The sequence below is a fragment of the Syngnathus acus genome, chromosome 9, assembly GCF_901709675.1.
Source record: "Syngnathus acus chromosome 9, fSynAcu1.2, whole genome shotgun sequence".
Classification (NCBI taxonomy): Eukaryota; Metazoa; Chordata; class Actinopteri; order Syngnathiformes; family Syngnathidae; genus Syngnathus; species Syngnathus acus.
In genome coordinates, this window is record NC_051094.1 from 4,665,053 (window position 1) to 4,882,066 (window position 217,014).

Sequence of the window (217,014 nt, forward strand, 5' to 3'; positions counted from 1 at the left end):
TTTTAAACTTTAGCCCCCCGCCGGGACAGTTTCACCTAGCAGTCGCACCACCCTCCAGACTGTATATCTTAATTGCCATTTTAACAATTTACCACTTACTCCACTTGAAAAGCGCAGCACCAGTGTCACACAGGAATTTCCATCCATTTGGTTCAGGAATCGAACATAGTAGTGACGCATCTTACTTTGGGTGCAATCACTGCTGGCGTCATCGGATGACGCGCCAAATTAGCATCGGATTAGCAAAAAGGTGTGTGGTTGTTTTACCATCCAAGAGGGTGACACCTAGTTTGGACGTACTCGCGAACGATTTTGGTGTGGTATCGGCGGGCTGGATGCGCGCTGTGTTCGGTAGCTATGGTCATGCGGGACCTAAGCTAACCAGCGCAGAGCTACATAACCACTGATCACATGAAGTGAGTTTGACCGGGTGGGGTTGCTCATTCACGGGGATGGCCGACAGGGATTTGCCCACGGCGGCGCTTCCACCGCGCTCACCCGCCTCCGGGTTCCGCGGTTCCTCGGATGAGAACGGACGCCGCCACTGCGACGACAGCCCGGACGAGACACTGTTGCCCACCTCGGTGATTTATTTCAAGGAAGCTTTGAGCTCCGCCAACGTGAGGATCGGCAAGGGTGGTGGGTCCTCGCTGTCCCCCAAGTATGACTTCCACATCGAGAGGGTCGAATCGAAGCAGAAAAGTGAGTACTATGGTAATGCAGGTAGCCATTTTATAGTAAAACACTTTTTTTGCAAGTTGGATTAACTGATGAAATTGTTCATTGCTGTCACGAGACTGTCTGACATATGCTAACTAGCTATCTGGTAGCCAACCAAATAAGCTAACGTCTGATTGAATATATATTAAATATACCAAACTACTTACTTTTTTGCACGTCATTATAAAGATAAGATAATGAAATGAAGACTATGTCACAGCTAATCCAGCTACATGCTAACGTCAACAACTTTGTTGAATCACGTGACCCAATCACATGTCAGACTTCCTGTTGGTCAGTTTTCGTGTTTTTAAACCTTTTGCCTAATTAAAGTGAATAAATCTACATTTTATTGTGGTTTTAAATCTTCTATATTAGTTTTGATAACTAACAATAACAACGCAACATATTTGTTTAAATAAGAGAATTAGCATAGAGCAGTATGTATTCATAATCATAACTACTGTAATAATGGTAATGATAACGATATGGCGCCATAGTAAGGCTACTAAATAATCACAATATAGTTATTTTTTTGCATGGAGGAGTCTGATAATTGTTGCAGCCCTAATAGGGACGCTGCTACTACTTTTCTACTAGACAGGGCTTTGGCTCCATCTTGTGCCGTGTTACAAAAAGAGAGAACAGGTCAGCTTTTCAGATGATTTATTAAAAAGTGAGCAAATGGCTGAACTTCCAATAGTGAACACTATTTTAGTCTGGTGAAAATTGGTATGCCGGCGCGTTCGGTTTATCTTATCGTTTTTGGCCTCATTGCTGCTGATTGGTTGTTTATTAGATGTCCCAAAAAGGGGAACTCATGCTGTTCACGAACATCATTAGCATTTAGTTGGCCTCTCTGGGGACCACCATCCTCCCTTCCCCCCTTTCTCTCGCTCTCTCAATCTCTCTCTTGCACCATCTGCTCACGTGACGCAGCTCTGACTGCTACCCGGCCCTCCTCCGCCACAGCGGTCGGCCATCTTGGTCAACACCCAGTGTGCATCCAGCCACCACCAGCCCCCAATCAGACTCCAGAGGAGGGTGGTGGGTGATTGTGTTTTTTTCCCCCTTTAAATCCATCGCCTGCACAAAAGAGAAGAAAAGGGAGGGAAGGGGTGGAGGAGTGAGGAAGCGCAGCGTCTCCGTCAGTCACAAGGAGGAGGAGAGAGAGACCTGCTCTAGACATCCTTTTTGTCCCCTCATTGGGAATTTCGGGGCAACAAGCACAACCGCTTGTTAGGTGTTGTTTTTTTTGCCGAGTCATCATCACCGCCACCATGTCGGATTTGACGCCACAGAGCGAGACGCCGACGCCCACCACTGACAAGATCACGCAGGCCGCCCGGGAGACCATCTATCTGTGTAACTTCCGCGTGTCGGTGGACGGCGAGTGGCTGTGCCTGCGCGAGCTCAATGACATCTCGCTCACGCCGGACCCCGAGCCGGCCCATGAAGGTAGGATTGGGATGGCGTGTCCATGGATGTGACGCCGCAGGATATGTACGTTGATGTTTTTGGGCGACGTTAAAAAAATGGCCATGACGCCGCAGTCGAAAATGAGCGGCTCGTTGCCGACTCGCTCTTTCCTCGTCTCTGGCCACGCCTTCCCCCAAACGCCTTCATTAATCCGTAATAAATCTCTGTCATCAATGGAAGCTGTTTCAAGCGTTATCGTGGCTCAAACATAATAAAACGAAAAGAGTAAAAGGACTTTTTGATTTTTTTGCAGTAGCGGCTTTTGTCAGTGGCTTCACGTTGTGTGTCGTGTAGATCCCAAGGACCCCATCACCATCGAGAGGCTCAACCTGATGAACATGGCCAAGCTCAGCATCAAAGGTCTGATCGAGTCGGCGCTCAACCTGGGACGCACACTGGACTCGGACTACGCGCCTCTGCAGCAGTTTTTCGTGGTCATGGAGCACTGCCTTAAGCACGGCTTGAAAAGTAACCTCAGCGACGTAACCTGGAGCTCCTCAATGAGTGGTTCTATCTCCAGCGATCTGATTTAGACTCATTCATTCTTGCTGATGTTGTCGTCTTTGCTCCCTCAGCCAAGAAGACCTTCCTGGGCCAGAACAAATCATTCTGGGGTGCCTTGGAGCTGGTGGAGAAGCTGACGCCCGAGGCCGGGGAGATCACCGCCAGTGTCAAAGACCTGCCTGGACTCAAGTCAGTTAAAATTCAGCCAAGCTGTCTCAAAAGTTGCTTTTGCTGATCTGAAATGCCGAGAAATTCATTGACTTGTTTTACGACTGTGACAGGACGCCGCTAGGAAGAGGCCGCGCTTGGTTAAGACTTGCCCTGATGCAGAAGAAGCTGTCCGACTACATGAAAACCATCATCAACAGGAAGGACCTGCTGAGGTTCAGGACCAGCTTGGCATTTTTTCGTTTTATCCTCAAACTTGTTGTCAACCCAAAAGCATTTTCTTTACCCGTGCAGTGAATTCTACGAGCCCAACGCTCTGATGATGGAGGAGGAGGGAGCCGTCATCGCCGGATTGCTCGTCGGGCTCAACGTCATCGACGCCAACCTGTGCATGAAAGGAGAAGACCTGGACTCGCAGGTTGGTCCACTTTCAGCAACCTTCACAGTGGCCGAGTCTCCTGGAATGAACCCAGAGCATTAGCCTGGCATGAAGCAGCTTGTTTTCCTTTTTTCATCTAGCTATCTATACGTAACCATCTAGCTAGCTAGCTATCTTGCTACATTGCTATATTTGCCTTTTACTATTTGGGTGGGGGTCAAGTCTTCTTCACTTTATATTTTTTGGAACACTGTATAAGTCTTGTGTTAAAAAGATCATTTTGTTTTTATCTTAAAAATATTTAGATTAAACAAACAAAAAAAAAAATCTTGATTTAGATGGATGTTCCTCTTGACAGCAAATCTTTTTTCCCCATTGTCCTTTATTACCTAAACCTTTTTCCCCCCTGTAATAATATCACCACAATTGTACAATTGCTTTTTCTTTCCGGTGTGGCTCTTAATACAACCCGGTTCAATCAAGCACAGGATGGATTCGGTTCTCAGCGATTCTTCCATTTTCTCCGCAGGTTGGAGTCATCGATTTCTCAATGTACCTAAAAGACGGCGGCCACAGCAGCAAGAGTGCAGAAGGGTGAGTGTGGCTGCTTTCTGACGTATTCAACCTCAAGGATCCCCCTGGGGAAAAAAAATGTTGACGTTGATTTGTATCAGTGACGGTCAGATCACCGCCATACTCGATCAGAAGAATTACGTGGAGGAGCTCAACAGACACTTGAGGTTTGTCACACCAGCGAGATCCTCATTTAAAAAAAAAAAAAGGAAAGGGAGAGAATAAATAATAAAGCTCATGTTGTGTCTTGTCTTGTGTGTGTGTGTAGTGCTTCCGTAAATAACCTCCAGGCCAAAGTGGACGCGTTGGAGAAGTCCAACACCAAGCTCACAGAAGAGGTACCCCTAACTGTACTTGACAATTTGCCGTTGACCACTGTCATTTTGTCCTCGAATGTCCCGGTCATGGCATTTTCCTCTGCTCAGCTGGCAGTGGCCAACAACAGGATCATCACACTACAAGAGGATGTTGAGCGGGTGAAAGAGGAGAGCTCCTATCACCTGGAGTCCAACAGAAAGGTGAGCCGTCGCCTTCGGTTACTTCTGTGTCTCGTTTGTTTGTAGTTGAAAGTCTTTTGTGCCTTCTCCTGGCATTTTCAGGCACTGAGAAGCGACTCTGCAACAGCCGACGGCCCGGCGCTGGGCGAAACGCGCAAGCAACTCAAAGAGGAGACGCTCCTTCGACTGGTGAGTTTTCGAATTAGCACAAATATTGTTCTAGAAAGGTTGACTTGCATCTCTGATTGAAAGACGGGAATTATGGGATTCGATAATCGGCTGATAAACGTCAGCTAAATGAACGCGCACGTATATTTCAAATTTGAGCATTTTATTGCAGGACGTGGAGAAGGAGCTGGAGGTGCAGATCGGCATGAAGCAGGAGATGGAACTGTCCATGAAGATGCTGGAGAAGGACGTATGCGAGAAGCAGGACGCGCTGGTGGAGCTGCGGCAGCAGCTGGACGACCTGCGCGTCATCAACCAGCAGCTCAGCCACAAGTCGCAAGTACGCCGCTGTTTAGCTTTCCTGCTTAGCAGTCCGCATCATCTTTAGATATCATCGCAGGAAACAAGTCTGCGTCATTTAAAAATCACAATTAGATCCAAATTGTTCCGCCTTAACCCAACTGGCCTCCTCAGAGCGCCGACGCCAGCTCCAAGCAGAAGAGTGACGCCGTGGCCCGTCTGGAGGAGAAAATTAGCCAGATGTCAGGCACCATCAAACAGCTGGAGAGCAGGTAAGCGTTTCCCAACTGCACCGAATCATGGCCGCCGCCGCCTCCAAACCTATTGGTTCAAAATTCTCCTGTTGTTTCCCTTCACCACCCCTTCTCATTTTCTCGCCTCACTTTTTTGGTAATTTCCTTCATTTTGAACGGTGCGGTTAGCGAGAAACATTTGGTGCAGCAGGCCAGGAACCTCAACTCGACCGCTGAGAAGCTCCTGCAGCTGCAGCAGTAGCCCCGCCAAAATGCCAAATAACCAAACTAGGGAGCTCCCCTTTTTGTTTTTTTTCTTTCCACCGGCTTCGAGTAAAGCGGACTCAATGCATCTTTAAGGAAATCCTTGTGTTCTCCCACGTGCTTCTTGTCACACCTGCTCATGAGCGGGTGGTCCAAAGAAGTGGTCACGTGGGAGAAAGACAATTCATTTCTGGATTTTAGAGCTGTACTGTATGTCGACATTTGTCCTTGTAACCATTAGGCTAATAAAACAATCGTACAAATACCAACCGACTTCCCGGCACATGCGCCTTCTTGTGAGTTGGCTTATTGTCTCAAGGCTGAAGAGCTGATGACATATTTTATTTTATTTTTTTAATCAACCAAGTATGATAAAGGATTGAAATTCTTCAAGTACAAAAAATGAATGAAAATAAACATATACAGTGGATACCAAATGTCTACACGCCCCTGCTGAAATGAAATAAAATCATACAGCAAAAAAGGAAAAACAAAAAATCCAACAAGAAAAATTCTTTAAAAAGCTGTAAAAATTGGGAAATCAAAATCTACAAAATAAAAGTACTGTGCAGAAAAATAAACAATAATAATAAATAATGAATAAATATAACTTAAAAAGATATATACCTTTAAACTGAAGGATTCAGCTTTGTTTATTTTCTCAGTCCCACCTTCTTCATTCCCTTTCACTTCATTTGTCGGCTCTTCGGCATTCACGCGCAATTTCTGCACCAAATTCCCTTCATTCACTGCCTCCCTTTTCAGTTGCTTTTATGTTAAAGTTGTTTTACATCCCTCCATCATCATTTACCCCCCCACAAAAAAAAAAAAAATCAGATGCAAACAGGCTGAGCGGGAAAAGGAGGCGGTGCTAGAGGCCAACCGCCTCTTCAAGCGCGAGTTTGGGGACAAGATCGAGAGCCTGGAGGTGGAGCTGGAGCAGCTCCGGAAACACAGGTACCCCCCTAAAACAACACGGTCTGTCCTAAAAACTAAGAAACTGCTAAATTGCTGAACTGAGGACTTTTCTGCTTTCCACCAGGTCCAACCTGGAGGCGGAGCAAAGGAGGGAGCAAGACCACCACCTGGGCAGCACGCAGCGCGAGAATGTCCCTCAAGTACACTCGCGCTCATATAAGCAGCATACTGTGTGCCGTCTCGCATTTGTTTGTCTCCTGACGAGGCTTTGGTGTTGCAGCCTCAATCGGGATCTCCGGCAGTGAGGAAGGACCTCAGAGTGACAGCAGAGGACAAAAGCAGCCCAAACTCCAGCTTGTGTGTACTCCCACCAACACGGCAGTCGTTTTAAAGTGTTTCAATCTATATCTTTATACATTTGTATCTTCTCAAGGTCCTTCTGCCCGTCTTATGATGATGATGACAATGAGGAGGTAAGTTTGCTTTTTTTGTTATATATGCACATTTATTGCAAATGTATGTATGGATGTTATATATATGTTCATGTCCAGGATGAGCCCTTTGTGGACAACAGTGAAGCTTCTGTGTGCAGCATGTGCGAGCTGAAAGACTCACTCCTCAAGACAAAGGTACCAACGTGATAATCTGTACTGGGGGTCATAACACATACAGCTTCCTCTTTTTTTTAAAAAATTAAAGTGTCTTGCTGAAAATTAATTTGCAAATTGTTTTGTTTATATGCGGAAAAAAGGAACCACATCCCCAAAAATATTTCTATTTGCCTGTTATGGCCACAAGATGGCAGCAAAGTAGAAAGGATATTGGCAAAAAGACAACTCCAAAATAGTTCCTTGGAGATGCATTTTTGGGCTAGGTCTGGGGTTGCATATAAAATAAAAAAAAAGCAGAATCTTCTCCGCCAACGCCCTTTTGTGTTTTTTCAGAAACAGTGCAAGAACTGCGGCGGCGTGTTCTGCGAACGCTGCGTGGCCAACGAGCTACCGCTCCCGTCGTCCATCTTGCCCGAGGTTGTGTGCTCCGCCTGCTACGCGCATTTACTGCAGCAGTACGCTTCCACGTCGCCAGCGTAAATAAAGAACCGCCAACGTGAACGCTGTGCTACAACTGGAACTGCAACATGCACTTTTTAACACTCCTAAGATTTCCTCATAATGGACACCTGCAGTCAACCCCCGTGAAATGTTTCAGATCTACCATCTACTTCAAGTAGACTTAAAAAAAATATATATTAAAACACATATCTTAAATCTGCCAAGTAGCGGAGAAACACAAGATGGTGCCATTAGGTGTCATGAGGACATTTTGCCCGGTTGCCGATATAATGACAAGACTGAAAACTTTAAGGACTTAAAAATCAGCTATGCTTCATTTACATTTAAAAGAAGCGAGTGACACGTATGTGATGAAACCAGGAATGGTTTATTGTTTGATGCCATACTTGAATAAAGAACATCTGTGTGTCAGCAGAAAGACAAAAACATTGGAAACGTTAGCATCAAGAGGAAAATGGCAAATCTAAAAAAAGGTAATGAAGCAAAATCCGTTTACCTGGTTTAGAAGCGCTTCTTTTTTCACCTTTCGTTATCAGGCACAGAATTGAGGAACAGCTCAATGTATCTTCCACCTAAAAACCAAAATGTTGAGCTGCAAAAATCAAAGGAAAGACATATCTGCCGCTTTCAAGTGCGTGAATCTTCACCTATGTACATTCTGTCTTTGGACATTGCTGCCACGGCGTCACAGTGGCTGGCGAAGTAAACTTCGGCCTCGCCGCTCGGCCTGCCGTTAGGTCCCAGGTCCAGGCGGATCCTGGACACCGCCAGCGGGGCGAAGAACTGTAGCACAACCCGATCGACTTTTTACAATTGTCAGACACAAGTAAGCCATGTGGTCCGTACATAAGGTTTACCTTTACAAGATCCTCTCCAGAGGCCTGGAAGGGAAGTCCTCTCAAGTGGACGTGATGTGACACGTTGGACAGTTTAGCAGGGACTGGTGCAGCGGCTAAGAAAAACATTTTAGGATAGATGGATAAACATTTATATTAAATAAGACCATAATTCTGTTTTTTTTAAATTAAAAATAAGGATAAAGTGATGAACTGTCTTGTTTTACAAAAGAACTAGATTTTTTTTTTTTTACCGGGGTTGTCGGGTGCGAGTGCAGGTCTGACCCTGCTCCTGGATGTTTCGTTTGCATTTTCTGAAGAATGCCGCCATTTTGAATGAATCTCTTGACTGCAACTGGGAAACACTTCAATGTATCTGTCAGAGGAAGAGGGGGGGAAAAAATTAACGGGAAAATAAGTTATGTTTGAGAGATATATAGATATATATATATAGAGAGAGAGAGAAAGATGTTTAAGTGAAGTTTTTTTTTTTACCTTCTACAGGCAAAGTTTTGAGTTGAGCGCCTTTTATTGCAATACCACATGTTGCCACAACGAGCTGAGCAGACACGTACGCATTACCTAACATCACGAGGGTTCGCTTCGAATGTCTGACCTGTTCCCTATGAGCTCTCTGTCTCTTTGCAGTGCTTCATCAGCCGCTTGCTGCGAGGAAAACCACACAAAAGCCTCCCCCGTCCTTTTCCCTCTGCTATTCATTACCATGGTGATGCCTTTCTCCAAAATGTCCAAACCTGAAACACACAAACGCATTTTTACATACTTACCTACTAGCAACAGCTACACTGGATTAGCTGCACCGTACCAGTAAAGAAGTGCACAATGTCGTCCTCGGTGCAGGTGAAGGGGAGACCTCGGAGCCGAACCACCCGGGTGTCGGTGGGAAACAACAACGCTTTCTTCAGGATGTCCTCGGCATCGTTGTTTGTTACCTCATACACTAGGAAGGGTGAGTGCACCATTTTATTAGGTACACTTGCACTATGATTAGTTGAGAATTTTAATCAGGATATCTGCAGCTTTAAGGAGGCCACAACATTGAAAATGTTAAGTGTAGTGAGTGGAAGGTCGAGAGCTCAAACCTTCCACATAGCGAGGTCCGAGGTACTGCCGGTGCTTCTCCAGCGCTTTGCTCACATCCTCCTCATGCTCCAGCTCCACAAAGGCACGTCCCGATGGCCTACCCTGGTGGTCCACAGTCAGGTGCACGCCCGACGTCCCGTCGCGGACACGACACTCTGGAGACACAATTGTGACAACGATTTTTTCACACTTCAACCATTTCTGCATATTACATTGGATAGCTGGTTTTCCTTCAATCTGAGTCTGACACTAAAGAGAAAAAGTTAGTATGAGGCACTGGTGAGAGCAGCTTATGGTAACAACAAACCCACCTCTGCCTTGATCTGGGCCTGGAAAACCCCTGATTCCGATCTGTATTTTTTTTTTTTTGCGCTTACCTGAAAAGAAGTGGACAATATCCTGGGTAGTGCATGACCACGGAAGGCCTATCACTTGCACGATGTACAGCTCTTTCCTCTTCGCGGGTGCCGTGTCGGTCTCGTAGGCTGGAAGGGGAGGATATTCTTCCTCACACGGTGCCTGGAAGTCAAGGAGGATGTAGAAAATAGTGAACAGTGGGACAGGCACTCAAACTCTGTACACATGTTCAATTGTCATGATTCAACTCCTGTTTTTAAGTAAAAGTGGAAAAAGTTTGTGGGCCCATGAATGTACATTCACGTGATTCCCTTGGAGCCACCCCAAATGATTAAATACGCCCCTGTAAGAGGTAATGCTACCTTGCTGCACAGGCGACGTTGGGTGGTCCTCACGACGGCAATGCACTGGAGAGGACACAAACCCCGAAAGGAGGCCGCTGTCCGGGTCGTGGAAGTCCAAGTGGGCCGTGGAATACGAGCACACCTGGTCGTCTGGTGGCTCAGCGCCACACAACGCTGGAGAAACGTCAACACTGATCTGGTGCTAGCACTCATGCTCGCCTCGATTCAGATGGAGTTAGAAACCAAGTCAAGTACTATATGTTACTTAAAAGTATATGCAGATCGCATTTATGAAACGAAGAACTGGAATTATGACGCTTGATTTGCTCACGTGGGTCAAGCTTGTCAAGGACGGTGGCTCGAAGTTGCAGGGTTCGCCGGTGTAAAATAATAGATATCCGGTCACGTATTCAGAATAAGACACATTTCTGAATTATTAAAAAGGCTTAACTTGTATACTTAGCTGTTATTGATTTGTTCGTCTTCTAATCAAATTATTATTATGAAATAATCCACTGTATTTAACATCCTTTATTTGACGGGTCATTAATAAACATAATAGTTTTATTGTGAATGTGTATCATTACGAAACATTTCCGCTCAACTTCCGCTATATATACTACATCCGGTGAGAAACAAGAACATCTCACGAGCACACCGCCAACTAGAGGTCCGGATGCTTTGACAAAAAGCCAAATTCGTTATTGAAATGCGCATTAACTATTATTAACATTAAATTATTAATTGATGGATGGCTGCACAAGTCCTCAATAATTCGTAGACTTTGATGGTTAAAACTCAGTTAGGTGGGTTGACAATAACAACACAAAGGCCAACTTCTCTATTCATCTGTCTGCCCACCCATTCATTTTCTCTTCTGCTTTTTATATTTTTGTTCTTGCACTTGTGCCATCCCGCGTCCTAATAAGGTAGCACAAATATAAGAGCTAAAGTAAACTACTAAAACCATAACATCCACATATAAAAAATGAACTTTATTTTTATTTTTTAAGGAAAAGGTACTGTGATTGGGTGATTGGGGGATTTCCGTTGTCCCTGAACGCACCGCGCGGAGCGGTGGGAGAGGTCGCTTGTTGACTTGGGTCCAGTGCCGCTTTCCAGCTAGCTCGTCCACGCTTAGCACTGCAGCGCAACAAGTGGATAAGTTTTCCCGATTTAGCTCAATGGAACACCGCGACTCGACTCACACAGTCGTAGCTGCAATATAATGGGTGAACCGGGGGGCTCTTTCTTCCATTTAGGGCACGGGAACTTGTGTTAGTTTTAAAGTTATGTTGACGAGATAAGACCAAAGGGATAAAGTTGCTCATCGGGGGGGGAGTGGACGTGTACGGGTGGGGGGGAGAAAATGGGGAACTGGCCGTGTTTGGAGTCCCAAAAGCGGCCAGTTTAGAAGCAACGCGGAAGGGGAATGGAGTAAGAGGGGGCTGTTTGTCTGACTTATCCATTTCAAGTCAAATTTGTAAAGACAAGCGTGAGCTGTCAAAGTCGTCCGGACTGCTGGTGGCCTACGGGGGAGCTAGCACTGAGCTAGCTGGCTAGCTGCACCGCTGGCTGCTCATCTCGCGAAGTAAGTGTTTGACCTCCCGTCACAAATCATTTGCAGCTCGACTATTTCAACACCATATTACCCATATAAGCTGCTAAACTTGTCACCCCGGATAAAAAGGTTATTTCGCTGTGACGTCACGTATCATCCAACCTTTGCGGTGGGAGGAGACGTGTGCGTGCGTGTTTGCCTACTTGCAAAGGTTACCTGTTTAAGCTTATTTGACCCCCCCCCCCCTCTTTCATTTGTTACCAGTTACACACTTGAACATGTTTTTGAAAACAGTGTTATGAAACTAGGTAACAGGGTGAATAAGTGTTTTGTACTCCTGCCTCACAGTTCTCGGGTTCGGGGTTCGAATCCCGCTACCTCCCACATCCCAAATATCCATGCAGTGGACCCCCGCCATACGCGGGGACAGAAACCGGGCCGTCCCGCAATGTTCGTGTAATAGACGCCCAGTGAAACCAACAAGCGTCAATCATGTAAAACTGAAAGTTAAATTGCCTATAGGAAGTAAATAAAGGTGTCAAATGAATCACACTTCGAAGAAAGTTTATGCTTTTACTTCGAAAGCCCTAACATACATGCATACGCATGATACATAGAGCGGCCCCAAAAACTAACGTGTATTTTAAATAATTGTAACATAGGTGTTGATAGGATTTGTATTCATTCTCAAAATTTAACCAAATTTACAAACATCATATTCTTGTTTTATCACCACTTGTTCGGATCCAACAATCAAAGCAAATTGCATCAACGATCCTGCCTTGAATAAATTTAAATTTTTTTCCCCCTCAAAGATTAGCGTGGCTGCACCCTAATGAGGAGAAATAATCGCGAAAATACATGGATGGATATTTTGAAGGTATTATTAAGCACTTTGTCAAAGTATGATTGCGTGCACTTGTTTGAGAGGGCTGCAACGTTGCAATCTAAGTGGTGTTTGGGTTTTTTGGGGTTATTTTTGCTGAAGTCGACAAAATTGATTTCCTGTGAGTAAAAGATTGCGTTAATCGCTTAAAGCGGGGCTCTCCCTTCAAACTGCCGATAGTAACATTCTGTGAATGTTCACATTTTCATAAACTCTGACAGCATGAATTTATCTTGCAGTGGGGGAAAAAAAGTCACTGCCAAAAGTGACTGAGCTGAGTTAAAAAGAAGGCTTTTATTAGAAGTGTAGGACTCAAGCATTAGTAATGGAAATATATCAAATTCAGTCACTTAAATAAGCCTTGGTGTTTTTTATTTATTTGTTCCAATTCAGCACTCAGTGTTTTGCGTAGACAAACAAAACAATCTCAAGAAGACATTCCTGCAAAGACTCAGGGAAGTCTGCCGCTTTCAATTTCATTTCAATTTTGATTACCTTTTTGTTTTTTTGCAGGTGGCACGTTGCCGATGGTCTCTCAGCAAGCCATGGACGCGACGGCGGACACGTGCCCCACAGTGCAGCACCGGAACGGAAGCGCCCATCGGCAGTGTCCGGACAGGAACCCGGCCGGCGGCACCGAGCCCGCTGACCCCGCTGTTCTGAGGCTTCGCTTCTATCACAGCATCCGGGGAGAGTCCGACTGCAAATTCCTGAGCTACCCGGCCGGCGATTACGTGGCCGAGGAGCTGTGCATCGATGCTGCCAAAGCATGCAGTGAGTATTTTTTTTCTACATTTCCTTGACTGTACTTTTTTAATGATTTATTTAAGGACTGTACTTTTTTTTTTTTAATTTATTTAAGGAGCAGAGCAAATCTTTTACAAATTTCCCAAGTCTTCTTTTTTCCTTTTTACTTGGGATCAACAATTAAATTCAAGTTGTAAAATGCAAAAATAGCAAACGGCAAACTCAGTGGAAAAACTGCTTCACAATTAGACCACATTAAATAAAAAATTTTGAAGATCACTGGCCTTCATCTTCCACTTTAGTGCCGCGTTTGATCAATCACTTTTGTACCCACGGGATCACTAAAATGAAAGATTAAAAGATGGCGTTCGGTATTTAGTGCAGCTCGATCTCACCAGCATGTTGCCGTAATCGAATCTTGAGCGTCTGATGATAGAACAAACACGGTTGACATTCAAGGGCAAATTTATTGGCCTTGCGCTGACTTGTGTTGGCACCAAAAACAGCTTTTATTACGTGTAGCCCTCCGATGCAATGCTGTGTACTTTGCTCACAAAAGTGACTAGAAAAAGTCCCCACTGAGCCGTTCAGTCCTCAAATCAACTGCCCGCAGTGATCAAATCCAAGAAGATGAATTGCTGACTTTTAATTCTTTGCTGACCACTCAGTGCTTGGTTTAAGCCAAACTGGATTTTTATGTCCCGTCTACTAACAGCAGGTATTTTTAATTTGTATTTTTTGCTATTATTTTACGTGTTTTTATGTAACGTGCTTTTATTTACATTTTACATGTGCTTTTGGGAGCTTAAGATCAGGGGATGCTTTGAGAATAATTGTCAATTTGTGAAGCCCTTTGAGACTGCTTGTGATTTAGGGCTATACAAATAAACTTGACTTGACTTCGTTTGTGTGTCCGCAGGCGTAGCGCCTGTCTACTTCAGCCTCTTTGGCCTCTTCAGGGAGCGAGACCGCTTGTGGTTTTGCCCCAGCCATATTTTCCATCTGGACGAGTCCGCCTCGGAAGATGTGTTTTTTCGAATAAGGTAGCGTTGGGTGATCATTTTGCAGGCTGACGTTGCAAACGCGTCAAGTCACATCGCGTGTCGGTGGCAGGTACTACTACCCTGGCTGGTACAGCGGTGGGGCGTCCCGGGCTTATCGATACGGCGTTGCAAAGGGATCAGAAAGTCCCATTTTGGATGATTGTGTGATGTCATACCTCTTTTATCAGGTGAGTGTGTTGCTTCTACAGTATGTGTGCTTTTGCCAATGTTAATTGTTGTGGGCTTAGTAGGCTCATGGAGTGTCCGTTTTTCAGTGCATGGGACTCATGTTAAACGTGTGACAATTTGGAGCAGTTCACAAATCTACAAAAAAAACCACAACTGGCTTTATTCAGCGCAGAAGGTTTTGCAATGGCCCAGCCAGAACCCAAAAGTAAAAATGATTGAAAATCTTTGGCTAGCTCAAACACAGGAGATGCCCCTGCAATCTGCAGACCTACTGACCCTGAAACATAGATACTTGGAAGAAAATCCATCCAATTATTTGTTTAGTCTCCATTGTCGTCCAAGGTTGTTTTTTTTTGGTTTTTTTAAATAGGAAACGTCCGGAGGACATCACCATTCGCTTTGGGTGGAAAATATTTCTCATTTCTATTTCTGGCAATACTGACAAAGTCTGTCCATCCCCGCCAATCCCTCTAGTGGAGAAACGATTTCATCAGTGGCTTGGTCAAGCTTTCCAGCTCTCACGAGACCCAGGAGGAGTGCTTGGGTATGGCCGTGCTGGACATGACGCGGACCGCCAACGAGAAAGAGGTGTCGCCGCTGGACGTCTACCGCACTACGAGGTAGCCGCTTCGTCCACGTTCTCACGTCTCGTGTTGAAATCAACAATGTCGCGACCTTCGTTCAGTAAGCCGTATTCACATTATCAAGCGAGTTTGTTGCTTTCATTTTCAAGTTTTAGATTGTTTTTATTTGATTAATTTAGCCAGCTAGATAAGCTTTTTATTATCATTATTTGCAATTTTTATTCCACAAACTATTTTACATTTTGTTTTATTATTATTATTTTTATAACTTTAAACAGTGTGGGTTTCATGTTTGTTATCAGCAGATCAGTTCATCACCCGATGTGATAATTGCATCTTAAAATAGCTCCTGGCTCTAAGGTCGGCGCTTGCTGGTACCATGGCAACCGTGGACTGGCTCCTTTTTAGGTCATTTGCAGAGGAAGTCAAAATGACATTAAAGTCAGAATTCTGAGAATAAAGTCAGAATTCTGAGAATAAAGTCAGAATAAAGTCAGAATTCTGAGAATAAAGTCAGAATCCTGACGAGGCAATAAAACAAGTTCCAAATGTGCTCATTTTTCTGAAAAATGTTTTTTTTCGATAACAAAATCCATGCTTGTTTCATGGTTTTTCTGTATGCAGTCGCAAGTGCTGGTATTGCTACTCGCCCAACTCAAAATGATATCATAACAAATCGAGCAGTTATTTGATGATCATGTAAACGCTCTGTGGGCCCGAACGAAGAACGGAGATGTATTTTGTGTAGCCATGGTAGTTTCCATCCATCTTTGTCTGTGCACGCAGCTACAAGTCGTTCCTGCCCAAAGACATGCGCGCCCAGATCGAGGACTTCAGTTTCCTGACGCGCAAGCGCATCCGCTTCCGCTTCAAGCGCTTTGTCCAGCAGTTCAGCCAGTTCCACACCACCGCGCGGGACCTCAAGCTGAAGTACCTCATCAGCATGGAGTCGCTGGAGAAGGCCTTCTACACTGAGACCTTCCAGGTCCGCGAGGCATCCGGCGGCCAGCTCGTCTTGCTGGTGGCCGCTGACACCGGCATCCAGTGGTGCCGGGAGAAGCTGAAAGATCCCGACCAGGTTGGTGCCACATCTCTGCGCTATTTAAAGGTAGATTCACTTGATGGATGTTTTACATTATTTGTCCAGCACCATTCTGGTGGTATCTTCTTTACCTCTCAACTTGCATGTGTGTTGTTGTTTTTTTTTTTTGGTTCTCCTCACCCCAGGAGCTGCAGACGCTGTGCGACTTTCCGGAAGTTGTTGATATTAGCGTCAAGCAGGCCAACAAGGAAACTGCCTCTGAGAGCCGCCTGGTCACCATCAACAAGCAGGATGGCAAGAACCTGGTAACATGCCACTGATTTTGATATCTTCTAACAGGGACACGTCATTTAGAATTGACACTAAAAGGAACTTCGCTCTGTGTTTTTTTGTAAACTTGCTAATACGATGCTAATTACTTACCGAACAGAGAAAAAAAAATACGCACAAAGTCGATTTTGTTGATTTGAAGCGTTCTAGTTTCTCTGCTTTCCAGGAGTTGGAGTTCCCCAGTCTGTCCGAAGCGCTCTCCTTTGTGTCCCTGATCGATGGCCACTATCGGCTCACCGCGGACGCACATCACTACCTTTGCAAAGAAGTGGCGCCCCCTAGGCTGGTGGAGGCCATCGCCTGCCACTGCCATGGCCCGGTCTCGTAAGTGATCGGAAAGGAGGGTTTGCGTTTGAGGCTACCGATTTCTTTTTGTGATCCCCGACAAAGGGACTGTGTCTCTCCTCGTAGGATGGAGTTTGCCATCAACCGACTTCAGAGATCGGCCAACAAGCACACCTTGTACATTTTAAGGTGCAGCCCGAAGGACTTCAACAAGTACTTTCTGACGTTCCCTGTTGAGGTATGCAAAGAACAAAAGCAAAGTGTCTCAATTTCCGAAATGGCTAACTCGTTTTCTGTCCAGAACGCTTTAATCATACATTCCGGACCCAGAATAGCAGCTGTTGGCAAAGGCAGTCGTTCTCTCACTCGTGCCACAGAGAACCTAACAAAAAAGCAGATCTTATCGCCAAAATGTTCCCCGCGTGATTCTGTGGATTTTTTCCGGGTTGTTGGCTTCCTTCAATACTTTTGATCGGCTTCCTTCCTTCCAATTGAACATTTTCACTAATCCATTGTAGATTGGTCACATGAATAGATATTTGTTTGTTTATTTTGCTCTTTTATAACTGTCTCTTCATCGTCTGGCATTTAGCGTGAATGATTGTTTGGTTGGCGAGCAGTCCGAGGAGTACGTGTCCTCTCGCTCAGTCTGCTATGATGGACTCGACAAAAACCTAAATAATGTGAACATAAGCAATAGGTGAAAATTTGTGATATAGACCCTTTATTTAAAAATAACAAACAAAACTTTTTTTTTTTCTTTCTCTATAATCTTTCCCTTCCCTGACTTTTAAAACACGTTCCTTTTGTTTGTGCCCCCTCCCAGGTGTATGACTCAGTGGAATACAAACACTGCCAGATAACCCGATCGTCCGTTGGCGAGTTCAACCTCACCGGAACCAAAAGGATCTTCAGCAGCCTGAAAGATCTTCTGAACTGCTACCAAAAGGAAGCGGTGCGCTCCGATAGCTTCATTTTCCAGTTCAGCAAGTGCTGCGCTCCTAAACCTAAAGGTAAGTCGTGCCATGCCCTGTGCTGGACCCACTTGCCTTATTTCTTTAACACGTCCTTTCGGTTCTGAACTTTAATTATTGCACGAGACCGACTACCTTTCTCATTTTGTTGGTATTTTTTAGTGCCTTCGCAACACATAGCTAAAGTGAAGCACATTGAATTAGTTGCCTTGTGTATGAAATGTTCTGTATAAATAAAGTTTACCCTGCTTTGCCTAAAGTAATCTCTTCAACTATCAAAACAGTGTTTTCTTTCGAAAGGCAGAATTTCTCATCCACACGACATACTAGCTCCTCTTTTTGTCACCGCTCGTCCTTTCAACGCTGTAGCGATATAAATGCGACACACTACAAACAAGAGATTAGGGAGGAAAAGGAGTTACTGTCTCCAATTCATTTTCGATACGGGAGAAGGGAATATTTTTGGTGGCCAAAATACTTTTTTTTTTTATTTCATTAGAAAAGTCCTGTCTGCTGGTGTGCCGGAGAAACAAAGCGTCCGACGTGCCTCCTTCACCGTCACTGCATCAACCCCATGTCAGTCAGATGGTCTTTCACACTATCAAGAAGGAAGATTTGGAGTTTGTATGTTTGTTTGTTTTTATATTTCTATATTTTCACTTAGTTATTTATATGCGTATGACGCTTGTTTTTTATGTTTGACATTCCTCAGCTGGAGAGCCTTGGCCGAGGGACGTTTACCAAGATATTCAAAGGCGTGCGCAAGGAGCTCGGAGACTACGGACTTGTGCACCAAACTGAAGTAGTCATGAAAGTCTTGGACCAGGCCCACAGGAACTACTCAGAGGTAGGAGTTGGCGATACGTCAAAAAAAAAAAAAAAATATTTTTTTTATCCATTAATAAAAAGAAGCACCAAAGCACATAATTCAAATTTTTATATATTAAATCAATTAGACTTGACAGTGACATTATTCAAAACGTGACTATAAATTGATGTACCCCTTAAAAAAATATATTTTGCCTATTGGTTCCTCATGCAGCCCTACAAAAAGGGCTTTTAAAAACAGCAGAAGCTGTTGTGAAAGCGCTATGCAAATGAAGATGGATTATCTCCATAACATTTTACACACATTGTCATTCAACACTGACACCTAGTGGTGGATGGGGTAGTGCATATTTGTGGTTTTTTTTGTCTTTTCTACCGCTCGCTCTTTAAATACATCAATATTAAACGCTATATCAAATTGGACCTTTCCGCTCAATCGTGGTCACAATTTGGCCAATTGAAAACAAAGGAAACTACTTTTTCTATTCCTTGTTATTGACTGAATAATATTCTCAGTTTCCGCAAGCCCCCTCATTTATTCTCATGTCAAAAGGAAGTGCGCATTAGTTCCACTTCTGTCCTTTTTTCTTATCGTCATGGTCATCTCCAGCGTTTTGACACCCCCTTCTTTTTTTTTTTTTTTTCCTTCTTTTTTTCCTGGCAGTCTTTCTTTGAAGCAGCCAGCATGATGAGCCAGCTCTCCCACAAGCATTTGGTTCTCAATTACGGTGTATGTGTGTGCGGCGAGGAGAGTAAGTCAACACCACACACACACACACATGCTCACTTGTAAGCTACAATAAATGATTTCTTATCTGAACTAAAGCACTGTATTTCTTATTTAAGAGTAGAGCACGCTTTTGTGCGTGTGTGTGTGTAGTGTAAAGGTGCCATTTGTTCAATTTTACTGAGTGGCTGATATTGTCTCTCTACAGACATCATGGTACAGGAGTATGTCAAGTTTGGCTCCCTTGACACCTACTTGAAGAAGAAGAAGAACTCGCTGAACATTCTGTGGAAGCTGGAAGTGGCCAAACAGCTGGCCTGGGCCATGAATTTCCTGGTATGTAAACTTTAAGGCTGAGTCCAAAGTGTAAAAAGTCATGGCTGCAAAAATGTAATTAAGATGCATGACCAAAGACCATGACTAATGACACAAAGGCAAAAAAAACACAACCAAAACAAAAAGCATGACCAAAAAACACGTTTCAAAACATCATTCAATTGCACTGGTGAGTCTAATGAAGTGTCAATGTCTGTAGATGTAGCTCAAGTACACAATAAAATCTCGCTGATGCATATTATCAAATGGCTCATCACATTTTTCTGCCCAATGCGCAGGAAGAGAAGCGCCTGGTCCACGGAAACGTGTGCGCCAAAAACGTCCTGCTGATACGAGAGGAAGACCGCCGGGCCGGCAACCCGCCCTTCATCAAGCTGAGTGACCCTGGTATCAGCATCACTGTCCTACCTAAAGACAGTGAGTCTGCAGCTGCCGTTTCTTACACAACGCAGTGCTGTTTTTTTTTTTTTTAAATACAGACATGACCAACATGTGGGGCGGTTTCTTGGGGGCTGTAAAGGATTCATGGCATTTCAATTCATTTTACTCGGCCAAATGTATTTATCTGACCAGACCGGACCAGGTATTTATTTGCGTGTGCTTTTGTTTGCGTACAGTTTTGATCGAGAGGATCCCGTGGGTGCCCCCCGAGTGCATTGACGACCCCGCCAACCTGAGCCTGGCGGCTGACAAGTGGAGCTACGGCGTCACTCTTTGGGAACTTTGCAGTGGTGGAGAGAGGCCACTAGCGGCGCTGGATGACTCCAAGGTGAAGCTTGAAGGAATTGCATGGACCAAAGTGGGTGACCAAATGACGTTACCAACACTCATCAGTATCACCCCAAGTCCAAAAACCGCAACCCACATACATGTCCCAAGCATTTGACCCAAGCACGTGACTAAAGAATCCTGACAAAGAACCATGACACTTCCCAAAAATTATGACCAAAATTGTGCCTTTAAGCATCCTTTTCCCCAACGCTCCAGAAATGCCTGTTCTACGAGGACCACCACCAGCTTCCCGCGCCCAAATGGACCGAGCTGGCCAATCTGATTAGCAACTGCACGGACTACGAGCCGCCGTACCGGCCGACGTTTCGCGCCATCATCCGGGACCTGAACAGCCTTTTTACACCAGGTTGGTTGACCCGCTCAAGATGTTCTCATTACTGTCAGGAATGACACACGTCCTTCATTTGTCCTCGCGTCCTACAGACTACGAGTTGATCATGGACAGCGATATCCTTCCCAACCGGACGACGGCTTCCGGCTGGACGACGGGAGGCGTCGAAAACCAGGAGCCGGCCCAGTTTGAAGAGAGACACCTCATATTCTTACAACAGCTAGGAAAGGTACCAGAGCTCAGCCGTGTCGAATGAAAATGCAGAGTTGTGTCATTGCCAAAAAGCTTGGCTTTTTTTTTTTTTTTACTCTGTCAAAAATTGACAAAAGATTTTGACGAAGAACATGACTATAACAACTCGTCCCAAAAAGAAAAATACTATTTCGTAGGACTACAACAAATGTCCCAAAACACATGACCGCTTGTCTGCTGTTCTTTATCTTGACACGACGGTTTATCGATGTATCTCAGGGCAACTTCGGCAGCGTGGAGATGTGCCGCTACGACCCGCTGCAGGACAACACGGGCGAAGTGGTGGCCGTGAAGAAGCTGCAGCACAGCACAGCGGAGCACATCCGCGACTTTGAGCGCGAGATCGACATCCTCAAGTCTCTGCAGCACGAGAACATCGTCAAGTATAAGGGCGTCTGCTACAGCGCGGGTACGCTTTCAAGCGAAACTCACTAACTTAGGACCACAAAAAGTACAAGAAAACTCGCATCCAAAAATGCACAACCGACCAAAAACATCCTGACCAAGACTCACGACCACAAAATGATGACCAAAAATCGGGATCAAAAGCCATGTCCAAAAATCTACGTGCAAAACTTGGTCACCAAGGTCACAATTTAGAAAAAAAGCACAACCACAATATGGTGACTAAATCTCGCAATCAAAATTCACAAACAAAACTAATCACCGAAAACCAAACAGCTGAACCCCGCACCACGACCCAAACTTATGACTTAGTGTCACATCTAAAAATCCCAAGTTCACTTGTCGATTTTCTTCCTGGTCAGGCCGACACAATCTGCGCCTCATCATGGAATACCTTCCCTTCGGAAGCCTGCGAGACTACCTCATGAAGAACAAGGAGAGGATCGACCACAAGAAACTAATGCACTACACTTCCCAGATCTGCAAGGTTCCTACACTTAGCTGCCACTTTTTCACTCTTTGGTCGGGAGCTTCTTTCCAATGTCGTGTTCGTGCAGGGAATGGAATACCTGTCCGGCAAGCGCTACATCCATCGCGACTTGGCCACCCGGAACATCCTGGTGGAAAGTGAGCAGCGGGTGAAAATCGGCGACTTCGGGCTGACTAAAGTTCTCCCTCACGATAAGGAGTACTACATGGTCAAAGAGCCAGGAGAGAGCCCCATCTTTTGGTAGGGTATCCCCACTTCCTCAACGGACTCCCTTTCAACAAACACGTCCTGACGCCCGCTCTCCTCTTCAGGTACGCCCCCGAGTCGCTGACGGAGAGCAGGTTCTCCGTGGCGTCGGACGTGTGGAGCTTCGGAGTGGTGCTTTACGAGCTCTTCACCCACAGCGAGAAGAGCTGCAGCCCGCCGGCCGTAAGCCACCTCACGCTGCAAATAAAGAAAATGGAGGACAAAGGAGAAATGCTAAATTATGAATCATTTGTAAATAATGTCATGTAAATAATTGTCCCTCATATACTTTAAATAACATATTTATGTAATTGCAACATTTGTTTAACTTGTAACTGGACACTCTTAGAACAAGTGGAACGTGGATGTGATCCGAAAAAAACATTACGTGCACTTATACAATCTAATGAGCCAAAGGATTAGTGATTTATCAGTTAGCATAGCATTCACTTGTCCACCGTTTTGAACCTTTTTTTTTTTATACTCCTGGTCAGATCTTCATGTCCATGATGGGCAACGACAAGCAGGGCCAGCTAATCGTCTACCACCTGATGGAGCTGCTCAAGTCGGGCAGCAGGTTACCGCAGCCCGTCCACTGTCCCGACGAGGTCTGTTTTTCATTTGTGACATCTTGAAAACTTGATCCTGGTGGCGCAGCTTCTAAAACGCAAATTCTGCTTTAAAGGCTTCCACTGGCTGCATTTGCTTTCTGTCCTGACAAAAGTTGGCTGGAGAATAAAATGAAGTCAGCTCATGTATTTTTTTTCAGGATGTGAGCAACCTGTGCAATGTGCAAATAGGTTCATTTGAGGGGATCAAAAAGAACTAAATATTTGATAAAAACAGTGTGGTAAAAGCGACAACAAAAGAAATCTTACAAGTTATTAACGAATGTCGTGTCATTGCAGATTTATGAGATCATGGAGGAGTGCTGGGACAACGACTCGGGGCTGCGCCCTTCTTTCAATGAGCTTACTCTGCGCATCGACCTGCTCAGGGACACAGACTGAACGCCCACCCCACCCAGCCCAGCCCAGCCCATTACCACCCAAAGTGCCGCGACTTCTCTTTTCAACTTGACACCTACCGTATAGTGTGTGTGGGGAAAAACACGTCCAACCCACGTTTTGCTTTTGTTGAAAGATTTTCGAATGTATTATAGACACGTGGGTAGACTTTTTGTGTCACGTCTCAACATGGAGATGCTTATGTGTGCGTGCTTGTTAGCCACCCGAAATCGCTAGCAGGGCTAGTCGTCACCATCATGCCCTCCCCCCCCCACCCCCGGAAAAAAGACTATTTTCTATGTGTATATACACCAACAGTATATATTTGTGTACATATGTCCAGATTGTTTTTTTTTTCTAATTCTAATATACTGGAGCTGGAAGTTAAAGCCCCGTATTGTTTCAAAAAGTCCTTTGAGTGAAGAAGTGACTTCATCGTGCCTCGAGTGTGAAAATTCAATGAGTAAATATATTAAGGGTTATCATTAAAACATGACCTTCAGACAAAAGCTAGTTCATCCCAAAGAGAAAGTTTTGAGAAGTAAACTCACCATTGTTTATGTAGTCCAGTGAAATGCAACGTGCAAGTGCACCATGAGCCAGGAATGGATCACCACCATGAGGGTCCACCAGCTGCCCAGGCAGCCTTTCTTCAATGTCCCGGTGCAGGACAGCACCTGCCGATATGCCGCGCAAGGTAAAGCGGGCCGATTAAAACCAAAATCAGATTGATATTTCTGTGCGCATATTTATGTCATACCTTAGAGAGGACTTATTTTACGGATCTTCATACCGCCTTTGGTTACTTTGATATCTAATTTATTTAATTGAGCATGTTGTATAAGGAAGACTTTTCTGGATTTCAATAATGAGGGTGTGAGTTAAACTATTTTTAAATGAAAACAGATTGTAAAAAAAAAATTAGGGTCATGACATTAGAAATATATATATTTTTGTAGTTACCAAATATATTATTGGCTCAGTAGCACGGTGACGTCGGAGGTTAAGACGCTCCTCTCGGTCACGTGACATGTCACCTTAGTCGAGCCCGCCAAACAAGCAAGAAACAGATGTTTGGAAAGCTTCTTCGGAAAGGGAAAAAAGCCCAATGAGGAGACGGAAGAAGAAGAGGCTACGACTTCTAAGAAAAGGAAAGCTGCATTTAAAAGAACATTTCTGGAGTCCTTCTTAAAATATGTCTTTTTCGCCACAGGCGACTCTGACGCGCGACAGGCTAGCTAACGAGGCAATGAAGCCTCCAAAACTGCTTCGGCACATGGAGACCAAGCATCCTGCATTAAAAGACAAACTTGAACCACTTGGGGTGTCATTGTCTCCGATTACGCCTTGATGGAACCGGCTGGTTTCTGAGAAACAAGCTCAGTGCTCCCACTAATTCAACGTAATGGTGAGTTTTATTTTTATATCGTTTATACTTGTTTTTATACCAGTCGTACCATTTTATTTAATCGTATTTATATATTTATTATAAATGTATTATTTATTTATATTTATTAATTTATTAAGGAGTTACTACATTTTTGTTGTTGCATTATACGTTGATTGATTGTTTTCGTGTTACTTTGGATGATGTGGCGTGGAGAAATCACGGACGTTTGAAACGTGTTGCTGCCGTCGCCATTTATATTTCTCACATTAACCACTAGAGGTCTCCCCAGACCACCGAGATGTTTGAATGAGCATAGTCGACCACTTCTGGCACTAGACATTTTGTCATTTATGTTGTTACCTATTCCCTCTATAGGCCCTTTCTCATTATTTCAAAACCAAGTTGTTCGTATATTCTGACAGATTAGCAGCCCACATAAATGAAAATAGTAGACCACTTCTGGCACTAGACATTTGTCATTTATGTTGTTAACGTCTTTCTATTCCCTCTATAGGCCCTTTCTCATTATTTCAAAGTCAAGTTGTTCGTATGTTCTGGCCCACATAAATGAAAATGATAAACGCACCTTAACAAGCCACGATAACATTTCAACAAGAAAGGACTAGATTGGGAACGGAATGAAGCAATTGTGCTCATCTCGAACAATTAATGGACCAACTGATTCGTAAATACACATTCGATATGTTAGCGCCACTGCGTAAATTTGTTAAACGTCATTTTTATCACTCGTCACTAAAATAAATATTTACACCTTACCTGTTTATGTTGTTACGCATTGCTGTTTACTTCAAAAAGTGTAAATTCAACTAAAAGTGGACCGGTAAACAAACAGAACCAACTGAGCATGCAGATAGTTGTTGCTTGGGCATTTCATAAATCTCAGCTCCTCTCTTGGCTTTTCAGTGCAGCATAGTTGTTCATCACAGAGGATAAAGAATATGAGCCTGTTGTTGTGTTGTCTGGCAATGTGTTGCTGCACAGTTTGTGTTCAGATATATCAGTTGCTTAATGCAAAACTGTCCAAACGTGGTCGGTCCCCAAGGGCAGGACAGCAGCCCTCAAGGACCGATGTTAATTGTTAGCCTGGCTGTTTCCTATTGTATATTAGCATTGAACTCTAATATGATTGCTCTAAATGTACATCTAATTCTAAAATCAATGGCTTGTTTGATATGGTTGCTTTAAATGTACGTGTCATTCTAAAATCAATGGCTTTTATCTTGAAAAACAAATAAGTAGCGTCACCGATATCTATAGGCACGGCTGTAAACTAAAATAAGTCAACAAAAAATATCTTAAACACGGGTTTTGTTTAATTATTTGGTTTTCTTAGCAAAACAAACATGGATTGGTTAGAAAGTAAACCATCCAGCACATGGCTGAGTCCAGTTAAATTGGGATATCTCAAAGGCAGGGAAACTACTTTGTCATTCGGAGTAATACATATGGAAGGGGGAAAAAAACCATCCACAACAGAAAAACTTTTTAAATCAACATTGTGATGTGAAAACACAATACCATTAACAAGGCTACAAGAATATGTTATATTTGAGGGGTGGGGGGTGTCAAGGCAGCAACAAGACAGGCACGAGGAATATTTGTTTCTTGTTTGAAAAATATTGGAAGGTTCTGTTATGGTGCAATTATAATTTTTTGTAAAAAAGCAAAATTTGCACCTTTGGTCCATTGAAAGAGTTGGGCATGTAAGCTCAGTCCCAACGTCTGACTAAATTTCTGGAAAAAGAATGACGCAATAAATGCGAATTATTATGATAGAATGTGGACTTTTTGAGGATTGAACGGCAGGGTGGATCAAACGTTCAAGCATAGACGTCGGGACTGAACTAAACTGAAAGAAAAGCCCTATGAGGAGGCCCTGTTCTCTTCGTATGGAGACTCGTAAACCTCCATGGGGGGGCAGGTGCACACCAAGTGCTGGTCGCCGTAGATGTCGTCGATCCGCGAAATGGCCGGCCAAAATTTGGTCTCGGGCCGAATGAAAGGCTGTGCGGGAACAAAAGAAAGTTGGAACATTAGTTCACTTCTGTTTCAGCTATTCCAGATTATATGAGCACATGGTACTTGCAAAACAAAAAAAGAAGAGCTAATCATTTCTACTCAGTTACCGTATTTGCCCCAATTTTCTTTTTTCTTTTTTCTCCTAAACAAAATGTATGTATTTATTACTTTAATTCATTCATTTATTCCAAAAGAATTAAGCGAGCACGTATAGGCCACTATAGCTTTTAACTCTGCATTTTGCAGTTTTACCAAGGGGAAGGCGGCAAACTCTCTGGAGTAAGGTCTGTCCCAGTTGGAGGATGAGATGCAGGCCAGTGAATGAGGCGCCATCTGGAGGGCAAAATAGAGCTCAGGTGGCGGACGGGTTTCTGGATGTATTCTTTTTTTTTAATGTCGTTTAACTCCGGTGACAACAATTACCTTGAGCGGGTTGATGCGAGAGTCCATCCTGCCCTCCTCAATGTCAGCGATCTCTTGCCGGATGCCCAGCAGGGCGTCACAAAAGCGGTCCATTTCAGCCTTGTCCTCTGACTCGGTTGGCTCGATCATCAGCGTACCCGCCACGGGCCACGACATGGTGGGCGCGTGAAACCCTTTCAGTTGAAAAGTTATGTTTTTAATTATACAAATATTTGAACACAGGTGCAAATTTAAATATTCAATATGGAAGTACTCTGTCATATATTCTAGATCTTCTGCAAGGAGCTGAGTACGGTGCAGTTTTCCCCCCTCCATCGTGAGTGGTACATTCCTGACCACCCCGCAAAGAAGTGAAATCCATGAAATTATTTAAATACTCCCCAGTCCTTTTTTTCATATAACTATTCGGGAACGTGTTCTTTTTTTTCATCCTCGTGCACTTGGGGATGTAAAACATGAGGTGTGACCTTACCGTAATCTTGGAGCCTCTTGGCCACGTCCACGGCCTCCACGTTGGCCGATTTCTTGAAGGGCCTCACGTCCAAAATAAACTCATGGGCCACAAAGCCTGCTCATACACGCACACACAAAAATCATTGTGGGGGGGAGTCAGCCAGGGATTTTCCCTGGAGCGGGGTCTTCTGTTGCTAGGCAGATAAACTGATGTACCTTTGGCTCCTCTGTAGAGAATCTTGTAGTGGCCCTCCAGCCTTTTGGCCATGTAATTGGCGTTGAGGATGGCCATTTCTGTGGCATGAGCCAGACCTTTGGCGCCCATCATCTTTCATTTAAAAAACAAACTTTAGTTATAAGTCATTGGGCTAATATATAAATAACCCTTTCTCTTTTTTGATGCCGACCTTGATGTAAGCCCAGGAGATGGGCAGGATGGCGCTGGACCCCCACGGTGCGGCGCTGATGGTGCCCAGGGAGCTGCTGCTGTTGACCGAGTGCATGGAGACCACCGGATGGCTTGGCAGGAATGGCGCCAGGTGAGCTTTCCTGCTCGGGGTGGAACCGCAGATTGTTAATGCTAATGCTTAGGTGGGAACCTTTGAGCATTTATCCCATAGCCTTGATATGATTAGGGGGGGGGGGGGGGCAGACTAGCACACGGATCTTGAACCAGATAGCAAGGAGTCAAAGAAATGGTCAGACGGCTTTTCATAAATGAGTCCTAGTACCGACGGGACTCACACTCCGATGGGCCCCATGCCGGGTCCTCCGCCTCCGTGCGGGATGCAGAAGGTCTTGTGCAGGTTGAGGTGCGACACGTCGGAGCCGTAATCTCCGGGACGACACAGGCCCACCTGTAACATGCTAGTGCTACTTTCACTCATGCAATATGTAGAATATGCAGAGTTTTGAGCCTCCCCCTGATGATTATTTTTTTTTTTTTTTAAAGTGCTAACAGCGTACACACGTACCTGAGCGTTCATGTTGGCGCCATCCAGGTATACCTGGGCGCCAGCTCGGTGGATGAGCTCACACACATCTTGGATTTGCTCCTCAAACACGCCAAACGTGGACGGGTACGTGATCATCATTGCTGCCAGGTTGGCCTTGTGCTTGTCCACCTTGAAGACCAATCATAAAATATTGGTGGAACTGTTGCTAAAAACTAACATTTAAATTGAAAACAAAATTGCTAGTCCTAAAAAATTTGGGGGGGGAATTTTTACAAATAATGTCCCTCTTACAAAAAAAAAAATAATAATGTAAAAGTATACATTTACAAATCTGATTTTCAAATCTAGTGCGTGGTACCAAAGCATTGAGGTGGGCCAGGTCAATGTTGCCGTCTTTGTCCACCTCCACCACCTGCACCTTCATTCCCGCCATCTGAGCGCTAGCTGGGTTTGTGCCGTGTGCTGACTTGGGGATCAAACACACCTAAGACGCACACACAAAAGACAACTTGTCACAAATCAAGACCGCATTTCAAGAAACAACAGGGTTCGTTCGTCAACTCCAAGCCCTCATTAACAAGTTCGTTACTTGAAATCAAAACAACAGGCAAACTACCTAGTGTAAGGTTGACGTGTTTATTTAAACCCTCACCATGGAGGTAATCATCTTTTTCATTTACATTTAACTACAATTTTAGCAGAGGTGCCTGAGGAAGCATCCTGAGGAAATGTTTTGGCCCAAAACATATTTTTGGGTTAAAATATCCCATTCTTTTTAGAGGCCAACGATACAGAGAATGCATTGTGTGAAATGTATTATTACATTTAAAATAATGTAGTTTTTATTAGTTAGAATTGCACCTTTTTTTTTTTTTGTGACCTGCTGGTCACTAATTGATCTGCTGCCTTATTAGGGCGACACTCATGACATTGCACAATAGATCCGGGGCGCTTAGACCTGCAGGTTGGGCAACGTCCACAAATAACACACGGGTGGCCTCTGCAAAATGAAAGTGCCAAATATGGAATCTTGTCAATTTGGACTTTGACTTTTTCAAGTCCAGCCTGCCTATCTAAGACGTGCATGTATAGGGGAAAAAAAGGGAGGGGGGGCAGGTGCTAAAAGTCCAGTAGGGCGTTCTTTAATCTTAGGGGGACGTCTTATCTGGATCTGTGACTTGTTCACAAGAGGTGACCAATCGGCAAACGTGTTAATCTGTGATGTCACAGTGACCCATTGTGTGGACGAGAAGTGTGAATGATAACGCTCCTCGCTCACGCAAAAAAATTACATTGAGGTCCTTATGTACAATATGCCGAAATGAAGAATTACTTTGTTATGAGAATGAGGTTATCATAATTGTAAAGAGCATAAAGTCGTACCATGGAAAAGGTTGTAGTGGTGGTTATGGTCACAAAGTTGTAAATTGAAAGTTCACAAGGTCATGGGAAATAAAACTGTAATGTTATGAGAATACAGTTGCAGTAGGTAAGAGACTAAAGTAGCTAAAGTAAAATAAAGTTAATATTTTAAAGAGAATAAAGTCAGAATTCTATTTTTTTTTTTTAATGGCAAAAATTACAACGCGTGATGAGATATAAGACTTTAGTGCAATTACAACATGATAAAGTATTTGTTTTTTTGTTTTTAGCATGACTTACACTTCTTGAGTTCTCCCCCTTGGAATTGAGGTAGGCTTTAATAGCCGCCAGCCCGGCATATTCTCCCTGAGCACCACTGAAACACAAAACAAACACAACGTGCTCATATACAAACTAACAAACGAGCCAACACAACGCTAAATACACAATTCACGTTCAAATGACATCACGTTTGCTGAGGCTACCAGAGCGAGGAGTTTGCATACTGGCCTGCAAAATTCACATACAAAACAACGTTGGGTGACACTTGTAACCTCCTAGCCAATTCATAAAATATTTGAATAGCATTGCAACATATCCTGTCCTCAGCTCACCTGTTTGGCTGGAAGGAGATTTTGTCATAGCCTGTCACCTCACAGAGGTCCTTCTCCAGCTGCCTGAAGAGCTTCTGGTAGCCCTCGGCCTGCTCCAGAGGCACGAACGGGTGAATGTTGGCAAACTCCCTCCACGTGATTGGCTAAAGCAAACAAAGATTACGTTTTAATTGGATAAAATAAGTAAATATGATCTTTTAGATACATAAAATAGACTTTCTATTTGGTTGGAGAGAGTGACTCACCATGAGCTCCGAGGAGCTGTTCAGCTTCATGGTGCAAGATCCCTAAAAAGTCCCCATTGTTGTTATTATTATTATTAATACTTGTATTGTCGTAGTATTTTTGAAGTTGTGCTGTGGTGAGTTCTCACCAGTGGAATCATGCTGTGTACCAGTGAAATGTCTTTGTTCTCCAAGCGCTTCATGTAGCGCACAATGTTTGTCTCGGAGTGGTAACTAAGGATGACCCAAAGCAGGATAGTTAGCAACATGCTAATACCAACATTCGTAGAAAAGGCTGACGGGGCAACACGGGTTACTCGGAGATATTAGAAGCCAGGACTGAATTATTTATGGCCCCAGTAAAGATAAAAGTTGCGAATGAGCACCCGGAAATAAGAAACTCACTTCCTGAGCTGCTAACGCTTGTGGCTAACACAGGTTAAAAAACAAAACTAATCTTGTTGGAGCGCATATGACTTCAGGTTTGCATGAAATGTTAGTTCATGACATGCCTAAAAAGTTATTAGATGACAAAAGGGACCATTGGGGGGCAAACACCATTAGCTTCATAACAAATCTTATTGTGCAAGCTATCGAGTAATAGCATAATGCTAGTTAATGTCACAAGTGACTCTGCACCTGTTGAAGACCTGGTGTGCTAGGTACTTGCTGGTCCTCTTGAAAGGACTTCCCATGATGCCCTTCATTCGCTCGCCCATCTTCTCAGCGATAAGCTCCTAAGAAGTAAATGAAGTGCCCGGCCCAGGAATTAGCACCACGCAACAAAACGGGATGGGTTAAGAAAAAAAAAAAAAACATACAGCGGAGGATTCGCAGCCAAAAACCCAGAGCAAATCATCCAGGTCCCTTTCAGTCACTGTCTCATCCAGCGATACGCCCAACTGTGACAAATAAAGAAACATCAACGGCATATTTGAAGAATCATCAGTTTGCTATGTTTTAAGCATGTTCAACTGATGTGCATGTTCAAATTAAGGACTGATAAATCTTGGGGGGGAAAAGAGGAAGAAAATGGATGACAACACGAAACTCTGAATAACCAGAGTACAGGAAGTCCTCACCACGCCATCAGAATAGACCCTGAGATTCATGTTCCTCTGCGCAGCTCTCTCCAAGATGTCCTTGGCTGCCACACCGCAGGTAATCTTCAGGGTGTCGAAGAACATCTCACTGTGCAGTCGGTGTCCTGCTCGCTTCAGACCTGGATCGGACCATGACTTACTCGTCTGGTTTTTGCTCAGATGCTGCGAGTACCTTACCTTCCGCGAGGATAAGAGTGGCATTGTGCGTTCTCTCAGCGATGTGTTTGAGTCCTTGTGGGCCATGGTAGAGTGCAAACATGGCAGCCATGTTGGCTAACAGAGCCTGATTGTCGGGAAAGAAGCCCAAATCAGGACAGGGTGAGACATTCCTGTCAGGGATTTGGTCTCTGAGGTCCTACCTGAGCTGTGCAGATGTTACTGGTGGCTTTGTCTCTGCGGATGTGCTGCTCCCTGGTCTGCAGCGCAAGCCGATAAACTTCCTTTCCCGCAGCATCCCTAAAACATCAACACCGTTTCTACTTGCTGATCTTTGGCAAAATTCACTACAGGTGAGTCTCGGTGCCCGACCTGGTAACGCCAACCATCCTGCCGGGCATCATTCGGACCAGGTTCTCTTTGACAGAGAAGAAGGCGGCGTGAGGACCCCCGTAACACAGAGGAACCCCGAACCTCTGTGAGCTTCCCAGTGCAATGTCTACACCGAACTCGCCGGGGGGACGCAGAACGCACAGCGCCAGCAGATCTGTCGCACAGCAAGCCAGGGCCTAGAAAAGAAAACAACAACATTTCTGTGGGAAACCACCATCATTCAAATCAAGACACACAAACAGGAGTGAGTATGAACAATTTGTCAACCATGCTGCCACTTCAAACGTTCTCTTGACATTTTCAGAAGGAATGCTCTTACCCCTCCCTTGTGTGCCCGGTCCACGAGAGCCGTGAAGTCCTCCACCCTTCCGTCGGTGTCAGGGTACTGGAACAAAACACCGCTGATGTCTTTCTGGCTGAAATCCATCTCGTGAGGCAGCTTCAGCACGGTCTTCACACCTATGTAGCTGGAACGTCAGAGACAAGCGCGGTGTCAATGTCGGACGCTTGACAGTCATTTGAGTGTGACCCTACTTGGCTCTAGTCTGCACCACCGCAATGGTCTGAGGGTGACAGCGAGGGTCGATGTAGAAGATTCTTCTTTTGTTCTGTCTGGGAGGAGAGCGAAAGGAAACTCCGGGCATTTACACAGATTCTGGATATCTTCCTGTCTTTACAGTGTGGTACTGCTATAAAATGTCTTCACACCTGTGGCAGAGCTGCATGGCCTCGGCAGCGGCCGTGCCCTCGTCCAGTAATGACGCGTTAGCCATGGGCAGGCCTGTGATGTCGCAGATCATGGTCTGGTAGTTGAGGAGAGATTCCAGGCGGCCTTGGGACACCTCGGGCTGGTAGGGTGTGTACTGGGTCACCCTGATGATGAGAAATAGAGAAGTAAGAGGGCACCAGTTGGGATGAAGAAGGATCAGGATCTAAATGAAGGCTGGGATCCAGGGATTGTTCATTGCAGGCCAGTGGAGAATCTCCATTGACCCACACTGAAGTAAAATTACTGGACGTCTCCCTGTCGCCAGGAGACATTAAATTCAAGCAACCTTGTGGTCAGTCAGTGGATCATCAGAGGTTACTTGAGTTCTCCAACTCACCAGCCAGCGTTCTCCAGGAGGTTCCGCTGGATGGGCGGTGGTACGGAACAATTGTAGTAGCCCATGCCAATGTAGGAACGCCACACCTTGTTCCTGCTTGCAATCTTGTGTAGCGTCTCCAACACTTCATTTTCACCTGGAACATTCCCAGCAGAGCATCAAAGGAATGTTAAGAGAACGTTAAGCTACGATACCAATTTCTAAGTTTAGCAACCCACAAAGAACTTACAAATGATGATAGATAGAAATTCATTTCTCTTTGCGTTCGATCAACATGACTTCAGTTGAAGTGCCGGTCAGAAAGCTAGCAGGGGCAGCGCAAGAATCCCTGCTGTCCGCTGATTGGCCAGCAGAGAATGATAGGTACAGCTTGCTATCATGGTCTGACATCAACCTATTTACCGCAGCGACCCAAGATGAACTCCTTAAGTTGGAACTTCTAAAACTGTCTTCCCTTTCACTAATTTGATCCGCTTTGTTTATCACGAGTCCCTACGTGGCCGTCACGCCGCACCACTCCTCTGGTTAATGCCAAATTATTCCAATGAGCAGCACTCTGAGCTGCGGAACAAACAGGATTATAATTTTTTTTTTTTAAAAGCCAGACACAAATATGAACGTAGGCGACAGAGAGAGAAAACCAGGACATATTTTGTTTGCAAAAATCCAGAGAAGAGCTTGATCCATACAGCATGGTTCTAGCCCCCCCTCCCCATTTAACAAGAGCTGTGCCAAAACAACCACTGAGATTCCTCTGGTTGCCTAGCAACGCCGAGGAATGGGACAATGGCGCCCCGTCTGAACTACTACTGGGGAAAAAGAAGACACCCCAAAAAAAAAAAAGTGGATACGTGCAGTTGATTCAGCGTCAAGTTATGTTACAAATAGAAAATGTGTCTCTTTGACTGTGATGGACCATGCATTTGGTACCCGAAGCTTGGATGGAATTTCCCTGACTTAATCTGCCTCCTGGATGCTTTACGTATTTCAAAAAGAAACTTGCATTGAATTACATCATAGCAGATTTTTTACATACATTAATGTGTGCGCATCACGTTTTGCCACAGTTTGATCAACCAATCAGAGGATGGAAAATTGCTGATGTCACCAAGAGCCATGTGAGGCAGAACTTCAAATTTGATTGGATAACACAATTTTTATTGCGTTTAAGATTGCACTATTGATTTTCAAGGCAAATTTGATTGACATGGCAACACAAAGGCCGGAAGATGAAAAGGATCTTACATTCTGTACAGGCACGAGAAGTAGTGCACCCAAGTGAAGTGAAGAGAACAGATTGTCTGGAATCAATAGCATGAAGTAGAATTTAATGAAACTGATGTTCAATTTTAGGTTCTCAATGTCAGTTGGCAGCCGGACTGAGAGAGCTTGCAAAGCCTCAGAAAAGCTGAACCAGCAGAAAACGTCAACACCGAGCCTCCCGGGTCCAGACCAATAGAACGCCGTCTCTCGCCAGGTGACTCCGACAAACTGGGTTAATCATTCTCGCCTTTGTATTTATGGTCCGTGCGACAAAGAAAATAGCTACTTGTGTCAGCACTCGTGTGAGCTCATCAGTAAATCATCAAGCTTGAATGGTGGTGAGTTATTAAGTTATTAAGTACACAGTTGCGCAAACAAAAAGATCATCACGGCACACCACCAACTCTCAATACGCATATCGTTTTAATAAATAAAGGCCAAGCCAAAACGAACAAACTTGGTAGATCCGTCAACTCAATGTGAAAGGCAAATTACAAACGACACAGAACATGACAAAGGGCATGTAAAGTTCTCATTTGACAGTGGTTGTAGCCGTTCTTCATATTTTGACAGTATTGCAAATGCCAACGTGTTATGTGATACATTATTTTGTTTTATCTTTCGTAAAGCGCTTTGTTGCAGCGGCAACTTTTGTGAAAGTGCGATATAAACAAAGATGTGTTGGTAATATATTGAAAATTACAATTGAAGTCAGTTCGTAAAATAAAGACATCAGAACCTATTAGATTATAATTTTTAATATTCATTGCTTTTTTGTCTTTTTTTTTAACCAAGACACAGAGACAAAAAGCGGTTAAACTAATTGCAACAATGCAAAAAAACAATATTATTGTGATTATTAGCATCTTGAAAACGCTCCCCATTAGAAGGTCCCTTGTCATTTAACTGATTTCATGTGGGTTTAATGTTTTTATAAGTAATTTGTCAGTGTGTAGCGTGCCGAATATGTTGGGGGCGAGGGGGGTGGGGGTGAGTAGAATGGGGCAGATTACATCCATCCATGTCACCTTATTAGGAGCCCCCTCGGCTGTGATGTAATGTGACCGCTGGAACCAGATTGAACTGGACTTGGGACCCGGGCGAAACTTTGCACTCGCCTCCCCATGATCCTCATCATTATTATTATTATGACCAGAATACACTCCAAATATGTTCGAGGGGAAGCGTGTGGCGGAAAATGCGCGATAAAGATGTCAACTTACACACTGGATCGTCCATCTTCATGCTCTGTCTCATCCGGATGGATGACGGCACCGTGTTCTCAATCAGCTGCTCGATGGACTAGAAACAAAAACGATGCATATTAAATGGGCACAACGTAGAAGTGTGATCATAGTTTGCCTTTGTTTTTACCTCCAGTCCGAGCGCGTCCAGCATGTCCCGCTTCTCCCGCTCACCTGGTCCAATGTGACGCTCGGCAAAGTCATCGTGCCGGGGCAGGATCCGCTCGATGCGCCGGGAGCACCCGGCCACCGAGGTACGGACTCCTCGTGTTGCCAGGGACGCCCCCGGCCCCGGGCTCCGGTGGCCGGTGGCTCTCCACAACGCGCGGCTGCCAGCGTCCGCGCGCCCGAAGCCGGTCGCGCAAGTCCGGTTGGCCGCCCGGACCACCCCACCCGCTGTGGCAGACAAGATGCCCCACGACTTGGCGCAGCGTTGCATCTTTTGTTTTGGAACAAAAAGTTGGAGAAGCCGGCTGAGTGTGACGCGATCTCCGCAGGAGAGCTGTTGCTGCCGCGGCTACCGCTGGTTCTGCTGGACTACTTCAGAGTTTATGCGAGTGCACGCAGTTGAACAAGAGCGAGCCAATCACAGCGTCGAGTGGGCACGTGACGTCACGACGAGCCCAAGTTAAACAGCTGCCCATGCAGCTTCTTCACGTGATTTACCAAAATTCACCTCTGTTGTCAAAGATCTGGGAAAGTTTCACTTAGTTACGTGAAATTTGGTAGGCAGGTGTATTACGAGTAGGTTTATAAAAAATGTCTCGCTAACTAACCCATGTTTGATTTTAAGTGATCCTTCCAAAATTGTCACCGTTGCCCTTTTTGGAATTTTTTTTGTTTGAAAATTCAACACCCAAAGTTAGTTTTACTTAACAGCACGAAATGTGACAATCATGAATATAACCGCAAAAGGTCTGACAGCCATGTCCAAAAAGAGCCAGGAAGTCAGCCATTTTGGTTTCTTGCATTCCCTTGAAAAAACTGTAGCAATGAAAAAACTCACGACTCTTGGATTTTGGATTTATGACATCATAAAGAAATCCAGCACCCTGAGAACTGCTTTGACATCCCACTCTTCATGTCATTGGAGCGCTTGAAAATGAAATCTGACTTGTCCTCCCAGACTTTCTTCTGTCATCTCCAGATTGAATCATCCTTGTGTGATAACTTCAATTGACTTTGCCTGGCATGATTTTTTTTTTTAAGTAGGGAACAGAATCAAATGTATTTCTAGAATGTATCGCCTGTTGATAGATGGCAGTCCAGCTCGATTGTGTTTCAGGAGTGGTACTTTGGGTCCGTTCCTTTCAGCACTGTACCCACTGTGGCCCTTCTGGGACAAGACAACCTTAAACCATCGTAACCTGAATTGTGTTATTTTTTTCTACATTTAAACTGTATTCATGAGTGTTTGAACAAGGCACAATTCAAATTCCTTGATTCTACAAATTTGCCCAGGGAGCTGCCCTCAGTTTTTTATTTTTATTTTTTTTCAAATCTTAGGAACATGAAATTTGGTAGGCATTTCTATCATGAGTCTATCATGCCTAAAAACACAGGTAGTCAGCTGTTTTGGTTTGATTGAAGTGGTCAATCTGGATAATTCCAGTGGTCCTTCAAAATAAAAACATATTAAACCAAAGTAATATGTAAATCACATAATTTATAATCACAATTTTTGTGTGCTTTTGGTGTAGTTTTCTACTGCACTGCACAGATAAAAAGCAAAATATTACATGATCATTTCCAATCCTTACAACGAGATTGTTTCTCGCCTTTCTTTCCACAGGTTACCAGCAATGATTCCTAAAAGTAGCAAGAGTCCAAGATTCCTGTTGGATGCGAACTTCTTCCAGCAGTCCTCCGGCTTGTCAATGTCCAGAGTGGAAATCTAAAAAAAGAAAAGCTCAGTTTTCAAGTTTCGAGTTGTCATTTGGTTGATTTTTCTTTGTTGTGCAAACAGTTCTGTGAGAATGCGGATGGATGCTCACCTGGCGCGCTAGATGAACGGTGACTGCAGCGAGGATGGCGTAATATGGGCCGGTCTGCTCAGCGTGGATCCCCGCCGTCACCAAGCCCGCCATCATGGCCGCCGTGAAGCCGCTCAGCCAAGGTTTGGTCTGCTCGCCGAAACGAAGCGCTGTCGACTTGACGCCCACTTTGATATCATCTTCCTTATCCTAGACCACGTGGGTACAAATCACGTAACTACGACAGTAATCATAGGTACTCTGGAAGAATAAAATCTCAATCTTCAGATAATAAAGTTCAGAGAACAGACCTGCATTTTACCCAATCAAGGGATTCTACGACAAAATTGTTGCATCCTTTCTTTCCAGGCGCCTCACCTGATGTGCGTAAATGGTGTCGTAGATGAGCGTCCACATGACTCCGGAGAAGTAGAGGGGCAGACACACGGACCAATCGCAGACTCCTCTGACGGCGGCCCATCCCAGCAGCGCCCCCCAGTTGAAGGTCAGACCTCAACATCAGCAACAGTTAGACTTAAAGAACCAAAATAGATAGAAGCGGGAAAAAACGTGACTTACCGAGCACCAGCTGGGGCCAGTAAGTGATCCTCTTCATTAGCGGATATGTGAGCACAAGGGACAAAGAGGCGGCGCCCAGAGCAATACTGACAATACAAAAAGAGTTCAAATCATAGACAGCGCCAGAAGATTCAACACTTGGCATGTACCTGTAATAGTTGAGGCAGAGGAGCACGCCTAGAGCAAGCGAAAGCTGTCCTCCCAGGAACACCAAAGCCTGCAGGCGGGAAATGTCGCCGCACGCGATGGGCCGCGTGGCCGTCCGAGCCACCTGCGCAATGGCCAAACGAATCAGAATGCCGCGGCATCGTGACGCCCGTGACGGGACACTACCTTCTTGTCAAAATCTTTGTCCCACATGTCGTTGACAGTGCAGCCGGCACCACGCATCAGCAGGGCGCCCGTACCGAACAGGGCCAGCATCCCCAAGTCAGGGAGACAGCCCGGCTCAGCAGCCAGGGCGATGCTCCAAGTGCACGGAAGGTACAGCAGCCACGTGCCTACCGTGAAGAAACACAAACGTCTCGGGCTCAGACAGTCAGCTCAGACGCCCCCCCTATGTATTTTCTTTTCTTTTACTACATTTGTATTGATTGTTGTTGACACACCGATTGGTTTGTCCAGCCTCATCAAGCGTAGATACGGCTGGACAGGAGCTGGGGACGCGTTCACAATCGTCGCTGCAGACACACTGAACGCTCTCCTTCCGTGAGCAATCAATGATGAGACGCTTTTATGAATGCTGGGCCGTAACGTTCTGGGCTGCGGCTCTTCTCTTTTGGGGAGCGTGCAAAGGCCGGAGCAGCGGGTGGGACGCCACTGGGACACCCTGAGCGCAATCAGCGTGCCCCAGCGTGTGAGTTTGGGTGGGAGCATGGTGGCTCGGGTGGGAGGCGGGGGGGTGTCATTCACTGTGGGGCTTCATCAGCAGGCCTAGGATGAACACACACACACACACAATGACTTTGCAAGAGCAACCAATCTCTTTGTTAAAGCAGGTGCTCAGTGCTGTTTAAAAGAAACTGTGCGTGGATGAAACATGTTACAAGTATTCCTTACACTTAAGTTTTGAAAACGACTGATATTAGTTATTCTCAAATCTGAAATCTGTGTGTAATATGTCTGTACAGTACACGTATTAATGTCTCCTGTGACCGTGGTGTTTATTTATTGACATTCTCGCATCATGACATTGATTTACAAATCATAAATATACTTGTTTGAAGGGGAAAAGAGGCGGAAGCATGAGCTTATTTTGCCTCACGCCTGGTTCGTGTGAAACAGTGGGGGTCGGTTCGATCGAGGGGTCATGCATACCCATCAATAACCTTTCACCTTTGTATCACTGGTGTTCGGTGGTCATCCTCGAAATTGTTCCGGATGGAAACAATTATTGAACGAGTCTTATTTTGGTCAAAAATAAATATTTTTTAAACTGCAAAGCTTAAACAAACATATATATTAAGGCTTAGGGTAAGCGGGAAAATAATATTTTAAGATCATTATCATAACCTTTTGCGGTCAATTTCTTTTTATCAGGTAGGTCCCGAAAAGGATCCTGACATAAAGAACGCTTTATCTCCGACGTAAATCTGTGAACAAGTCGAACTTGATCACAAAATATATTTAAAAAAATATTACAGGGTGATAGTTATACAATACCCTGATATTTGTGTTGTTTGGTCTCTTCCTATCGGAACGGCCCGTCATCGAAATGAGTCCGGGAGAAAACAAAGTACACAGCCCAAATTACCGTTGTGAAAGAAGCAGCAATCTGCTTGATAGATTTAAAGAAAGGTCATTTCCGTCTAGTTACCGTCAGTATAAAACCCACCGTGGCGCTTTAGTATTAAAAATAGCATGACAATGTGCGGGTAAATCGTTTTATTGCGAAGGAGCTGCGACTTTGACCGGAAGCTGATTTGCGGCATGCGCTAGTCCATCCTCGCTCGCGCGAAAAATGGCGGAAATGTGTGCAGCTTTACCGACGTCCAATCGAGGTGTTGTGGGGTAAACCTCGAACCCTGGATTATTTCTCGGTGAGAATGTGTAATTTACACACAGCGAACGAAGGTCTTTAGCGTCGATCGTTTCAGCCTTAGTCTTCCATTTAGTCACAGCTCGTCTCGGTTGGAAGTTGTACTTGCCCACTTTATAGTCACTTTTGCTATTGTTGTACGTCAACGTAGTGGCCCTTCACTAACAATGAAACGCATATCAAAGCATTTTACTAGCGATCAGTTGCGGTGACTATGACGGGCTTCGATCGTTCCATCCTAACCTATTCTTTTGCCTCGCACTTGCATTGTTGTGATGCGTTCATTCGGCTTCCACTTGTGGTTACTGTGGCATCACTTAACGAGTTGTAATGAAGCCATGACAAGACAATTCAATGTTTGTCAATTAAGAGTAGGACATGACCCAAAAAAAATAGAGATGTATAAAAATGTATATTGTTCTGGACTCTGGTCAAGAATTGCAACTAGCAACGGATGTGTATTGATGTGCTAATATGCAATTAGCTGGAGATCACAGTTGTTTTGGATTTTGGTCCCACACAATAGATTTACACAATAAAAATAAAAACGCCAACTACAAATAGTCCTCAGACCAAACATAAATGGACACATTGTCAGCTTCCTTCTCTTGACAGTTATTCACAAGGACTACTTCTAATAGTAACAATATACAAAGTAAAATATGTTCTGTAATTAACAGTCACTCGTGGGTAATTAAGATAATTGATGATGACCAGATCTCATTCTGCGTTGTTTCTGTGCATTTGAATAATCATCCAGGTGGTGCCACTGAGATGACCTCCGACAACGGTATGCAAAAAGGAGACACTGATGACGACACCATGCACAACCAAGATGCCCACCAAGAACAGCCCCACAAGCCGTCGTTCCAGTGCAGCCGTTGTCCACTCGAGTTCACGTCCGAGGTCTTCCTACTGGAACATCTCGGTCACGTCCACGGCGATGGTCCAGATTTTAATAACCATGCCAAGAAAGACTTTCCCAAAAACACCCCGGAAAGCTCACATGACATTCTTAAAACCGATCCCCGTGATAACCACCTCGAAGATGACGATGAGAATTTGACAGCTGATATAACCAAAAAGCCAGAGACTGAAATAATGGCCGTGTCAGCCAACCATCATGGTGAAGAAACAAAAGATGATGAAGAGGAACATTCGATTTCTACCTCAAGAGTGACTCTTAACTTGTCCAGAGATTTGAAGACCTATAAGAAACCAGTACAAACCTCCACTGCCAGCAAGTATTTCACTGTCGCCGATAACCAACCAGACAGTGAACCAGAAGACCAATCAAAGGACCAGTCAGATAACGAGTCAAACGACCTTGCTCCTGCCATCATCGACATATCTCACAAACATACTTACTTGCAGGAAGACAGCCTCTATCTTGGCCTGATGCGCCCTATTATCCAAACACCCCCGCCGAAGGGCAAGAAAACATCCAACGCGGACAAGACGACTCCGGAAGCGACAGACAAGAAGGAGTTGTCCTTTGAAGTAAGTGAAGATGACGAAGACAAGAATGTCAGTCCGCCCACCTACAGCTGTAAGCACTGTAACCACAAAGACGGCAGCCTCAAACACTTGTCTTTCCATTACCACCAAAGCCACCCGTACGTGCGCTCCGACTCCGACTACATCCGAGACGAGAACGATCGGAGTGCCACCTTCCGCTGTCTGGTATGCCCCGTCGAGTTCCCGAAGGAAAATGACCTGAGGAGCCACTATGGCGACAAGCATGCGGGCTCCCTAGATATTTTCAACCTGGGAATAGAGGGCATCGACTTAGCGTATAAATGTTTCACCTGTACGTTTAGCACTAACGCTTTGGAGACGCTTAAAGAACACTACAAAGACAGGCACCCCGCAGCCAGCGCGCCAAATCCGTTGATGTTCCTCAAGTACGTGTCGGCTCCGTGCCGAGAAGACCCGTCACCCGTCAAGACCCCCGCTTTAGAAAACCCAGAGCCCAACATAGCTTTGTACCAATGCAACAGATGCCCGTTTCGTCACAGGTCGGTCATCGTCGTACAAGTCCACTACCAGAAAAATCATCCGGAAGAAAGCGTCACCATCGACAAGATAAAACGACAGGCCGCCGTCGCGCAGAGTAAAAGGCCGCAATGTCTGAACTCTGAAGCGCAAACGGAAACCAAGGAGCAAGTCCACGTCCTTGAAGCTCAGCCGGAGTTGTCCGTGTCTGAAAAAGTTGGCGAAAGCTCCGAAGCTCAAATGAAATGCGCCGAAAAGGTCACAGGAGACAAGATGACGTCGTCTATACACGGAGAAGTCAAAGGAACGTCCGAAGCGCTGACAAAAAACAAGGACAAAGTCCTCGAAACTTCTTCACCTGAGAAAGTCAGAAAACGTTCCAATGTTGTCATGAAAAGTAAGAAAGTTAAACTCTTCAAAGCTAAGTCTGAATCTGTCCTACCCGAGAAAGTCGATTCTCCGGCGGAGCGAAACAACGGCGTTGACCCGGAACAAACGCATCATCAAGCCGAGGATCTCGTCCAGAACGGTCTGGCCGGAACAACCTCGCGCGATTCCAATGGGTCTAAATTGGAAGAACTGACACCAAAGTGCAAATCGTCAACGTCAAACCTTTACGCACGTCCTGAGAATTTATTTTTCTGCTATAAGTGCAACTACGGGAATCCCAGCATCAAAGGAGTCATGGTCCACCAGTTCCGAACACACGATAAACTCCGGGCCACCAGCGAAGCCATCGTGACTTACACCACCAAGCTTCTCAATAGTTTGGAAAAATCGGTAGCGCAAGCCGAGAATCAGTCCTTTTCCCCCTTGCTGCCTCTTCCCATCTTGAACAAGGGTGACGAGCACACCTTTTTCTGCCACTTCTGCCACTACCGACGGAGTACCGTCTCCAAGGTGGTCCAGCACTATGCCAAGAGACACAATGGCTGCGTAGCCACGCCCAAACAGATCCAATCGTACACGTTTCGGACTCTCGAGCTGTTACAGAGGACGGACGCCGGCGAGGGGCGGCAACCCAAAAAGTTCAAACAACCGGCTCCCCAGAAACAGAGCCTCCAGTGCAAGAGCTGCCTTTACAAGACGCACAACCCGAACCTTTTCCGACTGCACGTACGCAAGTGCCAGCGAGGGAATCACTCCAGTTCGGGCGTTTTAAAAGTCTACCTCAAGCAAGCCAACGTACAAGCCGGCTACCAGTGCGATTTGTGTACGTTCTCCCACAAGAAATCCAGTGTGCTGTACAAACACTACCGCCAGGAACATCCGGAGAGCAGGTCCAGCCTGGATTTCATCACCACCCGCTTAAAGGAAGGTCACGCGAGCTCTCATTTGAAGAAGAACAGTCGGATCAAACGAGAGCCAGACGAAAGCCACGCCGGCGGGCAGAGCGAGACCAAGACGTACTCGTGCCGAGCGTGTTCTTTCAAAGGGAGCTCGGTGATTACGATTCGGGAGCACTACCGTGCTGTGCACCCTTGGTGCCTGAAGGAAGACGGCGTGGTGCCCGGCGTGGACGGCCAAAAGAAGTCCAGCGGCAAGAACAAGGACGACGGGCAAGAATCGTCCGGCAAATCAGCGCCAAAGTCTCCGCTCCCGAAAGACGGCGATTGCAAAGAGCCGGAACATAGCGTGGAAGAAGAAACCCACATGCACGTCTTCAAGTGTCTGTACTGCACCTACGTCAACACCAAGCATCAGGGGGTCCTCACCCACTGCCAAATGAGGCACCCGGCCCTTCAGTCCCGAGCCGACAGCCTCTACGTGGACGAGGCGCACTTTGACGACTGGAACCAGAAGCACGAGGGCCAGGAAGGAGACGCGTCACACTTCCGAGGCTACATGTGTCAACTCTGCCCGCAGACCCACGAGACGGAAAAGAAGCTGAGGAGACACCACGAGCGGGACCACGGCGAGACCTCGCCGCCCGCCGTCGCCGCCGCCTCGGATGAACAGAAAATGCCCAAAAGCGCCACGTATAAAATCAAGATGACACTTTTCAGGTGTCAGCAGTGCTCGTACAGCTGCAGCAACAAGATGGCGTTTGGGCGACACATGCGCTTGAAGCACAAAAGTCCCGCCTTTCAGGTGTGTCGCTACACTTGCGTCCTGTGCTCCAATTCCTACTTCAAGAAGAAGCGTCTCGGCAGCCATTACCAGAATAAGCACGGCCAGGAGGCCTACCTGAAACACTTTTTGCCGCTCATCGAGCAGACCCCCGACGACGCCCCCCCCCGACCCGAGGTCCAGGCCGCGAGCAAGAGCAAACGGCTCGTCTACAAGTGTCCGCTTTGCCCCTACGTCAACTCGCGCCCGCACGGCATGGCCACGCACTGTCAGATGATGCATCCCGACCTCCCCGTCCGGGTCAACGAGTTCGAGCGGGGCGAAGTGCTCATCAGTAGCAACTACCAGGCGGGCACCAACAACAAGCGAGGCTACCTGTGCAGCTTGTGCGAGGCCATTTGCATGTCGCTCAAGAAACTCGCCATCCACTGCTCCAAGAAGCACTCCGGAAGCGCCAAACAGGAAACGTCCCAAGACGGGAATTCTCAGGCATCGGCGGTCGAGGCCGATCCCAAAACGCTTAAAAGGGTCGGCAACGCTTTGTACAGGTGCTCACTGTGTTCTTATTCGTCGGTGATCCGCAAACGCCTGGCGGCGCATTACACCAACCGACACGGAAAGAAAGCCTTCCACAAACACTTTGTCCCGCTCTACCTACGCAAGGTCAATAAAGTCCCGTCTTCCCCGGAAGCGCCCGAGAACGCCCCGGAAGGTGAGGAACTGCTCTACAAATGCCAGTTGTGCGAGTACAGAACCTGGGCGCGCCGCTACCTGACGTATCACTACAACAAGACCCACCAATTAGACGTGGGAACGAGAGATAGGCTGCTGATGGCGTACAATAAACGCAAAAGGCCCATCCGTCACGATTCTCCCCCAGACTGGGAGCTAAGTCCGCAAGATGGCGAGCAGACGGCCGCCTCCACTCAATGCAAAAAGTGCTCCGACTTGTCCTTTGACTCGCCCCAGCTCCTGCTCGCCCACTACTGCGCCAACCACGGCGTGGAACGCCGAAGAGATTTTACCGTCATCCACCCGGCGGGCCGCAACACGGGCGTTTATCGCTGTAATCGCTGTCGCAAGACCCTGAACGGGGTCAAGAAGCTGAGTCGCCATCTGGATCGGCACCGGGAGAAGAGCGCCACGAAGGTCATGGCTAAAAAGACGACGGGGACGCCGCTCGAGAAGGTCAAATCGGTAAGTCGGCGCTTCCTTTATCTGAAATTTGAGGCAATTTTGCTCGAGACAACAACGTATCCTTGATTCTTTTTTTCTGCTGTTTTTCTATCATCAGAATGCTTTGGACGCAACAGCGGAGGGTCTTCCGGGCTGTAGCGCGCCTCCAGATCAAGAGTCCCCCCCTTTAACCCGCATCATCGCGACGTCTCCTCAGAAAGCCGGTGAGCACGAGCAAGCGGACGCCGCGTCGCTAAGCGAGATTTACGCCTGCAGCCAGTGCCAGCGCACCTTCAAGTCACGCAACGGTGTGCGAACGCACGAGCGCAGCCACCAGGCGCTTGCGGCCATCAAGAAGCTGCCGGCCTCACTCTCACAGCTCAAGTAAGAAAAACGTCGTACATCACCACGAAACGTGTACTTCCTTTTTTTTCTGATCCCAATAGTTTGAACAAGTATCTTCTCCACAAGCCTGGAACTATCCGTCCTTTCCAGTGCTCCATTTGCTTCTATCGTACCAACCTGATGGGCTTGTGGAACAACCATTTGTTGAAAAAACATCTTGGTACGTTCAACAGCGTCATTCCGTAACGAGACATAAATAAAAGCGGCTTTTTACGCATTAGCTTGTATCTGGAAGGCCTTTTCGACTAGCGTGCCTCTGTATCCGTGTGTGTGTGTGTGTTTCTCCAGATATCGTGATTGAAACCTGTGACGACCAACAGGAGAATAGCACGACGACTCAGAGCGCGGACGGCGATGCTCCACATTTAGGCTGCGGAGTCATGAGTTGGGCCAAAACGAATAAAGGATGCACCAAAGGCAAGTATTGAAGTAACGCCGCATTGCCAGCCGTCCATCCGTGGCCTCCTCACGCTCGTGTTCCATCGCACGTTGCCTAGACTGGTACCTGGAACCCCCGGAGGTGCAGCGTCAGCTGAGCCACTTCAGCCTGATGGCTCAGAAGGGAGCTTCCGCCGCCATGCCGGCAGCACGGCGGATGGACGGCGGCGGCTACTTCCGCTGCGAGAACTGCTCCTTCTTTTGCGAGGATATGCCAAGCATGCGGCGACATTACCTCAGTCGACACGGCAGGAAGATGTTCACCTGCAAGGACTGCGACTTCTTCACCGGCTTAAAGTCAGTCCAGCATGTCTTGGTCGTCACTTGTCAGCTGTCTCGCTCGCTCTCTCTGCAATCATCCCATCTGATCATGGATGAATTATTATTGACGTATGGTCCGGTCCTTAGACGAGCCATGAGGGTGCACATGGACACGGACCATTCCACGTTCCAAAAAGGAGTTCCTCCGCCGGACTGCCTGCGCTGCCCCTTCTGCCTCTACCAGAGCAACAACAAGAACAACATGATCGACCACGTCCTGCTGCACCGCGGTACGTCACTTTTTTTTTTTTTTTTTTTGCTTTTCCCCGTGAAGAACAACATTTTCATTGCGTCGGTGCGCAGAGGAGCGTGTCGTTCCCATGGAGGTGCGGCGGCCCAAGCTGTCGCGTTACCTGCAAGGCGTGGTCTTCCGCTGCCACGTGTGCACCTATGCCAGCGCCAGCGCCGACAACCTGCGCTCGCACAGCGCCAAGCACCAGCGCGTCAAGCCCTACCGATGCCGCCTGTGCTACTTTGACTGCGCCAGGCTGGACGAGCTGGAGGCCCACCTGTGCGCAAAGCATCAGGTGATGCTTTGCTGCTTTGCTATTTATGGCATCTTTCTAAAATAGATTTTTTTGTTAAACACTAATATGCTTATGTTCATTTATTTTAGCCTCCTGTCAGGAGATTCCTCACTTATATTCTTACGTGCAGGTGATGAGGAACCATGAGCTTGTGGGGCAGGTCAGCTTGGAGCAGCTGGAGAACGTGAAGCTCAACGAGAGACCGGAATACGAGGAGACGCAGGCGGAGCAGATGTCCAATCCTGAGAACGCCCAAGATGTTTCCCGCCACGTGAAGGAGACAGATGGCGGGAAACCCACAGAGAAACTAAACTGTGACTTTGAGAGCAACCTCCGAGACATGGCCGCTGTTAAACAGGAGCATCAAAATGATGCTGCCCCACTTGAGTCCGAGGACGCCGAGAGCCGAGAAGAAAAAGTGGAGGAGGAGAAGGTGGAGTGGAGCCCCAATAAAGACGAGGAAAAAGCCCACCTCTCAAAACTGCAGACACTGAACAACGAGGCACACGTGGAGAACGGCATCCTGCGGCACACACTGGACCAGGAGAGCGGGACACCGAGTTCCTCGCACGGCGAACAACTACGCTCAGACATTGCGGAAAGCTCGGGAAATGTGGCCAAGAAGACTCTCAAGAGGGAAACCTTGGCCCCGCTTCTGGGCCACTCCTTGGAGACGTCCCAAGATGACAAAGCCCACAAAAGGAAGATCTGTGAAGGACTAAAAGAGGAAGAGATGAATGTAGAAGAAGGAAGAGACTGTGAAAACCAAAAGAAGCGGCTCAAGATGGAGGATACTTGCACACGGCAAGATGGCGACATGTCTGAGCTCAAAGGTAAAAACGATGAAACAATAAAAGAAGTTGAGGCTGTTGATTACCACTCCCAGTTCACGTTTATTCTTATTTATATCTCAAAACGGAAGAACAAATAACCACAAAGCTTTGCCTTCTTACCAATGTCTGCTACTTTAATGCTTAAAGCTCAATGCAAAATACCATAAACGGGCTAAGGGAACTAGCATTGATGTTGCGGTCCTTTTAATCTTTTAGGCAACATATATTTGAACATAAACAAATAGACTATACTCACAGCATATATTCTTTATTCTTTGTAAAAAGTGACGATTACTGTAGCTTACTGAATCAAGTCGCGTATAAGATCTGTGCTGTCTTTTTTTTCCATCATTGCAGGTGTCCACGTGACATTCCCTTGCAACCTTTGCGGACGAAACCTCCAAAGCGAAGAAGAGCTGAAGCGCCACGCCTCTCGCCACGGAATGTAGGCCACGAATGGCATAACACTACCAACATAACTCATTTTCTACATTTTAGACATTGTCTAAAGAAACGTGATTTTTTTTTTTTTAATGTTACACAGGTTTGTTTTGATAGTTTAAATAAAGCTTTGAAAAACAGCCATTAAATGTCTGACACTTGGTGTTTTTTCATGTGAAAAACACTTATAGAACAATACTACTGTATAAAAGAAAAAAAAAAACTAATGTTAGATTTTTGTTTACATGGACAAAAACAAACAAACTAGTCATATGTTGCATTCATGTGGTGCACGACATTGTGCCTTCCCGGTGTCTCGTCTTAAAACACAAATGATTTGTGTTCTTTTATGACATTTATTTGGTTTTATTTTATCTGTTTTATATATTTGGTCATTGAATAAATTTAAATGTTTTGTACAATAAAATTTTACTTTTTATTTTATTTTTTCTCAGTTATGTGTATGTTAGGATCATTCTGAGTTCTTCCCAGTCAATTAGATTTTTTGATATCATTTGATAACTATGATCTAATCTATTCATGTGTTCTTACGAAATCAATGCAGCAGATTGGAAATGATTTAGAATTTCGAGGATACACTGATGTATTGGTTCATAAAAAATAAAAGATCTCGTTTTCGGTGGCGTCCGTGTGCACTACGACACGGAGCTATTCGATAGATTTTGCAAATTCCAAATTTTGGTGAACGCCACATTTCGAGTGTGTACGATGACGACACCAGTGGTGTAGTCCATATGTAAACCGACACCGCTTCCTGGTGCGGGATTTCCTCATAATAATAATGGACGTACAAAACGAAGAGTCGAGGACTATCTAAGAAGTCGGTGTTAATCAGTCAATTTACAACACAATGTAAGTATTCGAGATGCCAAATTATTTGTTGTCCGTGTGTTGTCGGCGAGGCGGAGGAAAGATGCTGAATGATGTCGGTGGAGAAGGCTCCATGGAACTTTTCCCATTCGTTTTGAGATACAAATTTGATGTATAATGCAAACAGTATTTAATTACCATTCGTTTGAGTTGATTATTAAATCACTAAAATGTTTTACGAGCATTTACAGCCTTTTGTTCTCTGGTTTCCTGAGATAATTGATCAAATGGATGCTTCACCACTTTTATTATTTCTTGTTCTTGTAGGAAGGGGAATTGAAAAAGTTTTTATCTTTTTTACACGAATGACTGGATTTATCTGAGTGTGACTGTGGAGTTAATAACACGCCGCCCATTTTGTAAACGCACAATCTGAATCTAAATTAACCTGCTCTGTTAAACTTGCCAACAGTTTGATCTTCAAGAACTTCTTGAGCTTTATGAACCACTCATGTTGGCTGACCAGCCAACACTAACTAAGCACATTGTTTGGTTTATATTTTCTTTTTCTATATTAAATTGTGTTTATATTAAAAGTATTGCTATATTTATTGGTCATTTTTTGCGTGTGCGGGAATCGGACAAAGAGTGTCTCAGTTCATTTCAATAGGAAAAATATTGAGTTTGAAGCTTGGTTGTATGAATTAAACTTGTAAGTCAAGGTACCACTGTATTCTAAATTATGTAAAATAATAATAATAATAAAGCCGTGTGGATTGAGAAGTAAGGTATAAAGTTTTACCAGTAGTTACATCAATCTCATAGAGCTTTAATTTTTCATGGCCTTTTTCTTTTCTTTTTTATTTGTTCTCCAGACCTTTTTTTTTTTTTTTATCTTAAGTCAGCGTGAAGAATGTCGGACGCCAACAAAGCATCCAAGGATGTGGCGTTGTCCTCGTCAAGGGTGATCTTTGTGGTCTTCGTCCTCTTGCTGCTGGACTTGCTCGGTTTCACCCTCATCCTACCTCTCCTGCCCTCCATCCTGGACCACTACGCGCACACTGGGGTGGGTGGGCCATCCTTTCTCGTACAGTGAGGAAAGACTCTTGATGGCATTTCAAATAAGTGTGCTTGAAAACAGTTGACACAAATTTCTTGTCAATGAAAGAGCGCTTTTGTGGCCCAATTTTTCTCGCATTTCAGTCAATTGGTTTTACTCGTCGTGTGTGTGTTGCGTGTCCTCATGATGTTTTGTGCGACAGGATGGTGCCTATCAGTCATTGCAGAGTGCTGTGGACATCTTCAGAGAGGCGCTTGGAATTCCTATGGAAAAGAAGTACAACAGCGTCCTGTTCGGAGGTATTGGAATAAATAACCCGGCTTGTGTAATAACGTGATCAGGTACAGAATATTTGCTTCATTTCTTCGCTGTGCTTTTCAGGTCTGATCGGCTCGCTTTTTTCCCTGCTGCAGTTCTTGTCATCTCCCATCACCGGAGCTCTGTCGGATCGTTACGGCAGGCGACCTTTACTCCTCCTTACGACAGTAAGCCCTTTGCTGAGTTTATTGAGTTGAGGTGTTTGCGGTCACTGTACCTGCCGATCAAAGGATGCAAGAAGTCAAATTTTACATTTTAATAAACAAACTCAATATTAATGAAGTTGAAGTGTTTAGTTTTTTTTCCAAACCAAGTTGGTCACTTAATTGTGAATGTCTATGCAGATGGGGATCATGTCTGGCTACGTGGTGTGGGCTCTGTCCCGAAGCTTCGCCATGTTCCTTTTGTTCCGAGTGATCGCAGGAGTGTGTAAGGGCAACGTCAGCCTCTGCACCGCCATCGTGGCCGATTTAGCCGACCCCAAAGCTCGGAACCGCGGGATGGTACGTGCACGCACATATACATACCTACAATGCATTTTATGCCAAGCGATGCGTCTTCCACATCTACCTTGTGTCCTGTAGGCCATGATTGGCGTGGCTTTCTCGGTGGGCTTCACCGCGGGACCTCTGATGGGGGCGTACTTGGCCGTGACGGCCAAAACCGCGGGGCACGTCTTCTTCCAGACGCCGGCCTTGCTGGCGTTGGCCTTCAGCCTCGCAGACCTGGTTTTCATTTGGCTCATGCTGCCTGAAACGCTTTCAGCGCATGCCAAGGTCAGTCGGGGAAATGCAACCATTCAGCCAACCACACTCGGTTTGATTGACAAAAGTATTTGGACACTCTTCCCTGAAAAGAAATATATAATAGCCCATTATCGCAACCTGTTCTAGCTGAAATGTTTTGTAGAAAGCAAGAGTTTGGGAACCAGGGAGAATTTCCATGTGACTTGACTTTCCGAACTCAAGTTTGTGCTTCAGTCAGAAGTTTGTGAAGCTATAATTAATCACCGCTAAATGAAAACTCTGTATGATATTGCAAACTCTATTGTTTTACGATTTTTTTTTTTTACAATCTCATTCCAGGGTTCCCATTCTGGCTTTGGGGACTTTCAAGACCTGCTCAGCCCGGGGGCCTTGTTCAATTTCTCTGCTGTCACGAGAACCAAAGATCCACCCACAGAACAAAGTAAATACAGTACCATTGTATGCACTTGAGGTCTAATGTTTTTACATGTACGTTAGTAAATTAAGAGGTAACAGATTATGGGAAATGGACTTTTTCATTTTTGTATCAAGTTCAGTTGGGCAACTGTGGCATCCTCCATAACTGTCTCGGCAGGAATGCAGAGGCTGAAAGCGTTGGGTCGGGTTTATTTCTGCTACCTCTTCCTATTTTCCGGCCTGGAGTTCACGCTCAGTTTCCTCACGCACCAACGCTTCCACTTCACTAGGTCTGCACACCATTACGCAACCACTTGTGCAAGAAATGCACCTTCTTCTTTTTTTTTTAAACAGTTTTCTCGTTTTATACTTCAACAGCATGGAACAAGGAAAGATGTTCTTCTTCATCGGCATAGTCATGGCATCCATCCAGGGCGGATACGCACGCAGAATTAAACCTGGACATCACGTCAGAGCTGTCCGCATGGTAGGAGCTTTAGTCAGAGCGTCTGGAAAATGCCTTCAATTCGGATACATGTGTTAGGGCTAATGCAGAAGTGGCAAATGTTGACGCCGGGCCATTCTTTTCCCAACTCTTTGCTTTCCTGATTTGCAGTAGTGAGCACAGAATTTGCAATGTTTCGGTCGTGTCTCCACTTTTCAGGCCATCGCCGCACTGATCCCAGCGTTTATTCTCATTGGACTCTCGTGGAACGTCACTATGCTTTACGTGGGCTTGGCGCTCTATTCCTTTGGTGAGAATAATTCACAATTGTTGCCCCACTGTAGTACTTTTTGTCGTACATTATTAGATGGATTGCTCTTTTCATTGTAGCGGCAGCAGTGGTGGTCCCGTGCCTATCAACCCTTGTCTCTGAACATGGTGAGTCTTTTTTTTTTTATTTTAAGTTAGTATGAAGGTTAGAAAACTTTTGCAATAGTTTCAATGTTCGATCCTTCCCCCAGGCACGGCCAGTCAGAAAGGCACAGTAATGGGCATCCTACGCAGTCTGGGTGCTCTGGCCAGAGCTCTAGGGCCAATTGTGTCATCATCTGGTAACTACAAGCTTCTGTCTGCCATATGTGTGTAACAAATTTGTTTTATAACCCGTTTTATTTTATTTTTTTTAGTTTACTGGCTGGCTGGGGCACAGATCTGTTTCCTCGTCACGTCAGCATCCTTTGTGATACCTCTGATTCTGCTAACCGGCGCCTGACGACGGCTCATCTCTGCTCATTGTGACACCGTGAATGTCTTCATGTTTACATCTGCTCATTTGTGATGGAGTCTCACAAGAAGAGCAACAAGGCCAAGGAGAGGAGAGGAAGAGTGTGTGTTGAAATCTTTTATACTGTACTATTTTGTCACTTTAAAAAAGTCACACACGGTTTAGGTGCCTTAAAAGAAATCTATTTTCTTCTCATTAGAATTAGTAAAAAAAAAAAAAACACTTGCCTTTTTAAAGACTAGTGAAGATTTGAGGTGAAAGTCCCAGTTTATCAAGTTAAAACTATATTTTTATTTTAAATGTTTTTATACTGTATAATCAAAGATTTCAAACAGTTAAAATGTTATCGATTTAAGATGATCATTAATGTAATAGCAAATGTACCATATCTGATTCGCAATCACTTAAATGTCATAAAGAAGATGTGACAGGTTTTTGGGACGTTTTTGTTTCATTTTACTTAAAATAAATAATTATTTCAAAACAATTATATTTATATATATGTATATATAAATAAAATCTAGGGGAAACTGAAAGGATATGTTTTTTGTATGGTACTCCGAATTTGAAGTGTTTCGCATTAAACGTAGGTGCAGTACATGGCGTTGCCTCTGCGTGTCGCCATCCGCCAGCTCAACAGCATGTAAACACGCCGTGGGTCTCGCAACGCTCGTTGCTTAGAAGCTTTGCTTGGATGATACCCGAACTAACTTCCCAATTTCAATTACGTGGACAATGACAGCACCGCGACGGACTCTAAGAGATTATACACTGGCGTGACGACGTAAAAAGGGACAACTGGAAGATGGAGAAGGTAGATAAAGGAAAGGAAAATACGGCGGTTACGTTGGGCTAGCGTGCTGGCTCGTAGCTAGCTGTAGCGTTGCTAACTTTTAAGGGAGAAAAAGAGGAGCTAAGACTAGTGGCTAAAGTGCTTTCACGAAACACAGCAAAGTTTGCTCACTTTAAACGTCAGTTCGTTTGATTTGAGAGCAAATTAAAATATTCATCACGTGGATGAGTTGACTTTCTGTCCGTTCACTAAAGTTTTGAATGAGCTTTGTGCTGATATAAACCATTTAAAATGGCTGCCAGTATACAACAAATGTAGCCTGTGAAGCATTTTAATTTATATTTGTTTATTTTAAATGATGCGTACGGTTTTATTTCCACTTATTCAGGAGGGCGAAGTGACACCTGCTGAGCCGACATGTCACTCGGGGAGGAGAACCGAGTCAGCTGGGCAACAACGCAGCAGCTCGAACCCCCACCTTTTCCAACACGAGCCAAGAGGGTAGTCGCACCCATTAAATATGGCATTGAAAAGCGTCAGTCAAACGCATAGCAGTAAAAGAAGATAGTTTTTGTGATGTTGGGCTGAAAACTGCAAACAGCAGGGCCCCCAAAACTGAACCCTGTTGAACATTTTACAACACTGGGGCGGAGGAGAATGTCGAGTAATCAAGACTAACGCAAAACGTTCTATCATATAATTTCAATGCCTAAAAAATGTAAATATGCATCATATAAATCAAATACACATCATGTTCTCTGCCTCTTGTTTTTGGATCAAAGCAGCCAGCCATGTGCGAGGCCGAACCGGAACCCTCCGTCAAACATTAATGGCGGTGACTTGTCCTGGAGAGCAAAGGTTAGTCGTCCATCCTTCGAGAGTGAAATTACACAACCAAGTAAATCTGATAGCAGCTTTCTATGGCCCAAAATGTGTTTATTAAGCGGGCACTTTTGAATTTTGCTGGATTGTGATTTCACACTTTGGGTTTGATACTGCCCCACAAAATGAGTTTCTCCATGTTTGGCTCTTGAGCCCCACAGAGTTGGGGGGATGTGGAATGGCTAATTTCAAGGAAATTAGTATGCTTCAGTTGATCATGGAAGTGTTTTGAGGACAGGATGTCAGGAAAGCACGTGGATCTGTTTTGAATTTCAGCAAAAACTTGTCCACAATGCTTTTATTGCATGTAATTGTATCTTTTAAATGAACTGTTGACTCAGAATCATGTGAACCTCCACAGGCAACAACAAACAGCAATGACCCCTTTGTTCAAACCGGCATTGTGCATAACTCAGGGAACACACAAAGAAGAGGTAATCCAGTAATTCTTATTTGTTACATCCTAATGTGTTGCTACCCAAATTGACCCGATTCAAACATTTAAAACACTAGAAGAGGTATTTTTTCACAAATTGCAATTTTGATCAATTTTATTGTTTAACCATGAATGTTAAACACGAGGTGGGTAATTTTTTTTTTTTTTTTTTTAACTGGCAGTTTTTTGAAAATCAAAGTGTCAAATTGGGGTATGAGTAACTTATCAAATGGTTTGTTACCAAGACATGATTGGATGCCTGCATTGTAAACAGGTTTTAGGGATTCCAGATCGCCGAGGATAGCAAAACCCGCCCGGGACGACTTGGCCCAATTTGAGGTGAAAATGTCAGACTTCCCGCAGTTGGATGCCGGACCCTCGCACGCTCACAAAGACAGCCAGGGGCCAAAAGCGATGGCGGAGAGACGCCGGCCTTCCTCAAAGTCAACCTGGGCCGATGTGCAACAGCAGGTACTTTGGATTAAGGATAACATGGTTTTTTTCCCCCAGCAACTTAGACTCTTTCTGTATTTTTTTATATTACACAGACAGCCATGAGAGGATCCCCGACTGTACCTGAGCTCAGACAAACCAACAGCCACATCCCCGCTAGCCCCACAAACCACCCCGCAGTTACATCATGGGCTAATGTTGCTTCTCAGCCCCCCCCAAAAGCCTCTCAGAAGGAAAAGACTGTTGTGCTGGTAAACTTGCCATTTTCTAATGCCGCTTGCTGCTTCCAACGCGACACATAGTGTTGCCTTCACGTTTTGCAGACTGAGGAAACAGACAGACAGCAGCCGGGAGAGGGAACAGCGGCAGGGAGGAAAAAACGGAAGAAAAAGAAGAAGGGAAAAGAGGCAGATGCCGCCAACATGGAAGCTGAGGCAGAACAGTCAACGGTCCAACAGGAGCCGCCAAAATTTGAGGTGAATGGCAATCATCTTGCCTTTGACTTCGATACAATTAAATGAATTTTGGTGGCTTTTGGCGATTTTAAAACGCATCAAGCGGTTGTCAAAAGGTCTGTGATGGTTTATGTTAAATAATCACCTGAGGATGTGTATTGCTAATGGAAGATTGGCCCAATATTGTTCAGGATGAAGAGGAGTTTCCGGGTCTGGCTCCAGCTCTGATTTTGTCTCATCGACCGGCAAGCAATAGGAACTCTGGAAAAGGCACTGCAGTGAGGGCCAACGCACGTGTGATCCATCAGACATTTCATACAATCTTGGCACGAACTAACTGAGAAAAAAAATGTTTTTTAAACTAAGGAAAGTGAACAGGGTGAAATGGTGCCAAACTGGGGCAAGAATGCTACCAGAACGCCACCGACAGAGGCAGCAAAGAAAGGACAGGTGAGGATTTTCCTCTCACAAATATGAAAAAGGTATTTTTAAAACATAAATAAAAAGATGCATCCTTTTAGCATACTTATTCACGTTGGGGAACAGTCAAGGTACCATTGGTAAAATAGTTATTATTTTGTTCATGAATTCCCAGAAAGCCGAGAAGACGTCCGGGAAGAAGAGCAAAGCTCCCGTGCAGTTGGACATCGGGAACATGCTGTCTGTCCTGGAAAACAAGCAGAAATCTCAGCTAGTCAAGCACAACGTCATTTCAGGTGAAATTCGCGCTCCGGGTGCAAGCCATTTGGAACATTGCAACCAGCAGTGCATTTCAATCTCGCCCTCTAGTGGTTGGAGGACTTCCTGTCATCCACAAGCAAACGGCGGTCCAGAAGAAGACCCCCAGGCAGCAGGAAAAAATTGCGCACAACCCGCTGGACTCCACAAGCCCCCTGGTGAAGAAAGGCAAGCAGAGAGAAGTGCCCAAAGCCAAGAAACCCACTGCTCTTAAAAAGGTTCTTTCAACATTTTATGCTCTTAAGATTTTATACATGCGCATTTGCAGCAAACCCCGTTTATCTGGGTGGGGGGGATATATTCAGGGGTGAGAATTATCCGCGGATTTCCGTGTTTTTTTCCGTTGAAAGTATCATTTTCGTGAATCGTGTAAATCTGTTGAGAAAATAATTTTTTATTATATATGGGGAGGAGCGGCTGGCCAGCTGGCCGGGCAAGGTTAGCCCCGCTACTTTTCCGTGCTTTTTCACATTTGCCATTCTCATCTCTCTATATTCCAGACCCACCTTTAATAGGTGAACATTTGTGTTTGTTATAACGTACTTTGTGAATACATTCTAAATGTATTTGGGCATAATTTCTGTCATCCTTAGGTCATCCTGAAAGAAAGAGAGGAGAGAAAGCAGCGACGTTTACTGGAGGAAAGAGGGGTGCTACCTGAAAACGATTCAACGGTCACCACTGATCCGGCACAAGACGAGCAACAGTGTGACGCTAATCTGACAGGTTGGTCCTCATCTCAGTTCACATTAAACATGAAATCAAAACAAACATTAACCGGGGTTTGTTTTTTTTAAATCCACTTTCCCAACATGAGCGTCCAAGTCACTTTTCTGCATGTCTTTTCTTTTCACATAAAGCTCCTTTTTGTCACTTTGGGTCATAAACCATCTTTTTGGTGAAACCCACCCATGTTCCTCAATTTCTTGTCAGACGAGGACGCCGGTGCTGTTTCGGGAAGTGACGAGCAGCCAGCAAACGAAACGTCAAGAGAGGGTGACGGACAATCCGATGGAGTGCAAGCTGATGAGCAGCAGATTATACAGCTCGACTTGTCCGTCACTGTGCCAGATCGACCCAAAATTCACAGCAGGAAGTTCAGAGAGTGAGGAGAAATGCAGCTTCTCTTCTTCTTTGCTTGTTTGTGACACATTGCGCAATGTTTTGTGGCATTCAGATACTGCAGCCAGATGCTCAGCAAAGAGGTGGACCAGTGTGCGACGTCTCTGCTGAAGGAGCTGAGCCGCTTCCAGGACCGCCTCTACCAGAAGGACCCCATGAAGGCTCGCATGAAGCGCCGAGTCGTTATGGGCCTGCGGGAGGTCCTCAAGCACCTCAAACTCCACAAGGTCAAGTGCGTCATCATCTCGCCCAACTGCGAGCGCGTCCAGGCCAAAGGTACAACTGTGTGTCCCTTTCTCAAGCTTTTTGCTTTGCATTGACACCTGAAGTCCCAGGAACATTTCGTTCTTGCTACTTTGTGGACCTAATAAGCGCCATTCAGGTCTGCTCAGACCTTTGCATGCATAAGGTCTACCAGAACTAAAAGTTGCTTGTTCTGAGGTAAAGTTGGAAGAAAATCTGAGATTTTGTTCTTTATTATGCCCGTCTATCCGATGATATCAGTGGTCCGTTCACGTTTTCAGGGGGCCTGGACGAGGCACTCCACAAAATCATCGACACGTGCCGCGAACAGGAGGTGCCGTTCGTCTTCGCCCTCTCTCGCAGGGCGCTGGGGCGCTGCGTCAACAAGATGGTGCCCGTCAGCCTGGTGGGCATCTTCAACTATGATGGCGCACAGGTCAGTGAACTCATCGTAGGAGCTACGTTCCAGACCCACCTGCCTTACCTGAAAATTGGTACTATTCAAATATAGATCTATAAAAGTTTTACCCCTCCCACATCCTTGAAGCATCTTTTATGTTTTACTGCAAAACCCATAAAATATATATATTGCTATAAATAGAATTTCAAGTGAGCAAGGATGTGACAGTCTATTTTAATTAGTATGTTGTGGATATTCAATAAGTAGCGCTTCGGACCCCACAGGACTACTACCACCAGATGATCGAGTTGTCTTCGGAGGCCAGGCGAGCGTACGAGGAGATGCTAGTGAGCGTGGAGCAGTCCGTCCAGGCGGAGTGCGGCGACGGAAACGTCTCTGAAGAGCACAGTACCGCCAAGCTGATTCAGCCCGAGGAGTCAGAGCCAGAGTCTCAGGAGCCGGAATACAGTACGTAACGTAAAGGCATCTATGTATAAAACTAAAACATGACTAAAACTAATATATACTGAACATTTTACTACAAAAAAAAAAAAAAAAAGAAAAACAAATCTGCTCGAAAAACGAATTAAAACTAACGAACTATGAAGTACTTTTTTGTACAACTTGCTGTTCTCTGACAAGGAGCCGAATGGCAGAATTCATGATGAATGCTCTCCTCCCAGGGCAGCTGTGGAGGAAGCTGCTCGAGAGGGAGTCCAGCTACAAGTCATTGAACTTTGACACGTGGCCCAGTGAATGTAATGAAGAAAATGAAGATGAGACCAGTTGACAGTGGCGACTGCGGTGAGCTTCTCACGACAATTGGACAGGATTTAATTTACCAGGTTCAATGTTCTTGCTCGGAGTGGGTGGGGGGGGGTACGTGGGGTGACTACATCATGTGATTGGTTGACTGCTGTAATTCTTATTTCCACTTGGATGTAATCATGTCGTAGTGTCAAAAAAAGATAATTTGCTGTTGACACCTGCAAAACGTTTTAAAATGTTGGGAGGGGAAAAAATGCAGTTTGTCTCCTTTAAAGTCAAATTGGCAGACGTTCCAGAAGTCAAACAATATTTAGAAGCAAGGCTAAGTTTTAAGAACAGCCAAAGTTCCTGAGTTAGTTCCTGAGAGATGCCAGACGCGGCAAAGTTTTTTGAAACCTTTCTACCACTTGCACTTATCAGCCCATCTCCAAACTAGCTTCAAATGTCAACCGGAAAGAGACATTTAGTTTTTACTTTGTAGCTCACGCCCCCCAAAACAGCAAATTTTCTTTCACTTTTTCAGGTCTTGATAATGACACTACTGACTTTCAATCGTTATTTTGAGTTTGTTTTGTTAACTTTTCTTTTAACTTCTTAGGACCAAACAAGTGGCATAACGTACAAATAATCCCGCAATATGAAGTGAATGACAAAATATTTTGCCTTTATTTGACTGCAAAAAAAGAGACACGTAATTTGTGATTTTTATTTATTAGTTGTTAAAAAAAATAATGAAACTAATATGTATACGAGTGTATGTAAAGACAGGCCATATGTGATGAAAGATTAAGATTGACTACCTATTTTCAATGATTCCAATTAATAAATTACATTTTGGCATGAGGTGACGTCCCCCCCCCCCCCCCCCCCCCCCACTCCTCTGTTACTTATCATTCTTTCCACAAATGAATGACCAAATTTCCAACCAAAAAACACAGATCAACATGAACTTTTGTGGAGCGGGATGCTGTTTGGAATGGCACCTACCAACATATGAGGATTACTTGGTGCCCCAGCACAATGTTGAGTTGGGACACCAAAAGTCTTGATACAAAAACAAATCCATCCTGTATCAACCTTCAATAGGTCGAAGACGTTTTCCCGAAAGGTGGGGTCAGGATGGCGTCTACGTATCCGTTGTCGATGAGATCGCAATCCATACGAGAGTGTGTGGGCGGCAGCTTCTTGTGACGTTCCAACTGGAAGTTCTTTTTCGGAAGCAACAGCATTTTACTGTCCACCATCTTGCTATATTCCTCAGGGACTTTCTCCGGTCCGAGAACCTCCATGTTCTCGAGGAGGACGACGTTGTCGGATGTCACGTCTTTGACTCTGGTGTAGTCCAACTCCAGCCCGGCGTGTGTCTCAATGTGCACATAGCTGCTGTGGTTTGAAAAATCACCGCAGCCATCTTCCCGGTTGACAGCAGGCGGCATCTTCAAATTCGGCTCTGCTCGGTTGTCCTTAAGTTGGTAGTCGGAACTGAAGCAGGCCGAACTCACCGCGCTCCTCTGCTGAGCCGTATGATCCGACACAATTAGGTAGTCGACCATGTAGTCCTTCCAGGCCACCGCAGGAGGGAAGTCCTGGTGGATGATCAATGCGCTGGCGAGGTCTTCGGGTTGCCCACTCTGGATGGAAAATTTGGTGTTAATTCATTTATGCTATGACTTCAATTTGGAGAGGAGCGCAGGATTATTTTGAAACAAGAACCTTGACCAACTGGAAGTCAACCCCTCGTATCTTTGGAGCCGGAACAGGCGGAAGCAGACGCCGTATCACACTGAAGAAAAACAACCACCGCTTTAGAGTATTTGTCGTCGCTTGAGTTTTACCTCCTTTGTAGTGTGGCAGGTACAAATGTGGGGTCAAGAGGCTTAGGACTGGCAAAGGGGTAGCGATATTAAGAAGAGACATACCTTTTCCTCTTCAAGACCATGAGCCAAAGTGCTGCGAGAAACAAAAAGCAAGAGAGAGCCAAAACTAACACCCAAAAGGGTTTCTCCTTCCGAATACCTACAGGAAAATAAAAGACACTTCAACTGATTGATCAATTAGTGTTTGTCTTGAGTCAAAGCAAAGATGGATTCACGCACTGTTAGGGATCTTCATGTAGGAGGCTTCGCTCCACGAACTCCAGGAGCCGTGATCCAGTCGGCACCGCACCTGGACCACAAACACCGCCCCGGGATGAACGCCGTAGAGTGTGAATTGGGTTTGTGTCCCGGCCTTATACTCCTAGAAAATGACACCACCACACACAACAGTCACAAAATGGTGGTGGAAATAAGCAGAGGAAGAACAAAAAAACATTTTTATCACGTCAGGGTTTCATTTAGTCTCTAAAATATATTGGGTCTTTACAATGGATTCTAGATTTTTCCAATTTAAAACTGGCTCAATAAGCTTGGGGAACACTGACCTAATTATTTCGTACCTTCCAGTTGTTGTTGTCTCCTACTCGTTGTTGTTCTCTGGCTCTTATCTGATATTCCAGCGTGGCCCAGCCGGACTTGATGTCCACGTCCCCGGGATGCTCCCAGCTCACGTGCAGACTCTGACTTTCAACTCGGTCCTCCGTCGAGAGCGTGACGTGTTCAGGTGTGTCAGGCTTCACTGAAATGTTGCAACCATGCGCGGCAAAACTGAAAGCCAGTTGTTTCGTCTGGCCAAAGCTTGTTTATTTTGATTTTGCCAAGTGGTTTACGTTTAAAGAAGCATCCCTCGGGGGGCCGGGACACAAATGCCCCGTTAACGCGTGCACTTCACGTTATTACAAAACCAAAAGAAAGGGATTTTTGTAATCAGATGTTCAACATGTTTAACACCCTTTACAGACCAGTTCTGCTTCATTCTGCTTGATTTCCCTTCCTTGTCACGCTGTAATTTTCCACAGTTCTTGGCAAGCTGCATGGGCTAATAAAACCACAGCAACCATTAGAGTTGACGTACACCACGATTAAGCAATCGTCAATAGATAGCAAAGTGAATGGCTGTTTGTCAAAATACTCTCCCATGATTACTTTCAGATACACCTGACATGGAACGTCGCCGATTCGTCGATTTCATTGGGGTGAGAAGTCAGTATTACAAGAAATGAATATTTTTAGCAACTTTGAGATAATACAACCAGCTTGGGATGAGAATCAGAAATGTTTGGTAAACGTTTCAAAAAGAAATTCATAAGCAATATTACAATTTTTGGAACAGGAATCGCTAAATTCTTATCAATTCCCATCTCCAAAGACATCGTGGAACATTTTGGGTTTCTCTAAACATGAGATTGTCACGTTGATTAATACTTAAGGATCAAATTAAGTGGATTCAAGACTCGCCTAATTCATCCAACTTTTGTTTTGTTTTGTTTTTCCCCAAGGCTCACCAATTTCCATCACGTCGATCTTTAAGACGTCCGAAGTGGCGTTCCCCAGGGTGTTGGAGGCCACCACTGTCAAGTAGTAGTCAACCCAAATGGACGTGTGGATTCTGTCAAAGAAGCAGGTGTTGTTTCCAGCCGAGCTATAGTCTGGACACTCGTGTGTCCCCTCCAATCTGGACAAACAATGTTGGCCATTAAAAGCAAAATTCCAGTCATCAATTGAAATGAATGAAATGATTTTGCTATGGAACTAAACGGACAAACTATAGTGTGTTAGCACACAACTTGCTTCGTTAGCGAGTTGACATTTGTAATGTATTTTACAAATGTATGTGTTACAGTTTTTTTTTTTTTTTTTTTAAATTAAAGAACAAAACAATAGTAGTCATTTATTCAATTTCACACACTTGAATATGATGCTACAACGCACGCAGACTGAAAGGGAAACCTTCTGACCGTTCTCTCTGGTAGTATAAGCGATGTGTGGTGGGAAGTCCTCCGTCGACACCTGGCTCCCACCAGCAGGTGAACGTCTCCTTCTCGGGGGACCGGCAACCAAGCAGTACCGGTTTTCCCGGTGGAGACCTGTCTGGAAACCAGTGCACGACAAACACAATGGTTAAGGTGTTTTCCAATCCAACTTTTTCCATGTGATCTTTAAACAATTAATTAGGGGTGGATATTTTTAAGAGAAGTAAAAATCAACTGGGGAAATGTGGTTGCACAAGTGCGCACACCCTCTTACAACTGGCTGTGTTTAGAGTTAACTAATCCAGTTTAAACTTATAAAAGGGTGTGAACACACCACTCCAATTAAAGTGGCTCTGATTGATGTCGTATCAAGTTCAGATGTTCTAGTAGGCTTTTTTGGTCATGTTTTTGCTTTGCAGAACAATCCTGAAGTTTAATGCTAACGCTGACTGCTATTTGGGAATGTTCATAATTGCCTCCACCTTGACTAAGGCCCCAGTTAAGGCTGAAGGAAGAAAAGAAAAAAAGCTGCTGGCACCATTGTGCTTCATTGGGAGGTATGGTCTCTTTTTGGTGCTGACTTGAGGTAAGACTATGCACGGTTTTACTTCCTCCTACTTCGAACTTTGTTAGCCTGATCACATACTTCCCCAAATCATATTCAAATGTTTTTGCAAAGCACGAATAAGAGAAAAAGGTCTCTTCTGTCAAAAGAAGCCTCGCTTTAGAACCGCTGTGACCAAAATAAACCAACTGACTGTTGCAATGGACAGCTGAAAGCAGCAACATTATGATTGTGGCCGCGCACGTGTCCCGCTTCATCCTGTCACCTGTTGGGAAAAAAAACATCAGCACACACCTTTGTGGTTAACAATGTGACTTGGCTTGTTGCGGTGTTTGGAGTACAAATAACAAGTAAAAGGCATGTGAAGGGCAAACAGGTGGCATTGTTTTGTACAATTCTGCAGAGGTGACAAAAATACACATGCTGTAAATAATTACAGATAACAGATTTTTTTTTAAAAAAGTGCTGGTCGAAGTAGAAATTCAATTTCTATTCAGCTCCTTAAGTGATCTTAAAGCAGCCAAGCAGTTCTTTTGTATTTTATTCATATTTTCATTGTTTTATGTGAAACATTGCATTTTTGAGAGAAAACAATTTTCTCATTAAATATGTTTAATTTCTCATTAAAACATTCACACTACTTCTCTGAGCAAAAAAAAAAACTTACTTTGCTTTCAGGGAGAATTTACTCAACTGTTGTATCCTTGCCCCTTGCAAAACATTCTGAATTGAATAGCAAAAGTAAATATGTCACTTTCACTTACCTCCAAGCCCGTCATGGAAAATCCAGCGCTTATGGAAAAGACAGCGCGTCGGGCACAACAATCATGCCGACGGTGAGCTGCATAGAGGCGGACCGGAACGCGGCTGGGTGAGGGGGTGGATGGGGAGGACAAGCCTCTTCTCGCCCGGCAACGCGTGGAGCGTACCTGCCAACAACCGATATCGTCTAGGAAGACAAGTGCTTGCCTCCACCCAAACCGTGCATTTTTACGACTTTATTCTACCCCTCACAATCCTAACATGCTCTTATACACACAAGTGAAATGCTTTCTCTTGCGTGTGTAAGCGTAAGAATTTTTACAGCAAGGTGGCTGACCAAAAGAAAAACCAGAGCGCAACACGACCCTGCGTCCTCGCCTTCGTTTCTGTAGTGAGTCATCTCAACGAGTGAGACGATCTTATTGTGGGTCAAAGCCAAAAGTGGGCGCGGCCGCATCACTTGTTTGATTGCTTCTTTCGCGGAAGTAACCCACTTGTCGCCTCATCTTCAAGATGACTTGTGTAACTTTCTTTTGTTTGCTCTAAAATCAACAACTCTGTGACTCGAAGTCATGGCGGCGACTCCGGAGCGGTCGGTCAAGCTCAACCCGCTCAACGAAGAGTGGAAGAAGCTGTGCGACGTTTTGGACCGAAGCCCCGGCAATGGATGGCGAAGACTCGGAGAGATTGTGGCACAGGACCGGCGCTTCAGACTCAGGTACATAAAAACCAAATACTGGTACTGGATCTGTTTTGTTGGCCTCACCACAACTCCAGAAAGAGGCAGCTGGGTTGTGTTGTATTTTTCTCTGGAGACTCAACTCCAAGCTATTCATGAGTTGATTTTCCATAATATGCCCCCTTTCGAAATGTCTCCTCAGTGCAGACAACTTGGAGATGTGCTCTCTGAAGGTCCTGCAGCCCGACGGCAGTCCGAGCCGCATGCTGCTGATGATGCTAGCGGAGCGAGGCTGCACATGCGGACAGCTGATGGACTTCCTTCGCGCACTGGCCAACGCGGAGGCCCTCCACTGCCTCCAAGCGCTGGGTACGCTCCAAACCACTCACGGTCATTTGTATGGTCAGCTTTAGGAATGACTTTTCTTTTTTCAGCCTTGCAGATCATCACCCAGCCACAATCGGTGTCGCTGCTGTGTGGGCACAACTTGCACCTCAGCTGCCAAGCTGTTGGCCATTCGCCAGTGCAGTACCAGTGGTTCAAGTCCAAGGAGGAGGTCAATCCCACCTGTTGCACTCACACCTCCAACTGGATACGGTCCATTTGTGTCACTTGTCATAGTGTCCATATGGGAAATCAACAATTCAAACGTTGCCACCTGAAGTGTTACCCTGATGTTTTTTTCTCGTGTGTGTTCCACCGCAGGTGCCAAACGGCTCCACGGCTGACTTGGCTATCAACGGCGTCCACGTGAAGGACGGCGGCTTCTACATCTGCCGTGTCAACTGCGGCGAATCCTTCCAGTTCAGTCAGTGGGCTCAAGTGGACGTCCTGGACGTGTCCGTGTCGAGCGGTGAGCCCTTGATGAGCACTGTGTGATCATGTGACCAGTGGTCACTCATACCTCTCAGCTACTGTCTATTCTTTCCATCAATTTTTCCATTTTGTCGGAAGGCTACGCCCGCCAGTCTTCGGATGATAATCTGGAGGTGGCCCTCCAGCCTCGCCCGCAGCGGCTGCTGGCCGGCGCCGCCCTACAGTTGGAGTGCGGCGCAGCGGGCTGCCCCATCCCTCACTATCAGTGGCACTGTGACGGCGTGCCTCTTCCAGGTGCCACCAGGAGGAAACTCACCGTGAGCTATAAGAGACACAATTGACTACTTCTCACACACGCCACCAAAATGTTCCCACATGCTATCATACACACTTTGGGAATGCTAACTCCAAAGAAAATTTCAATGTAGTGTTTGCCCGTTTGACTTTGCGTTTCTGCTTAAGATCCCAAACGCCACACAGGACCACCAGGGAAAGTACCGCTGCGGGATCATCAGTGGAGGCGAGAGGACGTGGACCAGCGAGGTGGAGGTCTTGATCGGTACGTCAGCCAGCCTGTTAAACGCAACTACTTCCGTAACGACATCTAAATGCTTATTTGTGTTTTTGGCTAAAAGCTCCAAGTGCGCCGGTCCAGATTTCAGGACCAATGGAGTGCTCCGAAGGTAGAGTCTTAAGGTTACACACCGTAGCTGCAATCACGTTTGAAAGGAGGCATATTGTGCAATTTAATGTATTTTGACAAATGTAGGCACTTGGGAGGTGGGGAAAATTGCACAAACCATGTGATGGGTCCACGTGGTCAGTGATACATAACCCACGACACAGGGGTGCATGGCATGAACGGAGGGTTCTTTGAGGGGGGGGGGGTCAATAAGGGAAAGGAGGGGTGAGGCTGATGTCACACACATGACCACTTTATTAGGTACACCTCGCAGTACTTACTAAAAGATAATGCTCACTGTTGATTGACACTGAGGAATTTCAGCATACAATATGTCAGTCTGAGAGCTGTTCCTAATATTTTGTGTCTATTGCTTTTACATTCCAAGTGTAAAAATAAATTCTCGTCACGCCAAGTTCTAATTGTGTTTTCTTCTCAATCCTAGATGACCTTTATGCCATTGGAGGAGGTATTTCCATTCACTATACACAAATGTAATAATTCATGTATATTCTTACATTCATCTGCTTCTGCTGCCTTTTGTGTTTTTTTTTTTTTTTTTTCTTTCAAGGTTCCACCGATTTCCTCCTAAACAGTGTACCTGAGCAACTACATGGTGAGCGTTGTCCCACATATCTGCCAAAATAATCACTTTAAAATCCAAACCAGGTGACGGTGATCATAACTCGCGTCTTTTAATCCAACTTTGTTTTTCCCCCAACACAGCAGCGGACAAGGTCGCCCTGCTGATAGGCAACCTGTCCTACCAGAACCACCCGCAACTCAAAGCCCCCATGGTGGACGTATACGACCTCACCAACGTGTTACGGCAGCTGGACTTCAAGGTGGTCTCCCTGCTGGACCTCACCGAGTTGGAAATGCGCAACGCCGTCCACGAGTTCCTGCTGCTGCTCCACAAAGGGGTCTACGGTACATTTCCGCCCGGGTCTCGCGTTCGGGACGTCGGGGTGATTGCGGGCCTCTCGTCGGCAGGCTTGCTGTATTACGCCGGCCACGGCTACGAAAACTACGGCAACAGCTTTATGGTCCCGGTGGACGCACCCAATCCGTACCGCTCGGCCGACTGCTTGTGCGTGCAGAGCATCCTCAAGCTGATGCAGGAGAAGGAGACGGGCCTCAACGTCTTCCTGCTTGACATGTGCAGGAAGAGGTGAGTCCTTGCCAAAAAAAAAAAAAAATCATGAGCCACTATGTAGCGGTGGGGTTCACAATCTAGTCAATAAATCAGAGTTGGACACCTTGACCAGCAATCAAACCATCATTTCCAGGAATGTCCATGACGAAAGCACGCACAATGTCATCTTGAGGGTGACCGCTAACATTGTCTTTGGATACGCCACGTGAGTGTGAATCTCCCTCACGTTTCCCCATAGGGGGATAAAAAAAAAAAGTAAAAGTTGTGTTGTGGAAAGGTGCCAAGATGCTGAAGCTTTTGAGCTGAGCTCCAGCGATTTCACCAACGGCGTCTTTGTCAAGTTCTTGAAGAAACGCCTGCTGGATGACGAGAAGATCACCGTGGTGCTGGACAGAGTCGCCGAGGGTAAGGAACATCCCATCAGAGGAATAAAAGAGCACTTTTTTTAAAGACCGTTATAAATATTGAAATGAGTTGCAGGGCTTTATTTCGACAAAAATAGTGCTTAGCTGCCATCTTGTTGCAACTGTAGGGAATTATGAAGCTTTTTAGGGGCAGGGCTTCATCTCATGTCACTAAAACCTGTAAAATATTCACTTCAACTGTTCATTATTGCGCGGGTGTACCTAATGAGATGCTCACTGAGTGTTGAGGCGACGAAGCAGTCTCTTCCTTGTCATGCGCAGACATGGGCCAGTTTGACGCCACCAGGGGTAAGCAGGCGCTGGAGATCCGCAGCAGCCTGTCCGAGCGGCGGGCCCTGACCGACCCGGTGCTGCCCGGTGCCGCCGACCTCCCCCACAGTCAACAGTGGGCCAAAGCCCACGGTGAGTTGTCACTCAGGGTGGCGTTCCGTATTGCTTCAACTCAATTCTAGTTAATGCGACGCATCGGCATAGCGTGGAGTGAGCGGCCGTTGATGTGACTTTGGCGCTTGCAGAGCTTCCAGAGAGCATGTACGTGGACTTTGAGTGCGGCGCTCAGATCAAGTTGGGCTTCGCTGCCGAGTTCTCCAACGTTCTGGTTGTTTACACGCACATCGTCAGGAAGCCCGCCGAACTCTCTACGTGTCAGGCGCACGTCACCGACTTCCCTCAGGTCGCGAAGCGCACAAATGAAGGGAATCTTTGACAAGTCAGTGCCTCAGGACCGTACTCGCCTTTTCAGGAGCTGGACGTGGACCCAAAGGCAATGAACCGGAGCACCCCGGAGGACACTGGTGTCTACCTGCTGTCCAGCCACCTGCCGCATCATTGTCTCTACACCAGACTGTGCTCACTACAGAAGCTCAAGGTGAGTTAACCACTTCCTGTCGCAATTAATACTGGATTGTGTCATACTGGACGAGTTTCACTAAAAGGATCACTAAAGATCTTTGGTGCGAGAAGGAATGATACCTAACACTGCATTTGTAGTTGCTCACTTATAGAAAGGATGTTTAACCACAAATGGTGCACAGCACATGTAGACAGACAAAATAATAGTAGTAATACTCACAGGCATACATTCTTTATCCTTTGCATAAAAGAACTAATATTACTGCTGGCAATTTTGACTGGATAATGCAAATATCTGTCTTATACTGCCCTCTGGTGGCCAAGGCGCACTGAACAAATTCTTTTTTTCCCCCCAGTGGCAATTCCTAACAAATGACTAAAATAGAGCAAGTTTGTAAAAAGTGCAAAGGAATATCAAATCCAACTAAAGAAAAGAAAATGCTACAAAATGCCACGCATAGCTATAGAAAATGATGGGCTGTGATCCAATTGGCCTTATGTCTTGTCCACCAGGATGATCTGGTGTTCACCGCGTGCCTGCGGGGCGCCTCGGCAGCCATGGACGCCGACGACAGTGTCTCTTGGACTGAGAACGTCAACATCGGCAAGCCGCTGATCGCCCGCCTGGACTTGCATCAAGCCACGCGGCAGAACAGCTGCCTGCTGACGTGCCCCATGCCCCACAGCCCCACGGCCCACTACAAGCATCCGGACCAGGACCGCAGCCACCAGCATCACCGCCTTGACGTTTCCGTGGGTGGGCGGACGGTGGCCGAAGGTGTGGCGGCCTACGGTTCCAGCATCCCTATCGAGGCTAGCGACGACGTGGATGAGCTGCATACAGCGTTCATCGAAAGCCTGCAGCTCCAGCGGTCCTGATTCGCTGGTAACTGCATGACTGTATTATGCTGACACCTGGTGGCCAAAAGAGCACACCAGTAGCAACGGCAATAAAACAATGAAATCAACTGTAGCATTAAATTATGAAGCACAAACGGTTTAATTCTTTAGATTCTGTTTATGTTATTACTCTTATTTTTTTATTAAATATAGTGTACAGTTTCATTTATTTCAATGAGAAACAATAATTTGCGATAACAGGGTTTACGAGCATAGTTCTGAATGAATTAAGTTAATAACTCAAGGCAGCGTTGTATTCCTATACCATCTTTATGCTGATCTCCTAACACGTACTTTGATCGATTGAAACCATTTAAAAATCTTATTTGTGAGGTATCGGGTTTTTTTTTATTTTTTTATCACGTTCTGAAAATTACACATGAAAGTATTCCCAAATCCTACAGAGACATTTTCTGTGGACCTGTGTTCACATTTCTCAACTGACCCATTACAGCTATTCTCATATTATATTTGAGGTGTTTTTTTGTTTTTTTGAACAGGCCAATTTCAGCACCGCTTAAATATAAATGTGCATTAATTATTGATCCCTGGGGTATATTAACTAAAACATATCACAGATGACAGGAGTTATGAAATAATTGACCTTGTACTGCTGCGCTGTGAAATGACTTTAGCTGTCATTCCTCTCCTATGACAGGACCAGCATGAAATATTAGCTCGCACACTCAACATTAAAATGTCAGCCTGTGGGACGTGCCCCTCCCTCTCCGGCGACAGAGCAGCCTGACTCGAACGGCCGCGGGCTGTGAGCTGACATCACGGCGGAGGCGTCACCGTGATGCAGCAGATGCTGAGGGGGAGGGAACAAGAAAGAGCCGCTCCGTTCTGCAAGAGAGGACCCACGGAATATCATCATCGTCCTCCTCATCATGATGCCGGCCTCCTGGATGCTTCTGCTGCTGGCCTGCTGCGGACACGGCAATCCAAGTATGTATGCTGGTGATGTTCAGTGTGAGCGCGTGTGTTTACTTCTTGTCCTTCGAGTCACCTGGTGCAGAGAAACCATCAGTGTTTTTTTATGCAGTTTTAATGCTAAAAAGAAAAATGCATTATATAATGTAAAGTATTTTGTATATAACAGATTTTTTCAATAAATGGTTTTGCTTGATGTATATTTTGTATGTAATTTTAGTTTTATTAGCTCGCAAATGACAAACTGCAATCTGTGTACCGAACATATTTTTTGTCAGAGAGTGTCGGCCAGATGCTGCCCGCGGAGCCTGGTGGTGATTTGCCGTCCGATGTGCGGAGTGTCTTCCTTAAAGGTAAAAAAAAAAAAAAAAAAAACACCAGAAAAAAACATAAATATTGTAGTAGTGTGAATCTTTTTTTAAAATGTTTTGTTCAACACAGATAAAAGCCACACGGACAAAATGGAAGTGTCGAGTCCCGTCAATCTGACGCTGCAATGCACCTGGACGGACAACGACAACAAAATGGACAACATCACTGGATTCTGGAGAAAAGACGAGCGAGATATTGACAACAGTCACGTGACGCTGCGGCAAGAGAAGCAGCAGTTTCAACTCCAAAGAATGTAAGAAACTTTTTACCACCTCTAAAAATATCATTTGCTCTCCAACTAGCACCGTAATGATCCTCATTAAAATAGCACTGAACTCATCTTAATGGTTCTACGCGAAGGATGAAGAATACATGACACTGTGACATAATTGCTCTCTACACATTTCACCGTTAGTGATCAAAAGTGTTTCAATAAGTTGTGCTGTGGGCCGGGCAAATTGATTGTTAACAAATGCTTTTATATGGTGTCCATATCTTGCCTTCTGAGGTTCATCATTAAAGATGAAGAAAGTCTAGGGAATTACTCGTGCGTGTTTGGAAATGAAGCAAAGGTTGACTTCATTTTGACAGGTGAGTTTTTCCTGAGAAGTGCATTTTCACAATAAAAATCCCCAAATTAAGGAATATTTTACCTCGTTTAAAACATTCCAATTATTTTACTTTTCAACACTTCCATGGCTTTTAATTTCCATTTCAGCTCTTTAGCTTTCATAAGCAGTTTCTACTTGCATTCTCCAATTATGACGATGATGATGTTGGCCATTTTTTGGGCACTTGTCCACCAGTGCCGCACATGGGCGACGTGCGGGACAAGCCGGTGGTCAGCTATGTTGGCGATTCTGTGGTGTTGCTATGCAAGATGGATGACAACAAGCCCAAACCCAAAACCTGGTTGTGGTTTAGAGCCAACGGCACTGACAAGGTGTGCAACAAGCTTATTAATATTTGTATTCTTTTTGTTATTATTAATTCATTTTAATATTATTATAAATTTTCTCTTGTTTTAGGAGCAGATCGACACTGTGACGGAACCTCAAAAGTATCAAATGAAAAACGACGAAAAATCCACGAAGCTGCACGTGTACAATCTGACCCACGACGACTCGGTTCTGTTCTACTGCAGTGCTGTGTTTGCCATCGGCGCGGCCGTCAGCCACCTGGAGCTGAAGGTAAGTCGCATGACCACGAACGACTAGTGACGAGGAGTATTTCATTCGGTCTGTGCTTAAAAGGTAATCACCATTTACGAGCCATTGAAGCCCTTTGTCGCCATCGTGCTGGAGGTCCTCGTTCTAGTCACAGCCATCTTGCTCTTTGAGAGTAATCGGTCCAAGAAGGCCCAAGCGCAAGACGGTATGTAGGATCGGGTACACATATGCCACCTCATGAGGAACATTTACTTTTCATCATAACGCAAGTGGCGGTGGTGCATCGGGTGTGCTTAATGTAATGACCACCATCAGCCTCGGGGGACGAGGTGGCCAACGCCGAGGCGCCGACCACGAACGCCGAGCCCCCCACCACCACCACGGTCACCACGTGAGTACCCACAATGCACTGCCTGACTCTTGTGCAGATGTTGAGTTTTGTGACCTCTTCTTAGGCCGTCGGGAGAAAGCAACGGATTGGACGAAAACCCCTTGGCCAGGCAACGAAACGTTGAAAATGTCGCTCAACAAAAGCAATAAATGACTTGTGGATTTGATTACTATAGCTCCAAATCCAACACGTAAACTCTAGCATTAAGCAGTTTTTTTCAAACAGACAAATGGCAATAACCGCACCTTACAATGCTAAGGTGCCGAACACATGGTGCAAATCACTAAAAGTAGTGCTTAGGTGCTGTGGTATTTGAAGTAATACAGGTGTTAGCACTCATATTTTATTAACATAGGATGTCCCGTGTGTCAAGGTGCACTGTACTGTATTGTAAATGCACTTTTTGTTTTCCATTGAGAATATATATCTGCCAATATTTAATTGACAGTTTTTGTAAACACTGTCATTAAAGTCAATGTGTAACAAATAAGGTTTCTGTCCATTTTTATACAGGATGAATTTATACAAGTAATTTCATAACGTGCATTTTGTTTTATGAAACACTTATTTTATTGCTGTTAAATAGCTTATAATTGTTTCAATTAATATTTTGATTTAATCAATTTTATATGTGCTTATCTTTTACACAATAAAGTAATAAAGAAAATGTTAGGAAGAGGAAAAAAGTGCTCATGTAATGGCAAGCAATCTACTTTTATTTGTCCATAAATACTAGATTTGTTTTGGTACGATCTTTTTGCATTTTCACGTTTAGACATCCAGGACATCCTGCCGGGGCTGATGGAGGAGGAATCGCACCAGTAGCCGCAGCGCGTGGTCATTCAGGCCGACCACGTGCCCGTCCTCCACGCCGTCGTAGAGGCGCACAGACTCGCTGCCCCACAGCAGGTTCTTGCGGGCGTTTCCGCTGTCCGTCTGTGCGGACAAGGCCAGCGTGTTGAGCTGGTAGCAGAAGAAGGAGAAAAAGTGGCCGTCGCTGATCACCGCCTGCGACACGAACGCTCTGCTCACGTCCTCGTGATTCCAGAAACCTGACGTATCAAAAATAAGATTCGTTTTCTTTGAATTATTTTAAACTCTTCTATCAAATATTAGTTAATTTAAAAAAAATACATTCAATGATGAAAAATATTTTGAACAACTGTTCGACATTTTTTTAATTTGAGATTTTTTGTTTATGCATCTTTTACACAATTTCAAATCTATGTAAAAATAACAATGCAATCTAGTTTGTCTGTTCCTTGACCTTGATAGGAGGCCTGCGCAGCGGTCCACGCAAACAGGCTAGCGATGGCGTGGGCCCTGAGGAACACCTCCACCTGGTCCGACTGCTGGCGGCGGGCCATGCGATCCCTGTGGTAGCGGTCGGGCACAAGGTGAAACTGCGTGTGCCCGTAGCACGCTGGGTCCGGCACCTTGGAACCTGTTGGACCGTCGCCAGGCATTCATTCGATGGCATGACTTTAAGACGCTTCATATCAGCGAGAGGTCACCTGTGAAGATGGTGTTGGTGTACTGCCTCTTGAACAGCGGCAGACAGGAGGGAGAGTACGGAACTTCAGGAACGTCGGCGTCATAAGAAGCTTCCATCGGGACCAACTGCATAAGCGCACGGTTAGTCAACCCTAATTTATTTGGCAAATTTGTTTTCTTACAAAATTGCAATATTACATTTAGCTACAATTTTTAATTTCCACAATTCTCATTAATCTGCCTTGATGCTTTTTGTGCGTGGGTTGCAGTTTTGCTAAATGTAAGTAGTTCTCATTGGAAACTGTACAGGGCAAGTCCTTTTTAACAACAAGACTTTGGATAACCTGAGGGAGCTGCTGCGTTATTCGAATCTGACAGAGCGGCCGGTCGTCTATCTGGAACCTGATGGGCTCCAGGCTGCCCTTTCTGTGGCCCCTCGGAACAATCCTCTCCCCTCTCCTCCAGTAGAAACCAACTTGGGGATTCACATCTGAAAACAGAGACAAAAACAAACATAATTTTAACTTCTCTTAATAATATAATAGAATTATAATAATATTAATAGTATTTGATATTGGCTTTTGTTTGAATTTGATCTCTTCCAGGTGAACTTAATTTGACTTTCTTTAAACTTTTCATTGCAGATATTAAATACATTTCAGTCTATTTGCTCTTCCTCAGTAAATAATTGATCAAATAAATCATCTTTGTTCGGGAACAGAAATCAGTGCACAGGGTTACTGAAACATTGGACATGCTAACGTTTAGAAAAGCTTGAATTAAGTTAACCTATAAGTGTTACGTAAAAAAAAGATCATGGAAGATCAGCATACCCATGCTGGAGGAGAGGAGCAGCGGGCTGTATTTGGCCAAGCCGTATGTTAACGATTTGACCAGGTTTCTCAGGAAGGGTCCCTCGACGAGCTCCTGTCGTCTGTACACGAACGTCTTTCCCTTAATCGTGTGCCAGTGCTCGTGCAGAATCACGCGCGTTACCAATGAACGGATGTCCTTGAACGCCTCATCACTAATGCCGAGGTTGTCCGCTTCAGTAGCGGGGGAATCCTTCTCCTCCACGGCGACATGAGGCCGAGCCGGGGTGAGTTGCTCCGGCAAGCCGGGGATGTATGCGGTTTTGGTGAAGTGCTGGTACCATTTATCCGCGTTTCGCGCGAACGTCTGCGGGTAGACGACGTACTTTTTGCGCTCTATGCGAGTGAGTGACCGCAGTTTATCCTGCACGGGTGACGCTTTTATCCGCTCGACTTGCTCCTCGACTTGACGCGCTCGAGCCGATTTGCTTTTGGCCGTGAGAGACGGCTTGATGGGCGGGTAGACAGCCTTCTTGACCACTGTCGCCGCCGCCTCGGTGTGTACAAGCTTCTGGTTTGTATGCAAGTTTACAGGGAAGCAAAAGGGCACCCGTGCGCGGGCCGCCATGTTGTTACGTCTTCTTCGTTTCCTCGTCGCATAAATTGAGGAGCGCTCACACAGCAGCGCCCCCTAAAACACAGGCAATTATAATGAATAAACGTCTTTATTAAACACATAACTGTCGCCAAATATCAACTTATTGAGCAATTAGTGTTATTATATCATTATTACTATCGACATGTATGCTATCGCTTATTTGGCATGATATTGGTTGACGATGAACAACTCCAGAGATGATCTTGAACACAGCCTGCAAAGCAGCGCCGCCGGAAATGGTGCGTTTCAGTCGGACAAATGTCATTTCAGGGTTTCGCTACACATTAAAATGTCGTGGATCTTTTTGCAGACATTATTAGTATTGACATATTAGTCTATTAGTTTGCCACAAATATAAACCCAAAACGACTGAGAGCTATTATTTTTACTGACGTTCAGCGTTATATTTTATTCAAATTAACGTGGTGTATTGAAAGCAACACTAATGTAACACTAGCTACACGTTTTCCCGAGGAAAATTGAATATCCATTGTGGTAATATTTGAGGACGCCGTGCTTCGACGTGGGAATAACAACAACTGGCCATGCTTTATCATCATATTCTCCGAACATGCTTGATACCTAGCCGAACGGCGGTCCATTTCGGAGGATTGCAACTTGTTTGCAGAGTCCAGGTAGCTTCCCTGTGTCATTTCCAGTTTGTTGTTTTTGACATTGTCACGATATAATAATCTGAATATTGTTGAATTCTAGATAGTATTGAAATATTGTGACCAGCGTTAGCATTATTTTGAATGTTATTTTTAGTTAATTTCTGTTATTTGCACATTTCAGAGAGCTCTGTGTACCGGAAGTGACGAAGTACGACTGGCGGAAGTGGCCAGTCAGAAATATGGCCGCCCAGCTGCTACAATCTTCTCCAAAGTGATTGACAAAAGCCTCCCCGCAGATATCATATATGAGGACGACAAGGTCGACTTGTGATTGTAAATATTTAAATGAGTTATAATGATTCCAATTTAGTGTATCTTCCCCAGTGTTTGGCTTTTAGGGACATCAGTCCACAGGCTCCTGTTCATTTCCTTGTTATCCCAAAGATGCTCATTCCCAGGATAAGTCAAGCCAGTGATGATGACGCTGAGGTAAGATGGAAATATAATTTTTTTTTGAATGCCCCAAACTAGTGATCACATATCAATTTACCTAAAATAAGTATTCTGAAAGAAAAAGTCCCACAGTATTTTTTTTTATTTTTTAGAGCCTTTCAATGTTAGCATGAATACTCTACTAATTGACACTGCTTTTTGTGCAGCTCTTGGGGCATTTACTGGTCGTGGCCAAGAAGGTGGCGAAGCAGGAAGCTCTGACAGAAGGTTATCGAGTGGGTAAGTGGTCCGATGACATCGGTTAAGTGTTGAAGAGTTGTATTGATCAGGTTGTTGTGGTCTGCAGTCATCAACGATGGCAAACATGGTGCTCAGTCCGTCTACCATCTTCACCTGCACGTGTTGGGAGGCAGACAGATGGCATGGCCGCCAGGATAAATGCTTCCATCCATACATCCAAACTTACATATATGCATACATTACTGGGACATGTTGACAACATGCATTGTGAGTATATTTTCTCTACTTATGTCAGCTAAATATCAAAAATAAAATAGATTAAAAACCCTTACAAAATGTTGACATATTTTTGTCCAGTAACAATACAGTATCATTTGTCTTGTATTTTTGTGCTGAAGTACAATTTCAACTCCATTCATAGTTTGACATTTTAGTGAAATAACTATTTGGCAAACAAGATAGTTAGCCAAATACATGTTTACCAGTTAAGCTTGCAAAATAAACCAATAGACCAGATAACTAATTCATGAGTTGACTAACAATAAACTAGCCAACAAACAAAATAACTAGTTAACTTGTCAACCAACTTCCTTACCCTGAAACTATTGCTCTTTGTAATTCTGACTAAGTCATGTGATAACTAGCAAACCTAAAGACTAACTTACTCAATAGTGACATAACTAAAATAAATGCTAAATGACGAACTAGTAAAATAGCTAGAATAGCTAGTAAAGGAGACATATGAGCCGAGTTTGCACTTTTCTCTCATGAAAATCAGATTATAGTTGCTCCAATTAGTGAGAAGGTTGTTGTAATAAATTTTAACCAACTACATAACCAATTGGCCCATGTTCAGATCCAAACTAGTGGGCACAAAATGGTAATTGGCTCAAATCTAATAATATTTCACAAGATATCTTCTACACACATAAATAGTAAATGAGTAATTTATTTAAACACAAGTTGCAAGTGCAAAATAGTCTTCGACAAAACGTTTCCTGTTTCCTTGTACTAAAGTTGACATTGATTCGCGGCTTCAACAATCATTGACACAACTGCAGTGTTATGTGCGGTCATGTGTGGTTTGCGCGTGTGTGTGTGTGTGTCTCCACGTGTGTCTCTTAATTACGGAAATAAAATTTACGGTGAAAGAACTACAAAGAACTCCTTGTCTTTGTAGGTCACTTTTATGTAGTTCTAGTAATATAATAAACCAATGCTCATTCTGCTGGATATTTTTGTGAATGTATTTAAAATATAATGGGAAGCATCACATGTATAGAAAATACCTTATATCGTTTCGTTGTGTTTGCACCTCCAGGGGCCTTTTGTTGTAGTGTGTGACGTTAGCAAGTGTCTTGTGAATGGTAGCTGACTGCGGCTCCTCTATTTTTTTTTTATTCAATAAAGTATGTCATTATTTTTTAAATTCAAGAACATGTCAAAATATTATACTTGACAGCATAAAAAAATTCGAATGATAGGTCAATGATGGCTGCATTTGCCATCGTGGTGTCGTGTCAGTAGTGTCAACATGAGTCAGCTGATCAACACAAATAAGCCTGCTGGCAGGTCTTCGTCACCTTCGGGAGTCGCGACCTTGGCGGATGTTTTTTTTTTTTCCCCTCCACAGGGCACCGTGGCCCTGCTGGGCAAGTGGGCGGTACTGAGGGGGACAGCACGCAGCGCACTCGAGGTTCCTATTGGCTGATGACGGAGGCCTTGGGAGCACCTGCTCGGGCTGGCCGAAACGTCTTCAGGTCCTCAAGTGACTCCCTGCAGGAGGTAAGACGCACTTTTGCTTCTTCTATCTTTCGACGTTGATGCTTAGAATATGTTGTATCGCGTACAACGTTGCTCTTCCAGGACTTTGGTCGTTTTTGCTTGTTTGTTTTTTTTTTGCGACGAAAAAGTCATAATTGAGAATAACTGTAGTTTTTCACGAGAAAAAAATGATCACATGTGAAAATATGTATTCTCCAATTAAAGGGGTGTTTTGGTTTAAAGATAACAAAGATGTGATATTTGAATCAAGTACATTTAAAAATAATCATGTTTTTGAAGATATTTTTTTATAAAGCAGAATGTCAAGAGAATAAACATTTATCTTCACCTTCCTTTTTTCTCACTAAAATAGGTGTAATAACAAGTATAGTCCCCCAAAAGACATTATCTTATTGCCAAAAGAGACTCAACTGTACGAAACAATCCATGTTCACTCAATACCATGCTTTTATTGCTACAATGAAGTTGAAGTTTCTTAAGCTAAAAAAACAAAAATGAATGTTTGTATTGTTAAAATTAATGTGAGAAGAAAGCTTGACCTCATTGTCATTGTGTGATTTTCCTTTAGTGTGGACATAAAATAGTGTCATCCTCACTTTGTCGCTGCCACAGTCTCATGTTGTTGCTTAAGATGTTTCAACCCGAAGGAAAAGGGGGCAAAGTTCGCACGCACTCAGAGGTCGGACTGAGGTGATGGAATGCCATTCACCACTTAGTCCACTAGGTAGGACAGTATTTCAAAACAACTTTCATCAAAACTGTCGTAATATTAAGAGAATACATTTGTATTTTTACAGTACGTGTCAAATGCAGCATACAAGCATTTTTTTCGACAAACGTTATAGTTTCTATTTTACGCGTGAAAGAAATCGTAATCGTTAATTATGCCACATTCAGAAAACGTTGTAGTCTTACAAGAAAACCAAAAGAAACAATCTTATTTCTTTGACAGAGAAAACAATTGTTTGCAAAAAATATTGTTATAATCTATTGCAGTATAGAACAGTTGTATTTTGGAAGTGCTGTTCTTAAAAGAGTTGCTTTTTATTCAAATAGATGCATTACCACAAGAGTAAACAACATTTCTTGTATTCACAGCTTAAATGTATTCTTTCAGTTTCTTTTTTTTTTTTGTTCTCACTTGAGCTGAACTTGAACATGTTGTAGAACCCGCCTCTGGATGGCAGGACAACATGGCACCTTTTGGCTCTTTGCTCACATTTGTGTTTAGTGTGACAAACGGCGTGCTGGCTCAGCATCATTTATTAGGTTAAAGGTAAAGTGAAGGACCCTATCACCCAAAAAAAAGTGTGTGCAAAGCTGTCTCAGTCAAATGCCAAGATTTCATCATGGACATGATCAGTGTAGCAATATGAGTGCTATAAATAAGAGCAAAGCCTCCTCACTGCTTTTCATTGGAGTTTATGCATTTGGTGCAGCTTTGAACACAAAATGGCCGAGGCGGTGATGTCAAACGGGCTCACGGGCTTGGATGGACACCATCTGGACAGGTACACACACTTAACATCTATAGACTCACGTAGAACATCGTGGTCTTTCAAGTTACCCGATTTTTGCTTTGAGTTGCACTCAAAATTGAAACTTTTGTACATATTATACTGCCCCCTTGTGGCCAATGCGCACACATCAGAATGAACAGGACAATGCCTGTTGAATTATGATGGGCAAAGGATTTAATTCTTTACCCTACACTAAATTATGTTATTACTGCGTTTTTCTACTATGTACAATGTTGTGTGTGATATTATATTTTTTAATTGCATTAATATATGTATACTTTCAACACAAAACATTCTTGAAGCCCACATCTATCTAGAAGATTGCTCAACTGAATACACATCGCCGAAAAATCTACTGGTGATATTGAAATGTGTTCTCTGTGTGTATTCACAGGATCGCAGAGCCCTCCGCTCTCACCGTCGATTCCACCAGGAAGGACACGCACAGGAGTGGAGCCTCAGCCGGAGCAACACAACAGGCACAAGCAGGTATGTGTTTCGTGAATGTGACCTTGAGCACAGATGAGAAAAATGTAAGCAGTTCGCCAAGCAATCTAAAATCAGGTCGGTCATTTGAATTGACGAGGAGACTCCAGTGGTAGTTTTTTTTTTTTTTTCGTTTTTTTTTTTTTAGAAAAAAAGGGTTCTACAAAAATAGTACAGATATTTCTTTTAATCAAAAAGACTTGATTACATTTTGTGTTAAGCGTTAAGTTTTTTTATTATAAAAAAGTCATGTTCGTATGATTGAAATAAAGATAATCAAGTTGTACTTTTACATTTTAAAAAGTCAAACTACAAGAAGTTGTCACACAATTGTATTTGTTTGATACACCCAGATTATTCTCCACACAAGACTTTTCCAAACCTGTATGCAAAGTTAATTTTCAATGACGTTTTCAGGACGATCTAATAAATTCTTACAAATGTATTGTAAACATTATAATCCTTTAAGAAGCAAAAAGCCTGCAGAATCTTTCATAATCTGCATGTGACACTCATAAAAGCACAGACCGAGAAGTGTGCGGTGTTTGTACTGAGCAAACAAAACATCTTCTAAGCGTCAAAAACCAGACTGGCGGGTACACGGCACACACCTGTCCGCCTGCATCATCTCAGGTAACACGGCGAGACCTCGCCTCCCTGGCGTGGCCTCCACGTCACAGTCCGACTACTCGTGTCCTTGCTGGCTCACTCGCTCACACCACTCACCATGGCGGGTAATTGCAGCTGCTCCTGTTGCCCCCCAGAGCCCACCGCCATCCCGCTGAAGCCCCAGGTGCCCGCCCCCGCCAGCCTGGCCCCGGCCGAGCAGCTGTGGACCACCAGCAAGCAGGAGGCGGTCCGCTTGCGGATGGAGGAGTCAGGACCGGCCGCCGACATCCCTGTCACAGTGCACCAGATGTTCCTGGAGACGGTGGAGGCCTTCGGGGACCACCCGGCCTTGGCGTCCAAGAAGGACGGACAGTGGGAGACGCTCACGTGGAGGCAGTACTACCAGCAGTGCAGGACGGCGGCAAAGAGCTTCATGAAGGTCTGCCCTTATTTAATTAAATAGTTTAACTCCGCTTCAGCCTCACTGATGAAGCCCGCTTTTTGTCCTCGTCGATTACCAAAACGTGCGTCTTTGATGAAAACACCTACGTTCGGTGAAGCCTATGACTCCAAATTGTCTGTCATGTTTAAAAAGAACTTGTGGTTAAGATTTATTGAAGACAAAATTGCAATCTTCAAAGACATAATTGCCTTGGACAGGTAGGTGCAGTAGTTTACTGTAGTTGAATGCCTGAATTATCTGATGTTTACAAACTACGCTCAGATTTGGTTAGCTCTTGTTTTTCATTTGTATGATGGTTTTTGATGAAATTTCATAGCTCTCAGTCTGTCGCCTCTGCTCTTTATTTGTGGCTCCGCCGAAACTCTCAAGGGAAAATCAATCCTGTAATATAGGCGTGTGAAATCTCCATCTTGTGTTACGGATCCCCTTTCCCGGTTGCGTTGGCGGACCGATGTGTATATAGGTCAAAGGTAACGTGTGGCAAAGTGTCATCATTAAAAATGGATTTGTGCGTGTGTGTGTGTAGCTCGGCCTGGAGCGCTACCACGGGGTGGGCATCCTGGGCTTCAACGCCCCCGAGTGGTTAATCGCCAATGTGGGCTGCATCTTGGCCGGGTAAGTGCAGCACATTTTTGTTTTGTATGCCGAGTGCTGACTTAATATCTTTGTAATGCCGGTATCTACCCTCAAGCATGTGTGTTGGTCGGTATGTGTTGACGTTAAAGATGCACATATCAGGTGTGCATTCCTCGCATAGGTCAGACAAGAAGACAGTCAGATGATTATGATACAGGCTTAGATAAGATGATTGTCATTTTCTGGATTTTTTACATACTTAAAGTAGAACCACGTGACACTAATTATTGATTTGATTTCTTGTTTTACACGACCAAGAAAGATGTATGTATATTTTACTATTTTGCTATGTTTTGTGTGCATTCCAGGGGTTTGGCGACAGGCATTTACACCACCAACGTACCCGCGGCCTGTTGGGAAGTGGCCAGCACCATAATGGCGAACATTATTGTGGTGGAGAACCAGCAACAGCTGGACAAAATCCTGCAGGTGAGCGCCTGACTCGAGTCTGTGTGTGTGTACGAGTGTGCGTGTCATCTCAAGCGTGCAAGGCTAGTTCTTAAATTCAAAGAAAATACATGATTTCTTCCGGGCAGGTGAAAGATGATCTGCCGCATCTCAAAGCCATTGTCCAGTACAAAGGAGAACTAAAGCAGAGGCTCCCCTCCCTTTACACAGTAGGTTGACGCATTCACACAAAATGATTTATGCACATTTACCAAAAAGCAAATGATTTCATTTGAAACAATTAGAAATATCAAAATCATTAAGTAAAAAAAAAATGTTGATGGAGAAGATTTCAAACCATAAAGACATTTTCAATTTTATGAAGGAAAAAAATGGGATTGATTGATTTATTTCATTAGTTATTTTTACTCACTATGTTAACCGCTCCACTGTATTTACAAGACTCAGGTAACCACGCAGAGATTTTGTTTTTAGTGGGCGGAATTCATGAGGCTGGGTGAGGATGTGCCTGAAAAAGACCTGAACGATTCCATCAACAGCCTCCGTGCCAACGAATGCTGCACTCTCATCTTCACGTCAGGATCCACCGGACCCCCAAAAGGTGTCATGCTGAGCCACGACAACGTGAGTCATCTCAATCTTTTTGCAAAAACAAACAAAGTTTCCAAAAATAGACACTTATGGAATTCCAACATTCCTTCTACAGGTGACCTGGACGGTCCAAAGAGCAGGAGACTTGGTGGGCCTGCGCTACGGCGAGGAGTCAGTGGTCAGCTACTTGCCTCTCAGCCACGTGGCGGCTCAGCTCAATGACATGTACATCACCATGAGGTTCGCAGCCACCACGTATTTCGCCGAGCCCGATGCCCTCAAGGTGAGCACACAACACCCCTTTGGCCATGACGACCACATTTTATTTGATTTTTTTCAATTAAAGGGATCCTTGGGAACCACGTTGAAGGAGGTCAAGCCCACCGCATTCCTAGGTGTCCCTCGCGTTTGGGAGAAGATACAGGAGAAAATGCAAGAGGCCGGCGCTAAGGCGAGCCCGTTCAAGAAGAGCGTGGCCGACTGGGCCAAGGCCATCGGGCTCATGTACAACTACAGCGCCATGCACGGGTGGGATGGTGTCACCTTCATTTTTGTCACACTAAATTTCAAATGTGACGATTTTTTACAAATATTCTGATTGGCATAGAGTCAAAGCTGAACTTTCTTTGTGTGTCGCAGGGAAAAGCGCGTGCCGTGGGGCTTCACCTTGGCTAACCAGCTGGTGTTCAAGAAGGTCCGAGCGGCGCTGGGCCTGGAGCGCTGCCGGACCTTCTTAACTGGGTCGGCCCCCATCTCCAAGGAGACCCTGGAGTACTTCATGAGCCTCAACATGCCCCTCTTGGAACTGTACGGCATGAGCGAGAGCTCCGGCCCGCACACTGTCTCCACTAACGATGACTTTCACATCAACAGGTCAGTGCATACCACAATTGGAATTCTACAAATCGACAACTAGAGGAAGCCAATTAAATGTATCAAATGTGAAGCCATGAAGAAAACGTACCATGTATTAAAGTCCAACCCTAAATAAAATAAATGTTTTTTTTTATTTAATGGGCGTTATATTTATTTAATGACTTTTTTTATTTATCAAGTATGATTTTAATGAATGTATGGAATTTGTCATTTAAATGGAATTATTTAGCATTTGATAGCCTTTTTATTTTACCTGCATGTCATGTCAAATAATTTGGGCATTTCCATTTAGATATTTACACCAGGTTTTAATTCCCATTTTTGTATTTTCCTGCACTACGTAGTTGACATTGGAGCATAAACAGTATGCTAATGCTAATAGCTACATGTGGTCCTAGCTGCGGGAAGGTGATGCCAGGCTGCAAGGTGAAGCTGGACAACCAGGACTCGGATGGCAACGGGGAGGTTTGCTTCTGGGGGCGCAACGTCTTCATGGGCTACCTCAACAAGGACGACAAGACCAAAGAGGCCCTAGACCAGGACGGGTGGCTGCACTCCGGAGACATTGGAAGGTTCCAGCGAAATTTCCTTTTCATCACTGGAAGGATTAAAGGTCAGCCGTGTGCATATATTTCAGATGTTTTTTTTTATTTTCTTATTATAAAATAAAAAATTTAATTTTAAAACAAACGAAAACCAATTTGCTTCATAATCTGCAAAATACCAGGAGCACAAATATTATATCATGGGTGTTCACCATATCAAAGTCAAAATATTTCGAGCCAAAAAGCAAAATGACCTCATTTGGATTATTGGTGACAACGCGCAGAGATCATTATTACCGCTGGCGGCGAGAATGTGGCCCCAGTCCCCATCGAGAATGTGGTGAAGGCGGAGGTGGCCATCATCAGCAACGCAATGCTAATTGGAGACAAGAAGAAATTCCTCACCATGCTCATCACGCTCAAAGTAAGCTCCCCAAAATACCCGCCCCCCACACACACAATTATTTACTATAGCGAACCATTGGCCAGTGCGTCGTGGACCAAGAGGGCAACCCCACAGAGCAGCTGAGCCAAGAGGCCATCAACTTCTGCCGCAATCTTGGCGTAGGCGCTACCAGGGTGTCGGAGATCATTGATAACAAGGAGCCCGGCGTCTACAAATCCATTCAGGAGGGCATGGAGCGATACAACGCCAATGCCGTCTCCAGAGCGCAGAAGGTACAGAAGTTTGTCATCCTGCCAAGAGACTTCTCCATCGCGGGAGGAGAGCTTGGTAAGTTGTTTACATGTTCCTACCTGTATAGTCTAAAACCTGGCATTTTAGGAGATCTGGTCATAATTTAGGGACTTTTTCCCCATCATTAAAAAAAAAAAAAGAAATTATATGGCGTGGTCAAAATTGGATCTGATTTTTTTTTTTAATCTGAATTCATTATTCCATAATTTGAGCTTTATTTTATGAAGATTTCATTTTTTTCACATTTTTTGATTTTCATATTTTTATAATTTTGAGCACTGTTTAGTAATTAATTTCTCCTTAACATATTCAAAATTTTATCATGTTTTCTTTACATTGTTTTATTGCATTAGGATGTTACTATTTCCCCCCCAACACAAATAAAATCAATTAATTATGACAAGAACATTACCATAATATTTGTGATTAAAGTCAAAATATGACATGAATATGTTAGTATTTTCAATTGAATGGTTGATTACATTTGTGACAAGTAGAACACAGCCTGTCACAAATCTTGCTTGCCATCTTGGTCACTTGTTTTGTGAGAAACGGGGCCGCATTCCAACCATGTTTTTCTACCATTCCAAAGCGAACGTTTTCATTTAATTATGTGCGTGCACATACTGGAGTAGAATCTGCTTTTCCTTACAGGGCCCACCATGAAAGTCCGGAGGCCAATCGTCGTCCAAATGTACCAAGACAAAATCGATGAGATGTACACCGAGCAGACGCAAACAAAATAAACCATGAAGATGGATGATATTGATACTTTAATGCACCTTTACCTTGTAAATAAAAGCTCCCAGTCATGGCCAAAGCTTGCCATATTGATCCCCACGTGAGTACCTAACACTTAAGTGCAATATCATTAATTTTGTATTGCAATTGTTTAGTATGACCGGTGTCATTAAACAGGATTGGCTGATGAATTGAGACATCATTAATAGATGTCTGTTGTCAATTTATGGTACGAATAAAATTACAATATTTGAAGTATGGTGTACTTTTTTTGTTGGGTAATGACAATTTTACAAATCTAAGTCGTAATATGATGACCAGAATTTAATGGCAGAGTCCCATTTTTTCACTTTTCTCCTAGGGGGTTAAAGATGCTTTATGAGATGTACTTTGTTTGAATTCCTTTTCGGGTTCATCTTCATTCTACGTAGAACCAAAGTTAGCGAGGGCTCTCGGAAAACGGTAAAGCTGTCGGATGCGTGTAATTATTCGAAAATGACGCCCGAGGTCACCGAGGTGTGGTGCATATGGTTGCAGCATCAGCATTCTTTTTGCGTTTAACATATCAGATGGCGGGGCTGGACTAGTTGTCGTCTTTCAGGTTTTTTTTTTCTCTTCCCAATTACTGAAACGCGATATCTGGGCATCTTCCTGTCAACCCACAGCGTGTACTATAGATGAACCCGTCGTCGAGACAGCGCGTTGTCACGCTTAGATCCATAGATACACATGCGAGAATGTAACCATATTGGCAGATCTCCTTCGTCAGGAGGTGAATGATAAGAGCCTTTGATTACCTCAAGGGTTAACTTAGGTGACTATCAATGGTGAAAAAAAAAGTAACAATTTGCTTGCTACAAATTGTGCTTTTATGTCTGTGTAGATTCTTGGTCATATGGGTCACAGTAATCCGCAAAGAATTGAAGCAACTGAACCCTTGTGTATTTTTGTTCTTGTTTTGTGAAAACTACTTAGTCTAACATTTAAGAGGTCTCATTTGAGAGGTCTCAATCAGTAACGTGTGTATCCAAAAGGTTTTTGTGAGTAGTGTACAAAAAAGAAATTAAAGGCACATTTTCCATTAAACATCAAGGCAAAAATAAATGTGCTATTGATTTGGTATGAGCGGGATATATTCTATGCTGCCACCTTGTGACTAAAATGATTATTGCATGTAAGCAGATTTTTGCGTAATATTTAATTCAACTGGAGTGGTACTTCATACATGATGGCCAAAATAAACAACAAGGTCGAGTTAGAGGCTGTTTCTCATTTGGTGATGATGGCCACTCCCTTCTTCACCCAAGCGTTGCTGGTGAGAAGCGATAGCATGAAGCGAGCCACGTCGCCGCGTCCCATGGCGCTTCCCACTGGCCACCCGCTCTTATCGGGCACAAAGTAGCCCTCGTGCGTCAAGATCTCCAAGGCTGAGGATGACATGGGCAGAGAATGCTTACATTCCATATGCTGTAAAACGATGTCAGCCATTATGTTTTGTTGGCTTCAGCCAATCAGCTCGTTGCTTAAGTTTCTACCCAGCAGTCTCATCTTTGCAATCCAGTCTACAGTGGAACTCTCAAGGTAAGGCACCTTTTTTGTAACATTTTACATTCTTAATAAAATATTATCAATAAGCGAGACTTGAATTCTGCGTAGCAACAACCAATGAGTGTTGGAAAAAAAAAAAACTAGTCACCGTCACCAGTATGACCAATTCAGTTTCCTTGTATAAATGCACTCCTGCTGTTTGTGTGCGTTTACCTGAGGAAGGCAAGTTCTTGAGACCGGGCGGGCGCACCACGGTCCAGTTGACGTCATCTACCTGCCGGAGGTATTGCTCCATCTCCCACATGTTGCTGAGCACACTGCGGATCAGGGGCAGCAACAGGAAACGGATCAGGTACGGTGACTGAGTGCCAGAGTTAGCTGGGAGGAGAAAATGGAACAATGCACATCACAATTAGTCATGTCTGATGGATTTTTTCCCCCTAAAAATAATACAGTAATCATTTGCATATTCACAACTGACTGATTTACATTATTATATATTATACTATAGATACAACAACTCACGGTCTGTGTACCAAGACGTCATGGTGATGATGGTGTTGACGCGTGCCTCCCGCATGGCTGTGATCACAGCGCTCATGGACTCGGTGTAGCCCGTCACGTTGGAGAAGAAGGAAGTCGGGAAGCCCAAGCAGGAGACCACCGCATCTGAGCCCTCAAAATGAGACTTGAGGCTGTCTGCTGAGAAAACATCAGCCTCCACTACCTGCAGGCAGAGGTAAAAAAATTTAACCCTGGAGGTTTATTGGCATTTTTGGGGATATTTTTGGCATGTTTAAAAAAATAAAAATAAAACATGTCACAAGCGCATATTTTTTATCCTCTACAAAGAGTGTGGTTAGTTACAGCTCCATGTTTATTTGCATCAAACTGCCCCCAAGTGGCCAACGTTGAAGCAAACAACGTTTTTCACAGTTCTATTTAATGAAGTGACTGTAGTATATTGTTAGAAAATACAATACTGTGGAGTTTTTTTTGTCCGGGAGGCTAGATCAGATTGAAAATCTGGTCACGAAAGTAATTACACTCATGTCAAAGCACTACTCTACTTTACTTTTATTGTATTTGCCATTCAACAACAACATTTTTAAAGTTACTTTGTGAACTATGGTCACGCGGAGATTGATATATGACTCCTCTGCTGCCTCTTGTGATCATTACTTGCCGTGAACTTTGAACCCCGGCGCATCGTTACCTTGAGGTTGTCATGACGCACGGTGAGCTTGTCCAGGTTCCGCACGACGGCGGTGACGGCGTGGCCCTGCTGGAGCGCCTGTCTCACCACAAACTGGCCCGTCTGCCCGGTGGCTCCCAGCACGGCGATCTTCATGCTGACACTACAGACGCACAGTGCCAGGCAGACCCATTGGTTTTTCAGATGTTACCGCCCCTGTTTCATAAAGTCACACTGTTACAAAATGATTAGCACACCCGCGTGACGGCATTTGGTTTTGGTGGTGTAAAACGCTCATCATGTGTTAATGTCGTAAAAAAGACATTCTCCCTGGCCAACAGAGGGCGACACCAAACGGGTGCAGGAGAATAGAGACGCTTGCTTGTTTCAAAGCGGGTGACTGGGCCTAAGGCGCTGAATGGCACATTTCTTCTCCAATTGATTATTTCTGCAGATGAGGATGTCAAAAAAACTTAGTCTCATGACTAAACACCTCTAGAGTGGATTGATTGAATGAAAGAAGCAAGAGTTACAGAATACAAACGGTTGTAATTTCCATAGCGATCATGTGATTTGAATGTAATGATCTTCAGATTAAAACTGAACAAATTCAGTGCATTGGGGTCACTTGGACTAAGTGAGAGGACGTTGAATCAATCCTCAATTTGCTATTCCACTGACTTGTATTGACTGCTCAGGCAATTAACATTTGAACATACTTAAATTCGGAAGACAAGTTAACCATAGTATTTAAAAAAAAAACTATAATAAAGTAAAATTACTCACCCTTTGAGGGTGCCAGTCATGGAATAGAAACACGAAGGAGTTTACTAGCTGCAACCTAATCAAAATTATTTAGGTAAAGATTATGGATCCATTTCCAAATTTGTTATTTGTTTCTTTACAGTCGCACAAACTGGAGGTAAACTGCACAAAATAGTTGTCATTCCTACATGGTTAAAATACTTTTGCAATGCATTAGTTCAAAACGTTCACTCACAACTTGATTGTTTTATTTATAGAATTATAGGGATTTACTTTAAAACATGAATCAATACAGGGAGAAGTGTATTTATCTTACCCATGAGATTCCAAGTTTGCTTTTAATTTAAGTATATATATATATTTGTTGTATTTTAAATGTAACGAGGAAAAAATGTCGCGTTAACCAATGTGTACGAGTTGTTACGAAACACTTCCGCATACACACCTTCGCAGTTTGCACGTTAGCGCTAGTGATGTGCATTCCAGTTCTTTTAAGTGAACTGAATCTCTAGAATCAGTTCACTCAAAAGATTCATTCAAACGAATCGTTCAACGAATCGCCCCACACACACACACACTGATCCTTTTTTTTTTTAACTTCAATAACACACACAACTAAGCAATACACCAGACAAAAAACAATCAAGTAAACACACGGTAATGTCGACAACGGCAACGCACACATTTTTCTCTATATTACAACATCCCGTGGGAACAACATATACGTCAAACAATACAACTACAGTCCCCCCCCCAAAAAAATTTATATATAATAATAATAAGTGGCTCGGTTATTCACACATTTCTTTCTATAATACAATACCTACACTAGTGTTGGCTCGTGAGTGAACGATGGGTTCAAAAGAACGAATCTTTTCAGTTCATATGACTTCAACCATATGACCCGGCCGGGGTTTGAACCCACAAGCTTCCAGTCTCAGGGCGGACACTCCACCACCAGGCCACTGAGCTGGTAGACGCTGTAGTGTAGTGGTATAATACTTATAGTAGATTTTAAATAACGTGTATGCATATATATGCCTAAATATTGTTAACCAATATATCTACTGCAATTTCACATTGGATTGCTGGTTTGAAATTTACTTTTAATATTATTTTTAATAAACATCGATGTTAAAACTTGTCTGGTCTTTTATTCCTTGTTTTTATATTCGCCAATTAAAACATAAAAATCAGACATTTGGTTAACTGCTTTATATGACAATATGTGTAGGTACACCTCATGGACACTTCAATAGGTACACTACACGAGGTAAAAAAAAAAAAAAGAATAAATAAATAAAGGATTAATTACACAATAAAAGCATTTTGACATATCCCTACTCTTGGGATTGAACCAAGTTCTTTCCGAGTAAGAGCCCGCGTCAATAACCAGTCGGCTATTTCGACCTGGCAGCTCACTGTCGTCTGCACTGTTTTGTACTAGTGATGTGCATTCCAGTTAGAACTGGATCTTTAGAATCGGTTCACTCAAAATATTTGTTGAAAAGAATCGTTCACCAAATCGTTCGCTACACTTTCTTATTTATTCTTTTTTTTTTTTTTTTTACCTGTAGTGTACCTATTGTAGTGTCCATGAGGTGTACCTAATCACAGGCCACTTCAATAGGGGAAAAAGCTTAAGTGAAAGTGAAAAGTGCCACACCCGCCCTCACCCCCACCTACTGATAGGCTGTTTGATCTGTGACGTCACTTGGACACTCCATTAGGTACACCGCCATTTTCAAGTGTACCTAATAACAGGCCACTTTATTAGGGAAATATCATGGTCAAAGGTCACAGGTGTCAAGCTCTAGTCCTCGGGGCCGCATTCCAACATGTTTTCCAAGATTCCCTCGTTAAGTGCACCTGCGTGAAAAGTTTTGGTCATTTTCACGTTCCGCAGGAGCTAAAACTTTTCACGCAGGTGCACTTAACGAGGGCATCACACGGACACTCCATTAGGTACACCGCCATTTTCAAGTGTAAAATGACTTGTGTAATGACAAGTGTAATGACTTTATGCATTTTTTGTACGTGTCAAGAATGTGTATTTGACTACTTGCTCTTTATTTTGGGGGACACCAACACATTACACAACATAAAACACATATACATATTGTCATATAAAGCAATTAACTAAATATCAAATTTTTGTTTTCATGCCCCAAAAAATAAAAACAAGGAATAAAACACCAGACGAGATTCAACAGGTTTTTAATCTTTATCAAAATAATAATAATAAAAGTAAATTTCAAACCAGCAATCTAATGTGAAATTGCAGTAGATATACATACACATATTGTCATATAAAGCCGTTAACCAAATGTCAGATTTTTGTTTTCGTGCCCAAAAGAAATACAAGGAATAAAACACCAGACAAGTTTTAACAGGTTTTAATGTTTATTAAAATAATAATAATAAAAGTAAATTTCAAACCAGCAATCCAATGTGAAATTGCAGTAGGTATATTGGATAACAATATTTAGGCATATATATGCATACACGTTATTTAAAAACTACTATAAGTATTATAATATCAAGATTACCCAAAGAGAAACATAATCTCCCCGTTGTTGCATAACGGCGCATCCCTTCATGCAATAAAGTTAGCTGTTAGCTTGGAGAAAACGCGCATAAAAGAAGTGGTGTTTCACTGAGTGGTTCTTTCTTTCCTTGGCAAATCGTAAATGTACATTCTGGTTTACATTAACCCTAACCCTAGCTCTAGCTCTAACCCTAACCGTAGCTCTAACCCTAACCCTAGCTCTAACCCTAGCTCTAACCCTAACCCTAGCTCTAACCCTAGCTCTAACCCTAACCCTAACCCTAGCTCTAGCCCTAACCCTAGCTCTAACCCTAACCCTAGCTCTAACCCTAACCCTAGCTCTAACCCTAACCCTAGCTCTAACCCTAGCTCTAACCCTAACCCTAGCTCTAACCCTAACCGTAGCTCTAACCCTAACCCTAACTCTAGCTCTAACCCTAGCTCTAACCCTAACCCTAGCTCTAACCCTAACCCTAACCCTAGCTCTAACCCTAGCTCTAACCCTAGCTCTAACCCTAACCCTAACTCTAGCTCTAACCCGAGCTCTAACCCTAGGTCTAACCCTATCTCTAACTCTAACTGCACCCCTAGCTCTAACCCTAACTCTAACCCTAACCCTAACTGTAGCTCTAACCCTAGCTCTAACCCTAACCCTAGCTCTAACCCTAACCCTAGCTCTAACCCTAGCTCTAACCCTAACCCTAGCTCTAACCCTAACCGTAGCTCTAACCCTAACCCTAACTCTAGCTCTAACCCTAGCTCTAACCCTAACCCTAGCTCTAACCCTAACCCTAGCTCTAACCCTAGCTCTAACCCTAACCCTAGCTCTAACCCTAACCCTAACTCTAGCTCTAACCCGAGCTCTAACCCTAGGTCTAACCCTATCTCTAACTCTAACTGCACCCCTAGCTCTAACCCTAACTCTAACCCTAACCCTAGCTCTAACCCTAACCCTAACCCTAGCTCTAGTCCTAACCCTAGCTCTAACCCTAACCCTAGCTCTAACCCTAACCCTAGCTCTAACCCTAACCCTAGCTCTAACCCTAACCGTAGCTCTAACCCTAACCCTAACCCTAGCTCTAACCCTAGCTCTAACCCTAACCCTAGCTCTAACCCTAGCTCTAACCCTAACCCTAACCCTAGCTCTAGCCCTAACCCTAGCTCTAACCCTAACCCTAGCTCTAACCCTAACCCTAGGTCTAACCCTAACCTTAGCTCTAGCCCTAGCTCTAACCCTAACCCTAGCTCTAACCCTAACTCTAGCTCTAACCCGAGCTCTAAACCTAACCCTATCTCTGAACTCTAACTGCAGCCCTAACTCTAGCTCTAACCCTAAACCTAGCTCTAACCCTAACTCTAACCCTAACCCTAGGTCTAACCCTATCTCTAACTCTAACCCTAACCGTCGTCCTAACACAAGCTCTAAGGAGGTGTATGGGGCAGCACACGAGCAACTGTGTTGCAAATTTCTATGATAAAATTTTAAGATCCCACTGAGATTCGAACCCAGGTCGCTGGGGTGAGAGCCCAGAGCACTAACCACTACACTATGGAAGCCTCGCTCATATTACATGGAATATGTATGGTTTTATGGACCAACTCACAAGCGAATAGTGAAGACTCCACAGCAGACGTCATCACAACACATTGTGTACACCTAGCAAAGTACCATTTAAAATGACACTTTCGAAGTAACCAAAGTTAAACTTACAAAAGAAAAAACATAACAAATAAAACTTGCCTAACGTGGCACTTGACAGCTGTCCGTGTCAAATGCAAAATGTAAACAAGGACCATGTGAAAATTAGGTCAATGCAATCTCCGGTTAGAATATCTTATTTTTTTCCATTTTGCGCGTAGGTATTAACAAGTAGAATAGTTTTAAATTTTTCACAATTATTTAGCCAGTTAATTATGGGATATTTTGGTACACTACACGAGGTAAAAAAAAAAAAAAAAAAGAATAAATAAATAAGAAAGTGTAGCGAACGATTTGGTGAACGATTCTTTTCAACAAATATTTTGAGTGAACCGATTCTAAACATTCATTTCACTTAACTGGAATGCACATCACTAGTACAAAACAGTGCACACGACCGTGAGCTGCCAGGTTGAAATAGCCGACTGGTTGATGACATGGGCTCTTGCTCGGTAAGAATTTGGTTCGATCCCAGGAGTTGAAATATGTCAATATATGCTTTTATTGTGCAATTAACCCTTTTATTTATTTATTTATTTATTTTTACCTCGTGTAGTGTACCTATTGAAGTGTCCATGAGGTACACATATTGTCATATAAAGCAGTTAACCAAATGTCTGATTTTTATGTTTTAATTGGCGAATAAAGAAACAAGGAATAAAACACCAGACAAGTTTGAACATAAATGTTTATTAAAAATAATAATAATATTAAAAGCAAATTTCAAACCAGCAATCTAATGTGAAATTGCAGTAGATATATTGGATAACAATATTTAGGCGTATATATGCATACACATTATTTAAAAACTACTATAAGTGTTATACCACTATCCAATAGTGTTTAGGGTCATACCAAAGACTATAAAAATAGGACCCATTTCTTCCCTGCTTGGCACTCAGTGTAAGGGGTTGAAATGGGGCTCCGCTGCTGCTCACGATCATTTAATTTATAAAATCAAGATTACCCAAAGAGAAGCATAATGTCCCCGTTTTTGCATAACGGCGCATCCCTTCATGCAATAAAGTTAGCCGTTAGCTTGGAGAAAACGTGCATAAAAGAAGTGGTGTTTCACTGAGGGGTTCTTTCTTTCCTTGGCAAATCGTAAATCGACATTCTGACTTACATAGTTCACGCCAGGAGGGAGACACAACACGTTCAATGACTGATCGGGTTGATGCACAGGAAGGCAGTTGACCCATTGACTCGTTTGCGAACGGGAAAGTCAGGATTCGTTCACTCGCTGATCCGTTCTCGCGATGAACCGGAAATGCGAATCACTCACTCACTCATTCGTTCGTTGGTGAAGGGGAAATGCAATTCACGACTCGTTCGTGAACGGGAAGTGACGTCATTTTCTTCTTCGTTTTGTTTTACGGCGAGGTGGCACCAGCTTCAATGGGCATTACCGACACCTACTGGTTGAAGTCATATGAACTGAAAAAAGAACGAATCACTTTAGGAAGTGATTCGTTCATTCCCGTTCACTGAAAAGATTCGTTCTTTTGAACCCATCGTTCACTCACGAGCCAACACTCGTTCGGGCAATTTACGGCGCCGTTCAAGAGCGCTCCAGAGTGTTTGCTAAGCAACAGTTTTGTCAAACTGTGTTTGTAACACTTTAAAATAACCATAACGAATAATAATAATAATAATAATAATGAAGCAGTTGTTGTAAACATAGATTCAGGTCTTGCCATGTAAAGTCGAAGCTATAAGCTAATTTATCTGCCACGGCTGACTATTATTTGAAGTAACCTTTTTCTCGCTGTTAGGCCAGTAATGGCCCGCGTAGCAGCATAGAATTATTCAGATAATTGATCATTTTGTAGACTAATAAAAATGAACAATATATCAAAATAGCTACAGCTAAATAGTTAAACAATTATTTTTTGAAAGTTATGCTAAGCCTTTTGATACTTCAAATATTTTAATTTTAAATAATAAATAATAGTGAACCCATGTTTATTGCGGCAGGACTCGCTGTGCGGGGTAAAAAATCTCTGATATATAGAGTTTGCTCTATACACAACGCACAAAACATACAATGTCTGCTTGAAAAAATGGTGCTATTGCTTTGAAACACTATAACTTCTCAAGAATCATTATTTTCCTCATTAGGATTAGTATCCATATAGTGAGGCATGTGTCGGCCATTTTGACTTAAAGTTAGCAAATATGGTTTGGTTCCTGATAAAAGGCTAAAGGAAAGTTCTCTAAATCGGTCATCCCATTCCACACATGCACGCTTAATTTTGGACTGAGAAAATTGATGATATCAATGCTGATGTTGACCTGCTTCCTACCACCTGTGCTTACTTCCTGCCGTCTCGTGCAAGCCGCCTATCTCGTCTCATTAAGTCTTTAGCGCTTCTAATCCACTTGTGCCTCGACGATGCCACGAGGGACTAAAGAGCGAAGCAGCTTTGGGTCAGCGCAGTGTGCAAAGACGCGCAACCGAAGACAAGCGAAGACCTCCTTTGGATTTGAGATTCTCAAGAAATGGTTCCTCAAGATGGCCACCCTTAACCTCTTCACCTGACTAGACGGGTGGAGCATGACGCACGACAAATGTCCCAATGAAAGCACCCGGGATGTGGTGACTGGATAGACCACGTAAGTTTTTAAATATCTTTTTAAATATCTTTCATGTAGAATTGATGAGTCGCACACAGCTTATTAAAAAGAAATGATACATTTACATACATTTTTATGAGGTTCCCGTTCCCGCTGATTGGGCAGCCGGTGGTCGGCAGAGGTGACCCAGCAGTTAAGGGGATTAATGTGTGCCTCTTTGATTTTTGTGTTCGACAAAACGGATGCAAGTCAAGTCCATTGTAATACAGTGGCACCTTGTTTTGAGTGACCTGACTTACACCTTTTGCAAGATGTAAGCAGTCATTTGGACAATGTTTTTATTGCGTTGAGACTCCCAAAAACTTGAGTTGCCAAGGTGTTTATTTGTTGCTACTCTTGGTTGAAATTTAATGTATAAAGAAACAAAACAAAGAGTCTTGCACGTTGCCACATAATGTTACCTTGTGAAATCTTTCTAGCTTAATGCTAACACATAACGTAAGATGCCATAGATAGGCGAATGAAACTAGCATCAATCTTTAAGCAACTTTCACCCTATCACAAACGGAGGTAGCACACACAATACTCACAGGTGTATATTCTTTATCCTCTGCAAAAAAGTATTTCTTCGCAACAACCCTCCCTTCTCATATTTGCTGATTAGCCTCACTTCACTGTTCCAATACTTTTGTCTATCTTGTGTACAGACACCACCATTTTTTTTTCCATTTCTTTTTTTTTGAGTGTGGTCATTGTGATTTTAGGAAGAGTCATGGGATGTGGCGTCGCCAAGTCCAGCCAGTTCCAAAAACACCCGGTCAAAGGTGAGCTTGTCATGTTCCGCAAAAAACATTCAACAGGGAACTTTCAGTCATCAATGACGACATTTTCTTGCCTTTCTTTTTTTTTTTTTTTCTGCTGTGCTTGTTGCAGGCATCACATGTAAGCCACATAAGTTCTTTTCCGTTGTGGTTAGTAGTTGGACAAGACGCTTTTAGTTTAGTTTAGTTTTAGTTTATTGTTTAGCACATATTATTATAACAAATAACAGTGCAGGGAGGGAGACGAAGCCTAGGGCTTGTAAGGAGCTCCACTCCTGTATAATCAAAGTGCACAACAAACAAAGTGCTGTGACATCAAATATTATTCAAGTGTTTAAGAAAGAAAAAAAATAATAATAATATATATATATATATATATAAATGAATAAACATCAATGAATAAACACAAGCATAACTAGCTAAATATTAAATCGTCATATTTATATATGCATATATACGAAAGTGAACGTATACATACATAAACAAATACACTATACAAAATGAGAAACAAGAGAAACAAAATTTGACACTTTAGTGATGTTGAAACAATCAAAAAACACCAGGTAAGAAAATAGCTGAGCGGAAGCAGAAGAACTGCAAACAGAAAATAACAAAACAAGGAAGAATCAGGGTATAAATAGTGGTTTAAGTTGATGTTCTTAGTATGGATCAGCTGAGTGCGGTGGAGTAATTTTGGACTGGTAGGATCATGAGTGGAGAAGGTGGTGTTTCAGGTGCTTTCTAAAAGCAACCTGTGAAGATATGGATCGAATATGGATTGGTAGCTCATTCCAGAGTGAGGGCCCTCTAAAATGGATATTGTATTGATGGCGTGATGTTCGACAGGACGGTGGGTGGAGATTGTCCCCCTGTCTTGTAGGATAAGAATGTAATTCCGATACAAATGCGAAGAAATTATGAAAAGTGGCTGGAAGACAGTGTTTCCTGTATATATATTTATGGGTGAGTAGACAGGTTTGATGAATATTTACTTTATCAATTGGCAGTAATGAATAGTTTCTAAACAATGGTGCCGATGGTTCATATCTATTTGAAAAAGAGATCATTTTTAGGAACTTCTTTTGTATGATGAGTAATTTGCTGAGGTATGTTGGATATGTAGCTGCCCAGACTATGTTGCAGTAATTGAGTAAAGGAAAGAGGAAACTATAATACAGAGTGAGATGAGCAGACGGATGGACCAAGGGACAAACTTTTCGTAAGATACCTAGCGTTTTCATGGATCTTTTGCAAACCAAATCAATGTGTTCAGACCAGTTTAAGTGTTTATCTACTATAACTCCTAGGAATTTAGTGCTAGTAACTTGATGGATTTCGTTATTATTTATGTAAATTTTGGCCTGTTCTTTGGGGTAAGATTTATTTATATTGCAGAAGATCATGAAGTTACATTTGTTTATATTGAGTGACAACTTATTTATTTTGAACCATTTTGTAACAGCGTGCAACTCAGTATTCACACGTGCAATGAGGAAATTAAAATCCTCGTGGGTGGCAATGAGATTGGTATCATCCGCAAATAACAAAGGAAGAAAATTTGAACAAGACATGGAAAAATCATTTATGTACACCAAAAATAATAGAGGACCCAATATTGAGCCCTGCGGGACCCCAAATAGTATTTTAGATCTGTTGGAAGAACAACCATTTATATATACATATTGTTCTCTGTTGGCGAGATAGTTTGTGAACCATTTCAGGGCAGAATCGTTCACTCCATATCTCTCTAGCTTAGCGATGAGGATCTTATGGTCGACAGTATCAAATGCTTTGCTTAAATCTAGAAAGACACCAAGAGCGAATTTCTTATTGTCAAGAGCCGTTGAGATGTGGTTGGCAAGCTGAAGCAGTGCATGCTCAGTAGAAAACTTTTTGCGGAAACCGTATTGATGTTTATAGAGAATATTGTTTGTTTCTAGGTGCTTTGCCAATCTTGAGTAAACCAGTTTTTCTAGAATCTTGGAGAAGCAAGGAAGTACGGATATAGGTCGATAATTACCATATTCATTAGTCTCACCAGCTTTGAAGATAGGAATGACTTTAGCAATTTTTAATTCTTGGGGTACAATGCCAAATTTTAAAGATAAGGAGAAAATGTGTGTTAGTGGAATTATTATTGAATGAATAATTTTCTTAATAAGTATGCTTCTGATCTCATCATGGCCAGGGGCCGAGTTTTTCAAGCTCATGACGATGTTGTAAACTTCCTCAACACTAGGAGGGTCAAGAATGGAGAGTGAAGGAAACTGCCCTTTAATAAGGCAACAGGGGCTTGTATCAGAGGTTGAGAAGCTAGATGCCAAGGTAGCGCCAACATTTACAAAGAAATCATTGAAACCATTAGAAATATCTATTGGGTTTGAATGAGCTCTATTCTTCCCCAGCATCTCATTTGGGGTCGATGTTTTTGATTTCTTGCGATGTAATAAATGGTTGATAAGATTCCACGTTGTTTTGATGTCACCGGAGGCTTGTGTAAATTTATCAGCATAGTAAGTTTGTTTGGTTTTCCTTAGTAAAGCTGTAAATCTGTTTTTATATTTCTTGTATGTTTCTATATTTATAGGGATGGGATTTGCAATAGATTTTCTATATAGTTTATTTTTTTTACGTGAAGATTTTTTTAGTTCATCCGTTATCCATGGTTTCCCCTTAGAGTTATTTTTACGACTAGAAGTTAAAGGAAAGGAGAACTCTAATGCATTTGTGAGTATTGTTAGAAGGGAGTGATAGGCTTTGTTGACATCTTGCAACAGGATAACCTCATCCCATGACACAGAGCTGATGATAGATATAAAAGATACCATGTTTTTCTCAGTAAATTTGCGGAATTTCATTTGATCTCCAATATGATCTTTGATTTCAGGACTACTATCATTGTGGATGAGATGGAAGACAGGTAGATGGTCGGATACATCACAGATCAAAAGGCCAGATGTTATCTTGTAGTCTAGAGAATTAAATAGGATATTGTCTATGAGAGTGGCCGTTGAGCTTGTGATCCTGGAGGGTTTGTTGATAAGAGGGAAAAAGTTTCTGGAATATAATGTATTCAGGAAGTCTGCTGTATGTGACTGCTTAGATTCAAGCAAATTAATATTATAGTCACCAAGTAAGACACATAATTTGTTTTCTTTGTTTATAATTTCTAGAGTAGAGTCGAGGGAGAGTTTTGATTTGTTGTTGGGTTTTGCAGCAATAAGGGCGGCCGTGCTGATTCAGCAGTGGTACCGTCAGTATGTGGCACGCATGGAGATGAGGAGGAGGTACACCTGGCACATTTTCCAGTCCATCGAGTACTCGGGAGAGCAGGCTCAGATCAAGGTGAGGCTTTAACTTTAATGTCCATCACAAGTGGAGTTTGTTCATGCCACTTGTGTCTTGGCAGCTGTATAACTTCCTGGGCTACCTCATGGACAACTTCACACCGTCGAGCAACGAACGTGAGCTGGACTCTCCGCAATATGAACTCCCGCATGGACACACCGACTGACTGGACTCCTCATGAGAAGATGTTGGTGTGACCTTGCAGGAAACCTGATCTCGCACATCTTTCGTGAGAACGAGGTGTGCCGCGACGCCGAGTGGGAGCGTTACTTCTGCTACAAGAATATCGAGGTGCCCGAGATCTACTCGGGACCTCACCTGTGCTTCCCTCTGACGCTGGAGCAGGCCGTCTACCTGGTGGAGGCCTTCCGGAACAAGAAAGTACGATTGATTGCCTTCTATTTGACATCACTGTGCTGCATTCAATGACGCTAGGACTAAAATATTGTTAACCGAAAGTGTTTGCCCGCTAATGCCGCCTTTTCGCCAACAGCAGCTGCACTCGCGCTACGTCCTGCAGCTCCTGTTGGAGACATGGAAGCTGCTGCGCATGTTGCCCAACATCAGCCGCATCTCCACCTGCCACAGCAAGGAAATCACCATTTGTGGTGAGACTTTGTTTGGCCATCCAATCGCTCGCTGCTCTGTGTTTGATACAAACATCCAACTGCGGCACGAATCGCCACCGCTAACCTTTCCTCCCTTCATGTCGACAGGAGATTTGCATGGGCAGCTGGAAGACCTGCTGTTGATTTTCTACAAGGTAAGCTTGCAAGCGACGTACACCAAATACACTTTGAGAAGCAGTCGGGCCACTCTACTGGTCTACCTGAGAGTGCTCGCCGTGCGACGTATGCTAACAGAACGGAACGCCATCCCTGGAGAAGCCTTACGTCTTCAACGGAGACTTTGTGGACCGAGGCAAGGACTCCATCGAGATCCTCCTCATCCTCTTCTCCTTCCTGCTGGTCTATCCCACCGAGGTGCACTTGAACCGAGGCAACCACGAGGACCACATCATCAACCTGAGGTAAACGAGCGACCTCCGCCGAGGCCCGGAAGACGCCAGCAAATAATTGTTGTCTTTCCTTGTTTGTGTTGACTGTTTCAGATACGGCTTCACTAAGGAAGTGTTGACCAAATACAAGGTAGGTTCCCTCCTTTGACATCTTCTCTATTTAAGCGACACAGGGCTGACACTGTCACTCCTCCTCGCCACTTAAGAGGATTAAAGGTCATTCGTTCGGATACTCGTAGGGCATTTGAGTTGATGTCAACCTTGGATGACTCGGACGGCTTTTTGTCATTTTATCTATTTAGTTATGAATTTATTTGTTTTATTTTTCATTCTGTTTATGTCATGTCAAAGTCTGTTAGTTCAGCACTGTTGAGCTTCCAAAATTTGCTTGCTAGCTCAATTTCAATCCATTCCGTCCATATGGCAAAAAGTTGAAATAATAAAGCGAGACAAGACCCAGTAGAGATTTTTTGTTTGTTCAGATGCACGGCAAACGGATCCTGAAGCTGCTCCAGAAGATCTTCAGCTGGTTGCCACTGGCGACGGTGATCGACCAGAAAGTTCTGGTCTTGCACGGCGGCATTTCAGACTCCACGGACCTCGGTTTGCTGGCTCGAGTGGACCGACACACTGTGAGTGGGCGACGGTTCCTTGTTTCTGAGTGAAACGTTCTCAACGCCGTGTTTTTGTTCAGTACGTTTCGGCGCTGAGGCCTCCCAAGAAGAGGAAGCAGCAGAGCTCCACGGGCACTTCCATCGACTCCGACATGGACGACGAGTGGGCCAATCACAGGCTCTTCCAGCGGCGGGCTTCATTCACATGTCCCAAGCCGATGGTGAGCCGCGACGGCTTCCTCAACCGCTCCCTGCAGGACTTTTCCGATCGGATCAAGGTCAACGTGGAGGGCGAGCTGAAGCACGGACAGCAGAGAGCCCCGTTGGTGCGTCTGGGGAGCTTTGGCGCCGAAAAACAAGCAGATGCCTCCTTTGACTCGGTCACTAGCGACACCGCCAAGGAAGAGTGGAAGCAGGTGAGTCGCGAGCAGAACATACGTTTTGTTCTGTGGATCCAAGCCACAGAGGTTCCTCCTTGGTCACGCGTCAACGGGTTCCCCAGACCGTAGACGTCATCCCCAAGCTGTCACAACGACGTCATTTACGACCTTTGCGCTCGGACCCGTGTACGGTGAACTAAAGCGCCCTGGCAGTTAGTAATCAACACTTGAGCGGCAGTTGCCCGAAGCATCTTGGCTTTCAAATGCGCTAATCCATGCGTCATTAATCCTCCCCAGGCGCAATCTGCTTTTCCACTGCTCCGTCATTACCTTAAGGAGCTGGAAAAGATCTGCTTCAGGTTCAGGCAAGCATGGCTGAGCGGGCTTGTCACGCTGATGCCTGTCTGAGTGACAAGCTAGCAAGAAAGGGAAAGCGACACAACAGGTGCCTCAGTTTTTAGTATCACTTCATTTGAAATGTGGATAAAAAAAAATCCCGGCCAAATCAGAGGCATTTAACGGGCTTGGGGAGGTCCAAGCATATTTCAGGAGGGGGGCAGCGCCCTCGCAAACCCCCTCTAGCACCGCCAGTGTATTCATTTTGATCAGGGCCATGGTTGAGGGACTGGACTTTGACGATCTCCCAGTCACACTCACCAAAGTCAACTGAGACAACTTCAAATGACAAAACAAAATTGTGCTGTTTTGCCAGATCCTGGACCTGCTGTGGAGCGACCCCATGTCGCAAGACGGCTGCATACCCAACGAACTTCGGGGCGGCGGATGCTACTGGGGCCCCGACGTCACCGAGGACTTCCTGAGCAAGCACAACATGCAGTTCATCATACGCTCGCACGAGTGCAAGCAGGACGGCTACGAGTTCTGCCACAATCGCAAGGTGACCGCCGACTCGGTCTTGTCCCGGTTGGTCCGGTGGTGGCGATCCCTTCCAGCAATAGTCTGGCCTCGGAATCAGGCTAGAGGACAAAGTGACAAGCTTTTGCCCTTTGACACAAAGGTCCTGACGCTCTTCTCGGCCTCCAATTACTACGACGTGGGGAGCAACCGAGGGGCCTACGTGAAGCTGGGCCCCAACCTCGTGCCTTACGTGGTTCAGTACCAGGCCAGCAGCATGACCAGAGAACTCACTGCCCGACAAAGGTAGCAGTTTCTCAAACTTTTTGGGTCCAGGCACTTAATCTTGCGCTTTTGATTTGAAGGTTCTTTGTGTCTTTGTGCGGTGTGCAGCATGGGGCAGACGGAGCGCTCGGCCCTCAAAGTCCTTCGGGAGCAGCTGTTTTCCCACAAGTCGGACCTCATTTGTGCCTTCAAAAGATTCGACTGCGACAACACGGGTGAGTCTCGGCACGCAGGGCTCACGAAGTAGGGTATCTCAAAATGACCTCGCTAAATGAATGTGATGTCGATGATTGAGATCTTCAGAGTATCTCGCGTGCGGTTGCGGCTTGCAGGTCTGGTGTTGGTGACGGACTGGGCTACGGCGGTGGAAAGCGTGATGCGACTGGGCCTTCCCTGGCGGATGTTGCGCTCTCAGCTGGTCAGCGGCAAGAGCTCCGATGACCTCATCGATTACCAGCAGTGGTTCAACGAGCTCGCCATCAAAGGGGCCAACGCTGACGTAACGCTCTTTAAACTTTCTACGTTATTATTGTTTCACCAAATTCCACATTTCCCCAGCAACGTAATTTTGTGCAGCTTCAATGTCTACAGAACCTGTCACAGTGATGTCTTTTTTTCATGCAGCACATTGACCAGTGTCTGCTCGAGACCTTGTATCGCCATCGCTCCACCGTGGAAACCATCTTCAGGATCGTCGATACGGATAACTCAGGTCAAACACGCACGCTAACACCACGTTCCAGCAAAGTATGGCAACGTTTTTCTTGAATCTGCCACACAAATGTATGCCTGCCAAAAATGACTTCATCCGACTGTACAATATTTACTCATTTTTTTGACTGCATTTAGTATTTTATGAATGATTCATTGTTATATACATTGTATATTTCTATTTTATTGTATTAAATGCTTAATTCAAATGCTAATTCTAATTCTGTCATGGATCGGATGGAGCAGGGCGACCAAATGCAGCTTGGACCAGGGTTTATTCAGCAAAACAAACTCATAGACTCGGCAAACCGACATGACTTAACGAAATAACAAAAGGACTAACCGACAGGGACGCAAAACAAAGGACGTGAAGACATTAAGACAACAGGAACCAAAAGACATCACGACAACAACTACACACAATGATCCGACCAGCGTGAGGGGCAGACAGGACTTATATACATGACAGGTAACAAGAGGCGGGTGAGAATAATCAAACTAATCATGGGCACACAGGAGGGGAGGGGCGAGCACACACACAGAAACCATGACAACAAACACATAGTGGAACGGCTGGGGACGAGACGTGACAAACTCATAAGTAATCAAATCTAAACCTTAAAATTATTTTTATTCATAGTACTTATAAAGTTACCCCCTTCCCCCCTGCATCTATATATGACCAGGCCAAAAGGATTCCCTCACACACACACACACACACACACACAAGCTTGTGTGCTGACATTGTCGTCACACAGCATGTGTTTGTCACGTGATGTGTTGTGTACGCTAACGTGTGATGCACTAATCCCCGGCCGTGACGTCCTCTGGAATCTTCCTGATTAAAACGGGAGATTAACCCACCGATCTACTGCTCTTCCCTTCCTGGGGACACGAGACACATTTGTTTTTCTCCTGTCAGAAGCATTAGCTTGACTGTTTTTGACCAAAATGTACCTGAACAAAAGGCCCCAAAGTAACCGAAACGTTTTACAGTTCTCCGACACTTGTAGGTTGTTGGTAGTTAGTCTTTCTTTTTGATTCCCAGGCTTCATCTCGCCATCGGACTTCCGTCAGACGTGGAAGTTGCTGAGCGCGTACCTGAAGATGGAGATCACAGACGAGGCCATCTCGGAGTTATCCGTGGCCATCGACAGCAACCGTGACGGGGCCATCGATATCGACGAGTTCATGGAAGCCTTCCGTCTCACCGACAAGAAGAGTCGACTGGAGAGGGGCCGCAGCATGTTCATGGCCACCGCGCCCGACCTCACCGCGCTCGACCAAGATGAACACGTTTGAACGCAGCTCACAGCGTCACCAATCGCTGATTGACTTTGTGTGTGTGTGTTTTTTTTTTTTTTTGGAAAGACGTAATCCTTATAATGAACAAATATTTATTCTCTGTTGTATCACCGTTTCTTAGGCCACAAACTGGATTAAAGTGATTTGATTTTTCATCAGGTTGGTGCTGACTTGCCTTTAAAACATCCCCAGTTAATCAGTGTTGTGCAATCAGATCATTTCAGTTGTTTGATGTTTCCGCAAGTCAGTTGTACAAGTTAAGTCACATTAATGACGACAAAAGTTTTGAAATGTTTCAGCTCGGGCTCCTTTTTTCCCCATACATATCACAAAAGCCTGAGATTTGAACGGGTGTGTAGACTTTTTCCATCCACCGTATGTTTACTGTAGAAAGAGTTTGTGTGTTTCATATGTGCAAAGCTGCTGTACTGTGTTTAAAAAAGGTTGTTCTACTCTTTCATTTGAACTTTTATCGCTTTTTTTAAAAAGTTTTTTTTAATTACGTTAATACATATTTACTATGTAAATATAGTCTAAGTATGAAATTAATATTCCAGCTGTTATGTACATTTTTATTTAATGTACGTTAAAAAATTTAAAAAACACACATTCTGTCCTTTATAGTGTTCAATTTAGATTTTAAATCCCATTTAAAAAAAAAAATCTTGCGTATTTGTCAGTGAAAATACATTGTGCAAATGTGCTGTTGATGAAAGTAGGATACGCTTCAAAACAATTTTCATCTACAATTAGTTTTCTTTTGTTCTGACTTTCTCCAGATCTTCATGGGCATCCAAAAGTAGAATACGTATTACATGTTTATATTTTGAAGCTATGCGAATTTTGCAGAATCTTTCCGAGCAGTGTCGTAAAGTTACCACAAGAGGGTGCTAAAGACCACTTAGTAAAAGTTTAGGTGGCTCTTTACAAGAATCCTGCGAACGTTTATAATGGAATGAAAAGTTTTATTGATGGGGTTTCGGGTGTTTAATGGATGACATTATCAAGGTAATTGTCTTGATATTATAGTACACATCAGTTGTGGTTAATAACATACGAGTATGTTCAGTAAAGCCTTTCAAATTAGGGTTCAGATTTCAAAATCGGGTTTAAAATTAGGGTTAAGAAATAGGGATTCAAAGTAGGGTCAGGGTCTCAAAGTACAGTTTCATAGTAGGGTTAGGGTTTCAAAGTAGGGTTTCAAATTAGGATTAGGGTTTTAAAATTGTGTTTCTAAATAGTGTTTCAAACTAGGGTGAGTTTCAAAGCAGGGTTTCAAATCATGAGGTTCTTCCCCAGTGCCAACTTTGACTCACTGTCATCTTTTTGCGGCCTGTTGTGCTGTCTTCTTTTTGCTGACTTCATCTTCTCTTTGCATGTGAGCAAGTATTTTTTCCTAACAAATTCCTTTTTTCCTTTCAAGGTCATTGACCTTACAAAAATTGCCATTCTCAGCTGCAGTATTCAAAATGTATGGAACTATGCACAGCATGATCATGAAGTTGAACAAAATAATATACAAATAAAGTTCTTTTTAAAAAAGCCACGTGTGAAGGGCACCTTTAGGTCATTTAATTTTAGTATTTTTTGAACACTTTTACATGAACAGATGTTGAGCTCTTCTTTCTACGCTTATGGAAGAGTCCAGAAAAGACAAACATAAACGTGTCCCGTGATGCAATAGCTTACGGCTGGACTAGTAACCTTTCACTCTGCACACTTACATCAATGCAAACAAATTTGCAATATGTGTGCTTTTCACTATCTGGGTCATCATGTAGTCAATGTCGGACAAAGCGCACCAAATGACATGGCAGTATAACCAATAAATGCAACTAAAAGAAAATAATAAACTCTGTAGTGAAAAATGTATATTTAAAGAAATCTATAAAATACATAAACAATATAAAGTGGTGTACACTATTGCATATGAAAACAAAAGGAACTTCGAGATGAAATATGTCAGAAATGAAGAGCAGCAGGCCACTGTGTACTTGATGGCAAGCTTTATTTTCTTGCAAATACACTAGAAACGTTTACAAAAGTTCTGTAAGAAAGGTGTGTGCAGTGGAAATTATCAAAACTCAAAACGAGTAGTACTTGGAATTTTTCTTTTTCACCTCTCCTGCCAAAGGGGGGGGGGGGGGGGATTGTCATTCGGAAAACCAAAAACAACAACCATCAAACCAGTGTGACGTTGCCCGTAACGGAAAGAGGCGCAAATTGAAACGTGTTGGGACCCCGAGTAGGTTTATGGCACGACTGCTGGTCCCTGAATAGTGAGAGAGAGGAGGAGGAGGAGGAGGAGGGGAAGGAAGCGGAGGGGGGGGGGGGCGTCATTCATCTTATTCGTCACATCAAGATAATCAGCCTGGCCATCAAAGCCCTCCAGTTTGACAATATTAGCATGTTAGCATCAGCTACATATTTTATTTTCCCCACAACTTTTTTTGTTCAAACTTCAAAAAATAATTGAAATCAAATTGGACCCAAGTGGTACTTGACAAAAATGTTCAAACTTCAAAATATAAATGAAATCAAATTGGACCCAAGTGGTACTGGACAAAAACTACACACAAAAAAACCCAAAAAACTGACAATTCCAGGGGGAACACCCAAACATAAATACGCGGCCCTGTTATAAAAACCATTCATTTGTCCACACAACTCTGTATTGCTTTTATCTTACATAATAAAACTAATAATACTGAGATTCCACGCCAAAGTGTTCCTTTTTCGGCCTTGATGTCAAGAAGGCACAGCAGCGAATACGGTGGCACAAGGCGAAGGGGGGAGAAAAAAAATATAGGGTTCGCGGCACAGGGATGTCTTTGGTCACAGGTCGTGAGTAAGGTCTCCAAAAAGGTTATGGTGGCATTGTGAATGGTCCTAAAAATATAAAAATGTCGGAATTAACCATGCTGGCAAAATCAAAAGAAGTGCTAAAAGTAAACAAACCGTCACACTTTTAAGAAGTCAAACGTCAAAAAAGTGGTTCAATTTTTTCCCCCAAAAAATATTCCTAACTATGGGTTCTTTTTTGAGCTTGCCTGCAGTTGGAACAAAACAACAGATCCAACCCATAATGAAAGCAAAATGCACTGGAGCCCTTAACACTGACCTAAAAAGAATTTGCCTCGGTACAGTAAGCATTTTTTCTCTTGGTCACAAAATAACCAAACTCTTTGAAACCGTTAGATTGCCAGCAGGCTTAAAGTTCTAAAAAAAAAAAAAAGTATCCCAAGCAGTTTGCTAAGCATTTTTTTGCAACAGTTTCCTTTGCAAAAGTTTCCAAAAATATCCCTACTGCTGACGAGGATTTGTTCTTTACCCAGCTAGCCCAAAGTGGATGACACGTGTCGTATCACATACATGACATAAAAAAAAATAAAAATAAAGTTTCCATCAGGTGGTTTGGTTCAGTAGTTAACATGATTTTGGGGTTTCAAAGTACACTAGATGGTTGGTCCGACAGTTAACGTAACTAAACCGTTGGTGAAGATGTAGATTAGGGTGTTAACAAAATGCTACAAGTGGAATTGAACAAATCTTTTTGCAATTATTTCCATTAGTGTGCTGGATATTGACAAAATTTATATTGCGTAGTGTTGATGTTGCTCATTTAACATCCATCCATCCATAACAATTATTGTTAATCTGAACCACACCAAATCGATGGAAACTTTTCACACAAAGGAAAAAAGGCCTTTTAGTAAACTAAATAAATGACCACAGTGTTGTTGTTGAACGTACGTCACAAACGTACGTCTCGTTGGATTTTAAGCTCACAGAAAGTTTGACTGGAATGGCAGCGTGAAGACGACTCGGAGGAACGTCCACAGCTTATTGGCTGGCCACTTCTGAGCAGCAAAGACACAAAAGTGAAATGTCGTGTACAGCTGGATCAACTGCTGTAGAAACATCAAAAACAAGGACAAAAAAAATACACATGGGGCACATTTTCCAGGCAAAAAGTGTGTGTGTCTGGAGGGGGGGGGGGGGGGGGGGGGCTTTGAAATGATAAGACAAGTGATTCAAGTGCTGCGTTTTGCACACTAACACTGTCTGTAACAGTGTCTTTGACTCTTGAAGAAAAGACTTGCCGAGGACCGCACGAGGCTCCAATTGTGCTTGAGTAACAGTGTAGACGTGCAAACCGTCCTGGCGGTAAGGCAAAGAAAGCGACTTCGAGGCTCCCTTGTAAGTTCCGCAAGTCTTTTTGTTGTTGTGGTTTCCCATTGGACAAAAAAAAAAATCATAATCTTTGACTAGCTATAGAAAGGGCACAAACGGAGCAGCTAGGAAAAGTCTAGTGTTAGAAGGGGGAGGAGGAGGAGTGGTGGAACACACACTTTCACAACCAGCTAGTGTGTGAAACAAGGGCAAAAATGACAAAACTGTTTGGCTCAGTTTTTTTTTTTGTTTTTGTTTTTTTAACCTAATACTTAATAGGGCAAGGCGGTTCCCACTGGTGGGACGGTGCATCCGTGTTAGAATGATGACCATTTTGGGTGTGAGGGGGCGGAAAACAACACTTGGTCGAGTCCTTCATCTTTGGAACCAACCAGGAGAGGAAGAGCAATCTTCTCCTGATTGACTCGGACGCAGCGTAGTGAGGGATGAGATCAGGGAGAGGACCCACCCCTGCGAAATAGCGAGCCCACCCACTTCCCTCAGCCGCCACGCCAGAGCTCCTCGCTTGGAGTGCAAGGGAGGGAGGGTTGGGTGGGTGGTAGGGGGTCCATCCTGGATCAACACTTCTGGGCCTCCACTGGATCCATGGCAATGTAGGAACCATTCTTTTGCGGCTGGCCAGCGGGAGCATCGGGCGACTCGTCCGTCTTGTCACTGACCTGCGTGTACGCGGTCTCGTCTTTGGCCGTCTGCAGCGGAGCGATCCAGAAGGGGGAAAAAAATAAAACAAAGACAAAGCACGGAGATTAGTAACAGATGGCAAAGGCGCCAAATTGCTAACCGGCAGAATAAAAAGCACGTAAACAATTACAGTTTCAAAAATATATATGACTTTGAAAAAGTTTTATATATAGGATATCTATCAGCTTCACAGCTCAAGACAAAATCAGGTGACCAAACTTCATCATATTGAAAATTACTTCTTGAAATGTTTACAGTGACATCTTCATTCGACCGTATTTCCTCATGAAGTGAGCATTTACTGAATTTATAGAGAGGCATTCTAAAAGAAGTTGTTGTTTTTTTTTAATCAATTGAATGTGCAGTGTAAAACCAAATAAGGACAAATTTAGGAAATTTGAATGCCTCATGATAAATATAAAACCACAAAGAATGTTTCCGAGCTCCGGTTTTGGTTAGCAAGCCAAGTCAAATGTGATCGGCCAGAAGAGGGAACTTACTGTTTCCTGGTTGGGATGAAAAAGTATCCATAGGGAGAGAGATCTTTTGATCTATTTATCCCCCTCCCTCAAGTAAACGATGTAGCACCATTTGAGGAAATACGGTAAATATGGAACACAAGTAACTATGGGATGAAATGTAAACAGACTAAATGAGGAAAATGCACTGTGTGAAGAAACAATTAAGATCCAACTGGGAATGAAAAATGATACTCAAGATAGCCAACAAAATGCAAAAACATGGAACAGCAAACAAGGCAACAAAAATGGGAAAAAAGACTTACAGCAAAAGAATGAAAAGCCTCAGTAAAATCAATGCGTTTTACTTCGTTCTAAAACAGAAAAAGGGAAAAAAGGGGAGCGTTACAGAAAATTCAAACAGGTTAATTCAACAACAAACAACAAAAATGCTTCACATTGCAATTTAGCATTGTCAACATTTCCCATCATGCTGAGACACCTTAAAAAGCTGCATTTGGAGATCGGTTTTCAACAAATTCGAACATTGGTATGTGAAGTTGGTTTTGTTAGCTTAGCATGCTTAGTTTTCAAACAATGACAGACAGCACACCAATTGTTAGTCTTTGTTAAGCAAAAACAAGCTAGCCGTGTAGACGCTAGGCTAATAGGTTGTGTTCTTAACTGTTTTAAAAATGTGATTACTTGCTGCTTAAAAATACAAATGTGACTTTGAGGTACAGTTGTTTTGCTAGCAGTTGCTCCGCTAATAGTACACAAATGTTTTCTCAACTAAACAGCGAGCTAAAGCAGTGCTATTGCGTCTTTAAAAAAAATGCTCTAACAACAGGCAACTTTAGAATTGCGGGGAAAAAAACGGGTCATGTTGGTTTTGCAGTTAAGGGAAGGATGCATGCAATGCGTTAGTTAGCATGCGGCAAGTTTGGGGCTTAAAATCTTCCACACAGTCTAGAGTTAGCGTTTCGTTTAGCATAACAACACTAAAAATCTAGTCGGGATACTGCGAGCTAACACATTATTAAGGCTCGGGGGTCTACGTGTGAACTCACCTTCTTCTGGCGATTACGGCAGAACAGGACCACCAGGACAAGCAGCAGGATGAGGCCCATGCCCACGATGAGCAAAGGAAAGTTAGACACCAGGGTGACAATAAGCAGCAGCATCCTCATCTGGGCAGCAGAGTCGTCATCGACCGTGGCCGTCTACCAGAGGAAAAAAGTGTCCGTTAGGGAGGTTGAAGTTCAAATGTTCTAGCATGTTGTGTGTGTCTGTGGGGGGGGGGGGTCATGCTCACCTCATTGACGTACATGATGGGGAAAATGGTTTCGTTGAGGTACTTGGTCTCCCTGTGAGACAGGAGGTGGCATGTTAGCTAGCACGTTTAAAGGGAAAAAAAAAAAAATTACAAATGGACTTACGGGAAGCCCATCACTCTCTTCAGGATGACATTGAGCTGAGCGCGCTTGCAGGCCCGAATGGGAACACCTGTGGTCTGTACACACACACACACACACACACACACACAAGTTGCTTAAAAAAAGTAATTGTCAATTCCGAGCACAGTTGTTCGCATCTGAGATTGTCATTGTAGGTTCTAGAACGCGCCGTACCGGCTGCAGGTCCAGATAGGTCTCGTGGTCCTCCTTGTTTGGATTGAGGCCTTCGATGGCGTTAATGTACTTTGGGTCGGCCTGGTAGAAGTGCGGGAAAGACACCACAATGGGAGCGCCTGGAGGGAGGGCACAAAAGTCAATGACTGCTGTTAAACTCCAAACGGTCCTGTAGATAAGAAGAAACGTGTGCTCGAGGAGAACTATAATTGATGGAGCGCTATTGATAGTGCCGGCACGTCTTTTAACGACATGCTGACATGGTGATCGTAAACATCCAGAGTCCACAATGGCCGCGCTGATTCTTTTGAGATTGGAAAACGCCCTTCACACTTTCTTCAAAAAGAAAAGCATCATATGACAACATGAAGAAAATCAAAAACAAGGACAAAGGCTTATCGAAGGCTTTGTGACCTCAACAACAAAGCCAATCTCCACAAATGGAGAAAATGGCGCGTGCGGGCGGGCAACCAGTCGAGCTAAATGACTCCAAAAACACATCAACGCAGACAACTCATCAAGGAGGTCAAAGAGGAAACATTTTGCCAGAAGTGTCACAACCAATTAGAAGGTTCAGGGGGCAAAAACTTTTTATAGGGCCAGAAATATTTCAAAATTTCCCTTTATAATGAAAACAACCAAACTGCATTTTACAATAAATTAGTTCTGGTCTGAAACTTTTCAGTGTCAATACGCCCGCCGAAAGTTGAATAATGAGCAATGGTGCAAAATCTGATAAAAAAAAAAAAAACTCTATCTAGTTTTTTTTTTTGGTTGATCTAATTACATTGTTAAATGGGCTTTTGTTTTGCACAGTAGTCCATCCAATACGCTAATCTTGGCAGTACAAGTGTCTGATAAGGCCGATGAATGGTTGAAGGAATGCAAACAGCAGAGTCCAGAGGTGAGCGTGTGTAGTGTATGTCTGGGATGCTCCTCGTGCTCTTATCGCAGCAATGGCTCTTCACTCAACACGGTCAAATAGTTCAATCATTGCGACACGAGCACACCGTTAAACATTCACTCGCACGGACGGTCAAACAGCAAGCAGAAAGGACCAGATTGCACAGGGCCATCTTCGGATGATGAGCGGGGTGGAGGTTCGTGTCAAAAAACATTCCGATTGAAGCGGGCGGATCGGAACTGGGTGTCGAAATTTGCTGAGAACCGTCACGGGTTCGATGTAAAATGGAATGAATTTTCAATCGTGTTGTTTCAGTTTGATTCATAAGAAGGGATCAAAATCAGGTGGGGAAATGATGCCAATTTCAAAACTCACAGTTACTTTGTTTTGAGGTCGTAAATGTGAACAGCCGTGGGATAATGAACAACTTATTTTGAGCTAATGATTGACAATGAAGGTATATTTCCGCCGATGAAAATTACTTTGCTGACCTTTGCTGTTACTTTGTATAACGGCCAAAGTGTCGAATAAGTTCGACTATGAATGAAGATGTGGGGTAACATCCGAAGTTGGCCTTTGTGTAGTTTCACTTGGCTTTTCCTGCCGTGAGCCGTCATCCCTTTTCTCCTCTTACCTTGTCGACACACGCTGACTTTGAGCACGCCGGTGCCCAGACACTGTCCGGCGGGCACACAGAAGCCCTCATTGTCCGGGTTATCCACGGGGCTCATGAGCACGTCGTCGGGGGGCGCGAAGCGGTACGCCTGGATGCCTTTCACCTCCACGTCCTTCACGTAGGCCAGATGGATGGATCTGCCAGAAAAAACAAAGTGGGTGAACCCTGCGCGCTCATCTCGGCTTCAAAACGGTTTCCTGTGTATCGTTTAGCTTCCGGGGAGTGTACACAAACTACTTATCAGTCCCTGAGACAGTCTTTATCTGTGATTCACGATCCTGTGTTTTTCCTGGACGGTAAACAAGGGCGGGCGAGGACGCGATATCGGTGCGCGCATACCTGCAGAGATCGGCGGCGAAAATGTAGAGCAGCTCGTTCCTGTTGATGAGCGGGTGGAAGACGGCGCCGTCCGTGCCGTTGATCATGTTGCTCTGGTTGGATGACCAGAACGTCATCTCCCTGGTCGCGAGGAGAAAACAAACGGCGGTGTTAGCTGTTACTGCGTGAAAGAGTCACATGTTGACGTTAAAAAAAAAAAAAAAGCTTTGGAAATCAACATTTTTCTTGTCTGATTGACATGAGTCGTCGTGGTCACTTTGTTTTCACGAGTTGAATGACAAAAGTGAATTTCCGAGTCAGATTGACACAAGTAGCTAAATTTGGTGTAGAGCTCCATTTTGCGCTCGTTTTAATGTGTACAATAAAGTGTGTCATATGTTTTTATTATCTAATTTGCTGTAAAACGCTTTTTTTTCTTTTTTGCCTCTGGAAATGGGACAATCTATTCAATGCTTGATGCATTGGCGCGTTCTCAAATCTACCGACCTGGATCTAAAGTACAAAGTCGCAATGGATAGCCAAACATTCATTTTGCAATATTCAAATCCAGGGAGCAAAGGGTTCCCCTGCTCTGGACACAACTCAAAAGTTGTCTAACTGGGCAAATACTGAGAATATCTGACCGAGTGGACCTAAGAAGGACTATTTAAAAACAACCCCAAAAAACAAAAGCTGATCCAAATAATGAAAGAAAAAGCGTTTACTTGAGTCCGTTCCACGTGTCGATTTTGCCGTACTCCATGTAGTCCTGCTCGCCGGTGTTGAAGACAAACTCCCCTTCGTGGGTTCCGTTTTTCTGCCAAGACGAGAGAGCGAGAGAGAGACGGGTTGAGACACGAAGCGCCGCATGCTGGCCAGGCACTGAGTCGGAACGCGTTTGCGTCCCTACGCTTTAATGAGCCGTGAAAAGAAACGGCGCTTTGTGTTTGGCCGACGCCACGTCCTCGTAGGGGACAATAAGCCTCAAACGGAGCACAAGGAACGCTCATAATTGGAGATGGGGAACGCAGTCCGTTGATTTGGGGGGGGGGGGCACAATAATATTGAGACTCTAGCGGTCATCAAATGTTTGCGGAATTTGTCTCAATCCTGTCGACGTAGTGTCCTGGGTGGTCGGCTTTAATTCCAAGTCAGCTAAGAGTCTCATTTGAGTGGCTGGCAACCTCGCCGCAGCATTGCAGAAGTTGCGTCACGCGCCGGCTAACAGGAAGTCTGCAAAAAGACACGACTGCGTGAGCCTTCGGCGCTCACCTTCCACATGAGCCCAAAGTACTCGTCCACGTCCGGCTTCATGGAGTGGATCTTGGTGAGGATAGGGTCCTTGAAGCCCCACAGGTACTCGTGCACCGTGCGCGTGGTAAACAACGTGGCCCCCAGGCCTTTGATGTAGAGGGAGATAAAGCTGCGCAGGAAGAACGAGTACGAGTTGAGCTCGTTCATCACCACCTGGGAGGACGCAGTCAAGCAAAAGTCAAATATACAGTACCGTATTTTTCGGAGTATAAGCCGTAAAAGAACCACTGTGTTCATAACGGCAAAGATAAACCAACGGCCACCCACCACTAAGGGGATGTTGATGGTCCTGAGGATGTCCACTTCGGGATCTCCCACCGACTTCTCCCGCATGAAGACAAAGGTTTTAGGGTTGAGGGCGTACACTTTGGTGCCGTTCTCCAGGAAGGTGACGTTCTCCCTGGGCCGGTACTCCCTGGGGCGGGGAAACGGTAGGACGCGGGTTAGACGCCAGGAGGCGCATCGGGGGTCCGGAGGGGGGTGTCGCATTACCTGTAGGTGTAAGGTCCGATCTGCTGGACGGCCGCCCGGCCTCCCGCTAAGAACACCTCCGGGTTGGTGACGTTGAAGAAGTAGTACTCCATGTAGACGGGCGGGGGAGGGTTCTTCCACGACTCGAACATCTGACTCTTCTCCGTCAGCGTTATTTCCTAAAACACAAAGTAACACTTAATACAGACCTCCTGAGGGCACTCGCACACACGCTTCACAAGATGGAAACTGTATTTGCGCGTCCTGGCAAGCTCGAACAAGAGGACGAGCGTGCCGACATTAGATGAGTTAAAAAAAAAAGAAAATCTACTCAAGTAAGGTAAAAGTACTTGCACTTTTCCCACCACCAGTGGATAGGTTATTTTTAAGCACGTAAGTAACAACACTTCCTCTCGTTTCAAGTTTGCTCAAAAGCCTCCGTCTGCTTCAGGTTAACCATTGAGGGGATGGACGAGCCGCGCATTGTCTCCAACACGCACTCGCCGTCAAGACGCGGCCGCCGCTTCCTGTCAAGAGACTTTGCGACCTTGGCAGATGTTTATGGCCGGTGTGGTTATTTGTTGGGTCGCTCGCATCCTCGCGCCAACACCTGGCTTCCCGTGAAAGCACAGTGGAGCTCACGGCAAGCAAACTTTGCCGACAGGTTTCCTGTACCTGTAAGTTATTTTTTTGTTTCTAGGAATAATAGCATTTGGCCTTGGAAGGCATACAAGATTTTCCAAGCAATACTTTCATTAAGCTTTAGTCATCGTAAATATGATATAAGTATGTTACTATGCAAAAAAATACTACATAGATTTGGGTTCAGAATTAGACTTATTTAAAAAAAATACAAAGAATCCCTACTTTCGGAAAAATTTGTAGTTTTTCTTGTGATTTTAGACCTTTTTTCCAAAAACCTTTTTTCTTCAAAAATAAGCAAATATTTTTTGTTGGTAAATTTTGTAATTTTAGACCTTTTTTCCAAATTCTTTTTTCTTCAAAAATAACCCGATTCACCTCTCCGCATTGTCACATTATAAACGTGGAAGTGAAATCAGGACGATGTCACGCACTTTCAAAAGTAACTTCTTCCTTTTATGAAAGAAAAAAAGCACGACTCCTTGGATTTTTTTTTTCACCCCAAGGTTGCTTTGATGCTTTTGGACTGTTATTTGGATCTAGTTTATCAGGAGAAACACAGTCCAAGGACATGCGCGGAGGTTGATGAGGACCAGCCCTTAAACAAATAGCTTAGTACACTGTAAACAAATAGTCGGCACTGAGACCATATGTGATGAGAAAAATGAAGTTCAAGTACCCCGGACGGAACCCGGCGTGTCTCACTTTTCAAACGCTTTCACGCTCAATCCGTCATCCTCCGATCAGTCTGTGTTTGCAGTTTACTGGTTCCAGCGCAGTGAAAAAAGAATGAAAAAAAAGTCCTGCCCCCAGGGCTTGAAGAAGGCAAGAAATTCCTCACATGATTTATATTTCCTTCCACGCCCTAGAGCTAGGATTCTCAAACTTTTCAATCCAGGGAGCTCGTAATGAGATTTTTTTCCCCCCTTATTTTACAAGGACCTCTCATCCTTAATTTGAACTTTCTTAACCGTTTTATGAAGTTGAATTGAATAATCACGACGCCAATTAAACAGAACTACGGCGTATAGCGCCAAAAAAAGCGCACAAGAATTTCAAAAGCTGATCAAAAAGTCTGAATTATATGAGAACAGTCATGAAAAAAAATGTTGAGAAAATTAAGTTGCAGTTTTGAGTCTTGAGATTAAAGTCAAGCTCACTTTGGCTAACAATTTTTAAAAACGATACAACATAATTTATATTATTTTACTGCGCACGCTGCTTATCTTATCCTGAACTACAACTTTCAAGCAAATCTGCAATTAGGCTTGTTTTTTCTTCCTTGAGGCAGTTGAGGATTAGCAGTTACCCCCTGCTAATTTCTCATTTAGAGATTGTCAATGGGGAAAATTAATTTACAACACCAAGGAGCAGAGGGAAGCTAGCTGGCTGGCTGGCTGGCTGGCTGGCTTCCTCCCTAAGTAGTCCAGATGAGTTGGCACGGTGCCCCCGAAAATGCTCGCTGCTGATTCATGTCAGCAAGAGGAATGCCAACAATTCCCAAAAGGTTAAAGGTGGCGGCGGGTGTGCCGGGCTGCAACATATAGCGCGTCAGCTGCTGCCCCCGATTGAGCTGCTGAATCGCCACAATGCCAATTTCACCGCTCCCGTGAGGGTGCGTTGTGTGGAAATTTGAAAATATATAGGCATTGATAAAACAAGAGAATAGATTCACTTTTTCCATTGCCTCATCATTTCTATTCTTATCTTTATATTGATTATTTTGTATGATTTAAATTTTAAGTCATATTTGTATTAACTACTCACCTGACAGTAAGTAACGATGTTGTGATGTCTTTTTAAAAATGTTTTGATGATTAAACGCCTCCGTTGGTCTGTTTGATTGTTCTTTTTTTTTTTAACAAAACAAATAAAAAAAAAGGTTATGATGAACCTGCTATCTTATTATTTCTTTCCATAAAATGTTAGCAACGGTGATGCATGAAAAGAAACAAACATGCCTTGTTAGCTTCAGAAGCTAACAAGCCACTCCAACAGCTGGGAATGACAAAGAGTGTAAAAAGCGGCCACTGGCTAAATAAAAACAAGACAACTCAGCGTAAACACAACTCGAGGCTTGAAGGTAAGCAAGTTTCACCCGTCAACTCCCTTCCCCCATCCTCCATCCAAACACAGACAACCTCCTCCCGCCCTCTTCTTGCTGCTGTCACTGCAAGCGGACACATTGCAACACCCACCAATGCATTTGTTCATGTTCCTAAAAAAAAAAAAGCTTGTTAACCTACAGGGCAGGATTCCCCCAACATCTGTTGTGTTTGTTCAGATTCATCTGTCCATTTTCAATGCCATTTCTTCTCCTCAGAGTTGCAAGGGTGGTCTACACCCTGGACTGGTCGCCAATCAGTGACAGCAGCGCACATATTGACGGACAGTCACACTGCAAATATTCAACCTACACTCCCTGCACTGAAGTCAATCAGATGACCTGCAACGCCATCAGTGACGATTCAGTTTCAGAAAACTTCTTTTTTTTTTTTCCCCCCATGAGCCAGTTATGTGTTTAAAATCAGATATTTTGCCCTGTTAACATATAACATACCATGCAAATTGAACATACTATTAAAATACAAAGAAACAATAAAAGATGTTTTGTTTTACAATTTGACGTTTCAACTCCACCTACGACACTGGAGACTGCAAACATTCAACATTGCTTATCCACTTTAGGGTCGTGGGTCACCCACTCATTTGATGACAAAAAAATATACATATGAAAAGAGTAGAAGAACACATTCTGCACAAGTTTTGAAAATATTTCATGCACATGGATGGATAGATGGATGAGTCAATTTAACCTGCGATACATCAAGAGACAATCACTGCACATGAATGAATGGCAATGAATGAAAAAGGCTTTGTAGATTCTCTGCTTTGGTTTTAACATCCAATTGAGTCCTTTATATCTTGAGAGCAAAGCAGTATCTATTTTCTTGAGCTAAAAAGGGAACAATGCACATTGAGATGAGCAGTAGGGACAAAAATGAAATAGCAACATACTGGATCGTTGTGGTTACGGTTGAGGGGAGCAATTTGTCCTGCAAAGTCAATTTTTGGAGATTGTAAATAGGAAAGGCTATGAAGGCTTTAATGTTGCATTGGTTCGGAGTTGATGAGCTAACTAGCCGCGAAGCTACAACACACTGCTTCACTGCTAAAAACCAACAAGCGCGTCCCAAACATGGGTCCGAAGAAGGCATCAACGGCTCCCCTCTTTTCGGTCGAGGAGGGCGAGGATATTAAAAAGGCGTTGGACTTCCTCACTGAAGAAGTCTCGGCTGTCAGGTTGGAGCAGAAAGCTATCCTCAAGCTGGTCGAGGAGGTCAAAGCTCTCCGCATCCAGAATGCGGAAAATGAAAAGAAAATCACCTTCCTGGAAAGCAGGGTTGCTGACCTGGAGCAGTATACCAGAATCAACGACGTGATCATCTCTGGAGTCAATACCAAAGCCCGGTCATACGCCCGGGCATTGGCCGCTGGCGAGGGAGGTGAGCCCGATGAACTGGATGTTAGCTCCACGGAGCAACAGGTGGCTACTTTCCTGCAGTCCAAGGGGATACAGCTGGACTGCGACAACATCGAAGCTTGCCACCCTCTGCCCAAGAGGAGACCCGGAGACAAACCCGCTGTCATCATGCGGTTTGTCAACAAAAAACACAAGATTGCACTATTAAAACAAGGAAGAAAGCTGAGAGGAACCGACGTCTACATCAATGAGCACCTGACCAAGCACAACGCTGATATTGCCAAAAAAGCACGCTACCTGAGGAAGCAGAAAAAAATTCAACATACCTGGACTACAAACTGTAAAATATTTATCAAGCTCAATGGAACACCGGAGGAAGCAAAAGTGCTGATGGTAAGGAGTATTGAGGAGCTGGATAGATACCAATGATCATCATGCAGGACTGTAAGGTAAACTCTACTCACAACCATGACACACATCGAAAGAAATCAAGCATCTACACCTGAAGATAACAGTAACATAACTCAGAGGATTAGTGAACACGACAAACTGGAACTCCAATCATTTCAATACACTGACCACAGTTCACTGGATATGGAACATGATATAGACCCGGATAACAACTTCTTTAACTCAATCAACAATAACTGTAGTTATTATACTGATGAAGAATTTAATAGAATCAATATAGATAGCAAACTGTCTATTATACATATTAACAGTAGGAGTCTGTATGCCAACTTTACAAACATTAAGGATTATCTTCATCAGTTTGCTCGCCCATTCAACATTATTGCAATAACGGAAACATGGATCAACACAGTAAAAGGGGCGGACTTTGAGCTGGAGGGATATGACTTTATACACATAGATCGACAAAACAAAGGTGGAGGAGGAGTTGCGATCTATGTGGAAAAGACATTAAACGTCAGGGTGATAAAGGATATGTCAATGGTAGTTAACAACATATTGGAATGCATGACAATTGAAATACTCAAGGAAAAAAAGAAAAATGTGATCATTAGCTGTATATATCGGACACCAGGTTCTAGCATTGAACTGTTCACAGAATGGATGGAGGAGGTGTTTTCGAAAATCAGTTGCAAAACAATTTTCATCTGTGGGGACTTCAACATTGATTTACTCAATCCAAACAAGCACAACCTGACCGAACACTTTGTTAACACAATATATAGCATGAACTTGTATCCAAAAATCACTAGACCAACCAGAATAACTTCTCACTGTGCCACTCTTATTGATAATATATTCACAAATGACATTTTAAACAACACCATAAGTGGGTTATTAGTCAGCGACATCAGTGACCATTTGCCAGTTTTTATGGTTTTTGATGACAACTATAAAATTATCCAACCGGCCAAAAAACAGGAATACAGAAGAATTAAAACAGAAGAAACAATAAACGCATTTAAAAATGGTTTAATGTCACAAAACTGGGATATTATATACAATGAAAATAATATTAACTGTGCATATGAGGAATTCTTAAAAATTTTCAAAAGGTTATATGACAAATACTGTCCTGTAAAAGTAAATAATAGGAAACTAAAGTATGTAGATCATCCCTGGATCACAAAGGGCTTACAAAATGCCTGTAAAAGAAAAATACACTTTACAGAGAATTTATAAGACAGAGAACTAAAGAGTCAGAAAATAAATATAAACAATATAAGAATAAACTAACTAATATTAAAAGAGCTGCTAGAAAAGAATACTATAGTAAAATATTAAATGATAATAAAAATAACACCAAAGAAATATGGAATATAATGAATACTGTAATAAAAAATGGCTCTAAAAAAATTTATTATCCTAAATATTTTTTTATCGGGAATACTGAGAAGTATGATATGCAAGAAGTGGCTTATAACTTCAATACATTCTTTGTAAATACGGGACCTGATCTGGCCAAACAAATACCAGATTCAGTAACAACTGAGGAGCAGTGTAATAGTTTAATAGATAGGAATCTGAGCTCAATGTTCCTCAATGCAGCGGATGAGAAAGAAATTATAAAGATAGTCTCCCAATGCACAAACAAGACATCCAAAGACTGTGATGACATTGATATGATTACCGTAAAACGAGTGATTGAGGGGATCTCTAAACCATTAACATACATCTGTAACCTATCATTTCAGACCGGTATATTTCCAGATAAAATGAAAATAGCGAAAATCATACCTTTGTATAAAACCGGGAACAAACACCACTTCACAAACTACAGACCTGTATCATTACTATCACAATTTTCTAAAATACTGGAAAAACTTTTCAATAAACGACTGGACAAATTTATAGATAAATATAAAATACTCACTGAAAGTCAATATGGATTTAGATCCAACAGAGCAACATCACTGGCACTAATTGACTCAGTGGAGGAAATTACTAACGCAATAGACCTAAAACAATATACAGTTGGGATATTCATTGATCTAAGAAAGGCATTTGACACAATAAATCATGAAATATTATTCAATAAATTACATCGGTATGGCATCAGGGGGAAACCGTTAGAATGGATCAAGAGCTATTTCACAAAAAGGAAGCAGTTTGTGAAGTTGGGTGACACTTGTTCAACGTGGTTGGACATTAGTTGTGGCGTCTCTCAGGGGTCAGTGTTGGGCCCTAAACTTTTTATATTATATATAAATGATATATGCAAGGTATCACATATTTTGAAGATGGTTTTGTTTGCAGATGACACAAATATTTTTTGTTCTGGTAGTGATTTACACACCTTAACAACACTAATAAATAATGAATTAAGTAAATTAAAGGTATGGTTGGACAGCAATAAATTATCCTTAAACCTAAGCAAAACAAGAGTAATACTTTTTGGTAATCACAGAACTAATTTGAAACTAGAGATAAAGCTGGATGGGGTTATTATTGAAAGAGTGAATGAGATTAAATTTTTAGGGGTGACAATAGATGATAAGATCAGTTGGAAATCACAAGTTAAACATGTACAAACTAAAATCTCAAGGTGCATCGCAGTATTAAATAGAGCAAAACAGGCTCTGGATCATACAACACTTCGCATCCTTTATAATACACTAGTTCTTCCATATTTCATGTATTGTGTAGAAATCTGGGGTAATAATTACATAAGCACAATATATCCACTTATTATTTTACAAAAAAAAGCAATACGGATCATTCATGGGGCAGGATACAGGGATCATACAAATTCATTATTCTTAGAGTCAAAACTCATCAAACTCAGTGATATAGTGGAATTCCGGACAGCACAAATACTTTACAAAGCAAAAAATAATCTGTTGCCAACTAATATTCAGAATCTTTTCATTGGGAGGGAAGGGGGTTATAATTTAAGGGGGACATTTAATTACAGGATAAGGAAGGCACGCACAACAAAAAAAACATTCTGTATTTCAATATGTGGAGTTAAGTTATGGAATACTTTGGAGGAAACCGCTCAGGGAATGTTCAAGCATCTATCAGTTTAAAAAAGATATAAGAAGAAATTATTTTTACAAGGTACAGAATGAGGGTGTATGAGTATCATGGGGTGCTTAGTAATTATTGATTTACGTTTCTTTGTTGGTTTGTTTGTCTGTTTGTCATTGTTTTGTTCAGGCTGTTTTTTATTTTTTGTTTTATTTTGTTTATTTCTACCATTCAGGTATCTTTGTGTTGTATTTGAGGTGTGTATGTACGTTAAGTGTCTGTGTGTGAAATATACGTATGTATTAATTGTGTAGAGACATGTTTAGTGTTAAGCGAGCAGCAGGTAGGAGATAATTTAGTAATTTAGTATTTTGTTGGGATAACTGAGGCAAAATGATTTATGGCTGGGTATTTAGGGATTATTAAAAGGGGGTGGGATTAAATAAGTTATACTTCTTCCTACTCCTTTTCAGACATGTGAATGTGACTTATGGTTCTTTTGCGGTTATATCTTTATTGCTACGCTTGTAGGCATGTGTACGTGTATATGTATATATATGTATATGTATATTTTTATATGTATATATATATGTGTATATGTATGTATGTCGGTATGTGTATATGTGTATATGCATGTATTTTGTCATGTCTTTTCATTGTGTGCAATAATCTTATTCTTTTTTCACATGTTTGAAATAAAAAAATAAAATAAAAAAAATGAAACGAAGTTGCGTAAATGGGAAGACAGGATCATAGCATCGTATCCGGGAATGTGTCAGTGGGTCATGCTGCATCAGCCGGTCTGATGTTTTCCAGTCGAGCATTTTTAGTGGCATTCTGGACTTTAAAAGAAGGTCAAACTGAGCTCACCTTTTTCAAGCGGTTGTGAATTGTGGTCTGGAAGACTTGAGCCACCACGAGGGCGATCCCCACGATTAGGAGGTGGGCACACACGATGCCGGTGGCGTAAATGGCACACGATCTCCGAGTCATAATGACAGAAAAGACACAAAAACTGTGGAAAAATGTTGCTTTGGAAGCCTTTTGGGGGGAGGGCGTCCCTGCGTTCGATTCGTCCCCTCGGGTCTACTTCTCAGAGAGGTTTTCTTTCTCTTTCCACTCCCGACAGTTTCTGTGTAAGGCTCCGGGGCGAAGGTGGCGATTTTAGCCGGGTGAAGTGGCTTTTTGAAGCCGGTTGTTGACGAGGAGGAGCCGCCGCGTTGCCTCCCTGCCCCTCTTTAGTTCCCCCTCTCTACTGGAATGAAGCCGGTGAGGCGGAGCGCCGCGTTTTCGGAGGCTGAGCCGGGCGGGGCGTCGTGTAGTGAAAAAAAAAATCCACACACCCACTGGCTACTATTTAAAAAGGATGCCACTCGTCTATGACAATCACAACTACTGGCGCGCCCGACCCGCCTTCAGTCGTCAATCCTTTAAAACACTCCATTTGGCAAATTTATACTGGTTCCTGGTTAAAAAAAAAAAAAAAAAACAGTTAGCATTTATTGTAGAATTTGTGAATAAGCGGCATCATGACGTGACTTTAAATGATTTTTATTTCGACATGTAATTTGCAAATATTCTTTTCAATCATCTTAAATTCTTACAATGCTTCTTTTGTTCCATTTTTCTTCCAAAAAAGTTACGCTTCGAAATGAAAACGGTCTTGACGTCACGCACCCCCTCTCCCCACACCTCCCCACACCTCCCTCTCCCCTTGCGTCAAACTCGGCCTCTTATTGGTTTAAGTTCGCACGGACCACTGTCTCGACACTAGCCCCTCCGCTCGCTGATTGGTTAGAAGCCGGTGGGCACGATGTCGAATTTGATCGACTGATTTTGGGGCGGGGTTGATATTTAAAGGGGGAGCCGCTGGTGAGGTATCCAGCAGTGAGTCAATGGTGAGCATCGAGGAGACCAGCAACCGATAACGGAGAAGAGAAACTGCAGTTTGGTCAATACATGTAGACTAATAATGCACAAAGCACACGTTTGTGTATCCTAAATTACCCCCCACCATTAAATATTGGGCTGGATTTGAACAGCAGTGATGAGTGCCGAATTAGTTGCACTTTTTGTTATAGGACTTCAACCCCGTTTTGAGCAAAGTTTAATTCATTCATTAACTGAACTAACTTGTATGGTATCTCAAATCAATTTGCCCGATCAAAGTGCCATCAAATTAGAACATCTATTTTTTGGTTTTTTTTTAACAAGTAATGAAAATGTAATGAAGAGAATGTGGTGACATAGGTGCAATTAGTGTGCATACTGTCATGTTCTTGTGTTGAATGTGTGCATTTAAGGGGTGTGGCCTAGTGTGTAATGTCAGGTGGTTAAATTGCTTGAAATTTTATTTTATTTTTTTATTTCATTGTTCTGTTCAATAAACGGCTGAGGACATGACAGTTAATTGATGTAATAATAATAATTGTGGTTTTAAACTACTACTTGAACTACTAACTTGTTTTTATCACACTGTTGCTTTAATAAAAACAGTTGCAGCTATTGTGCTAAATATGTTTACATCATTATCACGTGTCACACGGCTGTATAACGGGTGTTCTGATTAATGTCGTAGTAAATGACAGATCATCACATGTAAACAGTTGACCAGAGGTATTTGGTCGAAACGACAGCATTTAAACCCGGTATTATGATTTTGTTGACAATAAGTTTTCATTGCGGTTTGTTAGCAATTTACTTGAGTGACGTTTTTGGAAGGATGCAGTATTGCCAAAGTAAACCCACTTAAATTTAGGTACGCATCCAGGAAATTGTTTTTTATTTCCAATTTGGTTGCCATTATGATTTTGGCTGACATTATGTTCTCATCGCTGGTTGTTAGCGATTAAATAGAACTTCAGTGACGTTTTTTAGAAGGATGCGACATCGGCCAAGGTACTCTTAGTTAAATTTAGGTAGACATCCAGGAAATTGTTTTTTATTTTTAATGTGGTTGTATTATGATTTTGGTTGACATTATGCTCTCATCGCTGGTTGTTGGCAATTCGTAAGGACTTCAGTGACGGTTTGTGGAAGGATGTGACACCAGCCAAGGTGCAACCTTTTAAATTTAGTTGCGGATCGAGGATATCATTTGTTTTCAATCTGGTTATTTTTTGCGTTGACATTGTGGCCCTTTGTTAGCTGATGTGAAGGATGCGACATAGGCCAAGGTACAACCAGTTAAAATTGGGTGTAGAGACAGGATTCTGTTTTTTGACATTATGTTCTCTTTTTTGTTTGTAGGCTATTCAGCAGAACTTTTGTGACGTTTTGGGGAAGGATGCACGAGCTAAAGTACATGTGGGTAAATGTAGGTGCGGATCAAGGAAATTACTTTTCATTTTGGTTGACATTTTGTGATAACAGAGATGTCAACCGTCCTGACTTCCCAAAATGCCTGGAAAGTGTAATTCAGGAAGACTCCTGATGGCCATCTAGCAAATCCTTCAGTTTCCAGAATAACAATACACCTTACGTGATCTGGCATTTTCTTCTCACCACGCAATAAATGTTTACACTGCTTGTAAAAGCTGATATTTTCTCCCCCTTTTCACAAACTGGTGCTGTTGGAAAAAGGTGGGAAAATGGAGAACAAAAAAATAAAAACACTATTTTAATGTATCTAAAACGAAGTTTGCAATATTGTTTTTTAAAAAAACAACCTTTTTTTGATCATTTTAAAAGAGTCAATTTGACCAGACATGACAACTGTCTGGATCTTTTAGGTCAGGGGTGACATTGCCGGGATTTTACATGACCCCTTTGCATCGTGGAACTCGGAATATCTTGTCTGCCTGTGACGAGGAAACGGGACACTGGACACTTGTGGGAGGCCAACAGCAAAGCTTATTTACAGACAACACCAGCTGCTCATCTCAGCTTCATTCGTAGAACGAAACCACACACATGAGATGCTTCAACATATAGCAAGTTGACTTCAACAAAGCGTTCAGTAAAATAGTCTAGGGTTGGTTTGACTTTTTGCAGGGAAAGGTTGTCATGTCACATAAGGCCCATAGCGGCTGTCAAAACATTAGCAACGAGTCAAAACATTAGCATTAACATTATTGATAGTCTTGACGTCTTTGTCTTCTCCCTCGAAAGATATAAAATTGTTAATTGTTAAATTTGTTAGTACTGTCAAATTTGTTGCCTTTAAAGTAAACATCCAAAAGGTGAGTGCGGTCGCTGCCTCTTGCATAAGAGCCATTCTTAAATTAATGTCCTCCATTTAGTTTTGGTGCAGGAAGTGACACACAGGGCGGTTTTTGATGTGTCTCTCTCTCTCGGAAAGAAACCGACTGGGCGCTGAACTCTCACTGCCACTGAGTGTTACCTCATTGTACTCCATAGGATGGGGGGGGGCAGGGGGGTCCGGCATCTGTTCAAACAAGAGCAATGCAGAAGAGAATCATCGGGTGGGGGGAAAATAACAGTTGGAGTAATTTGTCTGGAAGAAAAGGGTAAAACGGTTCAAGCGCTGTTTTTTTTTTGTGTTTGCTCGGCAGAGCGACACTGACGCCTTTTCTTTTACAGCAGCGCAGGATTTTGCACGTCAACCCAGTGAACAATCGTGGATCATTCGTTCTTTCCATTTTCAATCGGATCCTAAAGTAGGATTTTTGTTGTTATTTAAAAAAAAAAAAAAAGACTTTTTCTTCATTTTGTCAAAATTATGCGTACGTTCATATGATGAACTGCGTCAGTGTTATTTCACGGTATGCCCGACGCAATTCACACGCTGCACAACAAAGAGACATTATCCCACAGCGGGTAAATGATTTTTTGGGGAAAAAATGCTTATGAATCCCAGTCCTTGTCCCCGACAACTCCACCCCTTAGGTTTTTGGCGGCGAATTTTGACCTCACCACAAAATGTCCATTCATGAGGAAGAAAGAAAGAAAGAAAATATCAACTGAATCAGCCAAATAGTGCCTACTTGTTGGCAATGGTGCCTCCGACTTTGAACGCCTGAAAGTAGCTCAATAGCCACAAACTGGTTTTATTTGAAATTTCCATTCCTGTTGCTCAAATAGGACTTTTAGCTGGAGTTTTTTGTGGACAAATAACTTTAGACATCTCTGCTTCTCATGCTAGCTGAAAAGCTAACTAGCTGGTAGCTAGAGTGCGAATGTGTGAACTAAGTATCGTTACATTACTTTTTTTGTGCTGGCTGATGTAACAGCGCCACACTGTCCCCACACTCACTGACGTCTTTTATCTCTTTGAATTTTTCTGCCAAATCTCTTGGATAAGATGTGTGTACGAATGGAAAGCACTTTTGCCAGAATTAAATAAAACAAAGCAGGCTGCATGCAGTGAGTCATGTCAGCACGAGGTCGCAACAGCCTTCAAATTACAATCTGGTTGTAGTACAAATAACACACCAAGGATAAATAACAGGTGTGTTTGAATGGAGGCAATTCAAGCGTGGGCGTGCTCGTGAATAGAATACACATACATATCGCAACAATAAAACATGATAATAACTCAACAGTTACTTGTATGACAGCCAGTTGCTTTTTTTTGTTTTTGCATATAGTCATGGCCAAAATGTGATGCTGAGAAGATGTGTGGATGGCTGGATATACTGTACATATGCTTGTCCAACATTTATTTGTGTATTTTTTTATGTCTTGTTTCAGAAAAAAATTGTAAGTTGGACAAGTTAAAATTACGTTATTGATCTGTATTACACAGTATAATCAGTATATGTATGTATTATTTTCTTTTGTTATCATTTTAGATTTCTTTACAGAGACTAATGTATTCTACTTTTTGGGATATACGTCTATTTGTTTTTATTTTGGTTTGACTTTTAATTGTAATGTAAAGACTATAATCCACGTCTGTGTATGTTTCTGGTACTGTTTGTAAATGGTGCTGCATGGAAGATGGCAACGTGTAGAACGTGTAATCTACTAACAATCGATCATGTCTGCAATATATGCACAGCTCCCACCTACTTTACATTAGCCGCCATTAAATCCCACAGTGAGGCCGCACCATAGCAGAGCCTGGTACCGCACATTAAGTCACGGTGCTTTGCAAAGGCCCCGGAGACAAGACGTGTAAGGCAAAGGTGGCGTGAGGGGGAGTTGATATACAAGCCGGGTTGTCAGGGCCTTTTCACTGAAGGTGAAAGATGCGTGCCAGTTGGTCATTAAAGGTACAGTACAGCTGGATTTATCTACCAGGCTTAATCCCTGGTTTCCTGGGAGAGAAAGGCGGCAGAGAAAGAACTCCAAGCTCCAAGTGCTGAAATGTGGCGATACTTGGTGGAATTTAAGGATTTATTAAGGGAAATTAAAATGAAGACTTTTAAAGGATCTTATATGGCACTTACCTGGTATCAGTATCAGTGTGTTGGTATCGGAGCACTCATCTCGATTCATATTTCAATTTTGCAGATTCCCAAGCTATGGCTCGTGGACCACCGGGGAATTCCTCCCCGTTTGGCAAACATCTTTGTGATAAAAAGGAATGTGTACATCTGAGTTTCAAGCTCAAGCCCGTGCTGTTTATTTACTCAAAGGCCGTTCAAGTGATGGGCCCGCCATAGGATTGTTTGGTTCTTTGGAGGTGTGGTTCATTTCCCACCATTCAACCCCCCCGACAGGTTTTATAAGCGGACCCAGCAGCTCATTGTTTTAACGTGTTCATTCAAGATGTTAAAAAAGCGCCGCGTCACAATGGCAGAGAAAATAAAGATAGAAGTCCGAGTTTTTTTTAAATCCTTTTTTTTTTTTTTTAAATGCCCGCAGTGACCTGAGCGCGACCGCAGGTTTTGCACAGAGTTACACAACAGCAGAGCATTGTGCACCACCACAAAGCCAAGCACCCACAAATTTGCAACGCTTCATTAGAAACCATAAAAGGCTTTCCCTGAGCTCAATTTAGCAGGTGTCAAAGGACCGTGAGTGAGCTTATTTTTTGGGAGGGGTTCATTTTGTGTCGAGAAGATGGATTCCATCATAAGAAATCTTGGTATGTCTCTCTCTCTCTCTATATATATATATCAATATATTGCTAACAAGGACTGGCTGCATTCCAAAAGTCATCAATTAGTTTTATGTACATGCAACTATATATGAAATTGTCTTAACCTTGCAGGATGTTGGTCATGTGATCTTAAAAAGGGAAACCTGTCACACCTACCCAGCACGACAGGAGCTTTTTGCACATCCTTAGTGGTGCATTGTTTTCTTTTCCAGTTGCCCACCCCCCGACATCCTTAAGAACTATTACTAATGGCCGTCAATCCCCTTTTGAGTGGAAAGCCAGCCAGGCTGCCAAAGCTTGTGATTTATTTATTTTTTGGGTGACCATAACAAAAACATTTCCTGTGTATGGCACCCGTTTCCCCTCATTGTGCTCCTCCTGTCAATAAGAAGCTGAAAGTCTCTGGAGGGAAATTAATGTTCTCCTGTGGCCTTTGTCTTTTCTTCATTTATTTCAACGAGATTGCGTGGGATAAATAAACTTTATAGGCGGGATCAAAGTCATCATCGTGTGTGGATCAGAGATTTAAAAAAAAAAAATAAAAAATCTGTAGTAAATGAAATTAAATGCCTTGATTTGATAGTGACGTATCATTGCATATAACCGACATCCAAACATGCAAAAAGTACATTTTTTGAAAAAAATTTCCAAACAGCATTTTGCATTGTTCAACTTCTCAAACTTTCCTATGGCAAAGTTAAGCGGTTGATTTCCTTACGGTAATATAGAGCGATCAATCAAAAGGGGGGCCGAGCTTAGCCCAGTCACACCATCCGAGCGCAGCCATTTAGAGCCTTGTTTGCGAACAATGCCTCGTCTCACAAACTATTCGCTTGAATATTTATACACAGTCCGGGACACGCGAGAAGGAAATCCTCCCGGAGAGGAACCGGAGCTACTGTACGGTGCGTTAAAAAAGAAAGCCCCCCCCCCCCCCCCGAAATAACGTTTCCTGGCTTTTTCTCACTTTGCAATCAAGTGAGAAAGCGCAACGCTGAGGAGGAGTGTGAGAGTAAAAATAAAACGCTTATCTGACCACTGATCTTCAACAAAACACCACAAGTGCTCTCATGTAAACATCATTTCCAAACACGTTAGCTCCCCGAGGAGGTTTGTTTGTCAGCGGGATCACACCACAATGACCTCAGCGCTTTTCCAAGAAACTTTCTCAAGGGGTGTGGCACGGGACCGCTAAAGAAACACGTTCGGTCCTTTAGTGTGGCGCCAGAATTTGTTTTGACACTTTTGTTAAGGACATTCCTCGATTTCTCTGTACAGTTGCCACACATAATATTGTAGAATTCCTGCAGCCTTTTGTGCACATCTGGATACTGTACATAGGGCTCAGTATTAGTTTTTTTTAACACAAAAATAATGAGATTCAAACAGAACTCCCTGATTGGTTGAGTCATTTTTGCCGATTTCAATAAATTGGTTATCAGGATTTTATTCCGCTGACTATCACTTCATACTGTACAACATAGTGTCAAACTCAAGGCCTGGGGGCCCAGATACGGCCAGCCACATCATTTTATGTGGCCCGCGAAGACAAATTATGCATCAAATTCATGTCAATATTAAAACGACTAATTGTTTTCACTTTCGAAAAATAGCGATATTGCTAGCAATATTCATCACCAGTCATATTTTAAAAATATGTAAACCGTTTTTCTTAGTCTCTGTTTTGAAAACTAGTTATTCATCTCGTCATTCACTAGTTTGTTGTGTAGCCTACACTATATATAATCATTCACACGTTTATTTGGGTTGGCAATTTCAATGGCCCTCCGAAGGAAACTATGACTACGATGCGGCCCGCGACAAAAATAAGTTTGACACCCCTGCTGTCCAGTGTTCGTAGGGAGGCTCTAATGACAAGACTTCTTCAACACATGGTCAACAGGGGTCTGACTCTGACACTTGGTCGTCGCCTTTTACCAGCGAGTTAGCGGCCCGCGTGGCTGCAAGCTGAGACAATGACACGAACTGCATTTAGCGCACATCGTCCCGAATTCCTACCGGTGGAGCTGCGCTTTAAATGAATAAGCGGATCCATTCAAGGGTTGCTGCTGTCGCTGCATCATGCTGACGTTGTTGTCGTTGTTGCTTCAGAGCGGTCCTGTGACAGCACGAGTCCTCCGTCTGCGAGATAATAAACAAAGCCTTCATAGTTTTCACGGTCAACGTAAGTCTCAACGCTATCAGTAAAAAGGCCACGACTGTTTTACAACCACACACCTCCACTGTATTACCACTTAGGGCTGTCACTATCGAATATTTTTCGAATCAATTATTCCATTAATTAATCATACAATCGTAGACTTGTCGATTCATTGATTAATTTTGACACTTCAAGTACCACTGCTACTACTTTTGGTATTTCAATGTACAGTTTTATTCTCCTTTGTTTTATGCATCAGTCTTACAGCAAAGTTCAACTAGGAGTGAAAAGTTCAACATACTTTTTTTTTTGTCCTTTGAGGCAAATAGTGATGCTGAACACGCTGACCCGCTGAATAATGTTCAACAGTCGGCACACTGTGTCAAAGTGAATTCGTTTGATCATCAGGGGTAATCAGCAATCAAAGTGAAACCTCGGTGTCCCCGTGGTGTTCTCCAGGGACTCAGCCATCCCATTATCGCTAATTAATAGTCCTCAAATGGGACACTGTGTGATCGCAAAGGTAAAACAAACACGTGTAGTAGTGACGCTCAAGGTGTTTTATAAATTCCCTGACAATCTTTAGCCATCTCTGGAGGAAACCACTGCCTAATAGTTACCCAAGCTGGTGAATATTAGAGCAGTAGAGAAGAATGTTTGGCAAAGACAATTATTCGGGAGGGACTTTGTATGTATATTTTAAAATAGTAAATCACCTAAGGCATTTGAACTTAGTTGCCGAATCTAGCGAGCCCCCAGTGGCTTACATGTTTGGTAGCCATGGTAACATCACATGTGTGCCATAAGGTCCATTGTATATGTGGGACATGCTCGGGTCCGGTCCATTTATAGCCTCTGTAGCTGTTGCGCATGAGTCGTAAATGCCTCTTACTTAGTAGATTTGCAGCGATTCGCCCCAAAGCAACATGGGGGACGTTTAATAAAGTTGCAGAAGTCGTAAAGAACTTTTGTCGCCACGCGGCACTTTTATGCGAGCGCTAACAGGACCAGAGAGTCTCCTTGTTAGGCCAATGCTTAACTGTCAATGGAAATTCACCGTTTTCCACAAATAATAGGAATGGGTTCCCCCAAAACATAAAGACTCTGTGTTTATACGTAAATGCGTGTTTTTGCAAATACCGTAGGCGGATTCGCGACATGAAGAACTGTGAATAATTGGGGATTCACTTTACGTGAATTGTAAATTTAAAATTGTTATATTTTGCTAAATAATCAATTGTTTTAAAACACCTCAATTTATTTGTCACTTAAAATAAAATGTTTGTTAGGATAGACGCCAGGAAACAATCCACAAAAATTGAATCAGATTAATTCGCTCACATTGGCATTGTTAGCTCACACATAATACATAAATACAAGCCCAAGTTTTGCTTAAGCTGTTTTAATTTCAAAATACAATACGTACTTTAATATTTATTTTTAATTACAATTAATCTAGAAGCGTCCCAACTGGACAAACATGGAGATAAAAGCAGTCTATACAGCAGACAAAACAACCACAAGCCGGCAACTTCCTGCGGTGAGGATGAAACGGCAATGCACTTCCTGTTCAGACATGCTAAAGCCTCCCGTGACCCTTTTCCACAACTTGCTCATGTATTCCCTCCAGCGGTTTCTTCAACTGTTACTACAGCACACACATTAACGCGCAGCCACACAAATAAGATAAGGCTCCCTCCCACTCTTTAAACATTTGCTCTTTCCTTTTGCTTTTGTATCTTATCATTAGTTGCGGGCACCCGATGTGCCGAGTGAGAGATGGCCTTGTGAATAGTGTGTGTGTGTGTGTGTGGAGGGGGCTTCATAATTGACATGTTAAGTGCTTGCGTTTTGATAAGGAATCAATTCATTATCAGTATCAAAATACGCGGCGATGTTAGAAGGACGAGTGACACGCGATTCAGTGAGCCTTAGTGACGTAGTTAGGGATCGTAATGGTGTTGTCATGTACTCGCAACTCCATCAAAAGATGAAATGTGAGTCATTGGAAGGACTAGTGTGACCAAAAGTAATTGGTTCAGAAATAAGACTAGTTATCCAATAATCGATTAATGTTTGCACCCATAGTTAACTTATAAGTTTAATACTATGTGACGTGACAACGCAAAACATTCTCATCAGAAATCAATCTATTGATTTTAATGGTAACGCGGTTATTCTGTTCCGGCCCTAAATTGAAGATCCTGTAAAGTGAATATAAATACATCTTGCAAATGTGACACATCATGGAGAAAATCGATGTTTACAATCGGAATGATAAAAAAAAGAATTCATCGATGTGTAAAATGAGGGTTCATAGGAGTGGAAAGCAAATTGCTGTTTTTGCTCTCAAGCCACACCCCATCAACTGTCTCTTTTATTCAAATACTACGTACCCCAATGACTAGTATCTTTCTGATGCCTGCACAATCCACATCTTTGCGAAAACAGATCCGCCAAATCATATTGCACGGGGTCCGCACTTGGCTTTCTAAATTACAACACACAAATAGAAAACAACAAATCCACCATGTCACAACACACAAATAGAAAACAACAAATGTCACCTAAATGAGAAGACACTTTATTTAAAATATAACTTGCAAAAACATACAATACATGTATTGCGTTTCTATTCAGTGAGACGTGATTATCGACTTGCTTGGGGATTTCTGTAAAACATAATACAAAAAAGCTAAATTGATGCATCTATTTGCACACATTTATTACACTATGCCCACTTACTGAAGTGTCTGTCAGCTGTGCCCTGGGTCAGAGGTCAGAAGCGCGTACACGGGTGACTTGCAATCCGATGCCCGCCGCCACGGGTAGAAAGTGTGTCGCGTCGCGGTCATCGAGCATGACCGATTGTGACCTGCAGTGCCCAGAAGTTGTGTCTTGTAAAAAGTGTCAATGGTTTAGTGTCAAATAGCAATGATTTGTTGTACTGTACTTTCCGGGGGAGATTTGCTATTAAGAAGGAAGCGCGAGGTTAGAAAAACACGGCGGTTGCTCACTTTCTGTTGTCTCTGTCGTAGTCTCACTGTTTGCGAGAGGAGGAAAAATACAATGACGTTAGCTTGGTTGGCCGCGGCGTAGGCAAAAGCTCAAGAGTGTTCACCTGCCACATGTCGTTCGCCGGCGGGCTGCTTTGGACTGCTCGCCGCTGTTGGGGAAAATAGAACGTTATTGTACAAAAAACTGAATTTTATTTCATTTTTCTGAATTGTATTTTGCCAAATATTGGGATCAGCTATCTAAAAAAATTACCCCCTAAATAGAATAATAATGATATATATAAATAATAATAATATGGATTATATATATATATGTGTATATATAGTTTATTCAATTTAGTTCATAAAGTGATAATTTTAGAAAATAAATTAAGCAAACATTCTTTGTTTATCTTACCATGTATTTTGATAATAAATCAATTATCTTATGAGAAATTAACTTTATTAAAAAAGTCCTACATTTTTTTATTTAAAAATAATAAAAAAATAAAGTCAAACTGAATGCCACAAATAAAATACTTCAGGATTGTTAATAATCAAAGTATGAGGTGGGCCAGATTAATGAGTGAGAAAACAAGCCTAACTTTGCCCATCCCTACTTTTAACTTATACCTTAGTAAAGGTTTAACTACTGGAACAAATTTTGAGGTTGTGCATCATGTTTGACTTTGACATTTTTTGCTAAGCAGTCAAAGTTGCACACTGACATTCCCCTCCACCCACTTTCATACAAAGACTTCCTCTTTCTTCTACTTTGTTCCATCGCGGTTTCTTTTTTTTTTTTTGACCCCGGCGAGCCTGGGAACAAAGCTAAACCTCCTAGCATATGGAGGGAGGGGCACGTACAATGCCGGTCTGTGCGTTCTCGCCGGTGCGGACCTCCTCCTGAGGGCGGCGTTGTCGGCGTGTGGTTCTTCAAGGTTCTGTGGGAGCCGGTCCCGGGCGTGGTTCTCCTGCTTGGAGAGAGATGTCATATTGCTCAGGTTACTTCACATACAATAGATTATATAACAGAATAGATACATAATACAATGGTAAATTTACCAGTTATGCTCCAAACAATTGTCTGAAATCATCTTTGCCAATTGAAATGAATGGAAATGACATTAATCCGTTCCAGGCCCAATCAAAAAACATTTTTGAAGCTTTTTTTTTTTTTTTTCATAAAATAGCACTCTACAGTATTTTACTTTTTAGAGTTGGAACAGAACAATGTGACTGCTAAACTACTGTACTGTCGTTTTTTTTGGCAGAGGATAAAGAATATATGCCTATGATTGCTCTATTGCATGTGTTGCCACCTTTTTTGTTCAAATACAAGTCGTTTAAATGTGTAGCGCAAGATCTACAGATGAGGGAATGTGATTTGAAATGACTGTCCATTATTTATTACGCCGAGCAAATGTGCTGAGCCATGCACCGGCCAAGAGCAGACACAAGAGATGCCGAGCATTACTGTATTGCGGGCGTCCCGCGTGGAGGGACGAGGATCAGTGAGTGCAGCAGATGGGATCAGGGAGTCCAGTCCAGGTGGAGTTACATTTTCACCTTGGTATTCCTACAGAGGAAGAAAATGCACACGGCGTTCGGACGCTATGTCCAGTGGAGAGAGATGGGAAGGGGTTTATTATATACGGTACAGTGTTTATTTTACAGAGGGTGAGGCCTCACGATTATGTGATGTATAAGCAGAAAGCATCTCAGAGTATCAAAGTGGGGCGGGGTTGTTCTCCCTGGGAACCTGCGCTTTGCCTGTAGATTGACTTCAATGTGTCAGGAACTTTATGATGTTGATGATATGATATTTGTAAATGTCAGACTCAAACAGGACGTTTTGCACTACGATGAGGCAGATTCAGAAGATAATAGATGTCCACCGAAGTTAAAAAGTTGATTAGTAATATATGTCAGCGGCTGAGTTACACTTAAGAGGGTGCTTTTGACCCACTTAGGTACAAGGTGATGACCAGAGTACACAAATTGGATGTCTACCTTCAAGTCCAGTATGTGTTTGAGTTTAAGGCGAAAGAACTCTTGCTCCTTCAGTTGGATGAACTCCTGACAGTTGGCGAAGCTCTCGGTCATCTGTAAGCAAAGCAAAGGTCAGGAAAAGAATCCGCGTGAAGCAGAGCGTGCGCACGGTGGAGCGCTACCTTGTGAAGGATGGCCTCCAGCTCGCTGATCCTCTCTCGCAGATGTTTGTCCTTGGAGCGCACGGCGTCTAGTTCACGCGCCAGTTGCCTCTTCTCTTCCCTGACAAAGGCCAGCTCCCGTGTCTGCCGCTGGCTTTCCGCGTTTTGATAGGACCCTTCCTATTAGAAACGAGGAGGAGATGATTGGCTTCCTTTCAGATAAATACTCTCTCCAGTCGTTGAATGAAATGTCAGCTTACTTTTCTGTCATTTTGTTTTGGGTGGCCGTCATTCACCTGATTCACTTTTTCCAGAGTTTCCTCCAGATGTTGGACTCGGGCTTGAAGAGCGTTTGTCCGCCCCCCTTCCAGAGTCCTCATGGCACCCCTGACCCGGTCCAGCTCCGTCTGGGTGCTCTTCAGCCGGCCCCGGAGTCTCTGCACGACGTCGCGGTGCTCGTGGCAGGCGCAGCTGCGGAGAGGCTGCAGCTTTGTGAGCTCCTCTGAAAAGGCGCCAGCAAAATTCAGAGACCCAACGATTTTGATACAAGCTTTAAAAAAGACATTTGCTTCACAGAGCCTCAATCGGTCATGGTGATAAACGTACCAGTGATGGCGAGCCGCTGATTCACCAGGCTTTCCGCGTGTCCAACCTTCAGCTGGTTCATCTGGGTGCCGAGGAGGGCATTCTCCCGGTGAAGGTCGTCAATGGTCAGCTTGCTCTTCTCCAGCTGAAACCGGAGCGTCTCCACAAGCTTATCTCTGTCCTTCAGTTCAAGCCTCAGGGTTTCTTTTTCGGCGAGAAGGGTTCCATGCCGGCTCAGAGCTTCATCCAGTTGACAGAGGGGCTGAAAATGTCGATTTGAAGCAGCTGTCAAACTCGCAAGAAATACGCAGCACTTATTGAATTGAAATGAAATTTGATTTGCCTAAAAAAATTTTGATTCAAATAAAATTAAATTCAAATTTTATATGAACAAATAATTGAATGATGAATAAATTCATGTTAGTGTTTAAAATGTTCAGGTTACCCGTTTGGTTTCTCGGTCACTGGCTTCCTGCTCTCCTCCCGGGGTCTGCACCACCTCCTGGGACCTACACCGGACGAGGTCACTGGTCTTCTGGAGGAAGAGGTGCAAGCACAGTGGGGCTCACCACATGGAATCATCTTCATCACAACAGCTAATTTTTTTCTTCGTCTGACAGGGTTGACGGCAGTTCACTGACCAGCTGCTGCTGCAACGATGTCCTGGAAATACGTTTTCACTTTAAAATGTTGACTCAATGGGGTAAGAAATGTCATAAACCTTCACATTTATGTACCTTAGAAGTTCCAGCTTGGTGTTGATGCGATGCCCGCTGTCTTTGGATGAGCTCAGTTTGTGGTTCAACATCTCCACCTCCTGGCCAACACTTGTAATAAGCTCTTCCATTCTAACAGGACACGGAAGTCATTTTTATGATACATTTGGTCCCCCTCTTTTTAGAGTGGATACAAAAAGTCTAAACACCCCTCTTCAAATGCCAGATTTTTTACATAAATAAATAAATGAATAAATAAATGAATGAACGAATAAAATAAATAAACAGACAAATAAATAAATACATACATAAATGAATAAATAAAATCTATTGACTGATTAATGAATTGCATAAAGTCACATCAATTGTGGATTGTTTTATCTTGGTCTGTTTATTTTAATATCACAAAAATGTAGCATTTGAGCAGGGGGGTGTAAACGTCTATATCCACCATATGTAAATTTAGACGGACATTTACCTGCCATTCTGTCCGTTCCGAGGGTCCCTATGCCTTACGACTTCTTCCACTGGCTGCTGAAACACAGAACAATCGGACACAGTGTGCAAACTCTCCGTCAAGTCAAGTCAATTTTATTTATCTAGCTCTTAAGCCCTTATGTCTCACTTACTTTTTTTTTTTTTTAAATTGATGAATCTATTATGTGCTGATAAAACGAGTAGCAAAAATTCTCTGTCTTTACAAACCTCACTAAGATGCATAACATCCTCAATTTCCTGGGCATTCTTTCTTCTGGGCCTGACATCCCTCTGACATTGCTGGTGCGTTAAACTGTCCAAAGATGGATCTGCTAAAGAAAAAAGCAGGTTCACAGAATCAAAAATAGTCACATGCTTTGGATTCGGTCCATTCATTTAAGTCGTACAAATGCTTTTGGATTCACAGCCAAACTTCTCCAATGCAGCTTTGGTTGCATGTCCCACCTCCTCCTGAAGCCTCTGAGTTTCCGCTGTGCACCTCTCCAGCTGCTCACTAGTTCAAACACGAAAGATATTTGTATGTTCTCAGTATTGTTGTTAAATATGGGCCATAACAATTGGTCTGAAAATTATTCTCACGCATTGTTGCTGAACTATCCATGCCTTAAAGTTATTAAGAACGATTAAAAGTCATTTCATTTTTATCACACATTATTTCAGTGTTTTTGGTGACAATTTCGTTTGGTTCGTGTGCCGTGATATTTTTCGAATTAAGATTGCATTGGCTCAATAAAAGTTTGGGAACAGCTTACTCACTTCAAGTGTCAATCTAAACAGGTGATAAAATCCCAAAATAAGAAAATAACAACACAAAACATTAGCTACCTCAACTCGTCCAACGCCAAACTGTTAAACCTCAGCCCAGAAACGTCCCGAGTGGCTAGAAAACACGTTTAGCACAATTAAATATCGATAAAACAATTTGGTGGCGGCTAGGCTAACATTAGCCAAGTCAGCTAACGTCACACAACTTACCAGCTGCTGGATCCTCTCGATGTAAAGCCATCATGTCATGCCGCGATGCTATGTCACATGTATGTGACATATGTGACATATGTATGTTAGACATATAAAACACTTGGTTCTAACTCCATGTACGTGCTGAAGATAAAACTGGAAGACGAGACAACATCTGGTGCCAACGTTGACGTTACCATGGGAACTATATTAATGGCGTCTTCATAGTTGCGACCTTTGACAACGTTCCTAAATACAGTTAGACAAATGTAATATGTTTCTCTGTGTAACTCTTAACTGAAAGATAATGCCATCAATAAAAGGTTCAGTAAAAGTCGGAGCGGGGACTTTTTAAATAATCTTCTTTTTAGGTTTTGTATTGACTCGTTTCATAGCATTCACAAACTATATCGCCATCTTGTGTCCGGAAACTGGAGCAACGTGAATGCTTTTTACTTTTTTTTTTTTTTTTTTTTTTTGCGACCGAAGTTTCTTCCCTGATACGTTCAGAGACAATTTATGAAAAAAAAAGAAAAGAAACTCATCAGCTGATAATATTTTTCATCACGTCAAAAAATAAATTACTTAAACATTTCATAGCAACCGTGAACGTTCTGTCCGTTCCTTTTCTGTCAGTGTAGTGCATGATGGTATTGTAGTTTCCCCACCTATCAGCAGTTGTTTATCTCCGAGAATGTTTTTTATGACCGTACTTACTTTTTAACAATGCACGTGTATTTGTGAATGTTTACACCTGGAGGCACATCCTTATCTAAGGTAAATAATTGAACCTCTTTGTACTTTGACAACCTTTCAAAGTTTGCTTATAATAAAGATATCGTTTCAATGTTTTTTTCCTTCTGGAACACACGTGACATTGTAAGCAATGTATTTTGATGATGTTTTGGGGGAGTTGCTCTTCCAGAGATACGTGACACCCAGCAGGTGTGGCCTACTCGTAAACCAAAAAGTTGCTCCAACCCCCATACACCATACACGTCCACACGCTTGTGTGTTTTTGCATGAATCACGGTGCTCTAAAAGGATGTTCTTTTCCAGAATGAGGGACCATGGAGGACTGGACAAGGCCTTCGAGAAGGAGCTGAAGTCCTGCTGTGCGCAGGAGGGCAATTTCCTTCCCAACAAGTCTGGTTTGAAGATGATGGAGTCCTCTGAGGTAAGCAACTGACCCACATTTTGCTCCTTGTGATGTTTGGCCTCTTTAGAAATGTAAATATAACTTCCAATATTCAGAGCGGCGTGTCGGCCAAATGCAGGGACGCCAAAGTGGAGGAGCTGTGGGGTTTGACCAGCTTCTTCGGCTACAGCACGCAAACATTTGTTCGAGCCGTCAATCTGTTCGATCGATTTCTCTCACTCATCAAGGTAAGATGATCAACAGCAACAATGGAACAGAACAGAAATAATTCATCCCTGGGTCAAACTGGTGCCCTGGAAAACTTCCATGATTATATTTAAGCCACCTTTTTCAATTTCATACAAGTCAAAAGAAACTTACGACAACTAATGTTCAATTTGTTATAAATCTGACATATCGGTAACATAATAATGTAATGATATATTTATTCGATTATATTGACTTTGATATCTTTGATATCTTGATGTGAGTTGAGGGTCCAAATATTAGGAACAGCTTAGTCTACCAACAACAACAGCAGCAGTAGTCCTACTGACTCTGTCACGAAGTAGGTTACACGAAAGCCCTAAGGAAGTTCACGCAAACATGCAAGAAAGTTTGAATTATCTCATCCAGAGAAGCTGGTATTTCATTTTTCACGTTGACCTAATTCCTGAAATACCGTGTCGCTTTTAGCATGTGATCACGAAACTGATTTATCGGCTCGGTGGGGATTGTGACAGACTCAACCCAAACACGTGCCGTGCGTGTCCGTGTGCTGCCTCCACTTGGCGGCCGGTGCGACGGAGGAGGCCAAAGACGTGGCGCCCGGCCGGGAACTCATGCCGCATCAGCCACAGCAAGTTCACCGCGTCAGAACTGTGCCGCATGGAGACCGTCGTGGCCCAGAAGCTTGGTCCCGAGACCCCCGCGGTGACGGCCTTCACCTTTCTGCAACTCTACTACTCGGCTCTGAGTGCCGTGTGTTGCGATGAGGGGTAAGCACAATGAACCATCGTTTATTACACATTCCAAACCACCCACGATATGGAAAAATAACCATAGAAATTATGAATGCAGTTTAGTTGTGGACCTTCTCTGCCTTATCTTCTTGCGCTTCATGACACACCATTTCAATTCCCTTTTTATTCGAAAGGATAGAGTTTCCGAGCGTCATGAAGCTGGAAGCTCATCTGAAAGCCTGCCTGTGTCGACTTGTTTTCTCCAAAGCGAAAGTAAGGCTTTTCACTCTCCGTTTGGCTTTACCAGAGCGGCGCTGACCCAAGTTTCTTGTCCGCAGTCGTCTACGCTGGCCCTCGCCCTCGTCGCCCACGAGTTTGGGAACCTGCCGTGTAGCGCTGTGTCCAAAATGCTGCAGCACCTCCAAAGACTCACCAAGGTATGCCACAGTTATTCCTTAATATTTTTTGTTTCGATATTTTTGGATGTATTGAAAGCGGCAATTGTTTTAAAAGTGCTCTATAATACAGTTGAATATACATTGTCAGGTGGGCAACGGCGATCTGCGCCTGTGGCGGAACCTGGTGGCCACACGCATGACAGAGTACCGCTCAGCTCGTGCCACAAGCCCGACGGCAGGAAGCTGGTGTGGGTGGTTGTCTAAAAGACAGCGCAGAGTCTGCCGCTGCCCACTGCACCGCCTCCCGCCTGCCCACCATACCTGAGGCTGCCTGGGACCACAGACTAAGGTCACATGACTAATAATCTGAGTTGTATGCCATTGCTTTGTAGCATTGTAAATGGACATGATTGCCAAAAAACTCACCTTTTCGCGTTTTGTCATAGTGAGGAAGAAACGAGTAGCAGCGAAGACAGTCCGTGCGGCTCCCTGGGCAGCGTTGGTGAAGGTCCTTCTCCCCGCCTACTAGTCGTGACTTGGAAACCTTGTTTCTATAACCCAAACTTTGGAAAGCTGTATTTTTTTACAGATCCTTGCTATTGTTCGCTATCATGGGCTATGCAAGCACTATGTGCATTTTGTATATATAATGTAACATTCTAAGTGTGAAAATACCAGATTGAATATGCTGCTGTGTTATGAAGTTTTTATTATTTTTACTTTGTTTACCATAGATAATTTTACTGAGGAAAAACAGAACACCTAAAGATGGTGAAAAGTTTTATTTTGAATGTATCACAAAAAGAATGAGTATAGGTATTTAGCATTATGTGTCAGTCCCTGTATAATTATGTGGCTTGAACAGTAACACTGCACTTACATATGGAAAATGAAAACTAATAAATTAATAAACACGTGCTTCATGTAAATGCTGAATAAAAATTCTACCTAACGAAAGGTTTGAAAGGAGTTCTAAAATAATGAAACGCAAATGCAATGTACTTACACGCTAAATATACCTGAGCTGGATTAAAAAAAAATTCTGAAGGCAATGTATTATTGTTTCACTGTATTTGTTACTGTAATCCTTATACCTGCCACTAGTGGGAGCTCGTGCGCCACACTTCGAGACACGACCGTTGACAGTTTTGTGAGGCAAGCAAAGGTTTCTTCACCCTTATTTGATTGAACCTCTGGAAGAGGCCACATTAGCTACATCAAAAGTATTAAGATTTATTAAAATGCAGGAACAACAAAAAATAATACATATATTGTGGCAGAAAAAGCAGTCTTTTACACAGACTGCCAATAAGTGAAATAAAGACAAGTATAAACACGCACATCAGCAGGCATGGTCCTAATGTCCATAAATAGTTACGTAAATCATGACTAGTGTATATATATATATATTTTTTAATCATTATAAGTCTGTTGATTAGCATTTGCGGATTAAGTATATGGAGGATTTATTTCGCGTTGTTTTTCACTGCTGTGGGCGGTAAATGCTCTCCATAAATCTTAATTGATGTGCACAAACTACCCACTTCCATTATGTTATTGGACGAGCCTTCCTGCGCTTGCGTATGTATACGCGCATCACGCACGCACTCTAGCTCCATCTCCCTGATTAAACCAGCAGGAGGAGGAGGAGAAGGGGGAAGGCAGTAGGACTACAAGGAAGGGGGGATGACAACCATCCGAGCTCCATCCACAAACGCATTGGAAAAAAATCCCCCGCACCCGGCGACGAACGTCGCGGATGAGGGCCCGGCCACCGGCAGAAGAAGGAGCACCCGCAGAAGAAGCAGCCAGGCCGGCGATGCGGACGCTCAGCCGAACGACTACGACGACCGCCGAGTGAAGCCGTTCCCCTCGCCAAGATGGTCCGCGTGGCTCGCGCGCTGGGTCTGATCATCCGTGCGTGGCGGTGCTCATCCTGTCCGCTCATCAGCTAACGTGTCCTCTCTGCGAAAGGACAGCCTCTTCGGACGCCCGTCGGGGGGCCAGGATCATGTTCCACGCGGGGCTTCCGGTGAGTATGAGCGGGGCTGTGTTTGGAAAAGGTGAGGCCGGGTGGGAGGGAAGGGGAGGGCGGCGCGAGGGGTTGGGGATGCAACATGGTCGCTCACCTTATGCCAGCTTGTCAATTAAGTGCGGTGTATGCTTATAGAATGTCAGGTGACTTTTATGTATTTATCATTAGTCTTTCAATGTATTTTCCATCGACAGATTGCTTGATGGCTGGCTGGCACATGATGCGGCATGCTTTGGAACTCGAGTTGTTACTTTAATACCGCTATGGATGGATTAATAGTCGACACGTAAATATATAGATTGATATCACACGATGTGGTATGATATGGATCATGAGTTGGATGAATGCTAGATGACACGTGATCACAAGCTTTTACTTTACTTTATTCTGAACTATAATACAAATATGAATAATATAGGGTTGATTATGTGGGTTACTGGAAACATTAGAAGCAGCTCCTGCACGCTCATTCGACTTTTTCCAAAAATATACCACAAACAGATGAGTGTCAAAGATGGCAACGGAACCGACACAATTACACGGCAACTGTTCGGAGCACAACGCCAATTATGTGTCCTTGTCAGATCGCAGTTCGCCATGAATTTCCTGGACCCCTCCTTTATCCCGCTGACCAACGCCCTGAACGAAGAGCTACAGGGAAAGCCGTCCAAGTGGAAATTCAACAAGACTGCTTTTTTCCAGCAGAAGTAAGATATTGGGTCAGGTGTGTGTGTGTGGGGGGGGGGTTGTTCAGTGAAGCCAAAGGAAATGAGAAAGATGTGAAAGAATTCCCAGACTGTGAAAATCAAGGGGACATTCCACCTATAGACCTCTCTGGGAGGGATGTCCCTTGGAGTCATATTTGCTTTCATGTGGGATAATCACATACGCTACGAAAAGTATCAAAAAAGTACTTGGGCTGCAGAGTTAAAAAAACAAAAACGTTTTATGACGTGACGAGAGGAACATGAGAAATTTGGAGGCATTTCCATGAAGTGCTGTGCCTTAAGATAATTTATTTATTTAATTCATTGATAGTCACCGCGCTTGTACCTCAAATTATCTGTCCACATTGAAATGAATGGAAATATCCTCAATCCGTTCTAGGGTCTTGAAAAAAAAAATCTATTATTCCTTGTAAAAACATCTACTTAATAAAATAATACAATGTAAACAATTTTGCTTTGCTTCAAAGTACATTCTGTACTTTTGTGCCAGGAAGGACATTTTCAACTTCATCGACATTCCGCACAACTTCTCACTGACCAAAAGCAGCGTCCGTGTGGGCCAACTGATGCACTTCGACTACTCCAGCCACAAGTACGTGTTCTCGATCAGCAACAACTTCAAGTCTCTGCTCCCCGATGCCTCGCCCATCCTGGACAAGCACTACGGCACTTGCGCCGTGGTGGGCAACAGCGGCATTCTGACGGGCAGCCACTGCGGCTCCGAAATCGACCGCGCCGACTTTGTTTTTCGCTGCAACTTCGCCCCCACCGAGGTGTACGCCAAAGATGTGGGTCGCAAGACCAACCTGACCACTTTCAACCCCAGCATCCTGGAAAGGTACTATAACAACCTGCTGACCATTCAGGACCGTAACAACTTCTTCCTGCACCTGAAGAAACTGGAAGGTGCTATTCTGTGGATCCCCGCATTCTTCTTGCATACATCGGCTACCGTCACCCGCACCCTTGTGGACTTCTTTGTGGAGCACAAGGGCCAGCTCAAGGTGGAGCTGGCCTGGCCCGGAAACATCATGCATGACGTCAACAAGTAAGATTGTCAATGAATTTCAACTTCTAACCGCAACAACCTGTGCGATGTATCTCAGATCTCCCAATATTAGCATAAGTTCTAACACTGAAGTAACCCAAGCTCCCGTTGTTGACAGGACTCGAACCTGCGTAGGGAAAACCCAATGGATTTCTAATCCATCGCCTTAACCACTCGGCCACAACAACACTGAAAGCCCTGTCCAGATGCTAGCATTAGCATAAATAAAGAATCCAAAGACTTTTTAATCACTAATTGATACCAAAATGAAAGTATGTAGGGGCACCGCAATGGTTTTCAAGGCTACCATAACAACTTCCATTCCTTATTCTGATCATAACATTAGCATCAATGATACTACTAATTTAAGTAAAAATATCACGGGACCGAAGAAAATTCCTGTTTGTAGGAATCAAAACTGTTGGGGACAGGCAGATGCTTCATCTCCTCAATCCACTTGGCAGGAAGTAGTAGGAGTCGAGGAGCATGCCACGTCCATAAAGTACTTTGTCGGAATATATTTGATGAATTACACTTCCACTATAAGTGACAAGATTTAATACAATATCAATACGACATAATTAAAATGTATTTATTTGTTGGCCATTCATTACGAAACATCCACCAGCTGAAGTGGATGCAGGATGTTTTAATTACAAGATAGCCATGACGTAACAGCGGCTTACCAAAACAATTTTTCAGTTTAATGACGAGAACTACATAGTCCACTATATAAAAAAAAAATCCCTGTATTGGGATTACGGAGGGATTAATGAGTGAAGGAAAATATTGCTTCATGTGTTTTTGTTGTTGTTGCTCTTCTCTTGGACAGATACTGGAAGACAAAGAACCTTTCCCCCAAGCGACTGAGTACCGGCATTCTCATGTACACTCTGGCGTCGGCCATGTGCGACGAGATCCACCTGTACGGCTTCTGGCCCTTCGGTTGGGACCCCAATACGGGCAAGGACCTGCCCTACCACTACTACGACAAGAAGGGTACCAAGTTCACCACAAAATGGCAGGAGACCCACCAGCTTCCCAGCGAGTTCAAGCTCCTCTACCGGTTGCACCGCGACGGAGTCACCAAGCTCAGCCTGACACATTGCACGTAGATGGGGACGGGCGGGGGTTCGCGCACGACGCCACGCCCGGATTCCGCATGCCGACCTCTCATTCCACACGTCTGCCTCGCTCGGTTTTGGTATCGTTGTGTTAAGTATTCCTGTCAGACGCCTCCACGACGCTCCTTCAGGATGCCTGGTGGCAGTGGCAAACACAGTGGAACCTCTACAAGGGGAAAAAAAAAAAAAAGCCCAACACTCAAACCAGCTCAGACAACTCATCCAACCACTTGTCCATATGGTCAACATGCCCTGCCAACTCCAAAGTCATCTTCCCTCCGGATTCCATCGTCCATCACGTGTACTCAAAATACACGGGGTGATCTGTTGGACTTCGGAGGTCCCACAGGAGTCCAAGTCACGTTTTAAAAAGCCTTGATAAAAGTTAGAAAAAAAAAAAAAAAAAAAAAAAACTGAATCACTGCCTAATCTCAGGGATGGAGTTAGATCAGTGTTTTGGAAAATCCCATCGAAGGCATCCGAATGCTCTTTTGGCCACAAGATGAGTTGTCAGACATCTGCACTAGTCTTGTTTACAACACTTCAACAACAAGTGTCCCGATTCTAAACCTTTTTGGAGAAATAATTACATTCCAAATGATAAGCCATAAATTCACAAAGAGAGAGAAAACATATATATATAGAGAGAGAGTAAGTATATATATTTACAAACAAGCTGTTGCTGTAGTACTAAATATTATCGAGTTTAGAGTCACTTTCTAAAATAGAAGCCGTCTTTAGCCATGCTCGGTAACGGACGGAAAGATGTCATGGTATTTTATAGCGCAGGGGGAAATTTTTTTCCCCAAAAAATTGAGTTATCATACTGCGAGAATAAAGTTGTAAAATTGACCAGATTATGGCAAAATATCACGAGAAAAACAAACAGGTAATTTAGGAAGTATAAAATTGAGTAGTGTTTTTTTTACTTTTGTTTTCCTCATGACACTTTTTTTTATTGTAACACCAAAACATCTGACTTTATTTGACCTTATTTCCTCTGAGAAGATTCTCATATAATTACTTGTTTTTTCTTCTCTGACCTTTTCACTCAACAATTGCAAGACTTGTCTAACCAAAACGACACAGCTTATTGATAAAAATATAATTTTCTTGTAAAATGTCACTATATTTGTTGTAACATTATGACTCTTGTAGAAAAAAAGTTAAACTTTAATCCAGTAAAATTGTGACATTTCTCCTAAAAAAGTTTAATGCGCAACTGCAAAAGTAGGAATTGTTTTTTTTGGGTCCTAGTGGAATTACAACATTTTCTTAACAATTTTTATCACGTATAAATCCAGACTTTCTAATTGAATGTAATAATAACATGTTAGCTAGCGTGGCTAAAATGCTAAGAAAATCCACCATTTTGAATTTCACTTTCACCACAACACCCTTCAACTACAGTATATAAATAAAACATAGACACTACGTGAGAGATTTGATTATTTGGTGTCATTAAGCAGACAACTTTCAGCATCTTGTTCTGAGCGCATGCTCCACGCCAACTTCACGTTGCATGCGAGAGGCACCAATAATCTTTTAGAATTCTTTTCTACAGAATTTCAACTCACTTTGTATTGTTGACTTTTATTTTTCTGAAGAATATCACCAGTGACTTTGTATAGCAAATAATAAGCTACCCCAAATGTGAAGCAATTTGAGCATGTATTCCACATCTGCTTTTATTTTTGGGGGTGTGAGTTCATCAGAAATGGGACCACCCAAGCGAGTCATCAATGGTCTTAAAAAAGATGAAAGGCACATGAACATTTGCCTCATGACTGTGCGACATGTGACCGGATGTCGTGATTGATTTTTCTTTTTATTGTTTCTTGGGATTCTTTCCCAAACAAAAGCGTTTTTTGTCTTTTCCGATGTTTGCTTTGTTATTCCACGTCATTGATGTCACGAGTACGAGACGCTATGCACCAGCTCGAAGGTCTGGGTGTCAGCACACTAGGAATGTTCGCCGGAAAGAATGCGTTTGAGAGAAATAATCTTGGATTAACTCGGAAAGGCCAAATTCAAATGTCAGTAAAAAAATAATGGGTTACCTCCATGGGTGAAAGTGCAAGACTGTTTTCTTTTGCTCTTAAGCAGTTTTATTAAGTTCTGGGATTGAAAACAAAACTGTCCTCATTTAATGAGTGTCAGTCTTGACAATTTGCCTCGAAGACATTCTTGGCATTTTTTAGATGATATATGAATGTTTGGTCAATGTCTGACGATTGTAATCCAGGAAACAAGACTTTTGTGTGTTATATAATCAATTATGAAAAAGGTGAGGAAATGGGGAAATAGCAAGAAATCTGACGTGAATACATCTCATAAGTCCATGCGATCAATTTGCCACGTCTGTAGATAAGTAACGCGGAAACAACTTTATAGACAGTTTATTTCTTGTACTTTTTGCTCTGTTTGCATGGCTAACTTGATGATGCAGAGGCTTATGAATCCCACTGGAGATCCAGGCAAGACACTCCCCTGATTGGCTGCTACGTCCTCCACGCATATGACATATATACAAAGTCATCAATGTCTGCTAAGGTTGTTTTGACCAAAACGTCTGTATATTTAAATGTCTTATTATGCTCTATGATTAATATGCGCCTGCAGATTCATGTCATCAATGCCTCCCCATACAATAAAAAGATGTCCATTCTTTCTTCCAAATGAACCAAACAATGAATTTTCTCTTTTCAAAGATGATGTAAAATATTCAAAAGAACATACGAGTGTTGAAAATGTGCTAGTTTCATTCTAATCATTTCACCTATTTGCCATCTACCAATAAACCAGGATTTGTTTTCTCTTGATATTGACTGCTCATTCTGCAAGAGAAAATTTACAAGCAAAGGCATTCGCCAAGATGCTAACTAGATCTTGTAGCTTCGAAGCTAATAGCACCAACAAGGACTGGGATTAGACTCCAGCTCACGCGCCGCCCTAATGAATACAAGTGCTACAGAAAATAAATTCAAGTTGATAAAGGAATGTTCTTTTTTTTTTATTATTATTTAAACTTTACCGTAAAAAATTGACTGACTTCATTAGGTACACCCGCACCATCCAATGAGCTCCAATACAATAAGAATGATTCCTGACACAGCTCTTGTATTTTCTCTGATTGGACTCAATGTACCTCATGAAGTGTCCTGTGACGTCATGTGTGATGTCAGCACGCACACCTCCTCCAGAGGGAGACCTCCTGCGTGGCCCCTGTCGCGCTACTGCCGCCGATGTGCTCGGCCGAAGGTGTGCTCTGCTCCATCCTCTTCATCACCATGTCCAGCAAGGTCTGTACCGCTTTGTCCACCCATGCCCGTCACAGCGCTCGTCTCAAAATAGGGGATGCTTGGGGGGATGCAAATTTGTATAACTTCAAAATAAAAACCTAATCTATCATCACAATGCCCAAATATGGTTCTCTAGCACCCACTTGTGGTTCGTTTAAGTATATTATTCACTAACAGGCTACTAGTGAGGCAAAACTGTGCACTAGTTGACAACAGAATTATCTGGTACTTCCTTATCTTAATCTCGATATCAAGGAAATGAACTAAAAACTCATACGGTTTTCCATAGGCTGACTCATAAAGTATATGGCTTAAGGTAAGGTATATAAATCTAAGTTGAGTTAAAAGACAACGTATGTGTTACAGGACTGACCCATATCTGTCGGCCAGATCTTGTCCCTGCCTGGCGTTCACGTCTCGGATGCTCCGGAGGTCGGCCTTGGTGCCCACCAGGACCACGTCGGGACTGTCGCAGTATGCGTTAGCCTGGAGTTGACCTGAGGAGAGCCGGCGGTTTGTCAGCAACAAAGTTATAGTAACGGTAAAAAACAAACATGTTTGATTCTAAATAAACCACGTTGGTAGTAGCACGTACTCATCCAGTTCCTGACATTGAGGAGCTTTGGTGATTGGTCAAGTCAAACATGAGCAGGAAGCCATGGCATCTCGGAAGAAGGCCGTCGTGAGGCTGCGAAACCTGAAAGGACATTTTGTGTTTTCCTCATCGGTTTCATGCATTTTTATTTCCTCCCTACATTGCGGATTAATATGTAGAGTACCTTTCTTGTCCGGCCGTGTCCCATAGTTGAAGGTGGACTCTGAAGTTCTTCTCTGTTGCCCCATCGGAATTGGTCCCAGTGTACATCTGATGGGGAGGGGGGGGTCGTTGGAAAAAAATATATCTTATACTAATGACAAGAGCTGATGTTAGTTCAAAGTAAACAGAGCAAAAATCAAACATCTATGAATGAACTTGCTCACTACGCGGCGGAAGTGACGCCCGCACTCACCAGCCGTTTTTCCCGAAAGTCGATGCCCACCGTGGTGGCGAATTTGCGGTTGAACTTGTTGTCGTGGTACCTGTACAGGAAAGTGGTCTTGCCTACGCCCGAGTCCGCCAAGTGCAGCAGCTTGATGAGATAGTCGTAGTCCCACTCGGCCATGGTGCCGCTCAGCCTACCATGCAAAGAAAAAGAAATTGGTATTAGGGGGTGGGGGGGGGGGGGGGGGGGGGGGGGGGGGGGGTTCTGAAGGCAGCGTCTAATGCTCCGATCAGAGCGGGAAAGAGCACATGACTCGGGCTGAGCTTCGCATGAGCAGTCAAGGGGTCATTGGTTCTCCTGTTTTGGGAGACAGAACCCCTTGTATGGACCGCACGTTGGCACTTCCTGGTGAGCCCGTAAACACGGCGTGTCCGATGAAATTTGCCTGAGATGCCCGCGAGGCAAATGTAACAGAGCAGAGTGTTGTTGTGTCACGGCCTCTGCGAGAGGATAGCCCCGACGATGAAAGGTCGCACTTCTCAAGCAAGCAAACCGTAGCCAATTAGCAGCAGAAGAAAGTTCGCAGCAATACCGCCAAAGTGATAATGTCATGGGAGAAAAGCATATCATACTTCCCACATTAATTAAGTAAAATTGTTGTCTTGAGATCTGAAAGTTTCATTTCATACCTTATTTGTATTTTTTTTTGGTCATACCTCATTCTCAATCTGTTCCCTCTCAGACATCAGACAAAAGTAGATTAAGATAATTCCTTTAACACTTATTTTGTCACATGGCTCGACAGAGTCAAAGGGTCAAATTGTAACCGGCCTGTGGGCCAATAGGAAAATGGCCATCCACGGCCTGTTCAGTTATTGAGTAGAAAATTTGGAGTGGCGTGTCAACTGTGGTCGCTCTGTATTTACTACAAAAAGAAAAAATGCCACAGGCCTGTACTCAGACGCAGACTCGCATTTGCACAAATTTAAGAAATCTTTTGACCAATCTTAATTCTTGGTTAATGAGAAGAACTAAAGATCTTACCAGCAAGTCTGGATGCAGCTCTTGCGTCCTCTGACCCGCCGCCCTTGACGCTCACGCCAGTCGTGGCGTGTTTCCCCAAACCTCCCTTACATGTGATTGAGGGTGGAGCAACTTGGGTTGCACGGGTATTTTCTTCTGCAAGGGGAAAAAAAAGACAGAGAATTACAGAACCTGACAGCACAAAAGCGTGCTCAAACAGGAAATGAAACTTATTGCAATATTCACCCACCAAAGTATTCAATACTAATGACAGAAAATAATTTTAGATGGTAAGAAAGGGTAAGGTAAGAAAAAAATCAGTTCTTTACTTTATGACCGTGAATGTCAATAAAGCTATAAACACAGAGTCCAGCAAAGAGGCATAATGAATCCAATAGTGCTAATTTCAGTCCAATATACTCTCTTTATTTATATATATATTATATATATGAAAATAATATCTAAAGGAAAATTTGTGCGAAATAGCAAAAACCTTAGGGAACCAATAGAACAAGTGCTAACAGAACCATTGACTTGCCTGTTTATGTCTGAGAACAATGGATCAGGAATTTGGGTCAGAATGCATCACGTGAACCTAAGCTGACTCGTAAAAAAAAAAAAAAAAAAAAAGAAGTCATATTGAACTTGAGCTTGGGTGGGTGATAAATACGCATATTAGAAAGCTTGATCAGGAGCCAGGAAAACTGTGCTGAAATGAGTTCAGGACTGCCATTTACAGAAATAAAGTGGTCCTGCTGCCATCTTGTAGCGTGATGCCAAAAAGCTACAGTATGTTGACGTGAGTTGAGCTTAATTCACCACCTTGTGACAATATGGTGACAAAGAACTACTTTGAGGTAGGTTGAGGAGCTTTTTTTTTTTTTTTTTCAAAAGAAGAGCTCTGTGTCCATCTGGGGGCATCCATATGTGTATTTAAAACTTTTTGGGGCGGGTGGCAGTAATAATAACACGCAGGTTTTCATGGCAGTGCGTGCTCCCCTTTCACTGTACAGTACTTGGAGCTTCTCTAAACGGGGCTTAAAATAATTCAACAAGCTGTTGGCCTGGCTTTTCCTTCCGCCGCTTTTCTTCTCTTTGGCTTCATTCCCGGGCTTCCTGGAAAGGCCGGGGATCTTCAGAACCGGTCGGCGCCACTCCCACTCTCTCATCAGTTCCGTTTGAATGTTGGCCGGTAACTGGGAAAACACCCGAGGGTCCACGTTTGGGGGCAATCGATGCGTAGCGGTGACGTGGGCGTCGTATGAGCATGTGCTACGGCTGGCTGGCGTGACCGGTTGAGACGCTTCCGCTCGGAGAGAAGTGGTGCTCTGTGCGGGTCCGGCCCGGGGCGATGCCGCGTCACAGCTGCTTGGGCTCTTTGCGCTGTTGTCTGGAGTGAGCGGAGGCATATCGCCGATTGAGTCGAGATGATCTGCACCGCTTCCGCAGTCAATCTAAAAGGAAGTCACATTGAAAGATACATTTATTATATGATCACAATAATGAAAAGAATATAAATTCACTTTACACCTAAATTACAAAGAATTTTAACATATGAAAATAGATCATTTATACATCATCGAAATAAATTTACATTTGAAAAAATTTGTATTTGTTATGAGATATAGTGAAATGCATTACAAATGAATTAGTTAAGCTCTCAAAAAGTATGTCAATGGAAAATATTGGCACACAATACAATAACTGCTAATCTATTTGATGGATTGGTAAATCTCAGCAGTTTATTTCATCATCATCATCATCAGTAGCAATAGCAGCAATGCTATAAATTCCACTTGAGTGCGCTACCTGGCTTCGAGTTGGGTTGTGCGGTGAGGCGCTGGGTGCGAAGAAGGAAGCAATGGAGCCTCTGGCGCCGGCGGCCGGCGCTTGGGTCTGCAAGTTGCTGAAACCCACGTTGATGAGGGTCAGGTTGGAATGGCGCGCCGCCGTGTCCACCATTTTGGAGAAGAGCTTCATGGCCAAGGAGAGCAGCTGGGCCGGGGCGTCGTCGCCGCTGGCTAAGATAGATATTGTAGTTAATGAAGAGCAAAGCAAAATTGGATCAGCATCAAACGGTCCAACGAGCCACACTCACTACAATTGGTCGGGTTAGACATGTCCGTCACGAGCTTACCCGAGGTGATCTTATGCCCAATGTGGTTGGGGATGGGACACTGGCGGCTCTCCCGACTGTGCCACTTGTTGCTCGCTGAGAATTTCCGAACTGAGAGACGCAAGGTTTGCGGCTGTCTGCCGTCCTTGCGCATCCTGGATTCCAAACAAATGTTTCAACTAAGACACAAATATTTATATGTGACACGCTTCAGCACAGATATATTTTTGGAGGGAGTTAATTTGACCAACTGAAAGACTCTGACCTCTCCACCAGGCTGCTGAGAAGCTGTTGAATCTTGTCCATCACTTCTTTCACACTTGACATTTTCTTAAAAGAGTCTTCATCGCTGAGAGACTAAAATCGGGTCATTAGCTTTGACGCGGCACACCAAAGCGATGACGCGTTCCACCGATACCTGAGGGCTCCGGTAGGGTTGACGGGAGACGTCGTTCTGCGCCAAGGGACAGATTTTTCAGACGCGCTGCGCACGCAGAGCCCAATTCTCTTTCGAGCTCAGTCAGTGGGAAGAGCTGAAGGTCTCTGACGCTGACCAGTCCAAGTGCTTGGAGCCTTTTGGCCGTTTGATGTCCAACCCCTGAAGATGCACAACAGGGAAGGAATGAAGGGAATGAGCCCCCAATCAACACACACACAGATTTACCTGGTATTTCACGCAGGCCGCTCAGGCCGCCCACGATGTCGTCGATATTTTCCGGCAGCAGTGTGGTTTGCTGGTTGGGCTTAAAGCTGCCCGACACCAGTTTGGCCAACAGCTTGCTGGTGGCGACACCAGCGCAACCGGTGAGGCCCAATCGACCGCGGATGGCTTCCCTCAACTCAGCGGCGATGTGCGACCCTAACGCCAACTCTGGGTGAATGCTGGCTTTAGCCTTTGCGGCTTCACCTGTGCATCAAAAAGCATCACATTTTAGAAATGAAAATACACTAACACTAAACTGTAAATATACTCCTAACAATCATCAGCAATATTAGGGTTAGTTCATTTCACAAGCTGTTTCTGGGCTTACTTGAAGTGCTATAGACGTGGCCCATAAATGAGAACTCTGGTGTGTGTGGCAGCCGTTTTGCTATCATCTTTGTGATGTCCACAAAGTTCTCGTCAAAGCCAAGCCTCTCTACCAATGGACAGAAGGACAGCAGCAGATCTTGTAGGGAAAGCAAAGAAATGAGAAACATCAAGCAGAGAAATTATACAGGGGTTATAAATTCATCTGAACAATAATGAAAACAACCTAATGAACTACTGTTCAGGTTTGGCCTACCTGTCACTTGATAGGACATTTCTCTGTAGTGAGTCAGATCTTCTCCTTTCACCAGCACCAACTGAGGACATTTCTGTTTGGCGTCGGTAACAGACATGAGCTTGGTGACACCCTGCTGCCTCGCCACGTAGTTGCACGTGACGATGATGTACTTCTGCTGGATACCTGATGGGAATCACAAAGATATTAAGGGGGTTGTTGACCAAAAGTAACTTTTTAATAGATTGTACCGAAATGTTTGGTTTCTGGAGTGCTTGAGAAATGTCTAAATAAATCGTTTGTGAAATGCCTAGTTTCCAAAATGTGTCAGAGAGCAACACCTTATGATTTTGCCTGATTTCCATAATTGGAGAGTCTTCACCATATTTTTTAATTACATCATCTGTAAGCTATTTATACTCTGGTGGTAACACATAGCCTAATATGTCTCCTTTAAACCAAACATAATATTTGTGATTTTAGTGGTAAAAGAAAAGTTACCTAGAGGAACATCTCTCAATGCTGGATTTCGGATCATTTCCACCTGAGCATAGAAGCAATCCAGGTCAAAATGCAAAATTACTCTGTGTGCAGGTGTTGGCTTCATACTGAGGCTCGATTCTGAAATTGCCAGAAAGTTTCAGACACATTTCAGTGTTAAGTTTGTATCGAAAGTTCAGTAATTATATTTGGTTGTGACGTTACGTTACCAGAAGCTCGACGGGTTGTTGGCAAATCCGTCAAAAGTTGCTTCCACTCGATTTCATCCTCTTCCATCTCGTCCTCGCTGCTTTCCATCGCAAAATTGAAAATAGAATCGATGTTTTTGCTAGCTGTCAACAGGGGAAGGTAACATACCACAAAGCAAGTCGGCAACGCCGGGCTCGCAAACAGCGCCATCTGTCGACAGTGTGGCTTCACTACAAGCCAATTGACAAAACTCACCTGAAACTTGATAAAAATTGAAAGATTAGAGCACAACACATGGTATGTCGATATAGAAGCGTTTGGACGACAACATATTTGATATAAAAATATTTTATACCACCGTCCAACGCGTCCCAACTGCTATATAAGTCAACCTGACCGCAACCTGGGCCCCAGACAAGCGCGGTAACTTCTCGGTCGAGTGTTGGAGCGGCGAGCGATGTTCCCGGCTTCTGAGCTCTTCTCCCGGTACCATGCCCTTCCCGAAGCACTCCTGCAAACGCCCCTACTGTTGGTACAAACATACCGAGGACGGGCGACGTTTGTTTGGATACTCCTTCCCGCCATTGTGGTCGTTACAACCAGACCCAACAGGTGAGGGACAAGCGTGCGTTAACGTTAGCTCAAGGCGGTAATTAACTGACTTCAAACGACGTGGTTATTTTAAAAAAAATTAACTTAAGTAAATTATCAGTAAGAAAGGGAGTAGGCAGTCTAATTGTATGTTTATTGAACTTGCATAAGGACAACCTCAAGTACAGTCATTGAATTAGTTAGCAAGCTAAGGTTCAACTTGTAAGATTTTCTTAAATGTTTGTATTTGTCTTTCTATCTTTCTACAAAACTCCTATTTGGTTTTGAAAATGTAATACGTTAACAAACGTCCATTGATAAAGTTTTGTCAACTAAGAAATTGGAAATAAAATGTCACAAGTTGACTGGAAACCCCGCCGTTGAATGAGGGAACATGGACCACTTAAGAATGGTCAAAATCCGCAATTAGGGGGGGAAAGGCATGATTAGGCACTACTTAGGAAGTTCGCAAACGTTGGTTAAGTTATGCGACATTAGGGACAAGTTTTAGCTGGTGAAGTGGTGCAGTTGGACCACATCAAAAGCAGCATTAGCTGGATTTGAGCCAACACAAAAAAATCGCATTGGACATTTGTCCAGTTTGAGGAAACTAAAAAGATTTGCTCGCACTGCTCCAGTTTAAAAGACAAAAAATGTGTACAACAAGCTGCTATGGAGATGCTACTATATTTGAACAGCCCTGCATGCAAACCAGTCTCTTTTGAAATGTACTTTAGAAAAACAGTGTGAGTATATTTGCCATCTCTGATTGCTGTGCTACAGGTGCCCAAAATGACATTCAGTCCACCTTGTTAGCGACGCAAGTTGCAGACCACACCAAAAATCAGCCCTTCCAAGAGCTGGAGTGCATCAACAAGAAGATCGAAATGGCCCAGTATGAAGTAGAGCAGGAGCGAAGGAGGCTGTCATGCTACCGCGCGGCAGAATTAATCACCCTCACGGAGGCAAAAGGCAAAAATTCAAATAGCTGTAAATATGTTCATCGTCTGAGTATCAAAGCACCCTCCCCTCAATCCACAAAGTACGTGCTTGACAAGTCCAAGCCGAGGACCGACTTGGAATACGATCCTATGTCCAACTTCACAGCTGAATTTGGGTCATACAAGTCAATTAATAAGGCGTTGAAAGGAATCACACATCAGGGTGATGTAAAAAAGCCAGTCAGCCATCAGGTGGCGCCGTACCACTCTCTGTCCCCTGGGATACAAGATGACAACGACGCTGATGACCTCCTGATACTGGACAGACCAGCCTTGCCTGGCAGGAGTTCATCTCAAACTTGCTGTGATCCTGATACTCACTTAAAACCAGTCCAGGAGGTTGGTACCATTTATCCACAAGACCTGCTATACACACGCATACGCACACCTCCATGCACTGTTTTTAGTATTTATATATTTTCTTTAATTGAAAATTTGATGATACTAAAATACACTCAAATCTTTATACTGTTGCTGTTTGAATTTCAGCCCACATTGCAGACATCTTTTGGCCTCGAATGAGATGAAAGTGGCCTTAAAAGGTCTTGAATGCTCTTACGTTTAGCATCCTCTGCCCTGCAGAAATCCTGCATCAAGGACCGAGAAGCTTCTGCTGCAAATACGATTGACCTGACTGAGTGTGTGGAAAAGAGTCCTGATCCCAAAGCTTGTATTTCTCAATCCGCCGAAGATGAAACCAAACGAGATGCCATTTCGGACAAGAGCAACCAGCGGTTGTGTGTGGAGGCTTCAAAGTATTTGTCAGCGGTGCGGCAAACCACTGAGTGCCAGCCACCCAAGAAGAGTGGTCAGGAATCAAGCTGCGCTCAAATTGACAGCCACCAGGTGTCGGCAGAGGCCTCATCTCTCAAGGAGCCTTTGTCAGAAAAAGCAGCCAATGAAGATGTCATCGTCATCGATTCCAGCTCTGACGAGGATGAAGAAGCGATGGCTATGGAGCTGTCGGACAGCGACCCTGTGGAGGAGTGCTACCGCATCTTCATGGAGGCAAACAACCAGCAACATGCTGTCCAGCAGCAGCCGGAGGTGCCTGTAAGTTTGCTTTAAGAGTCAAGTGCAGCCTAGGGATTGAATTGTAAATACTCACATTTGCTCTTGCTCATCTTTACCATTTGATTGATTTAAATAGCTTGACAATCCATCCAGAAACTATAAATTTCATTGTGCGGGTTTGGCCAACTTAAAACTCAACCGATGAGTTACTGCGCGAGTGTCTGGGCGTGAGCCGTGAGTGACAGCAGCAACTACATTTGGCTGCTTGTTCTCTTTTACAGCTCTCCAGGTGTTAAATATCTGATAACTCCACTGTGTTATTAGCGTTCCTTTTCGTTTTGCCAGATGGAAACAAACGAGTCGGCGAAACCCAACAATCCTGACCTTCGGGCCTTCCAATCCCAAGAACTGCCACCAAAGAAGAGGATCGCGCATGAGTTCAGAGACGCGGAGGTTTTGCAGTACACGTTTTGTGTTTGCTTTAAAGATTTTAGCAAAGCCAAGTTAAATGGGGAGCATCTGTTGATCTGACAGCTTGCAGCGGTGAAAAGGAGGCCACAGCCTAAGATTCTGGTTCCACTACAAGAACCAGTGAAACCATCCCCGGCCTCTCAGCTCGTCGTCGTCGTCGTGCCCAAGACTCAACATGTCCAGCAGAAGGCGGGCATTTTGACAGCTGACGTGAACGGAGCCCAAGTGTTCCCCTCGTCCGCCGCTCAAAGGAAGCAAGAGAGATGGCTCGTAGCCACTTCTTCTTCAACGCCTTCAGTAGCGACTGCTAGCATGTCGCCCGCTCCTCAACAGAAAGGTAAATGTTCCATTGACTTTATGATTACTACAGATCACTATTTGCGAATTTGAAAACATCCAAGTACCAGCAAATCCTTTCTCATTAAAATAAATGGAAATGCCATTAATCAGTTTCACCCGCCCTCACAATACACCCTTGAGGATTAAACATCAATTCACCTTTAAGAGAATTGTTATTCAGAGTAGCGTCCTTCCTTACAGACGAAATAAATAGCCTTGAGTAAGTAATAGACTAATTTGGGTCGACAGAATAAATGACCAGAATCCATCATTCCGCCAACGGTGCGCAACCTAATTTCACATTGTGTCTCCTTGCAGCGTGTGTCAACAACATACCTCCAGGCTCCGCCATAATCAACGTGGGCGTCAACTTGCATCTGATCCTCCCTCAGGGCACCCTGCCTCTCAACTCCACCTCTGTCCTGACCCCCATCACTCAAGTGCACCTTGGCTCAGACAAAACGTGAGCCTTTCGGCGTCGATGCATCGTTCCACCGCGCCGCTGGTCATTCCCGCCATTCCGCGGAGACGCTGCCATCCTTCCGCCGCGGTGGCTCTTCCAACCCCCGCCAGTGAAACGACCAGCCAAGTCTCTGTTAAGGTACGCACACTTATTTTTTTTATTTTACTCTCTCTGTACATTGAATGGTTAAAAACAAAAGCACTGAAAGTGAAAATTGCAATTTCCCGTGAAAAGCCAGGAGCAACCCCCAAACGAAAAGCCAAGCAGCAGCCTGAGGCGGCCAAAGTGCCCCATGACATCCGACAGTGTTACGTCACAAAGTTCACTGAGGTGTTCCTCGACACCTCCGCCAATGTCGACGAGGCCTTTAAAAAGGTGATCGTTTCGCTTGCGAGAAATCTGACACTCCAAGACATAATGGTTTTGTCCTGTGAATGGTCGCTAGGCCCTTGCTGAGGAGAAAACGGTGTACAGTCGCAGCGTCAACAAACTCAAGTATCTCAGCATCGCTGTGAATGCACTGAAGAGGTTGAAAAAGCAGAATTCAGGCAGTTCCAGAGGTGAGAGGATTATTTGTCAACCGTAAAGATAACGTCTCCTGACTGTGGATTTTATTTTCTGCTGACTTAGATGAAATAATCAACGGCAAAAGCTCAAAAGGAAATATTCCACTAAACCAAAAGCAGCTCAAAGGAAAGGGTGAGAGTGCATCGACTTATGCTTGCACTGCGCTTCCATCGATGCAAATGTTCTTTTCCCTTGCAGACGATGACGCTTTGCATGAGATTTTGAGGGATTACATTCTGAGCGAGGAGCAGCTGATTGAGAGTAACTATCCTATTCAGCACCCCGAGAAACCCGGCTACGCTATCCTTTTGGCAAACCAGAGGAAGGGCAACAACGACCGTAAGCTCCCAGACTACTGCCCGTTGTAACCACTAGAGGTCGCACTTGAGCTACATCACATATATATGACTGCTCGTCTCTGAGTAGCCTTGAAGAGGATGTGTTGCCGGTGCGGAGCTACATACTCTGTGAACAAAGAGGGCAAGCACACCCGGATGGAAGAGTGCAACTATCACTATGGGAAAGGAGTGGAGAAGAAAGGTATACGAGGACTGTGCTGCTATGTCACCATGTCTTATTTATGGGGGGGGACATTTAGGGACACTTACTTTTGGTTTAATTATTGGTCTCTAATTATAAAGTGTGATTTGGGACAAACTTCTTTGACAATCTAAAATGTTACGATGCTGTGCGTAACGGCCACAGTGCCAGGTGGGGTGGAGACTCGCTATAGCTGCTGCCAGGGAGTCATGGGAGCACCCGGTTGCCAGGTTTTTAAGGTGAGACACCTGTCGACAAGATTTGGTGGCCCTCTTTTGTTACTTTTGTCTCTCATTTGCGACAGTTGCATGTGCACGATTCCCTCGCCATGGATGGATTTATGGCAACCTCCCCCCGATGTCCTGTAAATGGCTGCTTCCCGGGTGTCTATGCACTGGACTGTGAAATGGTGACGTTTGCATATATATATAAACATGTCCTCTTCATCTTAATAGAGGTTTTTTTTTTTTTTTTTTTTTTTGTTTTTTTTTTGGGAACACAGAATTGTTTCTACTCATCTGCCTCTTGTGTTGTCAGTGTTACACCATTCACGGCCTGGAGCTGTCACGAGTGACTGTGGTGAACTCAAACCTCCAAGTGGTCTACGACACGTTTGTCAAGCCACACAACGAGGTCATTGACTATAACACCAGGTAACTAGCTAGAAATGGACAACCACCGGGAGTATGGTGACGTGACGTGGCGCCTTGTGCAGGTTTTCTGGCATCAGCGAGGAGGACATGAAGGATAACCAAATGACTCTGGCCGAGGTGCAGAAGACATTGTTGAGCTTCATCAGTGCCGACACCATTCTGATTGGGCACGGCCTGGAAACTGATCTCTGTGCCCTGAAGGTGACATTGGGATGTTTTTATTTATTTATTTTTTTAAAAAGTCATTTTTTGTGTAGGGACTAAGCAAATTCATTCGTAGAATTTCCTTATATTTCGTTTTATTGAAGGCACAAAATGATGCCAAAGATTTTTTTTTTTTTTTTTTTAATGGTCTGTGAAGTATCATTTGACTGCTATGATATTTAGTCAGTGTTGCTGGCAAAAATGTGAGGGATGCATGAGCACTAAACTAGGGGCAAAGCTCAAACCTTATTAGCCAATTAAAGTCCAGATCTGCTCACTGATACCATCCTCAAGTGAGGCATTTAGACAAGATGATTCTGGGAGAAAAGAAAAGGATGTATGTGCAATGGTCAGTTTTACTGGAGGAGTCATGGAACAGTTTAGCAGTGCAAGTTGTTGAAAATGTGATATTTGACTGCTTGGCTTCTTCTTTGACAATCGCAGGTTATGCCAAATATACTGAAATGTTGCATGTGTGTTCAAAACAAAAGCAAATACTATTCGCTTTTAAGAGCTGGCCTAGGATCATCCTGAAATTTTACCTGAAAGCCCAGGAACTCAAACTTTCTATGTGTGGTGAATATAAGAGTCTAAGCCACCAAAGACGGACACTTCAGGGTAGTGTGTTGCTCTCTTCCCACTTGCAGTTGCTTCACAACACGGTGGTAGACACTGCAGTGGTCTTCCCCCATCGCCTGGGCCCTCCACACAGGTTGAGCCTCAGCAGCCTCACAGCAGAACACCTGACCAGGATTATTCAAGAGAGCGGTGGGTCTCTCCTTGATCAAACCACTGTCTTGTACATCCTGGCATTTTGGTCATAATAAAAGTATCCTTTGGGGTGTAGCGGGAGAGCGGAGGGGGGGGACAAAATGGCATCCTGCGTAAGTCTAAAACCTGGTTTCTCCCAGTGTGCGGCCACGACACGGCAGAAGACGCCTTCGCCTGCATGGAGCTCATGTTGCTGAAGGGGAAAGATGGCAAAATGAAAAAATGATGGAAATCACACAACACCTCACCCCATTGTTTAAAAAAAAAAAGTTGCTTTATTAACTAATCCTGCTGATATTTATTTTGGTAATTTTGTTATGGTTTGTGTTCTCATACACTAAAATTGCACTTAGTAACCAAGAATTAAAACATGCCTGGAGGAGGGTAAGGATTGGGTTTCATTGTCTAAATAAAAACAATGACATCATTTTTGTTTTGTTTTCATTTTGAGTCAGCCAATGAACTGCCAGCTTTGGATGAACCTCAGGTGGTCCAATGAAAAAGGCCCCGCTCGTATCTTTTGTGATTGGTTCCAGTTTCTGCACATCAGGTATTATGTTTTGATTATTAAGCATATTAAAATTTGTTCCAATGCCGTGGGTCAATTCTACTTGGTTAACCATTGATCGGTTTTCACCCCACAACATTAGGTACACGTGTCTTGGTGTAAATTGCCACCGTCTGTGTCACATAAACCAGAAATTTAAATTTGCAGCAAAATGATGGTTTGGCTGAGTGATGACTCATAACTTGTAAAGACAAAGTATCACCATCATTGGACCAGACAGATGTTTGTAATATTTTGTCACTTTTTTTTCCCCCAGCTTTTGCGTTACACAACCTACATCTGTTGCACCCTGGTGAGTATAAAACGCACAAAGTCATCTTCCGAAATCTGCTATTTCCATTACTCAGCCTTCTTCTTTGTCTTCCTTTTCCGACCGCAGCACCGACGCAGGCAACACCGGCACATCTGGATAAACAGGAGCAACGCCAGCAGGACGACGGCGAGCAGGAACCCAACCACGTCCAGGCTGTGGTACTGGTACCAGGTGAGCTCGTGGGCTTGTACCCTGAGGTGCTTGGCGCCCTTATGTCGCATGGTGAACTCGATCCAGAACACGGCCTCGTCCAGGGCGCTCATGGGTCGGTCGTGGTGGATGACGGACAGACGCATGGCGTTCTCCTTGTACCTGTAGACATGGAAACACAAGTATGGTACAAAAGTGACTTTTTTTTTTGATGACGTCGTGCAGCCAAATGTGTTAAAAGTAAACCGTAAAAACGTACGACTTGTCATCGATGACGGTCCTGATGGAGCGGCTGAGGTCTTCCGATGACATGAAGTTGAAGTCCACAGTGACGGCGACGCCTTTGCTCGTCATGTGCACCATGTTGTCGGGCTGGTCGGCAAACATGGGAATGCCCACCATGGGCACCCCGTGGTAGATGGCCTCGTAAATGCCGTTGGTGCCGCCGTGAGTGATGAAGGCTCGCGTCTTGGGATGACCTGGATGGGTGCAGGGTTGAGTTCGAATGACTTGCCTCTAGGCGCGTAGGAGAAATGATGGCTACGAACCCAGCAGGTCATTCTGAGGGATCCAGTCGTACAGTCTTGTGTTTGGGCCCAAAGTAGATGGTTTTGCTCCGCTATAACGCCAAAGAACCTGCAAAGCAGAGTTAAAAGGCACTTTATCGCAAATTGAGCATAATTGTAGAATTTTTTTTTTTTTAATAAGAATCATCTTCATTTATTATGCAGGTGTACATATCAAGGTCAGTCCAACCTTCTGGGGGATTTGAGCAAGGCCTGAAGCGATCATGTCGGCTTTCTCGCTGCTGACGTTCTTGACCATGGATCCCAGAGTGAAGACTACAATGCCGTCGTCGCCTGAACTCTGCACAAACTCTTCCATGTCCTGAATAGGAGAAAACCAAACAGCAGCGCCTCAAAGGTTAAACACACTTTGAATCTATCCTCTGTTATTTGCTGTTTACCGTGCTCATGGTAATAAGTTAAGGAACTTCTTTTAGACAAAAGTAGTCCTTTGCCATCATTTTTAACATGACGTATGTGAGAGGGGCAGTTACTGTGAATCTAAACCGACGCAAAGAAAAAAAAAAAAAATCATTAATTTACCTTGGGTAAAGGTTTGGCGGGCTTGCAGTGGATCCCGCCAACAAACTTGAAGTTGGGCATGGAAGGACGAGGATAGTCAAAATCCCAGTAAGATCTTATCAGCCAGATGTCTGCCTTCCCCATTAATTCGCAGCCACTGGTGGGCTTGCCTGTCAAGAAAGACAAAAAGGTCATACATAGTAATACAATGCCAAAGTCCATTCAGTTGATTTGACATTTTATGCAGCGCATCACTCACCTTTGAACTCCGTGTAGTATTTATCCACTCCTGACCAAAGGGTTAATTCAACCATGATATCATTCAAGGCATAGAAGAGGAAGTTCCACATTCTCTCAGAGAAGCTCATCTTGTCGGTCAGTTTACTCATGATGGCCGGCACGAAAGATGGCGGGGCGGGCATCTGGCCGCAGTAGCGCTCAAAGTTGTACACCATGGAGAAGCGCAACGAGTAGACCAGTGGGATGTCCAGTATCTCGGCGACCAGTTCGCTGCCCGCGTAGATGGGGTCCGCCAGGAGCAGATCGTACTTGCCCTCCTTCAGCTTATTCATGATGTTGTCCGACTTCACCACGCCGTCTAAATACTTCAATGCGTACTCCAGATCCTGCTTCATCAGGGTCAGGAATTTGGCGTAGATCTCAAAGTAGTTCATGTAGTCCATCTCGTAAATGGAGAACGCGAGGAAATCCTCCATGAAGCTCTCGATTTCCTCCAACGAGATGGAAACGTTGAAAGGCAGGTAGTGGAAGCTGGACTTCTCGCTGGCCTTCATGAAAAGTGAAGCGCTGGGAAGCATGACTGTCACGTGGTGCCCGCGCTCCACCAGCGCCCCCAGAACCGGCTTCATGTTGATCCAGTGGCTGGCCTCGGTATACCACACCAAGATATGGCCGCCCTCGGCGCCGGCCGCCGCGCCGAGGAGCAGCAGTAGGGCGCAAAGCGGGACCTTCTCACCCGGCATTGTCGCGGCAGCGTGTGGTCCTGGCGTGACCCGCAAAGCTTTTTAAACTCAGCCACTCGTAGAAAATGAATCATTAACTCGACAAAGCTGAACTCTGCCTTGCAGTTAGACTCAAAACAAGGGCTTACAGGTAAAAGGTGAGCGCTTGTAAAAGTTCTGACGCGTCAGCTCAAGCATCTCTCTTGGGCCGCACCAAAACGCGAGTCTAAGGAACGAACGGCACCGCTCTCCGTTGCCTTCAGCCACACCGGCAACGTAGTAAGTAATAAATATCTCCAGCAAGGCTGGAAAAATTCTTCACCCGTGACGTTTGTGACTCAAAAGTGCAGTTATCTTAATTGAGTTAATTATTAGTTAAAAGGTTGGCGTGCGTCATCCAGAATTGCGTATGTGTCAAAGGCAAGCATAAATCACTGCAACTCCTGCAACTGATCAAACTCGTGTGCATTAAATGTTGTTGGGCTGTAACCACACCAAAAATAAAGATTCCATTTTTTTTCTCATTTTCCCGCTTCCTGTTAAAATACACCCGTCAGCCCAAAGTATGCATCTGTGAAACTGTTGTTTTCACCAGCATGCAAAAAAAGGTGACATGCAACCCCCCCCATATTGAAAGTTAAAATGCAATATATTTTTTTCAGTCCTCTTCAGATTTATTTTATATAAAATCCTTTGGTGTTATGCGACAACAAAGATGAATGAATTGCTCAGCCTTACTTTCGATGTTCTCATGACGCAAACGTGGGCAGCTGATTTGAGAGCGCCGCAGAGGTCACAGGGGTCCGCTCGGTGTGAATGAGTGAGGGAGGGGCCGCTCCGAGCTTGAGGCGGCGGTGGTCCGGCTTTCGGCAGCCACTCTAGTTTTTACTGGAAAATGTCACCTCAAGGCTTCTTAAAGCTTCCTCTGTCCTCCCCCTCATTAACATTGTAGATTTCGTTTTTAGCGCTCCATTCAGGAGCGTGTGGAAAAACAATACACATTTGAATATCGTAATCCCACCCTGTTTTGCGGGGAATAGGGAATGAGTCTTGCTGAAAATAGCCAGAAAGACTTGAGTAAAATTCTAAATTGGCTTTTCCAGTAATTGTCAAACTTTCTAGACCAAGCCAGTGTAACGCAGTTTGAACACTGCACTTATGTCATGGTAGGCAATAAAACCAAATGTTTAAAACTAAATGTTCTTAAACATTAAATGTAATTGTATTACTCCTGTGCCAAAACATTCCCTTTGTCCAAATGAAGTTCCTCACTTCACTGGAACATAGTTCCTCTTTTTTTTTCCCTGAATGAAGCGTTTTTATTCACTTCAACATAGTTCCTTGGCCGATGGTGCCAAAATAATTATTTTCCTGCTTTGGCCTGTTACTGTTCTATATACAGAATCTCAATCTTTAAATGCACTTTGAGATTTTCCTTGACATTCCTCCCCTGGCCGCCGGACCGAGGGGTTACAGCGTCTTGCTTTTTGAAGTAGACATTTGCATAATCAGATTAGGACGTGTGATTGTCAGCCGCCTCTGCCATCACGGGGTGCTCCAGAGGAAAGAGGGTCTTGTCCAGCCTAACAATGGACCACCACTCCTACCCGAGCCAGCACCCCCCCCACACCCACACACCCCCCTCAGCAATCCTGCACCTGCATCCCACCCAGCCGCCCGACTCGCGGGCCAGAGGAGGAAGAAGGAGGGCATCGGGAGCAAGGGGGGGCTCGGGCTGAGCTGGGACATTTAAACTCAGTGAGTGTGAATTGGCTTTGAGCGGATAAAGAGCTCAGGGGCCTATCGGCCGGCGCCCAAAAACTCCAGAAATTCTTTTCTCTGCCGAGAGAGCGAGGGGGCTGCCCGCACTGATCTGGTCCATTGTGATAACGGATTCAGGCGGCGTGCGCGACGCTGATAAGGAATAGCGCTCTCAATAGACGATTACCCGCACGCACGCTTGGGAGAGAATAGTCAATCAGGCGCTCGGTGGCGGCGACCCAGACACGTTTTGGTTATTTTCACTTTTGCCGTTTCCCTAATGCGTGCACGCTGTAAATGACAAGCATTGGCGTAATGTTTCAAAAGCTTACTATGTTAAATACTGAACAGAGAAATTGTCCATCATAGTTAAAAATGTAAATATATCGCAAACTATGATCCCCGAAATTTTTCAATATCATTTGAAAATAAATTGGTGAATGCTCTCCATGATTTTCACTAACAACCCAGGCTAAACTTCAGTTAGGAGCGGCCATCCTCTTTTTTTTTAAATTATTATTCTTTATCTGCTAAACTACTTGTGCAGTTATTGTGTGTGACTAAATGTTTTGGCTCGCAATTTAAAGACGATAAATTGACGAATGGGACAACGCCTATGTTGAAAAATCCGATACACAAGCAGTAAGACCAATCTAGTCCTTTAAGTTCCAACAAATGGCTACGTGATTAACTGCGCTAGCAAAATGTGCTTGTTGTGATATGCAAATGTGTCATCTTGCCTGCTACCTAGCTTAGCATTGTACGCCATTTGCTCATTTCACCATGAAGAGGCAAACATGTCTAAACACGCACTAGGCGGCCGAGGCCTTTTACATGATTTGCGTTTTGGCCACGCCACAAAGGAGTCAGCTGTCAGATTTCACAAGCCGGCCGGTGTGTCCAGCTGCCCTCTGCGCCCTTTAACACGCCATTAGCGCTGCTTTAATAGCGCTAACTGTTTACTCTTGGGCTCAGTCGTCTTCGGCTGCCTTTTTAGAGGGCCTCAAAGGACCACCGCCACTGTTTACGACTGCACCCGGGAGATCCAATGCAAGACTTGCATGAGAGTCGCTTTGAGTCATTCATTCAATAAGCTGGTAATTCTTGTAGTTGTCCCACATCATATATAATCACACAATAACTTTACATTTATACTATTTTATGATTTCTTACATTCATTGTATTCTTTTATTCCTTGTGAATGAATTAATCATGAGTGAAATTCCATTCAAAACTAAAATAACATCTTAATACTACGGAAAATTCAAAATTAAACGTTTAGATTGTTTATAAATATATAGGACACGTTAAAGGTAATACTGAATAATGATGTTTGCGTAACTTTAAATATTATTTTTACAAACCTTAGCGCCCCATGGAAATTTGCTACAACAACAAAAATCACCTGTTTAATCTATCGGCACAAAATTTGCAGGACAGGAAGTCGGCCATTTTATTTTCAAGCACCCATTTTTATCGGAAATAAAGGACTTCAGCAATACAGTAATGCCCCATGTATCCTGCAGGGTCACACGAAGGTTAAATACTCGATAGCCCGGGGCCACTGAGGCTTTAAAGAGGGCCGTCCTTCTGCACGTTTGCTGAACTGGACAGCGCTTGACTCTTGGGTGACTTTTGGGGTCACAAGTTAAGCTGCCTCCATTCAGGCCTGTGGTCAATGGTCAGCTTTGTGCCCGTCACATTGTGCTGGACTTACTGGCCTAGTTAAGCGCAAACAATAGCAGGCGGTGGATACTCTTAACTTTAGCTTAGCTCCAGCTGTAGCATTCATGTCCTGACTGTCATTAATTATTTGATTTGATCATTTTTAGTCGTAATATCATTTTTAGAAGGTGTATTTTTTTTTAATAATATACAGTAAATCATGGCTTAATTCGAGACCCCCAAAATACAATTCAGCCCCCCTCCACAAAGTCCAAGCCAACCCCGCCTCCTTCCCAATTTCATACAAAAATAAAAACGCTAATGCTTGCAAACGTGAGCTGCAGGCACTGATTTAACGAATGTTGGGCAGAAATTCCTCATCAACAAAAAGTTTATTCAATAAATAGTTCAAATAAATAATATTTCTTTCACAAGCAACAACAGAAATAAATTCCACAAAGAGCTATCGGAGGCTAATTATGTGAATTAGCGTCACGACAAACAAAAATACATCAATCTTTGGCGAGATGAGTTGCAAACTGTACAAAAACGAGTCCTCACATCTTCAAGAAAAACAGTGCAATCTCGTCAGTCGAGGTGAAAAAAAGATATAAAAGTGCTTTTTTTGAGGGGTTCACGGAGATAAATGTCTTTTTGTAGACAAGTCGCCCCCCTTTTTGTAGACAAATACTGTACCTAACAAGTCATACATCCATGCACAATACAAACACAACGCTGCTCATGTGCAGTCCTCACAAAGGTAGAATGTCAGACCCGGGGGGGGGAAGTGGGTCTGCAAGTCCGTTTGCGGCAGTGATCCTACCAGGGCTCCGAGCTGCCACAGCTGGACCCTGGCGAGGAGGGCGCTTCGGTGTCACTGGCCAGCGTCCAAGGACGGGAAGGCGAGCGCAGCTGCTCCATGTTGCCGCGCAGCAGCGTGAGGAGGGCGGCAGGGGCGTGCTCGACTCGCCCGCCCACGCCGCCACCACCCTGACTCTCGAGCAGGCGCGTTAGGAAGTCGATGTAGCGCATTGCCAGCCGCAGGATCTCGTTCTTGCTCAGCTTCTTCTCGGGCGGGTGCGTGGGGATAAGCTTGCGCAACTCGGAGAAGGCGCTGTTGACATTGTGCTGGCGCCAGCGCTCGCGCGTGTTGGTGAACACCTTTCTGGTCATGACGGAGGAAGTGATCAGATCTCTGGTTCCTGTGTGAAAACAAGCAAGTGTTGTCTCAGTGACTTCCTCAGATTTGAATATAAAAAGATTTTCAATTAAAATCACCCTTTTTTTTTTTTAACAATGATCAAATGACAAAAACATTTGAACACAAATTTGTATGAAAGCACGTTATGACACTGGCATAGTTTTGCTAGGATTAATTTGGTGTCGTTTTGTGGGTTCTTGGTGCCAAGGAACTGTTGAAGCGAGGAGAGGAGTTTTATTTTGTAAATCCATAGCACTGTCCAAAAGAAAAGTAGCGCTTTACTGCCGTCGTTTGGCAGCTCTAAGCAATTAGAAATATTTTGGCTCAAATTTGATAGTCTCGTACGTTTAAGCACTGCACATATCGAGCGTGCAATTGAAATAGCTGGTGAAGCAGCATGTGGCACATGAGCCAAGTTTGTTTTGGAATACATTGGTTTACAACTGAAATTTAAATAATCAGAAAAAGTTCCGAAATTCAGTAGAAAAGGAAAAAAAAACTGGAAGCCCAAATTTTTCTGGGGGCAAAAAATGTAGAATGTATGCATGTTAGTGCAAATTAATATCGATTTTCAAATATTGAAAGCGACATTTTTGACACAATATTGAACGTGATCAGCAAAACGGTTGTATTCATTTATATTTATTTATTTATATTTATATTTAGAAAAGAAAGTTGAGGCATGTTTGAACGATTGCGTTTTAGTTTCTTCTAATCCTAATTTGTTTCATTAAGTGTCATTAACGATGATCGTATTTTATCAACAAGTCAAAGTGATCCTTACCTTGTCGTCAAAGTTGTCCTTTACGGGTCATGAGCAGACGAGCGGAGGGAAGAACCAGCTTTCGACACTCATCCAGAAAACAACACTGCCGCATGATTGCGTCTGACATTTTATAGTGGGCTTCTGAATGACGTGGTCATTGTGTGATGGGAGGGGAGAGGAGGGGGCGGGGCAGGGGGGGGGGGGGGTCAACGCCCCCCTATTAACACCATCACACCGCCCATCTATTATGACCACAATGAGGCACCTTCCTCATCATCATCACTTATCGCTGTGTGAACACTCTCAAGCGAGCATTCTCACTCGCCTCCCCCGATAATTGATATTTTCATGACGATTATTATTATTTAATAGCGATGCAATTTGAGGACATTCATCAGGATGACAATATTGGATTAATTTGTGACAGGTTGCGCTTATATTACGCAATCCTGTCGCGGCATTGCAAGAGGTGTGTTTGCAGTGATGTGCTTGCAATCATTTTCAACAAAACACAGAATTTTTTTCTCGGTGTGAAAAGTTGACTTTCCTGTAACTGAGACATCTTTCTTTCTTCTCCTACTGCAGTCGACACGTCGGGACAACCCACCGTCGCAAACACCATTACGCCGTTAAAAATGGCCGCGAGCCTCGTTTGAATTCAACCCCATCGACCCACAGAAGGTAAAAGTAGCACATCCAGATTGACAGGTGAACAATATGTGTTTTGTGTGCCACTGTGGTAATCCTGTCCAGGCCCCCACACATAAATTAGCCAGGAAACGGTTGTCCACGCTTACTAAAAAAACAGCCCAGATTTAACCAATATATATATTTTTTTTTTTACACCCTTCAAGTGTTGTTTGAAAGACGCAGCCTTCCGTGAGACTCTCTGTGTGGAGTAGGAATTAGCATAATCTGATTAAGGGGCCGGGATTAGCCCCCTCGGGTCCGTTTTTTTCTGAATCAGCCATTCATGGGCGACGCCCTCGCGGCCAAGAGGCTGCACCTGCAGGCCCGACGCCATCGTGCTGACCCTCCTCACGCCAAATATTGGAGCGTCTTGTATTGTATTGTATTGCGGCCCTTTAAAGCGGCGTCTGTTTGTTGGACATTTTGTAATAAGTATAGTAGTGCCTAAAGACACGAATAACTTTACAGAATTTACGTTCATATTCTTTATCCTCTGCAAAGAACGACCAACATTCTATGTGGTCATTTCTTCCTCATTGGAAAAGTTTTATCAAGTGAAGCTTAGCACTAAGCGCATCACACTTGGTAACACGTTTACGACCTTGTTCCGATTTGGATCGAACCCTTTATTTCCCTCCAACGCCGTCCATCACCTGTACGTGCGACACAGGTTGATGGATGCTGGCGGACACTTTAACTGCGGCTGCGATCGCCGATAACGAGGCGACCTTTACACAGGCGGCCTCTTTCCCACCGTACAATCAGCACGCCATTACGTCCGCTGTTTACCCACCGAGCATTTAACGCAGCTCTTTGGACACGCCCCCCCCTCACCGCCCCCCCCTCCTGTGCCATTCAACAACATTGTCTCTGTCTTTTTTTTCCCCCTTGCCTGCGTCACAGGCTCGTTAGTTGGTTATTGATGCCGGCCAGTCAGTGTGGGATGAGCCTGTCCGGACTCTCCCAGTCCAAGTCCCCAGGGGTGGTCTTTGTCTGGAGGACTTGTGGAGGTGGGGGGTGGGATTGTGATGGGGTGGATCATTCCTCTGGGAGCTGCTTGACTGCGCTGGCTGGTAAAGATAAGCGTTCTCTCTCCACATGCTTAGGTGGTGATAAGGGGATTGCTGCACTCCACACTTGAATGTTTTTTTTGACACACTCAGCGTTTTATTGTTTAAATGCACAAATACAGCACAGGAAAACACAGTATGATATAAATACAGCACAGTTTTTAAATACAGCAACTGTCATTAATATACTTTAGCAAACCAAACGATTGTGAACGTGCGAAACATCACAGTGAACGCCGAACCGGAAATGAACAGAATGGGTTCATTTAAAAGAGTTTCAGTCTGGTCTGTCCGTCTGTTCGTCCGGGCACCTTCTCGTAGCTCAGCCTGCTTTTTTTCAGAGGTGGCAGCGCTAAAGAATGCACAAACATAAACAGGATTATTTGTTATATTAATATTTATTATATTTAAGCTTACCCAACCACATTTTCTTACCTTTCTACCAACCCACCTATCGATTCAAAATCTTACCAACCTACCCATTAACCAATCTATTTTCAAACCAATTTACCTTCCTTTGAATATAACCATCAATCAACCAACTGTCTACTCACCATTTTCCGAGTGCTCTACTGTCCACCTACGACCGTATCTCACCTATTCGAGGCAGGTCTGCCGCATCTTCACTTCTCTTCCTCTCTTGTCCCATCCAGCATCTCGACCCATAAATCATTGACGATCTCCCTCCCGTGTGGGAACCTGTACCAGTCGGACCACCTCTCCTCAATGGGCCCTTTGAAGGTGGGCTGAGGAGGCTGAAGGTGGTGTCCAAGAAACTCTGGCCTTGTTGCGACCACTCGCCGCTTCCCCTCTCTATCATCTTTCCCGCCACGCTGCTTCGGCCCATGCTACCTGTTAGCACCACTTCCTGGCTGGTTTCGCCCTTCCAGAGATCAGCTCCTGACAAGCCACTAAGCTCCGGGCTTCCGGCAGGCCATGTTGGGTTGTGAGTAAAAAAAGTAGGTTCTCCCTGCGAGTACAGCTCTGTGTCATCTGGGGCCAAGAGGAAGCTGGGATTGGTGCTAGGAAATAGTTCTGGAGCGGGAATGGACGTCTCAGGTGGTGGAGGAAGAGATGGAGCAGGAGTAGGAGGAAGTGAATGGATTGGACCTGACCGGGCTGGCTGAGCTTCATACAGGGAAGTGACGTTGCTAAACAGCTGACAACAAAAAAAAAAAGGTATCACTATAAACTAAAAAGAAGAGGAGCCCATACGCATCTCCATTTATTTCAAAATTGAAATTATTCTGACATAGCCCTTATATTCTGCATGGTGCAGTGTACCTATTGAAGTGTCCTGTGAGCATACCTTCAGGACCTTGTGTGGCACCTCTGGCAACATCTCCACCAGCTGCGTCAGAGAGGCGGCCAGTAGCCATGGCAACGAGGGCGCCCTTCTGAGCATGAGCTGAGCCACCAGCGGGTTGATGCAGGGAAAGTGCAACAGGATAAGCTCCTCCTGGTGAACATGGGGGGGGGGGTGTAAATGGGGTGACAAATGTGAAGAGGTCACGTGGAGCTCACCTGTGAAGGCGTGACAGCCAGCCAGTCTCGCTCAAGATAGTCGACAGGATTGCGAGCGCTGGACATCAGGCTGAGGAAACAGATCTGCTTGACCCACCCTGCCACTTCCGCTACCTCTGATGCAATCAGCACCTAACGTCGGTAGGAACATTCCATTCTTATATCGCAGAAGAATCCACACAAAATGGCTCGGTACCTTGACATCCAGGTCCTCCAACTTCATGCCGAAAAGCACTATTGACGAGTAGATCATCACCAAGTTGCTGAAGGCTTCGCTGGAGAACCTGCACCGATACACGTTAACTTGAATGCACACACGTTGCAGCGAGATGGCAACACGAGTGGAGAACGTTAAAGTGGCATTATCCACCTCTAGCTGCCAGTTTCTACTCCTCAAGAGAACTGATCAGATCAAATGTTGAGCAACCTGAGTGGAAACTGACCCTCCCCCTTTGCAGTCCGGGCCGTGCAGTATGATCCAACAGTAGTTGTACTGCAACGACAGAGCGGTGAGCCTCATCACAATCGCCTCACAGGCTCGCTCCTCACACAGCTCCTCCTGCTCCTACACACACACATGCAAAATACGGTTACAATAATACAGGAGTTCAATAGGTGGCGTGTCGGTCTACCTGAATAACGATGGCGGTGCTCTCGTCCACCGTGATGATGGAGTAGTAATTGGTCCCGCCCAGCATCTGCAGGGATGGACAGTGGCTTCTCTCGAGTAGCATTATCTTGAATCTGCCATACCAGCAAAAGAATTCCAGGTGACCAAATCTTGTAATTTCAGTATAAGCAACACTTACGTAGACTCCAGCATCTGCGGCAGGAGAGGCCGATTGAGGAACGATTCAGTCACCAACAACACGTACGCCACCTTGTCCTCGAGGCTCTCCTCGCTCTCCTGCTCATCTGTGAGAATAGTCGGAACAAAATCACCTCCCGGATCAACTAGAACGGGCCGAGCGAGTCGCACGCTTACCTCCGCTGGGGAGGACTGTGTCGAAGGTGAGGTGCTTCACTCTCCTTTCCTTGCAGACGGTCGCCCACGGAGAGGGGCCCGGGTGGTCGTACTCCACCACCAGAGAAAAAAATTCCCATGGGAAGTCCGGACCCAGATGCTGCTCATACACCTGTACACACCTGCTGACCAGAACACTATACGGACCAGGTAAAGGACTCAACTTAGAAGTAGGGCCTAACAGCTATGGAGTTTTTTTAGTTCGAGACCGATTCAAATTATTAACCGATCAATCGGCCGATTAAGAATAAAAAATATATAATGAATGAAATAATGTTGCCACCCTCGCCCACAATTCTAAACTTTTAAAGTGCGTGAGCGTTGATGTTCTTACCCACCTTTTAACAACTCTAGCACCGTTCAGTGTTCTGCTGCCGTTATCGGGGTGAACTGTACATACAGCTGCAGAGATACAAATAGTAGCTAAACACTGTCACGGTATTTCATGCTTATATAGTAGTACTGAGTCAAGAGTTCTCTTGATTTTATGATGATGCGGTTAACAGCTGACCAAAATGCAAAATTCACCATCTCAACAAAAGAGGATTACATAAGAAACTGTTCAAATGTTCCATTGGCTGAAAGCTCAATTAAGAGTCTAGTGCCGCCACCTAGTGTGCAAAGTTGTCAATAACAGGTTAAAACTTACCAGTCAGTTGTTTCAAGCTTTGCACGATTGTGGACATTCTTTGGTCACAGTTACATGACACGATGATAAGAATCTGCAGCAAAGCAAAAGTATCATGTTATTGTAGCTGTGAGGGTTTCAAACAGTTTTATTTTTCTTCCCAAATACTGACTGACTTTGTCATGCAGCCGCACCGCCACCACCTTCTGCAGCTCCAGCAGTTTGACGTCGGATTCGTGGTTCCTGGCCCCGAGGTGTAAAATGATGTGCAGCCTCCTCAGCAGCCGAATCAGACCCGTGTCCGTACAAGTCTCCTCTGCCTTGCTCAGGTAATCTAAAGCGGAAAAGTTTATTGGTCCAGGGGAGAATCAAAGTACACAGCAATGTTGTTACGAACCCACGGCAGCGCTCAGGTGACACTTCAACAGCAGTTCCTTAGCTCGAACCAGCATGTGGATAACAAGCACATGGTGGAACAGCTGCTCCTCATCTGCAGGCAACACCACGTCAACAGTGCCGCTTTTGAACGGTTCTCTCAATATCATCCTTCCCCTGAGTCCTACCTCCTCTCGCCGCTGGGGTTGCCCTGCGCGTCACCAATTCTCTTTGTTTGAGCACGTAGCGCGTTTGGTCCGAGGCCAGGCGCCTAAAGTCCCTCCAGGTCGGGAGATTGAGGCCCAGCTCTGTGGCTGAGGACAGACGAGGCCCGGCCAGAGACTGCAGTTCTCGGTAGGCCTGACGCTGGCTGCCTGAGGGCGACATTAAAACACATCTTGAGTTCTTCTGGAAAAAGAATCAAAAAAGTTCATCTCTATCCTGACACATCATGTAAAAGCGGGTTCACCACCTACCGGTGGCTTGGACTTGAATCACGCTACTTTGGGGCGCATCCTGAGCAGCAGCGGTCACCTGCTCTCTAGTGGCGTGTCCTGACGCTACAACTGCAAGGAGAGATTTGGTGGGGGGCTTCCTGGATGCTTTGCGTGTCTGCCGAGGAGTAAGCTGCACCACAGAGAGTCTTTCTTGTTCTTCCTCTGGTGTTGAACAACACACAAGATCACAAATTTGAAACCCAGTAAATCCCTGGAACCAACGCTCCGATCTGCAGGCCGTTGGGAACAGATATATTTCATACAGGTATGTTTATATACAGGCATATATAGGTCCCATTCGCAAATGTACATTATCACCCATAGGTGATTAATTTCCGTATGTCAGCATGTTTTCAATTTTTTACAGACTTTATATCAATGTAAAAAAGGTGAAAAAAAAAAATCTAAACAATAGCTATTAACTGCAGATTCCCGCAACACGTCACCTGCAGTGGGAGTGGACGCCTGCTGCGATCTCAGCATCATGAAGGCGGTCAGCGGGTCGGTGTGCTGCACCGGATGAAGTCCGGCTGCTGTGACGACGCCTCTCTTGTTCATTTTCTGGCTTCTGAAGTTGGCGTCCAGCTTAGAAGGAGGAGGTACGGATGACACTTGGACACATGACTTGTTAGCGCTTCTGTTGTCGGAGCTTGATTTGACTTTGTTTGTGTCACGAGCAAGCCTTTTTTGAGCAAACTCAGCAGAACTTGTGTAGTTTGGGACCAAGATGAGAGCAGTTTTAGACTCTTGCGGTTCAGGTGAAATACTTTGGAAGCAGTCTTGAGAGACAACAGAAGAAATTGTAGTTAGCGAGGATTTGGAAGTCCATGACGTCTGAGCTTGACTAAAGTTCTGTTATGTGAAGATTTTATGCAACACGTGCTGAAGAAAATCGAAAGTGAGCTCACACTAACCTAACACATTGTTGAAGTCCTCACGGGAAGGAACGTCAGTGGTCAGCCTCTCCGGGGACTCCCGCACGTCACCAAAGAATTCTCCCATCTCCGTTTCTATAGCCAAACTCTCCAGGGAGGTTGACTTCAAGGCTTCGTTCAGAGGCTCAAAGTCAACGGCTTCTTCTTCTACTTCAGGTTCTGTCAAAAGATACGAATTGTATCATGTAGTGTAACTCAGATGTTACCCCGGGAAAATCTTGATTCTACCTGCAAACAGCAAGCTCAGTACATAGTTTGGATGCTTCTCGGCCTTCCAAAGCACCGCCCTCAACTGTTTCTGAGATTCTGCTGGCACCAAAGATCTAAAGTGTCATAAAAATAAAATCCAGAAACACTACATTGACAGTACATATATGCAAAGTCTACAGATTGTCCCGTCATCACTCACAATATGTCCACTGGAGACAATTCTTCCCTCTGAAGGTCACGTAAGCTCAGACAGGGATGGCAATGACTGGTGTCAGCAGTTGGTGGAGTCAGAGTCACCTCCAGCTCCATCTCGGTCGGAAGCGTTACCCACTCTAAAGAAAAACCAAATACAGCGGGAAAATCTCGATCTCTTGAAGTGCTGACCTTTGCATTCATTTTACTTGGTCAGTTTGAAAACAAGTACCGCAAACAGACTTTCTAGGTATGTCCAGTACCAGCACCAAAATATTGTGGTAAAACCAGTTCCAGATCCTGATATATTTATTTGTCTCACAATAGGGAAATTTGCCAAAGCCATTGTAGTATCGGACCAGTTATCGTACCAGTACCAAGTCCAGTTATATTACAGAACCACTACCAGCCCTTTTTATAGTCTCAGAACCAGATTCTACAACCAGACCCGAGTTATTATAATACCTGGACAGGCCTAGTACCGGTACCAGTAAGACAACTGGTGCCATCTCTTTTCCACTAACAGAGGCACTTATTGTACCAGTTTCTGTATGAAGAGAGTTATAGTACCAGAACCGGAACATGACGTGTGAACGCCGGTGCTTCAGTAGTACCAAAACCTGAGTTTCTAATACCAACCTGGAGGGGTATCCTTCATCCAGTCTTCTTTGCCAGTTGATTCCACTGAAGGAAAATGGCAAATGTCCACTGATGCTGATTTATCTGGAGGACAAACACAACAAAACTTTTGTCATTTGTATGTTAAGGTCACCGACCCGTTTGTTACCTTTAAAAAGTGCTTCCAGGTCGGGGAGTTGCTCAGGCTCTTCTGCAACCACATTCAAACAATGACAAACACTGGAGAAACTTCTGGGGTAGTTGACGGTCATCATGTGATTGTCCAGAAGCTCGGGTAATAGCAAAGGCTACCAGAATAAGAATGAGCAGTCAGTCAAGAGAACAAAACAACTGTAATGTGAGTTAAATTACCTCGTTTGGTGTCAGTGACTCTTTTGTAAACATCTCGGTGATGAAATCTTCTAAGTGCGCTTCATCACTGGACCTCTCGTAAGGCACGCAGTGTCTGTAAGTTTGGAATCAGCACTTTACACTTGCATTCAAAACACACCGTCGCTGTTAAATTCTTTTTCAATTTTGTATGTTGGTACATTCCAGAGTTGGCACTTTGTGGCTTTCTAAGTCAAGTATCTGTACTACCCTTGTGCACCTGAATATTGTTTCCTCAATGACGGAGTCTCTGCTCATGCTTATTAGCGGGTCGCCCACCAACAGGGTCTTCAGCCGGGACACTTTGCTCTTCAGGGTTGGCAAATGTTTCAAACTAGGCAGGAAATTGGCAGCCACCATGTCTTCTGGTAGGAGCAGATCTGCCAAAATCCAACAATGATTCCAGTGGCAAATCTTCCTTGCCGTACGTATTTATTTACCGTTGTTTTTAGTTACAGAATCCAGCTGCGGAGTCAACTTGGCGAAGGTGTCCTCACACAGATGGGCAAGATTTGCTGAGTCAGCCAGACAGCTCGCTAGTTTCTCCAGCTTGCCCTTGACACTCCCAGGGTCATGAAATCTGGAGCAGAACAAAGCTGCTGTCATTCTAAGAACTGCAGACGTAGGGTTGTATTGGAAACAAAATCTCAAAATCTGCTATGAGCCACTAGTGAGAAGATTCAAAACCACAGTTTGAAGGGGTACGTAACTTTTTTGTTGAGTTAATGTGTTGTGTTGTTTCTCTGAGGTCATCCAGGACAGAAGTGCTGGATGAACAGGTGGAAATGACCTTCCCTAAACAATCATCACAGTATAATCTTAGTAATTTAGTATAATCTTAGTAATTGATAAGAAAATAGTCTTTCAGATGTGTACCTTTGACCCACGGTTTCCTGTAGGCATCCTCCACCAAGGCGCCATTGTGAGGGTAATGGTCATCCTTGTAAGATATGTAAGGCGTGGGGAGTGCTAACAAGTCCATTATCACCGTCAAACGGTTTCTGTTCTGGAAGTAGGATTTATAGACATTTGTTTTATCATGTCATTTTTTGGGTGTTTGTTCAGCTTTATTGTAGACTTAAACCCACCTCAAAGACATAATCCAGAGCTAGAAAGCTGGCACAAGGGAACATAGTTGTCTTCCACCTGTAAATATAACCAAATAATCTTAAACGGGTATTTTCAATTCGATTAGGCTAATGCTAGCTAAGCTACAGCTAACAAGTATACAAAACTACACGATTGTCAAATATTTTTTATTCGAATATGAAAAGTACTCTGTTCTTATGGACCACTATAATGTCTAGACGCAACTTAACAATTTTTTTTTATGTTAAGTTACCTTTTGTTTCTTTCTCCAAGTAGCAACAGATATCCCGAAATCGATGACCGTCAAAGCTCGTCACGAGGTGAGACAATTTACGGCTGTGCTAAAAGTCCCCCGTTTGCTACGTTTTTGCAATCCGTATTAACTATTTCCTAACACGGCGCTAAAGTGTATTGTTGTAAATACTTAAATTATGTTACACTACCCGAGGAACCATGGAGTGGAAAGCTTCTATTTCATAACACAGCGCTACGGTGTATTGTTGTAAATACTTAAATTATGTTACACTACCCGAGGAAGCATGTTGTGGAGAGCACAAAATACGCCTTTAAAAGCTGGTTAGCTTGTGACAAAACGTTACTAAGATAAATACGGTACGTTTGTAACAGTTAAATTAAAATATAATCAGCACCATATTATTTGTTAAACAGAACAAAATATAATCTTGTCCACCAGGTGGCGGTATTAGTAGATAAGAAATTGTGAACTATGAAATAAGTAAAGAAAAACAAAGCCTACACATAAGATGTGGTCTTTTTTTTTTGTAGCTGTCTAAAGACAATGTAAAATTGTTACAAAATGTTAAATTTTTCCAAAATGGTAAACTCTAATCTGCCAGTATCTGCCCCCCCCAAAAAAAGACGCCCCATTCATCACTCCTTGTTTTTAATTGTCATTACATGATGATTCTATTTGTATGTAATTGCAGTTTTCCTAATATGTCAGGACAAGGCGCATCCTTTTTGGCAAAGTTGCATTGCCATCAATAAGGTTTTCTTGAAGCTTCATCCATGGACCAGCAGGCGCTTTTTAGGGCTGTGTCAGGCTCCACAGTTGCTCATTTTTTATGCTCCTCAATCTGCTCCACCTCGCTGGACTCATCCACCACTTTGCCGTTGACCATCGTCTGAGTGACCACCTTGACAATCTTCCTGGTGCGCACGTCAGGGTCTTCTAAGAGGAGGGTGGGGGGACAAAATACAATAAAAAGAATATACATAGTATGTATAGTTGTACTTAACAATTGAATGTGTATTTTATAAAACATTTCTAGTAATTCAGGACTTACTTTTAGGAGTTGGAGGTTTTTCTTTCACCCTGCAGGAGAAGAAGCTCAGTCAGAACCAGTTTTTGTTTCTTCACCTCCCTCGCACTAGTACATTTAAAAGCGTCCTTACATCTCCTCTCCTTCCAGCAGCTTCCTGTAGGTGGCGATCTCCATCTCCAGGTTCTGCTTGATGCGCAGAAGCTGCTCGTAGTCGGTCTTGTGGCGCTGCATATCCAGGCGCAGCTGAGACAGCTCATCCTCCAGCTGCACCAGCGCCACCTGCAGGCGGTCCATCTCCACCGAGTACTTGTGGTCCGTCTCCATCAAGTTGCCCTCCAGCATACCTGCCTGGGAAACGCACGATCCAGGTACTAATTGTCTGTGTTACAAGGCGGTGAGTGAACCCTTGCTACTCATAGGTGAATGTTGGTCATGTTGGTTCATCAGTGACTTCTCGTCCAACTGTCAACACAATATCATCAATGTGATGAATACGCTCCCTTTGTGTGTGCTGAGCAAACATGAATCATGGCCAGTATGAGTCTACTCAAATTGTTTCCACGGTGTGTGTATCACCCCAGCGTCAAAATGATCACAGTGATTGATTGTAGCCGCAACGAACGTCACCAGCTGAGAACATTTCTCGATGCGACACAAAAAATGTTTGGGGAGAGCTCGGAAAAAGCTATTAGGTTTGCTTTTTATCATATTTTTATTATTTATTTACGGCTGGTTACCTGCTTGCGAAGACTGTCCAGTTCTACCTCGAGCGCCTGCAGGAAACGTCGCCTCTCGCCCAGCTCGCTTTGGGCACATCGGAGCGCCTCGTTGCTCTCCTTCACCTCCGACTGCACAGCGTCCAGCTACACGCACACACACACACACACACGTGTCGCATTGCACTGAACATAGGGAATATATTCCACACACATAAAATCATCCCTTAAAAACATATACACGCTGTAGAGGATTTGCATAAACCTGACCGACCTTCTTGAGGTACCAGGCCTCGGCCTCCTCCTTGTTCTTGCGTGCGATGCCCTCATACTGGACCCTCAGCTCGGCCATGATGGCACCCAAATCGGGGCCCTGAGCGGCGTCCACTTCCACGTTCACCTGCTCATTGGCCAGGCGGACCTTGAAGGAGCTCTTCTCCTGAAACCCCCCCCCAAAAAACTCAATTTTGACAATTCCATAAGTGTACTGGCCTTCCATGCTGTAGGCTAATTGGCCTCCAGGTTCTTCTTCTTGCATTGTGTGTCTACTTTCCTGCCTTGAAGGTGTGGCTGTACACACTTGATGTTTTTAAAGGTTTTCGTCACTGTCCAAACACTGCAGGTTTGATTCAACCGTGCCACCGATAGCAAAAGCAAACACGGTGGGAGCCTTTTACAACCATAGCTGCCCGCCTTTGTATATACTTAATGGACAGCCTCCTGGCAAACTGTAGCTTGAAAAATCCTTCTAAAGTACTTTATGGATGTTTGTGGACGGTAATGACCAAAAGATGACATATGCGCTTAGATACGAGTTTAATTTGTTCCGTGACCACAGTGAGTTCTGTAACTCATGGAAATGCCATCGATGTGTAAGCCAAACCTCGTCGTGGTTCTTCTTGAGGAAGTAGAGCTCCTCCTTGAGGCTGTCCAGGTCCCCTCTCAGCATGGAGATAATCTGGTCGTGATCGGACTTGGCTCGCCTCAGGGCCTGGCAGTCGCGCTCGACCGACTGACACAAGGCCACCTCCGCCTCCCACCTGGATGGACAGAATAATCACAATAGTGTGACGACACTTGGCCAATTGTACGACTGGCGTGATATGGCAAGTACAGCGATACCAAAACCCCGATACCACTGCTGATACAGTAACCGATGCCGATCCTTTTTAGTATTTAAAATATAATCATATTGTTGCAATGTATCATAGGAGGTGAAGTCTTCACATGATGGTGGACATGGAATGGAATGTTTCAAATGGACGCATTCTGCCGCTGTCATTTCGCACAGTGGCGGAAAAAGTCATTCATCCACCTGGCTTGGCAGTCTGGCGCTCACGTGCGAAAATGAATACAGTTTGTGTTTGTGTGCCTCTCACTTGACCCTGAAGTCATCGGCCGCCAGCTTGGCGTTGTCGATCTCCAGCATGAGGCGGGCGTTTTCCAGCGTCCTCTTCCGCACCTGAGGGAGCCACACATTGCTGAGTTGCCTTGTCTTGTTTTTGCACAAGCAGATTCCAAGATCCTGACCTCTTGCCCGATGGCGTGCGCCTGAGCCATCATGTTGTCCACGTCGTGTCCTTTGGGCTGCCTCTCCACCATCAGTTGTTTGATTTTCATCTCCAGCTCGGCGTTGGACCTCTCCAGGGAGCGCACCTTGTCCAGGTAGTTGGCCAGACGGTCGTTCAGCCCCCGCATGGTCTCCTTCTCACTGGCCCCCGCTCCCAGCCCGTTCAGGGACAGGCCGGCGCCCAGCAGGTGGAGCCCGTTGCCCACCGACACGGAGCGCGACAGGGCGCCGGCCATGGACATGGCCGGTTTGGAGCGGGCGCCGCTCCTGGCGCCATCCCTCACCGACACGCTAGAGAATGAAGGCTGGCGCACCGAGTAGCTGCGCACAGACAGCGTTGACGCCATCCTCCTGCGAATTCTACACAAACGGGCCAGCGTTAAACTGTGCCTTTAGTCTCATTTGGCTTCAAACGCAATTTTGAAATTCAAGCCTGGCTTGAAACCCCATATTTGAAATCAATCCCAGGCAACATAAACCCCTAACACTTGCTTTGAAATCTAATTTTTGCCAACATACACTCAACATACACTTTGAAACTGTAACAGAAACCCGCAGCCCAGAAACCCTACTTTGAAACACCAACCCAGGCTAGAAAGCCAAATTCAAAATCATAACCCTGACTTGATGCCTTATTTTAAAACCTCACCCTGGCTCGGAACACTCATTTCTTGTCATTCTATTGTTGTTCAATTGTTAGACTTACGCAATTGGTGAAGCTTGGGATCTCCTGGACGAAGCGTCCTGGCCGTGGGAAACGGGGCTGTGCAGGTGAGTCTGGCTGCACAGGATCGCCTCTCAGTCCCTTAGGGTGGAGACTATGAGCAAGAGGAGGAGGCAGGACGAGGACGAGGAGGCAACATGACACCCCGGAGGTGGAAAAAGTTGCCTTCCAAAATGCAACTTGGAAGAATAGTTGATTGTTAGGTGATATAAATGTGAATTGAATAACTGGATTGACGTTCGTGTCAAGCATTTGGCGATGGAAGACGATACACACGTGCGGTCTAAAAACTGACCCTCAATGACACAAGTACTCTGTACTTAAAGGAAAAGTTCAGATACAAATCCTCTTTCTCTGTTGAAATGAATGGGAATGCCATTAATCCGTTCTAGCCTCACCAAATAATCAACAAAAACATTTGGAGTGTATTTTTTTTTTAATCAGAAAAAAAATCACTCTATGATATTGTACTTTATGAAGACATACAGTGATGACATAATGATGTAGAATTAAAAAAAGATTAACCGATTTTTTAACACTTTCTTATTCACTTCCATGGACATTGTGCTGCTGCCTGGGTTGGCCACCGGGGACACTATGACGGATGGGCATCTGTGCACAGACGATAAAGAATATATGACTGTGAGTACTATTTTACATTGAATGTCTGAATTTGTCACGGCACTGTTCGTCTTCAATCTTTTTTAGCGTTTGCATTATTCTAACAGTCAGTAAAATGTATATTTTTTTAAATATTTTGTAGTTTTACTAAAAATGTCCAACTTCTAATAAATCTGATAGAAAGTACAGATGTCAGTTGTCAAAACGTAGAGAGTAAAGGTAAAAGTATCGATACTCAAGTCAAGTACACTGGTCGCATATTTGTACTCAACAACGGGTTTGCACGACGGGGATGTGAGAAGCGGGCCCTGGCGCTCGGAACAAAGGTGCCAAAGAATGAGGAGAAAGCAAAGACCCCTGAGAAATGAAAGGGCGTTCCCGGCCTGAAGTGCAAAGCAGGTTTTGCGTGCACAAAACGCTCACACGCAGCCATGTTGACTCTTTGCTGTTCAGGCCATATTGACTTTCATTTCCTGTAAGATATCCGTCACCACAAAGCAGACAGGATTTACCTAGCCCAAAAATTGACCATACTGGCTTTATCAATAACGGGAAACAAAATTCAACAATTGGCTTGTTGTATTTCATTATTTCATGCAATTACATTAACTTTAGTATGATATAATGTTATGGTATCACTGATGAGTTCATATTATTTAACACTACCATATTCAACTAACCACATAAAAATGTTAACATTACCTTTTTAATTAAATGTATTCTTTTATTTATATTTAAAATTAAAAATGTTGTAAAAACGTTTCACGCAATAGTGCATAATAAATCATTTATATTGAGTCATTTTTATTTTATATCGTATATGTTTTTAATAGAATCATCCAATTTAAATCTAAGTTGCTTGTTGCAATGACATCAACTTTAATGTAACTTAATATTGTCTGTCTTTAGCTCTTGTGTTTTTATCTCTTTTCAAATACTACAATATACATATAAAATAAAAGTGCATGTACAACAACATGTACAATATATTTTAAACTTGGCGTGAGAGTACAGTATAGGTTAATAAAAAAAAAGTGTGTGATACCCGTTTTGAGTCTCCAGGGAAGATCGTATAACCGTGACTGACTGACCTGATTCAGTGACTCACCTACAGTAACTTCCATTATTTACTCAATCGCATCCACACACATTTGTTCTATTATTAACTTGCATTAGTCAGAGCAACTCAATAACCCAACACCAAATTAAGTCTTGTGTCTATATTTCTGCGCTAAAAAATTAAATGCCTTACCCCTATTGGCTGCCTGCCCCTCTCTGCAGTTAAACTGACTAAGAAAAAAAAAAAAAACATAAAACATCGCAGCACCTTACTGAGACACTTAACAATAGTAGAATCACAATTATTCTTCATTTGTGTCTGCAAAATTGAATTATACTGCCCTCTGGTGGCAGAGACGATCACACCAGATGGAATTTGATTGCAGTGTTTAATTATGATACACCAAATGTTAAATTATTTCTATTGTCTCTACAGCTTATCTCAAGAAAAGGCATCAGCCAATTGACGACTAGAATAGAATAAAATATTTGTTTTTCAAGGCGCTTCTATGTCCATACACATATGATCTAAAGAACGGAACAACTGGATTTGTCAAGTAATTATGATAGTGATCACCTTAAACCAAAAAATAAAACAGATCCACTAGAAATACTTAAGGTAAAAAAAAAAACTCAGCAGCACATGAGCACATCTCAGTATTTGTTGTATAATAAATGTGATTAGTGTGCAATCAGGACCGTATTCATCAGCGCTGGGTTGCGCATGGTGGCGAACTTGCAGGGAAGATCCTGAGGAACCATCAAAAGCACCCCAAACGCTGGTTTTCCACGTTGCATGCTTTGACGCTGATTTGTTTTGTGCAGTGTAGTGCTGGCAGGTGGTCCAAAATTGCCTGGAGTGGATCAGACAAAATGGCCGCCTTTTGTGTTGATGTTAGCGTGGCGCTAATTACGACTCATTACAGCACAAAGTTTCAAACAATGACGTCAGTCTGATTATTTTGCTGGAATTGCAAAAAAAGATGAGCTAGCAACACCACTGACATTTTTAACTTGTCAATGTAACAATATAATAATATTGTACTTTATCATAATTGAACCAATCATAAGTATTTATATATAAATTTCCACGGCATCATCATCTTATTAGCTATCAGTCGCTGTGACAAGTGAAGATCCTTTACGTTGAGAGCGCCAACAAATTGTCAAATCAATGGCCATTAGACGCACGTATCGATCACCCACAATTGCTGGTGGTAATGGGAATGTTTAAGAAAGTCACTTTTCACGTCAACACCATACTTTTAAAGACAACCTCGTCTTTATTCAATATCGATCCATGTACAAGCAGCTGTTGAGTTAACGCCGAGTGCTACTTTGACTCCGTTTTGTCACAAGGACAAAACGACAGAAGAATTGCTGATGCGCTCATCAACAATACAAAACGGAAAAACTGCGCGGTCGGTTCAATATCTTTCTCTAAACACTGTTTTTTCTCAAAAAATATTCACAAATAACTGCTTTTTTACGCGCCTGGCATTCTTGACATTTTACAATCTGGTTTTAAGTCATCCCAGAGTTTCAAATGAAGTGTTTTTAGTTCTTGACACCGGGGACTACGCTATTCTTATTCTGTATTGCCCCTTTTGATACCTTCACCTCTCGCGGCCGTTGTGGCACTTGCTCTTCATACCTTTGACCGTACGTTATCATGACAAGTAGAAGCAGGATGTCAGCGACTGACAGGCATTTGTGGTAGAGCAAGACCAGCATGGCTCAAGTGTCCTGGTCTAGCTGCAAATGCCGTGAAGGGATGGCCTGCAGCGAGAAGATGACACAAATGGTTGATGATTTAGTTGCTTGGGTGCTTTATGTGGATAGATAGATGAGTCAGGTAGCTAAGTAGATTAGTTGGTACAGGATGTTAGCCCAATGGGTAGGTAAAGGTTGTTGAATCAAATGTCTTACTGTCTGGGTATCCGTGCCGGCCCAGTAGTTGTCTGTCCAAACTGGTGAAAGAGGAAAACTGGCTGTGGTCTTCATGCTGAGAGATGGAAGAGGAGGAGGAGGAGGAGGAGGAAGACACTTTGGCCAGTGAGAAACTCTGATAAGGGAATCCACTAGCAGCAGGAGGAGGAGGTAGCTTTTTGTGGCGAGCACGGCAATTCTGGAACCAAACCTGCAACAAATCAAAAGTCCATTTCATTTGAGTTTTTTTTTTTTTCTGTAGGTATCAAACAATTCGTACCTGTATGACCCGTCGACTCAGTCCCGTCGTTTCCGCCAGTTTCTGCAGTGTCACAGCATCAGGGTTGTTGTCCTGGGCAAACTGGCTCTGCATCACCTGCACCACAAAGACCAACGGCCAAGATCTATTCTCAACTTTATTGCATGAGAGTTTATTTGTCAAGTTTATGTTCTACGGTCAAGTTTAAGGTCTACTCTGGTCAAGTTTATAGCTCCACCTACCTGCAGCTGCTCTGCCGTGAAAGACGTCCGCGCCCTCTTAGTAGGTTTGGGTTGGCCGTCCTGGTCGGAGGGCAGAGCCCCCTCCAGGGTCAGACCGCTTCCTTCAGGAGGAGCACAAGTGTGTTGACTGCTACGTTAGCTTCTCATGCTAGCCGCTATACGCTTAGAACGTGTGGATTACCGTACCGTTTTGTGCGGCCCTGCGTAGGTTGTCCAGTACGGCATCATAGTGGGCGCGACAGAGCACCCTGCCCTCCACCAGGCCAAATTCCTCGCCTGTGGACAACTGGCGTTTGCAGGAGAAGCAGGCGAAACATGCCAGGTGGTAAACGCTGCCCCGCGCACGCCGTACCCAGTCACTGGCGTACACCTGACGGCCACACTGGGTGCACTGGGTTCCAAACCTGCTACACAACATGGCAAGATTGTTAAATCAACACTGTGGTGCCTTGAGCTAGAAATGCCCCAATTGAAGAGTTTTTATAATTACAACCCGTGGCTTGGTTGATTGCTTTGTGACAAGCAGCGGCACAGTCGCCTATGCATTTTAAGACTCGCACAAATCCAAAAATGAGAACACTCGCAAGGAGCTGCTGTAGGTCACAACTCACACCCAAACACTCACACGCAAATTGAATTTGGCTCCTCGTGTCCCTCCCTACTCTCTACACTGTAGATAGCAGTTTATTTCTCAGCATTCTTTTTTTTATTCATTTATTATGTTTGTACTGTATTATATATGGTTGTTTATATTTTTAATGTAGCATGTTATTTTTGTTTCCAACTTATCGTACAAAATTCGCTTACAAATAAATGGCTTACAAAGGTATCGAAAAAGACACGTACGTCAAAAACTCTCTGTAACTTTTACTATTGATGATTCTTCCATGACACATTCTATACTTGTATCCACTGAATTCCTCACCATATCACTTTCACACACATTTTGCACACAAATTGCATCTTGTCGTTTCCTTTTGTCCTACCTGAAGTAGTCTAGCTTGCAGTAAACTTGTTTGTTCTTAATGTAGCAGCTGCTTTGCTGGCGCAATGAAGTCCTGCAGACGGAGCACTCCAAGCAGCCCAAATGCCAGTGATGTTCGTTCACCTTCAACACAAACACACAAATGATGTACAACCACGGGCAAAAAGAATAAAAGATGGCGTGTTTGTACCTTAAGCAGGTATCGGTCGTGGATGTCCGCGCCGCAGCTGGCGCATAGCTGCGGCCGCTGCTCGGGCTTCGCCAGAGGAGAGCAGCGACAGGCGACCCGCGGAGGACTGCGCACTCCAGCCTCCTGTTTCACCTCCAGCTTGGACTGCAGCGGAGGTGTCCGTGTTTTGCAGGTGAACAGTTCATTTTATCTATACTTTAAACGTATTTTATCTTAAAAACATGAATGTAAAATTTATTTTTATAGTATACTTATGATGTATTTTGCCATTATACCATATATTAGAACATGTAAAAATCAAGTATTTTAACAAAACTATCTAAAAGATTTATTCAATGAATTCAATTTGTTATAGATTGATAGATAGATTGATATGAAATGTACAATATTTGCTTAAATTTGTAGTTGATAAAATGTAGACATCAGTAATTTTCACAATGTATAAAAATAAAGGTTATAGTAAAAACATACCATATATTGCTAAATGTATTTTATAAACATTATTATTGGTATAAAAACACAATCAATTACAGTTTAAACAACAATATACTAATAATTTATAAATTGCATGTACAATATGTCTAAAATTTATTTAAAGATCGTTTAAAAACATGACATATATATAGTATAAATTACTTAATGAATATTCTACTACAAAATAAATCAGTAAAAATAGTTCTTGCCTAAATAATATCAATAGTTATATCAATACAATGAAGGGATTTTAAAAGGGCACCATAGCACCAGATAGAAAATATAACAACCAAAAACAACTTTTGGCTTTTGCTAAATACATTTAAGCATGTTCTTCAATGAACAAAATTTTTGTAGGCTTCACATTTAACCTTGACACAAAACTTCACAAGGATTCTCTATTGCTCTAAAGATGAATTCTGTCATGGCTTTGAATTATTATGCATATACAAAAAGCAAAGGAACTCACCATGTTTTGTCTCTCAGAAGCGGCCCACTTCCAAGTAATAATGCACCGACTGCACAGCTCACTTTGTACATTATATTTCCACCTCCTCCTAAAACTGTAAAAAAAAAAAAAATGTCACCGGTAAATTTAAACCCTGCAGAGGACAATTTGACGCAATTAGACGCAAAAATATGATCGATTAAAAGAGAAAAATACGTGTGCAATTAGTGATGGATTGAAAGGAGAGTGTCAATTTCATGTGCCAATCAAGGCAGGTGGGGGGTCGGGGTTGCTACATGTTAATAGCTCATTTCATCAATGAACGCACACTTAAATGTGCAAAAGCGAAGAGGATGCAAATGCAGATTGGGCCATTGACGGCAGACAATTGTGGCGTATGAAAAGAGCCTGATTGTCACACTTTTTTTTTTATGGTGTGTCATTAAAGCTGCATTCACGCACAACTTCTGCTACGTCAACAGGGAAGGCAGCCAAAGAGGTGAGAGGTTCTCCCTTTAAAAAAACAAGTGGAGCGGGAAAAATATATCAATATTTCAATTAAACTCATGAGACAAGCAGCAGTAGGATGGAGGAGAAGGAGACGTGGTGATGGAACAAACCACAAAGTGAAGAAAAGCATAATAAGGAAATAGGAAAGTTAAGAAGTAGGAGGGGGCGGGGTTAGGATTCTTTTAGGAAGTAGTGTTGTCTCCCTCCCGACCCACTCCCATTCCAACAATAAAGCATCAATCCTGGTTTAATATCTTTCCTGCAAAACAAAAATGTCAACCTATTTAGAGTCAAGCAAGCTGTCCATATGGCTGTTGATTATCTTGGTGCTGCTGGAGTGCTCAAACGGTGCTGGTAAGACTTAGACTTAGACTTAGACAGAACTTTATTGTCATTTTGTCAACACTAGGTGTGTACAAAAACGAAATTTCGTTGCATACGGCTTTCAGCAATGTAGAGGTATTTCGGCTGGTTAAAAAAAAAAGTGACATTCTATATAAAAAATATGGAATAAGATAATTATAAAGTACAAAGTGCAGCAGTGATAAAGTATGTGAACAGTGCAGGAGACAAAAGCAGTATTTACAAGTGTGCAAGACTTGAACAAAATGAAATTATTTAATAATGCTTATAATTATTATTTTCTTATTTATATCTGTAGTTTAGTGTTTGTTTTATTGTTTCTAACTTTGTTTTAAGTTTCATTGTTTATGTTTTTAAAGGAATTTTATTTACGTACAGCATTTTGTTTTATTAGTGTGTTTTTTTTAAAAAAGCTCTAAAAATATTTGAATTAAGTTTAGGATGTTTTATAAGAGAACTCTATTTCCTGTATAATGTAAATATTTTAAAAAAATCATTTTGCAAATAATTTATTTCCCCGTTTCAATTTGAATTTTGTTAATTTAATTACAGTGCAATTATTTTTATAAATACTAGTAGTATTTTACTTATTGTAATACTTCTTAATTCTAGTATTTCTGCTGTAACTACTCTATAAGCCTTCAGTCCAAATTAAATGAACTAAGTTGGTAAAGCAAAAACAAATATTCAAGCAAATTTGAAGGAAAAAACATGATTAACTTTATTTATGCTATGTCTCAATGCACCAATCACTTGAGTGCGTTCATTAGCACGCCTTCTCCTTGCAGGCAGGCGCTCATGTGTTTATCTTTAGCTGGTTGTTCAACGCCAACAGGAAGACATACAGCCGCAGCGTGTCATTATCTGTCAGAAACTTCAAGAAGTCAAAACTGGAAGCTGGTTGGAGACATGATCAGAAAGTTGCAGACTTCCTGCGCTTACATCAAGCCGCATCCATTAGCTTAGCACGATATGATAGCCAGTCGGGGGAAATAATAAAACATGAATACTTTGTTTCTGTACTTAAATTTATTTATTATTTTTTTGCAGTCAATCCTTGTTGTTACTACCCTTGTCACAACTCAGGAGTTTGTGTACGATTTGGCACGGAGAGCTATGAGTGCGACTGCACCCGGACGGGCTTCTACGGGAAAAACTGTACCCATCGTGAGTCCAATTGAAATATTATCGCAGAATAACTCAAGAATGAGACAGCTGGCTGAAACACGAAGGCAGACGATGCTAAAACACTAAAGAGCAGCTTTTTGATTGCGACACAAAAAAGGAAATACAGGAGCTGATTGGTTAACCCAGAAGAAGAAGGCTCGGTAGGCCAAGAGCTGGCAGAAACGACGGACGGAAATTGATTGACGCAACATTTACTTGGAAGGAAAAAAACAATTTTGTGTTTGTTTTCCTCTTGCCGTCCAGCGGAGTTCCAGACCTGGTTGGGGTTGATGCTCAAACCTAGCCCAGAGTTGACCCACTACCTCCTGACACATTTCCAGTGGCTCTGGGACTTGGTGAACAACTCGTTCCTTCGGGACACCTTCATGAGAGTCATGCTGACTGGTGAGCCACAACGCAACCGGACTTGTTGGTGGTTTTGTGTCTATGGTGTGCCTTGTCCTCCCAAAGTGCGCAGTGAGCTGATTCCCAGCCCCCCGACTTACAACACCAAGTATGGCTACCTCAGCTGGGAGTCCTATCAAAACACCTCCTATTACACCCGCATCCTGCCTCCGATCCCAGACGACTGTCCTCTACCCATGGGAACCAAGGGTAAGACTTGCAATTCTTCGGATAACCCAAAACATTGAGATCTTTTTTCATCGGCCACAGGCAAGCCCGATCTGCCCGATCCAAAAGCGTTGGCTGAGCGTTTTTTCAGACGGCAGATATTTCGGGCGGATCCGGCGGGAACCAACATGATGTTTGCTTTCATGGCTCAGCATTTCACCCACCAGTTCTTCCGCACGGACCGGAATGTACGGGGAGGCTTCACCAAAGGTCTGGGGCATGGGGTGAGTTGTCAGAGCATACTTTGAATCAAAGACAACAAGATTAAATTCAAGAAGTCACTTTAGCGTCAACTCGGCATTTGTAGAGGGGAAAGTCACAATTTGATTTGTTTGCTTGCAGGTGGATGCAAGCAACATCTACGGCAACACGCTCACGCGGCAGTTGCAACTCCGTCTTCATAAAGACGGAAAGCTGAAATATCAGGTAAAAAAAATTTTTTTTGCCAAAATTTGCTATTAGCAGTTGGCTTAGCATCAACACCTGACCGGTGCAGCTTTTTGCTTTTTATAATTGGCAACACAATTAAAAGGGACCAATAGTTGATTTTTGGGAACTGCTCTATTACACAAACGATGTCATATTTGATATTATGATTGAAAATACGTGGTGTTTCACAGTTTTTGGGCTTTTTTTATGCAAAGCTATGACTAGCTGCCACAGGTTGCTGCGATTAAGGTGATCATCCCTAAACGGCAAGTTATATGGTAGGTTCATATGTTGGTCCCACAAAAGTTGTTTTCTTTTATTTGGTGTGTCCCCAGCTAGTGAACGGTGAGGTGTACCCTCCAAGCGTGTCCGAGGCCCCCGTTCACATGGTGTACCCGACTGGCTTCCCCCCCGAGCAGAGACTGGCCGTCGGTCATGAGCTGTTTGGAATGCTGCCTGGCCTGACCTTGTACGCCACCTTGTGGTTGAGGGAGCACAACCGAGTGTGTGATGTCCTCAAGTCAGAGCATCCCAGCTGGGATGACGAGCAGCTCTTCCAGACCGCCAGGCTCATTGTCATCGGTAACGTGGTACTTACTGGAACTAGATGGGAGTGTGGTTTTTTTTTGGGGGGGGGCGTAATCCATTTTTTCTCCTCATCTCTGCAGGTGAGATCATCAAGATTATCACAGAAGAGTACGTGCAACACCTGAGCGGCTACCTGTTCAAATTCAAGTTCGATCCCTCGTTGCTCTTCGGCCAGCGCTTCCAATACAGCAACCGTATCGCCCTGGAGTTCTGCCACCTGTACCACTGGCACCCGCTGATGCCGGACAGCTTCCATGTGGACGGCGATGACATTCCGCACTCGCGTTTCTCCTTCAACACCTCGCTGCTTTTGCATTACGGCGTGGAGAAGCTTGTGGAGGCCTTTTCGCGGCAACCGGCGGGACAGGTAGGAGAGGATCAAGTGATGAAAGCTTACCTGGTGCTGGCCAACTTTCATAACATCACGTGGTAATTCTTCTTTCAGGTATGCGGAGGTCGAAACTCTCACGAAGTGGTGCTCGGAGTGTCCGAAATGGTTATCCGAGAATCCAGAGAGACACGTATGCAGCCCTTCAATGAATACAGGAAGAAGTTCAATTTGAGGCCTTACACCTCATTCAGAGAATTTACAGGTACGCAGAAGAGGAAAATGCCAGCTGTTGTTAGCAAATATGCATGGATAATGAGGATCTCACTCACTGCACAATAAGTAGAAGCTTCATCCAAGCTATTTCTTGTCTTAAGCCAAGCTAAAAAAAAAGAATTCCGATATGTTTTGCTAACTGTAGATGATGAGGACATGGCGGTGGCTTTGTTGGAGTACTATGGCCACATCGACGCACTGGAATTCTACCCGGGTATTCTCCTGGAGAAGCCGCGTCCTGGCTCCATTTTTGGGGAAAGCATGGTCGAGATGGGCGCCCCTTTCTCCTTGAAGGGCTTGCTGGGCAACCCCTTGTGCTCACCCGAGTATTGGAAGCCGAGCACCTTCGGAGGGAAGGTCGGCTTCGATTTAGTCAAAGCGTCCACGCTGGAGAAATTGGTGTGTCTCAACACCAAGTGGTGTCCCTACGTTAGCTTCCGAGTTCCCCTCCATCAGGAGGAGACCAAGATCAAGAAAGATAAGGAGCTTTAACTCATCTAAGTAGGAGATAAAATCCCTAAGAGATTCAGTAAAATTTAGTTAGTTGCTCTTCCCTACAATTTTTTTTTTTTATTGACAAAATTATATTGACAAAAAAAACATTTTCCATTCTAGCAACTACTAGCAATTTTTTATGAAGCATGTCAATCTTAAATAGAGCAACACAACTCAAGTCTGATGTTTAATCTTTATTTTTTGTTTTCTCCAAATACAATATGTCCTGGAATAAATTCAAAGCAGAGCAATATTGCATTTCACGTCTTTCCATCATAGCTCCGAATATACACTCACTGACCAAAATTAAAGCAACATCGTGTACGTCACATTTTACACTAGCACAGTTGTAGCCCCCCCTTTGGTCTTTTAAAAAAGAATTAACAGTCAGTCAGCTCTGTATGTGACACTGAAATGAAACAAACAGTGATGCCAAAGTAATATACATCAGAAATTATAAATCAGCATATGGTAACACATACATTGACGAAAAGAAATCCAATTTTCAGCGTTCTTTCGTAATGCTATAAAAAGCTCTATCCATCCATTTTTTAAAATATCAGTAATCTGATTGGCCATTTAATGACCGCTTTAATTTTTTTCGGATGGTTTTCCAACCCGGTCGACACTTAAAAGAGAAACACACACACACCAATGTCTTTGGTTTGTGTAATTTGTCATGCCACTCAAAAAATACATAAGTGGGTACCAGACATTTAACTAATTGCTAACAACAACAACAAAAATCGGGTTGTTTTGTGTCTTATTCATTTGACCCAAGTTTTGGGGATTAAATGAATAACCCAAAAAGTTTGAGAACTGCTGCTTTAAGTGTCCTGGCTTTACTGTAGAATGAAATCATTTGCTCTGATGGAGTCTGCCCTTATCGTTCTCCTGCTTGTTATCCAACGTAGAAGTGGCGGCGCTTGCGCCTGCCCCCACCACAGTGGCGGCCGTTGGGTAAAAATGAACGTCCACCGACACTGTGGCGTGTCCCACCGAGACGTGGTGCGAGATCATCAAGGGGGCGCCCCCGTGCGACACGCTGAGGCTGTGGTGGAGGGGGGCCGCCAGAGCCTCAGCCCCCCGCAGGGTGAGTGAGGATCGCAGGCCCGTATCGGGCGGGGAAGGGGTGGGGAAGGATGACGGGGGAGGCAGGGTGTCCTGGCACAGGCTCTGGTTGTCCGCCGCCATGCTGGGCCACTCCTCTTCAGTCAACTGCAAACTGGGAGCACTGTGGGGACTGCTGGCCTTCTCCTCGCCGTCGGTCTCCTCCTCCTCACCGTGGTCAATCTACGACAGGGGAGCAAAGTTCATCATAAGGAAGGAACAGTAGAGCGAAAATATTTTTTAATGAGTATGTCACAGTTCTTTGTTTATAATTGTAATACCTGGGTGTCCACGACAGGCTCGGGGTAGGTCTCCACAGTGACCGAGCGGGCGGCCTCGCACGTGGGCTCCATCTGGACCGTGACCAGACTGAGGCCTGGAGGTCTAGCTCTGGTGTCTGACGAGTTGGCATTGTGTTCCATCACCACCAAGCACTCGTCGTCTTCAAAGGCCCTGCTCTCGCCATGCCCAATGTGAGGTCACGTTTCAATATTTTTCCACGCAGTCAATATTTTTCTACACACCGGTTCTCATACGGTTGTCCCGCAGGGTGTCGCTCCGCGTGACGCATGGGGACTCCCAGGTTCCTCTGGGCTGTTGAAGAGAACAGGAACGGTATAAATTGACCGGGGGAGGTTGCATTTGAAGGAACTCCTAATGCTACAGGTAAGCCTTCACATGCTGCCTTCTTGTATATGGGGGCATATTAGTGGAGAAAAGAAGGTCGCACCTGAAGGCCTTTTAGTATGTGTGACTGGGAAGAATATTAGCTGTGGGTAAACTAGAAAAAAGGCCGCATTTGAAGGCCTTTGGGTCTATCATTGCCATAAAAAAGAAACAAAATAAATTTGAAGACTTTCCAAGAGTGAGCATTTAAAACTGGTGTTTTATATATATTTAAAAAATTTTTTTCTTAAATAAATCACAATGAAAAGCCACATTTGAAGGCCTTCCATATATAGAAATGAGTGGTTTGTTCTCTCGTAAAGAATAAAAGAAGGATGTATTTAAAGGCCCTCCATACCTAGTCATTAATGACTGTAATGGTGTGTTCTGGAATGAATGCCAAAAGAAGCTTGCATTTAAAGGTGTTACAATTTAAAATAGTCACCATGTTACCTTAAAAAGTAAACGATAAAAAACAGCCACATTTGAAGGCATTCTATGGGTACCTATGGAAAAAAATGCGAGAAAAACAGCCAGTGCCTACTGAAAATGAAAGCGGAAAACAGCAGAAAAGGAAATTCAGACTTGGCAGCTGGTGTGACCTGTTCAAAGCACCTTATTGTTTTTTGTGAGCCTGTGGAACCGGTTTATGTGCTGGCATGGTCGCTTTAGAGCGCATCGTCGTTGCAGCCAATGGTGGGATTTTTTCCAGCCACCCAAGGGATTTTTTTTTGTGAGAGTTGAGCAATGAAATCAGTGGACACGCCCACAGCATATTTTCTTTACAATTCTTAGCCTCATAATTACATACTACTTGCCAATTTTATTTTTTTATCATTAAAATTTGGCAGAGTTAACGACACAAGGCCTTTTTGTACATTAAGGATGCACTGCTACTATCCTTCATATCCACAATGGAAAAGAATGAATACTCCCATCAAATAAGTTGCGACAACACATTTTAATGTACACATGATCCAACAAACATTCTCCCGTCTTCACAACTCGTCTTTCTTTAACGTAGATTTTTGATTGAAGGGCTTTTGCACAGGCAGACCTTGCTTTTTTTTAAGCTTGGCTCCGACGCTCCGCAAATCATCCGCTCCTTTGTCCTTTTCCGGTTCTCTCACCCCCACGCACGCGTCGGACGTCTCGTAGCAAAGGAGGAAATCCACTCTGCTCCTCTTGAAATACACGAAAGCGGCGTAGATGTCATCGTAGTGGCTATCGAAGAGTTTCTCGCAAGCGGCCGTCAGCTGCGCTTTGGTGAAATTCTTGCTGATTTGCAACCTGTTGCACACGTCAACGTCGATGATGAGGTCGTCGATCTCGAACCTCCGTCTTCGGGCCGAGGGCGCTTGCATTGCTTTGTTGAATTCTTTGGCCACCAGGAGGCAAGTGTGGCAGTAGGTCTCGGGGTTGATGTCTTCGGCGTCAACGCTCAGAAAGACCAAGCAGCTACACAGCGCCAGAAGGAGCATCGTCACGGCGCAGGAGCGCAAAGCGAGCATGAAGGCTGACAAGGAGCAGCTCGGAGTGCCAAGGCAGAGAAGCGACGGCTAACGTTGACGACAGATTTGTCAGGTTTTTCTGGTTCCTTAATTGCTGCTCGCTGATGTTAACCCTTACGCGCCGCTGATTTTACAAGCACGCTTCATTTATAGCCACTATTGGAACGCCTTCAAATGCAGGCTTCTTTTGATGTTTTTTTTTCAGGATACTTAACCGCTTCTGTCCGTCATAGCAGGACTAAGAATTCCACCTCGGCCAACCTTTAAAGACACACTACCATCATTCTTCATGGTCATCTTTGGAAGGCCTTCACTCCCAGAATGCCTTCAAACATGGTCTTCTTTTGTTGCAGTTTTTTTTTTTTTTTTATCAAGTATAAACTTCTACTATCCCAGCCACCCAACCAAAACCTTCAAATTCAGTCTTCCTTGCTCATTTTTTTCTTTTTTTTCTATGTGCACATTTGTCTACTGATGACACTGTCTCAAAACTCATCTTTTGGTGCAGTCTGGGAATGCTGAGCAATGGGAACATCTTCCATGTTATTAGACTCTCCTTCTTCATCCTCGTCCTCTTCTTCCACACTTTCACATGCCGAAGACTTCTGGTAGCAAAAGATACTTTCCAACAATTTTGGTGGGCGACTCATCAACGTTAAGTAGAAGTCCTCGGAGTAGGAATCGAAGAGTTGCACGCAGGCGGCGGCCAGGTTGTCTTTGAGGAAACCCTCGCTGGGAGGCAGCCTGTTGCACACCTCGTTGTCAACCATCAGTTCAATCAGAACCGCCCGCCGCTTTCGAGCCACGACAGCTTTTAACGTTTTCTCGATCTCTCGGGCTGCAAGTAGGCAACTTTCGCAGATGATCTGGGGGTCCATTAGCTCACTGTGAACATGCAGGAAGGCGAAGCAGCTGCACAACGCCAGAAGGACTAGCATCATTGCGTGAGACCGCAACGCCACCATGTTGGCTGTCAATGGCCAGCCAGCCCTGAATGCAAATGCTGACAATCAGGAACTTGCAAGGCGTGTTGCCTTGATGCTTTCAGGTTTTTCTCGTTCCAATACGGCACGTTTTTAAAATGCAGCCTTCTTTTCTAACATATTTCACAAGAACATGCCAGAGCTGTTCGTCATGGTCACCAGTTAAATGCATCCTTCCGTTGACAATTGGGTCGGATATTTTGAAAGCGCTTCTCTCCTTCATAGCCAGGCGGTTAAGTCCTTTTAATATGGTTTTCTGTTTTCGCTAATTATCTTCAAATAGGCTTTTATACTTTCCTTCACGACCACACATGGAATGCCTTCAAATGTGGTCTTCTTTTGACATTCTTGTACGATCATTTAGATCCAGCTACGGTGATACGCCGTCCATCATGTCCACACATCGAAGACCTTCAAATATGGCCTTCTTTTCTTATTTGTTGGAGGACACACCACAATTATGTTTCATGGGCACCCCCACTACCCTTACGCATTTAAATACAGGCTTTTTATTTGTTCATTTATTATTTTTAAAATGTATTATTTATTTATTTAGATTTTATTATTATTTTCAAAGTACAAGTAGCCACAGTTGGCAGGCATTCAAATGTGGGCTTTTTTTTCTTATTTTCTGGACGACACTCTCCTGCGTGAACCTGGTAAGCCTACTTTTTCCTGGCACAAAAAAAGGTACTAGAACTGGAATTTTTGACTTTACTTAACCAACCTGCACGTCCAGTGGGCACCGGCTCATTCTTCTGCACCACAGAGTAGAAGGCCACGGTGACGAAGATGAAGGCCAGTGACACGCCCACACCCACCACAATGGGCACGTCGTGTTTCTCCAGGACGGGCAACCACGAAGGCGACTGCGGAGTCACCCTGGAGCTGAGAAGGCAAATAAGAAGGTAAGCAGATGATGCAAACTAATTCCCAACATTGTGTGCACCTACGGAGGGTCGTTGCCGGTCACAGCCGACTGCGACGTGTTCCTCTGCTCCTCGTCCGCCGCCCCCGCTTGATCCCGCCGGCTCCCATTTCGTCCAACGGAATCATCGAGCCCCCTGACCTCAGCAGGTTCCGGAGTAGGCCCGAGGATCCGGATGGAAGGCCTTTGCAGGGAGTTTTCGAGCTGGACTGGAGAAGATTTGGTTGCTCTGATGTGAGGAGTGCGTGTGGCAACTTGCGTGGTGGGCCGAGCGTCCGTTTGGGGTTCGGGCTGCTGGAAGTTGGGGTACGAGGGCAGCGGCAGCACGGGAGGTTGCACCTGAGTCACCAAAGACTCGCCCGGAGGGACACTCGTGGACCGCAGTTGTGGAGACACACTTGAAGACCAGGATGAGGAGCCTGAAAGAGGTAAGGTTTCAAATCCTGGCACGGTTCGAAGACGTTCAAGTGAAATCTAGAACTAAAACTCGCTTGGATATGTTTCGTTGCTAGGCAGAATACGAGCTCGTACCCGCGACGGCAAGCGTGACCGTGGCTTGACTGCGACCGAGCGCGTTGGAGGCATCACACACGTACGTGCCTTCGTCGTAGCTGCGAGCAGACTCGATGCGGAGCGTGGCTTTCCTCGCTCTGGGAGAAAAACCCCGTTCAAATCTTTATTCGAACGCCGCTTAGCGATGACAACAACAGCGACTCACCCCAAGGTCATCTTGGCCCCCGTCTGCTTGGAGTGGCCTCTCTTCAGCCAGCTGATGGATGGCGGGGGCTCGCCCGACGCCTCGCAATGCAGGGACGCTCGGCCCCCCAAGGCTACCGTTAAGGCGGGGGGCCGCAAGGTCACCAAAGGGGCGGCTAGACAAGGAAATGACCAAATGAAAAACTAGTTTCAATTCAGGATTTCAAATCAAGGTTCCAAGCCAGGGTTAGGGTTTGACATTACAAAGCAGGAAGGAGCAAAATGTGAAAGTAGTTTGAGTACCGAGCACGGTGAGCTTGGCTGGCTTGCTCCTCCGGCTGATGTTGAGCGAAGGGTTGACGGTCTGGCACACGTACACGCCGCCGTCTTCAGCGCTCACGTTGACCAGACGAAGCGTTCCTGACGTCTTCCTCTGACGCCCGCCTCCGTATTCTCCCTGAGCCAGATGGAGAAAAAGCACAATCAATGAGTTTCCAGCTAACTTATCAACTTTCTGCTTTCACGTGCAGCACCTGGCTTTGCCTCCCTGTGGTGAGAACGCTGCCATCTTTGATCCACAGGATGGCGGCGGGTGACGAGCTTTCGCCAGACACGCAGCGGAAGGAGGCCTCCTCTCCTTCTTTGACCGTCTGATCCCTTGGACCAAAGAACACCTCCTCCAAACCTGACCAAACACCATCTTGTCACGTTCGTGCAAAAGGTATATTTGGTCAAATCGCAAAAAAAGATTAAGATACTTCTCCGACCAATTAAGACATGCTTCAAGCTGAGCCTAGAAAAATAAAAACATCTATGCACATCTATCGTGCATTTAGAGCCGGACTCACCCGGCCGGGACGAGACCGTCAGACTGGACAGGACGACTAAACAGAGGCCGGGAATCATCTGTGGAGGGCAGACGCACATCCTACTGAAGAAGTCCACCGTCAAGAAACCGCCACACAGTTTCAGCCATTGTGTCCCTCGTTGACAAGCAGGTACTGTCATGAAGTCAAAAATCAACACCCAGCAAATCTTATCGACTAATATATCATATTAAAGGTCTCTGTGAACGCTTTCTAGATCTCCAATAGGTTTGCTCGCATGATGTGGTGATGAGATTCCTCAATATTAACTGCAAAATTACTACCACATTCACATATTCTTTTTGTGCTCCTCGAGCCCCCTCCTCGCTTTCCCCATTCGTCCCCTTTGGTGGGTGAATGGGGCCAGCCACTTTATCGAGCGCATTTTGCACGGCGCCCTCAATGGGAATGACATGAAACGAGTTTGCCGAGCTTTGTACCGGCAACATCAACCTCTTCTCTTTGGCTGGCGTCTGATCCTATATCGGCTTTCATGGCGAGCTCACCTCGTCCATGTAAGGGATGGCGTGCATGCCCGACGAGCACATTTTTGCCTTATGTAATGCTCCATTAGCATGACACTGAAGAAGGCACAGTTTTGATCTAGCTCAGGGGGGCTGCATTTGAAGATGACTGGGTTAGGGTGGAGGTGTGAGCCTGGTAGAGATGGATGAATGGATGAAGGCACTGCTAGGTGGGTGGACGGACAGAAGGAAGGAAGGAAGGAAGGAAGGAAGGAAGGAAGGAAGGAAGGAAGGAAGGAAGGAAGGAAGGAAGGAAGGAAGGAAGGAAGGAAGGAAGGACATAGCATGTAAAGATTGCTGGCCGAGTGAGTAAATACATATAAGGCTCGCAAGACAGCACAAGATTTGGGGCCCTCACAACAGTGGTTGACTCTCAAGACAAGACGGCATTGTTGTCTTCTCGAGGCTGCTAGCTTTTCGTGTTGCGTGGGTGTCCATTTGTATGACTCACAAAGGTCACAACACGTCATTTACACTTAGCATCTCAATAACATCTCTACTTGCTCATTGGAAATCCTCCGTGTAAACAATTAACCAAGTGGATTGACTGCAGCATCCCCCATTGCCTGGTATCAATAATACATGCAGTACTCAACTCGCACAGACGGTAATAGTTGAATACTCACCAAGTACCGAAGAAGTCTTTGCATGTGTGGTCTTCGCAGAGCTGCTGTGTAGACCTTCGATGTGCAAACCCTGTGTCCTCTTGATGCACTCGCTCATCGAGAGGGCGCCGATAAACAGCTGCCACACACACACACGTGTGCGCGCGCACACACACGCATACACACATACACACTCGTACGAGTGTTCGTTCAAAGCAAACAGCTGTAATGCTGAAGCACACAAAAAAGAACCTCTCCTTTGTAAGCTCTTTTATGCACCTCGACATGCCGAAAAAAGATGTGGAACCCAAAATGCAAGTTAAAAAATTGGTACAATTTATCAAATCAAATCCAATGTATTTTTTAACAAACAAATAATAAATTGATCTGTATTAATATCAGCTGTCAACTTTATTATACATAAAAGTTTAGTCCAACTAGGTTGTGTCTGGCAGAATTCTTGCAGAGAAGATTACAATAATCAGCTACAGCTTTTAATTTCATTAGAGAATGGCTAAAGAATACGTACATCTATAATATGTACATTTCTTGACACCACACTACCTTTCTACTAACCTACTTACCCACCTAACCAGCTTACCTACCAAATTATTTCACCACTTATTTAGCTACCTACCCAGTTTAGCAAGCTTTTATCCCCAGTTGTCAATCAATGCGCAGATTGCGATCCATACTGACACTCATTGGTCGAAGTGCACTTTGCACAGCTTCCCTATTAAATGTGGGTTAATGATGGAGGCTTGATGAGGGTAAATGGCCCTTACATTGGCACCTAGCACAAGGGACACACACTTATTTGATTCAATTGGACTTGCATCTATTTGTGTCTACATGAGCTTTATCAATTTTATAGCCGGCTGAAGATGTCAAATGTAGAAAAAAAAACTGAAGAAGTGTGTTTCCCTTGTCACACTTGTCTCCCACTGCCTTGCAAATGGAAATGGCCGCTAGCGTGCTCAGCATAATAGTATGGAAATTGAAAGTACAAATGCAGCCATTTATAATCAATGCTGGCCCAGCGCTGATTTTAATTAAAAGCAGACAAAGGTAGAATGTCACACGCTCGCTCGGGCTGAGAACAACATCAAACAATCTCAGCGCAGCCAAAGGAGCTGCGGCAGCGCCCATACCATATTCATCTACAATATTAGGAAGCACTGCAAACGGCAACAGTAACAGTAAACATGCATTATCAGCTTTTGAATTGTACTTTTTTTTTATGCTGATTTTGTATTAGATCTTATTGGTACACATGTTCCAAATGAAACAACCTGCATGGTAACAGCAACTTTAACGCTGTCAATTTTGTTTCTGATCAATAATGTTACTGAGGTAAAGTGCTGAAGTTAGTCAGGCCATTTGTTATGTTAATGGGGTCAGAATTGATGCTGTAATGTGGAGCTGCTGGCTTTAAGCTATAATCAATTGTTTAGTTTGGGTTTGAATCAAAATGGACATACCTGGTAAAATTGAGTTTTTAATGGTTTTTATACAAATAGCTGTCTTACTGGACTGCCCACCCGCCAATCAAGTGGAAACGTGTTTAAAAAAAAAAAAAAAGATTCTGCTAAAACCAGAAGTTATTATTATTAATAATAATTAATTAATTTATTTATTTACTATTGTTATTGAACAGTATAAAATGTGTGTATGTTGATGAAAAGATATATAATTTAATAATTTTTGGAACGGCGTCATACCGGAAGTATTTTACTGAACCTTTTTCGGGTCAGCGTTCAGTTCCGTTTTACCGGTAAAGTCAAGATGGCGGCTCACATGTCCCGTTGTCGAACCTGGAGTCGTGTTCAACGGTAACGAACGATTGTTGAAACAAGCATAAACACCAAATGAACGTCGTCGCATTACAGATAGACCCGTGACGCAGCACGATTTATCTAACAGTTATGTTGTCGTCTGATTTGCGTGCTTGTAACTTCCACGGTCGTGCGGCGTGAGCTTAATGAGTTAGCTTGATGCTAATTACCGGCTGTCACTTTCTCTTTGGCGAAATGAGTGAAATTTGACAGTGGAATGACGACGAGTTCCTGCTATGTCATGTCATTGAAGTCCTCATTTCGTATCTTACAGGTTTGGCATAGCGGCGTACAGGAAATACAGCAGCGGTGGTAGCTACCCAAACCTCTCGCTATGTACGCCACTTCCCGGCATTCCCAAGCCCGTCTTTGCGTCCGTGGACGGCCAGGAAAAATATGAAACTAGGATCACTACGTTAGAAAATGGCCTCAAGGTTGCCTCGCAGAACAAATTTGGACAATTCTGCACCGTTGGAAGTAAGACTCACCTCTTTACCTTAGCATTTCCGTAATTTCTCTCATATCTTGGTTGTCGTCCAGTTGTTTTAAACTTGTCCTTGTTTTGTTTTCTTGTTTTTTATCTGCCATGTAGCACTTTGAGATTCCCCCGAATGTAAAGTGCGTTATAAATATAATTTATTATTATTATTATTAAGTCGCCACTCTCAATTGCTAACCACCTGTTTCCAGTTGTACTCATTTCAACATGGCAAACAATATTTTCTGTAATTTTTAGTATTAGTCAACTCTGGATCCAGACATGAAGCAAAGTACCCCAGTGGAATAGCTCACTTTTTGGAAAAGCTTGCTTTTTCTGTAAGTACTTTTTTGTTGATGAATACAAACATAACATTGAAAACCAAATGTATCGTAACTGCGGTCATTTAATTGTTTCTGTTCAAATTTTGTGGCACTATCACAGTTTTCTAACACACGAGTGAAAGTTTACTAAGTGCGGTCTTTGTAGTCCACAGCTCAGTATGGCAGCAAAGATGAGATTCTGCTCACGCTGGAGAAACACGGAGGGATTTGCGACTGCCAAACATCCAGGTATCGTCACCAATGACTTTAATTTTTGATGTCTGATTTTTGTTTGTTCATGTATCTTGTGGCTGATCTGTTTGCCGGTGTGCTACTAATGTTGATGTTGTGTGACAGGGATACCACCATGTATGCGGTGTCTGCCGAGGTGAAGGGTTTGGACACGGTAGTGAGCCTCCTGGCCGACGCCGTCCTGCAGCCCCGCCTGCTGGGTGAGTCCACCGCCTCGAAAGATCTCAGGCAATTGAAAGGAGCCATTTCCGACCGCGCATTGTTTGCGTCCAGACGAGGAGATGGAGATGACCAGGATGGCGATTCGCTTTGAGCTCGAGGACCTGAACATGCGGCCGGACCCTGAGCCCTTACTCACCGAGATGATTCACACCGTGAGTCCACCGTTCGTTCATAACGGAACTGTCAAGTCTGTGCAGCTCCTTCTAGAATGCATGTCATTGAGGTTTTTGCGTGTAGCTACTTTTATTTTGTTTGAGATTTTTGTTAGTTTTTAATTTTCTGCCTGTTTGTTTTATTTATTTTATTTTAGTGTCTATATTTTGAGTTCATATTTTTGAGTTTATCCAGTCTTTGTATGGTTATTTTTTTCCGTTTTTTTGTTGTTGTTTTATGATTCAAAGTATCATTCCAGCATTTAAAGTATGAAATAAGTATGAAAAAAACACTCCACGCAACAAGCTTATTTGTGAATGCATTGTTCTGAAACGCGTGCGTGTGGTCGTAGGCGGCATACCGAGGCAACACGGTGGGACTTCCCCGCTTCTGCCCGCCGGACAACGTGGACAAAATCGACAAGGCGGTGCTGCACGGATACCTTTCGGGCTACTACCGGCCCGAGCGCATGGTCCTGGCCGGCGTGGGTGTGGAGCATGAGCGGCTGTTGGATTGCGCCCGCCGCTACCTGCTTGATGTCCGGCCCGTGTGGGGCGACGCCGTGCCGGACCTTGTCGACCGCTCTGTGGCCCAGTACACGGGGGGCATTGTCAAGGTGACTCCCGCTGGGCTTTCTCAGATGGGCCATGGTTTAAGGGATAAGCGTGGGAATTAAATGACTGAATCTTTCAGATTGAAAAGGACATGTCGGACGTGAGCCTTGGACCGACGCCGATACCAGAACTCACGCACATCATGATCGGACTGGAGACCTGCTCCTTCCTGGTGCCAAATTATTATTTTTGTTGTATTTGTAGCTTGGGATTGCAGAGGTTTGTGTGTGGGTTAGTTCATCTGGGTGTGTCTCTGTCCAGGAGGATGACTTCATCCCGTTGGCGGTGCTCAACATGATGATGGGCGGTGGCGGCTCGTTCTCGGCAGGCGGACCCGGCAAAGGCATGTTCACACGCCTCTACCTCAATGTCCTCAACAGGTAACATAAACTTTCATTCATTTAGACATGAATTTTATAATTTCTGTGTAGTGTGCACGTGTATAAATTTGTTTGCTTGTAGTTTGTAAAATTGTTTTTTTTTGTTTTCATTCGTTGCTTCATAATCACTGTCTTGTGTGACCACCATAAATGAACTGTGACCTCCTCGCATGGGAGAAGTCCATCTTAAGTCTATGTTGGTATTAATTTTGTTTGAATTTTGTGTTGTGGTTGTCATGCGTTTCTCGAAGGCATCACTGGATGTACAATGCCACGTCGTACCACCACAGCTACGAGGACAGCGGCCTGCTGTGCATCCACGCAAGCGCAGACCCCCGACAGGTCATTACCGACAATGTCACAAATGGAACCCGTTCTGTTCATACTCCTCACTTCGACTTGCACTCGCAGGTTCGCGAAATGGTGGAGATTATAACACGGGAGTTCATTCAGATGACAGCAACGGCAGGAGAGGTTGGTGTGCTTGGACTCGTGTGTTGTCATTGTTTTTTAATTAACGTTGTTGTATTTGGGGGGTTGGTTGCAGATGGAGTTGGAACGGGCCAAGACACAACTCAAGTCCATGCTAATGATGAACCTGGAGGCCAGGCCTGTCATCTTCGAGGACGTCGGCCGCCAGGTGCTCTCCACAGGCAAAAGGAAGCTGCCCCATGAGCTCTGCGCCCTCATAAGTGAGTACAAATGTCAAACAAGTCCATACAAGAAAAGAAAATCTACCAAAAACGGTCACGTTCCACGCAAATGAAAAAATTGCAGAAATTATAAAAAATAAACCAATATATTTAGAGAAGCATTTACACATGCACACACAATAGATTTTTTAAAATATAAGAAAAAACAAACAGATTTAATTTAAAAGAATTCTCAACAAGAAATCTCAACTTTTTTGTCTCCTAAAATACAAAATAAAAAAATTGATATATATAACGTATATGAAAAACACCCTACATGCATCCCTAAAAGAGGAAAATACATTTTACAAAAATATCTTAGAAATAACCAAATATTTTTGCTGGCATCGCAGGCGAGGTGAAGGCGGACGACATCAAACGGGTGACGGCCAAGATGCTCCGCAGCAAGCCGGCCGTGGCGGCTCTGGGGGACTTGATGGAGCTGCCTTCCTACGAGCACATCCAGGCTGCCCTGTCCAGCAAAGACGGACGTCTGCCACGCACTTACCGCCTCTTTCGATAAAACCAAAAATCGTGTAAATAAACAAAATGGACACTCGCGCTGAACTCTCCGCGTGCGGACTAATACCTCCAGCAAGTAAGTAATCTGTAATACAAGATGGTATTTATTCTTTCTCTGTGCTTCATGTGGAGGTTGGTCAAAGAATATTTAAAAAAAAAAAAAAAAGACCGCACGGCAACGGTAAGATCAGAATAGGTTCTTGTAAAGCTCTTGTTTTTAAAATGTTAAATGATTTTTTTTTAAAGCAGGAGAATCTAAATTGGGGCTACGCAGTTTTCTAACGAGTATAAAGCACCCCCTGGCATTGTGCATAATCTACATAAGTACTGAACTGGCATGGTGGAAAACGTGCTGAAACGTGGACGGCAACTGTTAAATAAAAGCAAGCCTTTCCCCATTATTTAAAAAAAAAAAAAAAAAAAAAAAGTTTATTGTGGTGCTTCTGTAGAAAAAAAAATCCTGAGGAGATTCATCCAGGCACTTTTTTCATAGAAATTATGAAGTTGTGGTAATACAAGTAATATTATACAGGCAAGGGTTTGGGTTTTAGGCTAACTCCACAAAGGTATGCACTTGGCATCATTTATCAAATCATTTTGAGAACCCCTGGTGTAAGGCATCTGGTTAGGACCACACACAAAAAATCCTTGGAATGAAAAGATGCAAGCGAATATAGCAGCTGCTCATGGGGGTAAACAAACAAAAGAAATCTCTGTTCTTTGCAGTAGCATCTAAAACCGTCTTTAGTAATGTGCTAGTTGTTCCACAAATGTCCCAAGGCATTCCGTTAATACTGACTTTGGATTACGGGCGTGTCGAGGTTCCTGCCCTCGAGTGCTCCTCGTTCTGACCAGTAGATGGCGCTGAGGTCCAGTCTGTGGTTTTGAGGGTGTTTCACGAAATGACACACACGCTGCTTTGGTTCTTCATGGTCTCCCTCATCTTCAGCTCCCTGCTGATCCTCCTCTTGATGCCCTCCAAATACAGGCTGCGGTCAAACTGGCCCGCTCCCAACGGAATCCTGCACAACACACAAGTAGGTTACCAAATCTGGAGTTGGTAATGGGATAGGTTCAGTTGTGAATTGTGCATACCTACTTGTTGCCACATTTGGGTGCCTCTTTCTATCCATCTAATTACTTCTACGCTAATCGGAGTCATCATGGTACTCACGTGTCTCGGCCCGCCTTTAGTTTGACGTGGTAGATGCCGATGACGGGCCGGTGGTCCGAGGTCTTTATGCTGGAGCAGCTGGCGTATTTGAGCACGTGGATGTCGTCTGCGTACCTGGTCCGGAACAAGATCCTGTCCTGGTGAGGAACACATACTTCTTGTTTTTCTTTCTATTGTTGGCGTTGACAGCAGTGGTGCTTCTTACGGTGTACGACGGCGTCCTCTGTTTGGCGCTGCTGTCGTACACGTCGCTGCCAATGTCGAACTTGTACGTAGGTGGGAAGTGGATGTTGGCCTCCTGGAAGCCTTTGAAGATTGAACCTGAAAACACATCTGCATTCAATATCATCCAGTGGCAACAAATCTTAAAAAAAAAAAAAAAAAAGGAAAGTCTGCATAGGTCTGTCTTCCCACCTACTTCTCCATCAACCTGCCTATTTCGATAACTGCATACCTAGCTAACTACCTTAAGAATTCAATGAAAATCTACCGTCTTTCATCTCCTTGGATAGCTGGTCGTGCTCCATCAGGGCGTCCATGTCGTCCCCAGACGTTCTCTTGATAATACTCTCTACGCTGGCCCGCTCATGACCCAGACGGAAATTGAAGTCTCCGAACCAGAAGACCTGGTCGAACCTCGTGGTGACGTCAGCTACGTGATACAGAGACAGGAGCACAACACTGAGGTTAGAAAAAGAAAAAAAAAAAAGACTTTTCTTTAAATTAGCCTGGGCCTTTTCCTTCAAAGTGTTGTGTTGCAGCAACCCCTAGTGGACAAAAGTTGACTATGCATATTCACGACCAATTAATGTAAATGGAAAATTGCTGTATTCAAAATGGAAAAATTATGATTAATTTTGAAAGATGGACCAAGTCTTTAAAAGATCATGCTGACGTGATGCACGTAACATTAACTGCAAAGAAGTCAATTTAGTGATTACAATCATATCAGGACTTTTAAGAGGCCACTTTATTTCTAATGACAGCATTATTAAATTGCATTTTTTTCAGACACCCAAATTAAGAAAGAACCCCTTCCTTACATGACGTTGATCTGTAAGGGTTGGTATCGGGGAGTCCCTTGGGAAGCGCCAATGCCTCCACGATCTTGTTGTAGTCCAAAATCCTCTCATACACCTTGGCATCTCCAGCTGGAAGACATTTTGTGACGTGTCAGCATAATCCATCCATTTTCTATACCGCTTATGCTCACTGGAGTCTATCCCAGCTGGCTTTAGGTGAGATGCAAGACACCTTAGATTGATCGCAGGGCACGACAAACAAGAATTCATCCCTACAATTTAGAGCCTTTCATGCAACATGCATGTTTTTTTGTTTTGTTTTTTTGTTTTGTTTTTTTACAATGCGTGAGAATACCATGTGACAAAATCTTCATTTGATGCTTACAGGTGAAGTGTGATGTGATGAAGAGGAAGGACGTGCCAAAGAAGGTGAAAGCCACAGCCACGGCCCCTTTGGTCTTGATCTGCGAGATGATCCTGGTGGTGACGGTAGCGTGTTCCACCTCGGAGCAGAACCAGATCAGGTCTCTGCGGATGAAGGCGCTGAGGTACAGAACGCCGTGAGACGCCGCGTACAGCATGACGTAGTGTGGACCCAGAGACTCCTGGAGGCGTGTCTCCCACTCCCGCCTACACACACACACACGCGCATACACAAATTTGTGTAATGCACAGAGCGACTTAATAGTAGGGAGCCGAGTACCTGTCAGGACATCCTTCCTGCACTCCGATAATGTAAAAGTCTTGTGCATATTCTGAGTCGGTTGGAAGGAGGAGGTCGTCAAGGTTGGAAGGAAGGCCCTGGGGTGCAACAAACACACAAAAAGGCACACCAAGTGTACACACACAGACACATTCGTTGACAAGAGGCAGACACACAACCAAAGGCACACCCACACTGAAATCCTGTGATGCTCGCAACAGTGGTATCGTTGTCAAAAATCTGCGCCATACCTTCTCTCCCTGCATGTTCCATGTGACCACGTAGACTCCGAGCCTCCGATCAGGGAAGTAGCGCTGAAGCTCCTCCACCCCCAGCAGGGCACCGCTGCCAAGCCCTCCTCCTTCCAGAAAGCTCCTAAATGACACCGCATTGTCTTCATTTCTTTGTTCTCACTCGTAATGTTCTAATGCAAGGACAGGCAATTTGAATGATGGTGTCGGGTACTTGACCCTGAAAACAAAGCTAGGCGATATGTTGGTATAGTTCCCACCAACCGTGTGCAGCTGCCTAACCCAACAAAATGAGAATGACCAGTTCTCTCCAGCCCTACTTAACGTAACTTCACGCAGTGATACTTCAACCATCAACTTAATTGTGCCTACCAGCATTGGTCCAGGCGTCGTACCTGTTTCTGACTTCCTGGGGTTTAATGGGGCTCAACACGCTGCTGGTGGACCTCATGGAGTTGACAGACAGGCTATCCGAACCGGCGTCGCCCTCGCTCAGGTTCCTGTGCAGTAGCAGCAGCCTCTGGGCACTCTTCCTGGAGGCGTAATCCGAGCAGTCCTTGTCAATCTTATTAGCGGCCCTCAGAGCGGCCGAAACGAAGTTGTGCCCCAGGGCGGGCAGCGGCGCCGAGCTGGGCTGCACCGGCGACAGGCGCACCCTGGAGGACCGCAGCCGAAGCTCCGAGGGGTCGCTCCGCGGCACGGCGGTCGAGCTGCGCTCGCAATCGGATAGACTGCTGCCTCTTTCGCGAAACAACCCGGGAGATGTTACTATGGCCTCGCTTGTAGGGGAAGCTACTTCCTTGAGCGAGTCCGTGGACGAGCCCACTGGGTCGCTCAGGCTCTCCTGGCTGGATCGCAGCCTCCGGGCGCGGACGCTCTCCTCCGGCATCTTGCCTTTCCACTTGCTGGGCAGCGAGGGCGGCCGAGGCTGGTACGGGCTATCTCCCGCCGCGTTCCGCGCAGCCTGCTGCAGTTTGAGGACGTTGTTGAACTCCTTGCGCATTTTGCGGTCCGCCGAGGGGGCCTTGGGCGTTCGACCGTCACTGGCGACCGTCGCCGGGCTGCGGTTGCCCGGCCTTACACTGTCTCCGTTCTCCGTCATCCTTGTCTGATTTTTAAAATGTCAGCCTGTTTCATTCTCTCGAAACTATCTGTGGCCGGTTAGCAGTGCGGCTAGGCTAACACGGTCCTCGCTAAACTAACTCGGCATACGCCGAAAAAACAAACTATTCACCTCCTCAAGAGCAATAAATACATTCTTGCTATCGTTAATCCGTCATTAACATAGGAAACCAGACAGGTATTGCCCGGTTAACTATCGTATTATCACCCCGAGTGTGTAAAGTACACGTAACAAGTAGCCAGGCGACTTCCTTAGCAACGTTTGACAACAACTACTTCGTTGCCAAGAGGAAGATGGCAACGTGATCAACGAGGCGTCGCACTGCCCTCGCATGGTCGGTGGCAGAATTACAGGCAACTCCCTACATTTTCATAATTGGTTTACAACAGTTTTCCTGGGGAGGGTTAGACAAGAAATTAAGTTTAGAACGTTGACTTTGTCTTTAAACCCTAACCATGATTGCACACCCTAATTTGATAGGCCAAACCTGTCTTGAAAACCTAGATCGAAACCCAAACACTGTTTTCTAATAGAAGAATGTGACTTATCAAGCATGTAATAAGTGAAGTTACTTAGCTCAGTTGCTATTATGAGACGAAGCAAAAATAAATGTTCGAAATACGAAAGTCATGTTAGTCTCGGAAGAGCGTATTATTAGAAACACATCTTCTCCTCCTCCTCGCTTTTTCTTTATCTTTCCTCCTCCAGAGGATGCGGATGCTGGGGGGAAATCGATGCCCCGATATGAGACGAGGTCCTTAATGAGGATCAGAAACATCTTCATAAAGACCCCTAATCCAGCACTTAATCCCTCGTTACACAATCATCTGCATTCAGAGGGAGGCCTCCTTGTTCATCCCTCCGTTCGCCTTTGTCTTGACTCGTCTTTGTCATTTCGTCTTTTTTTTCTTCTTCTTCCATGCGCTCTCATTACACTTTCAGATTGGGTGCAAATTGTGCTTTTGTGTGCACTCCTGCTCAATCTCAAATAGAAGACATATGCTTAATTAATGAGGGAGAAGATGATGGCTCTCAAGTGGCACACGCAGATTAAAATTGATGGCACTAGTTTAATTTGAGAACTCTTTGACTGGCCTTCTAACCTCAAAGGGATCTTTTCGAAATATCTTCTCATGACAGGAGAGGACAGAGAAGACAGTGTGGACATTTTGGTACGATAGGCTCCAGTAAGTAACAAGAGTTTATTGTGTTAGTAGTTTTTATTCTCACATTTGTTCAAGTTAAAAATGTTTTAAATGAGAGTTTCAAGATGGGGTTATGGTTTGAAAGTAGGATTTCCAGACTGAGATACATTTTCAACAGGAGTTAGCATTTCAAATGAAAGCTTTGAGACAGGATTGGGGTTACCATCATTTTTTTTTTTTACTCAAATATCTGTAGCCTGCTTCTACTTCAGTCCAGA

At 43.8% G+C, this 217,014-nt stretch overlaps 31 protein-coding genes, 2 long non-coding RNA genes, 1 other non-coding gene and 2 pseudogenes across 69 annotated transcripts; 17 read left to right on the forward strand and 19 right to left on the reverse strand.

Annotated features, from left to right (window-relative positions):
• The first annotated feature begins 217 nt into the window (after positions 1-217).
• Positions 218-7,596, forward strand: rufy3 (RUN and FYVE domain containing 3). Of its 5 annotated transcripts, none has more exons than XM_037259875.1 (18): positions 218-702; positions 2,494-2,667; positions 2,775-2,892; positions 2,985-3,086; positions 3,166-3,289; positions 3,780-3,844; positions 3,925-3,990; positions 4,092-4,161; positions 4,249-4,341; positions 4,423-4,509; positions 4,661-4,828; positions 4,963-5,060; positions 6,123-6,242; positions 6,328-6,403; positions 6,484-6,560; positions 6,637-6,676; positions 6,755-6,832; positions 7,148-7,596. In XM_037259875.1, exons 1-18 carry the CDS (start codon positions 453-455, stop codon positions 7,292-7,294), a joined length of 1,953 nt encoding a protein of 650 aa, XP_037115770.1. In that variant the 5' UTR covers positions 218-452; the 3' UTR covers positions 7,295-7,596. The 5 variants fall into 5 exon arrangements, with proteins under 5 accessions (XP_037115770.1, XP_037115771.1, XP_037115773.1 ...); XM_037259876.1 differs by having other exon boundaries at positions 6,770-6,832; XM_037259877.1 differs by lacking the exon at positions 218-702 and adding an exon at positions 1,521-2,178.
• A 28-nt stretch (positions 7,597-7,624) lies between these two features.
• grsf1 (G-rich RNA sequence binding factor 1) lies at positions 7,625-10,320 on the reverse strand. The gene is made up of 11 exons (XM_037259880.1): positions 10,249-10,320; positions 9,936-10,136; positions 9,594-9,735; positions 9,216-9,371; positions 8,939-9,073; positions 8,729-8,867; positions 8,367-8,488; positions 8,134-8,228; positions 7,924-8,059; positions 7,773-7,848; positions 7,625-7,677 (listed from the first exon to the last, which is right to left on the reverse strand). Exons 2-10 carry the CDS (start codon positions 10,128-10,130, stop codon positions 7,796-7,798), a joined length of 1,173 nt encoding a protein of 390 aa, XP_037115775.1. The 5' UTR covers positions 10,131-10,136; positions 10,249-10,320; the 3' UTR covers positions 7,625-7,677; positions 7,773-7,795.
• A 651-nt stretch (positions 10,321-10,971) lies between these two features.
• On the forward strand, positions 10,972-23,485 carry jak2b (Janus kinase 2b). 2 transcript variants are annotated; one of them, XM_037259870.1, is made up of 24 exons: positions 10,972-11,508; positions 12,878-13,138; positions 14,031-14,154; positions 14,225-14,342; positions 14,818-14,963; positions 15,714-16,035; positions 16,155-16,274; positions 16,466-16,623; positions 16,711-16,822; positions 17,411-17,597; positions 18,058-18,182; positions 18,271-18,405; positions 19,051-19,138; positions 19,322-19,449; positions 19,728-19,866; positions 20,067-20,218; positions 20,437-20,587; positions 20,665-20,801; positions 21,044-21,233; positions 21,592-21,716; positions 21,787-21,959; positions 22,031-22,148; positions 22,460-22,573; positions 22,874-23,485. In XM_037259870.1, exons 2-24 carry the CDS (start codon positions 12,892-12,894, stop codon positions 22,973-22,975), a joined length of 3,411 nt encoding a protein of 1,136 aa, XP_037115765.1. In that variant the 5' UTR covers positions 10,972-11,508; positions 12,878-12,891; the 3' UTR covers positions 22,976-23,485. The 2 variants fall into 2 exon arrangements, with proteins under 2 accessions (XP_037115765.1, XP_037115766.1); XM_037259871.1 differs by having other exon boundaries at positions 10,973-11,508; positions 15,714-16,005; positions 22,874-23,017.
• A 2,189-nt stretch (positions 23,486-25,674) lies between these two features.
• gldc (glycine dehydrogenase (decarboxylating)) lies at positions 25,675-36,231 on the reverse strand. Its single transcript, XM_037258738.1, has 25 exons — positions 35,830-36,231; positions 35,679-35,757; positions 33,193-33,328; positions 32,795-32,959; positions 32,621-32,698; positions 32,406-32,553; positions 32,066-32,262; positions 31,897-31,993; positions 31,715-31,820; positions 31,517-31,656; positions 31,256-31,336; positions 31,074-31,171; positions 30,584-30,668; positions 30,456-30,497; positions 30,211-30,353; positions 29,897-29,972; positions 28,593-28,718; positions 28,253-28,402; positions 28,023-28,135; positions 27,686-27,827; positions 27,495-27,606; positions 27,298-27,393; positions 26,826-26,998; positions 26,655-26,735; positions 25,675-26,387 (listed from the first exon to the last, which is right to left on the reverse strand). Exons 1-25 carry the CDS (start codon positions 36,136-36,138, stop codon positions 26,247-26,249), a joined length of 3,114 nt encoding a protein of 1,037 aa, XP_037114633.1. The 5' UTR covers positions 36,139-36,231; the 3' UTR covers positions 25,675-26,246.
• Positions 36,232-36,538: 307 nt separating this feature from the next.
• coq2 (coenzyme Q2 4-hydroxybenzoate polyprenyltransferase) lies at positions 36,539-40,015 on the reverse strand. 4 transcript variants are annotated; one of them, XM_037258754.1, is made up of 9 exons: positions 39,914-40,015; positions 38,860-39,184; positions 38,585-38,751; positions 38,401-38,522; positions 38,252-38,337; positions 38,051-38,184; positions 37,694-37,882; positions 37,421-37,593; positions 36,539-36,919 (listed from the first exon to the last, which is right to left on the reverse strand). In XM_037258754.1, the coding sequence occupies exons 2-8, from the start codon at positions 39,125-39,127 to the stop codon at positions 37,456-37,458; spliced, it is 1,104 nt and encodes a 367-aa protein (XP_037114649.1). In that variant the 5' UTR covers positions 39,128-39,184; positions 39,914-40,015; the 3' UTR covers positions 36,539-36,919; positions 37,421-37,455. The 4 variants fall into 4 exon arrangements, with proteins under 4 accessions (XP_037114649.1, XP_037114652.1, XP_037114650.1 ...); XM_037258757.1 differs by lacking the exons at positions 36,539-36,919; positions 39,914-40,015 and adding an exon at positions 39,764-39,876 and having other exon boundaries at positions 37,059-37,593; XM_037258755.1 differs by lacking the exons at positions 36,539-36,919; positions 39,914-40,015 and adding an exon at positions 39,587-39,742 and having other exon boundaries at positions 37,059-37,593.
• A 104-nt stretch (positions 40,016-40,119) lies between these two features.
• LOC119127048 (zinc finger protein 462-like) lies at positions 40,120-48,927 on the forward strand. The gene is made up of 10 exons (XM_037258737.1): positions 40,120-40,290; positions 41,050-45,551; positions 45,649-45,914; positions 45,977-46,095; positions 46,224-46,352; positions 46,433-46,670; positions 46,782-46,924; positions 46,998-47,221; positions 47,352-48,054; positions 48,412-48,927. Exons 2-10 carry the CDS (start codon positions 41,064-41,066, stop codon positions 48,501-48,503), a joined length of 6,402 nt encoding a protein of 2,133 aa, XP_037114632.1. The 5' UTR covers positions 40,120-40,290; positions 41,050-41,063; the 3' UTR covers positions 48,504-48,927.
• A 322-nt stretch (positions 48,928-49,249) lies between these two features.
• Positions 49,250-53,531, forward strand: mfsd10 (major facilitator superfamily domain containing 10). 2 transcript variants are annotated; one of them, XM_037258752.1, is made up of 13 exons: positions 49,250-49,368; positions 50,228-50,392; positions 50,589-50,685; positions 50,768-50,871; positions 51,049-51,207; positions 51,289-51,480; positions 51,790-51,892; positions 52,046-52,157; positions 52,246-52,354; positions 52,532-52,622; positions 52,703-52,750; positions 52,834-52,923; positions 52,999-53,531. In XM_037258752.1, exons 2-13 carry the CDS (start codon positions 50,240-50,242, stop codon positions 53,082-53,084), a joined length of 1,344 nt encoding a protein of 447 aa, XP_037114647.1. In that variant the 5' UTR covers positions 49,250-49,368; positions 50,228-50,239; the 3' UTR covers positions 53,085-53,531. The 2 variants fall into 2 exon arrangements, with proteins under 2 accessions (XP_037114647.1, XP_037114646.1); XM_037258751.1 differs by having other exon boundaries at positions 49,253-49,368; positions 50,202-50,392.
• A 152-nt stretch (positions 53,532-53,683) lies between these two features.
• Positions 53,684-61,022, forward strand: LOC119127052 (selenocysteine insertion sequence-binding protein 2-like). Of its 3 annotated transcripts, XM_037258746.1 has the most exons (18): positions 53,684-53,910; positions 54,278-54,390; positions 54,672-54,747; positions 55,133-55,205; positions 55,482-55,678; positions 55,756-55,911; positions 55,984-56,136; positions 56,307-56,393; positions 56,482-56,565; positions 56,711-56,831; positions 56,905-57,071; positions 57,447-57,579; positions 57,787-57,958; positions 58,031-58,251; positions 58,500-58,654; positions 58,903-59,086; positions 59,302-59,422; positions 60,648-61,022. In XM_037258746.1, exons 1-17 carry the CDS (start codon positions 53,902-53,904, stop codon positions 59,406-59,408), a joined length of 2,208 nt encoding a protein of 735 aa, XP_037114641.1. In that variant the 5' UTR covers positions 53,684-53,901; the 3' UTR covers positions 59,409-59,422; positions 60,648-61,022. The 3 variants fall into 3 exon arrangements, with proteins under 3 accessions (XP_037114641.1, XP_037114642.1, XP_037114639.1); XM_037258747.1 differs by lacking the exon at positions 60,648-61,022 and having other exon boundaries at positions 54,675-54,747; positions 59,302-59,620; XM_037258744.1 differs by lacking the exon at positions 60,648-61,022 and having other exon boundaries at positions 53,685-53,910; positions 59,302-59,620.
• On the reverse strand, positions 60,083-64,712 carry prlrb (prolactin receptor b). Of its 2 annotated transcripts, XR_005098748.1 has the most exons (10): positions 64,566-64,712; positions 63,995-64,066; positions 63,222-63,354; positions 62,769-62,938; positions 61,824-62,002; positions 61,483-61,624; positions 61,306-61,402; positions 61,100-61,169; positions 60,408-61,017; positions 60,083-60,334 (listed from the first exon to the last, which is right to left on the reverse strand). XR_005098748.1 is itself a non-coding variant. In XM_037258750.1 (9 exons), exons 2-9 carry the CDS (start codon positions 64,056-64,058, stop codon positions 60,466-60,468), a joined length of 1,407 nt encoding a protein of 468 aa, XP_037114645.1. In that variant the 5' UTR covers positions 64,059-64,066; positions 64,566-64,712; the 3' UTR covers positions 60,083-60,465. The 2 variants fall into 2 exon arrangements, 1 of the variants encoding a protein (XP_037114645.1); XM_037258750.1 differs by having other exon boundaries at positions 60,083-61,017.
• A 223-nt stretch (positions 64,713-64,935) lies between these two features.
• malt1 (MALT paracaspase 1) lies at positions 64,936-70,868 on the forward strand. Of its 5 annotated transcripts, XM_037258739.1 has the most exons (19): positions 64,936-65,281; positions 65,445-65,611; positions 65,677-65,798; positions 65,948-66,095; positions 66,197-66,375; positions 66,521-66,617; positions 66,694-66,741; positions 67,186-67,209; positions 67,312-67,356; positions 67,467-67,670; positions 67,734-67,911; positions 68,030-68,101; positions 68,174-68,301; positions 68,583-68,723; positions 68,837-68,994; positions 69,064-69,189; positions 69,687-69,777; positions 69,860-70,059; positions 70,732-70,868. In XM_037258739.1, exons 1-19 carry the CDS (start codon positions 65,136-65,138, stop codon positions 70,819-70,821), a joined length of 2,364 nt encoding a protein of 787 aa, XP_037114634.1. In that variant the 5' UTR covers positions 64,936-65,135; the 3' UTR covers positions 70,822-70,868. The 5 variants fall into 5 exon arrangements, with proteins under 5 accessions (XP_037114634.1, XP_037114636.1, XP_037114637.1 ...); XM_037258741.1 differs by having other exon boundaries at positions 69,687-70,059; XM_037258742.1 differs by lacking the exon at positions 70,732-70,868 and having other exon boundaries at positions 69,860-70,169.
• An 11-nt stretch (positions 70,869-70,879) lies between these two features.
• On the forward strand, positions 70,880-73,425 carry emb (embigin). Its single transcript, XM_037258759.1, has 9 exons — positions 70,880-71,021; positions 71,285-71,359; positions 71,448-71,631; positions 71,887-71,969; positions 72,185-72,321; positions 72,407-72,568; positions 72,632-72,752; positions 72,863-72,938; positions 73,003-73,425. Exons 1-9 carry the CDS (start codon positions 70,964-70,966, stop codon positions 73,085-73,087), a joined length of 981 nt encoding a protein of 326 aa, XP_037114654.1. The 5' UTR covers positions 70,880-70,963; the 3' UTR covers positions 73,088-73,425.
• Positions 73,426-73,633: 208 nt separating this feature from the next.
• On the reverse strand, positions 73,634-76,414 carry mrps30 (mitochondrial ribosomal protein S30). Its single transcript, XM_037258753.1, has 5 exons — positions 75,266-76,414; positions 74,777-74,922; positions 74,453-74,558; positions 74,206-74,382; positions 73,634-73,990 (listed from the first exon to the last, which is right to left on the reverse strand). Exons 1-5 carry the CDS (start codon positions 75,870-75,872, stop codon positions 73,710-73,712), a joined length of 1,317 nt encoding a protein of 438 aa, XP_037114648.1. The 5' UTR covers positions 75,873-76,414; the 3' UTR covers positions 73,634-73,709.
• hint2 (histidine triad nucleotide binding protein 2) lies at positions 76,410-78,981 on the forward strand. Of its 2 annotated transcripts, none has more exons than XM_037258766.1 (6): positions 76,410-76,537; positions 76,698-76,835; positions 76,901-77,005; positions 77,176-77,248; positions 77,316-77,476; positions 78,843-78,981. In XM_037258766.1, the coding sequence occupies exons 1-5, from the start codon at positions 76,448-76,450 to the stop codon at positions 77,405-77,407; spliced, it is 498 nt and encodes a 165-aa protein (XP_037114661.1). In that variant the 5' UTR covers positions 76,410-76,447; the 3' UTR covers positions 77,408-77,476; positions 78,843-78,981. The 2 variants fall into 2 exon arrangements, with proteins under 2 accessions (XP_037114661.1, XP_037114660.1); XM_037258765.1 differs by lacking the exon at positions 78,843-78,981 and adding an exon at positions 78,094-78,363 and having other exon boundaries at positions 77,316-77,547.
• LOC119127053 (long-chain-fatty-acid--CoA ligase ACSBG2-like) lies at positions 78,860-86,821 on the forward strand. 2 transcript variants are annotated; one of them, XM_037258748.1, is made up of 15 exons: positions 78,860-78,994; positions 80,434-80,505; positions 80,909-81,003; positions 81,765-82,048; positions 82,599-82,687; positions 83,017-83,137; positions 83,245-83,325; positions 83,591-83,740; positions 83,823-83,990; positions 84,054-84,235; positions 84,347-84,580; positions 84,982-85,196; positions 85,413-85,552; positions 85,618-85,861; positions 86,480-86,821. In XM_037258748.1, exons 2-15 carry the CDS (start codon positions 80,447-80,449, stop codon positions 86,569-86,571), a joined length of 2,154 nt encoding a protein of 717 aa, XP_037114643.1. In that variant the 5' UTR covers positions 78,860-78,994; positions 80,434-80,446; the 3' UTR covers positions 86,572-86,821. The 2 variants fall into 2 exon arrangements, with proteins under 2 accessions (XP_037114643.1, XP_037114644.1); XM_037258749.1 differs by lacking the exon at positions 78,860-78,994 and adding an exon at positions 79,702-79,718.
• Positions 86,822-87,412: 591 nt separating this feature from the next.
• LOC119127060 (flavin reductase (NADPH)-like) lies at positions 87,413-90,541 on the reverse strand. Of its 5 annotated transcripts, none has more exons than XM_037258764.1 (5): positions 90,520-90,541; positions 89,331-89,472; positions 88,640-88,841; positions 88,328-88,492; positions 87,413-87,993 (listed from the first exon to the last, which is right to left on the reverse strand). In XM_037258764.1, the coding sequence occupies exons 2-5, from the start codon at positions 89,463-89,465 to the stop codon at positions 87,836-87,838; spliced, it is 660 nt and encodes a 219-aa protein (XP_037114659.1). In that variant the 5' UTR covers positions 89,466-89,472; positions 90,520-90,541; the 3' UTR covers positions 87,413-87,835. The 5 variants fall into 5 exon arrangements, with proteins under 5 accessions (XP_037114659.1, XP_037114657.1, XP_037114656.1 ...); XM_037258762.1 differs by having other exon boundaries at positions 89,331-89,525; positions 90,520-90,538; XM_037258761.1 differs by lacking the exon at positions 90,520-90,541 and adding an exon at positions 90,391-90,425 and having other exon boundaries at positions 89,331-89,525.
• Positions 90,542-96,005: 5,464 nt separating this feature from the next.
• Positions 96,006-106,922, forward strand: LOC119126866 (serine/threonine-protein phosphatase with EF-hands 2). Of its 2 annotated transcripts, XM_037258355.1 has the most exons (18): positions 96,006-96,937; positions 97,663-97,722; positions 97,832-97,840; positions 100,937-101,064; positions 101,129-101,183; positions 101,273-101,448; positions 101,561-101,675; positions 101,784-101,830; positions 101,931-102,097; positions 102,179-102,215; positions 102,568-102,717; positions 102,780-103,115; positions 103,792-103,977; positions 104,098-104,240; positions 104,328-104,434; positions 104,552-104,718; positions 104,844-104,931; positions 105,979-106,922. In XM_037258355.1, exons 2-18 carry the CDS (start codon positions 97,671-97,673, stop codon positions 106,230-106,232), a joined length of 2,217 nt encoding a protein of 738 aa, XP_037114250.1. In that variant the 5' UTR covers positions 96,006-96,937; positions 97,663-97,670; the 3' UTR covers positions 106,233-106,922. The 2 variants fall into 2 exon arrangements, with proteins under 2 accessions (XP_037114250.1, XP_037114251.1); XM_037258356.1 differs by lacking the exon at positions 97,832-97,840.
• Positions 106,923-108,224: 1,302 nt separating this feature from the next.
• scarb2a (scavenger receptor class B, member 2a) lies at positions 108,225-125,717 on the reverse strand. Of its 2 annotated transcripts, XM_037258358.1 has the most exons (13): positions 125,320-125,717; positions 116,904-117,061; positions 116,679-116,826; positions 116,370-116,564; positions 115,823-115,914; positions 115,119-115,238; positions 114,738-114,916; positions 113,200-113,318; positions 113,008-113,081; positions 112,884-112,935; positions 112,639-112,791; positions 111,895-111,942; positions 108,225-111,118 (listed from the first exon to the last, which is right to left on the reverse strand). In XM_037258358.1, exons 1-13 carry the CDS (start codon positions 125,440-125,442, stop codon positions 110,987-110,989), a joined length of 1,593 nt encoding a protein of 530 aa, XP_037114253.1. In that variant the 5' UTR covers positions 125,443-125,717; the 3' UTR covers positions 108,225-110,986. The 2 variants fall into 2 exon arrangements, with proteins under 2 accessions (XP_037114253.1, XP_037114254.1); XM_037258359.1 differs by lacking the exon at positions 111,895-111,942.
• LOC119126868 lies at positions 114,797-115,321 on the forward strand. The gene is made up of 2 exons (XR_005098720.1): positions 114,797-114,933; positions 115,085-115,321. It is a non-coding gene; the product is annotated as an uncharacterized LOC119126868 (long non-coding RNA).
• Positions 125,718-128,322: 2,605 nt separating the features above from the next.
• LOC119126857 lies at positions 128,323-130,908 on the reverse strand. Its single transcript, XR_005098718.1, has 2 exons — positions 130,803-130,908; positions 128,323-128,836 (listed from the first exon to the last, which is right to left on the reverse strand). It is a non-coding gene; the product is annotated as an uncharacterized LOC119126857 (long non-coding RNA).
• A 2,574-nt stretch (positions 130,909-133,482) lies between these two features.
• On the reverse strand, positions 133,483-141,913 carry LOC119126853 (coiled-coil domain-containing protein 158-like). 10 transcript variants are annotated; one of them, XM_037258326.1, is made up of 20 exons: positions 141,543-141,913; positions 141,393-141,447; positions 140,954-141,060; positions 140,775-140,875; positions 140,548-140,603; positions 140,091-140,201; positions 139,995-140,016; positions 139,799-139,888; positions 139,375-139,615; positions 139,065-139,270; positions 138,790-138,948; positions 138,629-138,721; positions 138,093-138,194; positions 137,483-137,592; positions 136,741-136,785; positions 136,637-136,662; positions 136,365-136,494; positions 136,239-136,291; positions 136,016-136,110; positions 133,483-133,600 (listed from the first exon to the last, which is right to left on the reverse strand). In XM_037258326.1, the coding sequence occupies exons 1-17, from the start codon at positions 141,634-141,636 to the stop codon at positions 136,376-136,378; spliced, it is 1,737 nt and encodes a 578-aa protein (XP_037114221.1). In that variant the 5' UTR covers positions 141,637-141,913; the 3' UTR covers positions 133,483-133,600; positions 136,016-136,110; positions 136,239-136,291; positions 136,365-136,375. The 10 variants fall into 10 exon arrangements, with proteins under 10 accessions (XP_037114221.1, XP_037114220.1, XP_037114222.1 ...); XM_037258325.1 differs by having other exon boundaries at positions 140,548-140,600; positions 140,775-140,878; XM_037258327.1 differs by having other exon boundaries at positions 139,799-139,885; positions 140,775-140,878.
• A 282-nt stretch (positions 141,914-142,195) lies between these two features.
• Positions 142,196-144,370, forward strand: LOC119127434 (annotated as a pseudogene).
• A 1,250-nt stretch (positions 144,371-145,620) lies between these two features.
• On the forward strand, positions 145,621-150,396 carry LOC119126854 (sia-alpha-2,3-Gal-beta-1,4-GlcNAc-R:alpha 2,8-sialyltransferase-like). The gene is made up of 4 exons (XM_037258331.1): positions 145,621-146,054; positions 146,642-146,764; positions 147,276-147,833; positions 148,666-150,396. Exons 2-4 carry the CDS (start codon positions 146,655-146,657, stop codon positions 148,946-148,948), a joined length of 951 nt encoding a protein of 316 aa, XP_037114226.1. The 5' UTR covers positions 145,621-146,054; positions 146,642-146,654; the 3' UTR covers positions 148,949-150,396.
• Positions 147,940-148,021, reverse strand: trnas-aga. Its single transcript has one exon. It is a non-coding gene; the product is annotated as a tRNA-Ser (tRNA).
• A 1,699-nt stretch (positions 150,397-152,095) lies between the features above and the next one.
• Positions 152,096-154,420, reverse strand: LOC119126856 (annotated as a pseudogene).
• Positions 154,421-154,666: 246 nt separating this feature from the next.
• poli (polymerase (DNA directed) iota) lies at positions 154,667-158,520 on the reverse strand. The gene is given in 11 exon segments (XM_037258319.1): positions 154,667-155,719; positions 156,075-156,286; positions 156,403-156,536; positions 156,647-156,738; positions 156,800-156,832; positions 156,834-156,979; positions 157,046-157,288; positions 157,413-157,550; positions 157,668-157,832; positions 158,148-158,267; positions 158,357-158,520. Coding segments are annotated over 11 exon segments (1,938 nt in total). The 5' UTR covers positions 158,445-158,520; the 3' UTR covers positions 154,667-155,152.
• A 307-nt stretch (positions 158,521-158,827) lies between these two features.
• Positions 158,828-162,219, forward strand: LOC119127435. The gene is made up of 6 exons (XM_037259375.1): positions 158,828-158,948; positions 159,711-160,267; positions 160,511-160,981; positions 161,288-161,395; positions 161,477-161,750; positions 162,071-162,219. The coding sequence occupies exons 1-6, from the start codon at positions 158,828-158,830 to the stop codon at positions 162,217-162,219; spliced, it is 1,680 nt and encodes a 559-aa protein (XP_037115270.1).
• Positions 162,077-165,499, forward strand: LOC119127836 (putative exonuclease GOR). Of its 2 annotated transcripts, XM_037260011.1 has the most exons (12): positions 162,077-162,353; positions 162,450-162,590; positions 162,661-162,775; positions 162,846-162,914; positions 162,981-163,121; positions 163,209-163,322; positions 163,488-163,561; positions 163,627-163,731; positions 163,860-163,975; positions 164,038-164,176; positions 164,827-164,947; positions 165,091-165,499. In XM_037260011.1, the coding sequence occupies exons 1-12, from the start codon at positions 162,234-162,236 to the stop codon at positions 165,174-165,176; spliced, it is 1,341 nt and encodes a 446-aa protein (XP_037115906.1). In that variant the 5' UTR covers positions 162,077-162,233; the 3' UTR covers positions 165,177-165,499. The 2 variants fall into 2 exon arrangements, with proteins under 2 accessions (XP_037115906.1, XP_037115907.1); XM_037260012.1 differs by lacking the exon at positions 163,627-163,731.
• A 246-nt stretch (positions 165,500-165,745) lies between these two features.
• LOC119127833 (UDP-glucuronosyltransferase 2A1-like) lies at positions 165,746-168,082 on the reverse strand. Its single transcript, XM_037260007.1, has 6 exons — positions 167,329-168,082; positions 167,091-167,239; positions 166,738-166,869; positions 166,530-166,617; positions 166,241-166,460; positions 165,746-166,143 (listed from the first exon to the last, which is right to left on the reverse strand). The coding sequence occupies exons 1-6, from the start codon at positions 168,050-168,052 to the stop codon at positions 165,858-165,860; spliced, it is 1,599 nt and encodes a 532-aa protein (XP_037115902.1). The 5' UTR covers positions 168,053-168,082; the 3' UTR covers positions 165,746-165,857.
• Positions 168,083-171,668: 3,586 nt separating this feature from the next.
• On the reverse strand, positions 171,669-173,528 carry tal2 (T-cell acute lymphocytic leukemia 2). The gene is made up of 2 exons (XM_037260014.1): positions 173,443-173,528; positions 171,669-172,659 (listed from the first exon to the last, which is right to left on the reverse strand). Exon 2 carries the CDS (start codon positions 172,628-172,630, stop codon positions 172,277-172,279), a length of 354 nt encoding a protein of 117 aa, XP_037115909.1. The 5' UTR covers positions 172,631-172,659; positions 173,443-173,528; the 3' UTR covers positions 171,669-172,276.
• Positions 173,529-175,289: 1,761 nt separating this feature from the next.
• Positions 175,290-182,618, reverse strand: LOC119127436 (protein shortage in chiasmata 1 ortholog). The gene is made up of 24 exons (XM_037259376.1): positions 182,454-182,618; positions 182,018-182,191; positions 181,755-181,957; positions 181,357-181,495; positions 181,209-181,292; positions 180,577-180,709; positions 180,396-180,490; positions 180,147-180,326; positions 179,679-179,843; positions 179,212-179,394; positions 178,924-179,109; positions 178,758-178,850; positions 178,537-178,694; positions 178,382-178,454; positions 178,071-178,134; positions 177,694-177,869; positions 177,518-177,623; positions 177,341-177,452; positions 177,152-177,273; positions 176,905-176,992; positions 176,709-176,840; positions 176,494-176,643; positions 175,782-176,343; positions 175,290-175,536 (listed from the first exon to the last, which is right to left on the reverse strand). The coding sequence occupies exons 1-24, from the start codon at positions 182,557-182,559 to the stop codon at positions 175,451-175,453; spliced, it is 3,570 nt and encodes a 1,189-aa protein (XP_037115271.1). The 5' UTR covers positions 182,560-182,618; the 3' UTR covers positions 175,290-175,450.
• A 935-nt stretch (positions 182,619-183,553) lies between these two features.
• On the reverse strand, positions 183,554-187,039 carry krt1-c5 (keratin, type 1, gene c5). The gene is made up of 9 exons (XM_037260013.1): positions 186,945-187,039; positions 186,199-186,598; positions 186,048-186,130; positions 185,552-185,708; positions 184,943-185,107; positions 184,690-184,815; positions 184,083-184,300; positions 183,974-184,002; positions 183,554-183,858 (listed from the first exon to the last, which is right to left on the reverse strand). The coding sequence occupies exons 2-9, from the start codon at positions 186,583-186,585 to the stop codon at positions 183,743-183,745; spliced, it is 1,281 nt and encodes a 426-aa protein (XP_037115908.1). The 5' UTR covers positions 186,586-186,598; positions 186,945-187,039; the 3' UTR covers positions 183,554-183,742.
• A 2,302-nt stretch (positions 187,040-189,341) lies between these two features.
• On the reverse strand, positions 189,342-192,406 carry si:ch211-236k19.2 (LIM/homeobox protein Lhx6; the record flags this gene model as incomplete). Its single annotated transcript, XM_037259377.1, has 7 exons — positions 189,342-190,421; positions 190,572-190,782; positions 190,852-190,947; positions 191,073-191,173; positions 191,259-191,479; positions 192,059-192,180; positions 192,248-192,406. Coding segments are annotated over 7 exons (996 nt in total), but the record flags the coding sequence as incomplete, so codon positions are not given.
• Positions 192,407-193,885: 1,479 nt separating this feature from the next.
• On the forward strand, positions 193,886-198,335 carry ptgs1 (prostaglandin-endoperoxide synthase 1). Its single transcript, XM_037260006.1, has 10 exons — positions 193,886-194,033; positions 195,093-195,209; positions 195,474-195,614; positions 195,681-195,824; positions 195,885-196,066; positions 196,185-196,268; positions 196,607-196,853; positions 196,940-197,226; positions 197,305-197,452; positions 197,609-198,335. Exons 1-10 carry the CDS (start codon positions 193,952-193,954, stop codon positions 197,953-197,955), a joined length of 1,779 nt encoding a protein of 592 aa, XP_037115901.1. The 5' UTR covers positions 193,886-193,951; the 3' UTR covers positions 197,956-198,335.
• On the reverse strand, positions 198,140-204,571 carry LOC119127835. 2 transcript variants are annotated; one of them, XM_037260009.1, is made up of 9 exons: positions 204,386-204,571; positions 204,156-204,309; positions 203,875-204,028; positions 203,688-203,806; positions 203,182-203,575; positions 202,956-203,116; positions 199,593-199,662; positions 199,350-199,521; positions 198,140-199,251 (listed from the first exon to the last, which is right to left on the reverse strand). In XM_037260009.1, exons 3-9 carry the CDS (start codon positions 203,883-203,885, stop codon positions 198,817-198,819), a joined length of 1,362 nt encoding a protein of 453 aa, XP_037115904.1. In that variant the 5' UTR covers positions 203,886-204,028; positions 204,156-204,309; positions 204,386-204,571; the 3' UTR covers positions 198,140-198,816. The 2 variants fall into 2 exon arrangements, with proteins under 2 accessions (XP_037115904.1, XP_037115905.1); XM_037260010.1 differs by having other exon boundaries at positions 203,875-204,309.
• Positions 204,572-207,591: 3,020 nt separating this feature from the next.
• On the forward strand, positions 207,592-211,508 carry pmpca (peptidase, mitochondrial processing subunit alpha). Its single transcript, XM_037260008.1, has 13 exons — positions 207,592-207,679; positions 207,957-208,159; positions 208,419-208,498; positions 208,650-208,732; positions 208,841-208,935; positions 209,009-209,109; positions 209,463-209,726; positions 209,804-209,896; positions 209,986-210,104; positions 210,356-210,446; positions 210,516-210,578; positions 210,652-210,796; positions 211,150-211,508. Exons 1-13 carry the CDS (start codon positions 207,633-207,635, stop codon positions 211,317-211,319), a joined length of 1,554 nt encoding a protein of 517 aa, XP_037115903.1. The 5' UTR covers positions 207,592-207,632; the 3' UTR covers positions 211,320-211,508.
• Positions 211,509-211,551: 43 nt separating this feature from the next.
• On the reverse strand, positions 211,552-215,860 carry inpp5e (inositol polyphosphate-5-phosphatase E). The gene is made up of 9 exons (XM_037260005.1): positions 214,864-215,860; positions 214,469-214,592; positions 214,218-214,315; positions 213,900-214,144; positions 213,536-213,643; positions 212,983-213,144; positions 212,698-212,813; positions 212,493-212,629; positions 211,552-212,340 (listed from the first exon to the last, which is right to left on the reverse strand). The coding sequence occupies exons 1-9, from the start codon at positions 215,568-215,570 to the stop codon at positions 212,214-212,216; spliced, it is 1,824 nt and encodes a 607-aa protein (XP_037115900.1). The 5' UTR covers positions 215,571-215,860; the 3' UTR covers positions 211,552-212,213.
• Between the last annotated feature and the right edge of the window lie 1,154 nt (positions 215,861-217,014).

Bases quoted from the DNA above. Each gene is read 5' to 3' on its own strand.
- LOC119126866 (XM_037258355.1), top strand. From the start codon at position 97,671: ATGGGATGTGGCGTCGCCAAGTCCAGCCAGTTCCAAAAACACCCGGTC. The intron at 101,449-101,560 runs GTACGATTGATT...TTTCGCCAACAG, and splicing joins AGGCCTTCCGGAACAAGAAA to CAGCTGCACTCGCGCTACGT. The intron at 103,116-103,791 runs GTGAGTCGCGAG...CTGTTTTGCCAG, and splicing joins CCAAGGAAGAGTGGAAGCAG to ATCCTGGACCTGCTGTGGAG.
- pmpca (XM_037260008.1), top strand. From the start codon at position 207,633: ATGGCGGCTCACATGTCCCGTTGTCGAACCTGGAGTCGTGTTCAACG. The intron at 208,733-208,840 runs GTATCGTCACCA...GTTGTGTGACAG, and splicing joins TGCGACTGCCAAACATCCAG to GGATACCACCATGTATGCGG. The intron at 210,447-210,515 runs GTCATTACCGAC...TTGCACTCGCAG, and splicing joins CAAGCGCAGACCCCCGACAG to GTTCGCGAAATGGTGGAGAT.
- LOC119127835 (XM_037260009.1), bottom strand. The intron at 203,576-203,687 runs GTACGAGCTCGT...TACCTCTTTCAG, and splicing joins GGTCACGCTTGCCGTCGCGG to GCTCCTCATCCTGGTCTTCA. The intron at 199,663-202,955 runs GTTGGTTAAGTA...TCTCTTCAACAG, and splicing joins GGTGCCCACTGGACGTGCAG to CCCAGAGGAACCTGGGAGTC.
- grsf1 (XM_037259880.1), bottom strand. From the start codon at position 10,130: ATGAGTGCTAGCACCAGATCAGTGTTGACGTTTCTCCAGCGTTGTGTG. The intron at 9,372-9,593 runs GTAAGCGCAAAA...TTGTGTCTCCAG, and splicing joins TATTGTCCACTTCTTTTCAG to AGTGTCGTGTCCGCGACGGG. The intron at 8,060-8,133 runs GTAAACCTTATG...GTTGTGCTACAG, and splicing joins CTGGAGAGGATCTTGTAAAG to TTCTTCGCCCCGCTGGCGGT.
- rufy3 (XM_037259875.1), top strand. From the start codon at position 453: ATGGCCGACAGGGATTTGCCCACGGCGGCGCTTCCACCGCGCTCACCC. The intron at 3,991-4,091 runs GTTTGTCACACC...GTGTGTGTGTAG, and splicing joins GAGCTCAACAGACACTTGAG to TGCTTCCGTAAATAACCTCC. The intron at 6,243-6,327 runs GTACCCCCCTAA...GCTTTCCACCAG, and splicing joins GAGCAGCTCCGGAAACACAG to GTCCAACCTGGAGGCGGAGC.
- mrps30 (XM_037258753.1), bottom strand. From the start codon at position 75,872: ATGGCGGCCCGCGCACGGGTGCCCTTTTGCTTCCCTGTAAACTTGCAT. The intron at 74,923-75,265 runs GTATGCTGATCT...CTCTGTTTTCAG, and splicing joins GCTCCTCTCCTCCAGCATGG to ATGTGAATCCCCAAGTTGGT. The intron at 73,991-74,205 runs GTCAAGGAACAG...TTGATACGTCAG, and splicing joins TGCGCAGGCCTCCTATCAAG to GTTTCTGGAATCACGAGGAC.
- ptgs1 (XM_037260006.1), top strand. From the start codon at position 193,952: ATGTCAACCTATTTAGAGTCAAGCAAGCTGTCCATATGGCTGTTGATT. The intron at 195,210-195,473 runs GTGAGTCCAATT...CTTGCCGTCCAG, and splicing joins CGGGAAAAACTGTACCCATC to CGGAGTTCCAGACCTGGTTG. The intron at 196,067-196,184 runs GTGAGTTGTCAG...GTTTGCTTGCAG, and splicing joins CCAAAGGTCTGGGGCATGGG to GTGGATGCAAGCAACATCTA.
- LOC119127060 (XM_037258760.1), bottom strand. From the start codon at position 89,610: ATGATGAGCGTTTTACACCACCAAAACCAAATGCCGTCACGCGG. The intron at 89,473-89,566 runs GTGTGCTAATCA...GTGCGTCTGTAG, and splicing joins AACCAAATGCCGTCACGCGG to TGTCAGCATGAAGATCGCCG. The intron at 88,842-89,330 runs GTAACGATGCGC...CTCTGCCTGCAG, and splicing joins TGCGTCATGACAACCTCAAG to GTAGTGGAGGCTGATGTTTT.
- LOC119127833 (XM_037260007.1), bottom strand. From the start codon at position 168,052: ATGCCGGGTGAGAAGGTCCCGCTTTGCGCCCTACTGCTGCTCCTCGGC. The intron at 167,240-167,328 runs GTGAGTGATGCG...CTTTCTTGACAG, and splicing joins ATACTACACGGAGTTCAAAG to GCAAGCCCACCAGTGGCTGC. The intron at 166,870-167,090 runs GTAAATTAATGA...TCTCCTATTCAG, and splicing joins CCGCCAAACCTTTACCCAAG to GACATGGAAGAGTTTGTGCA.
- inpp5e (XM_037260005.1), bottom strand. From the start codon at position 215,570: ATGACGGAGAACGGAGACAGTGTAAGGCCGGGCAACCGCAGCCCGGCG. The intron at 214,316-214,468 runs GTATGGCGCAGA...GTTGCACCCCAG, and splicing joins GGAACATGCAGGGAGAGAAG to GGCCTTCCTTCCAACCTTGA. The intron at 212,630-212,697 runs GTAAGAAGCACC...GTTCCTCACCAG, and splicing joins AGAGGACGCCGTCGTACACC to GACAGGATCTTGTTCCGGAC.
- LOC119127435 (XM_037259375.1), top strand. From the start codon at position 158,828: ATGCCCTTCCCGAAGCACTCCTGCAAACGCCCCTACTGTTGGTACAAA. The intron at 158,949-159,710 runs GTGAGGGACAAG...GCTGTGCTACAG, and splicing joins GTTACAACCAGACCCAACAG to GTGCCCAAAATGACATTCAG. The intron at 160,268-160,510 runs GTTGGTACCATT...TCTGCCCTGCAG, and splicing joins ACTTAAAACCAGTCCAGGAG to AAATCCTGCATCAAGGACCG.
- LOC119127436 (XM_037259376.1), bottom strand. From the start codon at position 182,559: ATGGACTTGTTAGCACTCCCCACGCCTTACATATCTTACAAGGATGAC. The intron at 180,710-181,208 runs GTTGGTATTAGA...GTTTTTCTTTAG, and splicing joins GATGAAGGATACCCCTCCAG to AGTGGGTAACGCTTCCGACC. The intron at 176,993-177,151 runs GTCAGTTTCCAC...GTATCGGTGCAG, and splicing joins CCGGACTGCAAAGGGGGAGG to GTTCTCCAGCGAAGCCTTCA.
- jak2b (XM_037259870.1), top strand. From the start codon at position 12,892: ATGGTCTCTCAGCAAGCCATGGACGCGACGGCGGACACGTGCCCCACA. The intron at 14,155-14,224 runs GTAGCGTTGGGT...TGTCGGTGGCAG, and splicing joins GATGTGTTTTTTCGAATAAG to GTACTACTACCCTGGCTGGT. The intron at 21,234-21,591 runs GTACGCTTTCAA...CTTCCTGGTCAG, and splicing joins GGGCGTCTGCTACAGCGCGG to GCCGACACAATCTGCGCCTC.
- scarb2a (XM_037258358.1), bottom strand. From the start codon at position 125,442: ATGACTCGGAGATCGTGTGCCATTTACGCCACCGGCATCGTGTGTGCC. The intron at 115,915-116,369 runs GTGAGCGCCGAA...TCGTCTTGGCAG, and splicing joins ACTTTGGGCTCATGTGGAAG to AAAAACGGAACCCACGAAGG. The intron at 113,319-114,737 runs GTAAGAGGAGAA...CCCTCCCTCCAG, and splicing joins AGTCAGCGTGTGTCGACAAG to GCGCTCCCATTGTGGTGTCT.
- LOC119127836 (XM_037260011.1), top strand. From the start codon at position 162,234: ATGCATCGTTCCACCGCGCCGCTGGTCATTCCCGCCATTCCGCGGAGA. The intron at 162,776-162,845 runs GTGAGAGGATTA...CTGCTGACTTAG, and splicing joins GAATTCAGGCAGTTCCAGAG to ATGAAATAATCAACGGCAAA. The intron at 163,122-163,208 runs GTAAGCTCCCAG...GTCTCTGAGTAG, and splicing joins GAGGAAGGGCAACAACGACC to CCTTGAAGAGGATGTGTTGC.
- LOC119127053 (XM_037258748.1), top strand. From the start codon at position 80,447: ATGGCCGAGGCGGTGATGTCAAACGGGCTCACGGGCTTGGATGGACAC. The intron at 82,049-82,598 runs GTCTGCCCTTAT...GTGTGTGTGTAG, and splicing joins CGGCAAAGAGCTTCATGAAG to CTCGGCCTGGAGCGCTACCA. The intron at 84,236-84,346 runs GTGGGATGGTGT...TGTGTGTCGCAG, and splicing joins AACTACAGCGCCATGCACGG to GGAAAAGCGCGTGCCGTGGG.
- LOC119127048 (XM_037258737.1), top strand. From the start codon at position 41,064: ATGACCTCCGACAACGGTATGCAAAAAGGAGACACTGATGACGACACC. The intron at 45,552-45,648 runs GTAAGTCGGCGC...TTCTATCATCAG, and splicing joins CGCTCGAGAAGGTCAAATCG to AATGCTTTGGACGCAACAGC. The intron at 46,353-46,432 runs GCAAGTATTGAA...CACGTTGCCTAG, and splicing joins GAATAAAGGATGCACCAAAG to ACTGGTACCTGGAACCCCCG.
- LOC119127052 (XM_037258746.1), top strand. The intron at 56,832-56,904 runs GTGAAATTCGCG...CTCGCCCTCTAG, and splicing joins CAAGCACAACGTCATTTCAG to TGGTTGGAGGACTTCCTGTC. The intron at 57,580-57,786 runs GTTGGTCCTCAT...ATTTCTTGTCAG, and splicing joins GTGTGACGCTAATCTGACAG to ACGAGGACGCCGGTGCTGTT.
- LOC119126854 (XM_037258331.1), top strand. From the start codon at position 146,655: ATGAATTTCCTGGACCCCTCCTTTATCCCGCTGACCAACGCCCTGAAC. The intron at 146,765-147,275 runs GTAAGATATTGG...CTTTTGTGCCAG, and splicing joins ACTGCTTTTTTCCAGCAGAA to GAAGGACATTTTCAACTTCA. The intron at 147,834-148,665 runs GTAAGATTGTCA...TCTCTTGGACAG, and splicing joins ATCATGCATGACGTCAACAA to ATACTGGAAGACAAAGAACC.
- krt1-c5 (XM_037260013.1), bottom strand. From the start codon at position 186,585: ATGGCGTCAACGCTGTCTGTGCGCAGCTACTCGGTGCGCCAGCCTTCA. The intron at 185,709-186,047 runs GTGAGAGGCACA...CTGTCCATCCAG, and splicing joins GCCGATGACTTCAGGGTCAA to GTGGGAGGCGGAGGTGGCCT. The intron at 185,108-185,551 runs GTTTGGCTTACA...GGGGGGTTTCAG, and splicing joins TCAAGAAGAACCACGACGAG to GAGAAGAGCTCCTTCAAGGT.
- prlrb (XM_037258750.1), bottom strand. From the start codon at position 64,058: ATGAAGCGGGACACGTGCGCGGCCACAATCATAATGTTGCTGCTTTCA. The intron at 61,403-61,482 runs GTGCGTGAATCC...ATTTTCCTGTAG, and splicing joins CTACATGAAGATCCCTAACA to GTATTCGGAAGGAGAAACCC. The intron at 61,170-61,305 runs GTATGTCTCTTC...GTTTTTCTTCAG, and splicing joins ATGGTCTTGAAGAGGAAAAG to TGTGATACGGCGTCTGCTTC.
- tal2 (XM_037260014.1), bottom strand. From the start codon at position 172,630: ATGACCAGAAAGGTGTTCACCAACACGCGCGAGCGCTGGCGCCAGCAC.
- mfsd10 (XM_037258752.1), top strand. From the start codon at position 50,240: ATGTCGGACGCCAACAAAGCATCCAAGGATGTGGCGTTGTCCTCGTCA. The intron at 51,481-51,789 runs GTCAGTCGGGGA...ATCTCATTCCAG, and splicing joins CGCTTTCAGCGCATGCCAAG to GGTTCCCATTCTGGCTTTGG. The intron at 52,355-52,531 runs GTAGGAGCTTTA...TCCACTTTTCAG, and splicing joins ACGTCAGAGCTGTCCGCATG to GCCATCGCCGCACTGATCCC.
- coq2 (XM_037258754.1), bottom strand. From the start codon at position 39,127: ATGCTCCCACCCAAACTCACACGCTGGGGCACGCTGATTGCGCTCAGG. The intron at 38,752-38,859 runs GTGTGTCAACAA...TCTTCACGGTAG, and splicing joins GAGGCTGGACAAACCAATCG to GCACGTGGCTGCTGTACCTT. The intron at 38,338-38,400 runs GTACATGCCAAG...TTGTATTGTCAG, and splicing joins CTCTGCCTCAACTATTACAG to TATTGCTCTGGGCGCCGCCT.
- LOC119126853 (XM_037258320.1), bottom strand. From the start codon at position 141,636: ATGTCTAACATACATATGTCACATATGTCACATACATGTGACATAGCA. The intron at 138,949-139,064 runs GTGAATGACGGC...CGTTTCTAATAG, and splicing joins CTCTGGAAAAAGTGAATCAG to GAAGGGTCCTATCAAAACGC. The intron at 138,722-138,789 runs GTAGCGCTCCAC...CTTTGCTTACAG, and splicing joins TGGAGGCCATCCTTCACAAG to ATGACCGAGAGCTTCGCCAA.
- malt1 (XM_037258739.1), top strand. From the start codon at position 65,136: ATGGCGGCGACTCCGGAGCGGTCGGTCAAGCTCAACCCGCTCAACGAA. The intron at 66,376-66,520 runs GTGAGCTATAAG...TTTCTGCTTAAG, and splicing joins CCACCAGGAGGAAACTCACC to ATCCCAAACGCCACACAGGA. The intron at 67,671-67,733 runs GTACATTTCCGC...TCTCGTCGGCAG, and splicing joins GCTCCACAAAGGGGTCTACG to GCTTGCTGTATTACGCCGGC.
- emb (XM_037258759.1), top strand. From the start codon at position 70,964: ATGATGCCGGCCTCCTGGATGCTTCTGCTGCTGGCCTGCTGCGGACAC. The intron at 71,632-71,886 runs GTAAGAAACTTT...TTGCCTTCTGAG, and splicing joins CAGTTTCAACTCCAAAGAAT to GTTCATCATTAAAGATGAAG. The intron at 72,939-73,002 runs GTGAGTACCCAC...ACCTCTTCTTAG, and splicing joins ACCACCACCACGGTCACCAC to GCCGTCGGGAGAAAGCAACG.
- hint2 (XM_037258766.1), top strand. From the start codon at position 76,448: ATGCTTTATCATCATATTCTCCGAACATGCTTGATACCTAGCCGAACG. The intron at 76,538-76,697 runs GTAGCTTCCCTG...TGCACATTTCAG, and splicing joins AACTTGTTTGCAGAGTCCAG to AGAGCTCTGTGTACCGGAAG. The intron at 77,249-77,315 runs GTAAGTGGTCCG...TGTGGTCTGCAG, and splicing joins GACAGAAGGTTATCGAGTGG to TCATCAACGATGGCAAACAT.
- gldc (XM_037258738.1), bottom strand. From the start codon at position 36,138: ATGCAACGCTGCGCCAAGTCGTGGGGCATCTTGTCTGCCACAGCGGGT. The intron at 31,994-32,065 runs GTCGGGCACCGA...TTGATGTTTTAG, and splicing joins AGGATGGTTGGCGTTACCAG to GGATGCTGCGGGAAAGGAAG. The intron at 31,821-31,896 runs GTAGGACCTCAG...CCCGACAATCAG, and splicing joins GTAACATCTGCACAGCTCAG to GCTCTGTTAGCCAACATGGC.